Source organism: Bos mutus, chromosome 24, assembly GCF_027580195.1.
Source record: "Bos mutus isolate GX-2022 chromosome 24, NWIPB_WYAK_1.1, whole genome shotgun sequence".
Classification (NCBI taxonomy): Eukaryota; Metazoa; Chordata; class Mammalia; order Artiodactyla; family Bovidae; genus Bos; species Bos mutus.
The window spans coordinates 56,897,121-57,185,478 of record NC_091640.1 but is presented as its reverse complement, the minus strand read 5'-3'; the positions used below and the strand labels follow the sequence as shown (position 1 = coordinate 57,185,478).

General features: G+C 45.4%; 3 protein-coding genes and 1 non-coding gene across 5 annotated transcripts; all 4 read left to right on the top strand.

The window, feature by feature from the left end:
- The first annotated feature begins 97,670 nt into the window (after positions 1-97,670).
- ATP8B1 (ATPase phospholipid transporting 8B1) lies at positions 97,671-204,999 on the top strand. Its single transcript, XM_070361593.1, has 28 exons — positions 97,671-97,918; positions 153,134-153,336; positions 161,140-161,237; positions 163,230-163,343; positions 164,733-164,831; positions 164,947-165,008; positions 166,247-166,319; positions 166,434-166,504; positions 168,298-168,380; positions 168,726-168,884; positions 169,048-169,136; positions 171,491-171,681; positions 174,893-175,101; positions 176,299-176,342; positions 177,405-177,561; positions 184,348-184,536; positions 186,631-186,743; positions 188,966-189,130; positions 189,873-189,984; positions 191,142-191,217; positions 193,299-193,431; positions 193,925-194,213; positions 198,327-198,550; positions 199,717-199,800; positions 200,737-200,982; positions 201,302-201,440; positions 203,460-203,590; positions 204,744-204,999. The coding sequence occupies exons 2-28, from the start codon at positions 153,156-153,158 to the stop codon at positions 204,966-204,968; spliced, it is 3,756 nt and encodes a 1,251-aa protein (XP_070217694.1). The 5' UTR covers positions 97,671-97,918; positions 153,134-153,155; the 3' UTR covers positions 204,969-204,999.
- A 17,479-nt stretch (positions 205,000-222,478) lies between these two features.
- LOC138985477 (U6 spliceosomal RNA) lies at positions 222,479-222,583 on the top strand. Its single transcript, XR_011462544.1, has one exon. It is a non-coding gene; the product is annotated as a U6 spliceosomal RNA (small nuclear RNA).
- A 1,454-nt stretch (positions 222,584-224,037) lies between these two features.
- NARS1 (asparaginyl-tRNA synthetase 1) lies at positions 224,038-240,975 on the top strand. Of its 2 annotated transcripts, none has more exons than XM_014483241.2 (15): positions 224,038-224,269; positions 225,624-225,703; positions 227,878-227,943; positions 228,044-228,136; positions 228,219-228,308; positions 229,221-229,299; positions 230,313-230,383; positions 231,773-231,859; positions 233,350-233,571; positions 233,677-233,876; positions 234,293-234,428; positions 236,380-236,493; positions 238,542-238,673; positions 238,961-239,092; positions 239,842-240,975. In XM_014483241.2, the coding sequence occupies exons 1-15, from the start codon at positions 224,227-224,229 to the stop codon at positions 239,971-239,973; spliced, it is 1,677 nt and encodes a 558-aa protein (XP_014338727.2). In that variant the 5' UTR covers positions 224,038-224,226; the 3' UTR covers positions 239,974-240,975. The 2 variants fall into 2 exon arrangements, with proteins under 2 accessions (XP_014338727.2, XP_005910632.2); XM_005910570.3 differs by having other exon boundaries at positions 225,621-225,703.
- An 11,155-nt stretch (positions 240,976-252,130) lies between these two features.
- Positions 252,131-287,943, top strand: FECH (ferrochelatase). Its single transcript, XM_070361522.1, has 11 exons — positions 252,131-252,289; positions 258,021-258,147; positions 264,355-264,474; positions 266,095-266,243; positions 272,966-273,100; positions 275,693-275,799; positions 279,129-279,227; positions 283,172-283,279; positions 283,745-283,909; positions 285,926-285,985; positions 286,464-287,943. Exons 1-11 carry the CDS (start codon positions 252,244-252,246, stop codon positions 286,596-286,598), a joined length of 1,251 nt encoding a protein of 416 aa, XP_070217623.1. The 5' UTR covers positions 252,131-252,243; the 3' UTR covers positions 286,599-287,943.
- The last annotated feature ends 415 nt before the right edge of the window (positions 287,944-288,358 follow it).

The following is a 288,358-nucleotide window of genomic DNA, read 5'->3' as shown; positions in this document are numbered from 1 at the left end:
CTGTTTAGGGTGAAATAGCGAGGAACAGTTGCAGAAACTGCTGCAGAATTGGTCTACCAAAGTCATCCTGCCTTGGCCCCATGTGCTGGGACCGCATGGCCCCATGTACTTGGACCGCATGGCCCATGTGCTGGGGACCGCATGCCCCATGTGCCTGGACCGCATGGCCCCATGTGCTTGGACCGCATGGCCCATGTGCTGGGACCGCATGGCCCCCATGTGCTGGGGACCGCATGGCCCATGTGCTGGGACCGCATGGCCCCATGTGCTGGGGACCGCATGGCCCATGTGCTGGGGACCGCATGGCCCATGTGCTGGGGACCGCATGGCCCCATGTGCTTGGACCGCATGCCCCATGTGCTGGGGACCGCATGGCCCATGTGCTTGGACCGCATGCCCCATGTGCTGGGGACCGTGATGGCCCCATGGCCCCATGTGCTGGGGACCGCCCATGGCCCCATGTGCTGGGGGACCGCATGGCCCATGTGCCCCGCATGCCCCATGTGCTGGGGACCGCATGGCCCATGGCTAGGGACCACCCATGTGCCCCATGTGCTTGGTGCTAGGGACCGCATGCATGGCCCCATGCCCCATGTGCTGGGGACCCATGTGCTGGGGACCGATGCCCATGTGCCCCGCATGTGCTGGGGACCGCATGGCCCATGTGCTGGGGACCGCATGGCCCATGTGCTGGGGACCGCATGGCCCCATGTGCTGGGGACCGCATGGCCCATGTGCTGGGACCGCATGGCCCCATGTGCTTGGACCGCATGGCCCATGTGCTGCCCCATGTGCTGGGGACCGCATGGCCCCATGTGCTGGGGACCGCATGTGCTGTGCTTGGGACCGCATGGCCCATGTGCTTGGACCGCATGGCCCCATGTGCTGGGGACCGCATGGCCCCATGTGCTTGGACCGCATGGCCCCATGTGCTTGGACCCCATGGCCCCATGTGCTGGGGACCGCATGGCCCATGTGCTGGGGACCGCATGGCCCCATGTGCTGGGGACCGCATGCCCCATGTGCTGGGGACCGCATGGCCCCATGTGCTGGGGACCGCATGGCCCATGTGCTTGGACCGCATGGCCCATGTGCTGGGGACCGCATGGCCCCATGTGCTTGGACCGCATGGCCCCATGTGCTGGGGACCGCATGGCCCATGTGCTGGGGACCGCATGGCCCCATGTGCTGGGGACCGCATGCCCCATGTGCTGGGGACCGCATGGCCCCATGTGCTTGGACCGCATGGCCCCATGTGCTTGGACCGCATGGCCCCATGTGCTGGGGATGTGGCCCCATGTGCTGGGGACCGCATGGCCCATGTGCTGGGGACCGCATGGCCCCATGTGCTGGGGACCGCATGGCCCATGTGCTTGGACCGCATGGCCCATGTGCTGGGGACCGCATGCCCCATGTGCTTGGACCGCATGGCCCATGTGCTTGGGGATGTGCTGGGGACCGCATGGCCCCATGTGCTGGGGACCGCATGGCCCATGTGCTAGGGACCGCATGGCCCCATGTGCTTGGACTGCATGGCCCCATGTGCTGGGGACCACACGCCCCATGTGCTGGGGACCGCATGCCCCATGTGCTGGGGACCGCATGCCCCATGTGCTTGGACCGCATGGCCCCATGTGCTGGGGACCGCATGCCCCATGTGCATGGAGACCGCAAGCCCCATGTGCTTGGACCGCATGGTACTGTGCCTTGAATGCACTGCCACCCTTGACCCAGAGAGTCCAACTTGCTGCCTGGAGTGTTCCCGATTCAAAGTCTTGGGTAGAATGTCTGATCAGAAAGTTCTAGGGCACGTGCAAGGAATAACTATCATTCCTTGATATGTAAGAGTGACTCAGTCTCTTCCATGGTGGAAGCAAGACCACCAAACTCATGAGTGAGGACCCCCAAAGACAACAACATGGGTCAGTTGCTAAACTGCCAGAAGAGAATGCCAATGACGTCTACAGCGTTGCATTTATTTTGTGACTTTTCCTGAGCTTCTGCAGATGAGAACAAAACAATCTAAATCTAAATCACAGTTTCTGTCCTCTCACAATTACGACTTCCTTGCCCCTCAGCTGTTCCCTGAGAATTGCCTATACTAAATCTCCATTTGCTGCCAAGCTGTATTTCTATTGGCATAACCAAGACATTAGCTCTTAGGGTTTCATACTGTTCCAGGGTTATTTAATTGTAATAGGAAACTATTGAGAACAAAAAAGCTTTCAGGATAGGAAGTCTGAGCAGTATAGTGGAAACAGCAGGCCTGGGACAAGGACAGTCTTGAATATGAATTTCAACTCTGACCTCTGGTAAATTTCTTACATTCTGAGTCTCATCTTCTGTGTCTAACCATGAGGTTAATGTTTACCTTCCAGGGTCAGCCTGAGTACCAAAGGGGGTCATATTTGTAAAGTCCGCAGTGCTTGGGCCGGCATCTAGTAGATACTCAGTAATGGATCTGGTGCAGGAGTGACAGCAAGATACTGTGAGGTAACAGCAGCTGCGGCCAGGATGTGGTTGGTCACTGCCCGGAGCAGGCACCTGGGGAAGAGTTAGACCAGACACCCCTGACAGAGCTTGGAGGCCAAGAGAGACCTAAAGGACACCCAGCGTGAGGCTGAGTCCATGTCTGAAGATGGTTATGCTGAGTGTGAACTCTCTTGCACAGTCTGCTGTTTTAGACTCAGATCAAGCCTCTGTTCTTACGTCTTCAGCTGGTAGTAAGACCCACCCCTCTATTTTCAGGACCCTACAGTTTCCACTTCAGTTAACTTCATTAAAAAAATAAAAAATCAACACCAGATTCTGTGAAGGAAGTTAAAGAATGTGCATTTCATGATGGCTCAGAGGGCAGAGTCGACAGATTCTGTCCCAAGAAATAGAAGATTAAGAATATTAAGAACCAGGTAGCTATAAAGATGGCCTTGGGAAGAAGGACCATCTGTACTAAAGGCTTCTCAATTATTCATTCATTCATTCTAACACATACATGAGGACTACTATGTACAACCGTGCTAAGTCCCCTCAGTCTGTCTGACTTTTTTGCGACCCCACGGACTGTAGCCAGCCAGGCTCCTCTGTCCATGGGGCTTCCCAGGCAAGAATACTGGAGTGGGTTGCCATTTCCTCTTCCAGGGCCCAGGGATCAAATTTGCGTCTCTTGAGTCTCCAGCATCTGCAGGTGGGTTGTTTACCAACAGCCCCACCTGGGAAGCCCTGAAGACTACTTATAATACATGGGGCCAAAACGACTTCCCCTTTCACCTCACGTTTCTACCACATGGAAGGCAATGGGGTTCAGAAAACACCACCCCCAATATTACAAGCAGAAGGAATTTGAGGAATGACAGGTGCATTTCTGATCTTCCCTTTAAGCGGGCCATACATTTCTCTTGTGGAGGAAAGGAAGGAACAGTCTTATCTCAGAGACAAAGGGACACCAAGAAGAATCCAAACAGACCTTGCCAAATGTCCCCAGTTCACTGCACCTCCCTCCGACACTTTGTTCTGCCAAATTCCTCCACGACTGTCCCCTCTCATCAAACCCAGCATAAAACCGTCAGGTTTAACCAGTTCTTCGGGTCTTCATTTCCTTAGGAAGGCTCCCACGTCCTATAAAACTTCTGTTAAGTAAATCTATATGCTCTTCTCTCAATCTGTCTTTGACTGTTAAATTCTCAGACCCCATCTGAAAAGGTCAAGGAAAACTCCTCCTGTGCAAAGACAACCGTTGGTGTAACACCTGTGACTTTTCACTTAGACACACACCCAGACGCATATGCAGACACTCATGCATGACTGAGAGGGAGCCTCAGGCTGGGGGATGGAAGCTTTCCCCTTGTGTATCTGGGGTATTGATCTCTCCAGCTGCGGCCGAGAACTTGGCCTCAGCAGCTGAGTTTAATGGAAGACAGAAAATGCATGCGTGCCCAATGCCCGCCACCAGCATCTTGGGCCACCTCCCCAGGCGCCCTGGCCTGACGCTCACTTTCCACCCACGAGCCTCTTCGTGCTGGGGCTGCATACTGCTCTTTCCCGAATGGCCTGGGACTTCCTCTCTGGACTAGAGCCACTTCCTGCCTCCCTGGCCACATTTCCACTCTGAGACCAGGAGGCTTCCTGCGTCTTGCCAGCTTGCAGAGTCTGTCTGGCCTGTGGACCATCCTTCTGGCCTGAACCCGCCTTCCCACAGGATCGCGGCACCTGATTCCCACCAATGCCCCCCACCCCTGGCTGGGGCAGCCCCTTCCCGGGTTACTGCCCCTCCCTGGGCTCTGCCCAGGAAACCCTGGAGCTACCCCCTCCTCCTCCTCTCCAGAGTCCTGGCAGATGAAACTGGGGCAAAGGGACTAAGCGGAAGGGTTAAGAACTGCAGGAGACAAAAGGAGCCTTTGCTGTCATTTGCCACCTCCTGCGGGCTCTGGCCTCTGACACCGTCTTGTTAATGCTCACTCACTGATCCAGAGCACACGGTCTCCCCTTCCCACCATCTGCGCAGCGACTTAGCTGCCTGGCTGTGCATACCGCAGACTGTAAATAAACCAGGAGTCTCAACTTCTGAGGGAAAACCAAAGCGCAGAAATGATGGCAATTCCATTCCTAACCCATCGACATGCAGGCATTGATACGAATTGCGTTCCTGCTCCAGCTGTTTCATTGTCACAAATCATCCTGGGTGATAAAACCATCAGAATACATAACCAAACAACCCCCTTCCAGCTCCCACGCCTCCCCAGCTGCCAACACAGTCTCGTTTAAGTACAGTAGAAAATCTGGTGAAGCGACGGGGGATTGAAGGTCCCCTCCCTCCGCCAGTGATTCACTGTCTAAAATGGATATGAACTGTGATGTTCCAAAGAAAATGTCAGAAATGATAAGCTATTGTGGCTGGATGGAGCTGGGGATTATTTCAGAACAACTTGGATCCCAGGCACTCAAGTTCTCCTGCTCACTAAGATCAATGCACGTCAGCTTCTAAGTGTTGGATCTTATACAATCGTTGAGCAGATGGGCTACAGCCATGATTTCGTGCAAATGTAAATTATCTCCTAAATGAAATGTGCTTGAAAGACATACAACAGGCTCAAATTTCCAAACACAGAGGGGGAAAAAGCAGCTCACCCAAGTCCCATTATTTACTCAGCTGGTTTTCCATGAGAGTTTCTGAGCCAATGTTTTGAAGAATCTACCCCACGGTCTGAGGAACAGGGAGCGGCAGGGTGCTCGGTGTGGGATTCTTTCTCTTTCCCAGACTTCAGCAGCAAGCCCACGCCAGAGACGGAGGGACCTGGCTATTCCCTGGGCAGAGTTCAGGAAGGTTCACATTCTAATTCTTTTTTTTTTCCTTTAACATACTTTAAATTGAGGTTTAATTAATGTGCAATGAATGGGGACAGCCCTTAGATGTCCACAGGGATGAATTTTGACAATTGTCAAATACACATGGAACCAACAGCCAACACAAGATGAAGAACATACCCACCACACCAGAAAGGTTCCCTCCCTGTCCCCAGCCAGGCGACCACTGATTCGCTTTCTGTCTCTATAGAATTCGTTTTGTCTTGTCCAGAATGTCGTACAAGTAGAAGCGTGCAGTAAGAACTGTTTCATGCTTTTTAGATTCTTTCATTCAACACACTGTTTTTGAGTAATTCACTGAGGTTGTTGCATGTATTCACAGTTTTCACTTTAAAAAAAATTGCTGAGTTGTGTTCCATTAGAAGAATATATTATCAATTTATTATCATATATATTATCATTTACCCAGTTATCTCTCCGTGGACATTTGGATTGTTTCCAACTGTTGGCTCTAATTCAATGGAGAAAGGAAAATCTTTTTAACATTATCACTGGAACAACTGAATTCATGGGTAGGAAAAAAACTCAGTCATTCCAAATACGAAAACTAATTCATAATGGATCACAGACCATAACACCCACAGACGCAAAGCTGCTAGAATAAAGCATAATAACTTCATGACCTTGGGATGGGCAAAGAGGTCCTTAGCATATAAAAGGCACTAATCATTAAGACATAAGTTGGATGTCATCAAAATTTTTAATTACATTTAATTAAAATACACAAAAGGAATAGACAAATCACAGATGGTCTAAATATAACACATGTATCTGATAAAGGACTTATAACCAAACTATATAAAGAATGCTTACAAATCAACAGTGAAAAGACAACCCAATTAAAAACGGCAAAAGACTTCGATACTTCACAAGAGATGTGCAAAAGACAAACCAATTCACCAGAAAAGCGCTTAACACCTTGTCAACCAATTTTTAAAATTCTATGTGAAATTCTTCTGGTAGGCCCCCATTCCCCCTTTAACGCTGGAAAACTGGATATAAAATGCTAAATGGAAATGAATCTTGCCTTCAAAGATTTAGTCTCTTAACCCTCCCAGACTCTCTGCTTAGTAATTACAAAGCACTTTTTAGAATTGCTGAGGTGAACAGGCCTGCAGCTGCCAGAGGCCTCTTTGTGTGGTTTGCTGTTGCAAAAGGAAAACATTCAGAGAGCTGGCAGCCTTGGGCCACACAGGGGAAAGGAAGTGGGTGGCTTGTGGGCTTTGGGAAGAGCAGGTGGGAGGGGCGGGAGGAGAGGTGTACAGGGGCTTCCGCAGCAAAGGGCTGGGAGGTGGGGTGGGGTGGGCTCTGTTCAAGTTCAATGTCAAGTTCCGGATTGGTGTCACTTTTGAAAGTAGAATAAGATAAAAATCTCCAAAAGGCTAAGTCATCGCCAAGCATTTAAAAGTGAATCCCCTATAGGCTCCAGGTTTCTTCCATGTGACTGGCCTTGGGCCAGTCATCCTAAAGAAGAACAGCGTTTATAATTCATCCAGTGCAACTTCTTCTTGCGCACCTACCACGTTTCAGCGTCTAAAAGAAGCACGGTAAATGTATAGCTGCACAGCACATGTCATCAGGAAGCACAACAGACTCTCAACAGGTGGTTTTTTCATCTCGTTAGTCAACTCTGCACGCGAGGTAGCCGAGGAAAGTGAACGTGACGGAAGTGCCCCTAGCGCGGGGCATTCAAAGCACTGGAACCCGAGGCTTGTTAGCTTGTTACCGAGGTGTCTGTGTCACTCTCTGAGTCTGGGAAACTGCAAGGCAAAAGGCCAAGCATTTTATTTGGATCTTGACTAGAATCCAATTGAGATTAGATGTCAGGTGAAAACAGTCTGCTTTCTAAACACATTTTAAGGACTGTGGCAAAGTGGAGGGAAAAGGTACTAAGTGTGCTAAGAGGGAGGGAAGCTCTTGAGAACGGCGTTGACTCGAGGGTGTGGGACTTAACAGGGGCACAGTGACATCAAATCACGCATGGTTCACATGTGAGGGCTCCCACATAAATTCAGCAGACAACTGATTCTCATCTATTTCAAAAAGCAAGTGAATAAAATATAGCAGTATATTTTCTGTAACTCAAAAGAACCCAAATATCATTCCAATATATAAAGTGAAAGTGAAGTCACTCAGTTGTGTCCAACTTTGCGACCCCATGGACTGTAGCCTACCAGGCTCCTCCGTCCGTGGGATTCTCCAGGCAAGAATACTGGAGCGTGTTGCCATTTCCTTCTCCAGGGGATCTTCCCAACCCAGGGATCGAACCCGGGTCTCCCGAATTGCAGGCACACGCTTTACCATCTGAGCCACTATAACCAGCATGAAATTTACTACTGAGGCATTTTATGTCCTTTTTTTTCTTTTAATACTGGTCTTTTGCAATCAGATGTGTATTTTACACATAGGGCACTTCTCCATTTGGACTGCACCTCAAGTGCCCAAGAGCCACACACAGATCATGGCTGCTGCCGTCCTGGACAGAATGGATGTTGGGTCTCACTGCTCAAGCTTGGTCTGGCGCTGCTTTTGCACACGCACATTTTCTTCTCAAGAATGCAGCTCCTTAGGGACTAGCCTAGTGGTCCAGTGGAGAAGACTCCACACTCTCAATGCAGGGGGTCCAGGTTCCACCTGGACTGGGGGAACTAGATCCCCCAGGCTGCAACCAAGAGTCTTCATGCTGCAACTTAAGATCACCCACGCGGCCACTAAGACCTGGCACAGTCAAATTAATAAATAGGTACTTTTTCAGGAAAGACTGCAGTTCCTTAAAGGCAGATGCTTAACCTTGTAACTTCCACAGTGCCCTGCCTAAAAGGGCTGTTTATCAAATACTGGTGAGCTAAACTTAATTGAATAAAAACATTGATGAATCAACTGTCTAATTTAGCCTCCTGAATTTTTATTCAAAATGTTACTATTCTTCAAATTGTCATTTTGTGACTTAAAAATGTATGTTGCTCTCTGCTTAATTATCTTGGGTACATACCGATCTGTTTTCCTGCAGTGTATTTATCTGCTTTCTTTCCAGGCATCTTCTGTCTTTCCTGTAAATCAGGAATGAGGATGCGGTTCTACTCCACCTCCCTGTTCCTCCACATTCTGCCTCCCAGGAATGATCCCAGAGTGGGAGGGGACAGTGGGACACAACCAAAGACAGATGCGACTTGCGTTTCCCACACCTGTTGGGTAGAACCCCTGAAGTGCTTGTTAGAGACACAGATTATCAGTAAAGGAAAAAAAAAAAAACCACCGCCACCAACACAAAACCTTAATAATATTTATCATTTTACTTGGAAAAATTTCAGAGGTGAAATAACACATACCGTTTACAAAATATCTTTGAGCTTGACTTATTTTTGATCCTTAACACAACCCTAAGAAATCCAGAGGGTAAATGTTAGGTATGCCTCTTGACATGTAAAGAAACCTGACTGGCTGGCTTGGGTGGATTGCCTCAAGTCACACAGCTAGTAAGTGGTGGATATATTTTTGGACACAGGCATTCTGATTCCAAATGTCTTTCGAAAGTTTAAGCCCAACAGTGTTATGTCTTAGCATGTGTGCTAAGTCAATTCAGTTGTGTCTGACTCTGTTCGACCCTATGGACTACAGCCTGGCAGTCTCCTCTGTCCGTAGGATTCTCCAGGCAAGGATACTGGAGTGGACTGCCATGCCCTCCTTCAGGGGATCTTTCTGACCCAAGGATCAAACCCACATCTCTTATGTCTTCTGCATTGGCAGGCGGGTTCTTTACCACTAGCGCCACCTGGGAAACCCAATTAGACGTCATTTCCACCAAATAAATGTGCCCTCCAGAGAGTTCTCTGAGCATCCCAATGCTACTTCCTACTTGCCCGGGAACAGGTCCCCCCAACTTCTGCCTTGCCTGCCTTGGGATGTGACTCCACCCTGTGCTTCTAACCACCGTGGAGAGCTCGCTGCTCCCTCAGGCGCCTCTGCCCTCTGCTGGTGGTCGTGACTCATAGCACCTCTCTGGCCACCTTTGGGGCATTTTTCCAACGTGGAATCTGCCCTCCCTATTTTACCCAAAGCATCGCAGGGACCAAATGGCCACTCTCAACCAAACTCTACCAAAGTGCTGCTCATGGGACAGAAGGAAAAGATTAAACAAAGAACATCCGAGAACTTCAAAAGTATACGTGGTTATGTCCTGAGCTTCCAGCCTGGGCCCATCCTCAGTTTTAAACACATTTGGTAGGTTCTCAACCTATGGCACCCCACTCCAGTACCCTTGCCTGGAAAATCCCATGGATGGAGGAGCCCGGTGGGCTGCCGTCTATGGGGTCACACAGAGTCAGACACGACTGAAGTGACTTAGCAGCAGCAGCAACCTACCTCCAAATGTACATGTCGGCTCCCAGACTGCTATATATGGAGGCCTAGAAAAAAATGACATGCAAGTGCAGAGAAAAAAGGGGCTTCCCGCTCCCTTTGTCTTGGACTTCACCTTTCAGGTTCTCATTTCCTGACCCAATGTGGACTAATGGAATTGATGATGGGAATGACTACTCATCTCAGAAATTCCTCCTCCTCTGAGGTGTGGAGAAAAGGGAGCCCTCGTTCACTGTTGGTGGGAATGTAAATTGGTGCAGCCACTATGGAGAACCGTACGGACAGAGCTACCGTATGATCCAGCTGGAGAAGGAAATGGCAACCCTCTCCAGTATTCTTGCCTGGAAAATTCCATGGACAGAGGAGCCTGGTGGGCTACGGCCCATGGGGCACAAAGGGTCAGTCACGACTGAGCACATCAGCATCAGCACACGACCTGGCAACCCCACTCCTGAACACATATCCAGAAAAGTCATGGTTCAAAAGGACACTGCAGCCAGGACCGTCTATAACAGCCAAGACATGGAGGCGACCTCTCAGTCCATCAACGGATGGACAAAGATGTGACACATAGATACAGGGGAATGCTACTCAGCCATTGAAAAAAAATGAAACAATGCCATTTACGGCAACACGGATGGACCTAGAGATGATCATACCAAGTAAGTCAGACAAAGACTAATACCTCACGACACTGCTTTATGTGGGGATCTTGAAAAATGGCAGAAATGAACTTACAAACAGAGTCGCAGAATTACGGCTACCAAAGGGTGGAGGTGGAGGGGAGGGTAAGTTGGGAGCTTGGGACTGACATACACACACTGCTGAATTTAAAATAGACAACCAAAGAGACCTACTGTATCGCACAGGGAACCCTGCTCAGGACCTGTAATAACCTAAATGGGAAAAGAGTTTGAAAAAGAATAGATACATGTATGCGTATAACTGAGTCACTTTAACGTACACCGGACCCTGACACGACTTTGCTAATAAACTATACTCCAATATAAAAGTAAAATTTAAAAAGAGTAAGGACCTTCTCCTTCACAAGAATGTGCACGGCCTTGGGCAGGACAAATACTACCCTGGAAAGTGGAAACCCAACATCCCTTCATTCTGGGGTCACATCACATCATCTAGTCACTCTGTCATGTCTGACTCTGCGACCCCACGGACTGTAGCCCACCAGGCTCCCCTGCCCATGGGATTCTCCAGGCAAGAAAGCTGGAGTGGGCTGCCAGTTCCATTCTGGGGTGTCCAGATTCAAATGAGTCTATTCCCCCCACCCGCTTTCTGCAGGGTCAACCTTAAGTCTTCGAAGCCCTCCTATTGCCACAGACACTCAGACCTAGATCTCCTCCTTTTCCAGAATATACACAACTCTCAAGAACAGGCAATATCTTACAGACACAGAGCTATCTAACTCCCTGCTGAGAAAAAGGAAATCTCCCCTAAGCAAATAACAAATCTCTGCTTAAAAAAGACACTTGGTTTGTAAAATCAAGAAAAAGCTGACCTTTCTCAGTCTGAGAAATCTGTATCTGGACCACTAATCCAAGTCCAGATTTTCTCCCCAAAGAAGTCTCTGCACTATTAGCCTGAACTTTGGTTTACCCGAAACAAAGGGGCTTTCTCTGACCAAGGGACAGCCTGCCCCACTGAGACACTTAATATCCACCTCTTAGGAAGCAGCACCTCCTTCTAGCTTTAAAGTGATGCTTTTCCCAGCTACTAAACTCATTAAGATTTTCAAAACCAGATCACGCTTCTACTCAGGGGATGACACAAGCCCAGCACTTTGCCTTGTATCCCTCTGGCCCCTGAAACTGTGTAGACAGAACAGAACTTCACCTTTGCGGAATGACTCAGCCAGCATTGTGAACATCAATTACTGCGCTGTTCTAATACCACAATGACTTCAGGGAAACTCCGCTGGGTGGGTCAGTTTGCCCCAGTATTATAAGGCCCCAGACAGCTCTCCTTGGAGTTCTGTCTCCTGCTTTTGCTGTCTCCTGTACTTTGCTTTCAAGCTGTCATATTTCTTATTCTTGCTGCTGTCGCTGAATCTGTTTCCGAGGCATGATCTTCCTTTCTCAGCCTCATTGTGCACTGACAATCCTGACATCTGAGCTCAGTGGGAACTGTTTCTAAATTAAGAGTGTTTATCTTCTAAGTGAGGATCTCAGGTCCTTCCATCTAAAAGCATGTTTAGCTCCTTAATGTGTTTCTTCTTTTTTTCATTTCAGTTCTGTTGCTGATACTTATTCATCCACCTATTCATTCAATACATATTTATGAAGTGGTTATGGAGAGGGCAGTGGCAATCCAGTCCAGTACTCTTGCCTGGAAAATCCCATGGACGGAGGAGCCTGGTAGGCTGCAGTCCCTGGGGTCGCGAAGAGTCAGACACGACTGAGCAACTTCACTTTCACTTCACTTCACTATGTGCTCAGCATTGGTTCAATGGCACTCAAGCTTGGCCACTGATGCAGTGGTATTTAACCTTGGCGGCACATTGGATTCATTGGAGAGATTGAAAACTCTCACAGCTGGGCTTCCATCTCCAGAAGATTCTGATGTGCTGATCGTGGGGTTGCCTTGGACACTAGAACTTTGAGAAACTTCCCAGGTGACTGCAATATTCAGACTGACATAAGAGCCCCAAAGACAACTCTGAAAACCAAGTGACCTCTCCAGAGGTCTGATGTGCCAAGCCCTGGGCAAAACCATCACCTTCCTCTCCTCCAGCACCTGACAGCCATTTCCACCTCCAGGAGGGGTTTTCAAAGCTTTACTTTAACCTATGTTTTTGGCTACTTGGAATATTGGAGCCTTTAAGTATACTCTTTGGATATCTCTCTTTTGCATAATGTATCGAATATATGTTTAGAAAGATTAAACCCTTGGACCCGAGTCTGTTGTTATTGCAGAAAAAAAAAATTTCAGTGGTCACAGACTTGCAATCAGATCTTGATATCGAAGAAATCTGAGCCTCTTCCTGGAACAGAATTTCATCTTGAGCTATGGAGGACACGGCCTGTTCCAAACACTGCTTCTAGACTTGAAACTCGAGGTTCCTCTTCAGCTTGGGGATCTGATCTAGAAGCCCAAAGACTTGTAGTTCTAGTGTTTACTATTCCTTGCTGCGTGGCCGTGGGTAAGTCAGTTAACCACGCTGAGCTCATTTTAAGTTTTCAGAAATATGTGTCATAAACTTAATTTTATACTCAAAGGGATTTGTGCTCATTAGCTGAGGATTGTTAGTGCATGTTTTTATAGCATTATCACAGGTAGAATGCTTATTGTAAACTGGTGTCGGACCTTTGCTTCTCTTTTGCACAAGTTGAACTCTAGTTTAAAACCAGATACACAGATTGACAAAACTTATTCTGAGTCTCTTAGAAGAAATGAACAGTATAATATTTAATATTGGTATAGAATTTCTTTTGTATTAAATATTTTGGCTTAGGACTGGGAAAGTGTGAGAAGGCACAATGTTTTAGGGGAGCAAGTCCAGCCTTCTGAACGGGAGGTAAAGATTTTCGGGAGCTGTGAGGGTCTAGACAGTCCTCTTTCTCTACCTGCTACACACAGGAGAAGAATCCCCGGCAGTGGGCGTGGTATTTCCCAAAGTTAAATGGCCGCAACAGAGTTTGTAATGCAACTCAGGTTGGTGATGCTGCCGCCTATTAGAAAACGCGTGGTCCCAAAGTTCTATCTGTAGGAAAGACATAGCTCTTACAGGCCTGGGGAGGGCAAGGGGCAGAGGTTAACCCTTGTGGTGCCAGAGGAGCTGTTCATTTCCGTGTACCCAGGGCTGACAAAGGAAAATCAGGAAGAGAAAAGTGAACTGCCACTTTGAGGCAGGACTCCTTCTGAACTCTCAGCCTCAAGGCAACCCTCTCTCCCTCCACACAGCGTCTATGCCTCCCGGACACCTGGGTGGGGCCCGAAGATTCCCAGGCACAAGTGGGGGACGGGGCAATGGGAGAGGGGGATGGCCTGGGAGAGGGCCCCTAAGAAGAAGAGCGTCTAAGTGACCCACGCAGCGTGAGGAGGGGGAGATGGAAGTGGTGGGACCAAAGACACGTACCTGGGAGGAGACACTGGCAGCTACACGTGTGCCTTGCTCTGAGCTCCCTGCACGGGCATCTTCTGATACCCCGCGCCCTCATACTGGCCCCCTCCCTCCTACCCCCCCAGCCAGCGACCGCACCGGCTGGGAGCGCCTGGCCATTCAGTGCCTGGCATGGGGCTCCCTGCATGCCTGGCTGCACCCCCTCGGCCCAGGAGCCCTCCCTTCCCTCTCTCCTCTCACACAGGTCAGACCAGATCCTCACCTACTCCTGGGTCCTTCCCTCTTGCTCTTTCATAGATGTGTCACCAGTAAATCTCTTGCCTGGTTCATTTCATTCTGGGGTCTGCTTCTCAAAGGACCCAGACTGACACAGCGCCTCTGGGAGGTCAATGTCAAGGCAGTGTCAGCAGCAGCTGTCCCCATGCCTGTCCCTCCCTTCTGCCCGTTTACAGTCGCCACGCTCCTATTCTGTGAAATAAAGTGACACCTCACCTGCATCCAGCATCTTACTGGGATCATGGCCCCAGAGGGTGTTAAAAATGTCCCAGATGCCAAGACAAAAGGATCATTTGAAATATCAGCATTTGGTTCATTTAATCAAGACACTCTTGTGGGGGGTGGGGAGAAAAGGGTCTCTGGTGGGTCTGATATTTAACAGATTAACAGGAAAAAAGCATAAGAAATTTAATATATGCTTTATATGAGATGGGAACCTTCCTAAGGGAAAGAGGGCCCAAAGAAATGGTTAAACCTGAGTGTCTTTATGGTAGATTTGATGAAGAGCGGACAGTTGTGGAAGGACAGGCTGGGATGGAGAATGAGATAAGGGGCAGAAACTGTAGGAAACTTAGCAAGACCTGTCAGACTCTTCTCAGCAACCCTCTGTCTTAAAGAGAAAGATGCTTCTTCAGGCATAATAACCAAGGTGCCTCACACAGAGGGCCTTAAGACCTACTTCAGAGGAGACGAGGAAAATCAGAGTACTGTCTGCACCTGTTCTTCCTCAAATTCCTTCTGTTTAAAATATTCAATATGCCAAGGTGTCATATTTTGGGGTGGTGCATCCTGAAACCCATCGCTGCAAACCAGTTCATCCTTTCTGTTTGTTTTTTGCCACATGGTGCAGCTTGAGGGATCTTAGTTCTCTGACCAGGGAGCAAACCCTTGCCCCCTTGCAGTGGAAACGCAGAGACCTAATCACTGGACCACCAGAGAAGTCCCTGGTCCATTCTCAAATACATTTCTGTTAAGGCTCAAACCACGGCATTAGAAATGGAGTGTTTTCGCTCCGGTCATCATGTTCTTGTTTCACATCTATGAAGATGGGGACAGCAGAAGTGTTGACAATTTCCATTTAAGTATTTCAGAGGGTGGTCATGTGAATGCCCCTCCCAGACCTCCGAGGACGGGGAGCTCATCTGACTGAGGCCTCACTTACTGCTCTCAAGTCCATCGCCATGCTCCCACCGCTGTGCTCAGCCAACCACCGACGTGGCCAGGGTACCACATCAGTCCTGAGTTTCAGGGCTCCCCTGGTGGCCAGTGCTGGCCCCAGAAGCCTCCGATGGCCTTGCTCTGATGGCCTACGAGGACTACTTGCATGGTCCTTCCTCAGTACCCCCGGGAGCCTTGGACACTTTCACCCTCCCCGTCCATGCGGTCTCAGACTCGCGTTGCAGCCCAAGAAGTCTCTCTGCAACTCTGCCAGCCTCTATTTTCTCCCATCCTTGTTTCCTCTAATAAAGTCTTAGCGTTTTAAGCCCATCTTGACATCTGTTTCTTAGAGAACCCAGACAGGCACAGCTCACTTCTTCCACCATGACTCATCCCTAACTTGACGGTCAAAGGCTCTCCTCCTGGATGGAGCCCTGTGATGACCTTGTTCACCCTCTGAGCCTTGTTCCCTCAGGCTCCACATTCATGACAGGCTCTGTGCCTTAGGTCTGCATCCCTCCTACACTGAAGAGTTAGAAATACCATGGACGGCACATGTTAACAGGGTGATCTGAATTAAAAAATAAAGTTGGCCTTTTTCTAACATAAAGTAAGTCTAATTTGGCTGGCAGACTTGATGCTGAGCACATTTAGATTCCACGGTAGACATTTTCTGTATACTGAATGAGCTAAATTCACAGCTCCAAAATCTTGAAGAAAACTCTGCGTGTTTAAGCGTGCAGTTTAAAAATTCCATATTTTTAATCACATTGATAAGCAAGAATCGAGATTAATGATATTTCAGTTTTCCAAACCCTTCCTGAGTATATCAGGAATGAAAATAAGCTTCCAAAATAAGAGTAACTGGTAGCAGCATTATTTAAAATAACCAGCATACAAAAGCCTCCTAAGCTCCATCAACAGATGAATGGATAAAGATGTGTATATACACAGTGGAACATTGCTCAGCCACAAGAAAAAGTACGAAATCTTTGACTTCATGATTATGTGAGTCAAATCATCATGCTTTATGTTTTATACAGTGCTATAAGTCAATTGTATCTCAAATGAATAAAAAGCAAACTAAACCAAGTCATAGTAACTGGTATAATTGAGAGTCACTGGGTAAGTGACTTTTGGTGCACTTTTTGGTGCACTTCCTAGAGAGTATGAAAAATGAGCAACTCTAATATTGGATAACAAACCCTCCTGCATGTCAAATAGTTTCCAATTCTTTGTCTTGAGCAAAACTGAAGGAGTTCTTAATTGAGCAGTCCTCTGATAGGTGAAAAATATGATTTTTGGCACATGCCTTAGACGGAGCTCAAAGAACTGAGTGCTGCTCTAAGAGAATTCCTCTGTTTCTACCTACTTTCAATGTAAGCCAAGGTTTGCCAGCACTTGAATCTATGAAAACAAAGAATGAGAATACAATTGTTGCCAAACACGTCTCATGCATCCCCAAATATGTGAGTTCATTGGAAAAAACACAAAAGCACACACCTTCATCTACCTCACTGATATATTCATTTCAAATGCAATTTTACTTTGCCTTTTCATTCCATCTCCGTTTTCCATCTTCATATTGCCTTCTCCTTGGTGGGCGTGTCAAATCTCCCCTCTCTCCCTCCTTAAGGATAAAAGTGATTGCCTTTAGGGCACAAATAATGCAGGATAATATCCCTATCTCAAGATCCTTAGTATAATCACAGCTGCAAAGACGCTTTTTCCAAACTATGTGATACTGACAGGTTTCTAGGGTTAGGACCCGACATCTTCCAGAACCATTATTTGGCTAAACCTGATGAGGTGATGGTAGCCTGGTTGTAACAAGCAGCTCCTCAGTAACTGGGATGTATCCACCATGTGGGCGCTGGTCATGACATCATTTAGTGTTCCTTCCCAGTTGTGCAGGGTTACTTCCAGCTGCCAACAGCCCTCACTGCCCAGCAAACTCCAGGTGTCTGCCTGAGATAGAAATCTGGAGGAAAACACTTCAGAGCCTTGTTATGGGTGGGCGTGTGGATGGAAATAGGTCAGTGGGCTCCAGAACCTCGTTTGGGAGGGAATGGTATGAGTCCACAGAGGGAGAAAGGGAAGCCCACTCATCAAATACTGCTCTAAGCCAGGAATGTCACTTTACAATGGCCAGGGATTCCTGGACGCCTAGGTGGCCTCAGGGAGCTTCTGGCTGGAGGAAGGACAATTTTCTAGGCCAGTTGAGGTGGTCAGTCTGTAACCCTGTCTCCTAAACACACCCCCTGAATGGAGGTGAGAAAAGAGAGGAGAAGGGAACCCACAAGCAGAAGAGCATGAGAGTTCACGCCCTGCCTTGGATGCTGTTGCAGAAGAAAGCTGGACACTGAGGAGACAGGAGGCGAAGTCTCAGTGGAGACCCTCCATCTCTGTGGCGCTTCCAGTGGACAAATGAACTGGAGGTGCCACTATCCGATGTCTTCCAGGACAGCCACACAAATGGGCTGCTATTTTTGGAAACTCATCTGTGAGGACCCAGCATGAGGCAAGTCCCCATTAAACATTTGTTGATGCCGTGGTGCTTCCATTCTGGAAAGAAGGGCCTTAGCCATGCAAAGCACTTTTTTTTTTCACTTTGGGTAGATGATGAATCCTTTTTATTCTGTCCTGACATTTACCACGCTAAGAGCTCTGGGATTCTAATTCAGGCAGCCTCGCATTGTGTTTGGATCAGCACAGAACTCTTCTTTTGAGCCAACACAGATGGTGGATAAAGGGTTTTCTTGGGGGTTTAAAAACATCATCTCTATCCATTTGTGGTGTTTAGTCCATTCTGAGTCGATGGGTTCAAATAAGTGACTCAACTTTCCTCCTTTACTAATCTTTTTAGTTATTTATCTTCTCAATGCTTCTATTTTGCTTTCCTAAATTATCAGCTCTTTCACACACACACACACACACACACACACACACACACACAGCATGTGGTGTCCCTCGTAACTTGATCCCAGCTGCAATGTGACTAGTAGGCAATTACAGTTTCCTCTTGAGAATCAAGCGAATATTAAATATTAAGAGTCCTCTGATTAGGTTTGAGTGTTTGGGTAATGATCTTTTTTGTTGGCCAAGCCATAGGGCATGTGGGATTCTAGTCCCCCTTCCCCCACCAGGGACCATATCCACGCCCCCTGAAATGGAAGCACAGTCTTAACCACTGGACCACCAGGGAATTCCCTGGTAATGGTTTTAATCACTTTGAGGCTGAAAAGACAGCAACCTACTACAATCCTTCCAGAACAGAACCAACCCTGGGGCTCCTGACTATCCCAGGAGGCAAGGAGTCGAATTCCAGGTCTGGCTCTGTTGTTAATTTGCTACCTGGCTCCTCTGCCCTTGGGAGTTCTCTGCCTGGAGCTTTGTGCCCTGCCTTCTACCTGACTCTTCACCACAGAGTCTGAGATTCCTGCCTCCAAGCCATCCTTCAGGGCTGTCTTTCCTGCCCCAGAGTCTAGTGTAGATTCCTCTGCTATGTTCCCCACCCCCCCTACCCCCCCGCAACCCCGGCCCTGCAGACCCTAGGCACCCAGCACCCATTCACTTATCCATTCATTTGAATACCACGTCCCATTCAACTATGCCAGATGTTGGGCTCAAAGCATGACAAGGAGAAAGTGGCCCCTATGGAGTGAGGGGCCCTGGAGAAGGAAATGGCAACCCACTCCAGTATCCTTGCCTGGAGAATCCCACGGACAGAGGAGCCTGGCTGCTATAGTCCATGGGGTCCCAAAGAGTCAGATGCAACTTAGCCACTAAACAACAACATATAATTAAGATTAGGTTTTCATCATTTGGGAAATGATGTTTTAACAATCGATTATCCACCGTCCAAAAAAAAAAAAAAACATACCTAGACCTTACAAAGAAATATGAGACAATTGTACTTAGAAGCTCTAATTATGAAATAAACGGCAACCCACGCCAGTATTCTTGCCTGGAGAACCCCATGGACAGAGGAGCCTGGCAGGCTACAGTCCATGGGGTCGCAAGGGTCGGACACGACTTAGCAACTAAACCACCACCACCACGGAGTGCAGGGCACTGAAATGGGCGTCAGACACACAACTCTGCCCTTAATGGAGCCCAACCCTGGCAGGAGCACCAAAGGCAAAGAGCAGGGTACGTGGAAAAAATTCACCTAGGACGTAGAGGCGCAGCCCTCAGACCCCGGGTCCACCAGACGCGGGGGCAGCCCGTGGCCCTTCCCCCAGGGGCCTGCCCCACCCACGGCTGTCGCTCTGACCCTCCACAAAACGCGAAGCACAAGGCCTACTGAGCATCAGCACCTAATGCAACTCTGCTCCCAGCCCTGAGCATCGCCAATCTAAGGTGCTGTGCAGCCTGCAGTGGGCACAGGCTGCCCACTGTATTAAGATCGGGGGCTTCTAGGCGCTTTGATTACTTGACGGGGATCAACAGAAGGCACAATGACATTCATCACTGAGGAGGCAGTGGTGGGGAATCCAGGAATCCACCACGAAGCAGGAAGCCGCAGGAAGCACGGACCAGGTCTGTGTGCGGACGTCAACTCTGGCGGGTCACTGGTTTCTCTTTGAATGAACGCTAGACAGACGGCGGCCAGTGGCGGTGGCCGTGCCATGCCACGCGGTCCACAGATGATGGAACTCCAGTGGAAGGGGACAAACACCCGACGGAGCTGGGCTAGAGTCTCGGTCTTGCAGCCGCAGCTGATGTGGCCAGAAGCGCGCCCATCCCACAGCAGAGTGCTGGGAAGGTTCCGGAAGGTTCCTCTCCAACGTGGAGCCAGGGGGAGGGGCCAACAGTCAGGTGCCCGGAAGGGAGCTCCTCCGGAGGCAGGAGCGGAAAGGAGGAGAAAAGGGAGGCTGTGAAGAACAAGAAGCGCGGGAAAGAGAGAAAGGATGGGAGTCGGCGAGGTGGGAACAGAAGGAGAGAGGCAGGGAGAGAGACAGAGAGGCCATCCGGGGACCCGGAAACACAGAAGCCAGGTAGTTTGGCCACGGTCAGGCACAGCGTGACAGAGACAAGTCTGGCTCCAGAGCCTACCGTCTAAGCCCCCAGCCCACCATACTGCCGCTGAACGTGGTGCCAACCACCTCGGTGCAGGTCCTTTACAGTCAGGGAGGAGGACGATCCTGGGTGCCCTGTTATGACTCCATTCCGCCACCAATTTTCTCACCGGCAACTACTGAGAAACATTCGTTTCTCCATCAAAGCTTTAAGTCATTTGACCTCCACCGGCCTAGCATAGATGAAAAGTGCAATTGCACACGCTGCACTAAAATCATGTAAACCAGGGGTCAACACACCGTGACTCGTGGGCTGAAGCCCGCCTGCTGCCCGATTTTGTAACTAAAGTTTGATTGTGAGCACAGCACTGCTACTGCACTTGTGTCATCAGTGTGTCTGTGTCTGCTTTTGCACTCCAGTGCTGAGTTGGGCAGTAGAAGCCACATGGCCCCCAAAGCCTCAAATGTTTACTGTCTGGCCCTTTATACAAAGAGTTAGATGATGCTCTATCTAGATGAAATACATTGTATTCATATTATCTTTATAGACTGTCATCAAAATGAGAACATATAATTTCTCATAAAACTCAGGGGATGTGGACATCAGCTAGAGAAATAGTTTAGAACTTAGTTAAGGGAGATGCAGGCTCTTGAGTATTTTAGGGACATTGAAAGGAGAGTAAAGCAAAGCATTCTTTCTTTCTTTCTTTCTTTTGTGAGGAATTCGTAAACTGAATGTGTTCATTACTCACTCTGAGGGTCCTCAGTTCAGTCAGTTCAGTTGCTCAGTCGTGTCCGACTCTTTGCGACCCCATGGACCACACACAGCATGCCAGGCTTCACTGTCCATCATTAACTCCCGGAGCTTATGCAAACTCATGTCCATGGAGTTGGTGATGCCATCCAGCCATCTTATCCTCTGTCGTCCCCTTCTCCTCCCACCTTCAGTCTTTCCCAGCATCAGGGTCTCTTCAAATGAGTCAGTTCTTCAAATCAGGTGGCCAAAGTATTGGAGTTTCAGCTTCAGAATCAGTCCTTCCAATGAACACCCAGGACTGATTTCCTTTAGGATGCACTGGTTTGATCTCCTTGCTGTCCAAGGGACTCTCAAGAGTCTTCTCCAACACCACAGTTCAAAAGCATCAATTCTTCGGTGCTCAGCTTTCTTTACAGTGCAGCTCTCACATCCATACATGACCACAGGAAAAACCATAGCTTTGACTAGCCAGACCTTTGTTGGCAAAGTAGCGTCCCTGCTTTTGAATATGCTATCTAGGTTGGTCATAACTTTTCTTCCAAGGAGCAAGTGTGTTTTAATTTCATAGCAGCAGTCACCATCTGTAGTGATTTTGGAACCCAAAATACTGAGTGTCCTCAGTAGGACCCTTACGGGAGGCACACTTCTGCATTTGGGCTAGAACCTGTAATGCCACGTCGCCAGCACACCCAGGACTGTACTTCTCAACTCCCTTTGTTGGTTGCATGAGGCCATGTGACTCTTCCAGTCAAGGAGTCCTGAGCAGAAGTGATGTGTGCCTTTTTGAGCAGGTACATTTAATGATTAGTGCCAGACCCTCCTGAACTCTTTCTTTCCAACCCAGCAGTTGGTGACATTCAAGATGGTGGCTGCCCTATGAGCCAGGGTTCCTAAGTGACCATCCTTAGCACAGCCTTCTTACCCCTGGGTGCTTAGCGTAGGTAGGCTATGAACCTTTGGGTGAGATTGCTAGGGCTGACATAACAAAGCAGCAGGTTGGCTGGCGTCAAGCACAGGTGCTTGCTCACGGTGCTGCAGCTTAGAAGCACCAGCACACAGCGCCGGCGCGGTGGCTCCTTCTGAGGCCGTGAGGGAGGAAGCTGTCCCGAATCTCCCGCCTTGGCTTCTAGATGATCATCTTCCCTTTTTACCTGCGTATCCTCTTCTCTCTGTGTGTTTGTGTGTCCAAATGTTCTCTTATAAAAAGCCCCATCCTACTGGATTAGAACCCATTCGAATGACCTTAATTTAATTACCTCTTGAAGACCCTCTCTCTGAACATGGTCGCATTCTGAGAGATTGAGACCTGGGACTTCAACATATAAATTTCGGTGGGGGAGGGGAGGGACACAACCCATTACAACCTTTATTGTTTTACGCTACTGAGATTTGGAGGTTGTCAGCCACCTCAGCACAACCCAGACTATCCTGACTAACAAAGGAACAATCACCCAGAGACTCAGAATGACAGCTTCTTTGAGTTGTCTGTGCGTATTTACGGCCCTGGCTTCCCTGGTGGCTCAGTGGTAAAGAATGCGCCTGCCCATGCAGGAGATTCCTGCCAATGCAGGAGACTCGGGTTCGATCCCTGGGTTGGGAAGATCCCCTGGAGAAGTCTTCCTGCCTGGGAAATCCCATGCACAGGGGAGCCTAATGAGCTACAGTCCATGGGGTGGCAAAGAGTTACACATGACTGAATGACCAACAACAATTTATGGCCCTATTAAAAATGGGCCTCTACTTGGGGGAGTTTACTTTTTAAAAAACTCACAGGTGCCACAGGCATGAACATAACCTTCAGCAGTAACTGAGCTGCAACTTTCTTTTTTTTCCCGTTTCAGGAATGGAAGAGAACTCTCTGGCAGACAGGGAAGTCCCTGCCCCAGGATGACTCCCAGTCACATGCAGATGCCCGCAGCGCGGCCTCCTTCCCGCCTGCCAGGAGCTGATGACCCCGCCAGTCACCCAGGCAGCATTCTCTCCCCTCAGGCCAGACCTGTCAGCAACTCCTCAGAGCCTGTCAGGCCTCCGTGGTGGTTCTGAACTCAGGATGCCGCTTGCTCACCGAGATGTTATCATCTGACTTCTGACAGAGTAATTCCTTAATCACCTGTTTGAGTTTTTCCAATTAACATTAAGCCTCACGTGCTACTTCCTCGTGGTTTTGAGGTGTTGAGAGCTTAGACGTGGTTCACTCCTTCTCCGGGAAGTGAGGTGGTCCTCCAGACTCTGAGAGGGACTCCTCAGGGAAGGAAAATACCCTCTGTGTTCCTTACCTGTAGCTGCTGTAGCAGTTATCACAAGCTTGGTGACTGGAAGCAAAGCAGACAGAAACGTGCTCTCTCACGGTTCTGGAGGCCGGAAGTCCGAGCTCAGGGTGTCCTCTGAAAGTTCCAGAGGAGCGTCCTTCCTGGCCTCTTCCAGCTGCTGGTGGCCCTGATGTTGCTCGGCTGTGTCACTCCAACCTTTGCTCTGTCTTCACATGACCTCCTCCTCCCATGTCTCAAATCTCTCTCTGCTCGTCTCCTGTAAGGATGCGTGTCATTGGATTTAGGGCCCACCTGGATAATCCGGGAGGAGCTCCTCTCAGGACCCTTGGCCTATTTACATCTGCAAAGAACTTTTTTCCCGAATAAGGTCGCAGCTACAACTTGATCAGGACACGACAATGTCCTTTGCAAGGGGCGCCGTTTAACCCACTGTACTCTGTGTGAGATTTGTGGAAACGTCTTTCCAGGACAAATGTGGGATGTGAACGAAGTCTGTGGTCTGCCTAGCTGTCCCTTTCTTGACTGGTTTGTCTCCTCTTAGCCCCCTGCTTCTGCCTTTTCTGCACAGCCTCGGATACTCCTGTTCACTGGGTTTTAAGGGATTCATATGTGGTTCCTCCACAGATATTTGCAGTTTAAACTTATATAATAGGGTAATGCTAATGCCGGTGGGGAAATGTTCTTTAAAATTTTGGATGTTGAAGAGAAATATATTTCTGGAATAGAAGAGGAAAGTTAGTGGCAAAGTTCCTTCGAGTGAGCGAACACTCTGTGTACCAGGGTCTATCAGATTCTGTCACTATGTTAACTTCTGGGATAGACTCAGAAAGAACACTGGTTAAAAATGTGTCTAGGACTTCCCCTTTCAATGCAGGGGACATGGATTCAGTCGTTGGTCAGGGAAAATCCCACATGCTACACGCATCCAGCTTGAGGCTGGAAAGCTCTGTGTGTGTGTAGCAGATGTGACAGACAGCTCAACCTCAACAGGCTAAATTGCTGAAATCTGGAAAATTAAACCTAACAAGGCTAATACGATATTATTGGTAATATTTAGTAACAATATTAATTAACAATATTGTCTTCTACTAATATTACTAAAAAATGGAATCATTTATTTAGTGCTGACAGCTGGCTAGGCACTATGCTAGTTTCTTAAAAATTTCCCCCTTTGACCTTCAAAATCAGTAATTCGTGTTCAGGACAAGGAAAACTTGCTTAAAAGTGGTTCCTTTGAAAAAAATTTAAAGGTGTCAGTTGGCCACAGGCTTAGTCACTGAGTAGCATCCTCAGCATGTGTGGGTGCAAAAGAGGGGCGCAAATTTAAGCCATTTTCATGACCCTGTGGTGCCCAAATTGAGGGTGATAAACAGAACATAGCAAGAGGACCCTTCTTGCGCCTCATTTTTGGTCTTTTTAAAAATATATACTTGATTTACGATGTTGTGTTAGTTTCAGGGGTACGGCATAGTGATTCAGTTAGATCCATTTTTTTCCAGATTATATCCCATTACAGGCTGTTATAAGACACCGAGTATACTGCCTTGTGCTATGTAGTAATCCTTGTGGCCTGTCTATCTTAGGTATACTAGTTCGTATCTGTTAATCCCATCCTCCCCGTTTACCCCTCCTCCTTGCCTTTTGGTAACCATCAGTTTGCTTTCTGTATCTGTTTTGTATATACACTTATTTGTAGTATTGTTCAGATTCCACAGATAAGTGATATCAAGATATTTGTCTTTGTGTGACTTTCAGTTCAGTCGCTCAGTTGTGTCCGACTCTTTGCGACCCCATGAACCGCAGCACGCCAGGCCTCCCTGTCCATCACCAACTCCTGGAGTTCACCCAGACTCACGTCCATCAAGTCAGTGATGCCACCCAGCCATCTCATCCTCTGTCATCCCCTTCTCCTCCTGCCCACAATCCCTCCCAGCATCAGAGTCTTTTCCAATGAGTCAACTCTTCGCATGAGGTGGCCAAAGTACTGGAGTTTCAGCTTTAGCATCAGTCCTTCCAAAGAAATCCCAGGGCTGATCTCCTTCAGAATGGACTGGTTTGGATCTCCTTGCAATCCAAGGGACTCTCAAGAGTCTTCTCCAACACCACAGTTCAAAAGCATCAATTCTTCAGCGCTCAGCCTTCTTCACAGTCCAACTCTCACATCCATACGTGACCACAGGAAAAACCATAGCCTTGACTAGATGGACCTGTGTTGGCAAAGTAATGTCTCCACTTTTGAATATGCTATCTAGGTTGGTCATAACTTTCCTTCCAAGGAGTAAGCGTCTTTTAATTTCATGGCTGCAGTCAACATCTGCAGTGATTTTGGAGCCCAGAAAAAGAAAGTCTGACACTGTTTCCACTGTTTCCCCATCTATTTCCCATGAAGTGATGGGACCAGATGACATGATCTTCGTTTTCTGAATGTTGAGCTTTAAGCCAACATTTTCACTCTCCTCTTTCACTTTCATCAAGAGGCTTTTTAGTTCCTCTTCTATGAAGACCTACAAGACCTTTTAGAACTAACACCCAAAAAAGATGTCCTTTTCATTATAAGGGGCTGGAATGCAAAAGTAGGAAGTCAAGAAACACCTGGGGTAACAGACAAATTTGGCCTTGGAATACGGAATGAAGCAGGGCAAAGACTGATAGAGTTTTGCCAAGAAAATGCACTGGTCATAACAAACACCCTCTTCCAACAACACAAGAGAAGACTCTATACATGGACATCACCAGATGGTCAACACCGAAATCAGATTGATTATATGCTTTACAGCCAAGATGGAGAAGCACTATAGAGTCAACAAAAACAAGACCAGGAGCTGACTGTGGCTCAGACCATGAACTCCTTATTGCCAAATTCAGACTGAAATTGAAGAAAGTAGGGAAAACCACTAGACCATTCAAGTATGACCTAAATCAAATCCCTTATGATTATACAGTGGAAGTGAGAAATAGATTTAAGGGCCTACATCTGATAGATAGAGTGCCTGATGAACTATGGAATGAGGTTTGTGACATTGTACAGGAGACAGGGATCAAGACCATTCCCATAGAAAAGAAATGCAAAAAAGCAAAATGGCTGTCTGGGGAGGCCTTACAAATAGCTGTGAAAAGAAGAGAAGCAAAAAGCAAAGGAGAAAAGGAAAGATATAAGCATCTGAATGCAGAGTTCCAAAGAATAGCAAGAAGAGATAAGAAAGCCTTCTTTCAGCCATCAATGCAAAGAAATAGAGGAAAACAACAGAATGGGGAAGACTAGGGATCTCTTCAAGAAAATCAGAGATACCAAAGGAACATTTCATGCAAAGATGAGCTCGATAAAGGTCAGAAATGGTATGGACCTAGCAGAAGCAGAAGATATTAATAAGAGATGGCAAGAATACACAGAAGAACTGTACAAAAAAGATCTTCACGACCCAGATCATCACAATGGTGTGATCACTGACCTAGAGCCAGACATCCTGGAATGTGAAGTCAAGTGAGCCTTAGAAAGCATCACTATGAACAAAGCTAGTGGAGGTGATGGAATTCCAGTTGAGCTATTCCAAATCCTGAAAGATGATGCTGTGAAAGTGCTGCACTCAATATGCCAGCAAATTTGGAAAACTCAGCAGTGGCCACAGGACTGGAAAAGGTCAGTTTTCATTCCAATCCCAAAGAAAGGCAATGCCAAAGAATGCTCAAACTACCGCACAATTGCACTCATCTCACACGCTAGTAAAGTAATGCTCAAAATTCTCCAAGCCAGGCTTCAGCAATATGTGAACCGTGAACTTCCTGATGTTCAAGCTGGTTTTAGAAAAGGCAGAGGAACCAGAGATCAAATTGCCAACATCCGCTGGATCATCAAAAAAGCAAGAGAGTTCCAGAAAAGCATCTATTTCTGCTTTATTGACTATGCCAAAGCCTTTGACTGTGTGGATCACAATAAACTGTGGAAAAATCTTCAAGAGATGGGAATACCAGACCACCTGACCTGCCTCTTGAGAAACCTGTATGCAGGTCAGGAAGCAACAGTTAGAACTGGACACGGAACAACAGACTGGTTCCAAATAGGAAAAGGAGTACGTCAAGGCTGTATATTGTCACCCTGCTTATTTAACTTCTATGCAGAGTACATCATGAGAAACGCTGGACTGGAAGAAGCACAAGCTGGAATCAAGATCACTGGGAGAAATATCAATAATTAGATATGCAGATGACACCACCCTTATTGCAGAAAGTGAAGAGGAACTAAAAAGCCTCTTGATGAAGGTGAAAGTGGAGAGTGAAAAAGTTGGCTTAAAGCTCAACATTCAGAAAACGAAGATCATGGCATCTGGTCCCGTCACTTCATGGGAAATAGATGGGGAAACAGTGGAAACAGTGTCAGACTGTTTTTTTGGGCTCCAAAATCACTGTGGATGGTGACTGTAGCCATGAAATTAAAAGACGCTTACTCCTTGGAAGGAAAGTTATGACCAACCTAGATAGCATACTCAAAAGCAGAGACATTACTTTGCCAACACAGGTCCATCTAGTCAAGGCTATGGTTTTTCCTGTGGTCATGTATGGATGTGAGAGTTGGACTGTGAAGAAGGCTGAGCAAAGGAAAATTGATGCTTTTGAACTGTGGTGTTGGAGAAGATTCTTGAGAGTCCCTTGGATTGCAAGGAGATCCAAACCAGTCCATTCTGAAGGAGATCAGCCCTGGGATTTCTTTGGAAGGACTGATGCTAAAGCTGAAACTCCAGTACTTTGGCCACCTCATGCGAAGAGTTGACTCATTGGAAAAGACTCTGATGCTGGGAGGGATTGTGGGCAGGAGGAGAAGGGGACGACAGAGGATGAGATGGCTGGATGGCATCACTGACTCGATGGACGTGAGTCTGGGTGAACTCCGGGAGTTGGTGATGGACAGGGAGGCCTGGTGTGCTGCGATTCATGGGGTTGCAAAGAGTCGGACATGACTAAGCGACTGAACTGAACTGAACTGAATCAGAATATCTCCATGGAATCCCAGCTGGCTTCCTTTTCCTTGGACAAAGCTTGAAAGCTCTGGGAGAAAAGCTTGAATCTCCCACTTTAGCTTTCTCTCCCTCCATATACTACAGGCCTGGAGTAGCCACCTCTGAGCTCCAGGTCTTGACCCTGACTTTCTCCAGGGTCCTTCCACCCCAAAGACCTCCTCCCACTGTTGGGGGCCAGAGTGAGGTACTCCGCCCATGGCAAAGGTCATGAGGAAGGAGGCTCGACATACGCAAAGGCGGGATCGAGCCTCAGGAGTCCCCCTGGAAATCCTCGAGCGTCTACCCCCATAACCAGAGCCTGCCTACTTTACTACTTTGTGCTCTTACCTACACCTCTGACTTTACGGGGGGCTGTCCCCCACCACCTCTTTCGGAGAAGGAGTTAACCTAGAGCTCCAGTCAATAAAAACTCTTGGGTGTGACAAGAGTGTTTTAACCTACAAACTCCTCTGAAGGTTCTCTAGCCTGCCTGACAGGCTCGTCCGGCCACATGTGATTGCTCACAGCCTCCCAACCGTGAGAGGCACGAGATGCTTTAAACCTTCTAAAAACAGGTTCCTTAGAAAAGTTAGAAAACTGTTAGAATAAGTATAATGGGCTGATTAGAAATCGTATTGGTGAAGGGTTTTTCATTTGTTGAGCCAATGTTTGTTGCTAAGTCTCCACATCCCCTGCCCTTACACATGTTAATGAGTATATAGAAGAAATAAGTATTAACCTTTGATATTAATCACGTTAGACCTTAGGCTAAGTAAATTCTTTCCTTAACTAAAACCCACTACACCCTCACCCTGTAGGAATGTAACTTTATTTGGGTGGCGTCTGTTTTGAGAATAATCAGCCCTGGAGAAATAAGTGTCCTGATTGACTGACCGCTGTCACAAGGAGAGGGTCGTAAATTGTCAGCAGGCCCCCCTGGCCAGAAGATGATGTAACACCCCTAAGACCTCTGTATACATTTGTATGAAGCACCTGACTTTGATAAAAGTCAGGACTGCTGACCCCAAGGTGACTTTTGCATAACATCTCAGTGTATAAAAGTAGACCATGGAAAATAAAGAATTGGGATCAGTTTCTCAAAATACTGGTCTCCCCATGTCGCTCTCTCTGTCACTCTGGCTGAGTCTCCATCTGGGCCTCCCCACCATGCTTACTAATTATGCCTGGGCTTCTAAGATCCGACCGGGAGGCCTCAGTGTCTCCTCTCCTTCGGGAGAACAGAAGGACGCCTGCAGCCTACGTAAGTGGTGCAAACTTCTTGTCTTGAAGTTTTATTGGTCCCCAGGCTACTCAGCCTCTTTTCTCCACTGAATTTTCCTACTGAGCTATCCTTATTCTATTACTCTTTATATCTTTAATTAATATCTAATTGAAGCTATTGTATCCTGATCCTCGCCTATGCCGTCTCTCCTTCGAATACACTGGATCAGCCAGGGCTGGTCCCCGGCATCCCACCAAGAATGGCCCAGCTGCCCCAGGTTACAAATAACCCTATGACTCCTACTCCAGGAGCCCACTGCAGCTCTTCTTCCTTGAGTCTCTCTGCATTGCAGGTCTCTCCAGGATGAAGACCAATGTGGGAAGGAGACATGAATCCTGATGGTAAGCCTTGAAAGAGAGGCAAACAGAATGGGGTGGGAGCTGACCACCACGTCAGGTGGGAGCTGCTGGAGAAAATGGAGATTATTCAACTTAGAGAAGACTTTGGGGTCCCAAGAGCTGAACCTAAATAACAATCATTCTAATTGCCATCTCTTGGATAAATACTTGGGTCCAGGCTCTGTCTTCCATATTTTATGGACATCATGCTTATTTCCTTTACCTTTCACATGAACCTTCTGAAAATTCAAGGCCCCTCTTTTAAAGATAAATAAGTCAAGACAATGAGAGCTTAATCAACTGATCTGAGATCCAACAGCTAAGTTAATGTCAAAGCCAGCATTCTTCCCCGGAAAGGTCTAATTCCACTCCATCACCATCAAGAGGGAGAGAGCAAAGACGTGTATTATGTTTCAGCAGAAGATGAATGCAGAAACAATGGACCAGCATTCTGGGAAGCAGATTGTTGGCTTTGCTCAGGGGAGAATTCTGTAGCAGTTAAAGCTGCCTGGTAACCAGTGGGCGGCCTGTGGCTCCCTGAGGCCCCTGTCACAGAGCGTCCAAGCAGAAGTCGGCAACCATCTGCTGCGGATATATTAAGGAATTCCTCCCTGGCATGAAGGTTGGGCCAGGAAAACTTGATGAGAGGCTGTGTGTGCTTTGTTCAATGAAACACTAACTGATTCAAGGCAATTCTATAAAAACCTGGCATTCTCTGATTTCTAGAGCCCGATAAATTCCTTTGCAACATACAACCCATAACAGTCAATGTCTCCTGAATCTTACCATTCAAACCAGAGAAAAGCAGTGTTTGACCATGGTCACTTCCTGGCTGCTTCTCTCTCCTGTAGGATTAACTCTACATTTGCTATATTTTCTTTTCTTTCATGCACCAGGGAACACTCGTGTACTTACACGCTCATTAGAGCGTTCCTGAGACATGAATAAGGCCTGAATGCGCCATTCCTCTTGAATGAGTCCATGTGTACCAAGCATCAATTCATACACTTGATTCTACAATGAGGTTTTGGTTTCTCGGGCTGTGCGTTCTGAGCATCTGGTCTAAGAACTTCCTGGCATCCTCTGCTTCTTTCCGATTCCCCATTTTCCATGGTGTTGAATGTCTTCATTCTGAAGGCCAAAGAATGCCGACACAGGAAAGGGCTCTGCATCAGTGTACTTAAATCTACTTCAGTAGATAAACTCATTTCATCTTTGCAACAGCCCCATCGTGGGTACTGTTCTAATTATTCCCATTTTAAAGATGAGGAAACAGATGCATAAGAACCTTAAGTAATTTGCAAGGATTCAAATCCAGGTTGTTGTTGTTTAGTTGCTAAGTGGTGTCCAAATCCTTACGACCCCAAGGACTATAGCCCACCAGGCATCTCTGTCCATGGGATTTCCCAGGCAAGAATACTGGAGTGGGTCGCCATTTCCTTCCCCGGGGGATCTTCTTAACCCAGGGGATCTTCTTGATCAAAGCTGTGTCTCCTGTATTGGCAGGCAGATTCTTTACCACCTAGCCATCTGGGAAGTCCAGATCCAGGTAACTGGTTCTCTTATTCCCATTCTGAATCCACTCTTTCCTGCCTTGAGCTGTGGGTTTGCTGATGATGGAGGGTTCCTGGGTGAGTTACCCACTTCCCTGGGCTGTGGCTTCCTCATCTGTGAAGACCTGCCTAGGTTCTCAGCCACCTCCAGCTCTGAGGTTCCAGGAAGCAGCAAGTTCCAGGCTATGACTCCGTGTCTTCACAAGGCTCTGCAGTATACCTGAGAGCCAGCCAAGGAGCCTCCAGTCAACCTAATAGGAAGGGCTCCCTAGTCTGTTTTTGGTGCTCTCCAGGCATGAAGCTGATCTCATTTGACTCAGAAATCCACTCCAAGGTACGGCTCCCTTTTCCTGTGTCAACTTCAATTCATTTCCTGCTTGTACTTCCATGTGGAGCTGGAGAACCCGGGCTCAACAAGGTGGATTAAAACACCTCTGGCTGCCGTGTGCTTCGTCGCTCAGTTGTGTCTGACTCTTCGGAACCGCATGGACTGTAGCCCACCAGGCTCCTCTGTCCATGGGGATTCTCCAGGCAAGAATACTGGAGTGGGTTTCCATGCCCTTCTCCAAAAGATCTTCCCAACCTAGGGATCGAACCCAGGTCTCCCGCATTGCAGGCAAATTCTTTATCATCTGAGCCACCAGGGAAGTCCATGAATACTGGAGTAGGTAGTCTATCCCTTCTTGACGTGATCTTCCCGACACAGGAATTGAACTGGGGTCTCCTGAATCGCAGGCAGATTCTTTACCAGCTGAGTTACCAGGGAATTAAAACACCTTTGACATCCTGAGCTATTTATGAGCACTTCCTAACCTCCTTTTGACAAAGTACATATGAAATTTTATATTTTAGATTCATTTCTGCCTTTGCCCAATGCATATTTCTTGACAGCCTCTCATGTGCCAGGTACTGGGATAAATTCTGTGTTTATATATTTACATTTTGCTGCAATCCAATTTGAGCAGCTGTATAAGGGTTTGCTAGTTGCAATAACCAAAAAAGAAGAAAAGAAAAAAATCTCCACATTTTAATGGCTTAACAGATAAAAGTTTATTTCTCATTCAGGTAACTGTAAAACTGGTTCTGCCCCAGGTTCTTTCCCTCTTGTGACTCCACCCTCCCCTGGGACATGGGAATCATTTACACTCAGCTGCCTGATGGGAAGTGAGCCAGAGCAGAGAAGCTGCACCTTTTCCATAATCACCTTTTCCCAGAGGTACCCATCCCCTCCACTCATGTTGGTGATGATCTGGGGTCTGGGGTGAGTGGATGGAGGTGGGGTGCTGAGGAATGTCACCCCAGCTTGGCAGCCTCTTCTCAGAGGGCAGCTTCCCTCTTGGGTGGTGGCTAGCATGGCTGGTTTGTGGCCCGTGTACCAGAAGGTGCCCATCAGGGACTGCTGGACCCTCCTGTGGAGTTTCCCCAGGCAGGTGTGCCCTACTTCATTGATGCTGACATTGCTCAGCAGATCTTTGGCAACCCTTCTTTGGAAATTTTAAAGCAATTGGGGAACAAAAGATCTTTCTTGACAAACCCCGCAAAGGTGGAAATACGCATTCTTTGTGCACTGATTTAATTCTTGCAAATTAAGTGTGAGTCATTCAGAGCTGAGTCTGGAGTATCAAGCAGAGACTCAGTCATGCAGTTTTGAATCAAAGTCAAAATTATCAATAAAGTGAAGAGACTGATTCACTTGTGTGCCCTCTGAATCAGCTCTGAAAGTGGTTCTGTGAAAGGTGCTGAGCTCCCAGTGTTTCGAGTCAGGGAAGGACCGTTTGATGAGGGCAGAGGGAGGGAGAAAGCTGTTTTTCTTGGTGTCAGAGCATCCAAATATAAACATATAAGCAGGACACACCCCGGAACCTCCATGGGCCTCAGTTTCCTTTTCTGTAAATTGAGGAGGGAGGGGGTAGATTACATCACTGCCTGCCTTCCTGGAAGCTCTGACATTTGCGATGCTAAGGACAGTTTCAAATACCATCTCCCGCCTGCACAGGTCGGTGCTGAGCATTTATTTTCAATATGGCCTCATAATAGCTAAACTCAGCCTTGTATTCCTGGCTATTTACACACTGGATGTTCCAGTTGAGAAGCTCATGTTGGAAGATCATCCATCAGGGTGCTTGTGGGTCATATGCAACACTGGCCCAGCCTTGGAGCCTCCACTTCTTCAAATATAAACTGGACAAGTACTATTTCCTCCCTTTGGGCATAGTATAATAAGGGAAGGCAGTGTCTTAGCCCAATGAGTGGAACCAGAAAGCACCAATAGATCCTCAGTGTGGGGGCTGGGTTCTTTGGACCCTTGCCATCACGCAACTTCCTCCAGATCTCCCCTGTAACATCCCTGCTAGTGGTCTGTGGATGGGACCCCATGGCATGTCCCTTGGAAGAGGACTCTCTGCTTCACTCTTTGGATAGAGCTGTTTTTAAGACATATTTTATAAACGACGATGAAACCATGAAAGTGAAAGTGCTAGTCGCTCAGGCCTGTCCGACTCTTTGCAACTCCATGGACTGTAGCCACCAGGCTCCTCTGTCCATAGAATTATACAGTCAAGAACACTGGAGTGGGCTCCATCTCCTTCTCCAGGAGATCTTCCTGACCCAGGAATCGAACCCAGGTCTCCCACATTGCAGGCAAATTCTTTACTGTCTGAGCCACCAGGGAAGCCCTTATCATAAAAGAGGATAATAATAGCTAATACCTGCTGTTCCCTGTTTCAAGCACCTCTTCTTGGGACCCACCATAAATAGAAGGCTCTTCCAAGAGACGGTCTTACACCCTGATCTCCAGGTACAGACACCACAGTGTTTATCCAAAGTCTTCACATTTTTGCTTTCTCAATTATTTCTCTTAATAAAAATAAGTTATTGTTCTTCCACAATTCTGACTCCTCTGTGAACAGTAACCAGCTTGTCTTTACTTCCCTTAAACTGGACACATGGCGTGAAGTCATAGGTGTCATTGGGCCAGAAAGTGAAACTCGCTCAGTTGTGTCCAACTCTTTGGGGCCCCATGGACTAATTCTCCAGACCAGAACTGGAGTGGGTAGCCTTTCTCTTCTCCAGGGGATCTTCCCAACCAAGGGATCGAACCCAGGTCTCCCACATTGCAGGCAGATTCTTTACCAGCGGAGCCACAAGGGAAGCCCAAGAATACTGGAGTGGGTAGCCTATCCCTTCTCCAGGGGACCTTCCCAACCCAGGAATCGAACCGGGGTCCCCTGGATTGCAGGTGGATTCTTTACCAGCTGATCTATCAGGGAAGCCTCACTGGGCCTGAACCCAACAGAGTAGCAACAGCTCAGGGTCTCACGTTGGGCGGTACATTGGGATCGCTTGAGACTTTAAACATCCTGATGCTCAGGCTGCATCCCAGACCATTTTCACTGACTTTCTCGAGAATCTGACACCAGTGTTTTTATATCTTCCAGGCGGTTCCGGTGTGCTGCCAAGACTGCTAGGTGCCTGCTCCCTGTTAACATGGTCTGACGGTACAATCAGCATTTGCCGCTTCATTCATCATCATGTCATATTTAGAAAGACCACTACTTTTTTTTTTTTTAACTAAGCTGTGGATCTCCAGTTCTTTATGGTGTACTTGATTTTCTGCACATCTAAATCACGGATAAAACTGTGAACAAAATTAGTCTAAATCGGAGCCTGTCAAGACCACAGTGAGAGACCACTTCACACCCATTAGGATGGCTCTCATCAAAAAACAGAAAGCAAGTGTTGGCAAGGATGTGGAGGAAACCGGTGTCCTTATGCACTGTTGGGGGAAGTGTAAAATGATGCACCTTCTGCAGAGAACACTATGGTCCTCAAAAATTTAAACACAGAATTACTATATGATCCAGCAACTTCATTCCTCAAAGAAATTTAAAGCAAGCACTCAAACAGGCATTTGTACACCTGTGTTCACAGAAGCATTATTCACAATTGCTGTATGGGAACAACCCGTGTCCATCAGTGGGTGAATGGCCGAGCAAAACGCTGTACATGCATGTAGTGGAATTATTATTCACCTTAAAAAGGAATGGAATTCTGACAAGGATAAGTCTTGAGGACGTTACGCTAAGTGACATAAGCCAGACATAAGAGTGGAAATGATTCCACTTCTACGGGGAAACTAGAGTAGGCAAATTCAAACAGACATTAGAGGTTACCAAAGCCTAAGGGGAAAGGGAGAATGCAGACATGGAATTTCAATTTGGGAAAATGCAGAAGTTCTAGAGGTGGATGGTGGGGACAGTTGCACAGCAACAGAAACGTGCTTACAGCTCCGTAAGTGCCGGTAGGAATCCGCCTGCCAAAGAGATGTGAGATGAGGGTTCAGTCCCCGCGTGGGGAAGATCTGCTGGAGGAGGAAATGGCAACGCACGCCAATACTGGCTGAAAACTCCTGTGGACAGAGGAGGGTCCTGGGGGTCAACAGTCCATGGGGTCACAAAGAGTTGGACAAGGCTGAGCATCTGAGCACACACATTAAAAATGGTTAAAATGGAGGAAGTCTCTGGGTGCCTAGTGGTTAGAATTCTCGGCTTTTATTGCCTCGGCCCACGTTCAGTCCCTGGTTGGGGAACTGAGATCCTGTAAGCTGGGCGGTGTGGCCAAAAAAGAAGGTTAAATTGGCAAATTTTATGTTGTTTGTCGTTTGCTGCAATTAACAAAACAACAACAAAACGGCCTGAAGGCTGCCTCTAAAGACCTCCCTCCTGTTATCAAAGCCTGAGCCCGTACACTTGGAATGTAACCGTTGTAGCACAGACTGAGTGATAGATAACTGTGAATAAAAATAAATAAATGAACCTGATGTCAATTTCCCATCTACATCATTTTCTTCTCATCGTAAAAATGTCAGCGTGTTCACTAACCTATGTCTATTAATTTACCAGCTTAGTCACTTGTCAAGGACAGGAAGTGAGGTTGGCTTTTCATTCTGAAAAAGAACAGTTGGTGGAGGACTTCAACATCAGGACCTGCTCAGACCTGAGACGCTCTCTCTGGGGTCCGTGACTGCCTCCCAACGGGAACAGACACCAGGAGCCGTCTGCTAGGCCCCTCCCGACAAGTATACAAACGGGAGGAGGTACTCCTTCTCCGTGTTTTTGCTGATCTCTTGTATATAACTCAACGTATGCAGTTGTGATCCACACAGTCAAAGGCTTTGGCATAGTTAATAAAGCAGAGGAAAACCTCTATTTCTGCTTTATTGACTGTGCCAAAGCCTTTGACTGTATGGATCACAATAAACTGTGGAAAATTCTTCAAGAGATGGGAATACCAGACCACCTGACCTGCCTCTTGAGAAACCTGTATGCAGGTCAGGAAGCAACAGTTAGAACTGGACATGGAACAACAGACTGGTTCCAAATAAGAAAAGGACTACATCAAGGCTATATATTGTCGCCCTGCGTATTTAACTTATATGGAGAGTACATTATGAGAAACGCTGAGCTGGAAGAAGCACAAGCTGGAATCCAGTTTGCCAGGAGAAATATCAATGACCTCAGATATGCAGATGACACCACCCTTATGGCAGAAAGTGAAGAGGAACTGAAAAGCTTCTTGATGAAAGTGAAAGTGGAGAGTGAAAAAGTTGGCTTAAAGCTCAACATTCAGAAAACGAAGATCATGTCATCTGGTCCCATTGCTTCATGGGAAATAGATGGGGAAACAGTGGAAACAGTGTCAGACTTTATTTTGGGGGGCTCCAAAATCACTGCAGATGGTGATTGCAGCCATGAAATTAAAAGACACTTACTCCTTAGAAGGAAAGTTATGACCAACCTAGATAGCATATTCAAAAGCAGAGCCATTACTTTGCCAACAAAGGTCCATCTAGTCAAGGCTATGGTTTTTCCAGTGGTCATGTATGGATGTGAGAGTTAGACTGTGAAGAAAGCTGAGCAAAGGAGAATTGATGCTTTTGAACTGTGGTTGGTGTTGGAGAAGACTCTTGAGAGTCCCTTGGACTGCAAGGAGATTCAACCAATCCATTCTAAAGATCAACCCTGGGTGTTCATTGGAAGGACTGATGCTGACGCTGAAACTCCAGTACTTTGGCCACCTCATGCGAAGAGTTGACTCATTGGAAAAGACTCTGATGCTGGGAGGGATTGGGGGCAGGAGGAGAAGGGGACGACAGAGGATGAGATGGCTGGATGGCATCACCGACTCGATGGACGTGAGTCTGAGTGAACTCCAGGAGTTGGTGATGGACAGGGAGGCCTGGCGTGGTGCGATTCATGGGGTCGCAAAGAGTCGGACATGACTGAGCGACTGAACTGAACTGAACTGAACTGAACTGATGCACAGTTGAGCCGCTGCTGCCAACAGCGGATTCCATGAAGTGCAGAGAACCGCAGCGTCCCTGTGGTGTGTTGCGCCCTCTGGTGTTTACTGGCAAGAACAGACCAGAAAAACAGGCATTGCAGACTTTCCTCCTGTATTCGAACTTTTTTGCCACACAATTAGGCTTGTCCTGCGATTTCCAACAGCTGTCTGTTGTACCTATAACGTTCTGATGAAAACTTTCACGTATTATTATGAAAACACCTAAGACTATTTAAGTGTCCACAAAGAAAGAAAGGAAAGAAAAACTATGATGCTTTTTAAATTTTTCATTCTCAATTTCCCAGGGCAGTGTTCCAGAGGTAAAAGTCCTCTTATGACATAGGATTTTTAAGGAGCAAAATTAATTCCTATTTATTGCATAAACCATCCCCCTTTCATTATTTTCCCGCAAAGTTCCAGCATATCTCTGTACGACCACAAAGCTAAAGCGACTTTTCTTTTAAACTAAAGCTGGAGAACTATCAATACTACAATGAATCTCCTTTAAGGGCAGAGTTTTCACATCCTTAGCTTCTAAGGTCTTGTTTGAATAGTTTTCTCTCAAAAAGAAGTGGCTTACTGTTAATATTTCTAAGGTCATGAACTTCTGCGAAATAATGAAAGCTGTGGACCCAAACCCTTTCTATGCTCCTCAAATGCATAATAACACACACACACACACATAACACAAATGCACACACAACTCCAGGAGATTCAGTCTCTCTGAAATCCAGTTCTGGGTTAAGAATCCAAAGGGGGAAAGAGAGGGTGGGACTAATTGAGAGAGTAGCATTGAAACATATACATTACCACACGTGAAATAGATAGCCAGTGGGAATTTGCTATGATGCAGGGATCCCAAAGCTGGTGCTCTGTGACAACCTAGAGGGGTGGGGAGGGGAAGGGAGGCTCAAGAGGGAGGAGACATAGGTGTGCCTACAGCTGATTCATGTTGATGTATGGCAGAAACCATCACAATATTGTAAAGCAATTATCCTTCAATTAAAAATAAATAAATTTTTTAAAAATCCAAAGGGGATGATGGCCTTTCAGCGTGGAGGTTGAAGCCTGCTTAGAGTGGAGCTCTGTCCTTTCCTTCGGTGTGTGGCCAAAGTGGGTCCAGCTGTAAGAGCACATGCAGGACAGAGAAGCTCCCCGATTTCAGGGTGGCTCACGCGGTTGTCTCGTGACCCCACGACCACCTAGTGGGATGCGCAGGGGCAGTGCACGTGGCACCCACGAGGGAGCTATCAGAGAAACGCAGACGGAAAGCAGGGGCTGTCATTGCCAATACCACCTAGTTAGGAAACACTTGCTTCTCTTCCCCAGTTCCGTGAAGCCACAGGAACGGGAATTGCCTTATGATGCCCTGGGGAGTGACATCCGAGGAGGCTGTGCTCATTCAAAGGAGTAACTGAGATATCCCTAGCCAGGTGTTTGTGGGGACGCCCAAGAGACTAACAACTGAACACCAAGCCTGGCACTAAACTAATGTGTTTTTCTTGACAGCACTGTTTCTTGCAGGGTCTGAGTTCCCCCGCCAGGGATTGAACTCGTGCCCTCTGCAATGGAAGTGCCGAGTCCTAATCAGTGGACTCCCAGGGAATTTCCTAATGGGCCTGTCTTCAGCAGGTGGGATATCCGCCTCCCCAAAGTGTCACCATCTTCCTTACCCCCTGTGAATGCCCAAATAACATCCAGGGCTGCTGGGCAGTCCCTATTATAGCCCTTCCTGTGCCATCCTGCAATCAGAGGTTATTTTTCTCTTTTATTGGTTCTCCTGCAGGGCAGGGACCATGTTATTTATTTCTCAGGCTCCACACATAGCACAGTGCCTGACCCATAATCTCAGTTTCACACTCTACTCAAGAACAGTCACCTTCTGTGTTAGTCTAGGTCCTCTGAGAAGCAGCTGCCAAGATGGAATTACCCGCGCAAGGATTTTAACAGGGGCAGTGCCATGGTGAGAAACGATAAGGAGAGAGTTGGGTGATGCTGAATGCAGGAGGATGGGCGAGAAGGCTGGGGAGACGCTTGGATTGTCCTGCCGTCTAAGGAAGATTCATCAAAATCATGAGCTAAAGTCATGATCAGCAGCTAAAGTCAGCCACGTCAAGAACGTGTGCCCCTGAGCCTGCAGGCCTTACTACCTTTGCCACCCCCGCCTGCTGGCTGGAAGCAGCCCGTGGTCAGCGTGATCTTGGTGTAAACAGAGCGCCCTTGGTCACTTACACTTCTGCAGCTGGAGGTCTGGGAGTCCATTCCCGTGGCCGTCACCGCCGGCTCACTCTAATTCTGCAGCCTCGCTGAGCTCCTGGTCCACTAGCCCCACTTTCCACCAACCATCATTCCTTTGAATCTTCATTTCCCTTCCCTGTTTAGGCTGCAGGGCCCATCCCTGGAACCGTTCCCTGGTAAGCACCCTTAGCTCTGCCGACTGCCTCTCACTGAGATGCTCACCTGGCCTGTTACCCACACTCTCCTTCCTAACAGAATCCTCATGTCATCCGTGCTGTTGGCCACGCTCTCCTAAGCCAGGGGTTCTCAAACTTTACTGTGAGTCATTATCAACCTGAAGGGCTTCTAAAGCTTGCTGGACCCCATACCCAGAATTTCCGATTTAATAGGTCTCCCCAGAGATCCAGGAATTTACCTTTTAGACAAATGATCGGGAGATGCTAATGCTGCTGGTCCCCAAATCCCACCTCGAGAACCACTGTTCTAAATCCATCCTAGTGACCCCATGGTCCTCCTTAAGGAGGCCTGACTGAAGCCAGCAAGCCCGTGGCATTCCCAACGGTCATTGCTCGCGTCTGGAGGAAAAGCCCTGTGTTCCCTGGGTAAAGAAGGTTTTCTTGGGGCTTCCCTAGTGGCTCAGTGGTAAAGAAATCTGCCTGCCAATGCAGGAGATGCGGGTTCGATCCCTGGTCCAGGGAGATCCCACAATGAAGGAGCAACTCAGCCCATGTGCCGCAACTATTGAGACTGTGCTCTACAGCCTGTGCGCCGCAACAAGAGAAGCCACTGCAACGAGAAGCCTGCTCACTGCAACTCCGGAGTAGCCCCCGCTCGCCACAGCTAGAGCAAAGCCCCCGCAGCAACGAAGATCCAGCATGGCCAAAAATAAACAAATAAGCTTTTCTTTCTCCCCTGCTCTACGTGAATGAGGAAGCAAGCAGGCCTAATTGCCACCCTTGGATGTGTCACGAGCAAGACATAACTATAAGAAGCCCATCTGTGGGCAACAAAGTAGATTAGAAACCTGAAGGAAAAAAAGAACCTGTGTCCTTGATGAAATCCGTGTGCCATGGAATCAACCAACCTTGGAGCCTGACCCACCTCTGAACTCTGCTTTAAGTTAAATAATTCATTTTCTTATTGTGTAAGCTAGTTCCAGAGAGGGTTTCTGTTACTTGCAATCAAAAGGCACCTTAGCTGAGGCACCTAGGAAAAACCAAACCCTGGTCTGCTGCTACCGCTCCCCGACTGCGCCTACACCGAAACAGCCGAATGCTTCTTTATTTAACTGCACAAACCCAGCTGACTCAGTTTACATCAAAATCATGACCACCTTTAGGATCTCACCCGGCACCGAGGAATGCCTGTCGGGCCTCCTCCAATTCCCTTTGCTATCCCCTTCCTTGCTGTCTGCGGAGGTGGCGGTTTGTTGCTCATTCCCCAGAGGCTAAAACTCAACGCTCCGTCAGCTAGAAGAGTCCAGGCGGGCAAGTGGAGGTTTGTGTCTGTGACAATGGTGGTCAGACCCCAGCGAGGGCGCGCCCCTCTGGTCTCCCGCCCGGCCCCCAGTGGTCCTGTGAGCACCCCGTGGGAGCCCCAGGAGAGGAATGGGAGTGAGGGCCGGTCTTCCTTGTGTCTGGGTTTCCTCTGGCCGCTGTACTGTCCTGCCTGCCGAGACTCAGCCTCTAGCCAGCGGTTACAATTTTAGCTGATTTTTTTTCTTTTTTTGAGCTGATTTCTTCTTACCTGCTTATGTGCTGGCTGGTGTCTCCTCCTCCTGTGCTGGGCCACAGGTATAGCAGTCCACGTATCCCACTCCTGGTGGGTCCTGTCCCTCCTTGGAGTTCCAACAGCTTAGCTGCCTCGCAGCATCTACTGTGTGAAATGCCCAGGGAAAGGTGTGACGCTGTATTGTACCCAGTTTTCCCGTATTTTAAAAGTGAAAGTCGCTAAGTCACGTCCAACTCTGCGACCCCATGGACTGTAGCCTGTCAGGCTCCTCTGTCCATGGGATTCTCCAGGCAAGAATACTGGAGTGGGAAGCCATTCCCTTCTCCAGGGGATCTTTGCAACCCAGGAATTGAACCCAGGTCTCCTGCATTGCAGGCAGATTCTTTACTGTCTGAGCCACCAGGGAAGCCCTCCCTCATTTTAGGGTAGGAGCAAATTCTTTCCAGCTTTCAGTAGAAGAATCATCACAGAGGTATTCTGAAATTCAAATGAAGAAATATAAGTGCAGTCATTGGAAAGATTCTATAGTCTTCATAGAAACGAAAGTGATTCCATTTACATGAAGGCAGCAGGTAAGATCTGTAGGAACACATTATGATTTGTTGGGGCTTTATTTATTTATTTATTTTTGCCATTCTGCAAGGCTTGCAGGATTCTAGTTCCCCGACTAGGGATTGAACCCAGGCCCCAGTAGTAAAAGCATCCTAACCACTGGGCCACCAGAGAATTCCCTAGAATGCACCATGATTTGCAATAGCAATCAGACAAACAAAAACAGAAACAATCAAAATTTCTGTTGACAGCAGAGTAGATATTAATAAATAGTGATACAGGCATGGAATGGAATAAACACCTCACTGCATGAAACCACGCTAACGAATCTGAAAACGATGTCAAGCTAAAGAAGCCAGGCACGAAAGAGCACATACTGTATGCTTCCACTTACGGAAAGTTTGAAAACATGCAGAAAACTAAATCTATTTTAGGGGGTAGCATATAAAGTCAAGCTATAAGAAAAGCTAGAGAATGATTAGCACAAAATCCAGAATAGTGGTTACTATTTTTTAAAGTAATAACTTGATAAAAAGCCAGTGACATTTAGGATTTCTATTTCCCTGGGACAGCTGTCCTCATTATAGCACTTCGGGGAAGATCAGGTGTAATAACCGATGATGCGTTGGTCTCATTAGACATTAATTTTCTAGCCCCAGGGGTGGAGCTTGGATCAGATGCTTTCTTCCATGGATACGAAGGCTTCACTCAGGGACACTGACTCACAAACTATGTGGGCTTCATCGCCACCTCTTGTCATCCTGGGACCCCAGGGCTCTCTGGTAAAGCAGGGTGTGAAGGAGTCAAGTTCTCACAAGTCTAGCAGGGTTTGCTACATACTCGCTGCAGAAAAGAATGAGTGCGATCTAATGTAACAGCCTGCACATGTGCTCAGTCCCATCCAACCCTTTGCAACCCCATGGACTGTAGCCCATCAGGCTCCTGTGTCCATGGAATTTCCCAGGCAAAAACACTGGAGTGGGTGGCCGTTTCCTTCTCCAGGGGATCTTTCCATCCTAGGGATCAAACCCACGTCTCTTGCATCTCCTGCATTGGCAAATGTATTCTTTAGTGCCTCCTGGAAAGTTCAATACAACAGCCTGCTGCTGCTGCTAAGTCACTTCAGTCGTGTCTGACTCTGTGCAACCCCATAGATGGCAGCCCACCAGGCTCCGCCGTCCCTGGGATTCTCCAGGCAAGAACACTGGAGAGGGTTGCCATTTCCTTCTCCAATGCATGAAAGTGAAAAGTGAAAGTGAAGTCGCTCAGTCATGTCTGACTTCTAGTGACCCCATGGACTGCAGCCTACAGGCTCATCTCTCCATGGGATTTTCCAGGCAAGAGTATTGGAGTGGATTGCTATTGCCTTCTCCAATACAACAGCCTAGGTATCTTCAAAGAAAATTGGATTCCAGCTTGTCTCACTGGAAGAAGACTAACCGTTTGGTCAGGAGGTCTCAGTAGATGGGAGAGCAGTAGACAGTCCAGTAACCCAATGAAGGAAGTTACATTTCAAAGCACACACACACATATATAGGCTGCATCATGCCGCTTGCAGGATCTCAGTTCCCCAACCAGGGATTGAGTGCGGACCTTTGGCAGTGAAAGCTCATAGTCCTAACTACTGGACACCAGAGAATTCCCTGCAGCAAGCATTTTGGCGTGGTCGAATCCCCCATCCCTTGAAGAGGCACCAGGGACCTCTGATCCAGACAGATGGAAAGTGCTTTGAGAAACATTTAACAGAGCACTGACCAGCATTTACCTAGGACTTACGAAATGCCAGCCCCCGTTCTGGGCCCATTATAAATATTAGCCCACTTAATCCTCATAATAACCCTAAGAGGCAGGTAATATTATTATCCCCGGTTTATGGCAGAGACAGTAAGTGTGGGCTGGAACGTGGGCCGCGCCACCTGGCCCCGGAGCCCAGGCTCTCAACCTCTACCCTGGGCTGCCTCTGTGTCAACAGCAGCTTTCACCTGTGCCTAATCCATGGCGCCAGAGTGCTAAAGTCACCTGTTTGAATAGGCAGAGGGAGGGGTCTTGCCCAGCTTCCTCTGCCAGGGTGTAGATGTGAGCTCGTTTTCATAGAATTTGCCTACTGGCCTGGAGCCAGTCGCTGGATTTGCATAGCCCAGAGTCCAGCCCTGCAGAATACCACCCAAGCCTGTCCTTGGTCCAGACTCTCAACGGCCCTGGGCCCCAAATCACAAGAATGTACAATAGACAGGGTAAAAATGGGCACTGAAATGAGAAATTGCATGAGTGATCTAGTGAGGGTAGAAGACCAGAATCAACAGGAAAGCACCTTGATCGTCTGCAGACAACTCCTTCCTGGTCTCCACCTGTGACATAAGAAGCTGGATCAGGAGTTCCCAGACATCCTCTAAATCCCCTGGAAAGCTATGGAAAAAATAGAGGCTTCTCCTCTTGACCCCCAAGTTCTGACTCAACATAGAAAACTAGGCACCATTGTGTACCAGCTCATTCATCCATGAGTCAAGACGATCGAGTTTTTAGCATATACAAGGCTAAGAGGCTTCCCTAGTGGCTCAGTGGTAGAGAATCCTCCTGTTGCCCAGGAGATACAGGTTTGATCCCTGGGTTGGGAAGATCCCCTGGAGGAGGGCATGGTAACCCACTCCAGTATTCTTGCCTGGAGAATCCCATGAACAGAGGAGCCTGGCGGGCTACAGTCCATGGGGCTGCAAAGAGTCAGACATGACTGAAGTGACTGAGCACGCACAGAGGCTAGTAAGGGAGAGTTCTGATTTACTGTGAGTTTGCATTAATTACAGAATTAAAAAGAATTCCTAGCAAAATGTCAGCAACTCTGATGTATTTAGAAGTTGATAATCCCCCCTCTTTCATAAAAATAATTTTAGATTTTGAATGGGAAGGAGAGAGCACTTTTTTAGGCTTTAGAATCAGAGCTCACATGTCACACTCTATATCAGGCCTGTGTAGTTTGTGCACCATTTTAAAGCTCTTTATTGGATTTGTTACAGTGCTTCTTTGCTTCTTCTGTTGTTTATGTTCTGATCTGGGGGCCATGAGGCGTGTGAAATGCCTCAGCTCCCCAACCAGGGATCGAACCCTCACCCTCTACCTTGGAAAGCAAAGTCGTAACCACTGGACTGCCAGCAGAGTCCCAGGCACCGTATGGTCTTATTGAACAGCCGTCTGTGTTGTGTTCCATCATCTCCATTTTACAAGTGAAAAGTGGGATTACGGAAAAATGAGTATTTTTGCCACAAAACTCATAAAGGTCTGTCAGACGCTGAATAAATACATTCCATAAACGTTTGCCATGCATTCCCATAGATTCCTTCATGTCTATTCACAGGCCCATTCCATATATCCATTCACTCATTCAACAAGTATTTCCTGAGCCATTTGCTCTCCTTAATGCCGAGAACACAAAAACGTACCAATTCCTGCTTGATTACAAGTCCATTTCAAAACACCTGAAGAGAACAGAAAAGATCTAAACCCTTTCTAAATGAACCAGTATAAATCCTTGGCTCTCAAACACAAAAGTCTTAATTCTGTGTTTTAAGAGCATCTGCATTCATCCTACAGTCAATACAAAATTGGCAGTTTTTTAAGAGTATTAACAGGAATGTTAATATCAGAAGAAATCCTGGAAAAGGAACCCCAGTAAAAGCAAAATTCAAGTCCAAAAAACATGAGAGAAAATTATAAAAGACATTCATGTCTCAGAAAACTATTTTTCTCAAACCACACTGTCGATAGTGGGCTCCAGTCATAGTTAATGAGCACCAGAGATGCACACAGCTCCTCCTCTGCCCTCAAACACGGCACATCTGGGAAAGGACTCCTGGCTCAGTGTGGGCCATTTTAACCATCACTTTAACTTGTTTAAACAGTTATCATTAAGACCACTTTCAGAACAAGTTGAGTAATTTAGTTTTACCCTCACTTTTTAACATTTTATTTATTTACTTTTGGCTGAGCTGGGTCTTTGTTGCTGCACACAGGCTCTCTCTAACTATGGGGAGTGGGGTCTCCTCTCTAGGTGCGGAGTACAGACTCTAGGCTTCAGTAGTTAACAGCTCTCGGGCTCAGCAGTTGTGGCTCGTGGGCCTTAGGGTACAAGAGTTTTGTTTTTGATAGCAGCATGATACTACCAGACACCATCATTAAAAGCTAAAGTGAAAAACTGACCCATGCAGTTAGGCTCTAGAAGTTTTCTTAGAGAGCCTTTGGGCCAAATGTCCTCTTACATGCTTGAGGAGGCTGATGATCAGAGCTTGCTCGCTCCTCACCTGGGGCTCCTTCTCTTAGGTCTTTGAAGCTCCTTGAGAGAACAGCCCTACTCTGACGTCCTTAACTGGAGACTGAAACCAGGGAAAGGGAGATGGGGCTTGGATAGTGAGTGCTGAGCAGTCTGGGGCCATACATGGTGAGGCACTTAGCGATGGTGGGCGTCTCGTAGACAGGGGTGGGGGTGGGGGAAAGAAGCCACCAGCACACACACATAAATAGGCACTCAAACGTGCTCACTGCTGCAAGATCCCAGTTTATTTAGTCAAGAGAATAAGGGTTTAGGAGAGGTGAGATGTTTACACAATGACAGACTCTACAACAGAGGCAGCATATAATTTTCCTGAGTTCCTTCAGGGCATGCAGCATTTCTCATGCTGTTTACTCTTTGCTGTCGTGCCTGACTCTTTGTGACCCCATGGACGCCAGCACACCAGGCTTCCCTGTCTTTCACTATCTCCTGGAGTTTGCCCAAGCTCATGTCCATTGAGTCGGTGATGCCATCCAACCATCTCATCCTCTGTCGTCCCCTTCTCTGCCTGACTTCAATCTTTCCCAGCATCAGGGTCTTTTCCAATGAGTCAGCTCTTCTTGGATGAGAGCAAAAGTCATGAACTTTATTCTCTAACACCGTCACCTATATCTGATAGACCCTCATGTCATGGAATGACAGTTGGGAGCAAGCAATGTTAGAATCGTGGTTGGAAAGGCATATAGCTCCATGGTTTGCAAGAGTTACATGCAGGATCTATGTAGTCAGAGTCCAGATCTGAACTTTTTACAATTTGTCTTTCCTTATTTTGGCCTTACTGTGTGGCATGTAGCATCTTAGTCCTGAACCAGGGATCAAACCCTTGCCTCCTGCATTTGAAGGCTGGAGTCTTAACCACTGGGCCATCAGGGGAGTCCCCTAGAGTCTAAATTTTAAAAGCCCTTTAGATGGTTCTGGTGGACAAGTTGGTTTGGGAAACACTGCTGTGGATCAACTTCTACCTAGGGTCAGAGTCATTTCTCATGCAATCAGGAGCAGTCAAAGAAGGCTTAAGTATTTCCAATGATGGGGAGCTTGAGAGCATCTGAAAATGATCCTCCATTGAAAAAAATATTTCTCTTTCATTCTGGTTTAGCCTTTGCCAATGATTGTTTGGAATCCTACACCTTTTCAAATAAGTCACTAATAGTCCTCTGATAAATACTGAAATTTAGTCCTTCTACTCCTTCAACTGAATAGTTAGGCCAAATGCCTTAGAAACGTCTGTACACATTGACACAATAATTCCACTTGTGGGGTCCTGTCCTAAGGAAATAACCTGAAATATTTTAGACACAGCCCAGAGGCTTATCACTCCCGGTTGGCCTTGTACATAAAGCATCTGTATTCCTTTCTATAGCATAGTGATAGGAATAGCAATGGCTACAGTTTCCTTTTCCTGATTAAGGAGCCTCATGATGACAATCAAGCCTCTACTGGCTCATCAGCATTTTTCTCAGAATTGTTTCCTATGTGTCAGCTCTACTGGGCATCTTAAAGGAAGTAGAATATAACTACTGAAAAAAATATTATGCAATTTTTTTGAAAGTCAGATACTGGTTAAAACGTTGAGGGAACTCTATCCTCTTACCCTCCTATACACATTCATTCACTCAACTAATATTCATGAAAACCTCCTATGGTGCAGAATTTGTGTTAGAAATGGGAATCTGATGAACAGACAAGGCGTCTGCCCTTTTTGATTCTTAGACTATGTGGAAGAGGTAGACCATCGCCTGAACGTGACAAGTTCTATGACAAAGCAGAGACTGGAAGTGGGCATAGGTTTGGGGGCAGTGGGAGAGGAGAGAGTATAAATTATTTCCAAATACAGTCCCATTGAGGGTTAGAGAGTCAACATATGAATTTGACGGGTGGGGGACACAATTCAATCCATAACAGAAGGGAAAACTGAAGTCCTGATGGGGAGAAAATTAAACTCAAAACAAGTATGTGGAAGGGGACTGAGTGCAGAAATAATGTTCCAGGCAGAGGGAACAGTAAGTGCAATGTCTCCCAAGCAAATGACACGCCTGTGAAGCGAAGATCAGGACAAAGCCAAGGTGAGAGGAACGGGAAGAAGGGGCAGGTGGTGAGTTGGTCAGTACACAGCTCGAGTTTGGCAAGGGCCAGAACTTGCAGAGACTTAGAGACCATGATAGAGCATTCTAGGCTTTATTTTATATGTGATAAAAAATGAATCAGAAGGGTTTTTTTTTTTTCCCCACAGGAAATCAACATGACCCAAATTACAATTCCAGATCACCATGGCTGTTGTCAGAAAAATAAAATATTGAGGGAAATATAAGCAGGGAGATAAATAAGGAGGCTCTTGCAGAAGCTGAGGAGAATCATCATGACTGTCAACTTCAAGAAGAAGGCAGTGATCAACTGGTAGAAACACTCCCAATTTGTTATTCAGGTGGGATAAGCATTGCCTCATGGATCTGACGAGAGGAATTGGAGGGAGTACTGGGATCAAATAGCAGGTTGGCGTGAATGCAGGGGAGCATGGACATAGGGAGTCAAGCCAGAAACCATGACAAGTCTTTGGAGAGATTTTGAATGTAAAGGAGAACAGAAAAGTGAAACATAACTGGGGTAGAATGTAGGTGAAAGGGAAATGTTTAAAGACAGGATCCAAAGAATCCAGTAACAGGGAGGGCTCTGGGGGAAAAAAGAGGAAAATTGCAGAGAAAGCCTGGGTCAAGAATATCCCCTGGAGGAAGAAATAGCAACTCATTCCAGTGTTCTTGCCTGGAGAATCCCGCCTGACAGAAGAGCCTGGAGGGTTACAGTCCATGGGCTCACACAGAGTCAGACCCGACTGAGTGCCTGAGCACCCACACACACCTAGGTCTCAGCTCCTTTGTCCAGAGAGGATCTAATAGTTGTTTCTAGCCCAATAATGTTCCCATGATACTTTGATTTCCCCTTTCCAGTTATTCCCTTTTTAAGAATTCCTTTTGATAGAGGGTTTAATCAATTCATGTCATTAAATTGGTTTTGGCTAACATCATGAGTCAGAAGTACCCATAAGACCCAAGTGCAAAAAGGGTGATTTTTAATGTATCTTCCCTGGAAGATCAGTGGATTTTGTTAAATTTACCCAAGATTTTTGGTTGTGGTTGGTGTATCTGATTCTGCTCTCAAAATACCATTTAAGCAACAAGCAATCAGAAAGCTCCTTCCCAGGCTAATGCAGAGACAGCTAGACAATTTTCTGATCCTATTTTCACAGCTCCCATCTTGCCTCTGATCCAAGGATTTAATTTTCCCAGCTTCCAGCCAGCTCTTTGTGAAAGCCATTATGTTTTGTCACCTTCCCTGGTCTCTCAGTAGGAAAATCCCCACTTGTCCAATATGCTGGCCATTAGCAATTTGAAATTTTACCTCTGAGAGTGCTGCTTATGGAGAAAGGAGCAATTTGCAGTCCATTTATTGTGTCCTTTGTTGTTTTTAAAATTTTAGGTCATTTGCTTTGATCCTTATTGCCGAAAGCGAATTGACCATTAGCAGGAGAATATGAGCTGCTAAGTGGAATCTATTGTAGATGAATCTAAAAGACCATTAGCTTTTCATTGAGGGGAACAATTAGTGTTTACTGCTTATTGTATAGTGCAATCACATGCATTTTCCCCCTAGAGGTTGTAAACCTTTAAAAGCACGGAGAATAGGTTTTTAAAGCCACTTGAAAATGTACAGGCAAGATGGAGATAGAGTTAGCGAGCAGGAGGAAGAGTCGATAGCCGGGGCTTTATTTTACTCGTGATCAGGCTGATTTACCTCCCTTCTAACTCAGTATATTATCCCCCTTCCCCTTGAGCTTCTGAGTTAATCATAAATAATGTGCATCAATTCATTTCACCCTAAATGCAAACATCAGTCCTGGAACAAATATTTAAATAGTACCAATCAGAGCCTTTTATGTTCTTTTATCAACCCCCAGTGTAAACAGCAGCTTCTGAAAAGGCTTTCTTTTTGATGAATGCTATTCTGAAATCTGGCTTACAGGCTACAGGGTTTGAACTTACACTTTGGCTTCACCAGGGAGGAGAATGAGGCAAAGTGATACAGCTGGGACCTGCTGTAGGACCCGGGCACTAAGGAGTAAAACCCAGGTTTGGGATGGACTTGTACACGCGGTTGTAATTCAAATGGATGACCACCAAGGTCCTCCTGTAGAGCACAGGGAACTCTGCTCAATGTCATGTGGCAGCCTGGATGGGAGGGGAGTTTGGGGGAGAATGGATACATGTGTATGTGTGGCTGAGTCCCTTTGCTGTCCACCTAAAAGTATCATAACATTGTTAATTGGCTATACTCCAATACAAAAAAAAAAAACAAACCTGCGTCTCTCAGCTGCCAGCCTGGGGCTCTCCCATCCCTCCTTTCCACAGGCACTCATTTGTTTCAGGAGTGGGGAGGCCTCTTCTGGCTTGATGCTCTTGCGGGGGAAGGAGTCTTCTCTCATTGCCAGAACGAGGGAGAGAGGAGTCTGTCTGTCCCTGGCTCAGGAGGGAGGCACAAAGTCTTGCTTCTCAGGACTGGGGCAGAGTGGGAGCCTCTTTCACTTACATGCATGAGGGAGGAGGAGGGAGAATCCCTTCTTAGACCAGAGTGGGATGGGGGCGATCACTCTCTACTAGAGCCTGAACATCTGCCCTGTCCCTCCCCATCCCTGCAGCACATCCACCAGCCTAGTCCCGACCACCACCCCTTCTCACTGGCTTGGGCAACAGTCTTTCAACTGGACTCAGCCCCTCTACTCCTCCAATCCAGCACCCATGCAGCCCAAGTGGACTTTCTGAAATGGAGATCTGACCACCCCGTGCAGGGGATCTGCCGTTTGGCAGGATAAAACCAACACCATGATATGACCTACCAGGTGCTTGGTAATCTGGGTCCTACTGCTTCTTCAGCCCCATCTCTCCACATCCAAAGAGTCTTCAGAACAAACAAACAAAAGAGCCTTCCAAAAAGGGAACCCACCTACACTGTTGCTGGGAATGTAAATCGGTGCAGCCACTATGGAGAGCAGTCTGAGTTTCCTTAAAAAACTAAAAATAGAGTTACCATGTGATCCAGCAAGGGTTTCCCAGGTGGCCCTAGGGTGAAGAACCCGGCTGCCAATGCCGGAGACATAAGAGACATGGTTCAATCCCCGGGTTGTGAAGAATTCCTAAAGGGGGGAATCCAGTATCCTTGCCTGGAGAACTCCATGGACAGAGGAGCCTGTGGGCTACAGTCCACGGGTCATGAAGAACTGGACACGACTGAGCGCTCACACGTGCTTGTGTAATTGAATCACTTTGTTGTATACCAGATGCGAGTACAACACTGTAAATCAACTATACTTACATTAAAACAAAAAAATAAAAGAGAGAGCCCTCCTGCAGACTCTGTCCCTCAGCCCTGGGCCTCTGCTGTGCTGTTGACTGGAGTCTCTCCCTCTCCCACCCACTCCTGGTGTAATTATTCATTAATGTTTGCCTCCTCTAATACATCGCAAGTCCTACGGGGACAGAGTTATGCCTTTGTTGGTGGTTGTTGTGTTCTGGTGCATGCTGAGTCGTGTCCGATACTTTGAGACTCCATAGACTGTAGTCCACCAGGCTCCTCTGTCCTTGGGATTTCTCAGGCAAGAATACTGCAATGGCTTGCCATTTCCTTTCTCCAGGGGATCTTCCCAACCCAGGGAGCAAACCTGCGTCTCCTGCGTACCCTGCCTTGCAGGCGGGTTCTGTACCACTGAGCCACGGAGAAAGTCCCAGTGTCTATCCAGCTATTGCTTTCTTTCTCTGTTTGCCTGAATTCTTGCCTTTCCTGGTTTGTGAATCTTTCTCTTTCTCCGGTTTGTGGATCTTCTCCATCAATCAACCAGTCTCTCTCTCTCTTTCGCTCATATTTTTCTCTGCTTCTTTTTGTAAAGTTAACATTCAAGCTGGATGACTTCGGGTAAATTATTCAACTTCTCTGTGTTTCCCTTACATAACTATAAATTGGAGATACTAATAATATTTCACAGGGTTTAGTGTTAAAATCAAAGAAAACCATACGTATAAAAAATGGAATGGTTCTTACCACGTATGAACTTATGCTGCCACTGCTGCTGTTGAGATATAAACCTCCAGCCAGGCCTGCCCCAACCCGGGTCTGCAGCCCTCCCAGAGAAGCAATCAGCAGAGTTAGCGAACACCTCTGCGCGATTCCAAACTCTCCAGAGACCTGGTGCGGGTCAGAGGTTTAATCTGGTGGGGGCCCGAGGCGTAGAGATAAAGTACAGGACTGTATTACCTGCTATAGGCTGGATTGTGTCTCCACCCAAATTCTCACGTAGAAGCCCTAACCCCCAGATTCGACTGCATTTGGAGGTGGGGCCTTTGAGGTAATCAAGGTTAAATGAGGTCCCGGGACATTCGGGGTGAAGTTGGACTCCAACAGAATTGCTGCTCTTATAGAAACAGGTGGGCGTCGGGGGCGGACAGGCCGGGTGAGGATGCCCAAAGTGGGTACTGCCTGCAAGCCTGAAAGCTAGAGGCCTCGGGGGAGACAAACCTGTGGACGCCTTCCTGTCAGACGTGTAGCCTTCAGAACGGTGAGAGAGAAATCTCTGTTGTTTAAGCCCTCTAGTAGGTGGTATCTTGTATGGTGTGTGTGTGCTAGTCACTCAGTCGCATCTAACTCTCTGCGACCCCATGGACCATACAGTCCCTGGAATTATTCAGGCCAGAATACTGGAGTGGGTAGCCTTTCCCTTCTCCAGGGGCTCTTCCCGACCCAGGGATCGAACCCCAGTCTCCCGGTCTCCCACACTGCAGGCGGATTCTTTACAGTCTGAGCCACCAGGGAAGCCCATCTAGTATAGTAACTCTAGCAAAGTAACTCATTACTCAGAGACAGTTGATAGCCTTTGTTTTTGCTTTGAGAGAGTGAATCTTATGACTTAGGCAGAAAAAGAAGCACTTTTTCTTTTAAATTTAGTGCCTGGAACAGGGTAAGTGAGCTCTAAGTGGTCATAATTGTTTATTTCTTTTTTTTTTAAATGTGGACCATTCTTAAAGTCTTTATTGAATTTGTTACAAGATTGCCTCTGTTGTTTATGCTCTGGTTTTTTGGTTGGTGAGATCTTGGTTCAGAAGTAAAGAATCCACCTGCCAATGCGGGAGATGCAGGTTTAATCCTTGGGTCAGGAAGATCCCCTGGAGGAGGGCATGGCAACCCACTCCAGTATTCTTGTCTGGAGAATCCCATGGACAGAGGAGCCTGGCGGGCTGCAGTCCATGGGGTTGCAGAGAGTCTGAGCTGACTGAACAACTGAGCACAGGCATGTGTGAGATCTTAGGGCCACGGCCAGGGGTTGACCCCACACCCTTGGTGCTGAAGTCGACCCCCAGGCCGCCTGGGAGGGCTCACAGCTGTTTCTCATCTGTCAGCACTGTCGCTGCTGTTTCTGTTGCTGGTGGTCATGTTTCTGAAACACTCATTGATGAGAAGAGGAACCCAGACCACATTACAGCCCCCCAGAAGGTACAGAGACTGCCCCCCTCCCACAAGGGGCAAAAATAACTTTCGTGTTTTTTATATACAAGATTTTTTTAGGCACGGTTGAGAAACAACATTATTAGTTTCACGTGTAAAACCATGATTTGACATTTGTTATTTTGTGAAATGACGACCACAATGCACTGCAGCGCTCAGGTCGCTTCAGTGTCTGACTTCGTGACCCCATGGACTGTAGCCTGCCAGGCTCCTCTGTCCATGGGATTTCCCAGGCAAGAATATGGAGTGGGTTGCCGTGCCCTCTTCCAGGGGATCTTCCTGACCCAGGGATCAAACCCACGTCTCCTGCGTCTCCTACATTGCAGGGGGATTCTTTGCTGCTGAGCCACTGAGGCTCAGACGAAAATACGTCTTAGTGCCACTCGTCACACAGAGCTAGAATTGTTTTCCTGGGATGAGGATTTTCAGAATCTACTCTCAAATTGCAGCACGGTGTTAGTAACTGTGGTCACCAGGCTGTCCATTATACTCATGACATTAGTATCTGAAAGTTTCTGCCTTTCGACCTGCACAGGTCTTGCCTGTTTCCCCGGCTCCCTGTCTCTGGCACCCACCAATCTGTTCTCTGCTTCTGTGAGCTTTGTTGTTGTTGTTGTCGTCATTTTCCTAAAGATTTCGCACGTAAGTGAGCCCATACGGCGTTTCTCTTTTCTCTGTCGTATTTCGCTTGGCATAATGCCCTTGAGGTCCATCCATGTCGCTTCAAATGGGCACTAGTTTGTTCTTTTTCACGGCTGAAAAGTGTCCATTGTAGATATGTTCACATTTTCTTTATCTAGTCATCTGTTGGTGGACACTTAGGTAGCTTCCTTATCTTGACTATTGTAAGTAATGCTGCAATAATATGAAGGCGCCTGTATCTTCTCATATTAATGTTTTCGCTTTCTTTGGGAAAATACCCAGATGTGGAATTTCCAGATCATATGGTAGTTTAATCGTTAGTATCACATCTTATGTGAAAAAATTGTCTTATCACAACAGAATTGAAATTCATTCCCTGCCTTGTAAATATGTTCCTGTTATAAAAGGTTAACTTCAGCCTTGTAAAATTCTGACTTAGTGAACTTTCCTCTTTAATGTTTATGAATTTCCTAAGTTTCTACAACAATGCATTTCATCGTCTTTTTACCATTAGAAAAAGAGTATACCAAAAGTATTTTTTTAAAGCAAAAAGACTGCAATTTTCTTTCATGTGATTTTTGAAAAATCAGAGTTGAAAAAATTCCATTTGGCATTGAGAAGAGTTCATATGATGCTGCTTCTCTTGAACAAAGCCGCAAACTTCATTTTCAGTGTATTGTTTACCTTTGGACAGAAGATTGCCAAAGAACAGTGGGGAGGGCAGATGTACTTTACATGCAGTTAGCCTCATAAAAGCCAACTTATTCTTTGCCATCTGTTACCGACAACACCTGCTTGATGGGTGTAACAAAAGAAGTAGTCAGGGGCAGAGAACTACAGTTACACAGTTGAAAGTCAAAGTTGCTTCTTGGAGCTCATCAGATAGCAGTGGATTTTTTTCTTCTCAATAATAAATACACACGGTTCATGAATTTGAAATACTTTACAGCAAAAACTTTTTCAGAAAAAAAATTTAAAAATAAAATTAAAGCCATTTGAGAAAAGAAACCAACTTTTGTGGACTCCAGTTTTCATCTCCAAGCCCTTGCAGGTCACTGATTTGTTTGATCAGTTTCAAGTGTATTCTCACAGAATTTCTTCAGGCAAATATAAGTGCATATGACCTCATGCATATTTTAAGCTGTGGATCCCCTAAAGAACATGATATCTAGTGGGAATGATTTCTTTCAGAGTTTTTTTCCCTTTTGGGAATAAGGAAAAAAACCCATTGTGGTTAATGTTTATATGGCTCTACTGTTCTAACAATAGAAGAGATTGCCCAGCCTAGTAAAGAGAGCTGGGCTAGGCATCAGGAAATGTGCCATCAGTTTAAACTATAACTCTGACTGCAGTTCTCTCCTTCAGCTGAGAAGGAGACTGTGAATCTGCATGCAGGGAAAATGGAAACATGGATAACGTGGATGTATCATTGCCTTGAAATGTACAAGCTCCTGGGCAAAAAGAAGGTATTAATGATTGCCTTCATAAGGACCATAACATCTTCTAACTTTCCTTTGATGGATGAAGAGCCTTACATTGTACCTCAAAACTATAAACTAGATTTGCAAAGCAGAATACTACTAGCAAGACACTGCTATCAAATATAATCTTTTTTTTTTTTTTTAAGTATTTTTGGCTGTGCTGGGTCTTTACTGCTATGAGGGCTTTTCTCTAGTTGTGGTGAGTAGGGGCTACTCCTCCATGGCATGTAGGATCCCCCTGAATCAAGGATCAAACCTGTGTCTCCTGCATTGGCAGAAGGATTCTTTGCCACTGAGCCACCAGGGAAGCCTCAGATATAATCTTGACAATGAATTCATCAACCCAAACTTCTTTATTATTTGCAAATATCACTACCACTCAGTTCAGTTCAGTCACTCAGTCATGTCCGACTCTTTGCAACACCTGGACTGCAGCACGCCAGGCTTCCCTGTCTATCACCAACTCCCTGAGCTTACTCAAACTCATGTCCATCGAGTTGGTGATGCCATCCAACCATCTCATCCTCTGTCATCCCCTTCTCCTCCCACCTTCAATCTTGCCCACCATCAAGGTCTTTTCAAATGAGTCAGTTCTTTGCATCAGGTGGCCAAACTATTGGAGCTACAGCATCAGTCCTTCCAACGAACATTCAGGACTGATTTCCTTTAGGATAGAAAGGCTAATCACTATCATTAGCCAAAGTGTATTGAACTTCAGTGCTTTCTACCACACACAGCTGGACATCTTACTGGGAGACCTCTCTGGACATATAGAATGTCTGAAAAGGCAGCCAGTAGCCAGCCATAGAAGAGCTCTGTGGGCAATTGCTAAGGAAGTGATGAAGATGTCTTCTTTCTTTCAGTACAGCTAAGGAGTAAGTCAAGGGTGTATATTGTCACCCTGCTTATTTAACTTCTATGCAGAGTACATCATGAGAAACTCTGGGCTGGAAGAAGCACAAGCTGGAATCAAGATTGCTGGGAGAAATATCAATAACCTCAGATATGCAGATGACACCACCCTTATGGCAGAAAGTGAAGAGGAACTAAAGAGCCTCCTGATGAGAGTGAAAGTGGAGAGTGAAAAAGTTGGCTTAAAGCTCAACATTCAGAAAATGAAGATTATGGCATCTGGTCCCATTACTTCATGGGAAATAGATGGGGAGACAGTGGAAACAGTGGCTGACTTTATTTTTGGGGGCTCCAAAATCACTGCAGATGGTGACTGCAGCCATGAAATTAAAAGACGCTTTCTCCTTGGAAGGAAAGTTATGAACAACCTAGATAGCATATTCAAAAGGAGAGACATTACTTTGCCAACAAAGATCCGTCTAGTCAAGGCTAGCTATGGTTTTTCAAGTAGTCATGTATGGATGTGAAAGTTGGACTGTGAAGAAGGCTGAGCAAAGGAAAATTGATGCTTTTGAACTGTGGTGTTGGAGAAGACTCTTGAGAGTCCCTTGGACTGCAAGGAGATCCAACCAGTCCATTCTAAAGGAGATCAGTCCTGGGTGTTCTTTGGAAGGAATGATGCTAAAGCTGAAACTCCAGTACTTTGGCCACCTCATGCAAAGAGTTGACTCATTGGAAAAGACTCTGATTCTGGGAGGGATTGGGGGCAGGAGGAGAAGGGGAAACAGAGGATGAGATGGCTGGATGGCATCACTGACTCGATGGACGTGAGTCTGAGTGAACTCTGGGAGTTGGTGATGGACAGGGAGGCCTGGCGTGGTGCGATTCATGGGGTCGCAAAGAGTTGGACACGACTGAGGGACTGAACTGAACTGAAGGACGCTAGTTTAACTGAGCAGGATTTCACAGTATGGTTCTACATAAATCAGTATTCTATAGGCTGCATTTTAAAAACCCTGTCTGGTATCTTTAGTCAGTCTAATCTATGGAAAGCATTTGCCTCGTTTGTTTTATCTATATTTTACATAACATATATGCTACATGTTATACATATTTTTCTGAACATTTAAAACAAAGCTGTAGACATCACAGCCTTTAATCCTGAAAGATTAAATGTGTTTACTTCCTAAGAATGTACATTATCATAGTACAGTTACCAAAATCAGAATTTTAACATTGGCACAATGCAGTTGTCGTTTGCGAATCTCATCCTAATCGCACCAATCGTATTGGAAATGTGCTCAACAGCAGTTTTAGTTTTTTCTTTAGCGTGGAGTCCAGTGCAGGGTCATTAAATGCATTTGGTTTCCTTCAGAATGCAATAGTTCCTCTGCTTTTGTCTCTCCCAGGATTGGCATCTTTGAAGAACACAGTCGTTTTGTATGAAAAGGGCAGGATGAATGAGAAGGATGAAATCACTGGTAGCGAGGGGGTGGAGGAAGAGAAAGAAAGGCAAACAGTGGCAAAGGCGCTGAAGAAAAGCCTTTGAATGAGATTGATTTGCAAATGAGCATGTGATAATATGCATATCTAAATAATTGTTTACATCAAAATAGTAGTCCTGGAAGGTCTGCATTCATGATGCATGTGCTCAAAATCTGAATGTATTGAACTCTTACTGAAGGATGTGTGCTGGGCCCTTTACACATGCAAAATAGAAGTCAGTTAAAATGCCTTGCACTTTGAGATGCAAATAATATTCGCTGGAACTCTATAACACTCGCTGCAGGGAAGGGGTGGCGCAGTTTCCCCAACCACCTCTAGCTACACCTCGGCCGCAGGGCTCAATTTCTTCCGGTGATCACCCCACCGTGACTCCCTTGGTGAGAAGATACCTTAACACTGCAGGGAGTTCCCTGGTGGCCTCGAGGTTAGGATTCTCTGCCCTCACCTCCAGGCTTCCCTGGTGGCTCGAAGTAAAGATTCCTCCTGTCAATGCAGGAGATGCCAGTTCATTCCCTGGTTGGGAAAATCCCCTGGAGGAGAAAATGGCAAACCACTCTCTAGATTTTCTTGCTTGGGAAATCCCTTGGACAGAGGAGCTTGGCAGGCTGCAGTCGGAGACGACGCATGCTCTCACCCTCTAGGGCCCAGGTTTGATCTCTGGTTGGGGAGCTGGAATTCTGCAAGCCATGCAGTGCGGTCCAGAAGAGTACCACTCCAGTAACTGGGGGTTGGAACACGTTCTGTCGACAATGGACTGGGTTTTGTTTCCCTCTATTCCATATTAACTGCAATGAACATCCCTTTGGATAAACTGTAAAATATATCATGTGCACGCGTGCTAAGTTGCTTCAGTCCTGTCTGACTCTTTGCGACCTTATGAACTGTAGCCCACCAGACTCCTCTGTCCATGGGATTCTCCAGGCAAGAATCCTGGAGTAGGTCACTATGCCCTCCTCCAGGGGATCTTCCTGACCCAGGGATGAAATCTGTGTCTCTTGCATGTCCTGTATTGTCCAGCCGTTTTTATCACTACCCCCACCTGGGAAGCATAATTGCCCGGAAGTGAAATCCCTCATGAAAAGCAGTGAGCCATTTTCAAAGCTTTGGACATAGATACTGCCAAACTGATTTCCAAAATATTGTAGCAAAACACACCCCAGCAAGCAGAGATTTCCTTTTCCTCAGCATCAGTACTGATACCAGAGATAAATTTTTCTAACCTGGTAAGTGAAAAAATAACATCTTGATGTTTTACTTTGTGCTGAATTGCTTTTGATGAAAGATAAATATGGATGGATAGGTAGGTAGATAACTAAATTTTAAACTAAAAAGATGAACAATCTCCACAATTGAGATCGATTAAAAAAAGAATATGCCACAGAGTCAAAATATAAATAAAAATAAAGCCCCAAAGGAGAGTTTCAACAGTGCTGTGAGCAGTAACAGAATTACTGGAATGCTCTTCAAGAATGATTTAAGATAAACAGCTTTTCATGTCTACATCTTAAGGAAAAATAGAAAACATGTGTTTTCTCTGGATTAGTGTCAGTTGTAAATAACACACGCAATACAGCTGGCACCTAACAGGAGATCAGCATGGGATTATGTACTTTTAAAAAGTTACATTATTTTAAAGACACACCTCAAGGGTATCTGATGTATTAGCAAACATGGAGAGTACAATAAAGGTTGAATTCAGGAAGCGAGAGTCTTGAAACATACTCATAATCCTCTGACTCCCACAAGGCTGAGCAAGCTTACTCCTCCTGTGTGGAATCACAGAATCTATTTATGCTGCGACAAGATTTCCCATGAGATGTTTACCAAAGTAGCCACAGTGTTCAACCCAGCTGATCCAGTTGACTGCACACATATCACATCTAGATCCACCTAGGAAAAATCTGGAAAATCATACAACAGTCCACAAGGATCATACCAACTGTCTGAGGCTACATTTGGCAGAACAGATCACGGGGAAAGATAAGGCAGGACGGATTTACAAGGAGACGCACTTAGCGAAAATGCTTCCCAGGTGGCTCAGAGACACAGAACCTATCTGCCAGTGCAGGAGACGGGGGTTCAACCCCTGGATTGGGAAGACCCCCCTGGAGAAGGAAATGGCAATCCACTCCAGTATTCTTGCCTGGAGAATCCCTTGGACAGAGGAGCCTGGTGGACTGCAGTCCATGAGGCCCGCAAAAGAATCGGACACCACTTAGTGACTAAATAACAACAACAATACTTACTGAAGCAAATTAGTACGTATGTAAAATGTTAGTTCTATAAATGTGTCTCAGTTCAGTTCAGTTCAGTTCAGTCGCTCAGTCGTGTCCGACTCTTTGCGACCCCATGAATTGCAGCACGCCAGGCCTCCCTGTCCATCACCAGCTCCCAGAGTTCACCCAGACTCATGTCCATCGAGTCAGTGATGCCATCCAGCCATCTCATCCTCTGTCGTCCCCTTCTCCTCCTGCCCACAATCCCTCCCAGCATCAGCATCAGAGTCTTTTCCAATGAGTCAATTCTTCGCATGAGGTGGCCGAAGTACTGGAGTTTCAGCTTTAGCATCATTCCTTCCAAAGAAATCCCAGGGCTGATCTCCTTCAGAATGGACTGGTGGATCTCCTTGCAGTCCAAGGGACTCTCAAGAGTCTTCTCCAACACCACAGTTCAAAAGCATCAATTCTCCTTTGCTCAGCCTTCTTCACAGTCCAACTCTCACATCCATACATGACCACAGGAAAAACCATAGCCTTGACTAGACGAACCTTTGTTGGCAAAGTAATGTCTCTGCTTTTCAATATGCTATCTAGGTTGGTCATAACTTTCCTTCCAAGGAGTAAGCGTCTTTTAATTTCATGGCTGCAGTCACCATCTGCAGTGATTTTGGAGCCCAGAAAAAGGAAGTCTCACACTGTTTCCACTGTTTCCCCATCTATTTCCCATGAAATGATGAGAGCAGATGCCATGATCTTCGTTTTCTGAATGTTGAGCTTTAAGCCAACTTTTTCACTCTCCTCTTTCACTTTCACCAAGAGGCTTTTGAGTTCCTCTTCACTTTCTGCCATAAGGGTGGTGTCATCTGCATATCTGAGGTGATTGATATTTCTCCCAGCAATCTTGATTCCAGCTTGTGTTTCTTCCAGTCCAGCGTTTCTCATGATGTACTCTGCATAGAAGTTAAATAAGCAGGGTGACAATATACAGCCTTGACGAACTCCTTTTCCTATTTGGAACCAGTCTGTTGTTCCATGTCCAGTTCTAACTGTTGCTTTCTGACCTGCATACAAATTTCTCAAGAGGCAGATCAGGTGGTCTGGTATTCCCATCTCTTGAAGAATTTTCCACAGTTTATTGTGATCCACACAGTCAAAGGCTTTGGCATAGTCAATAAAGCAGAAATAGATGCTTTTCTGGAACTCTCTTGCTTTTTTGATGATCCAGCGGATGTTGGCAATTTGATCTCTGGTTCCTCTGCCTTTTCTACAACCAGCTTGAACATCAGGAAGTTCACGGTTCACATTGCTGAAGCCTGGCTTGGAGAATTTTGAGCATTACTTTACTAGTGTGTGAGATGAGTGCAATTGTGCGGTAGTTTGAGCATTCTTTGGCATTGCCTTTCTTTGGGATTGGAATGAAAACTGACCTTTTCCTGAGGCGATTTTAAATTTAAGAAATTGTTTTACACCCAACTGCAGTTTTGACTTTTCATTTTGAAATAATGATAGGATCACAAGAAGTTGCAGGAGGAAAAAAAAATATGCAGGGAAAGTCAGCTGTACCCGGTGCCCAGCCTTCTCTGTGGTAAAATCTATGGTACAGCATCAGGTCTTCCCCGATGGTCCAGTGGTTCAGACTTTGAGCTTCCACTGTGGGTGACGTGGATTTGATCCTGGTGGGGAAACTAAGATTCCCCATGGCTCACAGAGCAGCTTAGCAAAAAAAAAAAAAAAAAGAAGAAGAAGAAGAAGGAATGTTGTAGGATAGTATCAAAGCCAGGAAACTGATGCTGAGAGGATCCAAGAAGCTTATTCAGATTTCACTAATTTTACGAGCACTCATGTGTCTGGGTTAGTGGTATAGAACCCGCCTGCCAATGCAGGAGATGTAAGAGATGCGGGTTCGATCCCTGGGTCAGGAAGATCCCCGGAGAAGAAGATGGCAACCTACTCCAGTATTCTTGCCTGGAGAATCCCTATGGACAGAGGAGCCTGGCGGGCTACAGTCCATGGGGTCGCACATAGTGGGGCACGACTGAAGCGACTGAGCACGCACACACGTGTATGTTGTGTATGTGTGTGTGTGTGGGAGGCATCCGATGCAGTTTTATCACGTGTGCCATCACATAACCAGCAGCATAATTAAGATACTGAGCTGTTCCATCACCCCAGGCGACCTTGTGTGGCCTTTTCCTATCTCCCCAACTCCCACCCTCGGCCCTGGCAATCACTAGTCAGTTTTCCCTATCTGTAAGTTTGTTATTTCAGGAATGTTACATAACTGAAATCGTACAATATGGAACCTTTGTGATTGGCTTCTTTCTGCTTGAGGTCCATCCAGGTTGCGGTGAGTCAGGATTTCATTCCCTGTTATTGCTGGAGAGTGTTCCATGACACGGATGTACTACAGGTTGTTTAACCAGTCATCTATTGAACATCGGAGTTTTTTCCAGTTTGAGGTTATTGTCAATAAAGCTGCTGTGAACATTTGCGTACAGGTTTTGCATGAACGTAAGGTTTTGTTTCTCGGAGTAAATGCCAAAGAGTGCAGTTGCTGAATCATATGGTAAATGCTTGTTTCATTTTTTAAGAAACTGAAAAACTGTTTTCTAGACAGGCTGCAGCATTTTATATTCCCACTAGCAATGTACGAGAGGCCCAGTGATTCCATATCCTTGCCAGCATTTTGTGTTATCACAAATGTTTTACTCATTCTGATAGGTGTGTTCGGGTATCTCGTGATGGCTTTCATTTGCATTTCCATCATGGCTAAAGATGCTGAACATTTCTTTGCGTGCTTTGTCATTTGTATATGCTTTGCAATGAAATGTCTGTTAATCTTTCTTTTTCTAAATTGAAGTATAGTTGATTTACAGTATCAGTTTCAGGTAGGCAACAGTGATTCAGTATTTTTATAGCGTGTACTCCCTTTAAAATTGTTATAAAATATTGGCGATATCCCCTGCTCTGTACACTATATCCTTTTACCTTATTTTATGCAGAGTAGTTTATACCTCTCTGTCTCTCTTTTTTAACCTGCAGACTAGCCAGTTGCTTGGTTTGATTTTATATATACTTACATATTTGACCATGTGGCGTGCAGAAGTCTTAGTTTCTAAGAGGGAACTAAGATGCCCTTCTGTGGGAGCAGGGACTGCCGGGGGAATCCGGAGGGAGCCTCCTGATCGCCTGTACCGGCTTTGCCCCTCTTCTCTTCCCTCCGCCCACCAGATTGTTCTTTATATCTATGAGTCTCTTTCTGTTCTGTTTGTTTATTGACTCTGTTTTTTAGTTCCGCTTGTATCATAACTTACAGAATTTATCTTTCTCTGTCTGACATTTCTCCAAGCATAATATCCTGAAGGTCCATTGATGTTGTTACCAATGGCAAAATTTCATTCTTTTCATGGCTAAGTAATATTCCACTGGCTATATGTGCCACATCTTCCTTATCTATTTATTTGCTGATGGACACCTATGTTGAATACATATAGTGGCTATTATTAGTAATGGATAAAAAACAACAACGAGGCTGCTGTGAGCATTGCGGGGCGTGCATCTTTTTGAACTAGTGTTTTTGTTGTCTTTGGCCGCACGCCCGAGAGTGGGACTGCTGGATCCTGTGGCCGTTCTAGTTTTAGTTTTTTGTGGAATCTCCATTTCGTATTCCATAGTGGCTGCACCAACTTACATTCCTGCCAACAGAGTGCTAGGGTCCCCTTTTTCCAACATCCTCTCCGACATTCGTTATTTCTAGACTTTTCAGTGACAGCTGTTCTGACAGGTGTGAGGTGATGTCTCATTGTGGTTTTCGTTTGCGTTTCTCTGATTAGCAACATTGACCGTCTTTGCGTGTGCGCTTAGCCATCTGCACACCTTCTTTAGAAAAATGTCGAATTCAGGTCTCCTGCCCATTTTTTTTAGTCAAGTTGTTTGCCTTTATTAAAACCGAGTTGTATACGCTGCTTGTATATCAACGCTTTATCAGTCGTATAATTTGCAAGTATTTTCTCCCATTCAATAGGCTTCCTTTTTGTTTTGTCAAAGATGATCCTGAGCTTATTTCATGCAAAATGGAATTTTTGTGGCATCTCAGTGACTATTGGTGGCTTCCTAGATCATAGTGTTTGACCAGGATTCAGAGGTTAGCTCTGGGCTCAGAACAGAGTGCCATTTGCCCACGCTCAGAAGGGGGACTGGCAACATTAGACAAGCAACCGCCTGTCCCTCAGCTGGGGTGATCCTCTCATTACACCAACGAGGAACCAGGGGCCCCTGGAGTGCGACAGAGTGAGCGGCTGGGCAGTGCACACTGTTGGCTTGCAGGATCTCAGTTCCCCAACCAGGGACTGAACCCAGGCCTCAGGCAGTAAAAGTGCCAAGTCCTAAGCACCGGACTGCCAGGGAATTGGCTGAATTTTTTAAATGATCGTCAACATGAAACATTTTATGCCTTCACTATTTTCATGATTAAGTTCACTGAAGTAAAAGAAATGGAGTAATACACTGTCAGTCGCCCCGAGAAGTGTCCCAGCCTTTGAACTTGTGTTTTTTTTTCTCAGGGAGACCTTTTTTCCCTAGATTTGGGCCAGGCCTCCAATACTGTGGTTCCCTCTTCTTCCTTGTGGGTTCAGGGAGGAGAGAAAGGCTTATCTGCTTCCTTTCCTACCCCACACCCACAAAGATGCTCCTTGTTCTTTTATCTAAGTCCACAAGTCAACCTTTTTCTTTATCACTTACCCTGGTAGAAGAAGCTGCCCACACCACTCACCCTGGGCCAAACAGGGACAGAGCCTCCACCCCAATCATACGTAGTCAAAGGTCCCTGAAGAAACCTGAAGCAACTTCTAAAGTAGTGCAATTGTGTTTAAAATGCCCAAGGAGCATGCACTCTTTAAATAGTGCATAGAGTCATATATAACTTTTTTTTTAATTTCTTCATTTGTTTGGTAACTTTTGGTTTTTCATCTGCTGGGTTTCTCTAAAGAACACAACACTGTTTAGGCACAGGCCACTTTCGTGGTTATCTTGGTGTCTACATTACTCTCCATGTTTTCAAGTGCTTATAACTTCAATCATTCCACCGTGGCTCAGGAACCCCTGAAACACTGGATCAGGGCGATACACTGGAATTATGCAAGGGCAGCAGAAAGAACTGATCTTGCCAACAGCTGAGCCAAGTAAAGAATATGAGTCGAGGGTAGGTGACAGGAAGATTATTATTTTTGACTGAGATGTTGTCAAGAACGAAAATGAGGATGTCAGACTCCAGGGAATGGATGGTCCTCTCTGGTTTACACACACACACACACACACACACAGAGCTGGGCTCAGTGACACCATATAACAGTAATAGACTTGAGCACAGACACAGTTGCACTGGGCTGCCATGGCTGGTGGGCCTCCCCAGGAACAACAGTCAACCTCCACCCACCTGAGTGTGGGGAGGGGCTTGTGTCCACCTGTGGTCAACCTAGGTGTTGACGGACAAAATGAGGTTCAGGTGTGATTCCTAAAAATTCCATTTGCAAACTTCTTGAGGGTGAAGGGTTGAACTAAGTGGAATTATGGAAGCAATTGTCTGCATTTAATCGTCTTCAGTAATCGTCTCCTGTGGTCATGCATCAGTTCATTCATCTATTCAGCAGGTGTATCCCATGCACGTCTTTGTACCATTGCTGTTGTGAGCACTGGCTTTATAAGGATGAATGGGACAAACTGGGCCCCAGGCCACCAACAGCTTACAGTCTGGAGAGTGGCTGACCGATAGAAATGCCATGAAATCCACATGCAAGGCAAATACGTAATTGTGAATGTTCTAGTAAGTACAGTTTTAAAAAGTGAAAAGAAAAAGGAAAAATTGATAATAATATTTTATTGAGATTAATAAGGAGATATTTTCTTTTCCTTCTCTTACACTATGTCTTAGGCATCTTACACTATGTCTTAGGCATCTTACACTATGTCTTAGGTATCTTACACTATGTCTTAGGCATCTTTCTTACACTATGTCTTAGGCATCTTTCTTACACTATGTCTTAGGTATCTTTCTTACACTATGTCTTAGGCATCTTACACTATGTCTTAGGCATCTTACACTATGTCTTAGGCATCTTACACTATGTCTTAGGCATCTTTCTTACACTACGTCTTAGGTATCTTTCTTACACTATGTCTTAGGTATCTTACACTATGTCTTCGGCATCTTTCTTACACTATGTCTTAGGCATCTTACACTATGTCTTAGGCATCTTTCTTACACTATGTCTTAGGTATCTTTCTTACACTATGTCTTAGGCATCTTACACTATGTCTTCGGTATCTTTCTTACACTATCTTTCTTACACTATGTCTTAGGCATCTTACACTATGTCTTAGGCATCTTTCTTACACTATGTCTTAGGTATCTTTCTTACACTATGTCTTAGGCATCTTACACTATGTCTTCGGCATCTCTCTTACACTATGTCTTCGGCATCTTTCTTACACTATGTCTTAGGCATCTTACACTATGTCTTCGGCATCTCTCTTACACTATGTCTTCGGTATCTTTCTTACACTATGTCTTAGGCATCTTACACTATGTCTTAGGCATCTTACACTATGTCTTAGGCATCTCTCTTACACTACGTCTTAGGTATCTTTCTTACACTATGTCTTAGGCATCTTACACTATGTCTTAGGCATCTCTCTTACACTATGTCTTCGGTATCTTTCTTACACTATGTCTTAGGCATCTTACACTATGTCTTCGGCATCTCTCTTACACTATGTCTTCGGCATCTTTCTTACACTATGTCTTCGGCATCTTTCTTACACTATGTCTTAGGCATCTCTCTTACACTACGTCTTCGGTGTCTGTGGCACATATTCCAGCTGTGGCGTGACTCAGTTTGGACCTGGCAGGTTTCTAGTTTTCAGTAGCTACGCACAGCTCGTGGCTACTATCTGAGATAGTGCGGCTCCAGGAAACACAGTTCTAGGTGCCACACTTTACACAGTGTTCAGAGACTCATTTATTTTTTAAAAGATGTTTTATATACATATCTGCAGGAGAATGGATAAACAAATTGTAGTATATATGTCATATATATTACATATGTTTAGTTGCTAAGTCATGTCCAACTCTTGGTGACCCCATGGACTATATCCTGTCAAGCTTCTCTGTTCATGGGATTTTCCAGGCAAGAATACTGGAGTGGGTTGCCTTTTCCTTCTCAAGGCAGTGAAAATGAATGAAACAGAGCTACACCTATCAAGCCAATGGATGACTCAATGTTGAACAGGAAGTTGCAGTAGAATGCAGGGATGATGCTGTGAAAGTGCTGCACTCAACATGCCAGCAAATCTGGAAAACTCAGCAGTGGCCACAGGACGGAAAAGGGCAGCTTTCATTCCAATCCCAAAGAAAGGCAATGCCAAAGAATGCTCAAACTACCGCACAATTGCACTCATCTCACACACTAGTAAAGTAATGCTCAAAATTCTCCAAGCCAGGCTTCAGCAATATGTGAACCGTGAACGTCCTGATATTCAAGCTGGTTTTAGAAAAGGCAGAGGAACCAGAGATCAAATTGCCAACATCCTCTGGATCATCAAAAAAGCAAGAGAGTTCCAGAAAAGCATCTATTTCTGCTTTATTGACTATGCCAAAGCCTTTGACTGTGTGGATCACAATAAACTGTGGAAAAATCTTCAAGAGATGGGAATACCAGACCACCTGATCTGCCTCTTGAGAAATTTGTATGCAGGTCAGAAAGCAACAGTTAGAACTGGACATGGAACAACAGACTGGTTCCAAATAGGAAAAGGAGTACGTCAAGGCTGTATATTGTCACCCTGCTTATTTAACTTGTATGCAGAGTACATCATGAGAAACGCTGGACTAGAAGAAACACAAGCTGGAATCAAGATTGCCGGGAGAAATATCAATAACCTCAGATATGCAGATGACACCACCCTTATGGCAGAAAGTGAAGAGGAACTAAAGAGCCTCTTGATGAAAATGAAAGTGGAGAGTGAAAAAGTTGGCTTAAAGCTCAACATTCAGAAAACAAAGATCATGGCATCAGGTCCCATCACTTCATGGGAAATAGATGGGGAAACAGTGGAAACAGTGTCAGACTTTCTTTTTCTGGGCTTCAAAATCACTGCAGATGGTGACTGCAGCCATGAAATTAAAAGACGCTTACTCCTTGGAAGGAAAGTTATGACCAACCTAGATAGCATATTCAAAAGCAGAGACATTACTTTGGCAACAAGTTTCGTCTAGTCAAGGCTATGGTTTTTCCTATGGTCATGTATGGATGTGAGAGTTTGACTGTGAAGAAGGCTGAGCAAAGGAGAATTGATGCTTTTGAACTGTGGTGTTGGAGAAGACTCTTGAGAGTCCCTTGGACTGCAAGGAGATCCAACCAGTCCATTCTGAAGGAGATCAGCCCTGGGATTTCTTTGGAAGGAATGATGCTAAAGCTGAAACTCCAGTACTTTGGCCACCTCATGCGAAGAGTTGACTCATTGGAAAAGACTCTGATGCTGGGAGGGATTGGGTGCAGGAGGAGAAGGGGATGACAGAGGATGAGATGGCTGGATGGCATCACTGACTCGATGGACGTGAGTCTCAGTGGACTCCAGGAGTTGGTGATGGACAGGGAGGCCTGGTGTGCTGCGATTCATGGGGTCGCAAAGAGTCGGACACGACTGAGCGACTGATCTGATCTGATCTGATCTGATTACTCTATTTATAAAATGATTCAAATGTACAATATTAAGTAACATACTGTTTAGAAGTATATGTATATGTATTAAAATATAAAGAAATGCCTGGGAATGGTTAGTTCCAAATTAAGGATAAGCCAAATTCAAAAAGAAAGAAAGGAATACATAGAAGGCTCCTATAGTGGTTCAGTCACTCAGTCGAGTCCAGCTCTTTGTGACCCCATGGACTGCAGCATGCCAGGCCTCCCTGTCCATCACCAACTCCCAGAGTTTATTCAAACTCATATGCATTGAGTTGGTGATGCTATCCAACCATCTCATCCTCTGTCATCCCCTTCTCCTCCTGCCCTCAATCTTTCCCAGTTCAGGGTCTTTTCCAATGAGTCAGCTCTTTGCATCAGGTGGTCAAAGTATTGGAGTTTCAGCTTCAGCATCAGTCCTTCCAATAAACATTCAGGACTGATCTCCTTTAGGATGGACTGGTTGGATCTCCTTGCAGTCCAAGGGACTCTCAAAAGTCTTCTCCAACTCCACAGTTCAAAAGCATCAGTTCTCCTGAGCTCAGCTTTCTTTATAGTCCAACTCTCACATCCATACATGACCACTGGAAAAATCATAGCCCTGACTAGATGGACCTTTGTTAGTAACGTTTTATTCCTTCCACTGGGTAGTGAGTGCAAGGATATTTGTTATGCCTCTCATCCTTTGCAATTGTCTTAACTATTTCATAGCTAAAATGTCCAAGGAATTAAAAACGACAACACCATGGGAATTCCTTAGCGGTCCAGCGGTTAAGACTTTGCCTGCCAACACAGGGAGTGTGGGTTCGATCCCCAGTTGGAGAGCTAAGATCCCACATGCCTTGCAGCCAAAAAACCAAAACATAAAGCAGGAGCAATATTGTAACACATTTAATAAAGACTATAAATACGGTCCACATCAAAAAAACTTAAAAAAAAAAAAAAAAGCCAGACTTGAGCCTGCAGCTCTTTCTACCTATCAGCTAAGAAAGGAATGACACTTTCAAGAATCCTTCACTTAAGAGAGCTGGAGTAGACAGTGTTGGAAATGGATAGCTGGCATTTTCTCCAACCCTGGCCACAGGCAGCAAAGAGAGGGAGGCTAGATGGTGCTCTGAGATACAAGACAGGTCATCAAACCACCTTGTGAAGAGCCAGGTCTGATTACTCAGCGTCCGTTGTTCCCTTTCCTGCCACATGGAACATAAACTCCAACCTGATGAGGTCTTGGGCATGACACTGACCTTCAACTTAGCCCTGATGTGAACACTGAGGGATCCCTTATGGAAAAGTCTACTGTAACCACAAGGCTTACCTGCTTTGGAACATGGTCAAATGTCACAGACTTAGACCATTCATTCTGAGATGAGAACTCAGTACCTGTGGCCATCAGCTGTGAAACATACTGGCCGAGTGTATCCTCAGATAGAGACAGATAGGATTGCCATGGTCCACCCTGATGGTTGAGGTCACTGACATGAGCTGGGTATCTGTATGTGGATCTGCATTTTATTCTATCAGTTCACGTGAGAGGAAATGAGGGCAAAAGCATTTGTCACTTAAGAAATGTTTTTATTTCTTTGGATGAATTACAGTTATTTATTTCATTTTTCCAAAACATTTGAGATTACTTTCCAGCTGAACTATGAAGTGAGTAAAGTCTGATTTTTGTTTCTTCATTCATGGTTCCCTCCCCTTGCCTTATTACCTTCTTTTGATGGTGAAATCAGTTAGGATACCAGGCCATCTGCCATAAAAGAGAGGATCCAAAATAATACTGCCCTGGGTAAGACACTCGTAGGTAAGAGGTTTATTTCTCTGACACAGAAAAGTCTAAGCTAGTAGGGCCTCAAATGCTTACCTAGTTACTTTGCAGTCTTCAACATGTGTTTTTTTGGTATTTGCTACACCCCCTGGACTGAACCCACACACCCTGCACGGAAGGGAGAGTCTTAATCACTGGACCACCAGGGAAATCCCCAACTTGCAGTTTTTTTAATCTCATGATCCAACCTAGCTGCTGCTGGTCCTGCTAACTCGCCCAGTCAAAAGCATGACTTGAAAATTACACACATCACTTCTGCTCAAGCCCCATTGGCCAGAATTTAGTCCTATGCACACACTAAGAGGCAAAGGGTAAGGGGACGGTTAGTTTAAAGCACAGGACAGTCATTTGGGTTCAAAATGAAGACCCAAGTGATTTAGAAAAGGTTACATTTGTTCACTATGTGGTAAGTTGGTGATTAATTTGAGACTGTGCTCTGGAGGAGAGCTGGAAGACCTGAGTGCACTAAGAAGGTGCTGACAGATTCAGTGATGACAGGAAGCGATCCTCTGGCTGGGAAGGAGAAGCCATAAGTAAAGGAGAGAAACTGGGGAGCTTACGAAAAGGGGGCTTGTGGCATTCCCTTTCTCCTTTCAACTCAGACCTTCCTGACCACTGGTAAGACTACCATGTGCAGGGGGATCCTGGGAGTCCCTGTGAAATTTACATCAGGAGTGAATTAATTATGTTGTTTAGTCAAAATGTGATACTCCTCAGTTCAAATTGTACACTCTAAGCAAGTCAAAAGTTCTTACCTTGGCCACAAAGCCCATTGTTCATCTGGCCCCCACCTGGATCCTCCATCTCCCATCACCTCATCCCGTCTTTACTGTGGCTCTCTTGGCTGTTTCCTCAGGACATAGAGCATGTTTCTGCCTCAGGGACTTTGCACTTCCTGTTCTTCAGTCTAGATGGCTCTTCCCCCAATTATGTACTAGGCTGGCTCTCCCTGACTCCTTTCAAGTCTCTGCTCAAATGTCACCTCTTTCAAAAGGCAATCTCTGACCACTCTCTTTAAAATGATGCTGCTCAAAGTGGGGCAACACTCTGGAACTGGTTTTTTTTTGCTTTGTTTTGTTTTTACTGGTTTGTTATGAGTTAAGCACAGAAGTTTTGGGGGTCTTCCTCCAGAATGTTGACACTCTTACAACATCCAAGACTATGATCAGAGGATTTGTCTCACTATTCAGGGTTTAGAGGAGGAGTTCAGGTGTGGCTGAATTCACGTGCTGAGTCACTTATGGTTGTACCAAATGCTAGTACAACTTCATGATATCATGTGATACTTAAAGGTTAGCTTGTCAAGTGTAGGACTTCCCTGGTGGCTCAGATGGTAAAGAATACACCTGCAATGAAGGAGACCTGGGTTCGATCTCTGGGTCGGGAAGATCCCCTGGAGGAGGGAATGGCAACCCACTGCAGTATTCTTGCCTGGAGAATCCCACGGATGGAGGAGCCTGGTGGGCTACAGTCCATGGGGTCACACAGAGTCAGACACCGCTGGGTGACTAACACGTTCATTTTCACTGTCAACTGTAACTCAAAATACTAAAAAAAATTGTAGAAAATGTAAGCATGCACTTATCTTTTATATTACATAATCACTTTAAATTCTTAGTCAAGCCTCTTTTAGAGTTTAATATTTTTGGTTATACTAGGGAAGAAAGCTTTGTATTAATTTTCTCATGCTTGGACATTCTCACTCTCTAAAAATAATCTCAGTGATTTGTTACTAAATGACAAATTAAAAGGAACCTTGACAGGATATTCTGTAAATAGTTCTCTTCTAACTGGAAGTGTGATTAATTCTTGTTCTAAATAGGTGAAAAATCAAGTTTGGTATATTTTTACATTTTTATTAATAGCATTCTAACAATTATTAAAACATCTTGATGCACTACATTCTATTTTTTTTAGTTAATTATTTTATAATTGACCTTGGCATGTGACATGTGGGATTCCACTTCACCAGGGACTGACCCCAAGCCCCCTAATGTGAGCATGGAGTCTTCACCACTGATCACCAGGGAAGTTTTGACGTACTACAGAAAGAAAGTTTTCATAAGATAAAGGCAAATCTGGTAAAGACCATTTTGAGTTAGATTTGCAAAACTTGCATCGTTTCCTGCCTTGGAAACATGCTACGTATCAACATCAACATGTGATAGAGGCATTTGGAAGAAACTCTCATTGTTGGGGGTCTCTGGTACCCGAAACTCAGTCATTTCCAATTGCTTCAACTCCAGGTCAGAAGTGAGGGGACATTTTGTTGATGTGTGCTGATGGTTGTATGGGGAATGATAATGTAGAGACTGGCTAGTAATCATAGTAACACTGTAGTAGAGAGAATCATGGTCTCCCAAAGATGTCCCCGTTTCCTAACCCTAGAACCTGTGAAGCGGACTTTGCAAATACGATGAAGTCATGGATATTGGTGTGGGCGTTACTCCAGCCTATTTCCATATTGGTAGATCCCAACCTTGGCTGCAAGATAGAATTACCTGGTGAGTGGTTGCGACTCCTGACGCATGGCCACACCCAACAATTAAATCAGTATTTTTAAAACTCGTCAGGTGATTCCAATGTGTAGTCAAGCTTGCATGACACTGGTCTGGAGCACGGCTTCTCAAACATTAACTTTCACACCATCACCTGGGGGTCTTATTAGATGCAAATTCCAATTCAGTAGGTCTGTGGCAAGCCTGAGATTCTCTGATTCTAACAAGCTCCCCGGTAAAGCTGATGCTGCTGGCCCAGGGACCACACTTTGAGTAGCAAGGTTCAAGATAATAAGTGGCACCTACATAAAGGTGCAACTCAGTTCAGTTCAGTCACTCAGTCGTGTCCGACTCTTCGCGACCCCATGAATCGCAGCATGCCAGGCCTCTCTGTCCATCTAGTGAACAATTATAAGGAAAACTGGTAAGACTTTAGAGAAAGCTCTTCAGACACATTGTTATTACATTGTGATAAAATATATAGAAATTAAAATGTATCATTTTAACCATATTTAATGTTCAGTGCAGGGCTTTCCTGGTGGCTGAATGGTAAAGAATCCACCTATCAATGCAGGAGATGTGGGTTCAATCCCTGGGTTGGGAAGATCCCCTGGAGAAGGAAATGGCAAGCCACTCCAGTATTCTTGGCTGGGAAATTCCAAAGACAGAGCAACCTGGTGGGCTTCAGTCCCCAGGTTTGCAAAAGAGTCGATACAACTGAGCAACCAAGAAGCAAAACACTGAGTGCCATCAAGCACATTGGTTTTGCAACTATCACGACCATCCATCTTCATGTCGTTTCATCTTCCCGAGCTGAAACTCTGTACCCATTAAACACTAGTTTTTCATTCCTTCCCTCCCCTCAGCCCCTGGCAACCACCATGATGCTTTCTGTCTCTGTGGATTTGACTCTGGGAATCTCTGTAAGTTGAATCTTTTGATATTTGTCTCCTTGCCACTGATTTATCTTACTTGATACATTGTCCTCAAGGCTAATCCATGTTGTGGAATGTGTCAGAATTTTGGTCCTGAAATTCCATTGTCTGTATCAATTTCAGTTCAGTCACTCAGTCGTATCCGACTCTTTGCAACCCCATGTACCGCAGCTCGCCAGGCCTCCCTGCCCATCACCAATTCCCGGAGTTTACTCAAACTCATGTCCATTGAATCGGTGATGCCATCCAAGCGTCTCATCCTCTGTCGTCCCCTTCTCCTCCTGCCTTCAATCTTTCCCAGCATCAGGGTCTTTTCTAAGGAGTCAGTTCGCATCAGGTGGCCGAAGTATTGGAGTTTCAGCTTCAGCAGACATCATTTTTTTTTAGTAAATCTATTTCTGTAGGAATGAATGGGATTACCGGTTCTGACTACAGAAGAGCACACCCAGAGTGCTTCAGTAAAAAGGAATCCATTAGGTCGGGCAAAGGTCATCGTCCAATATGGGCTTCCCTTTGAATATGAAAACCACCCATGGTCGGGGACCCTGGCTGACCATTCTTTTCCCAGTTAATATTAATCGGGAGATTCCTAGTTTGAAAAGGAATTATTAATGACCTAGCTATGGTAGCGGGCATGCACGGCAGCTCAGTGGTAAAGAATCTGCCTACCAATGCAGTTCAATCCCTAATCCAGGAAGATGCCCTGGAGAAGGAAATGGCAAACCATTCCAGTATTCCTGCTTGGGAAATCCCAAGGATGGAGGAGGCTGGTGGGCTACAGTCCATGGGATCTCAAAGAGTCGGACACGACTTAGTGACTAAACTAAAAGAAGAAGCATGGCAGAAAGAAGGCAACCATCCACCCACGATGACGAGACTTCCGTTCAGGAGCGGCTTCTGGACCAGATCCAGAAGGCTGATGTCACCCCCGAGCATCAGCTCCCAGGCTCTGGGGCTGTCTCAAAGTGACAGAGGCGCTTTAGGGGGAACGCCCAGTGACAACTGCACAGAAGCAGCTGACCTCTAGGGCCCTGGTAACCATTTTTTCCTGGTAGAAGTACTGCCTTTCTAAAAAAGGATTTAAAAAAAAAGAAAAACCCAAAGGAAATGAACAGTGACTACTTTGCTGGACTGAAATGGAAAGGTTGACACCCAAGAAGAAAACAATGTAAAAGATATTCCAAAGGAAACACTCTGTCTCCGTTTAGAAATGTGAAGATTTTACTTCGAGAAAACCAATAAGAACCAAACTGACCAAGTGGGGAGGTTCTTTTCATGAGTCTCAAATACCAGGAAGCTCTGCTTGAAGGCCTGTTCCTCACATAAATCTGACTGTGATCTCTGTTATCCTTGTTTTATGCCTTCCTTGGAGCATAAACTTTTGACCTGTTGCTCATTTCTCTGTTTAATTCTCATTTGTGAACAAGGGCTTCTCCAATGACTGGAGTGGAAGGAATTTGTGGTTTTGATTCCAGAAACAGCCTGGTATTAGTGGAAAGATCTTAGTGGCCTTAGAATTCAAGAATCCTCCCCTACCACTTACCAGCTTTGGGCAAGTTATTTATTTATACTGTCTCAGCTTCACTGATCTCGTTGGTAAAATGAAGCTATGGCTACCTGCCACATCAGATTATTATGAGGATTACATGAGATAGTGTTTGTAAAAGTGTCTGATTATAGGAGGTACTCTGAATATCGGTCCCCACATCCTCTCTGTATTTGTAGTCCAGCCACAGTTAAATAGGAGGATCTAGGACTTCCCTCGTGGTCCAGTGATTAAGAATCCACCTGCCAATGCAGGGGACACGGGTTCGATCCCTGGTCCAGGAAGATCCCACATGCCGCACGGCAGCTAAGCTCCTGGATCACACTCCTGAGCTTGCGTGCCTAGAGCCTGTGCTCCACAATAAGAGCAGTCACCACAGTGAGAATCCCACACACCCCAACCAGGGAGTAGTCACTGCTCTCCGCAGCTAGAGAAAGCCCATGTAGCAGCAAAGAGCCAGTGCAGCAGTATTAAATAAGCAATAAATTAAAAAAAAAAAAAATAGGATCCAGTGGTGGCAAAACTAGATAACCACCTTCCCTTAAAGAGCTTACCGTCTAGAGGGGCGGCAGATCTTAATCAAACAGTCACGAATGTCCAGTTGATTCTGGGTCAAGCTCTGTAACAAGGAAAGGTACAGAATGCTATGAGGGTCATGAGAGGTGTGGACGGGACTCTCAGGAAGGACTTCTCTTGGAAGGGACGACTGGCCTGGGATCTGAAGAATAAACCGACGTTGGCCAGAGGAAGAGATGGAACAGTGTTCCAGGCAGAGGCTTCCAGATGGGGAGAAGGGTGGACCACAGCGAGTGAGAGGACTTGAGAGAACCCTAGAAGAGCCAGAAGCCAGGGACACCCTGGGACCGGCGTGGGGGAGGCGCCGCACCAGGGGGAGGGCTGTGGGCCACACCCAGGGGTTTGTCTTTATTCTGAGGCCAAAGGAAGTCATGAGTGTGGGCAGGTCACTGCTGAAGGCTGCCGTTTCATTTTTATAAAGCTCCCTCCCTGGTCCAGGAGACAGATGATGGTAGACTGGGATGGTGGTGATGGGGACGGCAACATGGAGATGAAATGGAAAGTTGGGGGTAGGCGGATGTAAAACCCTAGGCATAACATTTTCTACGTGTTTATAGAACAAATCAATGAGTCAGTGGCCTTTTTAATGTACAGGACTGATGGCTAGCCCAGATGACCATCTGAAACACACGCAAAGTGATATGTGTGTATAACTTGGCGGTGAAAAAGAACAGAGCTCACGTTCTAACACAGATGTACCTTGAAAACATTATGCCCAGTCACAAAGACCGCATAGTGTATGATCCCACTTACATGAAATGCTAAGAATAGGCAGAAGTCAGAGAGACAAAGTAAATTGGTGACTGCAGGGGCTGAAGGAAACGGGAAAATTAGGGGGTGACAGCTAAAAGGTGTGGGGCTTACTGATTTTTAATATTTATTTGTCTATCTGGCTGTGTCAGGTCTTAGCTTCGGCAGGCACATGGGATCTTCAGCTGCAGCGTCTGGACTGCTGGTTTCGGCATGTGGGATCTAGTTTCCCCACCAGAGACTGACTGGGAGCCCCTGCATTGGGGCAGCTTCCCTGGTGGCTCAGCTGGTAAAGAATCCGCCTGCAATGCGGGAGACCTGGATTCGATCTCTCAGTTGGGAAGATCCCCTGGAGAAGGGAACAGCTACCCACTCCAGTGTTCTGGCCTGGAGAATTCCATGGACAGTGTAGTCTGTGGGGTCGCAAAGAGTCGGACAGGACTGAGCGACTTTCACTCACTTGACCTGCATGAGGAGCACAGAGTCTTAGCCACTGGACTGCCAGGGAAGCCCCAGGTGATGAAAATGCTCCAGAACCGAATGTGGAGATGATTGAACAGTTCCATGAATGTGCTAAAAATCATTAAGCTGCACACTGTTTTACTGTTTATTTATGTGGCTGGGTTGGGTCTTAGCTGGGGCATGTGGGATCTCTGTTTTTTGTTTTTTTTTTTTAAATCTGCGGCGCTCGCGCGGGGAGGAGCGGCGCAAAGCGGGCGGCGGCCGCGTCCCCGCCCCGCGCGCCAGCCGAGCGCTGCCCGCAGCCCCCTGCGCCCGCGCCGGCCCCCGGGATCTCTGTTGAGGCACACAGACTCTCTAGCTGTGTCTCGAGGGCTCAGTAGTGGGGGCACACGGGCTTAGATGCTCCATGCCATGTGGGGGCCTCAGTTCCCTGACCAGGGCTGGAACCCATTGTTCCCGCATTGCAAGGTGGATTCTTAACCACTGGAGCACCAGGGGAGTCCCAAGTTGTACACTTCAAATGAGTGAATTATATAAAATTATATTTAATGATTTTTAAATTATATCTCAACAAATCTGTTTGAAAAACATATATACATGTGTATTTTAAACTTTTATTTATTTATGTATTTTGGCTGTGCTGGGTCTTTGCTGCTGCCCCAGTTTTTCTCTATTGCAGCAAGTGGGGGCTACTCTCTAGCTGTCATGTGGTGGGTCTCTCACTGCCGTGGCTCCTCTTGTTGCAAAGCATGGACTCCAGGGCGCTCAGGCTTCAACAGATGCAGCGTGAGGGCTCAGGAGTTGTGGTTCCCGGGCTCCAGAGCACAGGCCCAGTAGTTGCAGGATTAGTTGCTCTGCAGCACGTGGGATCTTCCCGGATCAGGGATCAAACCCACGTCTCCTTCATTGGCAGGTGGATTCTTTACCAGTGAGCCGCCAGGGGAAGCCCCAAACATACTTATATTTATGTTTATATATTTTGTATTTACGGCTTTCCAGGTGGCACAGTGGTAAAGAACTTGCTTGCAACGCAGGAGACCCAGGCTCGATCCCTGGGTTGGGAAGATCCTCTGGAGAAGGAAATGGCAACTCACTCCAGGATGCTGGCTTGAAAAATCCCATGGACAGAGGAAACTGGCGGGCTACAGTCCCTGGGGTCACAAACAGTCAGACATGACTGAGCGCACGTGCGAAGCACACTCACACACACATTTTTATATTTACAGGGGTGAGAAGTGCACGGTTGTAAGCACTGCACCCACGGCCAGAAGAATCCCATGGGCATGACCTCCCAGGTGTCCACACTGGCATTTTTGGATCCTTGGCCCCACTCTTGACCCTGGCTTCTGACTCCTTTCAGAACAAAGGAGATAGTACTGTCTGCAGACTTCAAGGGGAGGAAGAGAGAGGGCGTTTGTTTTTTAGCTACGTCATCACTATATATTTCACTCTGTGGATCTGGAGTGACGAACCATCACATGACATCAGCTGCCACTGAAGAGTCAGTGACTCAGGGAGGACAGAAACTCCTATTCATCCTCCAGGTCTCTATTTAGATGTCCCCTCCTCTAAGAAGCCTTCTGTGGTTTCTCAATGTGAGTCAGGGACCCCTCCTGCCTTCCTACCTGCCTTTTTTTCTTACAGGCACTAACACTCCTGGGCCAGGGTTGCTTGTTTCCTTACCTAAGTTCCCACTTCGTCCCATCCTTCAGGGCAAGCGTGGGGGCTGGGTCACTAGCTGTACTCCCCAGTTCTGCAGGCTTCTGCATACGATGAGTCTCTACTGCGTGAAGGAAACAAACACAGCCCTGGATCTGTTCACAAGGGAGACAAAATCCCTCCTTTCCAAAAACGGCTCATGAAATCTTAGATAATAAAAGATTTTGCCGCTGCTGTGGCCAAAACAGAGATTGGTCTCAGGGAGGTGCTGGGGAGCCAAACCCTTCACAGAGCGGAGAGAACAGGAATCAGCACGTGCAGATGACATCACGCTTCCCCAAAGCAACAATCGCTTTTGAATTGCTCATGCTTTGGGAATTCCCTTCCCAAACAACTCCAGGTGGTAACAGCCGTGACACTTGACCTATCTCCCTCTCTCTCCCTGTGGGGGAGAAGCAGTAACCCACCAATGCTGATACCAAGCTGGTTCCCATTTTTTTTTTTTTTTCCTTTCTTTTTCTATCCTATACCTCCGGATTTCTGGGACTTTGGGTTTAAATGAATGTCTCCTTGTGTGTGTGTGTGTGTGTGTGTGTGTGTGCTCATTGGCTCAGTTGTGTCTGACTCTTGACAATCCCATGGACTGTAGCCCGCCAGGCTCCTCTGTCTATGAAATTTTCCTGGCAAGAATACCAGAGTGGGTTGCCATTTCCTTCTCCAGGGGAGCTTCCTGACCCAGGGATTGAACACACATCACCTGCGTTGCAGTCGAATTCTTTACCGATGAGCCACCAGGGAAGCTGTCTTCTTGAGTGGGTCCCCATAAAACCTTACGTAGGAAAATGAACACATACGAACCTATTTTCGTTTTTTTAAAGCTGCAAGAGTTCCAGGCTCCCACCATCTGCAACACAGTGTCATTTGACATTATTTTTGTTTTGTTTTTTCCCTGCTTACAAGAACACATTTTATTTTAACTGAAGCATAACTGATGTCATCATTTGGCATTATTAATAGCTAAAAACATATTTGCAAGTAATTGAAGCACCTTTTACTCACCACCTCTTTAAAAGGGCAAAGTGACTACACTGGGGCCTTTGAAACGGTTGTCTGGTTGTCTGTCTGGCTTGGCTCTGTTATACCCTCCCCTGGGGCTACTCTATTCCTCTGTGGACAGTTGGGGGGGTGTTGTTTGAGTGTTTTAAGGTGGCTTCTGTTTCTCCAAGGCTGCATTCTATTTTTGCTTGCTGACTCCTTTCTTAAAAAGGTGAAAATCTTCGTTGTACCGTTTAGTCTCCCTTTCCAGGGTGAGGACGGAATTGTACCTGAAGTGTCCACCATCCTAGTGTTTAACCCTAACAACTGTTAGTGTGAATGGCTTTCCAAGTGAGATAAAGCTCCTCTCGTGCCCAGGTTGACAAGCCCTTCAGTCCAGGCTGGTCTCTCGCTTCTGGAACAAAGGGCAGTGGCACCAGGTGACATGAGGGCCTCTGAGGAATGCTTGTTCCTGGAAGTTCTCCTAGGCTTGACTGTAGCTGCTCCCTAAAACTCCCCCGCTGAAGGGTTATTCCATTGAGACAAAACACTGACTTCTATTTAGAATGAAGGTACCATTGAAAGGGCTACCATATGGGACTACAACGGTCATTTCTCTCTCCCCGATGACATCTAAGGGGAGAGGCTGCAGTGAATCGTGGGGCAGAGACCTATCTCGTCACTGTCACTGAGGTCCTTTCTAAAGCCGGCGGGTCTCAGAACAGGGCCTGAGGTTTCCCAGCACCTTGCGGAGAAAGAACAAGCCTGGGAGTGGAGTTGCTGGGAGGGAGTTTAAGAAGTAGCCCCCGTGAATTTTGGATCAAAGATTTTGAGGGTTTTTTTTTTAAGTTGCTTTTGCTGTTTTGTTGTTGTTGCTGTTTGCTTTTTTTTGGCTACAGTGTGTGACCTGTAGGATCTTAGTTCCCTGACCAGGGTTTGAACCTACGCCCCCAGCAGTGGAGACATGCAGTCTTAACCACTGGACCGCCAGGGAAGTCCCAAGATTCTGAGTTTTGAAAGGGACCTCAGGGATCATCTTGTCACACATACCCAGTTGACAGATGAGGAAACCGTTGAGGCAGTCTGAGCGCGGGTTGGAAGAGAATTTCCAGACACAGTTCAGAAGGGAGTAAGTTTATTAAGAGCAAAGAGCAGAGATAATGTGGGCCCTGCAAGCGCAGCAGGCTGGCCTCCTTACAGACCAGGGCGAGCTGATGCTTTTTGTGGGTTAGCAGCCAATTTGGGGGAAAAGGAAATGGCAACCCATTCCAGGATTCTTGCCTGGAGAATTCCGTGGACAGAAGAGCCTGGTGGGCTGCCGTCTATGGGGTCGCACAGAGCCGGACACGAGTGAAGCGACTTAGCAGCAGCAGCAGCCGCCAATTTTTATAGCCTCAAGACAAAATTCCTTGTGGAAGGCTGGCATTACGTGATTGGTTAGGGCACTATAGGGTGACTACTGGGGTGGGCATTTTTGCCTAATTTGGGTCAGGAAGCCTGCTGATGATGATCAGAGGGGCTTTTGGCAATGGTTACCAAAGGGCTCTGGAGGCCTGGCGTGCTGCAATTCATGGGGTCACAAAGAGTCGGACATGACAGAGCGACTGAACTGAACTGAACAAAGGGGCTCAGTCAACTTTGGAGGTGACCTTGGTTCTGGGCTCCGCTTCTGTGGCCTCGGTGCACGGCCTCACACCTGAAGCCTTGGGGGCAGGACTCGACAGAAACCAAGTCCAAAAGAGGGCCCATGACCTGATGGAGGCTCACACAAGGCTAGGAGCAGGCACAGGCCTCCTCAGCCCCTTGTCTTCTGATTCCTAGTCTGAGGATGGTTCCACCTTACATGCTGTTCACCTTGTTCCACAGCAGATTAGGATTTGCTGGAGAAGGACTGAAGGGAAGAGGGGAAGGGGTGAGGCTCTGAGTAAAACCAGGTTTTATGGAGCCTGAAGTTTATACAACTGGTGGAGGGGAAAGCTCCTTAAAGAAAAAAAATTAAAAATACAGAATCAGGCAGAAGGCCTTGGAAGGACCCTGAAGTTTCACTACCATTAGCTTCTTGGTAAACCTGCCACTGGGGGTCCCACCATGGATTCAAACAGGTCAGTTCCTCCCACTTCTGTTTTACACGACACTCCTGCTTTAAGGTGTGACCGTTAATGGCAACAACAAAAAACACCTGTGTAAAAAAGTTTGTCAATCACTGTGCTGTCACTCAGCGTTGCTCAGGACAGCCACGGTAGCAGGAACAGTCACCCGCCAGCATTTCATTGTCAACATTTTTGAGGAATTAAATTGAGTGAGTCGTGGGCATATGTTTGTATTGGACATACGTGCTGGGACTCAGGGAAGCACAGCGACCTTTGACTCACAAGATGGAATTTGAGTAACTCTTGATCAGGGGCCCCATAATCAGAGGTCTTGCTTGTTTAGATTTTAAAACTTGTGGATTTAAAAATTACTTTCAAATGAAGTGTCCCTTCAAAAACCACTTTTTTTTTTAATGTATTTATTTGGCTGTGTTGGGTCATCTTCATCGTGCTGCGTGAGATCTTTTGTTAAGGCACACAGACTCTCTAGTTGTGGCACACGGGCCCCAGAGTACACAGGTAGTTGTGGCACTCAGGCTGAGCTGCTCAGCAGCATGCGGGATCTTGGTTCCCTGACCAGGGACCGAACCCACGTCCCCTGCATTGCAAGACAGGTTCCTAACCACTGGACCAGCAGGGACGTCCCATGGTGGGTGTTTCAAATACTGGCGTTTATTTCTACTAGTGGGTGAGTGAAGGCGTGTCAGCTCGAATTCTCGGTGCATTCTCTGACAAGGTGAGGAACATCTTGGGACTGTCCTCATCCTAATGAAAAAGAGGGAGATTAGAGCAACGAGCTTTATGCACCTTCACATCCTTGGTAATCTAGAGGAAAGAGCTGTCCCAAGAACAGTGTGGAGCTTCTGGCTTCGTTCCATCCCTAGTCTACGGACTGCTCTTGGATTCTAAAAGTGCTGTAAGATATCAGGGTCCACCCTGGACCTAACTGAGAGGTTACTGGAACCTGCTGAGAGGGCGACAAGAAAAAGGCGGAAAAGGCATTGCCTCTGTGATGAGGTTTCTCCCCTCTCTCCCGCAGATCCAGGGACAGGTCTTCTTTGCTTGGAAGCTCCCGGGGCCTGCAGACAGCAGTGGCTGATGGAAGATGCTGGGTGTCAGTGAAAGTGAAAGAGAAGTGAAGGTGTTCGTCGCTCAGTCATGTCCGACTCTGCAACCCCATGGACTGTAGCCCCCCAGGCGCCTCTGTCCATGGGATTCTCCAGGGAAGAATACGGCAGTGGGTTGCCATTCCCTTCTCCAGGGGATCTTCCCAACCCAGGGATCAAACCCAGGTCTCCTGCAATGCAGGCAGATTCCTTACTGTCTGAGCCACCAGGGAAGCCTTTATAGGGGCAGGAGCCACAGGAAGAGGGACTTGTATCCAGGGCACAACCAGCTGTGTCAGTGCGTTCTTACAAGCTGATCTCCAGGGACTGCATAACTCATTTGAGGAATTTATGGAACTCTGTACTGGCAGGTGAGGGTCAGCCCTGGAAACATAGGAGAGGGGATTTTTCTGTCATCTCAGATTCAAATTCTACAGTTCTGGTCAAATTTTGTTCCAAAGGGAAATAGGTAACATAGGAAAACAAACAAACAAACACATGAAACCCAGAAACAGAAAAGAAAGGGACAAAACTCCCAAAACACACTCTCCACCAGCATTTGTCTTATTCTAATCGCACTTCTTGGGTGGCTCAGGTGTAAAGAATCTGCCTGCAGTGCAGGAGATGCAGGTTCCATCCCTGGCTCAGGAAGATCCCCTGGAGGAAGAAATGGCAACCCACTCGAGAATTCTTGCCTGGAAAATCCCATGGACAGAGGAGCCTGGCTGACTATAATCCATGAAGTTGTAAAAGAGTCAGACATGACTTAGTGACTGAAAAACAAGACAAATCCACTTGCCGGGGTGCAATAAAGCCAATCTACTGACACCCAATTACGGTGAAGGCAAGTGCAGCATTCACCGCAGGGCTCCAAGCAAGGAGTCCAGGGCAGCTGGTCCTGAAAACACCTCAACTCCATGCTGGATTTCAGGAAAGCATTTTTAAAGACCCGGCGAAAAGGGTTGCAGCGTGTGTGACCAGCTCATGCACAATTCTCTGATTGGCTGATGGTGGGGTAACAGGGTGGAGTCACAGGGTTTAACATTATCAGTCCTTAGGCTTCGGTAGGCCTGGGGGCCACCAGTTCATGGTCATTAAGTAGTTTACAGCCTTCCATCTGGTGGAGGTTTTAGCCTGTATATAACATCTCAGGAAATGTACATCCAATAGTGTTATCTAGATACTTCAGGCAATGGCACCCCACTCCAGTACTCTTGCCTGGAAAATCCCATGGACAGAGGAGCCTGGTGGGCTACAGTCCACGGGGTCGCTAGGAGTCGGACACGACTGAGCGACTTCACTTTCACTTTTCATTTTCATGCATTGGAGAAGGAAATGGCAACCCACTCCAGTGTTCTTGCCTGGAGAATCCCAGGGACAGAGAAGCCTGGTAGGCTGCCGTCTATGGGGTCGCACAGAGTCGGACACGACTGAAGCAATTTAGCAGCAGCAGCAGCAGATACTTCAGGGAGACGCTAAAACAGAGAGTGTGGGGGAGGACTCTGTCCTGGCAAGGACTCATAGGGTCCTACTTGCTTACAGGACGAACGGGAGGTACCATGGAACAAACACATGTTGAACGTACAGCAAAGACGCCCTGCCAACCCCCTGTACAGTAGGAAAAAGATGCGTTCTGTATTACTCCCAATATGTTTCAGTGTTTTGTATACCCACCTTTTAAAAAGAAGAGGGGAAGGGTGGATTAACTAACTTTATTGTGGTAAACATTTCACAATATATATGTGCATCAAATCATAAAATTGTACACCCAAAGCTTACACCACATTATGTGTGTAATGAGCTTATTTTCTGTTTTTGTCTCCACATATAAGAGAAATCATGTGGGGAATTCCCTGGTGTTCCAGTGGCTGGCACTGAGCCCATTCACTGCTGAAGCCTGGATCTGATCCCTGGTCAGAGGACTAAGACTATGCAAGCTGTGTGGCATGGCCAAAAAAAAAAGAGAGAGAGCAATTTTGTATTTGTCTTTTTCTGTCTAGCTTATTTCACATAGCACAATGGTCCATCCATGCAGTCTTGCAAAGAGCAAGATTTCATTTTTTATGGTTGAAATAAACATTCCTATGTATATTAGTATATACCTCAGAATTTCTTTATCCGCTCATCCATCAATGGGCACAGACTGTTTCCACATCTCAGCTATTGTAAATAATGCTGCAGTGAACGCGGAGGTGCACATAGCTTTTCAAATTCGTGTTTCTGCTTTCTTTGGACAAATACTCGGAAGCTGGATCATAGGGTAGTTCTGCTTTCATTTTTGAGGAACCTCCATAGTGTTTTCCACAGTGGCTGCACCAATATACGTTCCCACCAAAAATGCGCAAGTTTCCCAGTTCTCCGCATTCTACCCAGGATTTGTTATTTCTTGTCTTTTTGATCACAGTCATTCTGACGGATGTGAAGTGATATCTCATTGTGGTTTTGACTGGAATTTTCCTGCTGATGAATAATATTGAACATCTTTTTCTATACCTGTTGACCACCTGTGTGTCTTCTTTAGAAAAATGTCTATTCAGATCTTCTGCCAATTAAAAAAAATCAGATAGTTTTGCTACTGAATTGTGTAAGTTCTTTATGTATTTTGGATTTAGTCCCTTATCAGATATATGACTTGCAATTATCTTCTCCTATCCAGGAGGTTAGATTTTCATTTTGTTGACGTTCTCCTTTGCTGTGAAGATTCTTTTTAGTTTGACGTTGTCCCACCTTATTTTTGCTTTTGTTTCTTTTGTTTTTGTTGTCAGATTAAAAAAGTCATCACCAAGGCCTGTGTTAAGCAGTTTACGGCCTATGTTTTTGTCTAGAAGTTTCATGGTTTCAGGTCTTACATTCGAGCCTTTAATCCATTTTGAGTTAATTTTTGTGTATGGTGTAAGACAGTGTTCCAGTTTCATTCTCCTGCATGTGGCTGTCCAATTTTTCCAGTACCATTTACAGAAGAGACTGTCCTTTCTCTCATTGAATACTCTTGGCTCCTTTGTGGTAAGTTAATTGGCCAAATATGCGTGGGTTTATTTCTGGGCTCTCTATTCTGTTTTGTTGGTCTATGTGTCTGTTTTTATGCCAATATTACATTGTTTTAATACTCTAGCTTTGGTAATACAGTTTGAAACCAAGGAGCGCACATAGATGTGATTTACAGGGACACACTCTTTTTTACTTTGCCTTTTCATGTGACTGCACCTTGGAGATGTTCCTAACAGCCCAACAAGATCTCCTTGATTATTATACATTGTATGGATGTAACCTCTGTTAATGGACACTGAGGTCACCTCCTGTCTTTTGCAGTGAAAATCCTGCTGCAGTGAATATCTATGCACATTTACTTTTGTGTAAATGCTCAAATACAACTCTAAGATAAATTCCTAGACATGAGTTCTTATGGTACAAGGTATGTTTAAAATATTGATATGTGTTTCTGAAGTCCCTTCCAAAGAAGTTGTATAATCTGCACCCCACGAACTGTGTATGAAAGCCCATTTCCTTATAAAACTGCCAATGCAGTGCAATACCAGACTATTTTTTTTTTATCTTTGCCAGTGTGATAAGTGAAAAATTTTTTCTCACTATTTGAGGTGTTTTTTTTGCATTTAATCTGCTTTTTTTTTTTAATTTGGAGGAATAATAATCACTCATGTTGGCTGCCAAAAAGGCAGTACTCATACAAAGCATAGGCTGCTCTGACTTAATGGAAAACTTGAATACCATTCTTCTTACTGTTCCAATAACAGCATCAAAGACTTACTCATAACTCCTCTTGTACAGGAGGCACACTGTTTCTAGAATGAAGTAAAGGACAAATCACAACCCACTGAATAATAGGAGCCAGAGAAAAATAAGATGTTTAGAAGTCCTTAAAATAGTTGGTGGGTTGTGACTGATCAGATACTTCTGGAAGTTGATCTGATAAAGGCATAAATATTCAGTGATAGCAAATGCTTAGATGAGAAGCTGCAGAAGAAAATACTATACAACTATTTGAGAATAGAACTCTGCAGACCATTCATTGGAATAGACACTTGGGATACCGTGGAATATTCTGGATCAAGAGATACCAAAAGAATAAGATCAGTATGGGGGTCTTGAAGGGCTCACAGTGCAGCAGGGGATGAGGAAGATGACCAAATAAAATATAACGGGAAGAGGTTTCTCTAGACTTTAGGTGCAAAGTGCTTTGGATACTACTCTCTCGGGGAGACTAGGGCACGGCTTTCCCAGAAGAAGTTGCTTTGGAATTGGAGACCCAGCAGATGAGGGCATTTCAAGCAAGGGAACATGTGCTATTCAGAATTCAGTGAATCAGAAGCAGCGTGGAACGGGTGGCGCTTAGGTCTCCGAGGATGGGGCACGAAGGTGAAAAGGGAGCTGTGTTTTCACGTCACAGTGGTCAATGATGAAAAGAGAGCATCAGGCAATACGTTCAAACGTCTGCTGCTGCTAAGTCGCTTCAGTCATGTCCGACTCTGTGCAACCCCATAGACCGCAGCCCACTAGGCCCTACCGTCCCTGGGATTCTCCAGGCAAGAACACTGGAGTGGGTTGCCATTTCCTCCTCCAATGCATGAAAGTGAAAAGTGAAAGTGAAGTTGCTCAGTCATCTCTGACTCTAGCGACCCCATTGACTGCAGCCTATCAGGCTCCTCCATCCATGGGATTTTCCAGGCAAAAGTAAAACTTCTTACAATTACATAAAAACATGGCTATGTATACTAACAATGACGCTAAGGTACTTTCAAAAATTATCAATTAAATGTCTACATTAACTATATTAAGTTTAATTAGTGTTCTACCATTTATATATCATATTAAATATTGATATATCATATAATTACTATATTTCCACAGAGATAATAGGTTAGTGGTGAGCCTGGATCAGAACCCAGGTCTGCTGACTTCATAGCCCAAGCTTTTCTAACCATTATAAAGGAGTAAATCTGCATCTGGGTTTATAGACCAGTCCCTTGAGAATGTATTAAATATGGACTGCTGTTTGGGTACATTGACCAAATCAAGTTTCTGGTCCCACAACACTCAGGACCTGATACTGAGCTGAGGAAACTATTCAAAGGTCCTTGACCCAATGAGGTCTTAGCAGGGCTGCTGGCTGGCCACTGATCTCTACTCCTTTTTTACTTTTTTTTCTTTAAGGTAAAAAGTCATTTATTTTATTACTTAATTGACACATAGTTGATTTACAAGAATGCTCAAACTACTGCACAGTTGCACTCATCTCACATGCTAGTAAAGTCATGCTCAAAATTCTCCAAGCCAGGCTTCAGCAATATGTGAACCGTGAACTTCCTGATGTTCAAGCTGGTTTTAGAAAAGGCAGAGGAACCAGAGATCAAATTGCCAACATCCTCTGGATCATAGAAAATGCAAGAGAGTTCCAGAAAAACATCTATTTCTGCTTTATTGACTATGCCAAAGCCTTTGACTGTGTGGATCACAATAAACTGTGGAAAATTCTTCAAGAGATGGGAATACCAGACCACCTGATCTGCCTCTTGAGAAATCTGTATGCAGGTCAGGAAGCAACAGTTAGAACTGGACATGGAACAACAGACTGGTTCCAAATAGGAAAAGGAGTACGTCAAGGCTGTATATTGTCACCCTGCTTATTTAACTTGTATGCAGAGTACATCATGAGAAACACTGGACTGGAAGAAACACAAGCTGAAATCAAGATTGCCGGGAGAAATATCAATGACCTCAGATATGCAGATGACACCACCCTTATGGCAGAAAGTGAAGAGGAACTCAAAAGCCTCTTGATGAAGGTGAAACTGTAGAGTGAAAAAGTTGGCTTAAAGCTCAACATTCAGAAAATGAAGATCATGGCATCCGGTCCCATCACTTCATGGCAAATAGATGGGGAAACAGTGTGAGACTTCCTTTTTCTGGGCTCCAAAATCACTGCAGATGGTGACTGCAGCCATGAAATTAAAAGACGCTTACTCCTTGGAAGGAAAGTTATGACCAACCTAGATAGCATATTCAAAAGCAGAGACATTACTTTGCCAACAAAGGTCAGTCTAGTCAAGGCTATGGTTTTTCCAGTGGTCATGTATGGATGTGAGAGTTGGACTGTGAAGAAGGCTGAGCGCCAAAGAATTGATGCTTTTGAACTGTGGTGTTGGAGAAGACTCTTGAGAGTCCCTTGGACTGCAGGGAGATCCAACCAGTCCATTGTGAAGGAGATCAGCCCTGGGATTTCTTTGGAAGGAATGATGCTAAAGCTGAAACTGCAGTACTTTGGCCATCTCATGCGAAGAGTTGACTCCTTGGAAAAGACTCTGATGCTGGGAGGGATTGTGGGCAGGAGGAGAAGGGGACGACAGAGGATGAGATGGCTGGATGGCATCACTGACTCGATGGATGTGAGTCTGAGTGAACTCCGGGAGTTGGTGATGGACAGGGAGGCCTGGCGTGCTGTGATTCATGGGGTCGCAAAGAGTCAGACATGACTGAGCGACTGATCTGATCTGATCTGATCTGATTAGTTTCAGGTGTGCAGCATGGTGATTCAGTATTTTTGCAGATTAAATTCCATTATAAGCTATTATAAAATAATGGGTACAATGCCTTGTGCTATACAGTAAGTCCTTATTGCTTATCTATTTTACATATAGTATTTTTTAATCTGTTAATACTGTACCCTTAATTTGTCCCTAACATCCCTATTTCTGAATTTTAACTTCAACATTTACGACCTGATAACATCACAAAATAATCTGTCAGAGGGAACAGTTAACATATTTCCATTTTTTCCTGGAGGCTCAGTGGAAAGAATCTGCCTGCCAGTGCAGGAGATGCAGGCTCCATCCCTGGGTTGGGAAGACCCCTGGAAGAAGGCAACCCACTCCATTATTCTTGCTGGGAAAAATCTCATAGACAGAGGAGCCTGGCGGGCTACGGTCCCTGTGGTTACAAAGAGTCTGATACTAAACAACAGCAATAAGAGAGTACTAAAATCTCTTCCTTGAAGAAAGCATGTAGCCTAGTCCCATACGTTTACAAACTCATAAATATGAGGAAAAAAAGACCAGTGAGTTTTTATAGTAGACCCAGGAATAACACCTGCCCTACAATCTCTTGCATGTTAAGCACTATTCAGAGAAGGCAATGGCATCCCACTCCAGTACTCTTGCCTGGAAAATCACATGGACAGAGGAGCCTGGTAGGCTACAGTCCACTACAGTCCATGGGGTCGCTAGGAGTCAGACACGACAGAGTGACTTCACTTTCACTTTTCACTTTCATGCTTTGGAGAAGGAAATGGCAACCCACTCCAATGTTCTTGCCTGGAGAATCCCAGGGACAGTAGGGCCTGATGGGCTGCCGTCTATGGGGTTGCACAGAGTCGGACGTGGCTGAAGCGACTTAGCAGCAGCAGCAGCAGCAGTAACAAATTAACTGAGATACATTGTTAACTGAGGCTTAACATTGCTTTTGCAAACCCAATAAAAAATGTTGGTCAGAAAAAAAAATAAGTCACTTAGTAGTAAAAGAGGCGGAAAGCATACAAGTCCCAAGGAATCTGGAAAATTAGTTGTGCAGGAACAGCAGAATGTATCATCTGTAGCTGTTGTTTAAAACAGACTATTTGAAGCTTCTAATTTCACTTATTGCAAAGACAGGCTCCCCATAAAAGGTACCTTCTTTTCATGTTTAAAATTCTGGAGCCAGTCTAGACTGAGTGTGAAGAATTCTCCTTCCAAGGAATTCATCTTAACTGCCAAGCACGGGTTACAATAACACCTGGTGTGGCATGTAATGCCACCTTTCCATTGGCATTAAATGCTTTAGCTTAAATGACCACAGAGCTTAGCAAAGAACTGAATACAGGCAGTATCACCTCTCTTTAAGCATATCTTTTATCCTTTAGCTCTTATAGGAAAAAATTCTAGGAAATGAACTTTTAGTAAAATTGGGTATGTTCTTTTGGCAACCTCCCCAGCCTTCCTACCTACATTGTGGAAATGCACAGGAATATTGCCAAGAAAAGGAAAAAAGAAAGGGAGTGAAAGAAACAAGAGGGAATTGTGAGCTACAAAAGATGAAAAGTGTTGTCATCCTCTTTTAGAAATGATTGTTTAATAATTTCCCCCAGCAGTTCACAGGTAAAGGTATTGGTTACTGATTGGGAGCTGCGTCCTATTCAGTCCCATCTTGGGATGCCGAGCAAGTGTGGGCTGAAGCCAGTGGCCCCCATCCTGGACAAAGAAGCCATCACTCAAAGGACTCACGGAAGGCACATTTCAACATCAACCTCTGCTGCATTCATGAGACACTTTTGATCATTGCCCTGACAAGGCACCCTGAAATTTGGCACAGTTCTTTCAGAGAGGTCAAGGGAAGGAGCTTACAGGTGAATGACCGCCTTTATCAGGAACATCAACAGACACACGCTGAGTCTCATTCCTTGCAACCAGGAAGATGCAGAAGACTTACATGGGGGAAATGCAATAGGACAAGGTTTGACCACGTCCCTTCTGGTGGATTCCAGGTGAGATGAGAGTTTTCTAAGAATTTCTCTCAATTGGGATGAAACTCCTTTACCTCCCGGCAAGCCAAATGTAGGTTTTCATGAAGTCTACCCCGACCACATTATTTAAAATTGCATCTCATTCTCCTACCTCTAATTCTTAAGCCTGTTCTTTTTTCCCCTAGGTGATGCTCTTTTTTTTTTTTTTAATTGAAGTACAGTTGATTTACGGTACTATATTAGTTTCAGGTGTACAACATAGGGATTCAAAATTTTTATAGATTAAACTTCACTTAAGTTATTACAAAATGTTTGACTACATCCCTTGTGCTGTGCAATATATCCTTGTAGTTTATTTTATTTTATATGGATTAGTTTGTACCTCTTAATCACCTTCTCTTAGCTTGCCCTTCCCTCTTCCTTCGCCACTAGTCTGTTTTTTATATCTGTGAATCTGTTTCTGTTTTGTTGTATTCATGCCTTTGTTTGTTTGTTGTTTTTGATTCTACACGTAAGTGATAATGTACGGTATTTGTCTTTGTCTGACATTTCATTTTAGCATAAGACCCTCTGGGTCTATCCATGTTGTTGCAAATAGTAGGATTTCATGCTTTCTCAATTGCTGAGTTGTAGTCCATTGTGTGTGTGTGTGTGTGTGTGTGTGTGTATACACATACCGCTTTTCCTTTATCTAGTAATCTGTTGATGGACACTTAGGGTGCTTCCATGTCTTGGCTATTATAAATTATGCTGCTTTGAACATTGGGGTGCATGTATTTTTTTTAAATTAGTGTTGTTTTTCAGGTAAATACCCAGGACTATAATTGCTGGATCATATGGTGACTCAGATGATAAGGACTCTACCTGCAAGGCAGGAGACCCGGGTTCAATCCCTGGTTTGGGAAAATCCCCTGGAGAAGGGAATGGCAACCCACTCCAGTATTCTTGCCTGGAGAATTCCATGGACAGAGGAGCCTGGAAGACTACAGTCCATGGGGTCGTAAAGAGTCGGACATGACTGAGCAGCACTAACATGGTAATTCTATTTTTAGTTTTTTTTTTTCAGGAATCTCCATACTGTTTTCCATAGGAGCTGTACCAATTTATATTTGCACCGATATATACAGGGGCTCCCTTTTCTTCACATCCTTGCCAACATTTCTTACGTGTGGTCTTTTGTTGATAGCCATTCCGACAGTGTGAGGTGACACTTCACTGTGGTTTTAACTTGCATCTCCCTGATGACTAGTGATGTTGACGATCTTTTCATGTGCCTGTTGGCCATCTTATGTCTTCTTTGGAAAAATGTCTCTTCAGGTATTCGTCCATTTTTAATCAGGTTGTTTGTTTTATTGATATTGAGTTATATGAGCTCTTTATATATTAACCCCTTTTGGTCACATCATATGCAAACATTTTCTCCCATTCAGTACACTATCTTCATCTTGTCAATGGCTTCCTTTGCTGTGCAAAAGCTTTTACATTTAATTAGGTTCCATTTCTTTATTTTTGCTTTTGTTTCCTGCCTTAGACCAAATAATATATTGCCACAATTTATGTCAAAGAGTGTTCTGTTAATGTTTTTCCCAAGGAGTTTTAAGTGTCTGATTTTGGTCTTTTTTATTATTTAATTTTTTAGTATACAAATCTTAAGTACACAGTTCAATAAACTTCTCTCTCGCTATATATATATATATATGTATACACATACATACACACACACACACACCATTAATAGAATAACTACCACCTGATCAAGATATAGAACTTGCACAGCACCCTAGAAGGCGTCCTCAGTGGCCCACCCCCCAGCCACTCCTGCTCTATTTTTTCAAAGCATTTGTCACCCTTTATGGTACAATTTGCCTGATTGGTTCATTGATGTACCCAAGCCACTAGAACTGCCTAGCACATAGTAGGCAGTCAGTAAACATTTGTTAAGTGAATAAATCTTTGAAACAACACCCATCATGTTGCATTGTCCACACTTTCCCATCCCCACCTCCTACCCCCTCCCTGGGGCCTGTAAGAGAAGCAACCTAGCTTGAAATCTTCAGGGTCTACTTGTCGTTTAGACGCTGTTGTGCTCAACTCTTTTTTCGACCCCATGGACCCCTCAGGGAACTGGGCAGAGATACTGTGAGGACACTTGCCGTCCACAGGTCACCTGCCGTGTGTGTGCATGCGTGTTCAGTTGTATCCGACTCTTTGTGACCCAAGGGAGTGAAGCCCACCAGGCTCCTCTGTCCATGGGATTCTCCAGGCGAGAATACTGGTGTGGGTTGCTATTTCCTTCTCCAGGGGATCTTCCTGACCCAGGGATCAAACTTGCATCATCTGCACTGCGGGTGGATTCTTTACTGCTGAGCCACCTGGGAAGCCCCGACACAGGGAAGTTAAATGCAGCTGTGGGAATGGTGCTTATCAGATCTGGGCACGGGACTGGAGCGATGTGTCTTAGTATAGTTTATCTCTTATGCACTGTTTTCCTGGACAGATTGAGCTCCTGCTGGGATGTCTGCCAGGAGGAAGGGATCCAATCATCTCTTGATTCCTAGGTTTACTGGCGTTTGCCTTTCTCAGCAGCCTCTCTCTCCTCCAACTCTCTGGTTCTTACTAATACCGTCATCCGGTCTGGAGAACTTGGCTCATCTTCTGTGCTGCAGGTTCTGGCCCCTCTGCACCCTGGCCATTTCTCCTCCCTCCTGTCCCGGGAGGCTCCTCCTCCTTTTCACCCCCACTGGCGGCTCCTTCAGGCCCGCTTTATGATACGAGGTACCAAGTCGCACCCTAATCCTCAGTCTTATTTTTCCAAACTATCCCCGTTGCTTCCCATAAAACACACCCTGATCGTGTCACTGCTGTGGCCATAAACTTTCAATCACTTGCAGGTGCTGCCAAAAGCAAGCCCCCAACTCAGCCCCTAAGTTGTGTCCAACTCTTTGCGACCCCACGAACTAGGCTTCCCTGTCCTTCACCATCTCCCGGAGTTTGCTCAAACTCATGTCCATTGAGTCGATGAGGCCAGCCAACCATCTCATTCTCTGCCGTCCCCTTCTCCTCCCACCTTCAATCTTTCCCAGCATCAGGGTCTTTTTCAATGAGTCAGCTCTTCACATCAGGTGGCCAAAGTATTGGAGCTTCAGCTTCAGCATCAGTCCTTCCAATCAATATTCGGGGTTGATTTCCTTTAGGACTGACTGGTTTGATCTCCTTGCTGTTTCCAAGGAACTCTCAAGAGTCTTTTCCAGCACCATAGTTCAAAGGCATCAATTCTTCGGTGCTCAGCCTTTTTTTTACTGTTCAACTCTCACATCTGTACATGACTACTGGAAAAACCATAGCTTTGACTATATGGACATTTGTCAGCAAAGTGATGTTTCTGCTTTTTAATATGCTGTCTAGGATTGTCATAGCTTCTCTTCCAAGGAGCAGGTGTCTTTTAATTTCATGGCTGCAGTCACCATCCGCAGTGATTTTGGAGCCCAAGAAAATACAGTTTGTTACTGTTTCCATTGTTTCCCCATCTAATTGCCATGAAGTGATGGGACCAGATGCCATGATCTTAGTTTTTTGAATGTTGAGTTTTAAGCCAGGTTTTTTTTTTTTCCATTGTCCTCTTTTACCTTCATCAAGAAGCTCTTTAGTTCCTCTTTGCTTTCTGCCATTAGAGTGGTATTATCTGCATAACTGAGGTTATTGATATTTTTCCTGGCAATCTTGATTCCAGCTTGTGATTCATCCAGCGCAATATTTCGTATGATGTACCCAGTTCTTTAGCCTGCGTTCAATCTTGGCCTGCTTCCAGGCTCCAGCCCCCTGCCTAGTGCTGTTTTACCCCCGCACTGCCAGTCTGGTCTACCCCATTGTCACTAAACAGTCACTGTGTTTTCTGGCTTCTGGACCTTTGCTCTATTGTTGGAGTCAGAAAATCAGCACTGAAATTCTAGGGATGAGAAAACTGTGAGCAGGAAAGATTAGATGACTGACCAGCACCACTGAGTCAAAGATCAAATGTAGTTAATGAAAAAGAAACTAAAGGCAGTCTAGTGTTTAACAAGATCAGTAGAGTCTTTCATCTGCTGAAGATCAAGTTGGTGGCCCACTTTTGGAACACCCTTCCCACGCAGCCCTGATTCCTGAATGTGTGGATCTTTGAGTCCCCACTCAAGCCTGCCACTTCAATGACATCTTCCTTAAGCTCCCAGTTGGGAGTCTGAACTCTGCCTCTCTGATCTGCAGATAACTAGTTACTGGTGTCTGAGTCCTATCTCCTCTACTATACTTTCAGCAGACTCTTTGATTCAGCTTTGGATTTCCTCCTTGCTTATCCCAGAGACTTGCCATAGCAGGTGAGCAGTAACATCCTGCGGAACCGAGTTTCTGATGTAAGGGAGGGGTGATTCAAGCGCCCAGACACCAGCCAGCAATCATGCACGAGAGTCCAAAAGTTCCAGTTGACACCAAACCATTTGCACGCTGCACTCCGGCTCGTTTTGACTCCAAACCAGTCAAGTCTTTTGGCGCCGTCTCTTCCCCCACCCTCCGCGCGGCGAGCCGAGACGCGCATTCGGTCACCGGTCCTGGAACGTGACTTCGCATCGAGAGAGTACAGCTCTCCTTACCGAGGGAGCTCAGGTCCGGGTCGAGCTGCGGCCTCGCCAGGTTTCCAGGCTGGCGCGGTCACCGACCCCAGGCGGCGGCCGGGCTAGTCGAGGGCAGCGGGAAAGTGACGCGGGGCGGACGGGGCGGGGTGGCAAGCGCGTCCCCAGGGAGGCGGGGGCGTCCGGGGAGGCGAGAGCGGCCCCGACGAGGCGGGGGACGCGCTCGGACCGCGGCCAGGGTGCCCACCTGCCGCCGGAGCGCGCAGGGCGGGGGACTGAACCCGGGCCGCGTCGGCCGGTCTCGGGGCTCGGCGTCCGGCTCCTCTCCGCCCCAGGGAGGGACCGAGGGAGGGCCGACGGCCGGGCCCGCCCCCGAACCAGCTGAGGCTGCTAAAAGGAGACCAGAGGCACCACCCCGGAGCGGAGAAACCAGTTTGGCCGGTCCAGCCGAGCGGAGGGAAAAGGGCGGCCGCAGAGGAAGGGGGCGCGGACGCGGGGCGGGGGAAGGCGGGGAGCCATTGGAGAGCTGCGAGAGCCAGAGGAGCCGCCGCCAACTGGACACGCTTCCCGGGGCCCCGGCCAGCCCCGTGCGCCATGAAGCGCTAGCGCGGCGGCCAGCGCTGGGGCCGGCGGGCGGCGGCGGGCAGGTGCGCACCGAGCGCGCGGGGAGGCGCACACCCGGCGGATGCCCCAGCCGGGGCCCAGCGAGCGCCAGGTGAGGAGGGGCGCGGCGGCCGGACCCTCGATGTGCCCCACAGGTCCCCTGCCGTCCCGCGGGGCGACGAGTCCCGGGGAACCGGGAGGCAGGGGCAGCAGCTGTCTGCGCCCGCGGGCTCCGGAGCCCACACGGGTGGGATCTGGGTGGAGGTGCCGGGAGCCTTCGCGGCCTCGGGGATGGGAAGACACAGCTGGCGGGATAGGCTGCACCGCGGGGGCGGCCCTGGGCTCTTCACCGGGTGCGCCAGGCGTTCGGGTTCTGCGCTCGTTTGCTGCGCTCAGGTCCCGGCTTAAGCGCCGAAGATCCAACCTGGCTGGGCTTGTGGCTCCTTGAGGGGCGCCGCTGGCTTCCCCTCGGGTAGCCCCCGTTGACAGGGTTCTGCTGGGGGCCCCGTTGGGAGCCGATGCCCACGCATCCGGCAAAGACCTCCAGGGCTGAACATACCGGCCGCGCCTTCGAGGAAGGATGGGGAGTGAGCTCGCCGCCACCGCGCCTACTGCGGGACCGGCGCCCTCCAGACGGCTTCCGAGAGCCTTAATGCTGTTTGGGAAGTGATGGGGAGGAGGGATCCTGTTTTCTGCCGGGGACTGTAGGGGCTTATCCACCAGCTCCCATGGCACCTCCAACAGCCCAGCTCCTTCCCTCTCCAGCTTGGTGCCCGGCGCTGTCACCTCGCTGTCTGACTGCGGAGTGCCACTTGCGGGGAAGGGCTGTTGCAGAGAAGGGCGAGAGTTTTACCCGCCCCTCTTGCCCACCCCTCCCCACGTTGGGGAAGAGTTGTCATTGTCCCCTCAGCTTCTCCGAGGGAGTGTGCGCGCCTGGGCCCCGCCGGAGTGGGGTGAGGAGGCTTGGGACGCTGATCGGTGACAGCTGTGGGGGAGCACGAGGTGCCCGGGGGATGCCGAACGCAGGAGGCGGGTTGACAGGTTCGGAGAAGGGGAACCTGAGCTCCATTTCCGCTGAGCGAGCCCGGCTCAACCCCACCCGGCTCCCTCGGCCCGCCGCTCTCCAAGTCCTTCTTGGGTAGCTCCGGACGCCGCCAGTTTCCCCTCCCGGAAACTGCCCGCCCTGTGGGCCTAATAAAAGATTTCCCCCGTCTTCCTGGTCGCAGTGCCTGCAACTCTCTTGCTTCCATTCCTCGAGAATGAAATGAGACAACGCAGGCGACGCACTGAAAGACCACCCGGCGCGCCGCAGGTTAGAGGAGGGTTAACCGCGTTTAGAAACGAGCTTAAAAGGGTGTGTGATCGAGTCTCCAGTGATGGTAAACACGAGGCAGATAAAGAGAGAAAACAGCGCAAAGTAGGAAGGAGAAGTTCTAATTTTCATGTCTGTGGAGTACTTTTATGTTAGACCTTAAAATACCGTTCATTAATTCCGGGCCTATTGTTGAAGGCTTTATTAAAACCTGTTATAAATGCATGTACTGTGCAAAAGTTGATGAATGGTTATTAGCTGATGCTTATTACTTCTGGGGGAGACGTCTGCCTGCCTGCAATTACTCCTCTAAATCCTCTTGATAATATTCATTAGTTAGTGGAGGCTTCCTTGTTCTAATTTTAGGAAAGAAATCTTAACCTTTGTTCACTTGCCATTTTCTAGTGATCACTTGGATAATTTTTAGGGATTCTTTGGTCTGTTATAGGGCGCCAAACAAGACTCAGACAGCTTAGTACTAGTGAACAGGAACACCATGTGTGAAAGCAGCCTTGGCCACTTTCGAGTTTTCCTTCTGTTTTTTGTTTTTTTTTAAGGAAAATGCATATCAGTGTGCACTTACTGTGGTTCAGTGGTGAAGAATCCCCCTACAATGAGGGAGATTTGATTCCTGGTGGGTGGGAAGATCCCCTGGAAAGGGAAATGGCAACCCATTCCAGTATTCTTGCCTGGGAAATCCCACGGATAGAGGAGCGTGATGGGCTGCAGTCCATGGGGTCACAAGAGAGTCAGACAGGACATGAGCCACTAAACAATAATGCTCTTGTTAGTGATAGTCGTTAGGGATAGAGCTCGGAGGGGTCTTTTTATTTTTGTAATAATTGAGGCTTTAAGACAGTTTGGTAAAAAGTTGCAGGTGTAAGTAGTCTGCAGGCATAACGCAAGTTCAGGACTGGTTGTTTTTGCCGGTGTCTCTCCAGTCTTGGCACTAACAGCTCCGGCCACATCCAGCTGTGAAATGTTTCTTCCCATCCCTGGCTTCTCCCTCATTGCCTCCTTCCTTTTCTCCCTTCTTACCTCCCTCCTCTTCCCCTTTTTCCTGGAGCAAGGAGTTGTGGAAAACATATGGATTTAGATTCCCACAGATTTCAATTCTTTTACTTTAAATTGTATTTAATCTTTACAGTTTATTCTTATCTTTATTTTTGAAATTGTGTCACTTTAGATGAATTCCTGAATTTTCTGAAAAAAATGTTTTTCAACCTCCCTGGGTTGCGGAAGATTAAATAAGAAAACAAGTAAACCTTGCTTATACATAGTAGGTGTTTGTTCTTTTCTTAGTTTTCTTTATTAAATGGATTTTTAAAAAAAATAGTATGATGCCCAGGTATTTAGTGTGTTTTTTGTATTTTATTGCCTTACTGAAGCTTGAATCCAGTGTTGGTGTTCAGTAGACTCATGGACTCCAGGTGATTCTTACAGCTCACCTGAGATTGTAATCTCCTAGTTACCTTTGCTCTTTAGTTTCAATCATTGTGTTAAAAAAAAAAAAAAAAAAAAGCCTGTTCGCTTATGAATGCAGAGGAACTTGCTTTTTAGATACCAGAACAAGTGTTATGGGGTCTGTTCATGTTTTGTGTCTCTAAAGAGGTGCCTTTAAAGTTTCTCAGGCAGTTAATTTTAGAGTTTACTTCTAGACCTCCCTCTAGGTTAGTCTCCTGGAAAGTTTTTTTGTGTGTGTATAGGTGGTATCTTTAGGTGTCTTGTGAGTTTTCAGGCCTGTTTGTTGGCATTGTTCAATTAGATTAATTGTATTCATGCCTGTAGGTGTTGTTTTGTTACCTACTAAGATAAGTAAAAATTAATTTGCTACCAGAGGAGTTTTAAGCCCCTGGTGGCTCAGCAGTAAAGAATCTACCTGCCAAGGTTCGATCCCTGGGTCAGGAAAATCCCCTGGAGAAGATTTCCCACTCCAGCCTGGCGTGCTGCAGCCCATGGGGTCGCAAAGACTCGAACACAGCTGAGCGACTGAACATCAGTTCTTGCCCGGGAAATCCTGTGGACAGAGGAGCCTGGCAGGCTACAGTCCACGGGGTCACAAAAGAGTCGGACACCACTTAGTGACTGAACAGCAACAGTGAAAATTAATTTGCTACCAGAAGAGTTTTTATAACATGAAAAGAAGATAGGTCCTCCCAAATCCCCATTCTTGTGCCCAGCTAAAAATCATATCCAGTATGAGACCTTCAGAGGTCCCATATTGCTGAAGAGCTGGCATTATGGAAGAAGAGTCTAGAAAGCACACACACACACACACATAATTAATAGTATATATATATATAAAACAGTCTTGTATCTCATCTTTATTAGAAAACGAAGGATTTTTTTTTCTCATCTGATCGTTAAGGAACACGTTAATACTTTTCCTAATTGTTAAAAATTTGTTTAGTCGTATCTGACTCTTTTGCAACCCCATGGATAATTGCACTTTAAATTGTCACCAAAACCACGCACAGTGGGAACTATGTTAGATGGTCCCGTGGACATTGAGCCCAGAGGCAGCAGTTAGGGGCTGGTGCGCGTGTGCTGGGGTGCTGTGGTCTGGCTTGGGGTCCTGGCCTCACGGCTCCCGAGTTGTATAACCCACAGCCAGTTGTTACCTTGATTGCTCTAGCTTCAGTGTGCTCATCTGTAAGATGGAAGCGGATAGTACTACCTCAGGGTGTCACGTGATGAGTGCCAACTGAGGGGATTTAAAGGGCTTAGCACAGACCTCAGTCAAGCGTAGTCAGTGTTACTACCGTTGTGCTGTTGATGGCTGCCTAGTCACTCAGTCATGTCCGACTCTTTGCGACCCCACGGCCTGTAGCCCCACCAGGCTCCTCTATCCATGGGATTCTCCAGCCAAGAATACTGGAGTGGGTTGCCATGCCCTCTTCCAGGGATATTCCCAACTCAGGGACCAACCCCAGGTCTCCCGCATTGCAGGTGAATTCTTTACTGTCTGAGCCACCAGGGAAGCCTGGTGTGCTGTTGATACCAGTCAGATCAGTAAATACTCATGGCTCAGGCCACCTTTGCCTTTCTCCTAGACAGATCAGGAAATGGGCATCACTCCATATGTTAGTATTCACTAGGCAAACATAGGTGTGTATTTGCACCAGGCAGTGGCAAGAAAAAGTCCTCTAGAGCCGGGGTGCGGTTCTGAACTTCTAGACCCAGGGCTTGGGTTCCAGAGTCCAGGTGTCTAAGGACCAGGGGGCACGGTGACCTAGGGGTCTGCGTTCCCAGTCACAGCCTCGAGGGATGGCCGCCCCCACCTGGGTGCGCCCTCCTCCTGCAGAGTTGAGGGGCGGCCCTTGGGACACAGCTCCTCTCCTTCGCCCCCACTTCCTGACTGCTTTCATCTCCCTCACCTCTGTACTCTTATTCTTTATTTAAATTTTTTGGTCACACCCCATGACATGTGAGACTTTAGTTTCCTATCTGGGGATCGAACCTGCACCCCCTGCATTGGAAGGTCAAGTCCTAAGTGCTGAATTATGGAGAAAGCCCTGTATTCTTGCTTAAACAAAAAACGAAAACTCTTCTCTGTTCCAAACTTGGGTTCTTTTTAAAGGATCAGTGCTTTCTGTTGGTTTCTGAGTTGTGGCCCCTGGTGAGCATCACTAATGACAGAGACCACTGGTACAATCCCATTTACCTATCTATCCACCACCTACCCGTCCATCCCATCCATTCATTTAAAAAATGGCTTGAGCATACTCTCCCAGCACTGGACTGGCGATGTGGAAGCCTGCGAAGTTCCTGGAGGGCCTGACTTCTGTTTTTGTCTTTTCCTCTTTGGTAAGGCAATGGCAACCCACTCCAGTACTCTTGCCTGGAAAACCCCATGGATGGAGGAGCCTGGTAGGCTGCAGTCCATGGGGTCGCTAAGAGTCAGACACGACTGAGCGACTTCACTTTCACTTTCATGCATTGGAGAAAGAAAAGGCAACCCACTCCAGTGTTCTTGCTTGGAGAATCCCAGGGACAGCGGAGCCTGGTGGGCTGCCGTCTCTAGGGTCGCACAGAGTCGGACACAACTGAAGTGACTTAACAGCAGCAGCAGCAGCAGTAAGACAGTAGAGTGGATGTTTTCTCTCTTCCTGCTCTGGACTTTGCCCCTCTGTACATGGGGAGGTGGTTGCCTTAGACCATGGAGAGTGGCCTGGGCCTCTCCCAGCTCTGAAGCTCTGTGTTCATTATCAGTCTTCAAGTCTTATACTTTATAAGGGAGAGCTGGGCCTGGAGGCTCTGGCGGATCAGCAGTAGGAAGCTGGCTGTCAGTCTGGGGAGAGGACTCCTGGGTTTGGAGGCCCCGGGTGTCAGAGGTCACCCTTGCTCCAGGGCCACCTTCCCTAGTGTGACTGAGAAGCCTGGTGCTTCTCATCGAGTATGTGTAGCCTGACCTTTGGCTAGCAGCTATGGCCCTTATTTACAGGACTGTCATTTATGGCTTTGTCTCTCTGCTGAGTAGCTTTTGTTCACCAGAGTTGAAGTTTGTTTGATTTAGAGCAAGGAAGCATTGGAAACCAGTTTTCTAACCTTTACTCAGATGGGGCCCAGTTGGAATATCCTCATCGGAACGACTCGGGCGCTGAGCATGATTGGCTCACAGCCCCTGACCGCCCATTCCTGCCGTTTGGGGAGGCTCCTGTGGTGGGTGCGTTACTTATTTTATGGTGTGATATGAAACTGTCAGTCGCTCAGTTGTGTCCAACTCTTTGTGACCCCATGGACTGTAGCCCACCAGGCTCCTCTGTCCGTGGAATTCTCCAGGCCAGTATACTGGAGTGGGTTGCCATGCCCTCCCCCAGGGGATCTTCCTGACCCAGGGATCGAACCCTGGTCTCCTGCATTGCAGGCAGACTCTTTACCATCTGAGCCACCAGGGAAGCCCATGGTGTGCTGTGATTCATGTACAAACCTTTACCCTATCTTCTTGTGACGCAGTGAACTACTGAGACCACTCTCTGAGATTGGTATATGATCTGTGGATCCAGAAGAAACATTTAATATTCTCTCTAAGGAAACAGATAACCGTTGAACGTGGGTGGTTGAAACACACACTCATGTGGGGGGGTGGGTCGGGGTGTGTGTATTTCACCCTGGAACAGATCAGCCCAGCCACCATGGTGGAAATCATACGTGTGGGCCCCTAAGCCAGGCACTAGCAGATGCTCTATAAGCCTTCAGAACTCTTGATAAAACAGTGAAATTAAGTGTGTGTGGGGTCATCAGCTGCTGAGACGGTGAGAATGAAGTGAAAATCTACCCTCTGTTTTTGGTACCAGAACAACACTGGGAGGAGAGGAGGTTCCTCATGATGTCATCCTAGAGCAGTAGTTCATTTCATGGGAGTTTTGTTTCAATCACTGTAAAATATTTATAAAATTTGTCATTTCAGCCATTTTAAAGTGTGAATTCAGTGGCATTAAGCATATTCACAATATCTTGTGGCTCTCACCACTGTCCATATCCAGAAGTTTTCTACCATCCCATTTGGAAACTCTGTACCTATTAAACAGTCACTCCCTGTTTCGCCCTCACTGTATCCCCTAATAACCTCTGGCCTGCGTGGTCTCCATGAAGTTGGCTGTTCTAAGGTCCCTCAGCTACATCACACAGCACGAGTCCTTTTATGACGCTGATTCCACTCAGCACAATGTCCTAAAGGTTCGTCCACGTTGCAGCATGAGTCAGAATTGCCTTTCGCTTCCTTTTCAAGGCTGAATGATATTCCCCGGTGTGTGTATACCACATTTGGTTTATCCAGTTGTCTGATGAAGGGCCTTTGGCTGTTGTGAACATGGGCATGTGAACATCTGTTTCTTCCTGGGAGCTGCTGCGATGTGATTCAGTTTTGTGAGATTTGTCATTCATAGAACATAGAACCTGGCTAAGATGACCAGGGACATGGAGAATTTAGAATCACATTTTCCTCCAAAGCATCTTGGAGATGAGGATGTGGGACACTGCGCGGAGGCTGGTGGCATGGAAGACACGTGGCAGCAGCCACGTTTCTCCTTTGCACCTGAGGCTGCTCTCACACGGCTGGCACACCTCCTCTCCTCCCAGTGTTCTTCTGGTACCAAAAACAGGTCATTCATCACCCGCTGACCTGCGGTGTGGGTGACACCGTGCTCTATACCAGGGTGGGCTTAAAAGCTCAGAAGGCCTGGCTCCACCATCTGAAGATTTCTGCAGGCCACAGCTGCCCTCCAGGGAGGCTATTTCCTAGTAGAGGTGAAAATCCGTAACTTTCCTCCAGAATTGACTTGAATTAAAGAAAAAAAAAAATTTTTTTTTTTTTTGGTGGATAGAGGGAGCGTGAGAATGAGAGAAAAACTTATATGTAATGTTTGAAAATGGGATACTTAAAAATCAGATTGTTTTTTACCTTAGGGTAGAACCCATGGTTTTCAAAATAGGTTTCAAGGCAAGAGATCAGTCACAGGGTGGCAGAATTGTCAGATGTTGCGTCTGTGTACTAATGTGCTTATTCATGGAGCAGGATCAAAACCAGAACCCTTTTGATCATGATTAGATATCTATTAGGCTAAAAACATCTTAATTGGAACAATAGACTCTTACGTGACCTTTTGCTCATAGGGTGTCTTGAAAATTAGCCTAGATAAGGATTTGCATATTTTAAAAGCAAGACTTTTTTTTTTTTTTTTAAGTAAAACATACACACATTTCCCACTGACTCCAATGTCACTATCCCTGGATATCATTCCATCTTCCTATCCTGTGCCAGTCCCAACCACAGAAAGGATATTAATCTGTCGGAGCTTTGCTACTTTATCTAGTTCAACTCGGTTGAGATTTAGAATATTTTTTTAAAATCAGTCTTAGCCTTCCCCTCTTGCATAGAGAAATATGGTGAAAATTCTCAAAGGTCACATAAGTAGCATCCAGTGTGACCTGGATCCTTGAGATCATTCAGAGCAACACTTGAAAAAAAAAAAGCTGAAGAAAGTTTGCTCAGGCCCTGTGCTCTTAGTCACTACTGGTCTCATTTCTTGAGTTCTAGCAGGTGGCTCAGTGGTAAAGAACCCGCCTGCCAATGCAGGAGACAAGGGTTTGGATCCCTGGGTTGGAAAGATCCCTTGGGAAAGGAAATGACAACCCACTCCAGTATTCTTGCCTGAGAAATCCCATGGACAGAGGAGCCTGGCGGGCTACAGTCCATGGGCTTGCCAGAGGCAGACATGACTGAGCAAGCTTCTTGAATGGCTTCTCTTAGGGAATTTCCTGTCTCCTCAGTCATTCTGCAGCATGGACACTCCTCCTTAGCCTTACAAAGTCTAAGACGGCTGGCCAACAGCTACTTACAAATCACATTCTTCGTGCCAGGCACTCAGCGTCGGTCAATTAATCAAGGAGGTGAAGAGCCTGCCCTTAAGGAGCTCACATTCTATCGAGATGAGGACAGTGGATAATAAAGATAGTGAATAGGTAAATTACAGGCTTCCCTGGTGGCTCAGATGGTAAAGAATCTGCCTGCAATGCAGGAGACCTGGGTTCCATCCCTGGGTTGGGAAGATCCCCTGGAGGAGGAAATGGCAACCCATTCCAATATTCTTGCCTGAAGAATCCCATGGACAGAAGAGCCTGGCGGGCTATAGTCCAAGGGGTTGCAAAGAGTCGGACACTACTGAGCGACTAAGCACAGCGCACAGGTAAATTACATGGTGTGTGTGAAGATCAGTGCTACAGGGGAGGAAAAAGAGGAAGCTGAGAAGGGAAAAAGAATCTGGGCGGGGGGTAGGGGGGAAGGCAAGGGAGCAGGATGCAGTTGGACAGTGGACAGGGTGGCATCTGGGTGAAGACTCAGCAGGGAGAGAGTGAATTAGGAAGATCTTGGCAGAGCAGGGGTGGGGAGAGTGTCCCGGGCACAGATGACTTGGTGCTTGGCTGGTGTGGTGAAGGCAAACAGGTCATTGGCTGTTCCTCAAACCTGGAGTGCGGAGGGGCAGGGCCGGGAAGACAGAGCAAGGGGGTATGGCGCCCCTGGTGCAGGGCTTCCTATGAGTGTGAGGACTTTGGCTCTGACTTTGTGCAAGCTGGATGAGGGTGTCAGTGGAGGACGTTGCCCCCTGAGGGTCGTGATCTAGCCTCTGACTTCTGTTTTAGTCCCTCCGGTTGCTGTGTGGAGACCATGCCAGGGGAAGGGTCTTAGACTGGGAGGGTAGTTAGAAAGCGGAACCAGGTGAACTATATTGGAGTCTGGGACCAAGGTGAGACGTCTGAGAGAAAGAAGGCTGTGGATATTTTTTCAAGGTAGAGCCAACAGGATTTCCAGATGGACTGAACTTGGGATGTAAGAGAAAGAGGAGCCAAAGATAACTTTCTTGGCAGACTCTGGGTTGCAGATGGAAATCTGAATTTTCAAAATGCGGTAAATTCAACGGGCTGTGTTCAGCTCACTCATAATAGGTTATAAAAAGGCTCTTCAGAAGACACATTTGTGTAAGATTTTCATTCACAGAACTTCAGCAGAGAACTTTATCGTCAGAGCATGCCTTTCTTTGCTGGGGAGAGGGGAGGTGCTGGAAAAGATGATTTCCATGAAGCAGAGGCTTTTGCTTGTACTGGAAGGAAAGTGACCGTGTTAGGTGCTCAGTTATGTCTGACTCTGTGACCCTGTGGACTGTAGCCCACCAGGCTCCTCTGTCCACGGGATTTTCCAGGCAAGAATACTGGAGTGGGTTGCCATGCCCTCCTCCAGGGGATCTTCCTGATCCAGGGATTGAGCAGAGTTTTTACCCCTAGCTCCACCTGGGAAGGAAGATGGTCTGTATTCCATGGGGGACGTAGGGTATGGAGACCTCTCCTGCAAGAGGGAACAGGTGAAATTGCTGGTAAGGCCCTGATCCCTGCTCCCACCGCTCCCAACCTTACCACAAATTGTCTAGTGGGGAAGCTTCTTCTCGCCCACAAACACAGGCTGGCCACCCCTATCTCCACACACGTGGGTTATCTTTTTTCAAACAGTTTTATTGAGATATAATTCCTGCACTGTACAATCCACCCTTTCACAGTGTACAGTTCTATGGTTTTAGTCTATTTACAGAGTTGCACCACCATCACTACGGTCTTTTTTTTTAATATCTGAATACTTTTTTGGCCCCACTGGTCTTAGGTGTGGCATTCAGGATCTTTGATCTTCATCGCAGCTTGCAGACTCTTCGTTGTGGTGTTGGGCTCTAGTTCCTTGACCAGGGATCAAACCTGGGCCCCCTGCGTTGGGAGCACAGAATGTTAGCCACTAGACCACCAGGGAAGTCCCATCGCAGTCTATTCTGGAAGCTTTTTATAACCTCAAAAAAGGAGTCTGGTCCCCTTTAGCTGTCACTCATAGTCCTGCTCCCGTTAGCTCCTGGCAACCTCTGCTTTCTGAACCTGTGTATTTGCCAATCTGGACCTTTTCTCTAAATGGAAGCACACAACATATGTTCTTTTGTGAGCTGCCTTATTTCACTTAGCATGATGTTTCTGTGGTGTTTTGTTTAGCGTAATCATCCACATTGTAGCATTTAGCCGTGTTTAAATCCTTAATTGCTGAGTACACAAGTTACTTTTGCATGTGACGCATTCTTGAAAGGGTCACAGGGAATGGAAATGTGTGTTAGTCACAAATAGATCGATTAACATTGTTCAAAAAGGAATTGTTTGTGCCCAGAGAGCTAAATATTTCTCTGTGAAGGTGTATGTGTGTGTATGTGTGTGTGTGTGCATTAATTTGTTCTTTCATAGCTAACTACAAAGTACATGGAATTTGTGGCTGACTCTACAAACTGGTGGCTTTTGAGCGGCCTTATCATTTTTCTTTCATTTTAAAAAGTCAACATTTACTTATTAAACGCTGACTACATTCCAGACCACATGGCAGGTGCTGGTGGCTGATGCCTGGGTGAACAAAACAGGGACCTTCCCCTGCGGTGCTCACAGGGTTGCTGGAGGAGGGTTGGTAGGAGTCAGTATTGAACCAAAGAGATATGAGATGCACTGATATTAGGGTCTGTGATAAGCACTTACAGGAAAATAAGACATGACTAAGAATAATGAGGGCTGACTTTAAGATGGCCCTGGAGGAACCCAAATGGTCATGGAAGGATGGATGGATAAATACACAGTGATCATCCATATGATGGAATACTGTTCAGTCTTGAAACAGGAGGAAATTCTGACACACGCCACAACATGAATGAACCTTGAAGAATTATGCTGAATGAAATAAGTCAGACACAAAAGGAGAACTACTGTATGATTCCACTTCTGTGAGGTACACAGAATAGTCAAATCCATAGAGGCAGAAAGGAGAACAGGGGTTACCAGAGGTGGAGGGAGGGGGCATGGGAATTACTGTTTAAGAGGACAGAGTTTCGGTTGGGGAGGATGAGAAAGTTCCCAAGGTGGGTGGCGGTGATGGTTGTACAGTGGGCATGTACTGCACATCACTGAAGCATGCTCTTGGAAATGGCTAAAATGGTCAATTTTAGGTTGTATATATTTTATCACAACAAACGATTTAGCCCAGGAAGATGTCTTGAAGGAGATTATTCTTGAGACCTGAACGATGAGAAGGCATCAGGTAAGGCTTTTCCTGGTCCAGCTCAGGGCAAGAGCATGTGCGAAGACCCTATGGGGAGAGCTTCCTGCTGTGTCCTGGGACCTGTGAGAAGGCCAGGATAGCTGGGGCTGGGATGGCTGGGACCGAGAAGCGTGGGGTGAGGTGGGCACGGACCAAGCTGGTTGGAAGACATCGATGTATTTGTAAGCTGTGCAGTGACATGATTTGATTTTGAGTTTCAGTTGAAAACTCAGACTATGATGTGGAGAATGGGCGGGGTAGGGAGCCAAGAGCAGAAGCAAGGAGACCAGTGAGGAGGCTGCTGCCAGGGTCTGAGAGAGAGAGATGAGAGGTGGGGCTTGGGCCAGGATGACGGTGGAGATGTGGAGCAGGGGGCGGAAGCTGCGGTTTGGTTGTGGAGTCTCCACCTGGGCGATGGATCAGATTCCAGGATCTCGTGAATGGGAGGGAGCAGTTGATTCTCAGGTTTCTGACATAAGGGATGGGAGGCGAGGATGTCAGAGACAGAGGAGCAGGACGGAAGATTACGAATTTAGCGTTGGTTGTGTTCACTTCCACCCAGGAGTGGCCAGAGGTCAAGCTCTGATAAATTCAGGAATTTTGCCTGGAGATATGCAACCATGGGAACCGGTTGCGTGGAGATTGGTTTAAAGAATTCCATAGGGACATTGGAAACCTTACGAAACTGAGCACTTCCATGATGGTTCAGTGGTAAAGAATCCACCTGCAGTGCAGGAGACATAGGAGATGTGGGTTTGATTCCTGGGCTGGGATGTTGATTCCTGGAAGATCCCCTGGAGGAGGAAATGGCAACCCACTCCAATATTCTTGCCTGGAAAAATCCCACGGACAGGGGAGCCTGGTGGGCTGCAGCCCCAAGGGTTGCAAAGAGTCAGACATGGCCGAGCACAAGCATGGATGGGCAGGGGTGCTGGAAACCTTAGGAAACCAATGCTTTCCAACCTTAGGGCCATCCTTTTAATTTTTATTGTTTTTTTGTGGAATAGTACATTCAACTATTTTTTTAAGCAATAAAGCATTTAAATTTGAGCAAAGAAAGCACTTGTGGAAGTGCTCTAGTGTTGCCTTATGGACGAGAATGACAGAGGAACTCTGGTACAGTGTTATCTAGTTGGCAGGACCACCATACACAGGTCAAATGTTTGTATTAGACATGGGAAAGGGGCAGCTGGTATATTTATTGGGAACTCACTAAAGTTTCGGAGAAGGCAATGGCACCCCACTCCATTACTCTTGCCTGGAAAATCCCATGGATGGAGGAGCCTGGTAGGCTGCAGTCCACTGGGTCTCGAAGAGTCAGACACAACTGAGTGACTTCACTTTCACTTTTCACTTTCCTGCATTGGAGAAGGAAATGGCAACCTGCTCCAGTGTTCTTGCCTGGAGAATCCCAGGGATGGGGGAGCCTGGTAGCTGCCGTCTATGGGGTCACACAGAGTCGGACACGACTGAAGTGACTTAGCAGCAGTAGCAGCACTAAAGTTTGGGAATTTCTCATGGACAGTGCGGTATTTTTTTTTTTTTAATTATAGAAATTTATTGCAGTTTAGTTGATGTACAATATTGTGTTAATTTCAACAGTAGGGTATTTAAATTGGCTTATGTGGCCTTGTCTAAAAACCAAATTGTGATTTTAAATATGCGTATGAGGTGTGTGGGGCTTCCCTGGTAGCTTAGCTGGTAAAGAATCCACCTGCAGGAGACCCCGGTTCGATTCCTGGGTCAGGAAGATCCCCTGGAGAAGGGATAGGCTACCCACTCCACTATTCTTGGGCTTCCCTGGTGGCTCAGACAGTAAAGAATCAGCTTGTAGTGCAGAGACCTGGGTTCAATCCCCGGGTTGGGAAGAACCCCTGCAGGAGGGAACAGCAACCCACTCCAGTATTCTTGCCTAGAGAATCCCCATGGACAGAGGAGCCTGGTGGGCTACAGTCCATGGGATCACAAAAAGTTGGACACAGCTGAGGGACTAAGCACAGCCCAGCACACAGGGTGTATGACAAAGTGGTGTTGCCTGTGTTGACAGAGTTCTATGCTTGCACAAGTAGCATTTACCCACTCGGTCCTGTGCTGTCTCTACTTGTTGTTCAGTTGCTAAGTCGTGTCCTACTCTTGTGACCCCATGGACTGTAGCCCACCAGGCTCCTCTGTCCATGGGATTTCCCAGTGCAAGAATACTTAAGTGGGTTGCCATTTCCTTCTCCAGGGGAGGTTCCCAACCCAGGATCAAACCTGCATCTCCTGCGTTGGCAGACAGATTTTCTACCACTGAGCCACCTGGGAAGCCCTGACTGTATTTACTGGCCTCTTTTTTTCCAAGTGAAGGAACTGTAGGTGGCTTGAAGTCTCAGAACGAGTAATTGACAAAAGCAGAAATTGAGCTGATTGAGGATTTCAAGACACCCAAGGTGAGGGTTCCCTTCAGGACCTTGCAGTTAATGGTTGGAAAAGCAGTACAAACAATTTTGAAATACAGAAGCAAATAAAAACACACAAGGCACACAATTAACTTTGAATCTTAACTAGACAACAAATACACTTTTAACATAAGTATGTCCTTCCCATGCAATATTTGAGACATACTGAGACTAAAAGATGATTTATCTAAAATTCAAATTTGACTGTGCATCCTGTGTGTTTTATTTGGCAACACTACTCAGAATAAAAATTTAGGAACACAAAGATGTTTGGAATTTAAAGACTATGTATATATTCAAGCTCCCTTTGACAACTCCTGGATCTTCTGTGCATTTTAAAAAAATCTGGAGTTGGGCATGAGAAGAGAATTGATTTTTTTCCCCTTAGTCTCTTGAAATGTCTGTGTTGTGTTATTCCTGAATTTTAGTGAATATTCCTTATTTGTGATTAGCAGCAGCCTGGTATTGGGGACAAGCTCTGAGTTCAGGAACTGGCAGATCTGACTGAGTCCCTGACCAGTTAGTTCTTTGACCTTGTCTGGAAATAACAGTGTTTTGCAGTTTTAGATCACTTCATAGTTTTAAAACCTTCTCAGTTGGGAGTTACTAGGACAGGTATTGCTTCCATAGCACAGAAGAGAAACTCAAGGGAAAGTAAGGTTTGGGTGGCTGGCCAAAACTGGGCTAAGACACTCTTTTCAACTTTTGGTTCAGTGATCAGCCCATTGTTTTGTTAAGATCCCATTTCTTTGTGATTCAAATCATGGCTCTGATGTTTTATGGGCTTCCCAGTGGCACTAGTGGTGAAGAAACCCCTGCCAATGCAGGAGACTTAAGAGATGTGGGTTCAATTCCTGGGTTGGCAAGATCCCCTGGAGGAGGGCATGGCAACCCACGCCATTATTCTTGCCTTCAGAATCCCAAGGACAGAGGAGTCTGACAGGCTGTGGTCCATAGAGTCACAAAGAGTCGGACAAGGATATCATCTTGATGTGATTCCATGACTCTGCATGATCTCATCTGTCATAAGATTCCAGTTTTGAAAATTTACTTGGTGGAAACAATGTCAAGCATGGTAGGTTAAGAACACGATGAAACATATGCTTCATTGGCAGCCATGGAATTTGGCAGCCAGATTTCCAGGAATTATGATATTGTGGGTAGTACTGGGGAAGAATTAGGGTCCAATATTCTGAAAGGGCAAGCTCAGTTTCTTCCAGGATGAAGCATTGTCTTAATAACGATACTCATTCAGATATTTGAAATCCTGGTCCTTAAAGTGTAGCAGTCCCAGTGGATACCGCTAATACCGAGATCTGGATGGATCATACTCTATTTTGAAGGGAGTTTGCCCTTTGTTTGTCTTGGAATTTTCTGTGTGCAGTCTGTGCTAACCACAGTTCCTTCTACATGGAAGGAGCTCAACAAATGTGTGGTGACTGGATGAAGAGAACACCCTATCCTTGATGACCAGCTTGGATGGTCATTAATTTCATTTTCCATACTGACTTTAGGGAGCCATGACTGTGTTAGCAATAGTCCTTGCCCTTCAGATATTTAATATTTAATAGGGGAATCAGACAAAACCACATCTAACTAAAGTATAAGACAGTATGGTCTTCACACAAAGAAAAGAAATATGCTTTTCATCTCTTTTTAAGAAACATGTTTTTCTGGTGGCAGAGATGCCTGGTGGGTTCTGTTTTGTTCATTACATATTTGCTTTTATCAGCTTTTTTTTTTTTTTTTTTGTCTACATAGTGAATACTACATGTTCCTTCAGAAAGTTTATAAAATTCCAGATAAGGTCTTTTTATCTTAAATGCTTTTTCCTTCTATTTTGAGACATTTTAAATCTTCAGAAAAATTAAATAATACCAACATTTGTATACTTCACCACTGAGGCTAGACCATTTTTAAATGAAGAGACGCCTTTTTAAAAGTTGAAAATCAGTAAAGTTGTGAAATCAACAAGTCACTAAAAACCAGTTTGGGAGAAGAAGCTCAGGGCAAAGACTGAGCTGGAATAAGAAGATGACATGCCGCCCAGTCTCAATTCTAGCTGGGACTTCATGCCCACTTCTCATCAGATGAAGTTACATCTTCTTATATATGGGCTCCTTAGCGTGTGTCATAAGGAAATAAGTAAGCATAATGTGTCTTTTATTGCACTTGGCACAGAACTCAGGGAATGTAAAGGCTGGCGACCACTGCAAGAACTACAGTACATTTTATTTGCTAGTAAAATTTAGTTTGCCATGTTGTCGTAGGTGTTGTGCAAGGATTTCCAGTCCAGAGCACTCCTAGAATTTAATGTTAATGTCTTAATTTATTGTCTTCAAACTTGTATCCTTGAATACTTCAGATCTTTTAAATATTCTAACATCCTGTTGGGCAGTCCTTGTATACTTTAGAATTTGTCTGACAAGCTCTGAGTTGTTGGAAAACATTTTTCTGCCTGAGCATTTTCAAAGTCAATGTTCCCTATCTGGCTTTATTTTAACCCCACTTGATAGTATCTTTCCTTTGCATTCAAGCAAATCTTGATTTTTAAAAAAGTTTAACATTTTTTGGGAGTTCCTAGTTTTATTGAACTTTAGACACATTTCTGAAATGAGGATCTTAGATTAGAAGATATCCGGGGCTTCACTGGGGGTCCAGTGGTTAAGAATCTGCCTGCCAACGCAGGGGTCATGGGTTCGATCCCTGCTCCCAGACGATCCCACATGCCTCCGGGCAGCTAAGCACATGCGTCACAGCTGTTGAAGCCCGTGTGCCCTAGAGCCCTGCTCTGCCCCGTGAGGAGCCCCTCCCATGACCAGCCCACACACCGCAGCTAGAGAGTAACCCTTGCTCACCGCAACTAGAGAGAGCCCGTGTGCAGCAACAGAGACCCAGCACAGCCAAAAGTAAATAGATAAATAAATAATATGAGTAAAAGTATCCCACAGAATTCCCAGCTCTAACATTCCTATATTAAATTTACTAGATCCTTCCCTCTGCCTCTGCCCAACCGCTGCTTAAAAGGTGTTCCTGAGATGTTTCTGTCTTTGTTTCAGGTCCGTTGCAGGCGCCATCTTTACACTAACTCGGGGCATGCTGTATTTGCCCATGTCCTTAGTGATGTTAAAATGGCAGGGTTATTCGTATTTAATAATCCTGGTGTTGTGATCCACTTTTTAAAAGCATGGCCTGTTATTTAAGGAGGAAAGCATTCGTTGCAAAAGGAAAAAGGATGATAGTGAAATATTTGATCATTAAAACACTTCGCATAGAAAGGGAACGTTTTCATTCCTGATGTTAATTGTGTAGTTGCTTCTCCTAACCGCCTGATAACAAACGGCACTCCCCTTTTACCTACAATTCTGTAGGGACGGAGCGCCCTCCCTGTGTCTCGGGGTCTTTGCCATACCGTGTCCTTCACCTGTGACATTTTTTCCCACCCTGCCTCCCCCTGCTGACCAGGTGTCCCCTCCTCCTGGATGACTTCCTGCTTCTTCACGCTCCCCGGTCAAAGTGAGCGGCCTCTCCTTTGCTCCGGTCCCTCTCTGTATATTCCGGTCGGAGCTTGGATCACGCCATCTCAGAGAGAGGCCAGCTATTTATTTCACACACCAACGCGGCTTGATGTCTGGATACTGGTTTTCAGAGTATGGTCCCGGAGGCAGCAGCATCAGCACAAGTGAGGGCCCCCTCCAGATTTACTGAGTCAGAAACTCAGGAACTGGGACCCAGCGTTCTGTGGCTGAACAAAACTTCCAGATGGTTCTGATGCCTTCCACAGTTACTTCTTCAGTGTATTAAGTTGGTTGTTTTTGCAGTGATCCAGGAGGTAGTGGAGGACAGGGAAGCCTGGCGCGCTGCAGTCTGTGGGGTCACAAAGAGTCTGACATGACTTAGGGACTGAACCTCGACAACAGCTGGGGTGGAAAGAACCCCCTGTGGACTGAGAGAACCAACTGCACGGCTTTCCTTCTTTTAGAAAGATGCCAGATGAGACGAGCCAAGTTCTTAGGCCTTATTACTTAGCACAACAGTCACAAACAAAAATAGATATTTTAAGATTTTGGTACCAGCTTTTGTTTCTCATTGCCATCCTTTGCAAATGCCACATAATACTAGGGGTTAATTTTAGTTAACTCCTGTTTGGGAAAAATGGACTCTTGTGACATCTTGGTTTGGGTTAGAGATCTTTTTACTAATGGTACTTGGGAACGCCTAGATCTTTCTGCAGCTCTGAGCTAGAAGATGTTTGCATCCAAGGGAAGACAACTAATGCCTACATTCACTCACTATTCTGGTTTGGGTTTATGTTATTGTCAAAAGATGATAATGAGTTTCCAGGATCTTGAAAGTATCTTTACTTAGTATAGTGTAACTACATTTGTTTCCTAGTAGGTGGAGCAAAGTGAAGTTTAATACTTGGCCCAGTTGTATTCAATTTTATGTGCTTGTCCACAAAGTCAGAACGTGAGAAAGTTGATGTCGTTTGTAGAGCCCTTATCGTGAGTTGGCTGTGAACTTGTTGAAACAGAAATGAGCACCAGGTTTCTTAAAACATTTTGCAGAAATTTCCCCAACCTAATCAACCACAGGTGATTTGGGTCACAGGGGGACATTTTTGGTTGTCACAACTTAGGGGTTGCCACTGACGTTTAGTAATTGAGGCTGGGAGTGTTGCTAAACCTCTGACAGCCCCCACCACGAAGGTCTCTCCCACCCAAAACATCAGTAATACTAAGGCTGAGAAATCCTGCTCTGAACGATGGACAGGAATGGCATAAAACCCTGGGGTTCCTCTGGACTCAGTCCCAGCCTTGTTTTCCTCTCCGTGGGGTAATCGCCTCTGTTTCTGTGGCTTTGTTAGTTAGTGTTAGTCACTCAGTCGTGTCTGAATCTTGGTGACCCCATGTAGCCCACCAGGCTCCTCTGTCCATGGAATTCACCAGGCAAAAATCCTGGAATGGGTTGCCGTTCCCTTCTCCAATAACTAACTACATACTATTAGTTCAATGTGCCGATTTCGGCTGACCTTCCATTACAGCCACCTTTTCTCTCTGCCAGCCTGTTCTCTCCACTTGAGCATCTTCAGAGCGCCCCCTCCCCGGCCCCCAACCCCAGCACATCCAGCCCTGAACCCCAATCAGTTTAGACGACGCTTCTCTACCTGTGGACTCGACCTGTGACGCTTTCTCTCCCACACTCCACCATCTTGACCCCCACTTCCAGTCCATCTCCAGATCTGCTGCTTCTACTCCCAGAAGGTCTTGAATCTGCCTGCTTCTCTCCACTGCCGTCCCCTTAGTTCCAGCCCCCACCCTCCTTTTCCTGGACCGCCTCAGGGGTCTCCTGACTGGTGTCTCGTCTCCACTCTGCCCCTTCCGACCCAGAGCAGCCATTCATCCTGAAGCATGTCCACACCCAGCTGCAAAACCTGTCTGCAGCTCAGCATTGCAGTTTCAAGAACATTTCCCTTCTTAAAGGGCTCACCAGGCCCGGCCCCCCACCAGGTCCGTTCTTGTCCTCTTTCAGTTCCTGGAGCACGACGAAGCCCTTCCTGTCTCCACACCTGCGCATTTGTTGCTTTCTCACCGGGAAGCTCTCCCTGCGAATGACTCCTCCTTATGTTACTGAAAGCGAGGTCTGGCTGCCTGCCACTCAGAGCCATTAACGAGGCCAGGTTGGTGGAAAGGAAAGTTTGCTTTATTTTGAATGCTGGCAACTAGGGTGGTGGGGGATCTTCCCTGGTGGCTCAGAGGGTAAAGAATCTGCCTGCTGTACAAGAGACCCATATTCGATCCTTGGATCAGGAAGATCCCTTGGAGAGGGAAATGGCAACCCACTCTAGTATTCTTGCCTGGAGAATTCCATGGACAGAGGAGCCTGGTGGGCTACAGTCCATGGGGTCGCAAAGAATTGGACATGACTGAGCAACTAACACACACACAGCCAGCAAGGGAGGGTGGTTGTCCATCCAAAGGCCTACTCTACCCCATCTCCCCTCCGCCTGAAAATCAGTGGGCAAGAGCTTTTATAGACAGAGAGAGAGTCTACATGCAGAAACAGCACAGTCAGTTCTGACCGTCGTCTTGAGATTGGTCATCGATGGTCTGACCAGCATCATCTTGATTGCTCTAGGTACAGTTAACCTGAAGTTCCAGCATCGGTTTGTTTCCATTTTTTGGAGGCCAATTCTCGGAATGATGGCAGTTTATGTACGGCTACAGTCTAGTCATCATAGTTAACTTCTCCACTTGGCATTTCAGTTATCTACAAGACAGCTCACAGGATATGGCTCGGAATATTATCTGTAACCCTTGAGGAGGAACTAAAGGTCCCTGACTGTGTTTAATGGGTACATTATCATTATTTGGCCTGCTTTGACCGTTTTCCTTTGTTTATGCATTTTTTCACGTCTCTGATGAAGCTTGTTCTTGGGCTAGCATTTTTCCACAGACAGAAGGCGAGCTGAAAACGTGGGGCTGGGCAACGGCCGTGGCGTCCTGCTCCGTTTCACTTATCTCTTGCTTTTTGGCTGAGTGTCGTTTCTTCAGAGTGTCCTCTGACCACCCGAAGGAAATAGGCTCTCCTGAGGGATGCCCTCTGCTCTTTCTCTTGAGAGGGAGACCCCTTGTTTGCGTGTGCAGTGATTGGTGTGCTGCCCTGTGAGCCTGGAATCTTCTGTCCCGCTCGCTACAGCTCAGTGGCGGGCAGAATGGCCGAAGCTTGTGGTTTGATGACTCTCGGTGGAAAGTTAGTGGGAGCAGGTGTTGCCTGAGTGGGGAATGAATGGAGACCAGTCTGCAGGGGTGAGGGGAGGGGGCCTGAAACTCAAGGCTGTGGGGGCACAGAGAAGGGAGTTATCAAACAGTAACTCAGTTTAGAAGGGTTCAGGAAGGTTCCCAAGAAGAGGTTACTTTGGAGGGCCTCTTGAAGAATGATTGGTGTTCCTCAGAAGAATGACTTGGGAAATATTAATAGTGAAATTCTGATTGGGGTGGGGGTGATGCTGGGAATTAAATGGATTTTAAAGACAATCTGCTGCCTGATTGCGCCCACCCATGGCTGAGAAGGACCTTCCAGAAAGTGACTGCTTCTACAATGTATACCAATGGCTTCTCAAACATAGATGTGCATGTGAATCTCCAGGGGGTTCCTGTTCATAAGTGGCTTCTGGGTTTGATTGGTGGCAAAGTTCCATAATTCTCATGAGCCCTTGATCAGACATATTGATGAGAGAACAACAGCTCTGGCATCAGAGCCCTTTGATAAACAGTAGAAAAGATGACTTTTGTATTTTCTCCAATACTTAATTTTCTTTTAGCCTTTCCTGTGAATTGTGTCAAGAAGTATTTTAAGATTCATTTTCAGCAGCATCTACCAGGTGTATCTGATATTTTTAAAGTTCTTATTTTACATGGGCCTGCCTATACAATAAAAGAAATGGAAACATAAAATTGTTTTGAGACAGATGCCTCCGTCCTGTTTTATGACTGTCATCCTTTTCAAAGGACCCCAATAAATACAGTAGTAATTCTGTTAGATAGGAATTCACTTTGATATTGTTTTCTCCATGATTGCATTCCTCCAGGAGCATTTTTTCCCCACTCCCCACTCTAATCTGACCATTATCTATTTTATGACTGCTCTGTAGGGCATTTTTAGCCCAGACAGTCTGTTCTCTGCCACTTGTCATGCTTCTGGGCAATTCCCCCCTCCTCCCTATCAACCCATGTATCTTCAGAAAAGACAGACTAGTATTAATCTAAGCCAGTTATCCTTCAGGGGGTAAACTGCTTTCCTTACCACGTTGTAGTCCAGACTGAAATGGATTTCATGTTCTCTATAACCTTCGTTAAGACGCATAAACCAGAGGTGACTGTGGACTGTCTGTGGGAGGGAGGGTACAGTCCATTCTTGGTTTTGCAATGCATGAGACCGTCAAACTTGGCTACAAACTAGAATCACTTGAGGAGCATCGAATATATTGATGCTGGAGATTCTGATCACCCAACGTAGGTTCCCCTGGGGTCATTCTAATGCGAAGTCAAGGCAAAGAACTGTTCAGAAGGTAGATGCTGTAAGAGTCTGCTGTTTACAGGATGTCTTTTTAGCTTATCAAAATTTACTCAGGCTTACAGAAATGTCTAGATATAAAGACAGAGGGAAGTGATTGAAATAAATGAGGGGCGTAACTCAAGGACGTCAGACTGGATTCTGTAAAGCATCAGCTATGAATGGCCTTGATTAAATCCCTTAACCTCAGAGCTAACATCTGTGTAGTGATTTGCTGATTACCAAGCCCCTTCACGTGCTGGACACTAGATTCCCAATAATTCTAAAGGGAGGGCAGAGCCCCTTTGCCTTCTTCACCCTTTCTTTGAGGGAGCACAATGCTTTATTGTTTTCAGGTTCAGGTTCAGTGTTCTGGTCTGGAGCCCCTCCCAGGTACGTACTGGGCTGGGTCAGGTACCAGGCTGCGTCAGGTACCAGGCTGCGTCAGGTATGACTTCTTCCAAGACTGCAGTCCACCCTCTGGGGCATGCCACCTTCTCCTGCACTTTGCATATTGAACTATGATAATCTCTGTGATGGTTTCTCTCCTCTTGGGGAGATGGTCATCATATCTTATTCATCCCATGTTGTCCATAGCCTAGTAGACATACAGTAACTATTGGAAATTTAGTTCATCCATTAATCACCACTTTACTGATGGAGACACTGGAGTTGAGGGAGACTCAATATGGGTCCGGCACTGTCCCTTCCCCTAACCTTTCTGAGCTCCAGATTCTTCTTGTAAAATGAAGAGTTTGGACATTTTCTATAACAATCCTTGTGACTCTAAAACAGGTGTTTCTATTTTAAGATCTTAACTGCTTGATAGTGGTGTAAAAACTCAACAAAGCTCTCCAGATGCGTATGAAAGTCTGAAGGATGAAGAGTAAAGAATATGATCAAGGTACCTCATCTATTGGCAAGAACGGAAATTCTTTTAACATTTCAGTCTAGGCCAGGAACGCAGTCCTAATTCTTGTTCGTCAACACAATCCACTTTCTCTGGAGGCTGAGAAAGTTGACTGTCCTGGGTCCTTGTCCATTTCTTTTTCTGAAGTTCCCCACGTGATTTCAAAATCGATTGAAATCAAGGCCTGCCTCTTGCTGTTTGGGAGATTGCTCACATCTGCCAGCAGTGGTTATGTGACTAGTCTGTAAGTCTGTCTTCTGAATTTTAGCCACCTGGTTGGCCCCAGAGCAGCCTGTTTGCACAGCCAGCGTTGGCCAGGCCACATAAATCGTGCTCGTAATCCTGAGACAAGGAAGTTGTTTGTCCGAATCATGATGTAATCAGGAACGCGCCTGCAGAAACTGGAGTCTTGGCCACTGAGAGATCATCATCTCCTAATTGGTTAGGGCGAAGGAGGAGGGGCGGGTGTGCTGGAAAAGGAAACGTGAAACCACGTCTTTCTCTTAGGATAAAAGTGTTCACCGGAAAAATAAGTTGTTCACATTTTGTGTGCAATATCACTTCTGTCAAGCAACCCCTTTGGCTAAAACCAGTGAACAGATGTGGAGGGTTACAAAATGTGAAGCCTGGGCAAGCATTTCTGAAAGCTTAAATGAAATAATTTCTCACACCAATGTAGAGGTAAATGGCCAATATAACGGTGACGCCTGCTCCCACCCATACACAGCTTCTGAGAAGTTTTCTTGCTTCACCCAGCGCTGCCCTGAATTGGAAGCCAGCCTACCGTATTTCTGCAGGATGATAAGATCTGACTCTCCTAATTGTTATATTCCCGAAGCTGTTAATATATGTCAACATACAACAGGATGTTCGTGGCAGCTGCGCATGATGACCTGGGAGCTGGGCCAGAGGGAGCCATTTCCAGAGTGAATCTTGTAAAACCCTCAGCTTTGTTTCGAGTTAAGGCAAATTTAGACATTTTCATTTTAAAAGGACTTTTGAAAGAAACTGACAAGTTGAATATTTAGTAACCCTTTCAAGGATTTACTCAAGTGAGTAAAAGAAAAAAATCTTGTTTGCTTTCTGTTTTAACCTGTTTTACATAGACTGATAAACTTGTGATTTTGAGATTCATTGTAATCAAACATGGCGATCAGAAATGTGGATTTCAGGATCACTTGATTTTTTTCAGCATTTGAACTCTAGCCTTTAAATTCCACAGTGATTTACAATGGGCTTCCCAGAAAGATAATGTTTGGCATTATTTCTAAGAATTTTCTTTCTCTTTCATTGCACAAGGTAAGTTAAGAATTGGTAGTTAATCATCCCCAAAAGAGTAAGATATAAACATCATGTCTGGTGCTGTGAACATAAATTGAACACTGGACCATAGTTGATATCAACTTTGATGTGAAAAATTAATTGTAAGTTTTATTTTTGCCTCTTCTGGGATAACCCCCAGCTCCATCCTCTAGTGCGTCTGTGTCTCTCATCTCCCAAAGCTGGTCTGAGTGAAGTTGTGTCTCCCTGGTCTGGTCTCATTTCAGTTCGAGACCTCACACTTATTCCATGAGAGCTGTCTTGACCAAGTTTTGACTAAATTTGGGACCTGGCTAACACATCTCAGGATTCTCATTAAGTGTAATTTGTGGCTTACATTTCTGGGCATCCTCTCTCCTCGTGTGTGGGCTGGACCTGGTGATGTGCTTCTAATGCATAGAATGTGGTAAAAGGGGTGGGATGTCATGTCCAAGGTCAGGGTGCAAAAAGACCCCCTTGGATTTGCCCTGAGCAAAGCCAGCTGCCGGGTTGTGAGCGGCCCTCGGAAGAGATACAGAGAACTTCGGGTAGCCTCCGTTCAGTAGCCGTGAGGAACCAAATCCTACCAACAGCCATTTGAGTGAGCTCAGAGCCCTCCCGGGTGGGCCCAGAGGACCGCATCCTGGCTGACACCTGGACAGTAGCCTGTGAGAGGCCGTGAGCCGTTACGGAGTTGCTGGGCTACAGACACTGAGCTAACACTTGTGCTTTTCACCGCTTCATTTAGGGGACTGTTGTGGCAACCGAACTGAATGTAGCAATTGATAATTAGTACAAGGACAAAGATTTCAGGTGCAATTTAAGCGTCCCCTGCCTGCAGGGAGTTAGTTCACCATTTATCTAGTAAGCTCTTCAGTTGCCAAACTGCAGGTAAACCAAGATGCCAAGTCGTCATCTTTGTCGTTTTTCTGATGAAGGGCTCCAATGAGAATGGTTTCCAGCCTTCAGTTTTTGTCCCACGAATTTGTTTGCTTTCCAATTTAATTAACCTTCAAAAGGTATGAGAGAATGTGAAGTGTAAAAATAATTATCCTGCTCCCTTCCACCCCAGTCCCCTGTTCCCCGCCTCCAAGGTGACAGGTGTTATGAGTTGATTGGCATACCTTCTGGAGCCGGTCTTGGTCTTTGCATTTACAGATGTGAACACCCATATTTCTTTTTTCCCCCAACACAAATGGCAGTGAGATTTGACTTTCAACTTCTTGAGATGGGAGTACGGTTGATACACAGCAGATTGAAAACTTACATAATTTCTGCCAATGGTTTCTGCTTTTAATAGATAAGAAGTTAACTTGAGGAAATAGTTGAGGACCTTTGAGAGAAAGGAAGATAACGTATTGCATAATGATGGGAGAGAGTGATAGGGGGACCTAGAGAGAAGCCCTCTGGTTTGTCTTCTTGCCTGTGGGTAGCATGTGTGCTTAGGTGCTGGGTCATACCTGACTCTTTGTGACCCCCAGACGGTAGCTTGCCAGGCTCCTCTGTCCAAGGGATTTTCCAGGCAAGAATACTGGAGTGGGTTACCATTTCCTCCTCCAGGGCATGTTCCCGACCCAGGGATCGAACCCACACCTCTTGTGTCTCCTGCATTGCAGGTGGATTCTTTCTTTTGCTGCTGAGCTACTGGGGAAGCCCTGTGGTTAGCATAGTAAATATTTAACACAGCCAGGTAAGCTGCTTTTGAGAGACTTCCACAGGGAGGCATCTTGTTGATCTGTGGGAAGAGGAGCAGTGAAAATAACTCTCCATATCAGAAAATAAAAAAATACAAACAAAAACAGAAAATATGTATCAGAAAAAAATCAGTTGTTCCAGCCTTTTCTCCCCTTATCTTCCAGTCATTTTCTTCCCAAGAGCCCTTTATGTTATGAAAAGTTAGATTGTGTATATGTGTGTGTGATTTGCTTCTGGTCACCTTTAGGCAACTAAGATGACCCTGGGTTAGATGTGTAGTGAGTCTTTTTTTTTTTTTTAATTGGAGGCTAATTACTTTACAATACTGTGGTGGTTTTTGCCATACATTGACATGAATCAGCCACAGGTGTACATGTGTTCCCCATCCTGAATCCCCCTCCCACCTCCCTTCCCATCCCATCCCTCAGGGTCATCCCAGTGCACCAGCCCTGAGCACCCTGTCTCATGCATCAAACCTGGACTGGCGATCTGTTTCACATATGATAATATACATGTAATGAGTCTTGAGAACAGTTAATGAAGAAGAAAGTGGTGGGGTTGCTCCTGCTGTGTTATGCCTCCTTCTTGCTGTCAGCCCCGTGGTGGTTGTCATGGTCCTGATGGTCGTGGTGGCTGGTGGAGGAAGAGGAGCCTTGGTAACTGTGTTGGTGGTGCTCCAGGCTGCCAGGACAGGAGATAGCGCCTTCCTGGCTGGCCCTGAGCCATTGACCACACACCTTAACCCGATCACATCTCCATTTCTGTTCTGCAAGGGGAAGGTGATTACACCGTAACTTTCAAGAATGGCAGAAATCTAATTAACTTGGTATTGGAAGACTAACCGATGCCTTAGAAGAATTATGAATTGGAGGTAGCAGCATCATCCCAGTCTTTCCCTTTAAAATTCTAGACAGCCTGTCAAGTTGCAATGGAGGCAAAAGAACAGTTGAGCAGGAGTTCAGTTGAACACAGATGTGTTCCCCTAATGTGTAGCATTGACTTTAAATGGAATTGAATCATCAGATATGCTCACCTGGTATGTTATGCTGACTCATAAGATTGGCCAATTTTTTGCATTAATTGTTCAGAGCACCATAGAAGAATGTGGCCTATTTGGTGATGCATGATTCCTTTGACTGGGATCCAATGTGTTGTCTATTTTTGTCTTGACATTGTTACTAGATACTCATTTTCAATGAATGCTTAATTATCTCACTGCTCCCTGACAGAAGCTGTTTTTCTAGGTAGAAGGACCAGTTAAGGTTTGTTCTAGGCCTCTCACCTGGACCCTGATGATAGATATGGAGTGAGAATCCCTCCTTCTCTCCATCCACCTCCACCTCTTTTTTCTCCCTTTCTTCCTTCTCTTTTCTTTTTCCCTCTCTTTATTTCTTTTTCCCTTCCCTTCTTTCATTCCGTCTCACCAAATGCTATGTAGGAGCCACTAGCTAGAAGTTCTGGATGCCACGGGGAGAACAGGAGATACAGTCCCTGGCCACACGGAGCTTCCTTTCTCGTGTAGAGAGACAAAGTGGAATGTCAGCTGTCAGTGATAAATGCAAAGAAAACAATAAATTGGCATGAGGGCAATAAAGACTTAGGATGGGAGAGGCAAGGGCTGCCTGTTTCATACAGGTGACTGGGTGCCTCATTCCCCAGGTGACCTTGCATCCACTCAGCAAATATCCAAACCGCTCTGATCAGCAAGGCCTTCACAGCCTTACCTGGGTCGCCCTCTCCAGCCCCTTCCAACTGTCTTCTTCGTACACCTGCCCTCACTTCTGTAACTAAACTAATCCTGAGTCCTCTGGGCTGCAGAACCTTCTTGCCTGCGGTTTCCTCTCCTGAAACGTCTGGCTTCTCCTAGCCCAATCACAGACCAACTTGACCTTCAAGGCCCAACTCAGTCCTCTTCTCTCCTCTCTGTCCTCCCCAGAAGCCCCTGCTCTCCAGGTGGAACTGTAATTGACCGCTCTCTCCCATGGATTCCCCTCCTCGCATCTGTCACAGTGGATTACCTTCTGGTAAAGTGTGTTTTTGCCCCTCTTACTGCATGGGCTGTAAGCTTGTGAGGGCAAGGCCTGTATTTTATATCTCTGTATACTCTTCGTACTTAGATATGCTTTACACGCTATATGTACTTCACGTCATAATATAGCTCTATCTTTATATACTTTATATATAACTAATAACTTGTTTATTGCATTAATTTGGGGGCTAATAGAGGAAACGATCATCCCATGGACACAGGAACTCGGCAGGCTAAAGTCCATGGGGTTGCAAAGAGCACCACTGAGCACACACTCACACACACACACACAGAGGAAATGGTGCAATTTTGTATTTCAGGAGGCATGTTGCTTATGATTAATCTTTATGGTTTTCGTAAAGCACTGACATAAAGAACAAAATTTTAAGTGTGATATCAGAGAGCCCAGGAAGGTTCTTTCTGATCTTGGGGCTCTAGGATCTGGCTTATTTATCTCAAAGCCAGAGGTCTCCCCTCCCAGCTATTTATCATGAATTTCTGGGCCTCAGGCTGTGTTCCCTTTCGAATGTGGTTTTTCTGGTTGTTCCAAGCGAAATACTCAGTGTGCCTCTTAACATTACCAGAAAACTAATTTATCTTATTTGATGACACTCAGATCTTCAGAAACTGGGTATGTTCTGATCAGCTCATTGGTTTCCATCATCGAAGATTGCAGTAAGATTTAGTCTTGAGGCCAGTACTCCAGGGCACACAGCTCTGCGTGTGGCCCGAGTGACTCATGAGGCCCTGACAGCTCACCACTTATTAAAAAGGAAACTGTACAATGGACTTTTAAATTGCGCATGCCTAAAAAGGACTCCTCAGCTTGATTCTTGGAAGTTTAAGTAATGGAAAACTGGTTATCTCAGATCTCTTGGGAACTGTAAAGAGGCAAATTGGAGAGTCAGAATATGCCACAGAAGGAATGATCTCACAATATGAGATGATCAAAGTCCACTGCCGAGGGTGAACTGTGTCATGCTCGGCGAAACCACCTTCTGAGTGTGTGAAGGATGACTGACTTATCCTTTAAAGGAGGGAATTGACTCCAGTAGAAATAGTTCTATTTTGATTCCATGAGGTAGTTGTGAAAAAAGATTTACCATCTTAATACTCCCATCAGTTGTATCAGCACTGAATCCACATTTCCTGCTGATAAAAATGAAAATTCATATTCTTAGTGGAGGGGAGACACTGAATAACCCACATCTGCCTGTCCCTTTTCTCTAACATGTCCAGATGTTGTCACCTGTAGGTATGTTGCAGGGAGGGGAACCCCTTCCAGGGCCTGAGAGTGGGCTCTTGCTGAACTCAGAAATGAATTGTCCGAGGAGACACACACGCTGACAAAGCAAGAGGCTGTATTGGGAAGGGGTGCGCGGGCGGAGAGCAGCAGTACAGGGGAACCTAGGCAAGCTCTCTGCCACGCTGCTCACTGGCCTGGGTTTTGTGGTGATGGGGTTAGTTTCCGGGTTGCCTCTGGCCAATCACTGTGACTCAGGGGCCGTCCTGATGGTGTGTGCATCACTCAGCCAAGATGGATTCCGGCGAGGATTCTGGGAGGTTGGCAGGACATGTGGACTGAAGTCTCCTTACCGGGACCTCCTGTTTTAAGATAACTCGTGCAGTGGTTACTATGCTGCCTGGCCAGGGCGGGTGGTTTCAGTCAGTGGTTCCCCCAGTAGGTATATTGCCATGCACTTGAAGTGTGCTACGGGAGGCAGACTGCCCCTCACACCTGGCTTCCCCTGCTGGTGGTGGTTTAGTTGCTGAGTCATGTCCAACTCTTGTGACGATAGAGGAGCCCAGCAGGCTCCTCTGTCCATGGGATTCTCCAGGCAAGGATACTGGAGTGGGTTGACATTTCCTTCTCCAGGGGATCTTTCTGTCCTTAGGGATTGAACCTGCATCTCTGGTGTCTCCTGCATTGCAGGCATCGTCTTTACCACTGAGTCATTGCGGAATGCCATCCTGTCTTATTTCCAGACGACAATCTTAGAATGTAATTCCCGTAGGCAGTATGGGTGGGTAGTGTACTGGGGAGGATCACTGGGCTAAGGTGCTTCTGCCTGAGAACAAAGACAGCAATGCTGATTTCCAGCATTCTGGAACCAGACTGACTCCATGCGCATCTAGGTTCTACCACATAAGGGCTGTGAGATCCTGGCTGAGTTCTTGACCTCAGTGTCTCCATCTGTAAAATGGGAATGATAGGACCAACCTCACTGGGCCTTTGTGAGCTCTGTATGCATTTATACATGTGACTGTTTGGACCAGTACCTGGCCCCAAGAGTTAGTTCAATAAAAAGCGACTTAGCAGCAGCAGCAGTGTTATCATTAATACATTACTAAATCAGAATTACAAATAATCTATTCTGGGAGAGAACTTGCCACTTGCTGCGCATCTGGAACGCTGTAGGCATCAGGCTGTGAGTCAGTTTCCTTCTTTGACTCCCATCTTCACTGTCTCTTCCAAGATCCTGTCTGCCTTTTCCCACTTGAGACAGTCCATGTAATGACTGCCTCTTGCTTTACCCCGCACCTCCAAGGAGCCTTACGCCATTTCTTGCTGGTTGTTTCTGGTTTTAACTCAGCCAGGAATTGGTAAATAAGTGGCCTTCCACTCATGGTGGCTTGTTGTAGGAAGTCTCCTGGGCAGCTCTGGAAAGGCTTTAGAGCTGGGGTCCCCAGCCTCCTGGATCTCACGACTGATGGTCTGCGGTGGAGCTGATGCAATAACAAGACGGGTAGAGTGCACAGTGAATGTGACGTGCTCGAATTATCCCGAAACCATCCCCCTCTGCTCGTCCAGTCCATGGAAAGACCATCTTCCATGAAACTGGACCCCGGTGCCCACAAGGTTGGGGACCTCTGCCCTAGATAACTGGTCTTAACGTGAGGGAGGATTCTAGTCACAGAGTGTGAAGGAGGAAACTGATTAGATCTCAGTCTCCGTATCCCCGCAGGACAGATCCTGACAGAGACGGAGCGCTGAGGAGGACGGAGTTGGATGTTGTTGAGTTGCTCAGTCATGTCCGACTCTTTTGCAACCCTATGGACTGTAGCCCGCCAGGCTCCTCTGTCCATGGGATTTCCCAGATAAGAATACTGGAGTGGGTTGCCATTTCCTTCTCCAGGGGATCTTTCGAAGCCACGTCTGCTACACTGGCAGGCAGATTCTTTACTGCTCAGCCACCAGGGAAGCCTGGAATTGCACATAGGCTGGAGAAAGCAGGGCTGGGGATGTGGGTTTGGCTGCCGTCTCCTGGGCTGGTTGGTGCTTTTGAGCAATGAATTAATTGATACCAGCTCCTGTTTGTTTGTGACATGCCTGGGTCTAGAGAATGGGGAGCAAAGAGGCCACATATGGGCTGCCTGGTATGCTTTCCAAAGCCCCCCTCCCTTGGCATCAGGACCAGAACGCTCGGTGACCTGGGAGGACCCAGTTCTTCACTGAGAATTCACCCACCAGATTCTCCAGCAGGTTTGCAGGGTGGGCTCCTGGTCATTGCCTCTCTACTCAGGCTGGTCAGTTACATCCTGGTCAGTTTCCCAGCGGAGAAAATAACAACATCTTTGCATTTTTGTTTGCAGAAATTATCACCGACTTCTGGCTTCTTGGGCTTTTTAAGTGGCAAACAATGATGGCTGTTATGATTAATGCAAGGGTTAAAACTTTCTGCTGGGCGTGTGTTTCATTTTACAACCTAACTCATTCTCTCCATGCATCAATTTCCAATTCTGTCCTTGGCTTGGGATTTTTTACCAACTTGGCAGGCAATGCCTCTTGCCTTTTATTTTTAGAACTTAGAGTAAGGATTAGCAATGTAATATTAAGAATCGGGTGAATTGAATTAGGTAAAATACACAATAGAGAAAAAGCTGTAAAAGCTTGACTTTTTTGACACATAAGCAGTAAAAACAGCCTTTTAGAATTTTAATCTAGGGCATGTTATCAGCCCTTCAATTCCCTTGGCCAATGACTCTGAGGATTTCAAAACGGATTTGGGGAATACGTGTGATTCTAGGATTCTTCTTAGTGACTCAGGAAAAAAGTTTCCTTGTCTCTTCTTATGGAAGTGATATGGGTATTTATAGCTTGAATATATATTACTAAGAACTGCCGATTGTCTAAGTTTTTACTCTGTGATTTAAAAAAAAAATCAATTTAGAGCTGTATGTGTGTGTGTTTTCATGAATGAAGGCTCAAACCAGTTGTGTACTGGTTTCCTACAATAAATCCAAGTTTCTGGCAAGCTCTGGATCCCGTCCTGCCTAATCTCCCAGACTAGTGTGTCTCATCGAGCTTCCTGTGGTGATGAAAATGTCCTTTATCTAGTCACTAGACACACATAGCTACTGGGCATTGAAATGTGGCTCGTGCAACTGACTGAGGAACTGGCTTTTAATTCGGTTTGAGTTAATAGCGTGGAAATACCCTCACATGTCCATGTGGGATCTTGCCCTGGGCTTGGACAGTTCCTATCAGAAACGGCCTGTAACTCAGGCAGCAGCCGGCTTTCTGAGGAACTCGAGTTCCCTTAGGGGTGGGATGAACCAAAAATCAGAGGCAACCCCTCAGGCAGTGTCTCTGCTGGAAGTAAGCCTCCTTGGGAAGTGCTTTTCTACCCTTAGTCCTCTGAGCTTTAATACTGAAAGCCCTCCTAAGGCTGCGCACTGCTCTGAGGATAAGCTCTAGGCTCCTAATGACTTTTATTATCTGCTCACCTCTCACTTTCTTGCCCATCACTTTCCCCGTCATCTGGTGATTTCTCATCACATGGATAGACTTCCGTTCCACCATCGGGCTGTGTGCATCCTTACCGCTAGAGCTTTGCAGACACTGTGCCCTCTGCCTGGAATGCGCTTTCCCTCCCCTTCACCTGATTCACTCCCCCCTGTCCTGTGGGTTTCAGATTGGATGTCAGTTCCCATAGCATCTCCTCTGGGAAAAGCTTTCTGGAGCCCTCCTCGGACAGGTAGGTGTCCCTCCTGGTATGCATGCTAAGTGGATCCCCGTCATACCACCTAGCACCCTTGATTGAAGTCACTGATTTTCCTGTATGTCTCTCCCTTTATACTGTGTGTGCGTGCTAAGTCCCTTCAGTCGTGTCCGATGCTTTGCGACCCCATGGACTGTAGCCCACCAGACTCCTCTGTCCATGGGGATTCTCCAGGCAACAATACTGGAGTGGGTTGCCATGCCTTCCTCCAGCGAATCCTCCTGACCCAGGGATTGAACACAAGTCTCTTACGTTTCCTGCATTGGTATGTGGGTTCTTTACCACTACCACCTCCTGGGAAGCCCCCACTTACACTAAAGCTTTGCAAAGTGAGGTCCCTGGACCAACCATATGAGCATCACCCAGGCATTGGCTAGAAGTGCATGTTCTCAGCTCCCAGCCTAGATCTCCTAAATCAAAAACTCCAAACACTGGGCCTAGTAAGCCCTCCAGGGGAGCCCGATGCCACTTCAAGTTACCGAACCACTGAGCTAAACCATACACTTCATGAAGGTTCATGACTTCCTATTCCATACTGTGTCCCTTAGCACGCTACATGGCTTGGAGGAGTAGATGTTCAAGAAACACCTCCAAACACGGTACTTTGGTTATGCTTTGGGCTGCTTATCCTGTAAGGAGATTTTTACCTGAAACCAATTTAAATTTCTTCTCCTTTTGCCAGAGGAGATGAAGAACTGAGTACTTTTTATAAAAAAAAGTACATCCTATATATGCATTCTAATATATTCAATGTATATTGAATATACGTTCTAATATATTCAATGTATATTGAATATACGTTCTAATATATTCAATGTATATTGAATATACGTTCTAATATATTCAATATATATGTATATTATTTTTCATATTCTTTTCCATTATGACTTCTCACAGGATATTGAATATAGTTCCCTGTGCTATATGGTGGGATCTTGTTTATCCATTCTATATATAATAGTTTGCATCCGCTAATCCCAAACTTTCAATCCATCTCTCCCTCATACCAACACTTGTTATTTTTTGTGTTTGATACTTGAGTACTTGAAAGAGAAAGTTAACTAGGATAGCGTCAGAGAAAAAGCCTTTAAATTCTTTAAATGTATTTCTTAGATCAATTAAAAGTTATACATTGAGTACCTATTATATAATAAATTGCTAAATTGAAAGAAATAAAATCAATAGTTTATTCCAGTTGCTCCTTGAAAATGTTTGTTTAAATTTGATTAAAAAAGAAAAAAAAACCAGGCATGTGTGTTTGTGCTCAGTCACTCAGTAGAGTCTGAGTCTTTGCAGCCCTATGGACTATAGCCCACCAGGTTCCTCTCTCCATGGGATTTTTCAGGCAAGAATACTGGAGTGGGTTGCCATTTTCCTTCTCCAGGGACTCTTCCTGACCCAGGGATTGAGCCTGCATCTCCTGCGTCTCCTGCATTGGCAGGCGGGTTCTTTACCATTGTGCCACCTGGAAAGCGCCCATACCACACTTGATCTTAGCCAAAAGGTCAAGAAATGGAAAAAGTATATGAAAATGTAAATGCTGACATGTTACTACTAGTTCCTGATACAAGCGGTGGCAACAGAACTCCATCTTTAGAGATTTTCTGGACAACTATTCCAGTCTTAGAATTTATCCTAAGGAAATAACTGGATAAGTGTGCTGTGACTCTGTAGAGGATGTAAGAGAATATAGAAAAATTCTCTGCTTTTAAGGCCTGAAAATGATTAGGGTATTTATGATGTTGACCACTTCTGCCCACTCTTCAAACAGTTAAAAGTTAGACAGTCCCTCTGGGAACTTGCCTGTGTAAACAGGGGAGTCCATGCGGCTGACCAGGGAGGGAGCCCAGCCTGGGATCCATAGATAGTGAAGAAATCAATCATTAAACATGCAAATAATCAAGGATTAACTTGATGAAGCGGTTGACGTGAAATTGCCAAAACCGTAGGAAATTTTGCCAAGGATTTTTATCTTGGTAGGAAAAATAAAAATGAGAGGAGTCAGCCTGTGTTCTAATCTTTCCCTTTAAAGAAGGTATGATTATATAATGCGTGAGTTTTACTACTGAAGTAGGGTGCTATCATGGGAGCAGTCTAATCAAGCAGTTCCGGCAGCGAGTGTAATAAGTGAATATAAGAATACACTCAGCTTGGGGAATCTCCAATGTACGCTTACACATTGTTGATAAACAACCCGAGACTATTTTGGGCTGATGGGTATAGCCTGTCTCTGGCTGGCAAGATACACACCGTATATGGTGGCAGAGGTGTCAGATGTCAAGACAGCTTCTCTTTCTGAAAATAACACTTTCTCATTCTGAGAAATCCCACTTTTATCCATTATGCAGAGATCCAGGCCGGAGGAAGTATTGCCGAGATTATTTTGAGTTCCAGAGTCTGGTTTCTGTGACATCTTTTTCCTTTCCTTGGGAGAGTTGAAAAAGCAGGTAATGGATATGCCCTAGGCTGCTTTGTTGTGAGCGGCTGGGAGAGTGAAATATTTAATGTCTCCCTCACTACTAGGGTGACATTTTCCTGCGGCCCGAGCACGGCAGGTTACGAGCTAGGCATTCCCCTCCCCATTAATGATTCAACAAATGAAGGTGAATTTGAGCCTCAGCCTGGGCTGTAGTAACTGCTCAGCTGTTCCTGAACTGTTGCTTTCATCGCACGTTTCTTCTAGTGTTTACTCCTCTTGCATAAAAATTAGGACAGCTAATGTTTATTGCTCCCTCCCTGTGGGTCTGTTCCTGGAATTCCTATTCCAGGAATTTCTAAATATTCGCTCATTTCAGCCTCATGGCAACCCCCAGAGGCAGACACTATTATCTAGCCCATTTGACAGATGAGAAAACAGAGAAACAGCAGTACTACTTGATGAACTCTTCTGAGGTCTGGCGGCTGCAGGAGGTGTGTCTCCAGAGCCCACGCCCTTTGCCATGCATGTGGTGGGGACGCTGGGTCATGGCACCGGGACATGACCTTGGCAACTAAAGAAATGGGACTTGGTTCCAGTGTCAGCCCTGCGGCAACCAACTGTGGACCTTCAGTGCCGCCTGTCACCTTTCTCAGCCTCTTTGTGCATCCTGGAAGTGGGGGGTGGTACTGATATTCTACTCAGTTATGGGGGAGAAAAAAAACTAACAAAGGGGGGGACAGTGGTCAAGAGTCTGCCTGCCAGTGCAGGAGACCCAAGAGATGTGGGTTCCATCCTTGGGTGGGGAAGATCCCCTGGAGAAGGAAACAGCAACCCGCTCCAGTACTCTTGCCTGGAAAATTCCATGGACAGAGGAGCCTGGTGGGCTACAGTCCACAGGGTCTCAGGGAGTCGGACATGACTGAGCAACTGAGCACACAGTATTTGAGCTAAAAGTAATTCTTAAAAAAAAGTTGTTGGGGAGGGAGGAGGGAGGAGGGTTCAGGATGGGGAACACATGTATACCTGTGGCAGATTCATTTCGATATTTGGCAAAACCAATACAATATTGTAAAGTTTAAAAATAAAATTAAAAAAAAAAGTTGTGCAGGAGGGAAGGGGTAAATTGGGAGACTGTGATCGATAAATACACACTACTAAATATAAAATAGATAACTAATAAGGATCTATTGTATTGCACAGAGAGCTCTCTTCATTACTCTGTAATGACCTATGTGGAAAAAAAAATCCAAAAAAGAGTGGATATATGTACATGTATAACTGACACACTTTGCTATAGAGCAGAAACTAACACAACATTGTAAATCAACCATTCTCTAATAAAAAATTTTTTTAAGTTATAATGCACTAAAGCAAAGTAAATGCTAAATGTTCTTAGTGATCCAAAGAGCACACGTGCCTCTGCAGGTCCCATACAAATAGGGCAGCCCCAACCTAGAAAGAGTTCTCCGTGACATTTCACTTTATGCAATATTCAGTGAAATTCACTTTTCACTTTAGGAAATGTGAAATATTCATCTTGGCTTAAAAATACTCTCCTTTTGACCATAAAAAGGTTTCTTTCATGAGTTATTTAATATCTATCTGAGTTCTCATGACTGCACTAAGCATGTGGTCCCTTCAGAGCCTATGTTATGAATTAGGACACAGTGCACTGCGTATGATGGTGACTTAATGGTAATACATTAATTTTAAGGCTTTTTGTTTTGTTTTGTTTCTTTACTTTTAATTGAGGAAGATTGTAAACATGTAGAAAAATAGAGTCGTATAATCAACCCTCTTTCTTCATGGCCATGGTCGGTGGTCTTTCATCTATTCCTCTGTTTCCTCCCTTCCCGATGTTATTTCAGAATAAACTTAGTCAATGTATCTTTCCATCAAACCTGTTTTGAAATTTGTTTGTTTCACTTTTTCCTATCATGGTTGTTTGCCACTCAGACTTTGAGAAAAGCAAACATCTGCATTAAAGGTAAGTAGTTAGATTACTAGCTGTAACTCTTCCCTAGATGGTGCCAGAGTGATAGTTTTGTTTGTTTCAATGCGGTCCACTTTTAGGGGGTCTTGGAGTTATTACCCTCTAGAAAGTACTTAGTGCCTTAAAGGATCATAGTTTTCTGAAGCCTTACCCCAGTGCCCAGACGAGGTGATGAGGGAAAGGATACAGGATTTGGATTCAGATAAGATCTGGTTCTGGTCCCCTGCTTGCTACAAGCTCTGAGAGCATGGATGTAACTGTGAACTCTTAGCTTGATTCTTTATGTGTAAAGTTCATTCATTTGGTAGTTCTTCTATTCAAAGGTCCACTGTATGTCAGACCCTGTTCTGGATCATGGCAAGTATCACAGAGAATAAAACAAAAATAATTTACTTTTCAGTGACGTTGTATAGCTCAAGGGCATTAGTGGTACGTGAAAACTTGCTGCACACTCTCAAGTAAAATATGGTTATTATTATCTTTATTTTCTTGGATTGCTTTTCACTTGAAAACTTCAGTTCACAAGTATTCTAGGCTTATAGTAGTTTTTAATAAACAAGTTTTATTGAGGAGAAAAATATTACTCATTCTGTCATAGCTGGAATGTCTTGCTTAGTTTGTTACAAATGGTTACTTGAGTCTGAGCTACTGTGTACTCCGCTAAGGGTTTTACATGAGATCAAGATTGAGCTTCACAGGGACCTGTAAGGTAGGCCTTGCCTTTACTGTACAAATGAGGAGACTTAGGCCATTTTCCCCAAGGTCTCAGGAGCATAAGAGGTGGAGCCGGGATGTTAGCCGTGTCTGTCTCTTGGTCTTAAGACAGAAGCCCTCAACCATCCCTTGATCCTGCCTCACTTGGGAAATAAGAGAAAGAGGGCTTGGTCCTGAGCCTTTGGAATTTGCTTCTCCATGTGAGACAAAAGCAACCACAGTACAGGGTGGAATACAAGGGAAGGGTTGGGCAGACAGCAAGTTCTTCCTAAATGAAAAAGCCCCTGCCTCGGGATTTGAGGATCTGCAAAAGGGATGGAAGGGCTCTGTTGCCTTTGTGGATGCTGGGAGGAGGAGGCCGCCGTGGCGTTGAGGGTGGGTGGGCCCGATGGGTGAGGCCAGAGCAGACAGCCACACAGCCTTTCTCATTTCTGGTCTGATATGAAACTGATCATTTCCGGAACGAAGCGCGACAGAAACCATCGGTCCACAGCTTTTGAAGACAACCTGAACGGTGGCCCAGATTCCCCCACTGGACCTAGGACAGCTGTTTCTTGAGAGTCACTGATGCAGATTTCAGAATGTATTTTTGTATTTGGTCTCAATACCAAAATTTTAATCTCTAGAAATGATTCCTCTTACTGATAGCCTAAGTGTTTAAACTGTGGCAAGCATTCATAAAGGTAGATCCTCATTGGTATGTGCAGACATACGCAGAATTAGCCGCATCAGGGCCGGGCAACATTGTTTTCTATGTGTGGTGTGTAGACTTTGGAAATCTAACACACAAAGTCACCATCGCCAGATATCTGAGGTTGGAAAAAGCAGAGGAGGAGAGGGCGTGGCCTCTGAGTCTGACTGTAGCCAGCCCGGAGCCCATGGGCTGACCTGCTAGGCAGGTCCAGCTGAGGATTGTTTGGGGGTGGCCTGTTTTGTGGCCAACAACCAACTTTGGGTCTTGAGCGTAGCTTGGCTTTTTGTTGACTGTAGGATGACAGAGCATGCGTGTCACAACTCAAATATTAAGGACTGGCTGATTGTAAATCCAGAGCACAGGCTTTTAGAGTGCTTTAAAACATGCTTTGAAGAGATCTTAAATTGTTCCAGATACCTAAAGTTCAAATCCATGTAGTATTGAAAGGCTTTTGTGTAGGTTTTTCTTGGAGTGTGTGCCACATGCACATATTCATTCCTGACTTGGCTATGGAGGGTGATGGATTATTTAAGCCTCTCATTTACGGATTGATTGGTGCTCTTCTCTTCATTCTTACACTGTTTTTAACTTTTCTTTTAAAGAGCTCTGGGCAGTCAGGAGGATTATTGGGTTGAAATGTTGAGTTCAGGACAGTGAGGTTTGCCACTTGTTGGGTGTTTGTCCCCGGCATTGGTTGATGATGGACAGTTGAGGATCTACTCTGGAGAGTGGAGGTGGGGGTGGGAGGTGATGGGGACATCCCTGGACATCTCAGTCAGAGCCTGCTTGCTCCCTAGACCCAGAGGCGACACTGACCATGAGCCTTGTTTCCTAAATAGAGGAATGATCCTCCGGCCTCAACTCAGGATTCCAGAGCAGGCCTGCACCTAAAGCAGGGGAAGTCACACATTAACTATTACAAAACTTTATAGCATTTGTAGCCGTTATGATAAAAGTTGTGAATAGTATGTCGATAACAATAGGGCTGAGGAAGTCAATTTTCTGTTCGTTAGGGCAAGTCCTTGCAGGAGGTGGGGGTTGAACTCTGGGCCCTCAGAGCAGGGGGCATGGGAAAGAGCAAAAACTACTCAAATGTATTTACTTTTTATTTCACTTCAGCGTTTTAAAAAGGAAATGTTATCTCTCTATTACAATGCCTTTCTGTTGGGGGTGAGGCTGGAGTGGGGTCAGTCAGTTCAGTCTCTCAGTAGTGCCGACTCTTTATGACCCGTTGAACCGCAGCACACCAGGCCTCCCTGTCCATCACCAACTCCCGGAGTTTACTCAGACTCACGTCCATTGAGTCGGTGATGCCAACCATCTCGTCCTCTGTCGTTGCCCCTTCTCCTCCCGCCTTCAATCTTTCCCAGCATCAGGGTCTTTTCCAGTAAGTCGGTTCTCCGCGTCAGGTGGCCAGAGCGTGAAAAGGCAGAAAGGGAGGGGCAGGTATTGCTCAATCCAGCACCAGCCTGGCCACTGAGTGCTCACGCTCCCGGAAGGCACACAGGAACTTTAAAGAGAAGCAAGTATTGATCGAGAGGGGAAAGAAAGCTCCAGAATGAATTGGCATTTTTCCTGGGGCCATGTTTTTTAGGAGATGGAGTGGAGACCTTATTTAATTGGTACTTTTTAAAACCTTGGAGCATTTTGAGGCTGTTTTAAGAAATGTTGGACGTCTCTATGGGTTGGTGTTTTCTCTTATAATGCAAATCAGAATAGCTGTTTGTGCAAGGCCTGCGTTAGTCATTTCTGTTTGCGCAGGCTGCCCTTATTTACATTAAATACCAGTTGTGGCACGTGGACATAGGTGCTCTGCAGCATGAAGAGTCTTCCCAGATCAGGGATGGAACCCATGTCCCCTGCACTGGCATGCAGATTCTTTACCACGGAGCCATGAGGGAAGCCCCCAGAATCCCACATTTACTGAAGAAAAACTATTTTTTTTAAGTTTACTTCTATATTATTAGGGGCTTCCCTGGTAGCTCAGCTGGCAAAGAATCCTCCTGCAATTCAGGAGACCCAGGTTCAATTCCTGGGTCAGGAAGATCCGCTGGAGAAGGGAACGGCTTCTTTACCACCAAACCACCAGGGAAGCCCCCAGAATCCCACATTTATTGTAGAAAAAGTATTTTTTAAAAGTTTACTTCTATATTATTAAAATTGAGCAGGAACTACAATAGAAAGATCTTTGAGGAGTATTTTATCACTGACATCCATTCATGGCAATAATAAAGTAATAAAAATTATGACTTTTTAGTTGGCTTTGCTACTGTTTTCGAATCTTCTGCAGGGAATACACTCCTTATTACCTGAAAGCTGGGCCAACCAACCCATCCCCTTTGTAGGTCTCTGCGGTTGCAGCCTGCCCCTGACTAGCTGTGGGAACTTGGATGAGTCATATTAAATGATTCTACACCCAATTCTAGTGTGCGTGTGCTTTCTCACACCACCAAGCAATTTTCTGACCCCAGGTGGCTGTCCTAAGTTTGGCATAATTCTGACACTATCTGCCTGGAGAGAGCCTCAGATCCCGTGGGTTACGAGCTCAGCCCTACAAGGTGGCTCTCTCTCCAGTTCAGACGCCAGAGGCAAGTGCAGGTTGCCACCTGTGCTTCTGACCTTCCAGCTGTAGATGGGGGGTTCCAACGACCTCCTTGTGGGCTTCAATTACCTTGCTAACACAGCTCACAGGACTGGAATGATTTACTTATTCTAGATTACTGGTTTATAACAAAAGGCTGTAGCTCAGGAATAGCCAGATGGAAGAGACGCACAGGGCAAGCCATCCTCCCCATGTGTCCACCTGTTCCCCAACCCAGAAGCTCTCCAGACCATCTCCTTTAGGACTTTACAGGACTGCATCTTACGGCGTGATTGGTTAAATCGCTGCTGGACAGGGAGGCCTGGCGTGCTGTGATTCATGGGGTTGCGAAGAGTTGAACACGACTGAGTGACTGAACTGAACTGATTGGCAGTTGATTCGATCAATAGCCCCTTCCTAATCCGTGGATGCTTTCTGAAAGTCACCCCATTAAATAGCAAAAGGTACTTTTATAACTCTCACCACTTAGGAAATTCCAAGTTTTTAGGAGATCTATGGAAAATCCCATGGACAGAGGAGCCTGGTGGGCTGCAGTCCATGGGGTCGCTACGAGTCAGACACGACTGAGCCACTTCACTTTCACTTTTCACTTTCATGCATTGGAGAAGGAAATGGCAACCCACTCCAGTGTTCTTTCGTGGAGAATCCCAGGGATGGCAGAGCCTGGTGGGCTGCCGTCTATGGGGTCACACAGAGTCGGACATGACTGAAGCAACTTAGCAGCAGCATACCAGGAATAGGACAAGGACCAAAGAGCTACTTCTTATTATTTAAGTCACGATATCACACACATCTCTCATTCTTAGTTTCTGGGAGAATGGGTCAGGGCAGTGGTCATTATATCTTTTTTTTTTGAAAGCCACAGTTCTTCAAATAAAAATTCTATTGTGCACCATAGATTTAAAAGAGAAGGCAGCCGAACTGCTGGCTCCTGCTGCCCCAAGGGCTCTGCTAAGGACGCTGCCAGTGGGCACCCTGGAGAAACCAGTGTGAGAGGCTGGGCAGGAGAGAGGGCGGGAACCAGGCAGCTCCAAGACCAGCTTCCCTCCAGGTGAACGGGGGGCAAAAGGCAGTTCATGTAAAGGCAGAGACCTGGGTTCTAGGTGACACTGAGGAATTCCCTGGCAAGGGAGGACCCTGCTTGCTCATAATGACCTCTGTTTTATGTTCCTCCCGTTGCTCAGTGTCCACAGAAGTCGAACCCTGAGTGGAGATATTGGAGGATGTCAAGGGCATCCAGACTGGACATGCTCCCATCCTAGCTCCAGCACAAAGTTAACTGTGTGTCTCTTAGTTATGTGTCTCCTCAGCTATAAATTGGATTAATTATCTCTTCTCCAGCTTAACCCCATGGTAATGTTATTAGGTACAATTAAGGCATTGAGTGTTGTGACTAAGAGCATAGGCTTTCAACAAGGATTCTGATCCCACGTACTGCCTGTATGCCCTTGGGCAGGGAACTTAACATCTCTGTCAGTTTTCTCATCTGTAAAATGGGGCTAACAATTGGACCCTGAGCAAGTGAAATAAAATAGTACTTGCCAGGCATTCAGCTCATTGCCTGATACATAGGATATGTTTGTTTTGTTTTTGGTCACTCAGTCGTGTCTGACTCTTTTGTGACCCCGTGGACTGAAGCCCACCAGGCTTCTCTGTCCGTGGGATTTTCCAGGCAAGATTACTGGAGTGGGTTGCCATTTCCTCCTCCAAGGGATCTTCCTAACTCAGGCATCAGACCCGCATTTCCTGCATTGCAGGTGGATTTTTTTTTTTTTTTTTTTTACCCACTGAGCCACTGGGGAAGCCCTTATAGAATGTGTCGTGAGCTCTTTTTAAACACTCACCACCCTCATCTCAGAAAAACAGAAGCTCTATATTATAAGACCCTGATGCTGGGAAAGACTGAGGGCAGGAGGAGAAGGGGGCAACAGAGGATGAGATGATTGGATGGCATCACTGACTCAGTGGACACGAGTTTGAGGAAATTTTGGGAGACGGTAAAAGACAGGGAAGCCTGTCCATGCTGCAGTTAATGGGGTCATAAAGAGTCGGACATGACTTAGTGACTGAACAACAATATTATAAATATTCTCATAAATCCTTAAACCTATTGAATATGTAGAAACTTAGATACTTCTGTTAGTTGACCTGTCCAAAAATCTGAAAGCCAGAACAGATAGTATAGCTGGCTGCCTGTAGGAAACTCTGGAGATTGTTCAGACCAAATGAGTGTCCAGGGGACATATGAAATATTAACCACATATTTGCAGGACAATCCTGGTCCCAAGCTTTGGGTGTGAATTCAGCTGTCTGGGTAGAGTTTGTAATCTAAGCTGAGTCTTCTAAGCTGACTTTAAATATAGTAGAGGAGACATTGATTAAATATCAGGTGTGGCCTTCATCCCTTAAACCTCTGGGACCCAGAATTTGTGAAGATGTTAACATTCAAATGGACCAAGAAGTAAGACTCTGTGACAGAGTGTAGACATTCATAAAACCTTGACAGTGTCTAGAAAAGATACCAAATATGTGCACTGATCATCCTTGATGTGTCAGTCATACATACTGTCTACTTAAACCTTGAAACATCTTTACATATGAATATTTGGAAAATTTATGACATCTTTATATTAGAAAAAAGTACCAGGAGGGGGTTTGTATTTTCAGTTGAAGCTCCTTGGAAGAAAAGCTATGACAAACCTAAACCGTGTATTAAAAAGCAGAGACAAAAAAATAAATAAAAAGCAGAGACATCACTTTGCCAGCAAAAGTCTGTATAATCAAAGCTATGGTTCCAGTAGTCATGTATGGATGTGAGAGTTGGAACATAAAGAAGGCTGAGGACTGAAGAATTGATGCTTTTGAACTGTGGTGTTGGAGAAGGCTCTTGAGAGTCCCTTGGACTGCAAGGAGATCCAACCAGTCCATCCTAAAGGAGATCAGTCCTGAGTGTTCATTGGAAGGACTGATGCTGAAGCTCCACTACTTTGGCCACCTAATGGGAAGAGCCGACTCATTGGAAAAGACCCTGATACTGGGAAAGATTGAAGGCAGGAGGAGAAGGGGACCACAGAGGATGAGATGGTTAGATGGCATCACTGACTCAATGGACATGAGTTTGGGCAAACTGTGGGAGACAGTGAAGGCCAGGGAAGCCTAGTGTGCTGCAATCCATGGGGTCTCAAAAAGTCGGACACGACTGAACAACAACAGACTTTTCAGATACAGATTATAGTGGGATGAGGAACAACTAACATTTTAAATCATCTTGTCACTGGACCTCTGCCCAGGGCTCTTGAGGTCTATTGTGTTTATTGCAGGCAGCCTGGAAGTTTAGTGAAGGCTGGTGGTTTGGGGTCTCCAGCCACACAGAGTACAGGTCAGCCAGGGCTCTAAGGAAAAGAAGGATCTAGACTAGATGTCATGGCATCCCATAATCCTTCAGTCCATGGGGTCGCAAAGAGTCAGACAGGACTGAGTGACTAGCACATGCAGCCACACGATCCTTAGGAGGGAATTGGGATTTTACGTTGACTAATGCACTGGGAAGGTGATGACGATTATGATATGAAAGATAAAAAGGTAGGTCTCATCTCTCCTGCCCTGACACGCCAAGCATCCCTTTTTTGGTCTCAGACCGCCTCTGGATGAAAGCTGGCACTTTTGGCTTTGCAATCATTTGCAAAGAAGCAGGATTGATAGTAAGGAAAAAGGTACGGCTGGGCGCTCTGACACGTCTTTTCTCTGCCTTTGACCAGCTCTGAGACAGATCGTAAGAGATTTGAGGGCAAAAACATCTGATTGAAATCTCATTTATGACCCTGGAGCAGTTACCTAACCTCTAGAAAGCCTGCAAAATGAGGATAACACCTGCTTTTTAGTTACATCGTGAGGCTTTCAGGAATTGAGCCCAGCACCTAAGTGACTGCTGAATGGTCTTCAGTTGTAAGCAGGGGCGGGGTGAGGGGTGGAGGGACCATCAGTTGTTGAGTCATCACTTACTTGGCTGTGCTGGGTCTTCACCACTGCTTGGGTTTTTCTCTAGCTGCGGCAAGCGGGGGCCACTCTGTCCGTGGGTGCGTGGGCTTCTCACTGCGGCGGCCTCTCTCGTTGTGGAGCGGGGGCTCCAGGGCGCGTGGGCTTCAGTAGGCGCGGCTCCTGGGCTCTAGACGTAGGCTCAGTAGTTGTGGCACAAACTTAGTTGTCCCGGGCATGTGGGATCTTCCCGGAACAGGGATGGAACCTGTGTATCCTGCACTGGCAGGCAGATTCTTAACCACTGAGCCACCAGGGAAGTCCTTGATTGTTGATTATTCCAGAAAAATAAACACACACATTGGGTTTCTTTCTCCAGCAAAAATTCTTTTCCAAAATATACATGTATGTATTATTTATAGAGATACTGTAATAGGACACAATTCTGATTTCAGTCTTTCCTCCAATTTAATATCGTATTTAAGGCATTTCCTGTGTTTCTAGGGCTGTCATTTTTTTGCTACTCTAAAATCATAACTTATAAAACTATTATACTGGTGGACATTCAGGTGGTTTCCATTCCAGCTTTATATAGCTGACAACAACAATCTAAAATTTTTCTGTGAATACTTATTTTACTTGTTGAATTGTTTTTGTTGGAAATTTCTATGAATGAGCTTACTGGGTCACATATTACAAGTATCTTTAGTGTATTGGTACAGGAAAGTAAAAGTGTTAGTTGCTCAGTCGTGTCCAACTCTTTGCGACCCCATGGACTGCAGCATGCCAGGCCTCCCTGTCTATTGCCGACTCCCGGAGTTCACTCAAACTTATGTCCATTGAGTCGGTGATGCCATCCAGCCATCTCATCCTCTGTCATCCCCTTTTCCTCCTGTTTTCCATTGGCATGTATCGATTTCATTGCGAGCAGCAGTGGTTGTGCGTGTGTGTGTGTGTGTGTGTGTATGTAGGTGTGTGAGAGAGAGAGCTTTACAACTGCCCAGCATTAGATATAGTCATTGAATATCGTTAACTTAATAGGCATAAAATGGTGTCTTACTGTTTCATCAGTATGCCCTGTAATTACTTGCAAGAGTAATCTTTTCCTGTGTGCTTATTCCCATTTACTTATCATATCTGCCCTTTTCCTACCCTTTTATTCAAACAAGCAGTTCCTCTTGAATCTGAATGGGGAATACAAATCTCTTTCCAAATTTTTTAAGATTTATGTTCAGTTTTGCAAAATGATGTGGATTCTTATATCCTTTTGTAGTGTAATCTTTTTGTGAATTGCATCCATCCATCAATAGGCTAGTGATTCTTCAAATATTAAAATGAATTCAACTCAACAGATTAACTTTTTGTTTTACCTTGGAGGTTTGGCTTCCAGGCAACTGTCAGTTGTAAAGCCCCAATGATTTTATATCATTCAAACACGAACATAATTGAAAAACCTAATCATAGAAGCAACAGTAATGAAGTAAAATGGGACCATTGTCTCTAATAAGCAAGGATGAAGCTTGAATGTAAAAATAACCATGCTTTTCTCCTGGTAACTTTCAGTATGTGTTATAAAAACACGTTGTGGATTGAAGCTGAATCTCCAAAGTAAACATACGGGGAATTCTGGCATTGTTTTCCTATGAGAATATTAGTCTTTATTTTACTTTTTTCTTAGTTTGCCAGACAAAAGAATGGCAGCCCCACCCGATCTTAATTTGAAACACATTTTTCTAGTTGCCACCACCCTAAGTTAGGCCTGTGTTCCTTCTTGCTGCAGCTACATCCGCTCACCGAGTGTTACTGCTAAACGTGTCTGCAGAGGTCATCGGACCGCACTGCTTGGGTTTGCAGGTGACAGAACTGTGCCTGGGAGATGCTCAGTGTCCGGTGTGACCTCGGGATGGTCTCCCTGCCCGGCTGTCACCTTTCTGGCCACCCACACCCCTCTGCTATCAGATTCATCTTCTTGAGGCGCTGGGCAGATCGGCTGTCTCTCCTTGTAGATACGCTCAGTGCTCCCTTCCAGTCGCTGGAATGAAGTCCATGTCAGGCCCTCTTAGGCTGGGGGAGTGGACTCCAGCCAGCCGCTCACGAGCCCGGTGCCCTAAATCTTTCAGCCGGGTGGGTATCTTATACTTCCCTGTGACTGGGTCTTCTCTCCAGCTGTTCCTCATTTCTGAAAATCTCTCTTCCACCCTGAGTACCTGATCCGCTCTGTGACTCCCACGCACCCTGCCCAGCTCAAGACAGCTTGGAAATGATTACTGATTTCAGTATACTTGAGCATGATATAAAGGGAGAAGCTTTTAAATTTTTGCAACTCTTTGGTGTAGGAGAAACCTGTCTGTAGGCATCAAAGTTGGCTTTGTTTGGTCAAGTTCTCCGTATCCTTTGCTTACGTGTTTCCTGTGACTTAGGAGGCGCTCAGATGGTTTGTAGACAAGGAGAGCAGTTACCACCTGCAGTTGGGAAGTGGGCTCTGATGCTTCCTGCTGTGCACGCGTGCTCAGTCATGTCTGATTCTTTGTGACCCCACGGACTATAGGCTGCCAGGCTCCTCGGTCCATGGGATTCTCCAGGCAAGAATACTGCAGTGGGTTGCCATGCCCTCCGGGGAAGCTCGATGCTTCCTGGATGGATCTTCAATTCCAGCCTGAAGCCTCGATGCGTGTTCTGCATCACACCTAGCACAGAGCTGGGGATGTGCTGAGGGGGTGAATCCAGTCGGAGCTAAATAACCTCGGGAAGATTCCTTAAGCACCTTAGTTTTCTCTTTGGTAAAAGGACAATGGTAGCGCCCGACCACCCGTCTCAGAATAATTCCACGTTGACTGTGTGCAACGATGTGCATGCAGATACTTGGGAGTGAAGGCAAGGGGCAGCCTCATAGTAACAGGAAGTGGCCGCCGTTACTAGGCTATGTTAGGGAGCCCGCGACAGAGCTGGGGTGGCAGTGTCACCAAGAAATCCTTTTAAGTTTTATCAGGAAACTGACAAAACTGCCCCCTCTGAGAGGCAAAATTTCCAGATTCCTCTGCGCCTTTTTTAACGTAGTCATCCCGGTTGTGTGATATGAAGTGGGAGTCAGTCTTCTCTTGTGACAAAGGGCCCTGGGGTGGTCTTTCTGAGGAACAGAGGACGAAGCTGTGGACCCAGAGAAGCCTTTTGTATCATGAGTAAAGGCCTAACTGAGCTGTCCCCACAACGGTGGTATTAATGGGCCCTTAGTTTGATGCTGGCGCTTTTCAGGTGGTGCTAGTGGTAAAGACCCCGCCTGCCAGTGCAGGAGACACAACAGACGCGGTTCAGTCCCTGAGTTGGGAAGATGCCCTGGAGTAGGAAATGGCAACCCTCTCCAGTATTCTTGCCTGGAAAATTCCATAGGCAGAGGAGCCTGGCGGGCTATGGCATGGTCCACAGAGTCGGATGCGACTGAGCACAATTTCATGTTAGTTGTCCCAGACGTCTAGGTTTTCTAGGCTTCATTTTAGAAGAAAATAAAAAAATATAACCTTGTTCATCCTAGGAACGATAATTGTGTGGTTTCTAGAACAGTGTAAAGTTTGAATTTAATCTAGATCTTAGATAGGTTTTTATTACTCTTGGTTCTTGAGATTATTCTTGTCTACTTACAACGGTCATCAAGCTTGTCAGATTTTGCTCTCAAGAGAATTGAGTAGATTCCAGATAGGGTATGTGGCCTGTGTCTGGACTGACTCGGGTGATAAAGATTGCTGCTGCCTCTTTAATGGGGCTCCTCTTGGAATAAATGGAAACAATAGCAGCCATATTAGGTATCTTACCATAGAGTTCTCGTTATTTGTGATTAATGGTGTGTGTATTAGTTTTCTATTACTACATAACAAATGACTCCAAAACAGCAGCTGAAACTCATCTCACGATTTTTGTGGATCAGGAATATGAGCACTGCTTAACTGTGTCCTCTGCTTTAGGGTCTCTCTGTTGTTTACTCACTAAGTCGTGTCTGATCTTTGCATCCTCATGGACTGTGGCCTGACGGGCTCCTCTGTTCGTGAGATTTTCCAAGAATACTGGAGTAGGTCCCCTTCTTCAGGGGATCTTCCTGACCCAAGGATCGAACCCTCAGCTCCTACATTGTAGGTGGATTCTTTACTGCTGAACCACCGGGGAATCTGCATATCATGATAATATCTCATGTTAAATATTTTGTAATATTTTTCTGTAATAAAAAATATCTGTATCTAATAATAATCTGCTTTATCTGTAAGAATAATAATAATGAATAGGCAAATGAAATAAGAAATCCATGTCAGAAATACCCTTTCTTGCTGAGGACTTTACGGAAGCCATAAAAAGATGAAGAAGAACAAACATGACTGCCGTGAGTCTCCCTTCCTGGTTTAGGCTGGGCCACTGCGGACACAAATCCGTTTGTACCACAAAGACATATTGATCAGGGACTCTTGGCCTCCCCAGCCTCTGAGTGTGTCTGTGTACAGGTCAGACCCTGGCCGTGTCAGGACGCTCCTTGTTCCTCCTTTCCCTTCATTTGAATCTAGGAACCTTATGATCACAGCGAAAGTTTGTACTTTCGTTACTTCTGACCTCAGAGTTCTATTGCAAGGGCAGAAAGGTATTTCTTTGCGCCTGAGTCTCCTTTTTCTCTCTCCTTTAGCACCCTGTCCACTACAAAAGGAACAGAGAATTTCAGGCATTCAGTCACTTGACAAGTATTTCATAGCCAAGTATTCAAAGATGACAGATGATAGATGTTAGGGGTTCGAGTTTGGAAATCCTGCCATTTACTCCTCCTATCTTCTGGGGTTTATGACCAAGAGGATTGAATACTGCAGAAGGCAGGACGGAGAATGAAGCATCTTCTCCTCTTCCCTTCCAAAATGTTAAACAACCCATCCAAGTGGTAAACTGGTGAATGGCAGAGCCAGGATTTGAATCCAGACCTGTGTTCTTTTCAATGAAATTATGCTGCTTCTCAGCCTGAGCAGGAACTAAAGATTCTGTTTTCCTAAGATCATGTGACCAGAAAAATCCTTGAATGCTGTATTACGTTGACAAGTTTTCAAAAGTCCTGATAAAATTTTTGCTGCCTTGCTCCAACATTTACTCGCCTTTCCATCTGCTGCCATGATTGTAAGCACATGGATTAATGATGAAATGCCGAATTGGACTGGGTATGAGAAGACGCGTAACCACAGCTTCCTCACATGAAGCCAGAGATGACGGTGCGTTGTTCCCTCAGTATCTGGAATTGTGCGTCCTCTCCAGTCACACAACTGTGCTGCAGCTGAAAGAGTACCGTTAACAATCAGTAGGGCGAATGTATGGTTTAGGGATGTTTGCCCACCACTGGCCCCGGTGGTTTGTTTCACACCTTCAGAAAGCACCCATGATGTGTCCAGGTCGGTTATAATTGTGTCTGGCTGTGGGTGTTAGTTGTTGACCGCTTGTTTTGTTGTTCTCTTATTATCTTTTGTTTTAGTTTGGGGGTCAGCAGACTTTTTGTGTGTAAAGGGCCAGATAGTGAATATTTTTACCATTCATTGTCCATCACAACTATTCAACTCTGTTATTGTGTAAAATTGGCCATAAGCAGTACATGAAGGAATGAGCAAGGATGTGTTCTAATAAAACTTTATTTACAAAAACAGACGATTGGCCAAATCTGGCCCTCAGGCTGTCACATGCTGACTCTTGTCTAGACTGTAAGCTCTCAACGGCAGAGACAGAAGGGCCTCCTGTGTGGTTTTTGGAGAGGATGCTCTCCTTGACTGCCATTTTGCAGTGTCCCCACGGGGCCTTTCTTCTGTGCATACACAGAAAGACAGAGCTCTTAGGTGGTTTTTCCTCTTCTTATATGGACAGGAGAACTGTCTGATTGGGGCCCCACACATATAATGTTGTTTAACCTCTGTCACTTCTTTAAAGGGCTTCCCAGGTAGCTCAGTGGGTTAAGAATCCACCTGCAATGCAAAAGTTAAAGAAGACATGGGTTTGATCCCTGGGCAGGAAGATCCCCTGGAGGAGGGCATGGCAACCCACTCCAGTATTCTTGTCTGGAGAATCCCATGGACAGAGGAGCCTGGCGGGCTGCAGTCCATGGGGTCGCAAAGAGTGGGACACGACTGAAGCGCCTAAGCAGCAGCACCTCTAAAGGCCCTGTCTTCAAGTGCAGTTACACTAAGAGTTAGGGCTAATCTTTCAGTTTGGCGGAGGCAGTTCAGTCCATAATCCACAAGAAGGGTCTAAGCAGGAGAAAGGCATGACTCTGAGGGACATGCTAGCTGATGGTGGGAAGTCCTGTTAGACTGCACCTGCGGCATTTAAGGAGCAAGATTGTGGTGTCCTGCATTATGGTGGTGGCTGCGGGGATGAAGAGGAGGGAGTGGGTTGGACGTGTGTGTTTGGGGAGAAATGTCTCAGGACCCACACATAATTTACATATCTGTATCCCTCGGTAGGAGACATAAGAGACGCGGGTTTTCGAACCCTGGGTCGGGAAGATCCCCTGGAGGAGGGCATGGCAACCCACTCCAGTGTTCTTGCCTGGAGAATCCTGTGGACAAGAGCCTGGTGGGCTACAGTCCATAGGGTCGCAAAGGTTGGACATGACTGAGTGCCTGACACTTTCACTTTCATCCCTCAGTAACCTGGGTGGCAGTTCAGTTCCTAGTGCCTAAGGTCGCAGCGTGTGCCTAGTAGATGCTCAGTGAAGGTTGAATAAATTCACAGGTGTCTGTGACGGGCTGGAGTGGTAGGGAGAGACATGAAGTTTCCAAATCTGTATTTTATGTAGTGCCTGCCTGACAGGATTATGACTAGACCTGGAAAGCTGCTCCATGTCCCCAAGAGCTTCAAGGGAATGATTTCTAACAAATTTTTCTTTGGTAGTCTAAGACGACAGAGTGTCTGCATATCACACACACTGACACACACACGTCTGCATATCACACACACTCACACACACGCACAGCAGACAGCTTCCTGCTCAGCTCAGAACTCCCCGCCCAGCCTTCCAAGGCAGCCACACAGATCTGGCCTGGAGTGGGTGTTTGGGTGGTGAGTGGGCGGGTTGTGCAGTGGCTATTTTCTTTGGGTCACGTGGCTTGTGGTTATGAAGTCTATTCCTTTTACGGGTGTTTCTATAGAAGGCATTTATGCCACTAACCTGGATACTTACACATGCTTAGAATGGCAAATGCATGTTGTGTGTGTTTACTATTAATAACATGGGCTTCCCTGGCAGCTCAGATGGTAAAGAATCCGCCTGCAATGCAGGAGACCTGGGTTCGATCCCCAGGTCAGGAAGATCCTCTGGAGAAGGGAATAGCTACCCACTCCAGTATTCTTGCCTGGAGAATTCCATGGACAGAGGAGCCTGGTGGGCTACAGTCTGTGAGTCACAAAGAGTCTGACATGACTGAATGACTCACACACTTTCACACGCTTTCTATTAATACAATAAGGAAACTTTCTCCGTGGCGCTTTCAGGCCTTTGCACGCCGTGTGTGCCCTTGCGATGGAGAGATGAGATCCTGATTCTGTCACTTACCAGCTGAGCCCCAGCCTCCTTATCCGAAAGATGGGTAGATAATATCTACCTCACGGGTTGTCCTGCTTGATATAAAATAGGTGTCCAGTACATGGTCACCACTTTTATTATTTTTGTTCTGAAAGATTTCTGATGAAAGTCTGCCCTTAAGAGTTTGAGAATTTTTAAAAGTGTGTGTGTGTGTTAGGTGTTCAGTTGGACACAACTCTTTGTGACCCCATGGCCTGTAGCCCACTAGGCTCCTCTGTCCATGGAATTCTCCAGGCAAGAATACTATTCCCTTCTCAAGAGAGATTCCCGACCCAGGGATTGAACCCAGGTCTCCTGCATTGTAGGCGGATTCTTTACCGTCTCAGCCACTAGGGAAGCCCTAAGGAGTGTATTAAATTTAAATACTAGCTAAACCATAAAACTGCAAGTAAGGCCAATTAAGCAAGTGTAAAATCCCAAGAAACTGCCATTTACTAACCCATAGAAAATTAGGAAAGAGGGAAAATGTTTTACTTGGCAGTTAAAGGTTTTAACCCTGAGTCTGCCTGCCCTTAAGTCTACTTGTGTTTTGCAGTAGTCCAGTATTTTACTTGGCTTCCCTGGTGACTCAGTGGTAAAGAACCTGCCTGCAAATGAAGGAGTTGTGGGTTCAGCCCCCTGTGTCAGGAAGATCCCCTGGAGAAGGGAGTGGTAACCCACTCCAGTATTCTTGCCTGGAGGAGCCAGATGGGCTATAGTCCGTGGGATCGCAAAAGAGTCAGACACAACTTAGCAGCTAAACAATAGCAATACTCATTGGATATCCATGTTGCTTCTGGGTTTTATTTTAAATAATGTTGGACAAAATCCTCACTTAAATATTCGAACATTTCTTAGATGTACACTCATTATAAAAATTTAGATGTTTAAGATGCTAGATTTGGTAAAGTGTGCAGCCAGCTAAATAGTTCCACTCAAGGCAACTAACCCTGATTAAAATATCTAAAAACTAAAACATGAAAGTGGAATATAAAAGATGAATCCTTGGAGAGCAATTGTTCTTACCTCCAGATTTCAGTAAATATTTTACAAGTTGTCCAGTGTTGTAAAGGTTTGGTTTCCCCCTCTGTAGACTACAAATAGCAATAATACCTTCACTATGCTGATGTGGAAAGTTTCAAGGAGCCAGTGTTGATAAAGCATTTCATTCAGAGTCCCTCATGCAGTTAACACTAAATAAATGTGAGCTGCCACTATTAATGATACCGAGTACATGGAGGTATGATGCTGATGTATCAGTAAATAATGCCAGGAAGTATTAGTGTAAATATATTCCTAATGTAAATAGAACTGAGGTTGCACTTAGCACTTGTGTGGTGTCACTTTATGCAGTGGTGTATACACAAACACAAATTCTAAATATAAGGAGTGGGTGGTCACAGGAAAATAGGCTAGAATGTGTTTTCAAGAAGCCATTAGGAAAATTTGAGGACTAAGCTGGTATTTAAAATACATCACACAGTAAAAGCTCAGAATATTAATGTTAATTGCAACCAGATATTGTAGGACAGTGGTTTTCAAACTTTGAAAGCAGGGCACACTTCCCAAGAGAAATTCAATTCCATTAAGACCCACAATGCAAATAAACATATGTATGTGTCAGCTTTGTAAAAGTGTTTAACCAAACAGTACTCTTTCTATGCCTGCTGTACTCTGATATTTTTAAATCTGGTTCATTTTATTTTAATGTTGGTTGTGAACCGATTAATTTTGCTGGGTAGAGACACACAATTTGAAATAAAACCTTAAAGCTTGTATACCCTTAAAAAAAGTTGGCAGCTACATTATTGTTGTAAATTCTCACCCAAGCATTTAATCAATAATGAATGGTTTTGTTCTTATTTGCATGATAAGTTGAACTTTGGGGGTCCTTCATCAGTCATATGTCCACGTGGGTAAATAACGTTCTGTCAAAAGCGTCATAAGCGAATGCAGGAAGAATTCAACCAAAAACTAGGCACGGGTCCTATCTCACTCTGGTTTCCCTTTCTTTTAAACCAGGTAGTTCCAGTTTGCCAGCAGAATGAGTACAGAAAGAGACTCAGAAACGACGTTTGACGAGGATTCTCAGCCTAATGATGAAGTGGTCCCCTACAGTGATGATGAAACAGAAGATGAGCTTGACTACCACGAACCTGCGGTGGAACCACAGCAGAATCGGGTTAACAAAGAAGCGGAGGAAACCCGGGAGCCGTTCAAAAAAGGTAACGTGCTGGAGTCAGGAGACCAGGCACCTGTCTGTCCTCACGTGGGCAGTAGCAACAGGTGCAAAGGACGGGTGCTCCGGGAGGCGTCTTCTTTCTCTTGGCTTCGGATGAAACTTGATGGGCTGGGAAGGTACACAGTGTCCTCAGAGTGGTGGGGCTGGTGGACCATAGCTGTCAAGTTCTGCAGAGAAAACAGAAGGTTCTTGCTGCCTGTCTCTATTTTTAGAAAGGAGCTGAGTGGGGAAGAATTTGCTTGTCACCACACCCAGGAACCTTGGAGTCACCGTAACGTTTGTTCAGTCCTTTGTGAATATAAAATGGTTTTGACTTTTTAGTAACGGGGGGAGAATGTGTAGGTCTCTGTCACGAGGGGCTGTGATGCAGCAAAGAGTGCTCCCTGCCCCGAATCAGGGCTGCTTCAAGGCCGGCTCTGGACCACGGACTGGCAGACATTTTCCGCCAAGGGACAGGTAGTAGCTATTTCAGGCTTTGTGACTCATACGGTCTCTGTCCCACTTACTCAGCACCACTGATGTTTCTTGAAAATGGCCATAGACAACCTGTCATTTGGGGTTATAGAACGTAGTTGATTTTTATGGTTGTGCTTTTTTTCTCCCATGACTTTTCTATTTCATTTCCTACAAACACATGCGGTCTTTTCTTCTAGCTGCTTCCACTCCAGGAGGAAGCCGATCCTTTGGTCTTTTCAGCCCAGATTTGCTCCATAGTTCAAGCTGAAAATGTTTTTCCTCCCCAGTCCCTTCAATTCCAGCGACATAACTGGTTTCCCACTCCCAGAAATCACCAGGAAGTTGTTCTCTTTCTGCCTCTCCCGCTGCACCTCGTTCCAGCCTCAGTTAGAATAACCTCTGGTTTTGTCTGGTTTCCCCGTCATTGCCGACCCGCCTTCCAGGCCTACCAGAAGCCAGCTTCCCTTGTGTTTCCCTGCCCCCAGGCTCTCCCTCCAGGATTCTGCGGCCTGTTAAGCTGATTTGTTTGTTTGTTTTCCAAAGAGATTTCACCTGTAGAAAAACAGATAAAGCACGAAATCCCCCTGATGTAATGATTCCTCCTGCTCTGCTCAGATGGTGCCTGTCTTCTGCTCTTCTGTGTGGGGAGGTCCTGATGGGGAGGTGATGTGTGCGTGTGCCCACGAGGGCCGCCTCCCATCACAGGCTCCGAGACCTAGGGAGGGCGTCTGCTCAACGACATCGTTTTCCCCTCCTCAGCTTTCTGTATCAAACCCTGAGCAGGATCAGGTCTTCCTGTGGATGTCTGGCTGTAATTTTAAGCTATTGAGTATCAGCGCCTCCTGAAAAGGCATTGAAATCACTATAATTGGGCTTCGTTGAAATGGAATCACTGTCAGTCTGATGAGGAATGTGGCCTCTGTCATAACAGGTCCGGACTGGATAGTGTTTGAATGGGGATAAGGCTGGAGTCCCCGGACGAGTTAGCAAGGGGAGTTCTAGTTGGTTGCCCAAATAGTAAATAACGTATTTCTTCCTCGTTCCTTCTTCCGCTGTACTTTTCAAGTTTTATGTAGCCATCATGGATTCGACCCTATGTAGGTATCTGATGAGCTGGCTGAGAATGGGCTTGGTGCGTGTACGGGTGAACTTTGCTTTGGGCTTGCTGCCGTGTTATCAGATGTGTGGTCCAGGACAAGGAAACGGACAGGGTTGGGTGCCTGTGGAATTGTCAGAGGGGCACGTAGTGGGTGGAAACGCTCACCTCTGTTTTTTTCCAGCTCTGCCTTCACATTCTACTGCCCAGGGTTCTTTGCTGATCATGCGGCTCCCAGGTCATATTTCTCGTAGATTGCTACCCTCAGAACACAGGCATTGCAGGGAGCTCAGACTTGATCTTGGCTCTTCAGAGTCTTTTCCAAGGATAGGGGAATTTGGTGATTCTCAAAACCGCTTTCAAATGACTTTAAAAATATCATTATTATTATTATGTGACCGAGAGACCACTAGTTCTCCACCAGGGATGGGACCCAGGCCCCAGTGATGCCAAGTCCCAACCACTGGCTGGCCAGTGGAATCCCCCCAAGTATTATTATTCTGACCCCTCTGTGTGCCCTTCCCAGACACAGAGGACACTCAGCGTGCGCTTGACCCCTTTCCTTTCATTCCTGCTTCTACCCTGCACCCCAGAAACCAGTCTTCATCCTCTCCTGCACCCCCACTTCTCTCCCTTCTTCCTCTGCATCCTTCTTTCCCCCTCTTAATTTCCCCCCCCCATATCCCTACGTGGGCATTTTCCCAGTCATTCTGACTTCCTTTTTAACTGTCATCTGTCTATCTTGACATTTTACATGAAGGACAGTTTTCTCCAACGAACTCACTTCTTTAGAACTCAGAGCGTGAGTCACTCTGTGAAGTACCCTCCAGCTGAGTGATACCAGGGACCCGGGCCTCTTCCAGCAGAGCAGTGTCTAAGAGTGCCAGAACCACATTCATTTTTCTTAACCATAGTTTAGTGCAGAAAGTTGGTTCTCTTTTTTAAAAAGATGCTTAGCCCCACTTTAGTAAGCAAGGGTTTTGAGAGACCCATTGCAAGTACTTTTCAGCGGAAGGACATTTTTTGTGTGCTGCTAGAATCAAGAACAGATGTAAGCCTGTTGTCAGAATGTGCCTTGAGGGAAGAAAAACCCGCAGATTTTCCTACCTTGGTTTCCTCTGTGCGGCTGTTGACAAAACTAAGGGGCATGTTTCCATGCGATGGGATGGACATTCTCTTGTGAGCACACAAGAATGGTATGTCCCAAGTATGTCCAGATATTTCTGGACACAGAGATTCTTTGGTCCCTGAGACTGGAAACGCAGAATTCTTTGTCCTCTTGAAGTTTAAGGTTATCCATTAGCATATAAGAATCCCGGAAAGCTTTGACTCTAAAGAAACCAGTTTAATTTTATTCAGTCACAGGTTCCTGAAATTCCTTGACTCCAGGTGGTTTGTGGGTTGGTTTGTGAATGTAGCTTACCCCTCCACCCTCCTGGTAGCTCCAGGTCAACTCCTTGGGTAGTTCTGTGCCAGTCAGGAACCAGCGTAAAGATGGAAGTCCTTGGGAATGAACACGTGCCCTGCCTTAGCACACTGGCTTACTTTTCTGAGCCTGGGGATGGGACGAGAAAGCCATCTCCTGCCTCCTCAGCCACGTTGCTTGGTGAGTTAACCCTCCCCGCTTCTCGCACTGGCTGGCTTACAAACGCACATAACCGCGTTCCTTTCCTGCAGCAAACTCTCACCTGGATCCTGCTTTCTGCCTCGGGCAGCTATCCTGTCTCCTGTTCTCCTGACTGAACTTCTGGAAACCCATTTCTCTACCATCACAGCCTTCTGTTCCCCCGGTCCTTCCCCTCTGGGGCCCGCCCCAGCTCCCCAAGGATGACGCTTTTGGCAAGAACACCAGGAACCCCAGTGCCCAGTCCAGTGGGCTTTTTTCACCCACCCTCTTCCCACGTCAGAGCAAACATCCTGCCTTGGACGGGAGTCAGGGAGCGCTTCCTAGTGGAAAGGCATGCCCGAGCTGCCAAGAGAAAGATGAGGAGGAGTTAACTAGGGGCGGGGAGAGGAAGGAGGCTGCCCAGTGGGGGGCCACGTCCAGATGCCCGCCGTGGAAGGAGGTAGGGTGGCACACCTGTGGCACGTGGAGGAGCTGGAATTCAGCCTGGGGGAGCGAGGACCTTATGGGGAGAGGACCGTTGTAACCTCACGCCCCTCCTTTTCAGCATGCATCACAGTGTGACTTGGAAACCACTGGTTTTTATTTTACACTGCTTGTACAGTGCCCTTCTTCCAGCTAATCTGCAAGTGCTCCAAGGACCCAAGGTCCAAGCTGTCTTGTTTGTTCTGAGCTGGTGTCGGGGCAGCAGGCTTGGGGGGCATGTGTGACTGACAGCAGGAGCAGCTTCAGCAGAGGTATGAGGGAACCAGGCAAGGCCTCCCCTGGTCAAGGAAGGCTTCCTGGAGGTGAGGACACCTGTGCTGAGTCCTGAGTAAAGGCGAGCAGCAAGTTGACCCCCGAGGTCTCAGGGGCAGGGTGTGCCAGGGTGAGGCAGCGGGAAGCAGGGCTCCCAGGGGCTGAGAGTCCAGGAAGCCTCGAGCCCTTTTGGAGCTTGATGATGGGTGGGGCGGTGCCCGTGCTGAAGAGTTTGGACACTTTGCTGAGGGCCAGCAATTTAGGCTGAAAACAGCCGGCTCCTCCCGCGGCTGCTGCTCTGCTGCTGTTTCCTCCTCTCAGTCCCAGCTCCATCCCTGCAGAAGACTGCCCTGCCCTGGGATCTGATTCCACCTGCTTCCCCTGGCAGCTCAGGCCCGTGTAACGGGGCCCTATCTTCCTCTCCGACCGAGACGGCTGTGTGCAGCTTGCAGCCTTGTCACGTGTTTGATTTGGAATGGAATGCAACATGTATTTGTGGGTGTATGTGGACTTATTCAAAGATACTTTTAAGATTTACTCATTGTTGAATGTAGGTGTGTTTCTTCCCCATGACTACACAGGTTTCCATCTTTTCCTGTCTTCTCCTCTCTCGATTTATTCCCATTCACCATCCCATTGCCTTTCGGGATAATATTTTTTTTATTGACTTTTTTTTTTTTTTGGCAGCACCACATGGCTTACGGGATCTAATTTTCCCAACCAGGGATTGAACCTGGGCCCTTGACAGCAAAAACTTGGAGCCCTAACCACTGAACTGCCAGGGAATTCCCTTGAGTAATATTTTCAAAAAATTAAACATAATGGCATCCTGACCATAAGAAAATCAAGCAACTTACGTATATTGATTTAAATCTATTTATTATTTAATTAACCTATTATAAACATATTTATTGTCATCCAGTAAAGGGAATTACAAATGATTTTCCCCCCAAAGATAATAGTATTGATAAAGGGCTGCACTATTGCACATAGTATTGATAAAAGGGTGCAGAGTGAAGATGAACTCCCACCTGCCTCTTCTGTCTCTGCTCTTGCCCATTTCTCCTGTGTCCTTCTGGAGATACACAGACACCACTTTTTGCAAAGAATACTTACAAACAGGAGACCTTACATACCCATAGATACATATACACGTAGTCACACGTGTGCAAGTGTGTGTGCACGCCTGGATCCCTACTGTGCTCTCATTCTGTGCACTCATGCCTGCACGGTCAGGGTAATTTGACGATCTCCCCTGTCATGATGTACATGTAAAGCTGCCTCATTCTTGTTTGTGGACCACACGGACTTTCATTGTGTGGATATTTAACCAGCTGCTCATAGTGGTATTTAGGCTGTTTCTAATCTCCCTGATTAACAGGGCTGCATTGAATAGCCCTGAGATATGTTATTTCTTTATCCAAGAGTGTACACACTCTCAGTGAGCATGTCTGTGTTGAAGTTTGATAGATGTAGCCAACTTGTTCTCTGCAGAGACCACCTAAGAGGGCCTGTTTATTTTGCCTTTGTGGGATAAAAATGGGTACCTCACTGAAGAATTGTCCTTGTTTTTTGATGAACTTGGGTATCTTCATATTTTTAAGAGCCATTCAATTTCTCTTTGTATGCATGATCTATTTGTCCTTTACCCATTTCCCTCTTGGGTTGCTTTTTGTTTGTTTTCTGATGCTAAACTTTTGATCATTTAACTCTGCTGGTTTGCTGTAGTCTGCACCAACCAAAACAGCTTTTTGGTTGCAGAGTTGTCCATAATCAAGAGTTCAGAATGAGGGGTCGGGTAAAACTGACTTTCTCTGCCAGATGGTGATGATCAAAGGACTTGGTGACCATGAGAACACCCAACATCATGTAGCCATACTTACATGTATTAAATACATGTTTTCCAGATGATTTTGAGCTGGTGGCTGATGGTAATTGCATTGATGGTTTTATTAGGTACAACCCTTGTGAATTAATTTCCTTCTTGCTTTTAACCAAAGGGTCATCAGGTGAAGGTGAAATTTTTTTGTTGGTTAGTATATTACTTCTCTTTTCTTGGTCAATATTTCCATTCTAGAAAATGGTACAAGATTTCTACTTTTTCTATAAATTAGCCTTGGGGTCCAAGTGTCCAGTAAGGTTCTCTGTTTTAACTGAGTACTTAGTAAATGTTTGATCCAAAATGTAAATATTTCCAAGTGCTATTTTGCCTCCTTTCTTAAAGGCATGTGCTTAACACAACACTTCTCAAACGATATTAATAGGTGTTCTGTGATATTTTTAAAAAATGTGCCCTGGTCACATTAATTTTGAAAAGATTGGATTAAATAAAATTAAATAAGTTCTTTACTATAGGACTTCCCAGAGACTTTAATACACCAGTGGGTCCATTGAATGTCCAAGAGGAGGCTGTTGGATACTGTGTTTCACAAATGCGTTTGACCACAGAAACCGTTTTCACTTTCTTTGTGGTCTCTCATTGAACTACTCCTCAAGCAATTAGCATGAAACTCAGGAAAGTATCAGGAAAAGGAATCGGTTACTTTGCCAACTGAAATTAGGCCAAATTTGTCTGAATTGGGCCAAATGAGGAACCCTGTTAGAAATAGTTATTTTGATTACTTGACTGCAATCCGATTTCTGAAATTAACTATAGATGCTGCTGTAGTTAAGCTCAGGGTGCAGCAGACAAAGACACCAGTTACTTTCTCCAAGCTTTCCAAGGTATTATTCACAGTGTGAAATGAAGAGACCAAGGGCATTTCTGATGGACCTCCACTGCTCTACTTGAGGTCAGATACCGCCTTCAATCTGAAGCATCCCAATCAAACCGGGCTGGAGGTGAGGGGCCTGTGTGGAGACAGGAACCGTTGGCTGGAGGACTTAATTATGAAGCAAATTTAAGAAGCCACAAGCGGGGTGAAGAATCCAGCGCGTGAACAGGGTGGCTTATTCTTTCCTCTTGCGCATTTCTGGCTTTGGTTTTTATCCCTTGTCATTGGTGATTTCTCCGTTTTTAAGGAATCTTCAGTATTTTTCTTTTCAACCTTCCTGAATTTTCAAACAGCAGTTCTCAGAGGTGTTCTAGAACACTGGTGACCAGGGATATGTCACGAGTCATCTGAGAGCCAAATGAAACTGTTAACAATTTGCAGATTACCATAAAATAGAATGAGGAGGGCATGGCAACCTACTCCCGTCTTTTTGCCTGGAGAATCCCATGGACAGAGGAGCTTGGTGGGCTACAGTCCATGGGGTCACAAAGCATCGGACACAACTGAAGCGACAGCACACACACACAATTTATAAACCAAGTAAATGAGTTTGAAGAAATAATTTAACTTAATTTAGCTGTGACCTTGTGGGGCTCTGGGGTTGTTGTTCAGGCCATGTTTAAATGAGGATTTTTCTTTTAGAATCAAATGTTCTATGAACAGTGGTCAGTTTATAACATGGTCATTGGTTTGCTGAGGCTGCCCTAACAAATTACCACGAACTGGGTGACTTGAATGCAGAAGTGTGTTATGTCACAGTCCTGGAGGCTAGAAGTCTGAGATCGGTGTGTTGTGGTGTGTTGATTCCTTCTGAGGGCTGTGAGGTAAGGGTCTGTTCCAGGCCTCTCTCCTTGGCTTGATTGTCTTCCCTCCATGGGCATCTCTGAGTCCTGGTTTCCTTCTATTCTAAGGATGACAGTCATATTGGATTAGGGTCCTCTCTAATGACCCCACTTTAACTTGCATCTGAGTGAATCTTGTTCCCAAATAAGGTCATACTCTGAGGTACGGGATGGGGTCAGAGCTTTAATGTGTGAATCTAGGAAAGACATAATTTAACCCATAGCAACAGGCTAATTTTCTCTTTCTTTTTTAAAGACTGTACATGGCAAGTCAAAGCCAATGATCGACGCTTCCACGAACAACCTCAGTTTATGAACACAGTATTCTTTTGCATTAAGGAGAGCAAATATGCGGTAAGTTGATTTTAATTAGTTAGCTTTATTAAAAGCCAGTTTTTTTCCCCCAATAGCCATGATGCTTACTCGCTTTGTGTGACACCTGCCTTCCAGGTAACCCCTGGCCTGGGGCCATTGACAGTCATTGTTAGTTCTCTAGAATGTCATTTTTTAAATTGAAGTATAGTTGATTTACAATGTTGTATCAATGTCTGCTGTACAGCAAAGTGATTCAGTTTATACATATATATATATATTTCTTTAAAAAATTCTTTTCCATTCTGGTTTATCCCAGGACATTGAATAAGACTTTGTTGTTTATCCATCCTGTATGTAACAGTTTCCATCTGCTAGCTGCACACTCCCAGTCCGTTCTCCCTGGTGGTCCCAAGTCTGCTCTCTATGTCTGTGAGTCTGCTTCCGGGTCACACATAGGCCCATTGGTGTCTTATTTTAGATTTCCTAGAATGTCCTTTTTTCTCATTGCGTTAAGATGACCTCCCTAAGGGTGTATGGGACAGTGTGAAACAAAACAAAGTTGATTGAAATTTTCCCTCTGAATATACAGAGCTCTTTTAAAAAAATTTTATAAAAGAGCATACAGTAATATCACAGATGCCTCGCTTTTTGACAGCAATAAGAATTCGAAAGGAATCTTGGTAATTTATCTCTCCATCCTTGGCCTGTGATGGATTCAGAGACTTTGAAGATATTTTCGCCCCCAAAATGCTTATTATCATTGAAATATAAAGAACATGAGCTAAGTCTGGGCTGAAATGTTGTCTGTTAGATTCCTGGGACTACTCCACAGAATACCACCCACTGGGTGGTGTAAGACAACAGAAATTTATTCTCTTACAATTTGAAAAGGCCCAAAGTCTAAAATCAAGGTGTCAGTGGGCTGATTCCTTCTGGGGGATCCGCGGGAGAGACTGCTGCAGATTTCTCCTTGGTTTCTGGCTAACAGACCTTGGTGATCCTTAGCCACACACCACTCCAGTCTCTGTCTCCCTGTATGTTTCTCTGTGCCCAATTTTCCTCTACAAAGGCCAGCAGGCCTAATCACTGGATTAGGCCTTAATCCACCTTAATCCAGCATGACCTCACTGTAACTTGATCACCTTGGCAAAGACCATATTTCTAATATTTGGTTGGCCAAGAAGTTTGTTCAGATTTTTCTGTCCCATCTGATGGGGAAACCCAAACGAACTTATTGGCCAAGCCAGTAAGCTGACCATCGCAGGTCACAGGGTCAGAATTTGACTGTACCTTTGGGGGGCACACAATTCAACCAACACCTGTGTCTTTTACTCTTACACACCCTCCATTGCTCTTACAAGAATGTTCCTTTCCCACCCATGTTGACACGTCTCATTTTCTCCTCATCTTTGCCCTGTTTTCTAAGAGGCTCTAAGGATCAAGGAACCCAACAGCAGGATCTGTTTGGTCACAGTGAGAGTTGCCACAGAGACCTTTGAGGTGAAATCTCTGTGTCTTGTGACTCTGACATAAGCCTCCAAGGCGTCATTTTGAGGCCCAGTTAGAAGTAAAAACTTAAAGAAAATCTCAGTATCTTTCAAACAAATTATAGCCTTGTGTGCCTGTAGGCCACAGGGCTGATTTTTGTCTGGGCTTCGGTGGTAGCTCAGCTGGTAAAGAATCCGCCTGCAGTGCAGGAGACCCCGGTTAGATTCCTGGGTCGGAAAGATCCCCTGGAGAAGGGATAAGCTACCCACTCCAGTATTCTTGGACTTCCCTGGTGGCTCAACTGGTAAAGAATCCGCCTGCAATGCGGGAGACCTGGGTTCGATCCCTGGGTTGCTAAGATCCCCTGGGGGAGAGTGTGGCAACCCACTCCAGTATTCTGGCCTGGAGAATTCCATGGACTGTATAGTCCATGGGGTCACAAAGAGTCAGACACGACTGGGCGCCTTTCACTTTCACTTCATACATCGTGTATTGTGGTAAATGTGGGACCGTTTAGAATGATTTTCTCATTTTTTCCAACAGAATAACGCAATTAAAACATACAAGTACAATGCGTTGACCTTTCTACCAATGAATTTGTTTGAGCAGTTTAAGAGAGCGGCCAATTTCTATTTCCTGGTCCTTCTCATCTTACAGGTAATAATACCCTTTGATATCTTAAATCTGTTTTGAGTTACAATGACTCAGTAACATTCAGATTGTTAGTGTTTGAATTGTACATAAAATACAAATAATCTTGAAAGTTTTCTATACGGTCATCTGGGTTCTGGATGTAAGACAGTGTGACTAATACCCAGAATCAGTTCATGAACAGTGTTATGAACCTGAGCAAATGCGGATGTTATTTTAATTCTGTATTTTAAAAAGTTCAGTTTCATACTGATGTCAGTTAAAACATATTGATGTCATTGTTAAAACTGGTTTTCCTAAAGTGAGTCAGGTTCAAATGTTCACTTTGTGAAACAGTTGTACCTTAAAATTAAATCTATTTTTTATGCTTGGCTTTTATTTTTTATTTAGTTGCCAAAAGGTTATTGATTTTTATTAGGATTTTGCTCACAATTCTCATAATTATTTTTCTGATCTGGTTTTACACTGGAAAGGTCTTTTTTTCCTCCTACTTGGGGCAAGAAGTCCACTTAATCTAGAGAGCATTACTTTTATCTGTCTAGGAACTGTTTTACGATCAAAGAAACTATATACCCTCTAGTTGCCACTCAGAGTTTCCACCTTTAGCACTTGAAGTGCTGGTTACAAAGGATGGCATCTCCACTTGGTTTCATCAGATTCTTTATGTCAAGCGTTTGATTTGGAGAATAGTCTCACCTGCTGGGATTCGCCCAGTATAGTTTTGGGAAACTGTAACCTGTGTGTCTGAGTGGAGATGGCAGGCGCATGGGTGGAGGGAAGACTCAGAAGGGAGAGCTAGACCCTCAACAGGTTTAGAGGAATCTGAGACCTGCTGACTTGATCATAAGGCGTGGTCTTATCGAGCGGGGCCTTAGAGACAGGCTCGTGTAGAGAGAAACACTGCCAAGTTTACAGTGCTGCTGCATGACGAGTGGGCCACTTTCCCTTCCTTCCTTCCAGAAGGAAAAGGGGCGTTCTGCCTTATAGTCACAGTAACGTGGGACATGAACTTCCTTCCCCCATCTCCCCACACCTTGATTATCTTTCCTGAAGGCACAGCGATCCAGGTGCGGGTACTGGTAACAGCCTTAGCCCTTTCCTTGCACTGTTCCTTCATGTAATTCTTGTAGTCTGCGAGATTAGTATTGGGTTGGCCGAAAAGTTCGTGTGGGTTTTTCTGTAACGTGTCTCTGTCTCTAGGCTCTGTTCCAGGAAGCCAGAAGCTAGAGAGAGAGGCAGGAGAAGGGTTAGCTGGGTGCTTTGGCACTTTTCCATGCCTGCTATACAGGATGCCAGCTGGATGATGGTGGCGATTAGACTTAACATTAGCAGTTGCCTGTAGCTCTGCCATGTCTTCCTGGGCACACATGTCTGCCATTTTTCAATCTCTTTCAGGCAATCCCTCAAATCTCGACCCTGGCATGGTACACCACGCTGGTGCCCTTGCTTGTGGTGCTGGGCGTCACGGCCATCAAAGACCTTGTGGATGATGTGGTAAGGATTGCTCATGCAACCGCCTCCTCACCGCTGCAAGCGTTATTTTCTAGTGGCATTTATACTGGCCGTTTTGAGATGATTAAAATAACCTTTCCCCATCCCTCCTCTCAAGGCGCGCCATAAAATGGACAAGGAAGTCAACAATAGGACGTGTGAAGTCATTAAGGATGGCAGGTACCGTGCCTTTCTGAACGTGTGACTTTTCATCCAAGGATGTAATATACAAATACATCTAGAAGCAACCTTAGAGATAACTAGTTGAACTTGGAAGTCTAACAGCGCGTGAACCTCTTCCTTATAAAGGCCTTCTCCACTTACCGAGACGAGGCTGTCCCCAGGTTGGAGTCCAGGCAGTTGCCTGCTGGAGGTCTGAGTCCTCAATCCTCCTGGGTTTCCTTCAGCCTGGAGTGTGCGACCCCATCTCCGCTCTCCCCCAGCGATTTGCCCAAATGTCCTGAAACCCTTCAGGAATCCCCAGCTACAGTAGTCTCTCCCTTTGCTGGGCTTTCAGAGCATTTTGTTTTCATCTTTCTTGTTATGAGCTGAGTTTTATTAGAATTAGTTATGTTGAAATCTCATCATCTGCAGTATCTCTGAGGTCTGCCATACTATATTTTAAATTTTTTAAAATGTTCGTATGTTAGACAGTCAAATGGGTGTTTCCAGGAGAATTTAATACCAAAGGAAGCAATCTTTTTATTTTATCAATATTCTTATGAGGTTTGTTAGAAAAGTGATACACTCATTAAAAAGATAAGTTTAAACACTAGAGAGGAGACAAGTTAAGAACTAGAGCTGGGGGCTTCCCTGGTGGTCCCATGGCTGAGACTCTGGGCTCCTAATGCAGGGGACCCAGGTTTGATCCCTGGTTGGGGAAACAGATCCCAGATGCTACAACTGAGAGTCTGCATGCCACAGCTAAATATCCCGCATGCTGCAACGAAGATCAAAGATCCCGAGTGCTGCAACTAAGACCCAATGCAGCCAAATGTGTATAAAAACCAAAGTATCATGAGCATTCCAGATGGCCATGTGGGGTCCATAATGCTTCCCTCTCCTGGGATCAGCAGGCGATGGATAACTGAGTGGAAGGAAGCCGAGGGGCTGGGAACACAGGACATGAGCAAAAACAGAGGGGTGGCACGTGTCTCCTTCCTGCACATTTAAGGTGCCCCCACTGACCCCCGATCATACAACGCAGGATGGAAAGGAACGCATCAAAGTTAGCACCGCCTTTGTTTCTTCCTCCAGAGGAGAAGATGATTCTCATGACCCCTTAATCATCAGCTGGCTGACCTTCCCCTGGGATGTACATGTTTTCCCGGAATTTTTGGCTCCCAGGCAGCATAATCCAAATCCCCTGCCAGTAACTTGAAGAGTGCCACTGAACTATCATTCTTTTCTACATTCAGGTTCAAAGTTGCCAAGTGGAAAGACATTCAAGTCGGAGATGTCATTCGCCTGAAAAAAAATGACTTCATCCCAGTAAGTGGGCTCAAGCACTGCTGTCCCATTCCTTATCCTTCCATCTGACCTGGCATTCTATTCAGCCTCGGGCGTGGGGGTCTCTGTGTTACTGGTGTGTTTTGTTTCAAACAGGCTGACATCCTGCTGCTGTCGAGCTCCGAACCTAACAGCCTCTGCTACGTGGAAACGGCCGAACTGGATGGGTGAGTGGGTCTTAGGCGGGCAGGTTGGGAAGCTCACCTTTGGAAGGCTGACCGTTGTTACATGAAACTTGTGCACTTGGACAGGAAGCCCTGAGGTCTGACCTTACCTCTACCCGCTGGATGCCCAGCAACCTCTCCTTATAGGAGACCAGCCTCTCATTGTCTTTGCTTTTTTCCCTAGTCAGAACTGGTAGGACGAGCAAGAAGACGGCAGTGGTCCGACTCCCTAGTAGACCAGCTTCTCTTTACCTTATTCTGTATTTGCGCGCCTATCTTTCAGGGAAAGTAAAGCTCTGATTACAGAATGTGTGCCTGAGCCCTTTACCAGCTGCTGAGCAGTGTCAGACTGACAAACGGCTGCTAGTAACTATTTCGGGGGGGAAAAAAATAGATTTTTAAAGTCTGCCAGTAGACAGTTTTCTCCCTTTGCTGGTTTTTGTTACTATGCTACCACTTGAAAGGATTTTTTGGACCATTTTGACCAGTTTTCAGTACATTTATGGAATACCGGCTGGGTTGCATTAATTTTACATGGTAGGTCATTTAATCTTTTTTTTTTTTTTTAATTAAAAAAATCAGTATTCTTTCTTATTATTGGGCTGCACTGGGTCCTAGCTGCAGCATGTAAGATCCAGTTCCCCAACCAGGGACCAAACCCAGGCCCCCTGCATGTAAGACGTGGAGTCCCAGCCACAGGACCATCAGGGAAGTTGCTCATTTAATCTTTGCAGCAACCCTATGAGATGTGTGTTATCGCCTTGACGTAACCCGTGAGGAAACTGAGGCCCTGGAGGAGAGGTAGCCCGCCCAAGATCACACACCGGGTGGCAGAGTTGGGGCGCTGCTCCCCTCTGCTCACCCCCCAGGGCTGCTGCCTGTGTTCCTCTCTTGGCATCAACCCCTTTCTCACACCCACAATGAGCATAAGCTTCTATGGAGACTGAGATCATCCAAGTAAAAACAAGGTCTATAAGTCAGTCGGTTGATCGTTCAACCTAAACTGTAAAACAGCTCTTATTCCCACAAGTGAGAGATCCTGAAGTTTTGCAAAGATAGAAACTCCTAGCGTGCCCTGTCGGAGCACACAGAGTGGAGAGTTGAGAACTACTGGTCCACTTCTTAGTAGATGGGAATCCCCAGTCGGTCTTCGTGGGGCTTGAAATAAGTGACTCGCTGCAGGAGGCTTGGCTTGCTCCCCAGAGTGCACGCGCCCAGCCTGGCCCTGGGGGTCCTCTTGCCTGTCTTTTGCCTTCCACTGTGTGTGTGGTGGGGGGCGGGGAATGTGCTCAGTACTGGGGGTAAGGTGACCACCTCCTTCCTTAGATAGAATTCATCTTTCAAAGGATCCGGTTATTCACTCTGGGCAATATTAAGTTGATAGAGTCTTGACCCTTTCTGTAACAAATACGTATCCTAGAATTATCTTAGTGTGATTAAATGTTAGAAAGAAAGTTTTAAGTAGCAGTTTGGTAGTCTTGGCGGGTGGTAAGGCTTAAGTTAGTAAGGGGAGAGACAGGAAGCTTCTGGGTGCCTCGGGCCTACCCAGGTTGCCTCATGGTAACTGACAGTAAAAGGGGGCCAATGTTTCCTGGGTCAGGAGTTTTTTTCTAGTTCAGAGGATAACTTCATCCAAAGCTGAAGTTCCAAGGAGAACAGAGAGTTTGAAAACAGAGAAGGCTGATTATGTAGCTTTCACTTCCTGGTATACCTAATGTTACTTCGTACAGTGTTCTTTATATTCCTTTTCCAACTCTGAAATTTGTTCATGCAATTCTTTTTTGCTTTCCCTTTAGAGAAACCAACTTAAAGTTCAAAATGGCACTTGAAATCACACACCAATATCTCCAAGAAGAAAATTCATTGGCAACATTTGATGGTTTGTGCAAATATGTCTTTTTGTTGTTGTTTAGTCACTAAGCTGTGTCCGACCCTTTGCAACTCTGTGGACTGTAGCCTACCAGGCTCCCCTGTCCATGCGATTCTCCAGGCAACAATACGGGCGTGGGTTGCCATTTCCTTCTCCAGGGGATTTTCCCGACCCAGGGTCAAGCCTGCGTCTCCTTCATTGGCGGGGGGGTTCTTTACCACTAAGCCCCTAGGAAAGCCCTAACATGTCTTACTTTGTATTAAATTTTCATTGCTTGATTCAGTCTGCATTTTAATTAAAACCAGAAAATCTTTCATAAGTGAGTACTTATGTGAATCATATCTCTTTTAAAAGGTTTTATTGAATGTGAGGAACCGAATAACCGACTAGATAAGTTTACAGGAACACTATTTTGGAAAAACACAAGTTTTCCTTTGGATGCTGATAAAATTTTATTACGTGGTTGCGTCATCAGGAACACCGATTTCTGCCATGGACTGGTCATTTTTGCAGGTACTTTTGAAGTCTCTTGGGAAATTGATCTGTAGGCTCATTAAAGATGTAAATGAGGAAATTGATTGTCCTTTCTCTGTTGAAACCCAAGAGAGTTATTTTATTGACAGGCTAGTGAACTGATTTTCCCAATTGTTGATCAGATTGAATTTTTTCTTTCTAGGTGCTGACTCTAAAATAATGAAGAACAGTGGGAAAACCAGATTTAAAAGAACTAAAATCGATTACCTGATGAACTACATGGTTTATACGGTATTTATTTGCTGTTTTGGTAGAGTGCTATCTTTTGCTCTAGTTTCTTGTACGTTTTTCTAATGCAAAGAAATTTTACCTCTGGGGGCCAAGTAGAAAAATTCACAAGGTGGGGGAGGAGAGTCCCGCACCTCTTCTCAGAAATGCCGCATTTCTAATAGGAGACTCTCTGGGAATGTGAACCCCAGTGGTAGGGTGCCCTGAGTTGATACCTGAGTTGATCACCCTATAGAGTCATCAGCTGGGAAACTAGGGAGTCTTAGATAAGCCCTTGAAGTCAATGTAGGATTGATTTTACTGCTGTTAATTTCCCACAGGGATAGTTCTCTTAAAAGCAAACCTTTATCCCCCAAAATATACTGTGTAAGTCCAAATATAAGGCAAGTTTAGGTGTAAGATGAGTCAAAGATCTATCTCCAAGACCACTCCCAGTATTGATGATTCATGAGGAAGACTTGAATTCAGTCTATAATTGTTCTCATAGTTAGGACTTATTATGATAAGTATCGCTTATTACAAAGCAAGATAGCAAAGGAAGGAGGTTCATGGGGCAAAGGGCAGAGAAAACCAGGGATGAGCTTCCAAGAGTCCTCTCCCAGTGGGGTCACTCACAACAGACCCACTGAATCCTCCCAGTGACAATCTGTGTCAGCCCATGTGAAATGTTGGCTCTCTAGGAAAGTTCATTAGAGACTCATTACCTGGGTTTTATTGGGGTCTGGCCATGTAGGCACTGTCTGCCTGGCGTGTACCAAAATCCCAGACTCCTTAAAGGAATCTGGGTAGTCAGTATAAACCATATTGTTTTATACAAACAGCTGGGCACAATGAGTCATTCTTATCAGAGAATAAGAAATAAGGAACCAGGAAGCCCTTCCAAAATCTGTTTCCTGTTGCCAGCCAACAGCCCGCTGTGTAAACAGGCTTCCAAGGCTGGAAGTCTTAAACCTGCTGTGTCCACTCTTCTGCACATAGAGGGGCCCTAAACATTAGACAGTCCTCCAACTTGCCAGTAAGGGTTTTTTTTTTCAAGTATTTAGTTTTGATGTGTTCACGAGAAAGGTAACGTCCCTGTCCCTCTACTCCAGCATCTTACCTGATCCAGTTTAATTTGAACACAAAACATTTTAGGGACTCATAATACTTCCAATACTTTATATGGTCAAAAGCATATAATAGTAATGTGTTAATTTAAGAAAAAATTCTTTTTTCCCTGCTCTCACATTTCATGAAATCTTCATTTGAACTTTTCTGGTGCATCCTCCATGTCACTGTCTTGCTTGTGGCTGGAGCCCTCACAAGGAGTTTGTCATCTCTCCTCTGTGCCCAGTTCTTTTGAAATACAGCACTTTTAGAATCTGTGTCCAGAGATTTAAATTTGCCTTGGAAATTTTCTTCCTCCTCACAGATACCCAGTGTTCGCAGTTACCTTAAATACCCCAATAGCCCTAGGGCTGTTGACTTTTTAATTCATTCTTTAGGTATACACTCAGTTTTCACAATAGAATACTTACTGTATTGCTTCTTAAAGGATCTTAAATGTTAAGTAATCATTAAACCTTCAGGAATAATTACCCAAATTTGCATAAAATTTCCTTGCCTTCTTCTTTTTTTTTTTAATCATTTCCATCGAACATTTTCTATAAGAATCCCAATTTTGCCTTCTTTGAAATTGTTCATGCTAAAGTAAGGTTATCTTCCCCAAACATTATGTTATTGCTCAAAGGAAAAGTTGTTGAGATAATGTCCCATATTATGAGAATGTTTAAGGATTTGAATATAAAACACCACCTTCTCTTCTGAAAGATAATTTTAGGAATAAAACCTTACCCTGCACATGGTAGGTAGGATAAATTAATCAACCACAGAAATAAATAGGCTTTGAAAGCATTCTTTCTGTTTGTTTATTTACCTTTTGGCCTTGCCACATGGGGCATATGGGAGCTTAGTTCCCTGAGCAGGGGTCGAACCTGCGCCCCCTGCAGTGGAAGCAGAGTCTTCCTCAAGGAGCTGTTATGGCAGTGTCTCTATTTTAAGTGTGTTTGTTGTTGCTGTTCCGTTGCTAAGTTGTGTCCAACTCTTTGCAACCCCATGGACTCTGTCCTCCCCTGTCTCCCAGAGTTTGCTCATATTTGTATCCATTGAGTCAGTGATACTATCTAACCATTTCATCCTCTGCCGTCCCCTTCTCCTCTTGCTTTCAATCTTGCCAGCATCAGCATCTTTTGTGTTGCTTTTACAGCATACTAAATTATCATACACATGTAAAGTATTAAGGTAAATTAGAATCTATACAATGCATGGGATCGGGAATGTGTCCTTAGAGTTAAACCTAACCATTGTGTGTCTTTCAGATCTTTGTTGTTCTCATCTTGCTTTCTGCGGGTCTTGCCATCGGCCATGCTTACTGGGAAGCTCAAGTTGGCAATTTTTCCTGGTACCTCTATGATGGAGAAGACTCTACGCCCTCCTACCGTGGATTCCTGAATTTCTGGGGCTACATCATTGTTCTCAACACCCTGGTGCCCATCTCTCTCTATGTCAGGTAAGGCTGTCTTCTCTTTGGCCTTCTGCTTTAAGGAAGAATTTGGTACACCTTGCCAATTCAGCACCTTCAATTTTAGCGATACTTGTTTTAAAGGTCATAAGGAACAAATAAGAAAAGAGCTTTCACTTCAGAATTGAGGGTGATCTGGGCAAAGGAAATTAACACTGCATGTCTGCCCTGTGCTAGGCACAGCATCTTGTATCTTGACCTCTTGACAGATAAAGCTACTGGAGTTCAGAGGTCAAACTCCACTTCTGCAGTCACTTTCTTGGCAGGATTCTTCTGACTGGGTTCCAAAGCTCAAGCTCAAGCATCAGAAAGAGCTGGATGAAGATTTAGAATGTCATGGAATAACTTAGTTGTTCTCCATTTCCGGAGGCATCCTAACCTCTTTTCTGTATCTTCTATATTACTACCTGGTATATCTCCAGCTTGTAAAACTCCCTGGGCTTCCTGAATGCTGCCTCCCACATTTCGCCTCTCAAAATGTTTTCTTTCTCATCTCAACCCCAACTGTGATAAAAGAGTAATAGAAGAGGGTCATATGTCTGATAGATGGTCATCACCTTGTTTTCTGCTACTTTTTCCTTTTTTCCTTTTTTAATATCAAGTTTCACTGTCTCTGGTCAGTTGAACTTTAAACGACTGGGAGACAAATTGTGCCTTGAAATATACCCAGCAGCCAGAGTCTGCTCTTGGTTCCAATAAGTAATAGCCCAGAGGCACATAAGACTACATGCACACCTGTAATTAGAAGCGTTTGCTTTATTTTAATTTTATTACACGTGCATTTGTTTTAGTTTTAATTTTATTAGCTGTAGTTACTGTCACTCTTTTCATGTGAAGTAAAGCCCTGGGGACCTGTGTGTTTGCAGTTACTTTAAAAAAAAACTATGATGACTTTTACCTTTGTTAGGGGAACTATTATACAGACTATTTTCTCTGTATTTGTACATATGTATTAGGGCTTCTGTGGTGGCTCAGATGGTGAAGAATCTGCCTGCAGTGCAGGAGACCTGATTTCGATCCCTGGGTCGAGAAGATCCCCTGGAGAAGGGAAAGGCAACCTACTCCAGTGTTCTTAAATGTAAAAGTGTTAGTTGCTCAGTCCTGTCTGACTCTGTGACCCCATGGACTGTATCCCACCAGCTACTCTGTCCATGGAATTCTCTAGACAAGAATACTGGAGTGAGTTGCCATTCCTTTCTCCAGGGGATCTTCCCAACCCAGGGATCGAACCTGGGTCTCCCGCATTGCAGGCATATTCTTTACCATCTGAGCCACATGGGAAGCCCCCAGTATTGTTGCCTGGAGAATTCCATGATCAGAGGAGCCTGGCAGGCTACAGTCCATGGGGCCACAAAAAGCTGGACATGACTGAGTGACTGACACTTTCACACATGTATATTATACATAAACTGTATATGGAGTTTTAGGTTTTAAAAAGTCATGTCATGTGATTAATATGATTTTTTTGTTGGTTTGTTTCTCTTGGAAGCGAAGGTCCTTTTGAAGCATCCGTCAGTCTGGTCATTTCAGATAGTATCTCTGTTCTGCTTTTAGCCCCAGAGTAGCTTTCTGTCTCATTCAGAATAGACCCACTGTAGTCACACTGCGCCCACAGGCCCATGGGACCTACTGCACTGCCCTGCATACCCATTCGTGACCTCCTGCACCTCCACCACTCCCCAGGATCCCTCACCTTGAGCCTCTTTGAATGTCTCAGCAGTATCAGCACCTGCCCCGGGGCCTTTGCACTTGCTCTGACCTCTCCTGGAATATCCTTTCCCCTCCATATCTACATGGTTGCTCTTTGATTTCCTTGAGATCTCTGCTCAAAGTTCACCTTATACCCCTGGCTATTCCTGACCCTCTCTGTCTTAAACATCACTTCTTCTGCCTGTCAGTCTCTGTCTGTCTTTATGGTGCTTTGATTTTCTACAGACGATTCTCACCATCTAATATAGTATATGTTTACTTAAGGGCAGGGATTTTTGTCTCTTTTGTTTATTGACGTATCCCCTGTACCTAGGATGATGTCTGGTAATTCTAGGCACTCACGAAGCATATAAGGGAGCAGAGAAGAAGGGAGTTATTTTTCCATCTGTTTAGTTCCATTCTTTACAGACATCCTTTGCCCACTGAACAGTGGCTAGATGTGTAAGCACCTTCCTTAAAACTGAGATAAATTTAGTCAGTTATAGTTTTCAAGTAGGAATGATCCTTTTAGAGTATTGCATTTTGGACATTCTATAATCTTATAAGAATTTAGGACTATATACAAAATAAGCTTCTCTGGTGGCTCAAATGGTAAAGAATCTGCCTGTAATTCAGGAGACCGAGGTTTGATCCCTGGGTTGGGAATATCCCCTGGAGACAGACATGGCAACCCACTCCAGTATTCTTGCCTAGAGAATTAAATGAGCCTGGTGGGCTTCAGTCCACGGGGTCCCAAAGAGTCGGACACAACTGAGTGACTAACACTTTCACTCACAAAATGGGTAAATGACAAGGACCTACTGTTTAGCACAGGAAACTATATTCCATATCTTGTAATAACCTCTAATGGAAAAGAATCTGAAAAAGAATATATATATGTACATGTTCCTCAAAAAATGTATATTGCTGAATCACTTTGCTATATACCAGAAACTAACACAGCACTGTAAATTAACTGTACTTCAATTAAAAAATGTTTAAAAAAAGAATTTACTTTTTAACAGTGTGCAGTTACAACTTGTGGGTTATCTGCCAAAAGTCCTGTGTGCTACTTGAGAGCACACGGGGTGTATAACCTAATGAACTCTCGCTCCTTTTGCCTCCGATTGAGGGCAGAGTTGAACACACCTTTCCATCGTCCCTGGGTGTGATGGGACTGAGAGAAGAGAGTAAAAATTGTCCCATGGGGGGTACCCCCTGCAGTGTTAGCTACCATGTCACCTGCATGGACTGTGTGTTCTGAACAGAGGCTTCCATGGCTGGATGTGCTCAGGAGTTTGTAGGAAATCATCTCGAGAGGACACTTTGACCTTGAAGCTGGAGAAAGATGTGTTTGGTCAGGAGAACCCAGAGGCTGGGCACAGGGGTCACTGCAGGGCTGGTCTCCCTGTAGATAAGTAGCTTGCTCCTATCGCAAAGCGAGGACAAAATCCACTGCCTGCCACTCGTATCTGAGGGCTCGATCGAAAGTAATCTTTTATCTTGCTAGTGTGGAGGTGATTCGTCTTGGCCAAAGTTACTTCATCAACTGGGATCTGCAGATGTACTATCCTGAGAAGGACACGCCTGCAAAGGCGAGAACCACCACGCTGAATGAGCAGCTCGGGCAGATCCATTACATCTTCTCCGACAAGACGGGGACCCTCACGCAGAACGTCATGACCTTTAAGAAGTGCTGCATCAATGGGCAAATTTACGGTGAGCAGAAGCTGTTACTCCATCTCTGGATGTGTGCGACCAGCGGCTGCCTCCCTGGAGTGGTCCCCCCCAGTGCAAAGCTCTGGTGGTTATTCTGGTGAAGTTTCTCAAGCAGCATCACTGGTGCGTTGAGACCACACATGTGGGAAGGTGAGGAGTCAGAATTAGGTATACATTCCTCAAAAAGTTAGCTTGCCACATGATCCAGCAAGTTTGCTCCTGGTTACACACCCAGAAGAACCAAAAGCAGGGACTCGAACAGGTGTTTGTACATCCGTGTCCGTAGTAGCATTATTCGTAATAGGGAAGGTGCAGTAGTAAGTTAAAGTGTCCATCAGTGGACGAATGGGTAAGGAAAATGTGATGTGTACACACAGCGGAATATTATACAGTCTTGAAAAGGAAGGAGACTGTGACACGTTACGACATGGATGAACTTCGAGGATATTATGCTACGTGAGATAAGCCAGACACAAAAGGAAACATACTGCATGATTCCATTTCTTTGAGGTACTTGGAGAAGTCAAATTCAGAGAGCTAGAGAGTAGAATGGTGATTGCCAGGGTTTAGGGGAAGAAGGGAATGAGGAATTAGTGTTTAATGAAAACGGCATTTCCGCTTTCACGGATGAAGGAGCCATCGAGATGGATGGTGGTGAAGGCTGCACAGCAGAGTGATTGTACTTAGTGCCACTGAACTGTCCATTTAAAAATAGTTGAGATGAAATTCCCTGGTGGTCCAGTGATTAGGACTCCTTACTTCCACTGCTGGGGGCCTGGATTTGATCCCTTATCAGGGAACTAAGATCCCACAAGCCTCGAGCCACGGCCAGAAAACAAACAACGAAGTAGTTGAGATGGTAAGCTTTGTTTTTCATCACAATTATATTTTAAAAATTGATTTCCATTCTAATATTCTGAAATGTGCTATATACTTATAAAAATAACAAGGCTAGTGCTGCATTCAAGGTGGATGCCCCTAACATTTAAATATTTAAAAACATATAATTATTTTAAAAGCTATGAAAACATCATAAATTTCCTCTTGGAGGAAACGTTTTGCTGTGAGCTGCAGATTCACAGAATGTCAGTGAGGAAGGTGAGATGCTGAGGGCTTGAGGAAGGGGCTCTGCTGACGGGCTCCCAGACGGGCTATGAGACCCATTGATTCAATTTGTTTTGTCCTGTTTATTCCCAGGAGACCATCGAGATGCTTCTCAGAATAATCATAGCAAAATAGAGGTGAGTCCTTTCACAGACGAAGCCGTTGGGGTGTGTATGACTTTCCTGGGCTGTAACAAGCTCCCATAGAATAGGTGTCTTACAGCAATAGGAACGTATTCCCGCACAGCTCTGGAGGCCAGAAGTTTGAATGGAGGAGTCAGCAGGCGCACGCTCCCTCTGGAATCTCTGGGGCAGAATCCGTCGTTGCCTCTTCCTGGGCTCTGGTGGTTGGTTGCCTGCAGTCCTGGGCGCTTGGCTGGCAGACACATTACTCAGATCTGCCTCTGTCATCACATGGCCTCCTTCTCCCTGTGTGTCTGTGTCCAGATCTCCTTCCTTTTATAAAGATACCAGTCACTGGATTGTGTGCATGTGTGCTGTGTGTGTGCTCAGTCGCTCAGTCATGTCTGACTCTTTGCAACCCTATGGACTGTAGCTCACCAGTCTCCTCTATCCATTGGATTCTCCAAACAAGAAGACTGTAGTGGGTTGCCATGCCCTCCTCCAGGAGATCTTCCTGACCCAGAGGTCAAACCCACATTTCCTGCATTTCCTGCATTGCAGGTGGACTCATTACCACTGAACCACCATACTCATTAGGGTCTCTCTAATCCGTTTAACCTCATCTTTGTTTTTTTGTTTTTTATATTAGGGCATAGTTGATTAATAATGTGTTAGTTTCAGGTGTACAGCAAAGTCATTCAGTTATTTAATATATACCTGTATCTATTCTTTTTCAAAATCTTTTCCCATTTAGGTTATTACAGAGTATTGAGTATAGTTCCTTGTGCTCAGTATAAACTTCCTCTTGATTACATCTACCAAGACCTTATTTCCAAAGAAGGTCCTATTACCAGATACTAGGGGTTAGGACTGCAACCCATCTTTTTTGGTGGGGACACAATTCGACTCACACCAGGCTATGTTAAAACAGATATGAGCCTCTTGACACTTCAGAACATATTAAAATCCTAAGGTGATGTTTGGATGAAGACACAGCTTCCGAGAAAAGTTCGTATCATCTGTGAAGCCCGAGTCGTCTGTTTTAAACGACCATTTTTCCTTCTCCGTTTCTTTCAGCCAGTGGATTTTAGCTGGAATGCGTTTGCCGATGGGAAGCTTGAATTTTACGACCATTACCTCATTGAGCAGATCCAGTCGGGGAAGCAGCCGGAGGTGCAGCAGTTCTTCTTCCTGCTGGCCATGTGCCACACGGTCATGGCGGACAGGCTCAACGGTGAGTGTGGCTGTCGCATCTCGGACACCGGAGACCAGTTTTTGTTTTGTTTGTTTTTAGTTGACCGTGAACTCGTGCTTGGGACCTGAATGCATATGAAGAGTTGCATGAACTAGAGGCGTTTCAGTTAGGTTTCACATCTTCATCTTATACCCCAGAGAAGTACACGGCTTACTTGGCATCCTCCAGGGAGACTTGCCTTCTAGATCCTGGGTTCTATTTCCCATAGGTAGGTCTTTGCCATAGATATCCTGCAGAAGGCTTTTCGGATGTAAGGCTTCTTCTTCCTAGCAAATGTCATTGGTCTGTTTACCCAGAAGGCCAGCAGACAAAACAACTAGACCCGATCCCCACCTCCTTCCTCCCTGCACCTGGAGAAAAGGACAGAATGGATAGCAGTCCAACCGTCGTCAAGTCCTCCACAGAACCCAGATACCTCCAAATTAAGTGACTTATGAAAATTAAGTGAATTCTGAAAAGCAGAATTCTTTTTTTTGTTGTTGTTAATTTTTAAAGAAAATTATAGTTGGTTTATACTGTTGTGTTAATTTCTGCTGTATAGCAAAGTGATTCAGTTACACAGGTATATACATTTTTATGTTTCATAGTGTTTTCCATTATGGTTTATCATAGCATATTGAATATAGTTCCCGGTGCTATGCAATCAGACCTTGTTGTATATCCATCCTATAGAATAGTTTGTACCTGCTGACCCCAAACTCCAAATCCATCCTCCGCCACACTCCCTCTCCCTCGGCACCCGCAAGTCCGTTCTCTCTCTGAGTCTGCCCCTGCTTCCTGGATAAGTCCGTGTTGTACTTTAGATCCCGCACGTGAGTGACACCACAGGGTATTTGTCTTTCTCTTTCCGACTTACGTCACTTGGTATGATAACCTCCGGGTTCACCCGTGCTGCTGCAAATGGCATTGTTTCGTTCTTTTTTGTGGCCGAGCAGTATTCCAGTGCGTGTGCACACACACACCACATCTTCTTTATCCATTCATCTGTCGGCGGACATTTATGTTGATGCCATGTCTGCAAAACTCTTAAGTGCAGCTTGTGCCAGCGCTGTCACAGCAAGATGGTCCGGCTTCAGTGCCAGCTAGGCATCTTATCGCCTAGTCACACGGTGATGCCTCACATAAATACATACGTGCATTCTGGAAAGAGCCAAAAGTGCCCCTTTGTCATGTGCATTCTCCACTTTGAGCTGCCCTGGTGGCTCAGGTGGTGAAAAGGCTGCCTGCAAGGCAGGAGATCAGGATTCGACCCTTGAGTCAGGAAAATCTCCTGGTGAGAGAATAGCAACCCACTCTAGGATTCTTCCCTGGAGAATTCCACAGACAGAGGAGCCTGTAGGCTACAGTCTGTGGGGTCACAAAGAGTCAAATCCAACTGAGTGACTATCACTTACTTATTCCCCACTTCAATCAACCCAGCATAGGAACGGATGTCCCTTCTTGTTTTCTGATTCTGAGGTTTCATATGTAGAGGATGAACTCTTCAGAGGAGACATAAAAAACTAAATCTATAGATGCTATGTGTATCTTGCAGCAAGTTTCAAAGACACTCATTCTCCAAGGATGAATCTAATTGTGCAATAAAGCTGAGATAACAGCAGAATTCAGGTTGGGTAGATACATGGAAGGGGCTATTAACAGGCCAAAGCAGGGAGATAGAAAAGGGTAAGATCAGGTCACAAATAACTGAAGCAGAGGTCAAAATCTGTTTGACTAGCTAAGCACATTTTACTCATATGATAAAAATCAAGTATGATATTTTTAAGCAACTGGGTTCTCTTAGTTTTTGGCTCATTGGTAAGTTTATTCTACTTTTTTTTTTTTTTTTTGGCATGTATGATGGTATTATTTTGAAAGTTAACCTGCCAACTTAAGCAAGTGTGTATACATCTGCGGTCTCCATTTCCTTCTTTCTCCGCTGGGATTTCATGGGAAGAGTCCTGGGCTCTGTGCTGGAGGTGGGCCGTCCCTGTCTGGGTTCTTGCCATAACACACAATGCAGACCAGCGTTTTCTGCTGGGCAGTGGTTTCCTCATGTCACGGGAGGAGGGCTGGAGTTCAAAGGCCTTTCCAGCCTGAGAGTGTGCAGCTCTTTGTCCCACTGTCCACCGAGGCAGAATTGTACCCCTGAGGCATCTTGCCCCATGCAGCACATCACAGGCAAATTGCTCTGGACGCTGAAAGTGGAGGGCAGTTGGATTTCTAAGCACAGGAAGTAAAGGAGAGACTGATTTTTGTCTTTGACCAATAAAAGCACCTTGAAAGGGTCTGTGGGAAGGGACCTTGGGGATAACAACTCCCAATGTTACAGCTGAGAAATTCAGCCCCAGAAAGCACCTGATACCTCCTTGAGCTTGGACGACAGGTTAAAACTCATTTTAGCCGAGTCCTCTCGCTCTGCCGTGCTGGTGCGCCTTTGCTCTTTCCCTCTCATTTTCCCGCTTTTACAGGAGTGGAGATTGGCTCTTCGGTCATTATGCATAATGTGAGCAACAAAGGGACTGAATTCTTTCAGGCACGCTCAGCAGACAGTGGATGTGGCCCACGTGTTGAGTATGTGTAGGAGGGCAAGTAGTGGCTGAATGTGGAGCAGCTGTGTTGGTTTTCTATGGCTCTACACTAGATGCCCACAACGCAGTGGCTTGGATCATCCATTCCTTCACCCACAGCTCTTTAGATGAGATGTCTGCGCAGGGCATGATGGGGTTCTCTGCCAAGGACCTCCCTAAAATCCAGGTCCGGCCACTCTGTTGTCCGGAGATCAGCATCCTCTTCCAAGCTGAGAGCAGAATCCATTGCTCTGGGGTCGCAGGACTGAGGTCTCCATTTCCTCGTTGGCTGTCAGCTGGGGCTCCTCTCTGCTCCCACAGGCCTCTCTCTCTTTCCTTGCATCATGGTTCCCCTTGTCTTCAAAACTAGCAACCGCGAATCTCCCTCCCATCCACCCCTTTCATGCTTCAATCTCTCTCCCTGGGAAGAAGCCAGTCCCTTTGGAGAACTAGGGCTTCCGTGGTGGCTCAGCTGCTAAAGAATCCACTTGCAATGTGGGAGACCTAGGTTCGATCCCTGGGTTGGGAAGATGCCCTGGAGAAGGGAAAGGCTACCCATTCTAGTATTCTGGCCTGGAGAATGGGGTCTCTGTGGACTATAGTCCATGGGGTCTCAAAGAGTCAGACATGACTGAGCAACTTTCACTTCACTTTGAAATTAAAAGACACTTGCTCCTTGGAAGAAAACCTATGACCAACCTAGACAGCATATTAAAAACCAGAGCCATTACTTTGCCAACAAAGGTCCCTCTAGTCAAAGCTACGATTTTTCCATTAATCATGTATGGATGTGAGAGTTGGACTATAAAGAAAGCTGAGCACAGAAGAATTGATGTTTTTGAACTGTGGTGTTGGAGAAGACTCTTGAGTCCCTTGGACTGCAAGGAGATGTAACCAGTCCATCCTAAAGGAGATCAGTCCTGGGTGTTCATTGGAAGGATTGATGCTGAAGCTGGAACTCCAATACTTTGGCCACCTGATGCGAAGAGCTGACTCACTGGAAAAGACCCTGATGCTGGGAAAGATTGAAGGGGGGAGGAGAAGGGGACGACAGAGGATGAGATGGCTGGATGGCATCACTGACTCGATGGACATGAGTTTGAGCAAGCTCCAGGAGTTGGTGATGGACAGGGAAGCCTAGTGTGCTGCAGGAGTTGGTGATGGACAGGGAAGCCTAGTGTGCTACAGTCCATGGGGTCACAAAGAGTCAGACACGACTGAGCACTGAAAGGAACTGAACTGACTGAACTTGAGACTAACCCAATTAGTTAAGGAGCACTCAGATAATCTCCTTATCTTACAGTCAACAGATTTGGACCTTAATTATATCTGTAAAATCCCTTCCCAGCAGTACTGTGATTAGAGTTTGCTTGAATAACTGGGAGAAAGTGTGTGTACACATCATCGACTCCTGCCCTTGCAGAGGCTGAGAACAGAGTTTGAAAAGAAAGAAGAAAGAAAGTGAAGTCGCTCAGTCGTGTCTGACTCTTTGCAACCCCATCGACTGTAGCCTGCCAGGCTCCTCCATCCATGGGATTTTCCAGGCAAGAGTACTAGAGTGGGGTGCCCTCTCCAGAGTTTGAAAGGCTTGGAGATATTGTCTCCACCTGAAGGCCTGAAGTGCAGATGCACCGTGAGATTGTGATCAGAGAGATAAGTTTTAGAAGTTTGGAGCTAGGACACATCAAATCAGTAAGGAAACTTAGGACCTGGATTAGTGGGAGTCTTTAGGAAGGACGAGCAAGTTACAAACAAGGAGGATATTCAGTCTGAGGGGTAACTTGTTTTAAGACTGGTGACTAGAATTATCAGCCAGAGAAAGCTATGGAATCAGGATAATAAGAGGTGAGATTTGTTGTTTGAGCATCTTTTTTATTTGAATCAGTTCTGTGATCCACAAATTAGCTTGTACAAGAAAAAAGAAAGTCTCTTTGGTTGTGCCTTGGTGTGGGGTAAATACAGAATTTTCTTACAGGAAAGGTTTCTGGGGTTAATTTTTAGTCTGGCTTTCCTCCTGCAAACATCAAGTTGGAGTTTGGACCGGATCTCTGAAGTTCCTCCCATCTCTGTTAGTTGGCGATCCTGTGATTCCATGACTAGAAGAAAATGGAAGGGTTTTCTTTTAATGATAAAAACTTCAGTGTTTGCTCCAGATAGGGTTGTCTTTACTCATGGGAACTTTACCACCTTTTATCATTCTGTTCCTTTTTTTTTTGGAGTAAGTTTGCCTTCAGTATGATGTAATATATCCCCGCCAGAGAAACCTGCCGATGGGAGGGGACTGATCTCACTGCTGCTTGTTTAGCTCTGGTTAAATATTTTACCGTCTGGCATGTGTGTGTGTTTGTAGAATGACTGGATTTAGCAAGTGCATTTGTAACTTCTGGTGTGTGTCTTTCTGGGTGAACAAACAGATACCAGCCTCATCTTTAATTAGTATTTGGGAGTGATGAATATTGGCTTAGAGTGAACCATCTGAGTATGTCTGTCAAGGGAGGAGAATGTGAGGATGGGGCATTTAGCTCTACTGATAGCCTGCTTCCCCGATGGCTCAGACGGTAAAGAATCCGCCTGCAATGAAGGAGACCTGGGTTCGATCCCTGGGTTGGGAAGATCCTCTGGAGAAGGAAATGGCAGCCCACTCCAGTGGAGAATGCCTGGAGGATCCCCATGGACAGAGGAGCCTGTTGGGCTACAGTGCAGGGGGTCGCCAAGAGTCAGACACGACTGAGCGATTAAGCACACAGCCCTTCACCCTGGAGCATCTGCCCTCCCCTGTGGACAGACGGTGTAAAGAGATGCCCGTCTGCGGGCTGCAGCCTGGTCAAACCGTGGTGGGAAATGAAATGCCTTTTCCTGTGAAAATTCATCTGACCATAGACATACTTTTCATTCTACTTGGAGGTGGAAGAATGAAGAGTTGAAAAACACAAACTCTTGGATAGGGAGAGCTTTTTTAAAATAAATTTTTTTTTTTTTTTTACTGACGTACAAAGATAAGCATATAGCTCGGTGAATTTTCACCAGCCCAATACTCCCATGTCATGAACACCCAGATTTTTACAAACACAACATCATACCTCCCTTAGACGCCCTTCCCTGTTCCCTCTCTGTCATTGCCCCTCCAGAGGTGACTACTGTCCTGACTTTGAATAGTTCGGGTTAGCTTTATCTGCGGCGGGTTCATGTAGATGGAGTTAGGTGGTTATGTACTTGTGCTGTCTGGCTTCTTCACGCAGCACTGAGAGGTTCGCTTCTGTTGTGAAGCAGGTTTGCAAGTTGTGAAATAAATGTGGTTTCCCATTATTTAACTTTCAAAATCAAGATATTGAACAGATTGATACATTTTGAGATTTTTTTAAATTAGGAGACTATAGCTAAGGTAAAGAAGGTTCTAGAGAGAAGATAACCTGGTACAATCCTTTTAGAGAACAAGTGAGTAATGCGTGTGACAGCAGGCTTAAAAATTCTCAGTGTTGTTTACCTCAGTGTTTTCATTACTAGGAAGCTCTCCTTGGAAAACACGAAAACCCTTATACACGTATAGAATCCTTATTACAGTGTTATTTTGGGGAGTAAAAATATTATAGAAAGGTGGTCACACATTACATTCACAGGTTACATTTCTTTAAAATAATGCATAGAAAGAATTTTTAAAGCTGTGATAACATGCTCAAAATACAGTGTTAAAATCACCAGGATGTAAATGTATATTTAGCATGCCAGAAACTATTAGAGAAACAGGCATTTCCAGAAGGACAGAAAGAAATTGTAAAAAGCTATCAACAGTGCCATTCTTCCTCTGGATGGTGGGGTTATGAGATTTTCTTTTTTCCCCTATTCTTGGCCAGATTTTTTTTTTTCACTTCTAGTTTATATTACTGTTTATAATCAGAAATAAAAGCTTAAAAACTGTGAACGTTGGCACACTCCTTAAGAATCAGCGATGTGTTTTCTTGGGGATGTTTTGGGCTTTGCAACAGAGTTGGCCCTCTGTGTCCATGATGCAGGGTGCCAACTGTATCTACTGTAGTCTGCCGCTTTCTAGAAGGGACCAGAGCATCCATGGCGTTTGTTATCTGCGGACACTCCTGGAACCAATCCCCCATTGGTCTCAAGGGATCACTGGACATCCTCACCCCCACATGAACCGCACTGGTGAACACTCGCTGGCCAACTCAGCTTTTCTGGTTTTCTCTCTTGCCTCTTCTGTTAGGTCAACTCAACTACCAGGCAGCCTCTCCTGACGAGGGCGCTCTCGTAAGCGCCGCCAGGAACTTCGGCTTTGTCTTCCTCGGCAGGACCCAGAACACGATCACCATCAGTGAGCTGGGCACAGAGAGGACCTACCATGTTCTTGCCCTTTTAGACTTCAACAGTGACCGGAAGCGGATGTCTATAATTGGTAGGTCTCCCTCAGAGTATGTCTGTCAGTCATTCACTGAGATGCTGCCTCTTGCACATTTTACTTAGCAACACCAGGATAAAACAGGCAATGAACGAGCCCCTTGGTTCCTGGAGGACTTCCGCAGACTTGTTGAAACTAGTGTTTCCTCACTTCATTCTACACGATGTCCATCACTCAAAGGGACAAACGCAGTAGATCTGAACCTTGCATCACGTCTTCAACGATGTGGGCTGTCAGCTGTGAAATCTGGGTAGCAGCTCCATGGCTGGTAGACCCACAGCACGAGCTTTTCTATCGTGAGTTGCCCCATGCATTTCTGCTGGGGCCTTGCGGGATGTCAGGTTCAGGAGAACAGCGAGGCTGTGCTTATGAATGAAGATTCTCCCTCCAGCTCAGGCGCAACGTAACAGGAACCCAGGAAGAAGCAATGATCACTTCCTGATAGTGCAATGTTTTCAGTTCATAGTGTGAAATCATTACAAACTCACAGAAAACTTGCAAGAACGCTTTAAAGAATCCTGTAGCTTCTTCCATGTCCAGTTGTCAGCATGGGTCAAAAGTTCTTTGTCATTGTTATTTATAGGTTCTTGTTTTCTGAACCATTTGAGAGTCGATTAAGGGCATTGAGGTCTAATGTCCCTTTCCCCCAAATACTTAAGTAGGTTTTTCTTAAGATCAAGAAACTTCACTTACTGTTATGTCCAGTATGGTGATCAGAATCAGAAAACTCAACAGTGCAGTGTTATTATCTAATCTACAGAGTGCTTTCAAGTTTCACCAGGGATTTTCTTTCTGATTCAGGACTCTACCCAAGATGCCACACTGCATTCAGTGATCATTACACTGGTCTCCTTTATTCTGTGAGAGTTCCACAACCTGATTTTGATCTTCTGCACACTGACATTTTTGAAAAGCACAGGGCTGTCACCTTGCGGAGAGTCCCTCAGTTTGGGTCTGTCTGATGTTCCCTCATGACTAGATGTAGATGGTGCCCTGTTGGCAGGAAGGGTACCTAGATCGGTGCCGGGTCCTTCCCAGCACAGCATATCAGAAGGTACATGATTGCAGGTCACATCAGCTTGGATCACTTGGTTAAGTGACGTCTGTAAGATTTTCCACCATGAGACTGACTTTTTAATTTTTATTTTTTAATTGGAGTATAAGCGGTTTACAATGTTGTGCTAGTTTCTGCTGTACAACAGTGTGACTCAGCCGTAAGTGTATGTATATCCCTCCTCTGGGCCTGCCTCCCATCCTGCCCTCCCGCCCAATGAAGGCTGCGCACAGCTGAGCTTCCTGTGCTGTGCAGCAGGTTCCCCCAAACTGCTCGTTGCACACCTGCTGCCCCCGCTTCCTCCCACCCTCCCCGCCCCGCCCCGCCCCTCCCCTCCCCTCCCCTCCTCTCCTCTCCTCCACCACGCCCACAAGCCTGTTCTGTTTGCAGGGCAGGAATAGAGATTCACTTTTTAACCAATATAAAAGTTTAGCTGCTTCCTGATTTAGTCTCATCTTACTGATACTATTACTGAATTAAATGATTAGTCTCATTTTTACTGAGTGCTTCCTGTGGGCCTAACACTGATCTGGGCTGATGATCATGCCTGGCGAATACCTTAAAAGAACTTAAAATCTAGTTAGTGGTGAGACACGTAATGCAATTAAAGTACTTCAGAGATCAAAAAAGCCGAGAAAATGGTCATGAGGAGTCATGTTAATGGTCTGAGAATTAAAGGCAGTGAGTGTTGTGGATTTATAGATAAGAAGGGTTTCTACTGGCTGGCATGGACCAAGATGTCTACATGGAAAAACCCAACACACAGTAGGGAGCCAATAAGTATTTGCTCAAAGAATAAGCAAGCGTATGAAAACTGAGCTGGCTAAAGGAATCTTTTCATATTTATTTCACTATTACATTCTATGTAGGCTTACCAATTGTTGAGAGCAACATTTTTCTAGGTCCATTGCTTATTTTAAACTAATTAGGAATGATTAGCACTGTAACCGTTCAGAAGATTAACTGTATAGTTTTCTTAAGAAATCAAACATTAACTTGGTTATTGGCTTTTCCTTCTCTCTCTTACTTTTTACTAGTAAGAACCCCAGAAGGCAATATCAGGCTTTACTGTAAGGGGGCCGACACTGTGATTTACGAACGGTTACATCAAACGAGCCCTATGAAACAAGAAACGCAGGACGCCCTGGATGTAAGTCTCACTTCACTCTTTATGCCGCGGATTGCAAACTTCCTTTCTGGTACTATCTCTGAAGCTGGAGTGAAAGCTTTGTGCTACCTGTTGACCCTTCTGCTGTCTTGGCGTAGTTGAGTGGAAAGAGCACCCAAGTAGGAATATGGCAGGCTGGTTCTGATTCTGCCACAGAGGCTGACTTCCTAGGAAATGAGCTCAGTGCATCTAGGTTGGCAGGACCTGCAGGACTGACCCAGGAGAAAGGCTGGTCTTTCTTCCGGGGACCTTAAGCAAGTTACATAACCATCCTGTGCTCTCGTCTCAGTATCTGTGTGGCCTCCAAGAATTCCAGTGTCCTGTGTACAGTGAAGTCGAGAGAACATTCCTATAGGATGGGACATGAGAAAGCAGTCCACTGGATAATCAATGTCTTTGTTAGAGAATCAGTTTGGTCTTTGTTACTTCAAACTCGCTATTTTAGGGGATGGTGTGGGCGCAAGAGAGTCGGACACGGGTGAGGAACTAAGCACGCACACGTGCTTGGTTCAGGGATACTGCCGTTTTTCAGAATGCTTCTGGAAATCTGAGAATTGTATGCCCACCCTCATATTGTTTTGTTTTTATATAATGATGGCAATGAAGCCTGGAGGGTGAATCATTAATTGCCAGTATGAACTATCCCCGGTCCCATCACTTCATGGCAAATAGATGGGGAAACAGTGGAAACAGTGGCTGACTTTATTTTTCTGGGCTCCAAAATCACTGCAGATGGTGATTGCAGCCATGAAATTAAAAGACACTTACTCCTTGGAAGGAAAGTTATGACCAACCTATACAGCATATTAAAAAGCAGAGACATTACTTTGTCAACAAAGGTCTGTGTAGTCAAGGCTATGGTTTTTCCAGTGGTCATGTATGGATGTGAGAGTTGGACTATAAAGAAAGCTGAGCGCCAAAGAATTGATGCTTTTGAACTGTGGTGTTGGAGAAGACTCTTGAGAGTCCCTCGGACTGCAAGGAGATCCAACCAGTCCATCCTAAAGGAGATCAGTCCTGGGTGTTCATTGGAAGGACTGATGTTGAAGCTGAAACTCCAATACTTTGGCCACCTCATGCAGAGAGCTGAGTCATTTGAAAAGACCCTGATGCTGAGAAAGATTGAGGTCAGGAAGAGAAGGGGACGACAGAGGATGAGATGGCTGGATGGTATCACCGACTCAATGGACATGGGTTTGGGTGGACTCCAGGAGTTGGTGATGGACAGGGAGGCCTGGATTGCTGCGGTTTGTGGGGTTGCAAAGAGTCGGACACGACTGAGTGACTGAACTGAACTGAACTATCCCCGCATGGGGATAGTTCACACATGGAGCAACTTGCACAGTCCCCAGCACTTAGTCAGTGCTCAATAAAGGGGTCTTTTCCCCCTCCACTTGAAGGGTCTGAGTTTGGGGGCCAAAGATCCTTCAGAAAAAGTCTGCTGAATATGTTGTTTCCTAGATGGGGTTACATTTTAAGGTTATATGTGTGTTGCTGAAGCAGTTACAGTGGGTAGTTCCTCATGAGAATTTGCATGAGGGTGGTCTAATCAAATACATGCAGAACTTGCCAGTCTTTGAAAGCAAACCCTTACTTGGGCGAACCTGTTCTGCTATTTTGACCGACAAGATGTGACTGTGAAATAATGAAACATTTTTACTGGTTCACATTTTAGCTATTTTAAAATGGCTTAAATCTGTTCGCCATGATTAAACTTTACATACTCTTTTTCATGAAAATGTTTTATCTCAGCTTTAACCATGGCACGTGTCTTTGAGAATTGGTTTGAGGGACTAAGGCTTGGGTGAGAGTTCGTAGTCTTTGAACCTGTAACTGTTTGTGGGAACAAATTGTAAAGTTGTCAGGTCTGGTTCACAAAACCTTTTACCACAAGGCAGCATCCTTGATCTCTTATTTTCTTAGTTGTCAAGGGGTTTTTGTTCATTCTCATGACTTGATTTACCAGAGAGTTATACTATTCCCTTTAATTAGAGAACTATAAATAAACAGTCCTAAGATTTTGAGAATTCTTAGGAAAACAAAGTATTAATATTTGTTTACTCTCCTCTATGGAATGTATGTGTACAGAATCATTTCACAGTCTCTTTTTAAATGATCTTATTATATTACTGCAAAATGAGATTTCAAACTTACATAAAAATAACTGTTCTTTGGGTGGTTGGATTGTCTTTTAAATTAAACAGATCTTTGCCAATGAGACTCTTAGAACACTGTGCCTTTGCTATAAGGAAATTGAAGAAAAAGAGTTTGAAGAATGGAATAAAAAGTTTATGGCTGCCAGTATAGCCTCAACCAACCGGGATGAAGCTCTGGATAAAGTATATGAGGAGATTGAAAAAGATTTAATTGTGAGTTTTAACCTTTGTAACTTTCCCCTTGATATTCTGAACAGAATTGGAGATCTTATTAAGTTTTATTCATTTTTAATCTCACTCTTGAAATATAATTCAAACTGCAGTATTTGAAACCGGTACAGTGGAACTCAGTCATTTGAATTTTTTTCAGCAAGCAAAATAGCAGTTGCCATTATGAGAAAACAAAAGACAAAACACTATGAGATTCGGATTCTATTATTTTTATATCACTTATTAAAATTCATTTTATACAATAATAAGCCAGCATATACTTATTACACTATGAGAATTACTGAGATGATTTATGTTGTGCAAAATCTTGAAATAAGAAAAATAAGCCATTTGTAGAGACTTTCCAAAGTTTACTACTTATTGCTTGTAGAGTTTTGATGAAAAGGAAATGTTCAACAGATAGTAAGCACTGACCTTTAGCAAAAGAAATTGGTTTGTATCCATGTAAAGTAGTATACACACAACAATATTATATATTTTTAATGTCCTTGATTGGTACTTACATTTTTGTCTTGGTGAATTACTGTAAGAAAAAAGACTTTGGCTGCTTGGTTTTTGGTGAATGTGGAACACGGCAGCCTTCCCAGTTAATGCCAGCCACTGGCCCCTGTAGCACAGCAGCTGGGGTGTATTTAGCCCATCTGCTTTTTACAGGTTGGCCGACTGCAAATACAGAACATTTTTGGCTTATGTGCTAATTCCTTTCTGTGAATGTACATTCCAGCTATTAGGAGCAACAGCTATTGAAGACAAGCTGCAAGATGGAGTCCCAGAAACCATTTCAAAACTTTCAAAAGCTGACATTAAGATCTGGGTGCTCACTGGAGACAAAAAGGGTGAGTCAGTTTGCAGGGAAGCCTATCTGTTAATTCACAAATATCCATAGCTCCTGTCTCCCCTGCTCAAGGGGACCTTCTCAGACTTCGCATCCTGCACAAGCACCATCTGTTTCCCTTGGGCAGAGACGCTTTCCGTAAGAAATCCTTCTGTGTTGCTCCAGCCCGCCCCGGCCGCCTCCTTCCTGAAACTCCCTCGTTGGCAGAGTCTCCTCCTCGTAACTGAGCTCCTGCTCGTGTCCTGCTGGCTGTCTTCGGTCTTCTATCTCTGCCCGACACGGGCTCCCGTCCTCCAAGGGCCAGCTCTCCGGGCCCTTCTGTCCTCCCAGCCCTGTACCGTCTGTTGGGCAGAGAGCAGAAGAGCGTAACATGCTCAACAGAGCTTTGGTTTTCTTCCCTCTTTTATTGCTTGAAAATTGTAATGTTATCCCCACGGGAAGATTCTAATTTTTAAATTCAGAGCTCAACAAGGAGTTGATTGTTGTGTTATCGTTTCTGTCGATTTTTTCACTCCAGAAGCCTTCCATGGGAAACTAGATCATTTGTCTTATCCTGACATTGTTGGTGGATTACACATTCTGATAAGCTAAGGAATTAAGTCCCGACCTCAAACAAGTGGGGGTGGGGGTGGAAAAGGGGGGAAAATGTCCAGTAGGAGCCACATGTGAGGGTTGTGGAAATGGCTACCCTTCCCACCTTGTGTGTGTGTGTGAGTCACTCAGTCCTGTCCGACTCTGCGACCCCCTGGACTGTAGCCCACCAGACTCCTCTCCATGGAATTCTCCAGGCGAGAATACTGGAGCGGGTTGCCATTCCTTTCTCCAGGGATCTTTCCGACCCAGATTAAACCACATGAACTAGATGTGTTCAGTATTTCAATGAACATTGATTTTATTAAATAACCAGCTTACACATTTGATATTACATTTCATTATTAAAAACATCTTGACCAGACGTTGGCTTATTAGACTTATTACAGAGAAAAGGATTTGTTTCCTTTAGTGATGTCTAGACATTGCTATAAAAAAAAAAAAAATCAAAAAGTGTATTTGATTGAATCTGGTTGTTTTATTAATTGAAAAAGTTGGTACTAGATGAAGCCCATTATTAAATTCATCAGTAGGAGTGACATTTGGCTTCATTTTTTTCTATTGTAGAAACTGCTGAAAATATAGGATTTGCCTGTGAACTTCTTACTGAAGATACCACTATCTGCTATGGGGAAGATATCAGGTGAGTAAGGGCCTGCAGTGAGAATATGTAACGTCTCATTTTTATAAAAACAAGACTGGACAGTAGACACAGATTCAGAGAGATGGAGCTAGAACGTGTCCCTTGCGACAGTTTCCTCAAGTTTAAGTGAAACAGGAGACAATAGGCAGCTCCAAGACACCACACTTCAACCTTCTGTTGTAGCGAAACTTGAGGCCTTCTTTGCCTTTTCAGGGGCTGTTTTTCTGTATTTCTTGCAAGCCCTCAGCGCTTGCCTGCTGAAAAAGGAAGTGGGCTTGAGATATCACTAATTATGAATTAGATTTCATATTTTTTCTCTTCCAGCCTTTAGTGATTTGTCTTGATCACTCCTTATTTTCAACTTGAAAATGAGAAGTTAATGTGGAAAAAGAACAATAGCTACCAGATCTCCTAGTGCAGTGGTTCTCAAGTTGGGTGGGGGAGGTAGGGACTCTGCCCTTGGGAACATCTGGTGATGTCTGAAGACATCTTTGGTTGTCGCAGGGGGAAGGAGGGGTGCTCCTGGCTTCTAGTGGGGTAGTGGCCAGGGGTGCTGCGAAGCATCCTACAGTATCTGTAACAGCCACATATAACAAAGAATCAGGAGTGCCAAGGCTGAGAAACCCGTTCTTGAAGGTGAAGACTAAAGGCTCTATGCATGTAAGACGGAAAATCCTGGCTGAGAGTTAGGAGACCTGAGTCCTCGTTGCATTCTTCCCATCAACTTGTTGCAGGCAAATCACAATATCTCTCAGACTTAATTTCCCTGTTTGTTAACATGAAGAGATTGGGTACTTACAGTCCCTTTTACTCCAGGATTCCATGCCTCACTTTCATATGAGCTGTATGTGGTCTTCTCAATAACTTGTTGATAGAAAGCACGAGAATAACTCAAAGGCAGACGTAACTTTATGTGGAAATAAGGTATTTTTCCTGCCCAACAGTGATCACTGTTGATAGCACACTAGGGTTCACCCCATATTATAATTCTGATCAGGGTTGCCTTCCTTCTGTTGCTTGTGAACACATTTTCAACTGTATCTTCTTTTAGCCACCTTTGGCAAATTAATAAAGTACCCAGAACATGGTGCCTCTGTGGTAGAGGAATCAAGACTTAGTAACATTATATGTCACTTGATTTAAAAAAATGGGCAAAAGGCTTGAATAGCTATTTCTCCAAAGAGACATATAAATGGCCGATAAGCATATGAAATAATGCTCAACATCACTAATCACTAAAGAAATGCAAATTAAAACCACAGTTTCACTTAACATTGATTTAGGATGACTACTATTTTAAAAACACAGAAAAAAGTGTTTGTACAAGTATATGGGAAATTGGAAACTTTGTGCACTGCTGGTGAATATAAAATGGTGCAGTCACTGTGGAAAACAGTATGATGATTCCTCAAAGCATTTTAAAATAGAATTATCATGATCCAGCAGTCCCACTTCTATATACATATCCCAGCGAATGAAGAGCAGGGACATGAAGAGAGATCTGCAAACCCACGTTCACAGTGGCATTGATCACAATAGCCAAGAGGTGGGAGCACCTAAGGGCTCACTGACGGATGAATGGACAAACGAAACGTGGTATATCCACACGGTGGAATGGTGGGCTTTCCTAGTGGCTCCGACGGAAAGGGTGTTATTCAGCTTTAAAAAGGAAGACCGTTTTGACAAGTGCTACAACATGAATGAACCTTGAGAACAGTGAAATGAGCCACTAATTAACTGAAATAAACCAATTACAAAAAGGCATGTACTGTATGATTCCATTATGTGAGTTACCTGGGGTGGTCATATTCATAGAAATGGAAAGTCAAGTGGTGGTTACCAGGGGCTGGGGGAAGGGGAAACAGGGAGTTGTTATTTAATGAGTATTGAAAGATGAAAAAGTTCTGGAGATTAGCAATGTGAATATACATACTACTACTGAACTGTATACTCGTATAGTTAAAGATGATAACTTTTATGCTAATGTGTTTTTATTGTTATTTTTAAAAGATTATATGTCAAAATTATCTCCCAATCAAGGGTGTGTTCATGGTCTTATACACACTTAAATTTTTCCCCAGTGCTCTTCTTCATACAAGGATGGAAAACCAGAGGAACAGAGGGGGAGTCTATGCAAAATTCGTACCCCAAGTGTATGAACCTTTTTTCCCATCTGGTGGAAACCGTGCCTTAATAATCACTGGTTCTTGGTTGGTATGTATCATTAGCATCTCTCCCTTTGGCTCAAACTAAAGCAGGTCATCCTGAACAAATTTTAGACGGTTTCATATTAATTACCAATGTTAAAATCTGTTAGCCTGTAAATGAAAGGGCAATTTCCTAAGCCTGAGAGTTAATATTATATAATACATAAAATAAGTGATACATACAATAATATATGATATATATAATATTATGATATGTATATGCTACATATGATCATATATTATATGTAATATTATTATTATATGATATAAACTGGTAGCAGTGGTTACTACTAGTTTGTCAACTAACAGAAAATTTTAATTTTCTCCACTGTACATTTTAAAATTTTCTGTAATTTTATAGTAAATATTTTATAATCAGAACAGTATCATCAGTAACGTAGGCCCAGAAATATCCCTCAGATGATTAAAATCTTGGGAATGGCACTCTTGATATAAAATCCCAAACAGACTGTGATCTTTTCCCCTCCTTAATTTCACAGAATGAAATCCTTCTTGAGAAAAAGTCCAAGAGAAGTAAGATTCCGAAGCTGAAGTTCCCCAGGACAGAAGAAGAGCAGCGACTGCGGACGCAGAGCATGAGGAAGCTGGAGGTGAGGAAGGAGCAGCAGCAGCAGAACTTTGTGGACCTGGCCTGCGAGTGCAGCGCGGTCATCTGCTGCCGCGTCACCCCCAAGCAGAAGGCCATGGTGGTGGACCTGGTGAAGCGCTACAAGAAGGCCATCACGCTGGCCATCGGGGACGGCGCCAACGACGTCAACATGATCAAAAGTGAGTCTCGCCCACGGGCCAGCTTGGCCAAACGGGCCGAAAAGCTTGATCAGATTTTCCCACAGCGTCTAATGGAAAAACCCACACAAACTTTTTAGCTAGCCCAGTAGTAGATGAGTTTCATGTGGGCGACCTTATCCTTGTTTCCTTCTATTGCATATGTTTGGATTTGGTTTTTCATTTTCTCTTGCTGCTTCCCCTCCTGTATTTCTTTAGGGTTTATTGAAAACCCTACTATAGAATAAGTTTTGCAAAAATCTCTGCTGAGGTTGGCATAAATTGTTGAATTCTGTTATTTGTTTGGGGAATATTACTCTCCCACACCTAAGCATTGTTTTCTGGGGCTTTCTTCTTGCTCTTGGTAAATTGTTGAACTTCACCATTGGGTGACCTCGTGTGAGCTCAGAGTAACACACCTGGCATTGAAGCAAAGTTCCAATGTGGCCACAGCATTCTCCTGACCTCCCAAGGTCTTTTTACCTTTTGGAGGACCCTCGGTTCAGTTCAGTCGCTCAGTCGTGTCCGACTCTTTGCGACCCCATGAATTGTAGCACGCCAGGCCTCCCTGTCCATCACCGACTCCCGGAGTTCACTCAAATGAAAGGATTGACTCCTATCTTGTGGAAACAGTTTTGCTGGTATTAAAGCATTCAGAACCAAATCCACAGCAATATGTCTGAATCCTGGTCCTTTTGTTTCCCTATAGAACTTGTAAGGGGTATCTTATAGTGAAAATGCCTGAATGAGATCTGAATACTTGCCTTCATCCTAATACCAACACGCTGTGTCACCCTGGGTTCATGCTCAGGCATCAGCTTTCTCATTTGAGAATAAGAAAATTGTCTCTGATGTCACCTCTAGGTTTGTGATATTATTTAGATGAATAATCCATGGCATGTATGCACATGTCCTGCAGTGCTGGGTAGCTTAAACGCATTATGTATATAACTGGACTTTGAATTCAGCCTATTTTGTAACTCATGCGTCTCTTTCTTTCCTTAGAGTCTCTTCCTCCTCCTCCTTGATACATACTAAGAATATTCCAACTTTACCTTCCTCAACAGAAGTCGGCTCTACGATGTACGTCTTCTTGCTTCTTTACCACGTGTATGTCTGTGGTCTCTACCAGTTTAATTTCTCTGCACTGTTTTGCTCATGCTCATCCTGCTGTGCGAATGGCATTCCTTGCTCTGAATCAGATGTTTCTTTCCTCTGCAGCTAGTTCTAGTTTGTTTTCCATTATGTACCTTAACATAAATGCCTCTGCCAAAAAAGTAAGTAACTCAAACAGTTACTTACTTCAGTTCTTCAGTTATAACGAAGACTTATAGATACTGGGGAAAGGGGATCCCCTTACAGACCTACCATCTGATTATGTGAGAGACTTGAAAACTCTTTTGTCCCTCTGGGTTCACTAGTTGATAGCAAAAGGGATCACAGAAATTGGCATAGATGAATCTCCTAGAGACTGTTTTTTCTTAAGTGGTTTTAAGCATTTTATTAATCTGTGTTATATAGTAGATGCTTTTGTATATAGTGTAGGAGGCATCCTTTGGGGATGAGTCAGAAAATCTCAGGTCTCCTTGGAAGTCCATAGCTTAATCCAAGTATTGTTAAGTACCTCTTTGAACTTTGTGAAGACTCTTATCTGTTTTACCTACATCAGGAACAAGGTACAGAAAGAAATCATTGTTTATAAAGAAGTACAGTGGAATTTAAGTATCTAAAAAAATCTGACCATTTCCTAATGTTTCAGGGTTAGTGGTGTAGTCCCGTAGAAGTGGAGGGAATTGCACTCTACCAGTGTGCCCCTAGCAAGGGCCCAGGGACCCTCAGGGGCTGCCCTCTCCCCTCTTTGTGCCTGAAGACGGCTGGTAGGTGGTGTTTTACTTGGCTGAAACCCTGAGAATGAACAAGAGGCATTAAAGAGGCAGGAAGAAACTATCAGTTTGTTAGGGAATTATGAAGCAATTTACTTGGAAGGCATTTAAAACCACATCTGAAACTTTAGGAAAATCTAGATGTCTATATTTAGTTTTCAGGAAAACACAAGCAGTGTGGCCTTATAAAGTCCATCTGCCTAGTTGCCTTGAGCCACCCTGTGAACTGTGGCAATGTTCACTTCACACACTGTCCTTGGTCTGCACCACAGAGGCTGGCCAGGATGTCACAGCCTAGCACAGGGGCGCCTCGTCCTTGGCTCTGAAAGAATCACAACATTTCCCTGTTACTTGTTCAGGAAAGAAGGCCATGGTTTGGTAGGAAAGAGCAGTCTGGCAACCATGACTGGTCATTAAGAACTATTTATGTGTTTAGAAAGAGGTCATAAATATTGATTGAGATGCAGTTTATTCTATTTTTTTTTTTTTTAGAATTGCAGAGTGTTATTAAAAAATGGAGGTTTTGGACAAGTCACTGTGTTGTCTCGAACTTGTCAGACCTTGTATTCTGCAACTGGGGCAGGGGTTTTGGAGCTTCTTTTAGCTGGAAACGCTGCTGAACTGGCAGACACTTCTCAGGGTCTTAGCAACAGTAGACTGTGTTCTCCAACACATGTTCTCAAAATGATCTCACTATTTGTCTTCCATGACTTTTAAGACCTAGATCAAACTCATAATTCTCTAAGTGGAACATATAATTTAATGACTATTGGAAAGATGGATAAAACTGGGACTATTATTTTTATCCATTCTGGAAACCTTCCTCCCCTTAAAACGACTGTCCGTCCTAAGGTCTCAGTGGGCCATGAATAAGCTTTTGCAAGTTTAATAGTATCTAAGTTAAAACACTTTTGATTGCAAGTCTTGGAGAACAATTAGTTAGCATATGAGAAAAACAAACCTAATTTGAAAGCTACAAATATGTGCTGCTCAAGGACCCAGGCCTCTGGATAATACTAGAACCAAGAAGCAGTACCAAGAACCCAGGTCTGTCTCTCTCATCCTTTCTCTCAGTTCAGTTCAGTTGCTCAGTCGTGTCCAACTCTTTGCGACCCCACAAACCGCAGCACACCAGGCCTCCCTGTCCATCCCCAACTCCTGGAGTCCATCCAAACCCATGTCCATCAAGTTGATGATGCCATCCAACCATCTCATCCTCTGTCATCCCCTTCTCCTCCTGCCCTCAATCTTTTCCATCAGCAGCATCCTTTTTCTAGATTACTTTCTCAGTGCCTCAGAAAGAAGTATATCCATCCCACAACTCAAGAATTTACATGCTAGCATTCCAGACAAACACACCCAAATCCTAATTCCAAAACACCAAGAGAGACTGAGGGAAACAAATCCCTATAGGTACTCAAAGTAGGAAGTGATTAATACAGGGGACTAGGTGCTCAAAGAAATTCTGGATGGACTGAGGAAGGTTGGTTCCAGGTGGTGTCTCCAAGTCTGAGTCACTTGCCAGAGGAGTTTTGAGGAGTTGAGGCTCCTCTGAAGAGCTATCCAGTTGAGAAGCCCTTGCAGTTGTTTATCAGCATCCAGGAAGCTGGAGAATGGATATATGGAGTCTGTTGCAGGAATTGCAAACAGGGACGGGATGCTGGGCTCCCATCTACTTCTGCTTCTAGGTCACAAGTCGGGCCAAACAAGTGGAACCTAATTCACAGAGGACCTAGCTGCAAGGGAGTCTGAGCAATGTAGGGGTTTTATTTGCTTTCCCACCCCTCTAATTAAAGTAAAATTTTAGAATGAAGAATGAGAGCCAATTCATAGTAACTACTACAGATTACATATCTGCCCAAGGCTGACGCAGCTGTGGCCAAGGAGGCAGGGAGACATGGTGTGTACATGGGTGCCTGGGGCTTGCCCTGTGGTTGGGAAGGATGGCTTATGAGCTGGGCAGATAATCCAAATGGAATTCCTCACCCATTGAGATCCTTACACAAATATTTATGGAGGCCCAACCATGTGCTCTGTGTAGCAACCTGTACCTGTGACTTTGAGTTCAGAAGTTGGGTGTAGAGGATTGTGAGCAATAGCTTTCACATTTATTGTTTCATAAATGTCAGATTGTTTTTTTTTTTTTTTATTGCCATAGAAACAGTTTTATCATCTCAATGTTTTGTTTTAAAATAAGCTTATGACTCACAGTATCTGCTTCCTCACCCCATAGCTGCCCACATCGGTGTTGGAATAAGTGGACAAGAAGGCATGCAAGCGGTCATGTCCAGTGACTATTCCTTTGCACAGTTCAGATACCTGCAGAGACTGCTGTTGGTGCATGGCCGGTGGTCTTACATAAGGATGTGCAAGTTCCTGCGATACTTCTTCTATAAAAACTTTGCATTTACTTTGGTTCATTTCTGGTACTCCTTCTTCAATGGGTACTCTGCACAGGTAATATACCACCATCATCATTAAATGAGTAACACTCTTCTCTTACATGGATAAAACTACTTTTGAAAAAAAATTTATATTTTTTCCTCCCATGTTCACAGTTTTGATGCTGTGTCTCTTAACAATTGAGACATAGATCAATTAAGTTTATGAATTTTCTAAAATGTGTCTGGTGCTTTGAACTTACTTTGCCTTTAAAAAAGGCAGGATTTGTTCCTGGCCTGTTGACTTTTGTGTGTCTTTGCGTTCACCTTAGTTTTTTTTTTTTTTTTTCCAAGTCATCTTACCTTTAAGAATAGTGATAACAAATTGTTCAGCTTTGAACAAACTCTTCAGATTCAAGTATAAAATTATATTGTGACTAAAGGGATTATATAAATTTCAGGTGATCATAGACCCATTATGTCTCCATTGCTGCTAGTTTTTAAATTTTTACCTTTTGCTGAAATAGGAGTGGGAACATATCTAACATGTTAAATTGGTGATATGGCAGAAAAATACCATCAGTAAAATATGAGCCTAAGCCAGTGCCTGTGGTTGTCCAAACCTCTTTGATGCTATGCCACAGACAACTGGCATAAGAGGAGGGCCGATGTAGAAACTGGGCCAGGAGGTCTTGAGCAAGACTGGAACCTTCTTCCTGCTTCTGTGCAGGACTATGCATCAATGCTGGTGCTGAGTCAGCCTGTTTCCTCTACCCATCCTGATCCTCCCCCAGCCCCCCGAGGGCTGGTGTGTACACAGTCTTGCTTATCCCTTTCAGAAGCCTCTTTCTTATATTCAAAATGTTTTAGATAATGTTTAACTGGAAATGCTGAACCAGCAAGATAAAAGCAAATTTGAATGGTACATATGTACTTTTGAACCAGTTGGATGTAACCTAATTCATTAGTAAAAGAGGATGAACATGGATTTGTTTTCCAGCATTTTTCAAATAGACCAGATTCTTTTCCCCACTTATTTGAGGAGGGAGATGACTATGAGAAGCCCTTTGATTCTGCCCACTCCATCCAAACAATCTCATGCCTACTGTGGGTGTAGCTGGTGGAGGGGGGCGGGGCTCTCCCTGGGGATGTCCCTGCTTTGAGACGGCAGGTGCATGTGCACGGACTAGCCTGGCAATGTTTCTTGGTCAGTGACACACAGACCCTGTCATCCCCTCACAGACCGCGTACGAAGACTGGTTCATCACCCTCTACAACGTGCTCTACTCCAGCCTGCCCGTGCTCCTCATGGGGCTGCTCAACCAGGTAGGATCCCGGTGCAGACGGGGATGCTCTGCACAGACTGAGCACCTGTATCAAAGCACACATCTCAATGTCTTCTCTTGGTTTTCACTTCTTTCTGAGTGAGCCCTATTATATTTCTGCTGTCAGGTGCTTCTAGTTTTATAGTAAGAAAAGATTTCTGTGCCTGGGTTGAATCCATTAACAAATTTGTTATCCTCATTTTGGATGCTGAGGTTTTCTTGTTAGATACCTAACAATATAGAATGTCTCTATGATAATGACTTATATATTTTTAAAGTAAATTATTTTAATACCTCCCCAAACTTCTTGGTTCAATTAAATCTACATTCTATCGTTACAATTTTTATAGAAGCTGCTTTAAAGAATAAAAAGAATAATCTGGAATTAGCTCATCATGAATGTGAAAATGCTTTCTCAAAGAATGAGAAACAATAATCTCTCAGGAGGTAAAAATAGGCTTCCTATGCTTTTTTTTTTTAACATTACTAATTTGCTTTCTGTAAGTAGAAACCAGTAGTTTACCTAGTCTCTCAAAATTAAATATCAAATAGCGGTGGGCTACTTCCCTGGTGGCTCAGACAGTAAAGAATCTGCCTGCAATGTGGGAGACCTGGATTCAATCCCTGGGTCAGGCAGATGCCCTGGAGAAGGGAATGGCTACCCACCCCAGTATTCTTGCCTGGAGAACGCCACAGACAGAGGAGCCTGGCAGCCTACAGTCCATGGCGTTGCAAAGAGTGGGACACAACTGAAGCGACCTAACACAGCAATGAAGCTGATGTCTGCACAATGAAATTATTCAGGATTTATCTTTAGTTTCTGCCTTCCTAAAACTTAACAAGTCGCAATTCTTTGTGAGATAGAAGTTGTAACGAATGTATCTGAGTTCTTCGATCCTGACAGGCAGTACACTCAACTCCGTGTTTTCCCCTTAAGGATGTGAGCGACAAACTGAGCCTCCGCTTCCCCAGCTTATACATAGTGGGACAGAGAGACTTGCTATTCAACTACAGGAAATTCTTCGTCAGCTTGCTGCATGGGGCTTTAACCTCGCTGGTCCTCTTCTTCATACCTTATGGAGCCTATATGCAGACCATGGGGCAGGATGGAGAGGCGCCCTCGGACTACCAGTCTTTCGCCGTCACGATTGCCTCTGCTCTCGTAATAACAGTCAACTTCCAGGTATGTGGCTTTAGCTGACCGTGTCCAGGACCTACTGGTACTGCATCCACCTCTGTGTGTAGACCAGCAGACACATCTGCCTGGCTCCCACTCTCCCTCCAACCGAGCCTCTGCCGCTCTGCAAGTATGAATGAATGCTATTTTCATCCCTTATAACAAACGTATTTCCTATTTCTTGCCTGAACCAAGAGCAGCTTCTGATTGTTCAGAAGCCAAATCACGCCTAAATTGCTGAATTCTATTTTCAGAATCCTTAGATCCTTTATTTCTTGCTAACTCCCCAAAATGAATGCTCTGTTTTTCTCTGGTTTCCCAACAGATTGGCTTGGATACTTCTTATTGGACTTTTGTGAATGCTTTTTCAATTTTTGGAAGCATTGCACTTTATTTTGGCATCATGTTTGACTTTCATAGTGCTGGGATACATGTTCTCTTTCCATCTGCATTTCAATTCACAGGTTGGTATTTTCTAAATTCCAAAAATAAATAAATAGAAAAATGTCATTAATTTAGATTCTGACATAATTTCAGGTTAAGTAAAAACATGAAGTGTGAATTACTGCGAATAAAAATTAATGTCCTGAGTAGAGACTGAACGGTGGTTAGTGGGTTGGAAGCAGGGTAACATGATGGGAGGAAAGCAAATTAAAATAACTTTAAGCTATAACTGTGCTTTTTATTTCTTCCATAAAATCTAATATTGGAAGGTTACTGTGAAACTAGGGATACATGTTTCCCAATATAGTACATGCTGATAGTATGATGGTTTAATTTTTCTAAACACTACCTAGAAATACATAATAAATTTGGGGGTACATTTTGATTTAGTATTTCCACATGAGGAATATACCCTAAGATGAAACACACCAAATTTTGGAAAGGTAATCTGTACAAAGATTGTATCACTGCAACACTATTTTTAAAAATTGGAAATAACCCAAAGACCTAAGAATATTAAATTAGCAAAAGAAATTCTGATGGAATTCTAGAACTTAAAAGTGGATTGTATCATCAGAAATATGTGCACAGAGCACTAAGTAAACTTATGAAAAACAATAGTTTACAGCTGTATAAAGTATGACAAATGTTAGAATGAACTAATATCATAAAATTTATAAATAGCATAAATTAGAATTTATGAACTTACTATGGATAGTGTAGCTTGGATTCAAAATGGAAAAAAAAAATGCCCATAAACTTGTTTGCCTGTAAAAGAATTTTTTTAAAATGACCAGTTGTTTGGTTATAAAACGCAGTAGCTGTGGTAAGAATCCACCTGCAATGCAGGAGATGCAGGAAATGTGGGTTCGATCCTTGGGTCCGCAAGTTCCCCTGGAGGAGGGCATGGCAATTCACTCTAGTATTTTTGCCTGGAATATTCCAGGGACAGAGCAGCCTGGCAGGCTACAGTACATGAGGTCACAAAGAGTTGGACACAACTGAGCACGTACGTGGTAATAACCCTTTTCTTATTGGAACTGAGCTCATTTTTGGGTCTGTGTTCTTCCTTACTGTGACTGTGTTCTAAACTTTTAGTACCTAGTTACTTAGGCTATTCCCATAGGGAGTGTTTCTTAAACCCATACACATTTATCAGTGTTAAAACCACATTTAAAAAATAAACACTATTATTTTTATAAACTCACAGTATTAAGTACAGAAAATATTGTGACAAATTTGGCTCAGTTGTAAAATTAAGTAGTATATATGATTACCTGGTTGTATTAACAGAATTGAATTGTTACTTCCTCTGACATAAAAAACTAGAAGCCGAATTCAGTAGAAAAAGCCAAGCTCTAGCTGGATGGATATGGATTTTAATTCAGGAGTTGCATAGCTAGTTCTGTTACCTTGGACCAATTTTTTATTAATACTTCTCCACTGCTTGGTTTCTTCATGTAGTAAAGACAGCAATACTCACCTCTCAGAAATGAGTAAATGGCATGATCTGTATAAAACACCTGCATAAGGCTTACCCACAAACAGTAGTGCCCGCTGTTAACATGTGGTTTCAAACCAAAGGTATAAATTGGAAAGTGCTTTTAAAATAAATTTGTTTTTAATCGAAGGATAATTGCTTTACAATATTGTGTTGGTTTCTGCCATACATCAACATGAATCAGCCATAGGTATATATAGGAAAGTGCTTTTTTAGGTTCCTGAAAAAAAAAAAATCCAAAGGTATAAATTGCCTACTTTTGCATTTCTAATTAATTCAGTGCCAACAAATGTACCTTTCCCCTTATTTAGTCACTTATATAGATTTGCCTTGTTCCAAAGAGTTTATGTTCCTAATTCTGCTTTGCTTAGTCTGGTTAAAATGCTCATTCCTTGAGTGCTGACGGGATGTCCTGGGGAGGGCGACCTGGTTGTAAAGTTTACCGGAGAGAACCCATTTGTGGACTGTGGAATATTAGCCATGGCCTCCCCGCCCTGGGATGAAAGGACCATTGTGAGTCATCCTCTGCTTTTTCCAGGCACAGCTTCAAATGCTCTGAGGCAGCCGTACATTTGGTTGACCATCATCCTGACTGTTGCTGTGTGCCTGCTGCCCGTTGTTGCCATTCGCTTCTTGTCAATGACCATCTGGCCATCGGAAAGCGATAAGGTATAGAAAAAAACAGACTTTCCCTAACTCGGAGTGCCTCCCCCAGAAATCAGAGCGTTTCTCCAAAGCAGCTTTCCTGAAAAGTCTCAGCTCTTAGGAAGCTTGGTCTGTTTTTAGGACTACTTCTCTTTAACTCCACCTTGCAAATAAGTCCTTTGGGGTTGGTATTTTTGTTTGCTTGTAGGAAGGACAGTATGTACATCTACCCTCTCGATTTAGCAATTATACTATTAGTATTTTGCCCTGCATACAGGTTGGGATTTTTTTCCCATTTAAAGACAAATGTCACCTCTTATAGCAGGATCCTTTGAGCTGCAAGTATCAGGAAGATAGGGCTCAAAAGGACTCAGTGATAACGTACCACCTCCACTCACAGAACAGGCTTCAGGCTCAGGCGATGAGCAGCCGGCTGGGTTTCTTTCTCTCTCCCCCCTCTGCTGTCTCCACTGTTTGCTTCATCTTTCTGAAAGATGGCTACAGCAGTTCCTGGCACGGCATCCTTGTCAGTACCCAGGGGAAGATCAGAGACTGATTCTCCTGGAGCTTTCCTTAGGAGCCTGGTGACTTTGGGGAGGGCTCAGCACACTCCCTTCATGTCTCCTGAGCCAGAATTAGGGCACATGCCCATTCCTGGACTAGTCGAGAACAAAGGGAAATCAATCGGTCCCACCCTGCGGGTGGAGTCCACATCCTAGGAGGAGCTTAGCTGTGAGGAAGAGGAGGGCACCTGGATAAGCTCCATCTCCATCAGAAAGGAGGGGAGAGAAGCTGCCAGGCAGGCAAGGAACCTTCATGTCCTCTGCATCTCCCTCCCCCACTGACCAGAGTGTGCATTAAACACCCAGAGACACTAAAGGTCTTTTCAAAAACTGTGCCAGTCCGCTCTATGAACTGGAAAGAGCACCAGCTGAGTGGGAGTCCTGGCTGCCCTGTTTCTAGCTCTGACAGATTGCAAGCCTCATGGAACCTCTGCCTCCGCTTCCTCCTCTCTAAAGCCAAGCTGGAGATGCCCACCCCTCAGGGAGGCGGGTGTGGGGAAGCCTGGTCCAGGGTCCCGGTCAGTCCGAGGGGCTCCCCCTGCGGGAACAGACCCGTGTTTCCATTCGGCCTCCCGGCTCTCCCTCATCTGGTCCCGCCTCTCCCGCTTCTGCAGATTCAGAAGCACCGGAAGCAGCTAAAAGCCGAGGAGCAGTGGCAGCGGCGCCAGCACGTGTTCCGCCGGGACGTGTCCACGCGGCGCTCGGCCTACGCCTTCTCGCACCAGCGCGGCTACGCCGACCTCATCTCCTCCGGCCGCAGCATCCGCAAGAAGCGCTCGCCCCTGGACGGGGTCATCGCCGACGCGTCGGCGGCGTACAGGCGCACCGCGGAGAGCTGAGGCGCCGGCTCCCGGGTGACCTGTAGAACAACAGTCACACGGAGGAAACGCCTATGTCTTTTTTTAATGAGAGACTGGGAACTTTTTGTAAAAAACTGAACTTGCCACGGGGATGCTGAAGACAAGAACCTTTTCAGCAAACGACTTGGTTTTGCTGTGGCAATCGTTCAACCTAAGGAGACCTTTCGAAAAGTCAGATTATTCAGATGCTGATATTTCATTATGATTCAAAGTGAACATTTTAAACTCCGTCTCAATCTAGGACAAGAGAATTTGAAAACGTCTTCAATTTCAGTTCAAATGGTATCGTTTTATAAAATTAGTAAGCTCTTCCTGTCTGGGAGCTTTGTCAGGAATTTCCCAGAGGCTCCTTTTTCTTCCTGGAGTCTACCTTACATAACAAAGACCTTATAATAGCAGTGACAGAAGACTCCTGAATGTTCGTCTCCTAAAAGCTAAGTGGTCTTTTTCAGAGTTGATAACGGGACTGCATGATTTCATGTTCTCATGTGGATCTAATTCAGCTCAATCAACAAAAATGATTCACATTTCATAAACACAAGGTCTGAGTCTGTTTCGGTTTACTACCAGGTTAAAAAAGGACATTACCTTCGTTTACTCTTACTATTGTATATTGTTTCAGCCACTTCCTGTAGAACAAGTGAGTTTATTGTCTATTATCGATTTAAAAAAACATGCATTTATTTATGTTTTTTTTTTTAAAGCGCTTTTAAAAACTGAGGGTATCAGTGATAAATGGCAGAATATTCTGCAAAGCTTTCTTTTGAAAAGCAAACTTTTGTGCCTGCCTATGTGTAAAGTGTTTTATAAGGGACATAAAACAGAGACCTCATTCTTTTCTACTTAAGAGAAATGGCTTTTGGTAGCCATATTCCTAATAGTGTATCCTTCTAAAATTGAAGATGACTTTGGCAATTATGGAAACTGGCCTCCAAGAGGTAAGAGTGATTTATCCAAGGGCTTTTCTCATCCTCTGTGTTTCACACTTTCATTTTCGCATTCCAGTGAAGATACACAAGTGTCTTCAATAATTCTGTTCCTTACCATTAGGTTGTGAATGTTCACAATATTCATTCGAGTTCTTTGTGAGGAAATCACAGTGTGTAAATAGTTCATTGTCCAGGTATAAGCAAAGAATGTTTAGCTCTTTATGGAAGTAAATTTCTGGAAGTTTACAACTTTTATCTTGTAAATAAACAAAAAATTGTAAGGTTATTTTTTTTTTTGTAAAGAAAAGTTAGCTTGTGTAATTCTGTCAGTTTCCAATTTCTCTCCTGTTTTGCAAATTGTGGGAAAGGTCGACAATGCAAATGTGTCAAAGACTTCCATGGTTGGGTGCAATATTAATTTTAAAATGCAAATTGTTTTGGATAAATTATTTCTATATTCTGTAAATCTGAGATTAATGTATATTTTTGTTTAAAAAATAAACTCTTTGGTAAAATTTTGGGAAGTACAATCTGTTAAAGTATTGTTTAAGTTCTTTATTTTAGAGTGGGGCAGATGATAGAGAATCTAGGCCTACCTGGTTTCCAAAGGAACACAGGGGTCCTTTGTGGTGAGAAGTAAGCTGCAGACGGGATACTAAGTGTAGGGGCGAAGTGGCTGAGACAAGAGGCTCCGACTACAGAGTCAGAGTATGGATTAACCGTTGGTAAGAACAACTGTATCCAGGGAGAGTGCATCTTAGGATATGAGAAGGGGGACAATTCATCCAAGTGACCTCAGCTCTCTGGAGGTAGAATAAAAGCAACAGTAACCCCTGACCAAAAGCAGGGGCTGGGAAGTGGGGAGACAGTTCAGAAATACAGGGTGAAGGACTGGCAGAAAAATAAGCAAAGGGATACTGTCAGGATGTTGAAGGGCAGGAGAGCAGGTAGGGACCGGGAGGGCCAAGTCTGACACACGGCTGCGGAACAGGTGGTCAGCTCCTGGGCAGGAAGGCAGGCTGGGGCCCCATTAGGGCAACGGCCCATGCCCCTTGCAGAGCGGGAGGCTCTCTGAAGGACAGCAGTGGAAGACTTTGGCGGGGGGTCAGTAGTAGTAGCAGGTGATGAGCGAGTTCTAGTTTTGGGGCTGTTTTGTAAGGTAGGAAATCAGGACCCCGCTCTCTGCTCTTCTACACCAGGTAGCCTGCTTCTGGAGCAGAATTTCATGTCCGCATCAGGGCAACCCACTGAAGTGGGGCGGGGGGAGGAGACAAGACAAATTATTAGCCTCTGTAATAGGAATGGTATGAGAAAACCTCAGCAGACCTGGGGGATGGCCCCTTTAAAAAAAAAAGGCCACTTTTCCTTAGGATATGCTACTGTATTTAAACTGGTGAGGAACAAGTGTTTCTAACAAGAGAGCACCATCTAAAGGTTCCTGCTGACGCTCAGGACCAGAAACTGTTGAGTAAAGACAACTGGTGGAGAGAAAATGGTTCTTAAGAGACTCTGACGTGATAGCAAAATGTACCCTGATGGCATCTAAATGTTTTAACAGTTGCTGCCTCATATGATGTGAACAAAGCTTAGGAAAATTTTAAGACAGCTTCTAAAAGTCTTGTCAGAATCTGCTAGTAAGTTAGAGCTGCAATAAAACTTGTGGTGCCTTTATAAATACAAAAAGGCCTGACAAGACACTGAGAGGAAAACCAAAAACCAAAACTTCCAGGAAGAAGTAGAGATTGGGCTGGGCCCTTAAAAATAAACACTGTAAAAATAATTTTCTTGACCTGAATAGTCATTTTTCCAAAGATTATAAATGTCTTATAAGCATATGAAAACATCCTCAAATATCATTAGTCAATAGAGAAGAACAAATCGAAACCATAATGAGATTCCACTTCACATCCACTAGAATGACTATTAAAACAAAATAACATGTGTTGACAAAAATATGGAGAAATTGTAACCCCCCCCCATTTTTTGCAGATGGAAATGTAAGACACTGAACCCACTCTGGAACAGTTTGGCAGTTCCTCACAGGTTAAACAGAATTACCATATGACCCAGCAGTTCTCCTAGCTGTGTGCAGTGTGTATACACATATATCCGCAAACACTGAAAGCAGGTACTCAAATACTTACACCTGAATGTCTGCAGAAGCGCTATTTACAATAGCCAAAAAGGTAGAAACAGGGACTTCTCTGGTGGTTCAGTGGTTAAGAATCTGCCTGCTAATGCAGAGGACACAGGTTCAAACCCTAGTCCGGGATGATTCCACATGCCATGGGGCAGCAAAGCCCGTGTGTCACGGCTGAGCCCACACGCCCTAGAGTCCCTGCTCTGCAACAAGACGAGCCACCGCAATGAGAAGCTCGATCACCCCGACTGGAGAAAGCCAGCACACGGCAGCGAAGACCCAGCGCAACCAAAAGTGAGTAATATCTTTATCTTTTTTTAAAGGTAGAAACAATCTGGGGCTCCCCTGATGGCTCAGTGGTAAAGAATCCGCCTGCCAACGCAGGAGGCACTGGTTCCATCCTTGGGTTGGAAAGATCCCCTGGAGGAGGAAATGGCAACCCACTCCCGGATTCTTGTCTGGGAAATCCCACGGACAGGGGAACCTGGTGGGCTAGTCTGTGGGGTTGCAAAAGCGTTGGACACGACTTAGTGACTAAACAACAGCAAGAACAACCTAAATATCCACCAACAGGTAAACAAATGGGGTATATCCATATAATGGAATACTACTTTGCCATAAAACGAGGCCAGTTTAAGATAGTGACATAGGAAGACCCTGAATTCACTTCCGTCTGCAAACACACCAAATCTGTAGTTACGTACGGAACAACTTCCTCTGAAAACAAACCGAAAACAACAACGTGCTAAGGGACTCAAGGAAAAACACAAGAGGTGGGAAAAGCTGAGACATAATTTTACTGAAGAAGCCCGCCCCTGGTACCCTAAACTCAGAGCTGCTCCACGAGGAACACAGGGTGTAACTCACATCGGGCATCCCAACATTTAAGACCTGCGCCTGAGACAAGGCCCGGACACATCCAGCTTTGAGAGCCAACGGGACTCACATCTAAGACCCACAGGTCACAGCAAAGAGAAATCGCTATTAAAGAGCTCATACCTTCAGACTCACCTGCACCAGGGCCGAGCAGAGAAGGAGCTGACCGAGATGCACCCGGACTTTATGTAAGAGGCTTACCGCTTACGTTCAAGCGTCGGCGCGAGGGGCAGGCGTCTGGTTTAGCGCCCGTGTGGGGCCTGCTGGGCACCCTCCCACGCAGAGGCTGGCGGACACCATCTTTGTTGGCTCCCTTTGCCTCACTCCTGCTGGCAGGACACCATCCTTTTTATTTTTTTTAATCTAGGTCTCCTTTTCTCCCTGCAGTTGGCACCATCTTTATGCCCTCCCTATGCTGCAGTCTAGAGCACCAGTGTGTCCCAGCAGGGAGCTTTCACATGTATCTGGTATCGTGCTTTCCATCAGGTACCCTGGTTTTTGTGACTACAGCTTAGGGGACATAAGGGACACCCTTGATTAATCATCTGGCTATGGTGCCAAGTGGGGCTTATGCTCAGTAGGTCCCACAGGACTGTAACCAACAGAGAAAGCTTTTCACCGGCTCGAACCTCCAGGGCACAGCAAGAGGCAACAGTCCGTGAAGTCGTACTATGAGAGTCCCGCTACCCTATCTCACTGTCTCTTAGTAGGTGACTTCAATACCGCAGTTTCATGGATAGATCACCCAGACAGGACACCAATAAGGAGACATTTGTTTTAAACAATACGTTAAAGGAAAGGGATCTAACAGATACACACCATTTCATCCAAAAGTAACAGATGTTTTTCTTAAGTGCACACGAAACTTTCTAAAGGGTAGATCATTTGTTCAGCCACAAAACAAGTCTTCTTAATTTAAGATGACAAATCATACCAAGCATCTTTCTGTCCATGGTGGTATGCAACTAGAAATCAATCACAAGAAGAAAACTGGGAAAAAATCACAAATATGTGAACTTCAAATAAACTACTACGGAACAACCAATGAGTCGATGCCAATGATGTGATATACATACAGAAAACTTCAAAGGCTCCACCCAAAAAACTGTAAAAACTAATAAACAAAAAATAGTAAAGCTGCAGGATACAGTATCAATACAGTTGACTCTTGAACAGCAAAGGTTTGCACTGAATGAATCACTTATATGTGACTTTTTTTCCAATAAATACACTATAGTACGATACAGAGAAGGCAATGGCACCCCACTCCAGTACTCTTGCCTGGCAAATCCTATGGACAGAAGAGCTTGGAAGGCTGCAGTCCATGGGGTCGCTGAGGGTTGGACACGACTGAGCGACTTCATTTTCACTTTTCACTTTCATGCATTGGAGAAGGAAATGGCAATCCACTCCAGTGTTCTTGGCTGGAGAATCCCAGGGACGGGGGAGCCTGGTGGGCTGCTGTCTATGGGGCTGCACAGAGTTGGACACGACTGAAGCGACTTAGCAGCAGCAGCAGCAGCAGCAGTACCATACGGTCTTGACAGCTGAATCTGTAGATGCAGAGGGCCAGCTGTAAAGTTATACAGATTTTTGACGGTGTGGGTGTGTGTGTCGGGGCCGGGGCGGTACTGGGGGTGTCGGTGCCCAACCCCCGTGGTATTCAAGAGTGTGCTGCTGCTGCTCGGCCACGCCTGGCTCTTTATGACGCCACGCACTGCAGCCTGCCAGCGTTCACCTTCTCCACATCCTTGCCAACATCTGTTATTTGTTGTCTTTTTGACAATGGCCATTCCAACAAGTGTGAGGTGGTATCTCATTATGGCTGTGATTTACATTTTCCTGATAATGAGTGATGTGGAGAGTATCTTTTCATGTACCTGTTGGCTATGTGTGTCTCTTTTGGGAAAATGTCTATTTTTTAATTGTTTTTGGGTTTTTTTTCCTGTTGAATTGTTTATACATTTTGTATATGAACGCCATATAGAAAATGACTGGCAAGTATTTCCTCCCATTCAGTGATGTCTTCTGCTGTTCAGGAGCTTTTTAATTTGACGCAGTCCCACTTGTTTGCTTTTGCTTTTATTGCCTTTGTTTTTGGTGTCAAATCCAAAAAAAAAAAAAATTATCACCAAGACTGACATCAAAGAACTTAGCACTTACGTGTTCTTCTAGGAGTTTTATGGTTTCAGGTCTTATATGCAAATAATTTGGTCCACTTTGAGTTAATTTCTTGGTATGATGTTAGACAGTGGCCACAGCAGCCTACCCTAACCAACATAAAATTAACCAGCACACTGGGAATGAGCAGTGAGCTAGCCCATCGGCAGCGTCCATCAGAGGCATCATTACTTCTTCATATTTATATGCAGAGAAGACATTTAAGCTGATCCCCAAATGAGCACGTATAACCCTGAAATCTACGGTAGTTTTACCATTGTTTTTGTTTTGTATAAAAAGAAAATCCATTTTTCTAGTATTTTTTCAGTTGATGTGAAATCCATGTAACTTAAAAGTAAGCATTTTAAAGTGTGCAGCTCAGGCATTTAGTACAGGAGTTCACAGTGCTGTGTAACCACCACACAGATCAAGTTCCAAAACATTTTCATTACAACAGAAGAAAACCCCACACCCACTGTGATGGTTAACGTTATGCGTCAACTTGGGTTGACAGATGGCAGAAGGAAGATTAGATTACTGACAAGGCTGAACTGCTGACTGACTGCTAACCGACCTCCAGACTACTTCCGTATGAGAACAACACATCCTTCCTTGTTTAAGCTGTGTTAGGGTTTCTGCTACTTGTGGCTGAAAGCAATTCTAAATAACACAATGCAAAAAATCACAGCAAATACACAAAAAGGAAGAAGTTTAAAGGAGGGAAAATGGTCTCAATACAATTAGATTTAAAAAATTAATTAGATGCATAATAACTGTGGGAAAGGAAATAAATCTACGATTGTTGAAGGTGATAATGGTTTTATTTTTGGAAAACACAGGAAGGTCAACTAAAGAAACTATGACAGTAAGAATTCAACACGATAGTGGGAACAAAACAAACGTAAGTATAACTTTCATTTATCAGCAACAACAAACAGAAGATATAATGGGGAAAAGATAGTACTGCTGACCTTTGAACAAGGCAGGGGTTAGAGAGGCTGGCCCCTGCACAGCTGAAAATCCGAATAAAACTTGACAGTTGGGTCTCCATATGTGTAGTTCCATATCCATGGATTTAACCAACCATGGACCATGCAGTACTGACTGCAATATTAACGGAAAAAAAACCCTTATCTAAAAAGTGGGCCCATGCAGTTCAAATCTATGTTGTTCAAGGTCGAATGTTTGCTGTTACTGTTGTTTAGTCAGTCATGTCCAACTCTTTGCAACCCCATGACTATAGCCTACCAAGCTTCTCCGTCCATGGGATTTCCGAGGCAATACTAGGGTGGGTCCCCATTTCCTCCTCCACAACTATGTTTACAACTTCAAAAAAAAAAAAAAGGATAAAATACTGAGGAATAAAGTTGACAATTAAGACCTATATGAACAAAGCTTTAGAACAGTAGTGAATTCACAAGAATAGTTAAGCAACTGAAAGCCATGCTGTGTTCTTAGATCAGTTATAACACCATAAAGAGTAGTTTTCCTAGTATATAAAAGGCATATGATCTCTATAAAAATGCCAGTTATTTTCTTTAATAGACAGACTCAAGTTCACATGAAAATTATTACAATAAAAGCCAGGAAACTAAAAGAGAAAGCAATGTGGAGAGACTACCCCTACCATATATTAAATCATATAATTTTAAAAGTAATTTAAACAATGTGATTCTGCTGCATGATTATACATTCTATGGAACAGTTTAGAAGGTCCAGAAATAGCTTCAAACATACGTGGAAATTTACTACACGTAAAGGTGAGCTCAAAGGTCAACGGGAGACAGACAGGCCTGGAAAATCCCCTGGACGGAGGAGCCTGTGAGGCTGCAGTCCATGGGGTCGCGAAGAATCGGACTCAACTGAGCGACTTCACCTTCACTTCACTGGCACAACAGGAAAACAAATTGAATGCCTTACACTACAGTAGAATAAATTTCAAGTAAATAAAAGATTTAAATGTAAAAATACTCATAAAACCACTAGAAGAAAAACATGAGAAAATTCAAATACAGACTGAGTAGAGAAAGGCTTTCTAATTAAGACTAGGGAATTCCCTGGTGGCCCAGTGGGTAGGACTCTGCACATTCACTGAGAACCCAGTTTCAATCCCAGGTCGGGGAACTAAGATCCCACAAGCCCCGCGCACATCCAAAAAAAACTAAAAGTCCAAAGCCTCCAAAGAAGACTCAGACTAGTAAGTTCAAATGTAAAAATGTAAAAGCCTTCCTTATTTTAAAAAAGTACAAGAAGAGGATAAATGGTAAAGTAGATAAAAATATATTTGCAACTCACGTCAAAAAGCTAATTATCCTAATAAACAAAGACTTCCTTGGATCTGAAAGACTCCAACAATCCAACAGGAAAAAAAGAAAATACGGGCAAAGCACACAAATAAATCACAGCAAAAGAAATACAAATGGCTCTTACACACACACACAAAAGATGTTTAATCTTATCTGTAATAAGAGAAATCCAGATCAAAATGATTTTAGTAGACCACGTTCACCTATCAACTTGGCAAAAAAGAAAAAGGTCGGCAATGCAATACTGATACTATGGCAAACAAACCCCCTATTTTATTATTGGTAGGAATATAAATTGATAAAACTCTTAGCAACTTATCTATTAAAATTTCAAATGTATATACATTGTGACCTAGCAATCACATTTCTCAAATTTATCCTGCAGCTAAATGTTTCCCACAGGGGAAATGACATGTACAATGATTGTACTGCAGCACTGTTTGTAGAAAACACTGGCAGTGAACTAGGAATCCATCACAGGAGACTGGTTAAACGAAGCAAAGTACGTGCTGACGGCAGAACGCCATGAAACCACAGCAGAGACTACCAGGGAAAAAGATCTGCATGATTCACTGTTTTGTGAGAAGCGCGGGTACAGAACTGTGTGTGGCGGCTACCTTTCATATACAAAACAACAGAGGAGGAGGCAATGAAACTGATCTACAGATTCACACACTCCCAATCAAAATTGCATAGGTTTTTTTACGGTAAGAACTGATAAACTGATTCTAAAATTCAAGTGGAAATGCCAAGGACCTATGATAGCCAGAACGAGAAAGAAAAATAAAGTCAGAGAAGCTAGTACCACTTGATTTCAAGAATTATTATAAAGCTATATTCATGCAAAGGTGGGCACGGTAAAGGACATAAATGGCAAGGACCTAATAGAAGCAGGAGACTAAGTGGCGGGAAGAATACACAGAAGAGGTACACTAAACAAGTCTCAGTGACGCAGCTCAGTGTGCTCACCCACCTAGGGCCAGACATCCCGCAGTGTGAGGTGGGCCTCAGGCAGCATCACAACGAACAAAGCCAGTGTGTGTGGGGCTGTGGAGGTAGGTGGGGTGGGGGGGGGGTGGCATTCCACCTGAGCTATTTAAAACCCTAAAAGATGATGCTGTTAAAGTGTGCACTCACAGTCAAAGTCTTAGTTCTTAGTTGTGTCTGACTCCTTGTGATCCCCATGGACCGTAGCCCACCAGGCTTCTCTGACCACGGGGTTCTCCAGGCCAGAATACTGGAGTGGGCTGCATTTCCTTCTACAGGGATCTTCCCAACAGAGGGATCAAAACCAGGTTTCCTGCACTGCAGGTGGATTCTTTACCATCTGAGCCACCTGGGAAGCCCCAGCAAATTTGTAAACCTCAGCAGTGACCACAGGACTTTGCCGACAAAGGTCTATCTAGTCAGAGCTATGGCTTTTCCAGTAGTCGTGTATGGATGTGAGAGTTGGACTATAAAGAAGGCTCAGCACCAAAGAATTAATGCTTTCAAATTGTGAAGCTGAAGAAGACTCTTGAGAGTCTCTTGAACAGCAAAGAGATCAAGCCAGTCCATCCTAAAGGAAATCAACCCTGAATATTCATTGGAAGGACTGATGCTAAAGTTCCAATACTTTGGTCACCTGACTTGAAGAGGCGACTCATTGGAAAAGACCCTGATGCTGGGAAAGACTGAGGGCAGGAGGAGATGGGGGTGACAGAGAAAGAGATGGTTGGGTGGCATCATCAACTCTATGAACAGAGTTTGAGCAAGCTCCAGGAGATGGTGAAGGGCAGGGAAGCCTAGTGTGCTGCAGTCCGTGGGGTGGCAAAGAATCAGACATGACTGAGTGAGTGAACGACAACTCCAAAAGTTAAATAACAACCACAACAGAAGAAATTATATTTAAACCAAAAAAGGATAGTTTGAGTTGGTATTTCTTCCTACTTAAGTCACAAATCCTCTCAGAAGATTTCCCTAGCCCACATATTCCTCCCTAGACCAGCAGCCCTCCGAGGTTTACTGTGCCCCCTTGGGTGCCTGGGAATCCCAAGCCACGGTGGTTTCCCGTTCATGGTTACTGACTGAGAGCCATGTTCTATCAGGCCATTTACACACACGTTGTTCTTTGACCTCTGAAGAGTCTAACATCTTAAGAAAAAGGAAAGTGAAAGTAAAATCGCTCAGTTGTGTCCGACTCTCTGCGACCCCATGGACTGTAGCCCACCAGGCTCCTCCATCCATAGAATTTTCCAGGCAAGAGTACTGGAGTGGGTTGCCCTTTCCTTCTCTAGGGGATCTTCCCAACCCAGGGATGGAACCCAGGTCTCCTGCATTGCAGGCAGACGCTTTACCATCTGAGCCACCAAGGAAGCCCCCAAGGTCATGTTAAATAAATGGTAGCATCAATAAAAGTTGAGAGGATGTTCCGTATTCAAAGACCAGTACAGATTTACCATCCAGTCAATTATCAGCTAAGATAAGCTCATTTGTAGGATGCATAGGAAGAAATAACTCTCAAAGTTCTTAAATTATCAGAAATTTGGCTTTGGGAATTCCCTGGCAGTCCAGTGGTTAGGACTCTTTGCTCTCCCTGCTGAAGGGCCTGGGTTCAATCCCTGGTTGGGGAACTAACTTTCTACAAGCTGAATAGTGGGGCATAAAAAAGAGAAAGAAGAGAAAGAAAACAAATGGTCTCAAAACTTTTTTGGGAGCCATATGGCTTGCAGGATCTTAACTCTCCAACCAGAGATTAAACTTACGTCCCTTGAAATGGAAGCAAGGAGTTCTAATCACTGGACTGCCAGGGAATTCCCCAGCCTCAAAAATTGAATCAAATTATAATGAAAGTGTTTACAATAAATATAAGAGGAAGGGGACTGCAGCCATGAAATTAAAAGATGCTTACTCCTTGGAAGGAAAGTTATGACCAACCTAGATAGCATATTCAAAAGCAGAGACGTTATTTGCCAAAAAAAAGTCTGTCTAGTCAAGGCTATGGTTTTTCCTGTGGTCATGTATGGATGTGAGAGTTGGACTGTGAAGAAGGCTGAGAATTGATGCTTTTGAACTGTGGTGTTGGAGGAGACTCTTGAGAGTCCCTTGGACTGCAAGGAGATCAACCAGTCCATTCTGAAGGAGATCAGCCCTGGGATTTCTTTGGAAGGAATGATGCTAAAGCTGAAACTCCAGTACTTTGGCCACCTCATGGAAGAGCTGACTCAGTGGAAAAGACCCTGATGCTGGGAGGGATCCGGGGCAGGAGGAGAAGGGGACGACAGAGGATGAGATGGCTGGATGACATCACTGACTCGATGGACATGAGTCTGAGTGAACTCTGGGAGTTGGTGATGGACAGGGAGGCCTGGCGTGCTGCGATTCATTGGGTCGCAAAGAGGTGGACACGACTGAGAGACTGAACTGAACTGAAGAGGAAGGGAAATTCTAACAGAGAAGAGAAATCTACACTTCCCAACCAAGTATGCTGGTGAAAAGGCCAGGGTGCTCTTGCCAAATTCAGGATCTATGTCACTCACTCCAGAATAACCTATGATCTCCACTTGGAGCAATGATCAATGTTCTTCATTCTCAAGGTGCTGTCACATGCCCTGGAATGCTTCTGTTTCTTCCCACCAGGGATTAAAGATACTAGATCTGGACTGTGAAGCCAAGGAGGGAGGGCTCCACTAGCTTTTGGCATCAGGAATCAATTCTTCCAAGTGATAAGAATCAACCTTTAGGCTAGAAGGTCAATTTGCCAAATAGGACTCATCTTGCAGGTTCATTACAAAACGAGTGTGGAGCCACGCTGCTTAATGAGTAAGCTAGTCTATGGAAATCCTATAGGAGGCTTCTAGTCTATGGAAATCCTACAGGAGGCTTGTAGTCTATGGAAATCCTACAGGAGGCTTCTAAGTCTATGGAAATCCTACAGGAGGCTTCTAGTCTATGGAAATCCTATAGGAGGCTTCTTGAAGAGTTTAATAGAGGTAACACTAAGGACTATTTCTAAAAATAGAGCTATGGTTCAAGTTTTTTGAATACTTGCATCAGGATTTCATCATTGTAAACATCTTGAGTAAATATTGGGGGCTTCCTCCAAGGTTCAGCAGGTCAAGAATCAGCCTGCAACACAGGAGACTGGGGTTCAATCCCTGGATCGGGAAGATCCCCTGGAGGAGGGCATGGCAACTCCCTCCAGCATTCCGGACAGGAAAATCCCATGGACAGAGGAGCCTGACGGGCTACAGTCCGTGGGGGCGCAAAGAGTTGGACGCGACTGAAGCGGCTGAGGTAAACACGGACCTGGAAGAGCTCTTTTCCATTCACTGGGTTTGTCCGAGACTGGGATATTTCTTAAGATTTTCTGACTTGGGGTGAAAATACCTTCACTTGGATCTGCTGCAACAGCAACAACAATCCTCATCAACCAAGAAATTACCAGCTGGGCCTCTGGGACTCCCAGAGACCCCCAGGAGCCTCAGCTCCTGCTAAACTGGTACCATGACTGCTTTTCCAAATTACCTGGAGGAGGTCCACCTCACTGCTTTCAGAGACACAATTCACTGCCTTGAAAGCTTCTCTGGCTCTTCTTCCATCTGATTCTGTCTTCACCTTTCTTCAAGGCTACCCCAAATCCCATGTTATACCCAGGACAACTCAAAGAAACAGGGGTTGAGGGGTCACGGCACTAATCCCCACTTGGCAGAAAATCCAAATATAGCTTTATAATCAACCATCTGCAAATTCAACCACCCCCAGAGTGTAGTACTGTAGTATGCTATTGCTATTATTGGTTAGTCCACAAGTCATGTCTGACTCTTTTGCAATCCCATGAACTGCAGCCCATCAGGCTCCCCTGTCCATGGGATTTCCCAGGCAAGAATACTTGAGCGGGTTGCCATTTCCTTCTCCAGGGGATCTTCCCGACACAGGGATGGAACCCGCGTCTCCTGCATTGGTAGGCGGGTTCTTTGCCACTGAGCCACCAGGGAAGCCAGCATTTTTAAGGGAGGACGACTCATACTGGTTCAAACTCATGTAGTTCAAGAGTCAACTGTTGTACTTCTTACATTGAACTATAAGGTAAGGAAAGGTGTTGAAGCTGAAAAGTTGTGGAGTTTTGAGACTCAGAAAGCTCCTATTTAATGGCCTGAAGCTGCAAAGAGGGCATTTCCTGCGAGTTGGGCATTGGAAAGGATCAGCAAAGTCTGAGATACTTGGAACACTGGCCAGAATTCACTGGGGGTGAAGGAGGGTGGGACGGGATGGGGAGGGCCCACCAGCAGCCCTCAGCAGTTTGAAGGCTTGAAGGTTTGATTTTGCAGGATCGTGAAACAAAAGAACAATGACTATCAATACCACTTACGTTCTAATTCAGAAGGCTCTCTAGATGCCGAGCACACACTTTCTGTGTAACCTGACCTCATATTAACCTCACAAAGGGAACCTTTCCAGGGGGTTATTAGCATTTTACAGACGAAAACCCTGAGGCTCGGGGAAGTTAAGGAATGCAACCAGGGTCACCGAGGCACAAAGTAGGGAGCCCCGCTTCCTGGGGTATCGGTTTTAGAGCCCCGTTATCCACCCTCCTTAAAGGACAGCAGGATTTCCAAATAATGTCATTCACTTTTAGGGAGACATGATAAGATAAAGGTAGCAGCTGACAACCATGAAGGCGTTCTGGGAATCACAGAAATAACGAAGTGAAGTGCTTAAATTTAACTTTACAAGGAAGAGGAAAGTTATGTTTTCAGGTCCTTAAATCAATAGCTTCACCGTAATCATAACCCTACTTTTATGTCTGCAATTTCAAACCAGTTTTAAATATTAAGCTTTTTTTTTTTTTTGACTGCTTGACCGATTTGTTAATTAGCAAACAATTAACCTCCCCTCCCCGTCCCACCCCTCCACCCCGTTCCCGGCCTAGGGACGGGGAAACGTGCCCGAGAGACGCTCACAGGGATTTTCGCCTCTTCTCTCTCCAAAACTGTTTCGAGGAGCAAATAACCGAGCGCATGAGGCAGCTCTGTTGAGCCCTGTGATTCGGTTAGGAGACTGCGCGCTGAGAGCGTCGCCCCGAGGACAATGTGACGCCCCGCCTTCCCGCCGCACTTGGGAGGTGCGCGCGCACACCGGGAAAGCGCGCCCAGGGGTGGGACCGCGGATGTGCCCGGAGACAGCATGGCGGCTCCGGCGTCAGGAACCTGGAGCGCAAGCCGGAGGCCCGCTACGGTGGCCCGCGGGGGCCCTTATAGTGTTAGAACGCTGACTCCCCTTCGGCTCCTGGTGGAGCAAAGGGAATTTCCACCCAGGGATCAGAAGAACCCTGAGCGGTCGCGGGGCCAGAACAGCCAGGACCACCAGAAGAGGACACCCCCAGCTGGCCAGAGTCGGAGGAAGAGAGAAGAGCAAGGCCATTCATTGAATTCCTTCATTCCCTCGTGAGCACCGACAAACTTCGGTTTGTTCTTGATAGTGACTCTTTTCCGCGATCTGTAAAGGGAAGTTCTGTTTCCGGAGAGATAGGCTGGACTAAATCAGTCCGTCCAACAGCTAGTTATCAAGCGCTTACGGAGTGTAAGGCCCTGTGCTAAGTGCCCCCAGAACGTATGAGCCCCTTGTCACTCGTCATGGAGTGTTCTCCCTGGTTAGAGAAGATGCTATGTACTGTGGAGATGGACAGGGCATATCCTAAGTCCACAGATGCTGGCCCTGTAGGCAGGGAGGGTACATCCTGTCTGAACGGTGACTCACTCTATAGTTGACGGGCATGTTGCTGCCTCCTTCGGGGGTGAAAGGGCTTCCCTGGTGGCTCAGATGGTAAAGTGTCTGCCTGCAACGCGGGAGACCTGGGTTTGATCCCTGGGTGCGGAAGATCCTCTGGAGATGGAAATGGCAACCCACTCCAGTTTTCTTGCCTAGAAAATCCATGGACGGCGGTCACAAAGAGTCGGACATGATTGAGCGACTTCACTCACCCCGGGGGTTAAATGCAATTCACCAGCCACCAGTGGGACGCAGGGTCGCCTCAAAGATTAGTGTCCCATCAAGTCCTCAAATGATGCTTTTGAACTGTGGTGTTGGAGAAGACTCTTGAGAGTCCCTTGGACCGCAAGATCAAACAAGTCAATCCCAAAGAAAACCAGTCCTGAATATTCATTGGAAGGACTGATGCTAAAGCTGAAGCTCCAATACTTTGGCCACCTGATGTGAAGAAGTGACTCATTTGAAAAGACCCTGATGCTGGGAAAGATTGAAGATGGGAGGAGAAGGGGCCAACAGAGGATGAGATGGTTGGATGGCATCACTGACTTGATGGACATGAATTTGAGTAAGCTCCAGGAGTTGGTGATGGACAGGGAAGCCTGGCATGCTGCAGTCCATGGGGTCGCAGAGTCATACACAACCGAGTGACTGAACTGAAGTCTTCAAAGTTAGTTTCCATCGTTGTCAGCTGCGTCCTCTGTAGTGGTAATCAGCCAGCCAGTTCAGCCTTGATGAAAGCCCATGTAGTTGAACTCATTCATAGCCTCCAGCCTGTTACTGTAGCCACAGTGTATGGTTTCTTTGAACAAGCACTGGGGGACTTGGAGGGTGGGGGAGGGAAAGCCAACATCCACAGTTTACAAAGACCTCCACTCCACCGAATGCCTTCTAAGGGGTGTTTACATGGGGCAAGATATCTTCACATTATGTGCCCATTCAGAAAAATTCATCCACATAACTCCCCACCAGACCACCATACCTAACCTCTAATCTTGTTCCTTCTAAGCCCCTGATTAACTGGTCAGCCCTTTAGCCAGTGTCCATCAGTCCCTCGTGCTACCTCTATGCACCTACGTGGTAAGCCAGTCATCCACTGAGAGTTCTAGCATCTGAGACGATTCCCCTTTGAAACTGTCTTTTTTAAAACTATATCTTTTTTATTTTTAGTTTATCTATTTATTGGCTGCACTGCACAGCATGTGGCATGTCCCTGACCAGGGATCAAATTTGTGCCCCATGCGTTGGAAGCACAGAGTCTTAACCATTGGACGGCCAGGGACATCCCACCACTGTCTTTTGAAAGCCGCACCCGAGCAAGGCTGTAATACTGGCTTGTGCCAGCCGATTATGCAGGTGTCAGAGACTGGGTGTGGGGCAATGCCCTGAGTGTGTGGGTGTGGCCTGGGAAGAGGCAACAGTGTCATCAAAGCAGGTGCTCTGGGGACCTCCAGGCCCAGCCCTGTAGACGCGCTTTCTTTCCTCTTTCCAGTGGGGTACCTCTGTGTGCATCCAATTTTATGGATCAGATGATACTCAATGCATGAAAGACAACTCAGATGACAGTCTGTGGCCTTCAGGGGAAGGTGCAGCCAGCCTGCCATGAGGGAGCTGGAGCAGGAAGAACCCAAGCTCACCCCATCCCTGCCAGTGCTCCCTACTGGCTACATCCGCCCAAAAGACAGAGAGCCCATTGACGTGTCTACATGAGCCAGCCTCTGGGGTCTCCGTGCAGGATGAAGAGGAGAAATTCACTGGTTGGGCTGTGATGGCAGCCTCTAAGATGGCCCCCACTTACCTCCACCCCCTGGAATTCACCCCCTGTGTAGTCTTCTCCCATATTGTAGTAGGGCTGGTCTGTGTGACCAGTTAAAATACAGCAGAAATGATAAATGTCATTCGTTGGTTGGGTTATGAAAAGGCACTACAGTCTGGGTTTTAGTTGGTGTGGCATGTAGCTTCCTGAGATGGCCCTGGGATCCCTGCCACCTCCTGCGATTCATGCCCTGGTGTACAACTCCTTTCCTGGAGTGTAGGCTGGACCAAGTGACTCGAATCTAAGGAACAGGATACGGCAAAAGGGATGGGAAACCAAGGACCATGGCTTCCGTCTTGCCTGCACACTCTCTTGCCTTCTTGTTCACTTGCTCTGGTGAAGGACACTGCCCACCGGAAAAGCCCTCGTGGCAAGGAGCTGAGGGAGACCTCGGGCCAAGAGCCAGCGAAGAACTGAGGCCTTGAGTCCAACAGCCTGAGGAAGTGAGTCCTCCTGACACCCACAGGAGCCTTTGGGAAGAGCATCACCCAGGTGAGACTTAAGAATCTCAGACTCTGCTCACTTCAGCAGCACATCTCCTAAAACTGGAATGGTAACAGAGATTAGCATGGCCCCCATACGAAGACGGCACACAAATCTGTGAAGTGTTCTGTGTTTTTGTGTTATCTCACAACTTTCATCACAAACTGCTAAAAAACAATCTTAAATGAGCTCCAGATGACACCTCGATGGCAGCCTTTTTAGAGACCTGGTCCACAGGCAGTGTGAGAAAACAACTGCCGTTTGCAGTTTGGGGGTAATTTATTCTACAATATAGAATATAGGTACCCAATACAGTCTTGCTGCCTCTCTCCCTCCCTCCTCTTACTTCTGGGGAAAGTCAGCTGTCCTGTCATTGAGGAGCCCACCTGAGATGAAACCACAGCCTCTTGCCAAGAGCCAGATCCTCACCTACTCAAGCCACCAGGTGACTGCAGCCCCTGCCCCACAGCTTGATTCAGAAGAGACCCTGGGTCTGAAAACCACCCCCCCCCCCCCCCGCCCCAATCCACTCCCCAGTGCTTCAGCCTCAGAAGCTACCTGAGATAATACCTTTGCCTTTCAGCTGTAAGTAACTAAGGCATGGGCAAAGCAAGCATTCAACAAAGAGGGAAAGGGGAAAGTTCATGAAACTGGGTGAAATATGCTTAAATGAAAGTATCTGGTTTATATTTTTGATAGACTCTGAGCTTACCTATGGATTTATTTCCATAACCAAAGTATGTTTCCCTTTGCCTCAGAGACAAACTCTGGTATACCAGTAAGTTGAGAATGATGACCCTAGCCACCCTTTATTTACTACCTGTGACTGCTGGGCCCTGAACTTATTCATCCTTCACAAACAGGGAGATTGAAGTTTAGGTTAGCGCATTCAGCTCTAGTCACACAGCGACAGGCAGAACCAGAATTCCAGATCTGAAGCCCCAGTTCTTCACACGGTATTGTTACGACCTTCCTAATACTGAAGTTTGTAAGTTAAAATAAAAATACACCCTGTGGAGGGAAGGGATATGTATACTCACGGCTGATTCAGACTGATGTAGGGCAGAAACCAACACAACGTTGTAAAGCAATTATCCTCCAATTTAAGATAATTTAAAAAAATACACACTATAATCCAAGTGACACAGAATTACATTCCTAAACTCAATGAAGCTAGAAAGTTAAAGCGTCTTCATGTTCAAGGTAGGCAATGAATGGGAGACAGGACTACCCCTAGCTCTGCCCCTCACCCCTACCTCCGCCCCAGCTCGCGGCTGATGACGACGTGGATCGTCATTAATTTGATGACGACATAAATTCCACTCCAGGATCTGAGGATCTGGGATGAACCCCTGGGTCTGGTTTCCAGGAGGGCCTGACCGCGCCCACAACAGGGGTAGGGGTGGGGCGGAACTAGGAGACTCAGCAGGGAAGTTGGGGAGATGGAGGCCGGAGGTACTGGGACTACAGCGCTGCCCGGGGTGTCTCGGGCCAAGGAGACCCCTGGCGGGACTTCTGCGCCTCGAGTCTCCAGCGCAGCCGGAAGGGAGGGGGTAGCCCGGAGGCGGCGCCGGAACCGGAAGTTGCCTCTGCCTGAACCGAAGATGGCGGCTGCGGCGCCGCGCGCCCTAGCTCCGTAACCACCCGTAACCAATGGAGCCGCGACGCTGGGGTGACTTACGGCGACGGCTTCTGCGCGACGTTCGATGATGCAATCTTCGTGTTGAGGAGGCTGCCGGCGCGCTCCGCGGGGAGGCTAGGTGGCTGCGTGTTGGCGGCGATGTCCTTGGAGGTGGTCAGGGCGGCCGCAGGGATGGTGCTCGGTGAGTGAGGCCGGCGTCGGGGGTGCGGTGTGAGTGGCGCCCCTGCCGCGGGCCGCCCCCGCGTTCCTGCCGAGTACAGCTCTCAGCGCTGGGCGCGGGTGGAGGCGGGCGGGCCGGGCCGGGCTTCTCCCGGGCGCCGCAGGCTCCCCGCGCGGCCCCGCTGAAGGAAAGCCCGTGATTCCGCTGAGAGGCCCGGCCAGACCTCAGGGCCGCCCCCCGAGGGTGTGCGTCTTCCGAGTGACCCTCAGGAGACGACTCGAGAATGCCTGTCTCGCTCACCCTCGTTTATGTGGGGAGGGCCTGGGGAGGCCATCTGGTGCAGTAGGCAAAGGAGAAGCGTGTAGGAGATCCGAAGTGATGTCTCTGCCCGCTCACAGTTGTGAGGCCCTTGTGCAATTCGTTTACCTTCGGAACTTTTGGTTTTCTTTAAAGGCCAGAGGAAACTGATGTTTATTTTGATTTTCTGTGCTCTGGCACCAGGATATCCGATTTATATATTTCATCCTCAGTACTTTAAGATATGGGTATCGTTTCCCTCATTTTACAGGCTCAGAAACAAGCCCAGAAAGGTTAAGTGAACTCTCCAGGGTCCCTGGCTGTTAAAGTGCAACGTCCCAGTCGGACAGTCTGGCCAACTACAAAGCCCTTGCTCTGTTGTTGGGATTCAAGTAGAAGCAGTATCACAAAGGAAAACGATCAGAGTTCATTTTGAAAAGCTAAATTTGATCAGTCTCTTCTTACCGAATGGATGTCCTTGGAGAGGGGAGTGGGGAAATAAACTGATAAAATTTCTTTTGGACTTTGATACATTTTTTTAATTAAAGAAAATCTAAGTATCTTTTGGCTGCGAGCATGGCTGTGGGATCTCAGGGATCCCGGGACGGAACCCGCACCTCGCGCATTGGCAGCGTACAGTCGTTACCACTGGACCGGCAGGGAAGTCCCTGCTGCTGCTAAGTGCGGCAGTCGCGTCCGACTCTGTGCGACCCCATAGATGGCAGCCCAACAGGCTCCCCGGTCCCTGGGATTCTCCAGGCAAGAACACTGGAGTGGGTTGCCATTTCCTTCTCCAGTGCACGAAAGTGAAAGTGAAGTCGCTCAGTCGTGTCCGACTCTTCGCGACCCCATGGACTGCAGCCTACCAGGCTCCTCGGTCCATGGGATTTTCCAGGCAAGAGTACTGGACTGGGGTGCCATTGCCTTCTCCAGGGAAGTCCCTGCAGTTTGATAATTTTCACTGATCAGATACGTGTTCTGTTTACAAAGATAAAGAATGGATAAAGTAGCTGCAGTATGAGGTGACTGGTAATTATTGACCAAATGAGTAACTTATTCTTTTTTTGTAAAACAGCAGAACTGTATGTCTCCGACCGAGAGGGAAATGATGTTACTGGTGATGGAACCAAGGAGAAACCTTTTAAAACAGGCCTTAAGGTAGTGCCTCTTCCTCATTAGGAAAACGACTTTGTATTTACTAATGACTCCTGCCAGTTGTTATATGACTTGTCAGGAGTCTTATCTCAAGCACTAGATTTGAAGAGAACTTGCCGAAAAGGGCAAGTAAGGGGTGTATACAGGTATGTAGCTTTAAGGGTATTAGATGCTGTATGCCTAAAGTTATTTGAACTTCCTTTTTCAGAGGGGTGGGGGGGCATACGCCTTGAGGCTTGTGGGATTTTTAGTTCTCCGGCCAGGGATTGAAGCCAGGCCTTTGGCAGTGAAAACACCAAGTCCCTAACCTCTGGATTATCAGGGAATTCCCCTTGAATATTTTTAATAGGTGTCTTCTTTTCTTCATTACCATCAGCATTGCATCTTGGAATTTTTCTCTCCAATGAGTCAAATGATCAGTCTTTTAATTCTTGTAGAAATAAAAGTTATCTTCCCATAGTCATACTGAGTTTATTCCAAACATTTCTTCCAGACGGACTCCTCAGAGTTCTCTTGGTGAATTTACCACTTGAATCCAGGTGTGACCTTGAACCTTGAGGTTCAGGAACCTGATTTATATCAGTACTAGGAAGGGGACCCATTCCTCAGAACAGGCTCTCAGGATTGCATGAGTCTGGAGCCTAAAGCTGGGATGCTAATTTAACAGTAAATTATTGTTTCTCAGGATAGTAGAATCCATCAGTAAGTTTAGCATGTTCTCTAAGCCAACTTACATGAAAGGCCAAATACAGTGCAGATGAGTTCTTCAGAAGCTTGGACTTAGGACGTAGGTATCTGATTGTATTAGGTTACCATGTAGGGCCAGGAAGCCATCCCTCTGGAGGTATCTGTGGCCTTGTCTGTTGACTGGAATGGCCACAGCTGCTACAGAAGGAAGCTGGATAGTGCCCGGCACCAGGGCGAGCACTGCCCTGACTTTCCTGTGTATCCGTGGCTGGCCAGTCCCCCTTGTGAGCTGTGTTACAGCATTTGTTTAGGTCATTATCAAGTGTTCCTGTCCTAGGACCATCGGCTCCTCTTTTAGCTCATACTCTGATTATGTTTTGGTGTGTCAAACACGAATCTTACTGGTTTTAAACCTTAGCAGAAAGACTCTCATTTCAGATTGTTGGGGTGATTCCCCAGAACTGACAGTAGTGTTTAGATGAATGCATGCTGTTAGCAAAAAGTGTGCCGGTCTGATTTGGAGAATTACTCTTGGGTCCTTTCAATGTGTGATAGCAAAGAAAGAATCAGTACAGATTATCAGGTAGTAAATCAACTCTTAGTGATTTACAAACATCTTTACAAAGTCTGATTGTTAAAAGAAGAAGCTGAACTCTGTTGGATGTTTCCAAAAGATCCAGGTTCCCTCCTCCTCTTTAGCAGTAATTGAGTTGAGACTGCTGTTCAATCAAGAAGAAAAGTATTTTTCAGGTTTGGAAGCTACATCTTTAGAAAAGGTCAGATTTCATAAGCTTCAGATGTTATACTAGAGACAACAACTCATTACGTTTCTTGATTGATGATAATTTAGGAGCAGATTTGAAGGAATACTTGAAGCAATTAATAAAATACTTATTTTTTACATGCTTCCAACCATCAAATTTTTTAGAAAAGAATATAAACTATAAGATATTAAATGATACAGTGATATCAGATATGTTCCAGTATATCTGGAAAGGTTGAAAAGGGGTACATATTCTACACATAGGAATTTTTCCAGTTAAATGAAACTTAGCCTTCTGCGTCCCTGACCATTATGTTGTTGAGAGTTTCTGAAATGACTTGCCTGGATCCTTCGTGAGGATTAACCATCTGGAGCTGCTCTGCAGTTGGCCTCTGCTGTCGGCTGTCCCTTCAGTTGTCAGCATACTTCCTGCTGGTCCCTGTGGCCTCTTCAGATCTGTTGCTTCTTGTTCACGAGTGTGGGGAACTACATTACTGTGTAACATGACATCGCTAGGATTGCTCAGGAGAGGATGGTCTACTACAGTCTTAGTATGTTCAGCCGTGCCTTCTATCAGCATTGACTTTTGGCTGGTGGGGTCTTCGTGTTTTCTTCTGGGCTCTTGGTGATGTTCTAGGTGATGGAAGTTACCTCGTGAGTCAGGTGTTACCTTAATTTTAAACATTGCATGATGTTAAAGGAATGTCCTTTTTCTCCCTTCCCCAAGGCTTTGATGACAGTTGGAAAAGAACCCTTTCCTACCATTTACGTAGATTCACAAAAAGAAAATGAGGTAAGGTAAACCCAGAACTTTATAGGATTTGATTTTGTGAAGAAATTTTCATTAGAATACAGAGGTCTGGAAAACACTAAATGTCTATTTATCTCTCCAGAGGTGGGATGTTATTTCTAAGTCCCAGATGAAGAACATTAGGAAGCTGTGGCACAGGGAGCAGATGAAGAGTGAGTCCCGGGAGAAGAAAGAGGTGAGCAGTGGTGCTCTGTGACCGTTTTTCAGTTTGGGACACCAGATGCCATGTTAACAGATTGCCCACTTACTAAAACTAGGCAGAAGACAATTTGCGAAGAGAGAAGAACCTGGAAGAAGCAAAGAAGATTACCATTAAAAATGACCCAAGTCTTCCAGAGCCGAAATGTGTAAGTGTGATGCGTGTTGTTCACATATGGTGGGCCCCCGGGTCACACTGTTCCTTTCTGTGTCTGAGGAGCGTGCTGCCTGCTCTGGTCTTTGCACTCTTTGTCTTTTCTTTCAGAAGGAAGAGAGAGCAGTAGTGCTGGAGAGTTGTGAGTCTGGTCCTTGTGGGGCTCACTTTTTAATAAAATTGAGTGATCTCTGTGTTGAACACATTCTGTCCCCACTGAAAGCTGGCAGCCCTGGCATCTGGGCCTGGTGGGCTGTGGGTCTCAGTCAAGTGATTTTACCCTTCCTGGGGGCAGTTTCCTCACCATAAAAGGAAGAGGTTGAAATCCATGATTCTCATGACCTCTTAAGAGAAAAAGTTTTTCGTGATTTTTTTTTAATTGGATTATATTTTTGTTCTTTCTAGAAGAGAACAGTTGTTATTGCTGCTGAATTGTTGTGTTTTTCCTGCTTCCTTAGTGAGGGAGCTGTGTGCTTGGCCACACCCGCCAGACCCTTCCTCCCCTCGCCGTTCCCCTCCATCCCCCGGATGAAAAGCCAGCCTTGGAAGCATCCACCTCCCAGGGTGGCAGGAGGGTCCGGGAGGTCAGGGAAGGGGCTCTGCATGGACTAGGGTTGTTGCTGCCATGAATTTTATTGACTCATTGACTTTATGTAGCAATATCTGAAGTTCTGGGTGTTTCGCACAGCCAGTTCTGCACTAAGAGGAAGAAGACTTGGATTTTTGTTTTTAACCCCTCTGGTGTGGTGAGATTTTCTGGCTCTGACCTGCGGTGGAGTGGCTATCTGCAGTTTTACGTCACGTGTGGCTTTTTAACACTTTGCTGCCACCCATCCGATATTCGTGACAAAGTTGGTATGTGATGAATGACATGCTGGGTCAAACGTTATTTACTTTAACTTGACAGGTGAAGATTCGGGAACTAAAAGGATATAGAGGCCAAAGGATAAAGGTGTTTGGCTGGGTCCACAGGCTGCGTAGGCAAGGTAACTGGCAGAGTTGTACTTTTCTCTCTCTCTTTAATTTTCAATATTCCTAGTACAATATTGTCAAGTAATTAGCTTCCAATTAAATAAATTTATATTTTTAAAAAAGGCACATAAACTAGTTTAAGAAAAGATTCATTCTTTTCAATATAAATATTTAGACAAATCAAGAAATAAAATGGCATGTAGTATAAAATTTTTTTTCCATATCCCTAGTCTTAAATGAAGAACATAAGAAAAAGCATTTACTTAAGGGTATTTTTGTTTGGGAATGCTAGCTCTTTAAAGGAAACAGTGATTTATATCCTAAGGTCATTCTTTTAGTACAACTATTGAAAGTTTAAAAATTTAAATGTTGCTTAACTGTACTGGATACAATCAGTTGTATCCACTGATCCTGGATCAGTGATCAGGAGGTATCCAGGAAGTGTTTGCTGAGCTGCACTGCATTATGTAATGGAAAGCAGGGGTTGCCTACAGAAAGTGCAGAGCCAGATCCGAAGCTTCACTGGGGTTCGTGCTGGTTTATGATTAGCATATTTATACTTGGTCCTGATGTTTTGCTTTCTCTTTTCATTATTATTATGCTTTTGCATGTCTTTTATTTTAAGTGGTTATCAAATCCTTCATAAAAAAAGAAACGGGGCATAAAAAGCCACGAGTGATTCCGTGTGGCCGTGTGTGCCCCCTCCAGGGGACACGCTGTGCTGGCTGTTGCAGGGGACTCGGGGGTGAAGGAGACTCAGCCCCTCGACTGCCATGTCTTCGGCCTTGCTTTCCCCTGATGCTGTGGGTCAGGAGGCTCACATAGGGTTTGAAAATACAGTGAAGAAGGTGAAATACTTTTCCAGATACTGAGTAGTGACACTACTTCAAAGGAACGAGGCCCCGTAGGAGGTTTGAATTTTCCGCATTTAAACTTGGCAGTTCCTTCATAAACGATTAAATTATGAGAAAGTGCTTTCAGGTGCCTCAAGAACATTCCGGCTAAATGTCCTCTTTGTCGTTTTTAGGAAAGAATTTAATGTTTCTGGTGTTGCGGGACGGTACGGGTTTTCTCCAGTGTGTCCTGTCAGATGATCTGGTAAACATTTTTTCATATTTACGATGGCTGAATGTTTGATTTTTTTCAATAGGTTCCTTTATTGTTAGTTTAGGGAATTTGGGCATCTGGAACTGTTGTTGTGGGAAATTTCAAACATCTCAAAAATGGAACAGCAGGAGGAAACCTCCCAGGCTTCTCTCTCAGCCTCAGTAATGTCTTAGTTAAGCTGCTGTGACTGAGTGCCATAAACTGGGGCGTGGTAACAACAGAAGTTTATTTCTCACGGTTCTAGTGGTTGGAAGTCCAGATCAGGATGCTGGCGTGGTCAGGTTCTGGTGAGGGCCCTCTTCCCGGTTGCAGACTGCCCACTTCCTGTTGTATCCACATCCTCAGCTTGCAGAGAAGGGAAAGCATTCATCCCATTCATGAAGGTTCCACCCTCATGCCCTGATGTAATCCTAACTACCTCTCAAAGGCCCCACCTCCTAACAGCATCATGTGGCAGGAAAGGGTTTCAACATAGGGATTTGGGAGGGATACACATTAAATCTTTGATAATTAACATATTGCCAATTCTGGTTTATTCTCCACCCCCTTTTATTTCCCATACATCATATTTCATGTAAACATACTTGCATATGCTTCCCCAGGAAGAAATATTTTTAATATAACCAGACTACCATTATCACACCCTCCAAAAAAAAAAATATCCAGTCACATTCTCCCAATTGATACATAATGTCTTTTTACAGTTGGTTAGTTTGAATGAGGATTGGAACAAGAGCTACATGTTGCCTTTAGTTGATAATGTCTCTGAAATCTCTCTCAATCTATAGCAGTTCTCCCCTTTCATTTTCTTTTCTCCACTGCATTCCCCCATGCAATTATTGGAAAGAACTGGGTCATTTGTCCTGTAGGACTTGTCACATTCTGGATTGGTCGATTGCATCCTAAGGTGTAAATGTTCCTCTATCCTTTTTGTTTCTTACAAGCTGGAGGTTAGGTCTGATCATATTCAAGTCTTCTTGATAGAACTACTTCATGGACATAGCTGTCTTCTTTCAATCACATCACACCATGAATCACATCATTCCAGTCGTCCTTATGATTAGTGGATTCAGGTGTTGATGGCCTATCCCTCCCTTATAAAGTTCTTCACTTTTTAAGAGAGATGTGGACTAATGTGTGCACACATATGTATGCACGTACACATAGGATGTGTGCACATACGTGTATGCACGTGCACGTGGGGTGCGTGCACGTGTGTGTGTATCTACGTACAGATGAATGTTTGGTTGAATGGCCGTCTTTTATTTTACTAGTTTTGGACTAGATATCTTGTTTATAAATAACCCCCTTTGCTTTCTGTGTGGTAGAATATTTTACTATAAATGTGAGCAGCTAAATTTGAACTTGATCTTTTCGTAGTGTCAGTGTTACAATGGCGTTGTCTTGTCCACTGAGAGCAGTGTCGCAGTGTATGGAATGCTGAATCTTACCCCAAAGGGCAAGCAGGTGAGTGTGTGGAGTTTCTGAGAGAAGAGTGGTATGCTTGTTGCTTTCCAGTGTCTGGGTTTTTTTTTGGAATTTAGCATTATAGATATAAAGATGTGATGCCCTTGCTAACTTTAGAGTGCCTTCTTCTTTTCCAGTGAAATATGTGTGCTGTACAGCTTGTATGATGTAACAATCTCAGTGATTTTCAGCCTAAAGAATTACTGAATAATCTTCAAGGGCGAGAATAACTTGCTGTTTATATGTGAATAATTTCTCAGCTAGGTGAAAATAAAAATTTCATCTACTGGAAGTGTTTCAGGAAAGAACAGTAATCTAAATTTGAAACTCTTAAAATAGAATTTGAAAGGCTCTTAAAAAAAAAAACTTAAATATAACTCGGACAGTCAGAATTGTTTGTTCCCCAGCCAACACACACGTCACCTAGTACCAGTTAAGAGCTGCTGCTACTGCTAAGTCGCTTCAGTCGTGTCCGACTCTGTGTGACCCCATAGACGGCAGCCTACCAGGCTCCCCCGTCCCTGGGATTCTCCAGGCAAGAACACTGGAGTGGGTTGCCATTGCCTTCTCCAATGCATGAAAGTGAAAAGTGAAAGTGAAGTCGCTCAGTCGTATCTGACTCTTAGCGACCCCATGGACTGCAGCCCACCAGGCTCCTCGGTCCATGGGATTTTCCAGGCAAGGGTATTGGAGTGGGGTGCCATCGCCTTCTCCGAGTTAAGAGCTACTTGTTGGTAATTATTGTTCAAGTAACAATTGTGGTGGGATTGGTTCCTGGGATAGAAAACAAAGATGACATATTAAGCAGCAGAGGGAGCCCATGGGGTCCTACCAAGAGACTAGAAACACTGGTAAAAAAGACTCCCAGAGTCCCTGTAAGGAACCTGTACTAGTGAATATCTGGTTCGGGGTGACTGGACTTGCCTGGTAAGTAATGCGATTGCACAGTGGAGCGGCTGTCTTGGTGTTTCTTGCTGCCAGTGTTGGGCACCGAGATGGCTATATATTCCACATTGTGTGGCTTCTACATACAAGGCTTTTGATGGGGGTATTAGGGAGGGTTGGAATTTCTACTATCTATACGTTCCAGAGAGAAACGTCTTTTAGTAAAACCTTGGTGTTTAAGGAAGTTTTCGATGTGGGTGTTACGTTACTTTTGAATTATTGGGCAGAGGTTGGAAAGATCTAAAATGTTGACAGTAGTTAGTGGTTACTCCAGGTCATGGGATTATAGTTTATTTTCTAGCTTGTGCTTTTCTGTTTTTTAAACAGTGTGTGTGTGTGAGTGCATTACTCTGAAAGAAATATTAAATCTGTCAATATGAAATTCAATTACTGGGTCTTTGTGTTTAGAAGGGTAGGCTGGTAAAGATAGCTTCTTAGAAATATAAGCTTACTGAAAATGTTGCCACGAGTGAGGCCCCCTCGTCCTGTACACTTTCTGTCTCCTTCTCCCTCCCTCTCTTCCTCCCCGCCCTGTTTAAAACTAGGCTCCGGGGGGCCACGAGCTGAGCTGCGACTTCTGGGAGCTGATCGGGTTGGCCCCCGCCGGAGGTGCTGACAACTTGATCAATGAGGAGTCCGACGTGGACGTCCAGCTCAACAACAGACACATGATGATCCGCGGGGAGAACATGTCCAAAATCCTGAAGGCGCGCTCCGTGATCACCAGGTGCTTCAGAGACCACTTCTTCGACAGGGGGTACCACGAAGTAAGTGCGCGCGGTCGTCCCTGCAGACGACGCCCTTCGCGTGTGTGCCCTTGAGCCTGGTGCTCACAGGAGGCCTGTCTACCCCTTTCCTGCTTGTTGGCGCAGATCACTCCTCCAACGTTGGTGCAAACACAGGTGGAAGGCGGCGCCACGCTCTTCAAGCTCGACTATTTTGGGGAAGAGGCGTATCTGACGCAGTCCTCTCAGCTCTACCTGGAGACCTGCATTCCAGCTCTGGGGGACGTCTTTTGCATCGCACAGTCATACAGGGCAGAACAGTCCAGAACACGAAGGCACCTGGCTGAGTATGCGGTTGTCTTTTTGCTTTCGTTTTAAATTTTGTTTTCTGAGAAAACACGTTCAGAGAAGCAATCTTCATGGAGGTAAATGACAGTCTGTGTAAAAACCTCTGAAGTATTAAGAGGTTTTATAAAGGGTACTTGAATGAATTAATGGAAACTGTCCAAGAAGTTCTACCTCGTAGCTCACGAAGGTCTGTTAATTTGCTCTCTCTTGATCCTTTATGTGTTGGGGAATAAACAAGAAATCACTAAGAAGGGGGAAAGGAAGTCGGGTGAGCTAAAACTGATTTGCAGAATTGGGAGTTGACTAGCACGGTGGGAGTTTTACTTTTCTGGACAGTTTCCCAGCGTTAAGATCCTTGCTCTAGAGAAACTTAGTGGAAAGAAGGGTGGCTCTGAGCTAGTGTCGTGTTCCTCAGATACACTCACGTGGAAGCCGAGTGTCCTTTCCTGACCTTCGAGGAGCTCCTGAACCGCCTGGAGGACTTGGTGTGTGACGTGGTCGATAGAGTCCTGAAATCACCCGCAGGAAACATAGTGCGCGACCTCAACCCGGTAGGCCTGCTGTTGTTTGGAGACATGAAATGAGGGTTCTGTTTTAGAAGGCAGCAAGGTCCATGTTCTCGATTTTTACAGATTTAATAGCTTGGGGTCCACATTCTCCATTTTTACAGATTTAATAGCTCGGTAAGCTTTGAAATAAATGACTGGTTTTTTGAATTATAATTGATATGTAACATATTACTTTCAGGTGTACACCCTAATGCCTTGGTATATATATACGTATATATTAGAAAACGGGGCTTCCCTGGTGGTCCAGTGGTTGAGGGCCCATCTGCCAGCGCAGGGAACGCGGATTCGATCCCCAGCCTGGGAGGGTTGCATGTGCCTCAGGGCCACTGGGCCTGCACACCACAACTACTGGAGGCCACGTGCGCTGGGCCTGTGCCCCCAAGCGAAGCCCCACAGTGAGAAGCTGCACACCACAACGCAGACCCAGCGCTAGGCCTGTGCCCCCCAGAGAAGCCCCACAGTGAGAAGCTGCACACCGCAACGCAGACCCAGCGCTAGGCCTGTGCCCCCCAGAGAAGCCCCACAGTGAGAAGCTGCACACCGCAACGCAGACCCAGCGCTAGGCCTGTGCCCCCCAGAGAAGCCCCACAGTGAGAAGCTGCACACCACAACGCAGACCCAGCGCTAGGCCTGTGCCCCCCAGAGAAGCCCCACAGTGAGAAGCCTGCACACCGCAACGCAGACCCAGCGCAGCCAAAAATAAATAAGATTTTAAAAAATAGAAGATGACCCCACGCCACACCTAGTTACAGCTTTTTTCTTGTGATGCAACCTTTCAAGATCCTTTCCTATCAACTTTGGGATTTATAATATAGTATTACTGATTATAGTCACCATGTCATCCATCACATCCTGTTGGGACTTAACCTCTTTTGTTACCTGGAAGTTTGTATTTTTTGATCCCCTTCACCCATTTCCAGACTGATATTTTAAAGACTAAAATTGGATACTGGTCATTGCCAATAATTTCGTAGTATTTTAACTTACATAGAAAGTTGGTATGTGTTTTCCATTTTTAGGGATGTCCAGTTTTGGGGAGGGGATGTTTGACCGCACTGCATGGCTTGTGGGATCTTAGTTCCAGCTGGATGCTTGGCAGTGGAAATGCAGAGTCCTAACCACTGGACTGCCAGAGAATTCCCCAAGTTGCTTTTAAGTCTGAAAGAATTTTTTTTAAGGTTTAAAAATAGCTTTTATTTCTTAAAAGTTAACATGGCATAACAGGAAACCAAAAACACTCCAGATGCAGAAAACAAAGTCATTCGTAATCACAAGCAGTTTACTGTTTGATAAGCCCTTCTAGTTCTTAGGTGTGTGTGTTCACAACTAAGCATCTATTTTTATATAATTAAGATCATAACAGTTATGTATCATACTGTTTCACACATCATGAATATTTATCTTTTCAAAGTCCCAAAGCTATGAGTATTTTGATAAATAAGAATGCACTGCACCAGCTCAATCTGGAAGGAAAAAGAATGTAATTCAGCCTTTCTTGGCGACAAAAATTTCAGAGAAGACAAAAAGGGCAACAAGCCTCTAGATAAAGATATTGGCAGAGTTAGGATTAAAATTCCCTTAATGTTCAATTAAAAATGAGACCTAAATCAACAGTACACAAAGTGTAACGCTTCTAAGAGGACTTATTATCTGATCCAAACTATTAAAAGTATTAGCAAGGAGGTATGTTTCCCTTGAATTAATTACTAAATAGTGCGTTCCTGTAGTACCAAGAAATGTACACACATTATCCTCAAAATATAAACATGAACACATCCACCCCTCCCTTTATGCTTCTGCTCCTCTGCTGCCAGCATCAATGAACAAGTCCTGGCGTTCATGAAGTAATATCTGATGATAACGGTAAATATCTCTTGAAATGTTCGTGTGAATGGTTTCTTTATATACACCATGTTTTTCCTTTCTACTGTAGAATTTTAAGCCCCCTAAACGGCCTTTCAAACGGATGAACTATTCAGATGCGATTGTGTGGCTGAAAGAACACAACATAAAGAAAGAAGACGGAACTTTCTATGAATTTGGAGAGGTACAAATTCCTCTGTAGTCACTGTGTCAAAGGGAGCCTCATGCTTCAGTGGATTGCTGCTTCCGGTCACCAGCAATGTAGGAGGCGTCTGCTTGTTAAATAAATGATAACCACAGACCCTCCTTCCTGGGCTTATTTGAGCATCCATGGCTCAGTAGGTATCGCGTGGTCCTTGGGGCAGTGCCTTTTCTGGGGTCATCAGTACATATTACCCAGTTTGTAGCCTTCGCACCCATCCTTTGTCTCATTCCTCTCCCGTAAGCCCTTGTTCTGACTAGCTCTGGTTGTAATTCTCTAGACTGGCAGGACCCTTCAGAACGTTGTGAACTTTGAAGTCACGTGCAAAGTGTTGGCATGTGTGTATGCTTGTCTTGGTTTTCTGGAGAAAGTAACTGACTCTTTCAAAAAGGATAAAAAGTGAAAGTGTTAGTCACTCAGTCATGTCTGACTCTCTGCTTCCCCATGGACTCTTCCTGCCAGGCTCCTCTGTCCATGGGATTGCCCAGGCAAGAATACTTCCTTCCTCCATAACAGTGAGTTAAAACTCCTTCGTATGAAGGAGGTTCAAAGAAGAAAATAGACACTGGTTAAAGTGTAAAACCAGGAGAGAAGGCTTTGATGGTGAAGGTGGCCCAGCGCCCCAGATACAGGGAGCATGTCTGTCTTGCCCGGGAGCACCCTCCCAGCACTGTGTGTGCGAACAGGTTATCAACACAATTCCAAACCCGCCTCCTTGTGCATTTAACCGCTCCTTACGTAGTATTTGCAAATCTGTTTTACAAAGGAAATGTGTGATTTTTGTTTCATTTTTAGAAAGGAATTAGGACAGTGTACTAAGCTTATATAAATTACTTTGTTTCATGAGTTCGGTTGACGTTGTGTAAAACCAGATTCTGTGCTGAAAACCTGAGCGCTGTCACCACCTAGTACAGCAAGCTGGTGGGATTGAGTGGAAAGAACGCGAGCCCCCCAGGTGGGCTTCAGTCCCACCTCTGTCCTCGCTGCTGAGTAACAGAGGCCAGCGACCCCGCTGTCTGATTCCCTGTCTCTGCCTTGGAGGTAACGTCCGCTTGTAAAGTCAGAGGACTTATTGAGCTCAGGGCCCAGCAGGCAGTCCTCCGAGCCTGTCAGCATTTCCTCTCCGCGTCAGCGGCATCCCACGCACAGGAGGGGGCTAGGATAGAGCAGAGGTCTCCAGCCCCTGGGACAAGCAGTGAGACCCTTTTCCTGCAGTTCGCATGTGAAGAGCTCTCCCGCTCACCGCTCATTTCCTCTCTGGACTGTAGAGGGCGCAGGGCTCCAGGGCCAGAGCTTGCAAACCACTGTGCCCGCCGACGGGGGAGCGCCCTCAGTGCTTAGCCTTAAATCAGTCAGTCTTGCCCCATTCTTTCCAATCAGTTTTTACCAGGATGAGTTTTTTCAGTTTGCACTTGAATTTATGTGTGGTTTACTGAAGGATGCGTGAGCAGAAAACAGATTAACTTGATTCATCATCATCTAACCTCTCTTGGCTAACTACTGCAGGTGTGGTTACACTTATAAATTCGACACTGATTATTTGTCTTACAGCTGTGTCTTAGGACTGTTGAAGGCATGCAGATTTATTGTAACAGGAAAGGAGCGGAGATAACAGGGGAGTTTAAAGATTGGTGTTATTAATAACATAGTGTGTGTGTATAGATCAATGACATTGTGAAGCATTTGCTGATTATCTTACACCTTATGGGACTGGGTGGACTGCGTTTGCTTCAGACCCAGATAAAACTGGCCATTGGAAAGGGATAATGGAGCAGTATATCATCCCTGTGTGTGTGTGTGTGTGTGTGTGTGTATTCCTCGTGCGACGTGGCACAGATGTAATACAGGAAGAGGCAGATCTGCTTACAGAGATGGTCCCTTACACCCGCGTGGTCATGGGTTATGGGTGGACGTGTGTTCTGGGCTCTGTTGGGTGAGTAAGATGACGGACTGCCGCTGGATCAGAGAGCTGCTTCTGCCAGGGCGCCTTTCGAGGTCTAGATGTTCATGAAGCCCCTGTCTAACCTCAGGACATCCCGGAAGCTCCAGAGAGACTGATGACGGACACCATCAATGAGCCCATCTTGCTGTGTCGCTTTCCCGTGGAGATCAAGTCCTTCTACATGCAGCGCTGTCCCGAGGACCCCCGGCTCACCGAATCTGTCAGTCTAGGATTCACATAGTGATTTTGCTTCTGAATGTTGGGGGGCGGGGGCGTTGGAATAAGACACAGCTCATAGCAGATATTTTATTATAAATCTCCAGCATTTCAGGAAGTGTTTTCTGCGCTCTGATGGTGTTTAACCTGCCTTGTTGGATTACGGCATTTGAGTCATATTTGCGTTTGGCACGATCATCAGACGCTTTTAGTGATTTCCATTCAAACTCTAGAGCAGTGCCATGACTGAGAGCCTGGTCGTAACTGTGTTTTATTTACTCATTCTGAAAGGTCGACGTGTTAATGCCCAATGTTGGTGAGATCGTGGGTGGCTCCATGCGTATCTGGGATAATGAAGAGATCCTGGCAGGTTACAAAAGAGAAGGGATTGATCCCACTCCCTATTACTGGTACACGGATCAGGTAAAAACTTTTATTAAATAAACCCTTTAACGTTTTTTCAACATAATAGTTCTGTTTAAATTGAAATCGTCAAAAGAGAAGAATTCAGGGTGGTACCTTAGCATGTGAAGGAGCTGTATTCAGTCTCGTGGTTTTAATAATGTGGCATGTGAGCATTGCGGGTTTTGTTTTTGGCCACTAATATGTTAACTTAATTTGAAAACCTGTTAACTGCTGGCCTTGCTCGTTGCTACTGAGTTTTTAAAAATGTGTCATCAGATCCTACTAATATCTAGTTGTTCCTTTTCTTCTGATAAACAGACATTAGCTTAATTTGAAGTGTGAAATCTTTTCTTTCTAGGGTGTTAAATCCCTGGTTTATTTTTCATATCCAAGTATTTTTTCCCATGTGGTCCATGAAGGAGTGTAGCTTAAGGGTCGAATCCCTTGTTTGTTTTTGGCTGCGCTGGTCATGGTTGCGGGGCACAGGCTTCTCACTGTGGTGGAACGCGGGCTCTAGGGTGTGCGGGCCGCAGTAGTTGCGGTGCCCGGGCTTAGCTGCTCCTGAGCACGTGGGATCTTCCCGGACCAGGGATCGAACCTGTGTCCCCAGCATTGGCAGGCAGATTCTTAACCACTGGATCCCCGGGGAAGTCCAAGGGTTGATCCCTTTACCACAATAAGCTGACTCATTTTACAGCAGAAAATTTTCACTATTTTAGACAAAATTGTAAACTAAGCCTTTACTCCTCTGTCTCTTTCTCTAACAGAGAAAATATGGCACGTGTCCACATGGCGGCTATGGCCTGGGCTTGGAACGATTCTTAACCTGGATTCTGGACAGATACCACATCCGAGATGTGTGTTTGTACCCTCGGTTTGTCCAGCGCTGCAAGCCATGATCGGTCCCCCCAACCCCCAGAGCTTTAAGGAGAGAACACGGTTCATGGAAGGAACAGACTGCCTCTTAAAAAAAAAAAAGAAGCCAAAATCTTCCCCCCGCTTTTTTTTTTTTTAATTCCACTGGGGTATATCCGTTTCTGTTTTCTCTTTTTTATTCCTGCTACCACAGAAAGCAGTTCAAAACATTTTGAATATCAAGTAACATTGATGTTATCATTTTAAGGAAAAAATACCCATTACAAAGTTTGGGAGAAACTGTGGCATGTAGCTTTGCAGTTAGGAGTATGTCTCAGCGCTTTATCCACCTTTAGGTTACAATCTTTATGTTGTATATACCACATATATCATTAAATAATTTTAAATTATGATCTGAGACATTCCAGTAATTTAATCTCTCTGTCCTTTTAAGTATAAATGGAATTCTTTTAATTTCTACCACTTTATCGTATCAATGAGTTCAACACCTTGGGGAAAAATTGACAATATGCTGTAAAAATCTGCTAGTATTAGAACAGAGCCTAAATCAGTAGATACAGGAATGATATGACTACAATCTTTTGCATCCGTTGTGAATCTTTCCTAAATCTCATAGCTGCTTATGCTAAAGCATACAAATTGGTGTGGAGGAATTTGTAAAAATGGAATTACCTTAAACAGTTGAAAGTGACAGCAAGTTTTTTGGCACATCAGTGAACAGCTTTCTTTCTCGGATTAGTTTAAAGAGGCAGGGTGATCTCTCTCTCCTGGTAGTTCCACAGTAATTCAGAACAGAGAAGTTCCCAAAGCATTTGCAGCTGGCATCTTAAGGACAGCCCTCCGTGGTGGTTGGTGTCACCCCACATACTGTGTCTTTAGATCTAATTTCTCCTACCTTATTAACTCTCAGGCTTACTGAATGGCTTCCTTTCGGGTTTGGTTAATTTCTCCCCTCAAATGCATGTCAGTGTATTCTCAGTAAACTCTGTTCCTAGCAATCAATAAATGGACACATGTAAAAACTCTTTGCTGACTTAATTTTTTAAAGCTGAATGTCTCTTTCACATTAATTCGTGCCTTTTGTATTTTTAAAATACTTTTCATGATTTGTATGTGTGAAATTAGATACTACTGAATTTAGTAGGTGTTACTAAATACATGGTAAGGAAAAGGAAGGTGTTTTTAAAATTAGATGTGGGTGCTAGTTTCATTGCTTTTATAATCCTTTTTGTGTTTCTGGACACATTAGAGTGTATCTTATTTTGCAGTTAAGTGAAATGACAGATGTAAATGGGTGCGTTTGTAGTATATTTGGCCTCTATCTTTAAATAAGAAATACTGGTTAGAATGTGAATGAGCTTTAATTGGATTCAACTAGGCAATTCACTTGATCAGAATTTAGGTGAGGAGATTAGACTCATACATTTTAATTGTATACATTGGTCAAGCATCTTAAATACTGACAGAAAGCAGTGGGACTAGGTGGGGATAGGGGGTCAAGGTGACATCAAACCAGGAGTCCAAGCAGCAAACCTTAGGCACGTGGGCTCACGTTCCCTTCGCTCTGGTTGTCACTGTGACCCAAGCGCCACACCCCAGCACGTCCCCGCCAAGCGTCCACCTCACAGACACCCGGGTTCTGAGTCCCTGCTCTGGTAGGACTTGTCTCATGGCCCATAACCTCTCCCTGTCGTGTGATTCTCACACCAGCAACCCCCTGCACCATGGGTACTTGTGTAGCTGACCTGTTGCAAGTTTTGGAGACGGGTGGGAGGTTAGTCTTCACAGCAATTCAAATGACTTCAGTATTGGGTTGGCCAAAAAGCTTGTTCAGGTTTTTCCATGAGATGGTGCAGAAAAACCTGAACAAGCTTTTTGGCCAACCCCATACTAAGCTCTCCGTTTTGGTCAATGTCCTGCAGCCGTTCCTGGCCACCCGACTGCTCCCATCCGGCGGCCTCTAGCATTTTCTAAAAGTCTGCTGTTCGTTGACGTGGCTGTGGCAGGTGTTAGTGGCACGCGAACTCTCAGCTGTGGCACGTGGGATCTAGTTCCTAGCCGGGGGCGAGCCTGGGCCCCCTGCATTGGGAGTGGGGAGTCTTAGCCACTGGACCACCGGGGAAGTCCCCAGAATTTCTCGTTTAGTGTTGAGTAATATGACTATCAGAAGCAACCGTCATACATACGGAGGTCACTTGGGACCGTGACCATACTGGTGCTCCGGCCTCATCCCAGACCAGTAGAATCTGAATTTCAGGATGGACCCAGGACTTTTTTTTTTTAATGTTTATTTTTATTTATGTATTTGGCTGTGCTGAGTCTTAGCTCTGGCATATAGGATGTAGTTCCCCAACCGGGAATTGAACCCGGGCCCCCTGCCTTAGGAGCATGGAGTCTTAGCCACTGGACTACCAAGAAAGTCCCAGCATATTTTTTAAAAGCCTGCGCAGGTGAGGCTGTGGCAGAGTTAGGTTGACTGTCACCAAGTAGCTACCTCCCACTTCTGAAGCCAACTTTAAGCCTCTCATCACTGTAGGTCCTCATTATTTCACATTCATCTCTTTTGAGAGTGTTCCCAGCCTCAGGGTTGAAATGGGAACACGGGTAAAGCTGAGACTGTTCGATATTGACCAGTAGCCACAAAAAACACTATACCTGTGTACTCGTTAGCTTTCAAGTCATACTGGGAAAGTCGCAAAATAATGGAGTACTGCTTCGTGTCAGCCATGTACTGTCACGTGCCTTAACCCCCACAATAGCCTGTGATGATTTATATAAATTTATAGCCCTCTAATAATAGCACTTATTATTCCTGAGATAATGGCTGAGAAAGGTTAAAAATCATTCCTGAAGATGCATGGTTAAAAGTGACAGAATGAAGTTTAAACTCCAAAGCTTGAATGATTTTAAACTTAGCGTCATATTATTTCATTCAGTCCTCCTAAGGGAAAAAGATGTTACCAGGTACAAGTGCTGTGATTCATAGTATTTGGTATGCTCTGCTCCGAGTGCTCCATCTTGTGCAATTCTTTGCGACCCCGTGGACTGTAGCCCGCCAGGCTCTCCTGTCCTGGGCTTCTCCAGGCCAGAATGCTGAGTGGGTTACCATTTCATTCTCCAGTAGTAGTTGGTAATTGCCGGTCAATTAAATGATTCAGTTTCTTATGCTGAAAAGTTTCCTTCCACCTCCTGGATTGTTACTAATGATTAGGTGAAGAGTATTAGCTCTGAAAAAACATTGGTATACTCTGCAGCTCAGAGATTCTGGTTTCTGGCATCAAAATTGAGTTTGTATTTAATCCATTCTAGTACTCTGGCTCACAGAAATGGAGATGTTCAAAAGTTTTAGCTTCTTCAGGCATTTACCTCCATGTTACTAAAAAAACAGGTCTACATTTTTTGGTTTTAGACATTGTCTCTTGCTCCTCCATGAAGATTTTGCTTCTTCCTTTCCCTGCCCCACGTTCATGTGCCCCCTTCTCATCTCTCCGTCCTTCCAGCTTAGCGAAATCACTACTTTGGTTGACCATGTTGTATATTACTAATGCTTTCCTGGCCAACTTTTCCCCTCGTAATGAACAGTCAGGCTTTCCTGGTGGCTCAGATGGTAAGAGTCTGCCTGCAATGTGCGAGACCCGGATTCGATCCCTGGGTTGGGAAGGTCCCCCGGAGAAAGAAATGGCAACCCACTCCAGCATTCTTGCCTGAAAAATCCCATGGATGGAGGAGGCTGGCAGGCTATACAGTCCATGGGGTCATAGTCGGACACGACTGAGCGACTAACATGTAACGAACGGTCATCTTATTTTTCGTCATGAATTCAGTCCCCAGAGGTACTCAAGGCACATCAGGTGCCCATCAGAAGCTTCCCTTAGAGCTTGTCTGCTGTAGTCCGAACCAGCCGCACTGGAATCTTGAAACATATTTGTCATCCCGGGGTCTTCTTTGACTGCCACCCAGAGAACCCTGTCATCTTTCTTCTCTATTGGACATCCTGTTTCCCACGTTTCCCTGTTTCTTGGTTTACTTCCTCATTTTGATGGAGCACATCCTCCAGTAATTTCCTGAGAAAGGGTGCATGAAAGGTCAGTTCACTGAGAACTTGTCTATCTAAAAAGTGTTTTTAGCTTATCTTCACACTGAAACCATGCATGCATGCTACAGGCTTCCCAGGTGGTGCTAGTAGTGAAGAATCCACCTGCCAGTGCAGGAGCCAGAGACTCCATGAGTCTGGAATAGTCTCCGTATAAAATCGTGGATTAGAAAGCATTTTTCCCTCAGGATTTTGCAGCCCTGGCTTTCAGTGTTACCATTCTAGTTCCCAGTGTTGCTGTGTAGAATTCCCATTCTCATCCTTGGTCTTCTACATAAGACCTGTCTGTTCTAGAAGTTTGTCCCCATGTTCTGAAATATGATGATATTTCTTGGGACTGTTCTCCCATTCTGTTGGGAAGTTGATAGGCTTTTTAAATTCAGAAAGTCATGGCTTTCCTTTGTGAAAAAGTTTCCATTGTTTTTTAGAAAGTGTTCCCTCTTGTTTTTTTCCATAACTGCTATTATTCACGTAGCAGACCTCCTTTTAAATCCTTTTACCTTGTATGTTTTTTTCTTTTTGCTTGCTATTTTCTGAACGTTTTCTTCAACTTTTCCTCAAACCATCTATTGAGTTTTTTGTCTCCGTTAGCATAGTAAAATATTAAAAAAAAAAAAAAATTTTTTTTTACCCTGGTCTCAGCAAGTTCATCTTTATGGTCTTTTATCCAAGTTTTCTTCTTCCTGTATCATGCCCGTTTCCTCCAGGTTTTCTTCTGTGTGTTTGGATCTCTGTCTCTCCTCTTAAAGCAGGGGTCCCCAACCCCTGGGCCGCGGACTTGTACCGGTCCGTGGCCTGATAGGAGCCGGGCTACACAGCAGAGGTGAGTGGCAGGGGAGTGAGTGACGCTTCATCTGGATTTACAGCTGCCACCCATCGCTGCTCTTGAATCATCCCCAAACCACCCCCCAACCCCCACCCCAGGTCCATGGAAAAATTGTTTTCCTCAAAACCAGTCCCTGCTGCCAAACATGTTGTTGTCCTGGAGACTTTTCTCAGATGTCAAATGATACTTGTTTTTCTACTGAGAATTCCAAATAGGAGGTAAAATGCTTTTAAAGTGTGTTGGGAAAGATGTGAGCCCTCCTGTAGGGTGAGCTGCCTAAGCTGCTGGGTGTGAGTCCTTGATGTCAACATCCTTGGAAACCTCCTCTTGCGCTGGTTGGACCGCAGACTCTTCCCATCTCCTGTGGAGGGAAAGGGGTGGAGGGTGAAGCGTCTAGTTCCCTGAATCTGTCTCAGTCTAGCATCTCTCTCTTTCATCCCCATGTCCAGGGGTACCTGCTGCTGCCAACCTGGAACCTCCTAGGGAGGAGGGAAACCAGGGAAACCCTCATTATTTACTTTAATCAGGGAAACTTCTACTCGCTTCTTCCTCCCCCACTATAAACAGGTAACTTTACTGGATAAAGATATTAATTCCACACACATTCTCCTCTTAGCTGAGTGAAAGGAATACCTCTAGGCATCAGAACTGGGGAAGAAGGAATAGAGAGGGTCTCCAAGCCAGAGCTGTTGGGTTAGGTACGAGAGTTAGAGGGAGAATTGAACCCAGATAAAGGCACTTGGGGTCTTTTTTAAAGTTGTACTAAAATATACCAAAAAAGGGCTTCCCTGGTAGCTCAGCAGGTAAAGAATCTGCCTACAATGCAGGAGACCTGGTTCGACTCCTGGGTTAGGAAGATCCGCTGGAGAAGGGATAGACTACCCACTCCAGTATTCTTGGGCTTCCCTTGTGGCTCAGCTGGTAAAGAATCCATCTGCAATGCGGGAGACCTGGGTTCAATCCCTGGGTTGGAAAGATCTCCTGGAGAAGGGAAAGGCTACCCCCTCCAGTATTCTGGCCTGGAGAATTCCTTGGACTGTATAGTCCATGAGGTCGCAAAAGAGTCGGACATGACTGAGCGACTTTCACTTCACTAAAATATACAAAAAAAGAGCACACATATAAGTGTGCAACACTATGAATTTTCACAAAGTGAACACATCATATACGCGTCTTCTGGAATGCCCAGGCCACACCTAGACAGGACGATGGAGGAAGGGCTAGACCCATCCCTGCGTGAAGGGGGCCCTTGGAAGGCTGGCTTTTCTGTGAAATCTAGAAAACTGGCCCCAAAGAGCACCGAAAGACTAGGAAAACTGCCTTCTGCACAGGGCTCTGACAGGGAATGAGAGCTTGCTGGGAAAAGTCAGCTGCCTTGGTTTGAATGTATCTGCAAGGAGCAGGACTGCCAAGCCGAGAAATAAACGCAAACCGCATCTAAGACTGGTGGGACCCTGGGATCCTGGCAGAGGCAGGCCAGAAGGGGTGGAGGGACCCTCCCAGCGCCCCGGGGGCAGTGATCTCAGAGAAAAACACTCTTGCCCAATATGATCTCAAATAAATAAATAAACAAAAACTAGAACCCCACGGAGGAAATGAACTTAGTCATCCGATACATGCCTTACAACTGGCATAAGAGCCCTACGTTTCTCTCTACACTGCAGGCAAAGTGAATGTTTTGAACTCAAAGCATGGATTACTCTGTTAGAGGGAGATCTGTTCAAAAGATGAAGTCTTTCATCTCCTCAGTTCAGTTCAGTCACTCAGTCTTGTCCGACTCTTTGTGACCCCATGAACCACAGCATGCCAGGCCTCCCTGTCCGTCACCAACTCCTGTAGCCCACCCACCCATGTCCACTGAGTCGGTGATGCCATCCAGCCATCTCATCCTGTGTTGTCCCTTTCTCCTCCCACCTTCTTCTATCTTTCCCAGCATCAGGGTCTTTTCAAATGAGTCAGCTCTTCGCATCAGGTGGCCAAAGTATTAGAGTTTCAGTTTCAACATCAGTCTAATCAGCCAAAATTCCTTGCCCTCCACCCCACAAACTCTGCTCAAGACATGCAGTTTCCTTTACTGTCCCTCAAGTCCTTCTTATGGGGTGAACTGTGTCCCCTGCCTCCCAAAAATTACCCCCTTCCCCTGTATATTAAAATCCTCCTGTCTGGTACTTGGAAATGTGACCTTACTTAACAAGAGGTTCTTTGCAAGTGTAGCCAAATTCAGATGAGGTCAGTCGGGTGGGCTCTTTATCCAATATGGTGGTGGTGGTGGTTTAGTCGCTCAGTCCTGACTTTTTGCAACCCTGTGGACTGTAGCCCACCAGGTTCCTCTGTGCATGGGTTTTGCAACCCTGTGGACTGTAGCCCACCAGGTTCCTCTGTGCATGGGATTTTCCAACAAGAATACTGGACTGGGTTGTACGAGCGGTGTCCTTCTAGAGGGAAGATGGTTATGGGAAAGAGATGCACTGAGAAAAGACCTTGTGAAGACAGAGGCAGAGATCAGAGCGAGGCAGCTGCAAGGCCAGGAGCGTCAAGGGCTGCCAGAAGCTAGGAAGAGACAGGAAAGGGTTCAGGAGAACAGACTGCAGAGGAAGCATGGCCCTGTTGACCTGGACTTGAACTTCTAGCCCCAGACTAGAATGCAGTACATTTCTGTGGTCTTGAGCCCCCTACTCTGTGGTATTCTGTTCCAGCAGCCCCATGGAATGAACAAAAGCCTCAATGTATCCCAGCACTTTCTGACTCTCTGCTCACAAAGCCCTTCCACAGACAGCGTCCCTCACTCCTCACCGGCCCCCCGCTCAACCACCACCTTTAGAGAAGCCATGTCCCACAGCAGCCCCCTCCCTCCATTCCTTCGCCCCCTTTATTTTTCCTCACGGTTCCTAGTCATAGCTGACATCGTGGCACGTATCTTTTGTTTATTGTCTGCCTTGCCTTCTAGAATGTAAGTTGCGTGTAAGTAGAGACAGCCCAGTTCATTGCTATGCCCACCGTGTGCCTGACATAGGTAGTGGGCCCTCTATACATATTTCTTTCATAAATGAATGAGCTACTTGGGAGTACAGTTTACTTTTTTAATTTATGTTTTAAATTGGAGTATAACGGCTTTACAATGGTGTGTTACCATCAGCTATATGTAATATACATATCTGGGTTTCCCAGGTGGCGCTAGTGATAAAGCACCCATCTGCCAGCGCAGGAGACATAAAAGACCTGGGCTCGATCCCTGGGTCGGGAAGATCCCCTGGAGGAGGCCATGGCAAGCCACTCCAGTCTTCTTGCCTGGAGACTCCCATGAACAGAGGAGCCTGGTGGCTATAGTCCATGGGGTCGCAGAGAGTCGGACACGACTGAAGCGACTTAGCGCTCACACACACGTGTATATGCATCCTCTCGCTTGAGCCTCCCTCCCACCCTGGCCCCAGTTACAGCCCTCCAGGTCATCACAGAGCCCTGAGCTGAGCGCACTGACCACACAGCAGCCCCCACCGGCTGTCCACCCCACCCATGGCGGTGTACATGTCAACGCTGAGGGTGCAGTTTACTTTCTATCCTTCACAGTGTCTGATACAATGCTTGGCTCATCGTAGACGCTCCATCAAAATGTGCAGATGAGCTAAGAAACCCATCATCACGAGTGGGCTTGATTCTGAGGCTCTGTGTGGTTAAGGGGGCAGTCAATGCATATTCCATTGGCCTAGACTTTGGCGGCCTCTTTGCTGGAAAACAGTCGTGGGGACCATTGATCAGCTTTCCCTGAGTAATTATTAGAGCTCACCATTTGTCTGCCTCACGAAGCCACTCTTTCTCCCTACATTTAAGACCATCCCTCCCTCGCCCTGTTGTTTTTCTGATTAAGGAGACAGAATTGAGTAGTCTAAATTTAGTCTGTGCAGCCTGGAGGTGCCAGTCATGGCAAATAATGAATTAGGGGATCTCCTCCCGCCCCCTTCTGCGTTGAAGCATTGAGCTGAAACCAACAAATTCATTTTATTTAGGACCACAGGCTGAACTCTTGAGTGTTGGCTGTGACAAGAGAATACTTTCTTCACTAATTAAGTCACCTGAGCTCAGACAAGCCCTCTCTCCATGTGATGGGGGTGCTGCTTATCTGAGTTGCCCAGAGACTGTGCCTTCTGTTTGTTAAGGAAAGTGGTTATTATTTTGCTACAGATATTTAAACCAGAAAAATGCATTTATATATACATACATACATGTATATATACATAGAAATATATACATAATATATAAAAATCTCATATAGTTTTTTAAGTTCATTTAGCCTTTTAAAGATTTTCTGGATTTCTTAGTAAACCCATATTTAGAATTCACAGTTTCTGATGTAAGGGTTGTATTTTCCAATCAGTTTTGAAAAGGACACATACAAAGCATATTTTATCTGCTTTCATTTCAAAAGAACATAAAAATTTGCTCACTGAAAAGCTGTTATATTTGATGTTTATAAGAAATAAGCTATAGATTAGAAATAACAAATGTCATGAAGTTGTCTTTGGGGAAAAATAATAAAGTTCTGTTTCCATTTGTAACCTATGAGTCTTAATATGTATATCGGGGGGGTTTATACATGAACATAATTTTGAATGAGTTTTTTTAAAAGTCAGTAAAAATAAAAATATAAGATGTGAGGAAAATGTATGAAATGGTGCATTCATTTTTTAAAAAATGTTATTATGTTGATACACTTAATAAAGCATGTTTTGCTAGCTCCTTTCTTATTTCTGGCAAGATACAAATTGAACTCGCCCCAGTGTTGATTATGTGAGATTTGGCACCTTTATGCCTTGTCACTAATCATTGGCATTTCCCTGGGAGGGGCCAGAAGACCCTCCTTATCTTCACTGAGCAGGTGGGGCCCAGTACCAGGGATGGAGAAGTGACTTATCCAGAGCCTCCCAGAAGTAGCTGAACTGTTAAAAACCCTTGAACTTTTCTAGCTCTCTGGCCTTGTTCACACTTTCTCTGGCACAGCATTTCAAAATGTAGAGACTTTTTGTGTAGTTGATTTAAAAGCAATAGGTTTAGACTTTAGGTAGAAGTCTTTAGGTTGACTTCTCTGGTGGCTTAGACGGTAAAGCATCTGTCTACAATGTGGGAGACCTGGGTTTGAGCCCTGGGTTGGGAAGATCCCCTGGAGAAGCAAATGGCAATCCACTCCAGTACTATTGCCTGGAAAATCCCATGGACAGAGGAGCCTGGTAGGCTACAGTCTATGGGGTCGCAAAGAGTCAGACACGACTGAGCGAATTCACTTCACTTCACTTTAGGTAGAAGAGTATATTATCTACAAAAACCACCTTAATAAAATTTAAAAAAAAAGAATAAATTTAAGAAAAAAAATTCTTTAAAAATATTTACTTATTTATTAATACTTGGCTGTGCTGGGTCTTAGTTGTGGAATGCAATCAGTCTTCATTGGAGCATGCGGGATCTTTAGTTGAAGCATGTGGGATCTAAGTCCTTGACCAGGGATCGAACCCAGGCTCTCTGTATTGGGAAAGTGGAGTCTCAGCCACTGGCCCACCAAGGAAGTCCAAGATCACCTCTTTAAAGGGCAAACTAAAGCGTGTTAGTCATTCAGTCATGTCCGACTCTTTGCTATCCCATGGACTGTAGCCCTCCAGACTCCTCTGTCCATGGAATTCTCCAGGCAAGAATACTGCAGTGAGTTATCATTTCCTTCTCCAAAAGGCCAAACTAAACTCATGTAATTTTTGTCCTAAGAATGGAAAGTTAGCCAAGCATATAGGAAAGCAGTGTCCACTTCTCAGTGAACATCTCCTTCTTGATTCAAAGATTATATACATAGTATGAAAGGCAATCCACTTAATTTGACATTTTACACTGAGCTTGAAACCATAAAAAGGACTATCTTTAAGAATAAACTAATTCAATCAAAAGCATACATTTTAGCTACAGAAAACTGGTTTTCCACTCGATCTAGACTCCATCTTCCTGCAATGTTCCACATGGCTTGCCCCCTTACTTCTTCAGGTCTCTGCCTAAGTGTCAGTGAGGACTTCTCTGACCCATCTGTTTCAATCGCACTAGGCTCCCCTCCCCCATCTCCCTTCATTCTTTCTAACCCTCATCATTACCCCAAATACTGCATATTGTGATTGTTTTCTGTCTCTCCCCTATATCCCCATGTAAGACCCTTGTCTGTTCTCTTCACTGCTGTTTCCCCATTGCACACAGTAGGTGCTCAATACTTGTTCAGTGAATGAAAGAATAGTATGTGACACCTTTCTGTTCCAAAGGTTGATCTTGTACTTGGAGATGTACTGAAGGTAAGAACTGGAAGGGTGGGCAGAGGTGTGGCAATGTAGGAAGGGCTAGAAATGAGGGGGGCACCTGTTTCGTGGGCAGGTTTGGGGCCTGGCAGTCACCTTGCAAAGGTCAGCAGACATGATACCGACGAACCTCACCGTCCCAGCCCTCCAAAAAAATGCGTTTGCCAGACTGGCCTTCACTTTTCCTAATGCTCCTATGTTAGCAGCATAAGGTTTGCTTTCTGGTTCCCAGCTGTCAAACTCTGCTGCAAAGAGATACTCAGAGGAACTTAATAATTCTGTCATGAGTGTCTGACATAAAATAATTTCTTCTCTCAAAGCAAAATAAAACAGGGTCTGCCTAGTTGTGCTGCAACTAGGCAACAAAACTGGAGCACTGAGGCACTGTCCTATGTAACCAATAGTAATGGAAATGTCAAGAAAGTTCTTTCCTGCAGCTCCTGCCTTGGTTAGATGGGTGCTTGCAACCAGGCCGATTCTTTCAGGGCGACCGGAACAGCATTTTGGTGGTTGGGGTGGAAGATGCCAATAGCACAGTCCTGGGCCCTTTCTTGGGGCTTTCCAGGTGGCACCAGTGGGTTTAAAAAAAAAAAAAAAAAACTACCAAAAAACCCGCCTGCAATGCAGGGGAGGTAAGAGAAATGGGTTCGATCCCTGGGTCAGGAAGAGCCCCTGGAGGAGGACATAGCAACCCACTCCAGTATTCTTGCTTGGAGAATCCCATGGACAGAGGAGCCTGGTAGGCTACGGTCCATGGGGTCAGAAAAGGTCGAACACCACTAAAGCTCAGAACGCATCACTTGGAATTCAGCAGGCAGTGGCCTTTGCTTTGGGAACCGCCGGACAGAGGGGCGTGTCTCCGCCTGACCCCGCCCCCCTCCCCACCCGACAGCCAATGAGAGGGCGTCCAGCCGGTAGCCGGGCGTTGCCGCACCGGTGGGGCTGCGTGGCTGGTTGGTGCTGGGCTCCGCGGCTAGGCGGTTGGCGGGGCGGGTTCTTGGTTGTGCTGCCGCCGGAGGAACCCCGGTCCCGGGCCGGGCTTTCAGTCGGCGCAAACATGGCTGCGGCCTTGCGATCTGCGGGCGTCCTGCTCCGCGATCGGCGTAAGTGGGGCGTGGCGGCCGCCGCCGAGGCGGGGACAGCGGGCAGCGGACACCGGAGCCCCGGAGCCTGGGGAACGTCCCGGACCGGCGGCGGGGGGCGCAGAGGGGCGGAGAAGGGATCCGGAAAGGGGGCCTCCCCTGGGAGGAGCGAGAGGAGGGCTACGTGGGTCACCCAGGGACCCTGAGCGGCCGCGGGGAGGGGTTCCGGAGCCCCGTGGGTCAGGTGGGTGGCCGTGAGCAGGGGCTGAAATTTCTGTCTTGGATCTCATCTGTAAAATACGACTAATGAGAGCCGCAGGATGGTTGTGATCACGGGAGGCAGAGCGCGTTAAGGGCCCGCCGCGGAGACAGTAACGTTGGCATCGTTGTCAGGAGCATCAGCAGAGGTCTCCTCCCTGGGCTTCCCTCCCTGGTGGCGGAGATCACACTTTGCCCATTGCTGCCCTGCCCTGGCCGCTGGCAGCACCTCCGGTGCTCACTCGTCCTTGGCAGCAGGACCCACTCCAGGGCTAGAAAATACTAGCCCAGGATTAGATATTTGGGGAATAGTTTTCTAGCCCAAACTAGATATTTGGATAATAAACAATCCAGGGCAGCCTGGGCTAGTATTTCCTAGAGATATTTGGAGAATAAATAAGACCCACTGAGAACGCCACGGGTTTCTGATACACAGGTGAACATAGGATGCGTCCAAAACATGGGCCGATTGGACCCTGGTTCAGACACACCTGGCTGGGACACTAGCTAGCTCTGCAGCATTCCTGCGATTTCTACCCGCCCCCCACCCCGCCCAACCTCCCGCCTCCCCCCTTCCCCCATCCCGGAGCGAGGCATTCACCCCAGCGTGAAATTTGCCAGACCCAGAGAAGGTAATACCTCATAGGCTTGCCATGAAGATTAGCTGGTTACAGGTAAAGGCTGCAGCCAAGGGCCTGGCCCACAGTAGATACATAGATACCCTCAAAATGTTACTGTTGCATAAAAAAGGCTGCCTCTTGCTAAGATGCTTGATTAGTGCATTTGAATGTTGATTAGACCCAGACCTGATTTATTAAATTTTTTAAAAAGAAGTTCCCTAACTTGTCCACCTGGCACCTACTGAGAAGGAGTGGAGAGGGTCCATTCTGAGCTCCATATGTTAGTACAGGTGCCTTTGTTAGGACGCAGTGTCCAATGACAGTCAGGTCAGCAAGGGCAGTGGGAGATGAAAGACATTACCTTTTAAGAAAAGGGAGCCCAGTGCCAGTAACAGGGCTGAAAGAAGTGTCAAATTAGTCTTTTCTTTCACTGACCTTTTCCAGTGGCAAAGAAAGTCTGACAAGGCTCTAGAGTTGAGGTCATAGAACAATTTGAGTATCTTTAAATGCTTTGTTGTCCAGGTTATAAGTAACTAACTGGAAGGATTCAGAAGCCACAGCAGAAATAGATTTGAAGTTCAATTGAATTACAGACTGATTTCCCCTGGTGGCTCAGATGGTAAAGAATCTGCTGCAATACAGGATACCTGGGTTCAATCCCTAGGTCCGGAAGATGCCCTGGAGAAGGGAATGCCAAGCCACTCCAGTATTCTTGCCTGGAGAGTCCCATGGACAGAGGAGGCTGGTGGGCTATATAGTCCATGGGGTCTCAAAAGAGTCTGAGACTACTGAGTAACATTTTCACTTTCACTTTCATACTACTTTATCTTGTTTTATATGAAAGGATTAACATCTGGGATAGGAAAAATTGAATAGTATTTCTCAAAATGAATTCTCAAAGTAGAAAAGCAAAATGTTATATTCTGTGTTTTTAGCATATTACAGAATTAATTAGAAGCTCCCTGGTATATGTGTATATAGTATACGTATATTTTAGAAAGTTGATAGAATAACTATTGTTTCTCTGTGCCTTTTCCTTTCCAATTTTCTATGTTAGGCATATATATCTTTTGTAATTAGAAAAAAAGCAAATCTAGAATAATAAAAATGTATATACATATCAATGTTTAATACATTAGAACATTGTGGCTCCATATCAGATAGATAACAATTCTTAAAGCCTCCTCTCCCCAAGTGCTTATTAATAGTTTTAACATAGAACCTTATTTCTGTTGATTTTTAAAATGATACACGTATTTCTAAGGACCTTTTAAAATAATCCTCATCTCCTATGTGGTAGGAAAGAGCAGAATTAGGTCCTTGTGCACCTTGCTTCTACTCTCCCGTATACCAGCCCCAGGCAGCCAAAATATTAAATAATTTGGTTTCGGGGGACCAATTAATACTCCTGAACGTCTTAAGTCATGTATTTGGTGTGTCCAGGAATTGATGACATTTTGTTTTCTTACACCATCTTCTTTTCTGTGTGTTCCTTGGTTTTATAGCTTTTATTGTCTGTAAGCCTTCCAAAGGTAGACCAGTTGTCCACGCCAAGAGTAGGGTTAGAATTACCTGGTCTTAGTTTATGGGTAGGCCAGTCCTTACTATTGAGTGTTCTTACTTCTTGATTAATTACCAGCATTGTGCCAGGCACTGTTCTTGGGGCTGGATATAGATTTCTAAAAGTTTTCCTAATCGTTGCAAGAGTGCTGAAAGTTTGGCCTCATCACTGTTTTACAGGTGAGGAAAAGTGAGGCTTGGAGTAGCTCAGTGAGTTGCCCAAGTACTGGCACATAACTTCGTTTGGTTCTGTCTGGAATTTCTACTTGGATCTCTCTAGCTCGGAACGCACTGTCTACTCCAGATGATGCCACCTGTGCCTTTGAGTTTCTCTCAAGCAGTTAGCTGAGTATTTTCAGAAGTCTCATTTTGTTCTTTGAATAATTAAACTCCTTTAGATAGATTAATACTAATCATTAAGTAGGAGACACACTGCTTTTCTAAAGTCTTCAGATCATTGGGGAGAGGAGTGTTTTATTCATTTGTTCTTAAATTATTGATGGTTGGTATTTGGCTATGCTGCGTGTTCACTGTGTAGGCTTTCTCTAGTTGTGGTGAGTGGGGCTACTCTCGAGCTGCGGTGCACAGGCTAGTTGCCCCGAGGCGTGTGGGATCTTCCCGAACCAGGATGGACCTGTGTCCCCTGGGTTGCCAGGGGAATTCTTTACCACTGGACCACCAGGGAAGTCCTTGAAGTGGGTGTGTTAACCCTATATCCTGAGCGGAAAGGATCCATTCTTTTTAGCAGCATCACCCTTCTTTGAGAATGTGTTTCACCTCAGAGAAGAGAATTTTGTAAGTTAAGGGCATGACCATAGTGTAGCAGCTCAAAAAGCTCCCAGCTCCCAAATTGTTCTAAGAAATACTAATATACTGGTTGGAGACTCTCACCCCTTTTTGCCCCCACCCCCACCCCATCCCCTTTTAAAGTTTGCAGGAGGAAAGCTTATTATAGTACCAAAAGTCAAATTGTGTAATGCCAAATTTCCATTCTGATACCCCATAGAATCTGATATAACCTCATTCGTATAAGGAACTGGGGACATGGTGGCTTGATTGAGAGCCTGCTTAGGTCTCATCATGCAGTTCAGAATTGGGCTTGTCTAAAACAAGGAGATGGGAGTTGGTTCGAGACTTCATTTAAGTGGGCTTGCACTTCTGCATTTCAGTCTTTGCACTTCTGCTTTGAGTTAAGGATTGTTTGGCTCAAGCTCATGTTATTAGCTCTGCTGAGCATGTGCACAATCTGGATAGCTGGAAATCTAACTGGCCGGGAAATACCGTTCTCCTATGTTTTATAGACATGCCAGGTGATTAAAATTAAAAAAAAAATTGAAGCAGGTGTAGCCCGGATGCTCTAGACACAGAAGAAAATGATACGGGCGCTAATTATATGTATGTATGCGTGCTCAGTCGTGTCTGACTTTTTGTGACCCCCTGGACTGTAGCCCACCAGGCTCCTCTGCCCGTGGGGTTTTTCAGGCAAGAATCCTGGAGTGGGGTGACATTCCCTTCTCCTGGGGAACTAACTTCCCGACCCAGGGATCGAACCCAGGTGTCTTTAAGGCGCCTGCATTGGATTCTTTACTGCTAGCGCCACCTTCAGGCGTTGTGCAAATTACTCCACTGGTCTTACCTGCTGTAATGTTTACCAGGAGGCTGTTAATAGCAGGGTGTCATCATTTTTTGGTGGGAAAGTAAGGGTCAGAAAGATTACAAGCCAGTCCCAGTTCTGTTACTAGTCAGTGGCAGAACTGTCCAGAGACCCAGCTGCTGGTCCACAGCCCGAGTCCCTCACCAGAACGCCTTTGACTCGTAAGTGGGAGGAGGGTAGAAGGAGATTGCTTTCACGTTGGTGTGAGACCTGCTGGTTTGAGAACGGGGTGGGGAAGTCGTGTGTATGCCGTGGGGCACGGTAGTAACCACTGTCCCGCATTGCCAGCTTCAGTACCTACTGCGTGGCTTCCGTTTCACTTCACTCCGTGTTGTTTAACGATGAATGCTCTCTAGGCTGTAACGGGGTATGGCCCGTGCCCTCCTCCACTCTACAGGCCCACAACTAAGTCTTAAGGTGCCTGGGACAAGACCCGTAGATAGCCAGCTAGCAGACTGTTTTATGTTCTGTTCTGCTATGCTGACAAATAGACCTTGATAATGGCTGGAAGGGTGAACTCTTGAACCCTTCACAGTTGCTGTGTAAATGCCAGAGCCTTGAGCAAGTTGCCTCTGGTGGGCAGACCTCCCTGCTTCTCTCTCCATGCCTGGCCTGCTGGCATGATGAAGAGTCTTGTGCCTACTCCAGTGTTCATGTTCAAGTTCCACTCTTGACCGCATGAGCAGCCACCCACTGGCTACCCTTCAGGTCAAGAATGACTAATACTGATGGTACAGTCCACCCTCAGGAGGATGGACACCGTAGAGGCCTGCAGACCCTGAAAATGAGGCTTTGGACTCAGGGAATATGGGGTCCTGGGCACTGGCGAGCCTGGTCAGAAATTGTGCGGGGCAGGGGGTGGCTCTGGAAGTTCACGAATCCTTGGCAGTACAGATGGCATACCCCATGGAGTGGAGTGGAGAAGGAGGAGGGCCAGCATCGGCCCTTGAAAACAAGGATTCTCCCAGCTTGTCAGAGTCCAGGCTCGATCCTGGGGTTCTCAGTCCCAGTGCCATACTGGAGAAGGCTCATAGGTAGATATGAGATTTATGCCAGTGTGGAAAACTGGCCCAGCTTCCCAGGTGGCACCAGTGGCAAAGAACCCGCCTGCTAGTGCAGGAGACATAAGAGACGTGAGTTCAACCCCTGGGTCGGGAATATCCCCCAGAGGAGGGCACAACAACCCACTCAGGTATTCTTGCCTGGAGATTCCCATGGACAGAGGAGCCTGGCGGGCTACAGTCCACGGGGTCGCAAAGAACTGGACACGACTGAAGCAACTTAGCACACATGCGTGCCACTCTAATCAGTGGTCTGAACCTTTTCTACCGGCTCCTTACCTTCATGAGTAGCATGTTGCCATCATAACATGCAGTGATTCTCTTGAGGGATCATATGAAAACCGGCAGCCAAAGCAGGGAGAGGAGGCTTCCAAGAAGGTTGCGTGCAGGCAGCTGTGATACGCCATCCCAGGGGACACAACCCCATCCCCTCAGACGGGGCTTAAGAGCCTGCACCCACCTGCAGAGAAATGCTGGGGAAATCGCCTCTGCTGTAGCATCCCTTTAAATGTTAAATCCAGGAATTATGCTCTGAGGGTCTCTTCAAAAGAAATTACTTTCCAGCTAGATTTCATGCTGCCACTTTAATTTTGTCACAGTGCTGTACGGCGGCTCAAGGGCCTGTCAGCCACGGAGGTGCCAGTCGGGTGCGGCCACAGCGGCGGCCGCCACGGAAACCGCCCAGCGTGCCAGAAGCCCCAAGCCTCAGGCTCAGCCGGGGAACAGGTATGAGTCTGACTTTACATACTAATCAGGATTTCCTTTTTTCTGACGTAAACACCAGTGGATACCAGCTACCTAGGAGGAGAGGTGTTGGGAAAACCCAGTATGTAAGAAGTGGTATGTTATTTTCTTGGCTTCCTTTCAAAAGCTGTTAAACTATAGATTTCACCTCCAATTTAGGCTTTACAAGTTGTTTTGAATTTTGATAGATTTTTTCCATTTTTTAAAAATTTAACTTTTTTGCCCAGCTTCATTGAGATCTGCTTGACAAATAAAAATCCCACAGGGCTTTTGTTAAAGGACACAGAGTTGTGTGCAGTCTGCAAATCAGGCGGGAACTTAGTTCTGGAACACGTCATGTAACAGAGATTATGTGTATGCTGGAAATGTGTTTATGAACCTAACATAATTATACTTATGAAATACATGTCCTGTGCAGGGAAAAGAATAACTAATCTCCCACAAATTTCTGTAGTAAACTGTCAAACCCATTGAACATAATTATAAACAACATGATAGGATTTACAGTTTATCAAAGAACAAAGCACGTCCCCTCCCTCGCCTCTGCTGTTTGCAGCTTGGACGTCAGCAGGCCTGGCGTTGCTGCCGAGTATCCTTTTCAATATCAGAAGCCACAGCTGTTTTCAAGTCTCCCTCTGGTACAGAGGCATTAGAAGACTATAACGGGCACTTTTTAGACAAGCACACAGATGGAAGTAGTGCACTTGAACACTGGGCAAGAGAGAAAGAAAGTAGCTGTGAGCCATTAACTCCCTGACCTTTCTGGTAGACCAGTTGTTCTGCCGGAGTTCCACAGCTTTGAAAATAAAACAGTTTTATTTTGTGTTTGTTACTTTTTGTCGCGTGTGACCCTGGGCATGATGATTGAGCATCTGCAGGGAACTGAGATTTGTTGGGGATCGGGCACCAGGGTGGGGCCCAAGTCACCTCCCTTTGACTCTTGGGCGTCCTAAAAGAGCACCCATGGGGAGGAAGACCGGAAGCACAGATGCTGTCTGTGTCCTGGGGCAGGCCCAGCAGGAAGCCATTCCTCCCCCGCCCTGCCCCTCTTTTCTCATCCCAGCCATAGTACAGAGTGCTTTAAATATTTAGGGTTTGGTGTAACCTGAAGAACTGATTGGATGTGGAACCCTGGGAGAAAAATTATTTTTTTACTACGTTATCCTAGTGGCCAAAGTCAACAACATAAATAGCCTTAAGGTTAAATGATTAAAATTGAATTAAAAAAAATAAAAAAACTCCCAAATTCTAGTAAGTAACTTTATGTCATATTTATAGAAAAGAAATCAGTTCATTTTAGAAAGTACAGACAGGAGAAAAAAATCTGATAATCTCACCACCCAGTATCTTGTCTCTATACTTGTATCTATTAATATTTACTTGTATACCTATTAATATTTACTCAGTATATATTTATCAAAATGTGATAATGTTGCATAAATTATTTTTATAACTTCCTGTTTTTGTTTAATAATATGACTGTCACGTAACTATAAAAAGTTTACATTATTTTAATAGCCTAAGAGTATTTCCTGGTAGCTCAGCTGGTAAAGAAACTGCCTGCAATGCAGGACACCCTGGTTTGATTCCTGGGTTGGGACAATCTGCTGGAGAAGGGATAGGCTACCCACTCCAGTATTCTTGGGCTTCTCTGGTGGCTCAGCTGGTAAAGAATCTGCCTTCAACGTGGGAGACCTGGATTTGATCCCCGGGTGGGGAAGATCCCCTGGAAAAGGGAATGGCTAACCACTCCAGTATTGTGGCCTGGAGAATTCCGTGGACAGTGGAGCCTGGCAGGCTACAATCCATGGGGTTGCAAAGAGTCAGACAGGACTGAGCGACTTTCACTCACTGAAGAGTATTTATTAAATCATGATGTATTCATCCATGTTATAGAGCACATTGGTTATCTCTGGTATTTGAATACAAGAGATGATAGAACCCCCCTGGTGCTCCAGTAGTTAGGAATCCACCTGACAGTGCAGGGGACATGGGTTCAGTCCCTGGTCTGGGAAGATCTCACACGCTGAGGAGCAGCCAAGCCCACGTGCCGCAGCCGCTGAGCCCATGCACTGCAGCTAATGAAACCCGAGTGCCTAGAGCCTGCGCTCTGCAACAAGAGAAGTCACCACGGTGAGAAGCCTGTGCGCCCCAACTGAAGAGTAGCCCCCACTCTGAGCAACTAGAGAAAGACTGCTCAGCAACGAAGACCTAGTACAGCCAAAAATAAATACATTTTTTTAAGTCACCATTTAAAAAAAAGAGAAATAATGAAGTGAGTGCTGCCATGACATTAAGAGACACTTGCTCCTTAGAAGGAAAGCTGTGAGCAACCTAGACCTAATATTAAGAAGCAGAGACATCACTTTGCCGACAGAGGTCCATATAGTCAAAGCTATGGTCTTTCAAGCAGTCCTGTATGGATGTGAGAGTTGGACCATAAAGAAGGCTGAGTGCCAAAGAATTGATGCTTTCTAATTGTGTTGGAGAAGACTCTTGAGAGTCCCTTGGACTGCAAGGAGATCAAACCAGTTGATCCTAAAGGAAATCAACCCTGAATATTCATTGGAAGGATTGATGCTGGAGCTGAAGCTACAATACTTTGGCCACTTGATGTGAAGAGATGACTCACTGGAAAAGACCCTGATGCTGGGAAAGATTGAAGGCAGGAGGAAGGGGTGACAAAGGATGAGATGGTTGGATGGCATCACTGACTCAATGAACATGAATTTGAGCAAACTCCAAGAGCTAGTGAAGGACAGGGAAGCCTGGAGTGCTGTAGTCCATGGTGTCCCAAAGAGTCAGACATCACTTAGCAACTGAACAATGACAATGAATTGGTGTCTTTCTGAGTCATTCTGATGCCAGATATGATGAAGGCCTTGTGTTGCTTAGTGCTCAGACTGCACTAGACGATACTACAGTACAAATTTGTCTGCAAAGCCCTGAGTGATTTTTTAGGCTTTCTGGGCCATTTGGTCTTGTTTACTGCTATTCACCTTTCCCATTGCAATGTGAGAGCAGCCACTGCTGATATGTAAACAAATGAATGGAACTCTATTCCAATAAAACTTTATTTACAAAAGCAGTCAGGGAGCATGGGGTCAAATTTGGCCGATGGACTGGAGTTTGCCAACCCCTGTTCTAGAGGCGGCAGAGATCCTCTGGCCAATTACATCTAGGGGATTTAATGAAGAGCTGGGATTTGTATTTTTTTTTTTTAATCTTGATGCTGATTATATACAGCAAAGTAGAATTATTTTGTTCCTTTATTAATTGATGAGCTTCAATTTTGGTTTTGTCCAATTAACAGTTCAAAGGAAAAAACCTTCTATTTTGAGAAGTCAAGAATATAAATGGCAGAATGTGGCAAACTTTTCAAATGAGAAACTTTGAATATGTTTGCCGTGAACACTTTTACCATTCAAACAAAGGGAACTTGGCCAATCAGACCTTGGTCTCAGATGTGCTGTGTCTGGAGGGGAGAGGAGATGTTGACCCTTGACTAAAGCTTTGCTCTTCACGTCTGGGAATAAAGGGCGTCAGACTAGGGCTTCCTAATGCTCCATTCATCATGCACAGCACAGTTCTGAATTAAGTGCACGTGTATTTAGGTATTTTCACATCGTGTGTCTCTTTCATGTATAAGATCAACATGGTTTGCAAAAACATGGGTTTGCAGGACAGAGTAACATCCCATTTAAAACCACTCTTGTTCTGAGCTCAGGTGTTATAGATGAAAAACAGTTCTAAATCCCGTTTGCACATTGATACCCTCTGTGGCTTAGGTAAGTCTCTTAACCAGTAATCTGTTAACTGGCAGCAATCCACGGAAAAATGCACTTAATTTATTGTGAGTCACAGCTTTTTGAGGGTGAAAGACAGAATCCCAGGAGAACACCAGTGGCCTAAGTAGAAAGATTAAGGGAATATTGCAGTTTCACAATATAATGAATCTGGAATTTTCAAGTATCAAGAAAAGAAAACCAAACGCAGGTTAGTTAATTCATTGATACGACTTCTGGTCAGAGGGTGTGGAAAAGTTATGGAACAGTAACTTCAAAGTCGTTGTTTGGTTTGGTAAAAGGAGACTAAACCCCTTTCTCTAACATACTGGTTCTGAACAGAGGGTGGGGAGTGGATATTTTTGTCCCCTGGGACATATTTGGCAATAACTGGAGACGTTTTTGGTTGTCACAGCTGGGGTGCGGCGTGTGCTATTACCGTCTAGTAACTGGAGGCCAATGTAGCTACTAACCTCCTACAATACACAAGTCAGCCCCATAACAAAGGATTACCCAGCTACCAGCATTAGCAGGGCTGAGGTCAAGAAACCCCGGCCTAAGACAACGGTGGGAAAAGTGACCTTGGTTAATCTATACAGTGGGGTCTAAATGAGAAAATCCTTGACTTTGTTGTAATGCAGCTCTTCCCTTTCCCCAGGGATTGGTTCTTATTTTGAAAATTTAGGCCGAGAATTCAGATATCTACTTCATCCATCTAAAGTGTGTTCGATCAAGAAAACAGTTTCCACTTGTATAAATTTGACCCACTCTATTGCCTAAGATGATTGCCAAACATGACTGACACTTTTTAAAAAATTGCAATTAAACTGTCATCATATCATTAGCTTTAGAACCCTATACGAGCAATCTTCCAAAAGAGAGCCATCCCAGCAGGATTGCTCCAGTCACTGCTTTAACTGGAGGTGGTTTTGGCGTAGGAGACTGAGAAAATAGACCCCTCAGCATTTGTAATAATGGCGTTTTAAATAAATGTGAGGCTGCTTATTTCTCATTTTATCAAGAGTGAGTGGAGAGGATATCCAAATGATGGAATATTATTTGGCAACAAAAAGGAAAGAAGTACTGATTCGTGCTACAACATGAATGAACCTTGCAAATTTTATGCTAAGTGAAAAACCAGACACAGAAAACCACATATAATATTATTTAGGGCAATAGGCCAGAAATGATTCTGTTTCAATGAATAGGCAAATCATAAGCAGATTAGAGGTTGCCAGGGGTGAGGGCCAGGGGGGATGGGGAATAGTTGTCACGGGTATGAGAGTTTTTTGAGGGTGACGAAAATGTTTAGGAATTAGAAAGCTGTAATGGTCGCCTAACCTTGTGCACATATTGGATTTTTGCACAGTCGTTTTTTTAAAAAAGGTCCCAGAAGCTGCTTGACTTTCTTTTTTGTTTCTCTTTGCTCATTCAGTAATGGTTGATTCTTTAGCTTGGAACCAACTTGAGTAATTTAGACCGGTGTTTCATAGGAGTTGCTCAAGTAGTTGGGTTTTAGGCGAAGGGTGGAGAGGTGCGGGGAAAGTGAGAAATGTAGTTCATCACAGCAGGAGACCCTGAAAAGGAGTCCAGGCAGGCTCTGGAGAAGGAAGCAGAGTAGCAGGGAATAACTTAGGTCAGTAATAATATAATAATTAACCAAAGAGAAGGGAATAAATAAGGATGTATTTATTTAGAGAGAGAACTGGGCTAGTAGTTCACTGTGGAGGTTTAAAATTATAGGGATGCCCACGGCTCTGCCGGAGAAGGCAATGACACCCCACCCCAGTACTTTTGCCTAGAAAATCCCATGGACGGGAAGCCTGGTGGGCTGCAGTCCATGGGGTCACTAGAGTCAGACACGACTGAAGGACTTAGCAGCAGCAGCAGCAGCACGGCTCTGCTGTGTAGGATGGAACCTACCGTACGTGCTGGCTCATGCTAAATGACCGAGCATGTTATCCGCTTAATCCTCCAAGTAACCTGTCTTACAGACGAGGAGACTTAAGCCTGGAGAGATCAGGTAACCTGTGTAGTCATGAGGCAGTCTTGTGAACAGGAGTTTCCTCCTCAGGACAATTTTAGGTTTATACTTTGACCCTCAGTCCCCAAAGAATGGGGTCTTTGTTCAGAGCTGGCAATTTAATAGAGAAACATTGGGCGCCCAGGGACGTCTAGGGGCCGGGTTGGAGCTAGGAGGTGAGGGTCAGCGTCTGAGCTGGGCCTGGGACTGAGCTGACCTGGCCCCTTGCATTCACTGCGACGGCTGTGACGAGACCTGCCATCCACCGTTTTGGTCTTTGCATTGACAGCCGAGGTGAGAGTCTGCTGGCTGAACCAAGAGTCTACCTCAGAGGAAAATGAGAAGTACTTCAAACCCACTCTTACCTTTTGTTTTATGCAGGAAGCCGAGGACTGGAATATTGATGCTGAACATGGGGGGCCCAGAAACCGTCGAAGAAGTCCAGGACTTCCTTCAGAGGCTCTTCCTGGACCAAGACCTCATGACGCTCCCCGTCCAAGAGTAAGATCCGTGCGGACGCCTGTCCTTTATCCATTACCTGTGTGGTACATTTTGCCCTCCCTGGGTCTCATTTCTGTAGTTTCCAGAAGAAAAAAAAAATGGTTTTAGTGCATATTGGTTAGGGCTGGAGCAGCAGCAGCATTTTTCTGTTGGCTATGAGAAAGCTATGATACCAGAAGAATTGCAGGGGAGAGAGAAAGCCAGTCAGTAAGGATTCCCCCTGAGCCCTTTCCTCCCCAGAGCTCTGGAAATCGCGGTGGTCTGGACACACTGCAGAAGGACCTTTAAAGATCTTTGGAGATACATTTGTGCCTGGTGCTTGACGACTGGCTGACACTCAGGGAAGCAATGAGTATGATTCGTTTGCGATGTAAAGGTGGAGTCTTGCTGTCCTTCTTCCCTTCTTTCTTTCTTCCCTTCTTCCTTCTCTCCTTTATCTTTGAAAAATCATTTTATTTATTTTTGGCTGTGCTGGGTCTCTGTTGCTGCACAGGCTTTTCTGCAGTTGCAGCGAGTGTTTCCAGTTGCAGCGTGCAGGCTTCTCACTGCACTGGCTTCTCTGGTTGTAGAGCATGGGCTCCAGGGTCCCTGGGCTTCAGGAGTTGCAGCTCCCGGGCTCTAGGGCACAGGCTCAGAAGTTGTGGTGCACGGGCTTAGTTGCTCTGTGGCATGTGGGATCTTCCTGGCCTGGGGATTAAACCCGTGTCTCCTGCATTGGCAATGGAATTTACCACTAAACCACCAGGGCAGCCCTTTTCTTTTTCTTTAAAATAGAGTTTTTAAATAAAAACAATTATGCATGCATATGATAAAAATGCCAACAATTAAAAAGTATTTACAGTAAAAAGTGGGTGTCTCTTTCCCCTTGGACTCTAGCCTTCCACTAACCCACCCCAGAGGTAAGTGCTCTTAGGTCCAGAAGTAGTCCATGGACATCCAAGTATACACACACACACAATCCCCCCTTTTACACAAATGTGAATGGGTTCATGTATGTTATTTATTTGTCACTTTGCTACTTTTTTTTTGAAACTTAATAATGTTTCTTGGAGATTATTCCGTAACAGATGGTATAGATCTGGCTCATTCTGTTTCCATGGCTGTGTAGAACTGCACGGTGTGGGCATACCTTCATTTATTTAACCAGTGCCTCACTGGTGGACACTTGGACTGTGTTCAGTGTTCAGTGAACATGCTTGCCCATACGTCTTTGCTCACGTGAGCAAGTGCATTTTGGGATTAATGTGCGTTTTCTTGGATTAAGAGGGCTGTGCACTGCCAGATGTCTGGTTTGTCCCAGCTCTTGTAGGTGCAGGATCAAGAGTGGTTAAGTTAGGGGCTGGCACACAGCCGCAGGCTCTGCACGGGTGGTGGGCTCCTGCCACCAGAGCCGCTTGTGGGGCAGAGGAGGCTGCTCCTCGGGGACCAGCGGGTTCTCTATCTAGTCTGGGTCAAAAGAGCTGGCTGGTGTCCGTGACCTTGAGCTTCTGTTTCTAAAGGCTTGATTTATTAGGCTCTTCTTAAATTTTGCCTTTTTTTTGTTTTGTTTTAAATCGAGTAGAAAATGTTTCTGAGGTTGCTTAAGCTGGAATAAAATGATTTTGATGTTCAATGATTTAGTAAGCTGGGACCATTCATCGCCAAACGCCGAACCCCCAAAATTCAGGAGCAGTACCGTAGGATCGGAGGCGGATCGCCCATCAAGATGTGGACCTCCAAGCAGGGGGAAGGCATGGTGAAGCTGCTGGATGAGCTGTCCCCCCACACAGGTAGGGCATTTCTCAACTCATGTCCCACTAGCCTTGTTCTTTCAAGGGGTAGTTATGAAATTCACAACGTTATTGGATGCCAAATGCTGTTCTGGGTACCAGCAGCTCTCGATTTGCGGGGGTTCCTACATGATGGCCCGGCCACTGACCTCAGTTCTCTGGTGTTATAATTATCCTCTGTCCTCAGCTGTATATCCTTTTCTACTACTTCCTTATGTTACAAATGGAAAACTAAGGTTTTGGAACATTAGCCTCAAAAGGAAGTTGGAGGTGTGTGCTGAACTGGATTATAAGGAAGAGGCTACCAACCATGAAAAAAAAAGAGGCACAGATCATCGTCCTGAGAAGAAAGAAATCTTTGGGAAATCAGTTGAGGCTGCTGCTTCCCAGATGGTGCTAGTGGTAAAGAACCTGCCTGCCAATGCAGGAGATGTAAGAGATGTGGGTTCGATCCCTGGGTTGGGAAGATTCCCTGGAGGAGGGCATGGCAACCCACTCCAAAATTCTTGCCTGGAGAATCCCATGGACAGAGGAGCCTGGTGGGCTACAGTCCCATAGGGTCACAAAGAGTCATACACAACTGAGTGACTTAGTGACTTAGTTCTGTGTGGATGGCTAATTAGATCAGCCTTTAGAGCAGAGTCAGCAGCTGTCACTGCAGCCGTGGTCTCTACGCAACTTTCAGCAACCGCTTCCAGCTCTTGGCAGCACCCTTGTGAGTCATTTAAGCGCCTCGTCGGGCATGGCACTAAAGAGGGTTGTGTCCATCTGGTGGCTGTTCTCTGAGAACCTCTAACACAAATTATAATGTACACAATGAAACATTAACTGCTCGAAGGAACTCGAGGTGCTGTATTTAATTGATCGCAGGACGCACCATTGTTTTTGCATAATGTGCATGTGTACTAAGTCGCTTCAGTCGTGTCTAACTCTTTTTGACCCTATGGACTGTAGCCTGCCAGGCTCCTCTGTCCATGGGATTCACGAAGACATAAGACCTCTGCCAGTTAATTTTAAGACAGCATCTGCTGTAGACCAATGCAAGGTGTTAAAAAATGTGCATCTTAGGACACATGAAATGAGTTCATTGCTGGCAGTTTAGGGTTCAGGATGAGGACAGGAGTGAGACATTGTGGGGACCGTCGAGGAGAGAGGCCCGCTAGGCAGAACCGAAAGCATCTCATCGAGTATTGACTCGAGTTGCTCTTGGAACCCATGGGTTTGGATCACACGTGGGACAATGGGCTCTGGCCCTTGGCAGGGCTTCTCACTTGGAAAATTGTTCAGTTGTGCCTCTGACTATCCGCTTCGCTCGCTCCCTTCGCTTGTGGCTGCAGGGCGCTGCTGACACAGTTCAGCCACATGTGACACAGTGTGTCTTTTAAATTGTCCGGTGAGGGAAACGTGACTGACCTCGCCTCACACCTGATAGAGAACACTCTCTCTAGTCATTAACAGTTTATCACAATAAAAGGTTCAGCGTGAACCAGATCTGCAGCTGCCGTGCTGCCCTCAGTGGACAAAGGTGCTGAGAAGACACCATTTTCCTGTTGACATCTTGGCCCAGCGCCCGTCACCATAAAGGCCCTAGTGGAGTTGTCAGCCTTGGAAAAGGAATACCCATGCATCCTTCCTTGTCCCCTCTCTGTGGTGAGGCTGCTGGCTTGTCCAGGCCAGGCAGGCCAGCCGTGGCCTCCACCTCCCAGGGCGGCCTGGAAAAAGCCCCATAGAATGACCTGAATTTACCCCAGCGTCCCATTCCCTGATCATCAGTGTCCCAGACCCTGATGCGGGGAAAGATTGAAGGCAAACAGAGAAGGCGGCAGAGGATGAGATGGTTAGATAGCATCACCGACGCAATGGACATGAATTTGAGCAAACTCTGGGAGACGGTAGAGGACAGAGGAGCCTGGCGTGCTGCCGTCCATGGGTTCACAAGGAGTCAGACACGACGTAGCGACTGAACAGCAATAGTCTGCTCCCTGTCAGACACCTGGTGTTGACCCTAGGGCATGTCACCAGTCTCTGCGGCCTATACATGGGACTCTCTGATGTAGACGAGTTCAATTCTGCCTTTTTTCTGCGTGGTAGATGACCATCTCGTCCGCCAAGCAGGCCTGCTCTGGCGGCAGTGGGGGTGTTTAAGGAGGCCCATGACCACCCACACAGGCATTCATCAGTGGCCCAGCCAGTGCCCTTCCCTGGTTCATGCTGCTACTCAAAGTCGAAACACATGGCTTCTACTCACCAGAAGCTTCTAGTCTCGTGAGGCCTTGCTGCTACAGGCCAGTCTGCTTCAGGGGCCCAGAGGAAAATCTGTTGAAGGCTTACTGGAGCGATTCTCTACAAAACCAGTACGGCGGCTGACGAGGATGTTGCAAACAGCCTCAAGGATTGGCAGCTTCTTTGGGGGAACTTTGCATGAAAGACTAATAAGGTGATTACCAGGCGTGGGTCCGTGGCTCCCTCAGGGGCTCCCCCAGGTTACCTGGAAGTTTTTCATCCTGCTGGTCACACTTCGCTGGGTAGACCTGAAGCCTGCAGTGGGCCCCCAGCCGCCTCGGGACTAGCACAGGTTCCCTCCTGGCTGCTTTTCCTTCCTGCTTCCTGTCTCGGCATCTCTTTCTCATTCCTCCTCCCGTCTTATAGTTTTTATCCTGTAAAATTATAAAGTTTATTTCAGAACTGTGTCTATTTGTTTATGTATATTTGGAAAAGTTCTCTTTAGGCAAATAAGCAAACAAAAAATGTGATGATTACAACCAGATAAGAATGTTTCATATTCCCATTTGGGGGGCAAACAGTTGTTACTTGGTAGCCAGGATAGACAGTTTGAGACTTGCACAGGCTCTGCACAAAATTGAGTATTGACTAAATACAGTGCACTCCATGAGGTAATATAACTTGGAATCAGTTTCACAGAGTTAGACTGCACTGCGCTCATTTAAGGAAGACAGAAGGAACACAGATGAGAGATGTAGTCATTACAGTTCATGACAAGTCTAAATCTAAGATACATTTTTAGGGCTTCCCTGGTGGTCTAATGGTTAGAGATCCGCCTGCCAGTGCAGGGGACACGGGTTCTATTCCTGGTCCAGGAAGGTTCCACCTGCCTCGGAGCAGCCTAAGCCCAGGGCCCACAGCTTCTGAAGCCTGTGCACCTAGAGCCTGTGCTCCGCATCAAGAGAAGCCGCCGCAATGAGAAGCTTGCTCAGGGCAGCTGGAGAGCAGCCTCTGCTCACCGCAGGCAGAGAAAGCCCGTGTGCCGCAGCAAAGACCCAGCACAGCCAAAAATGATTGATCATACATGATCCTTTTTTAAAAAAAGGAATATAGCGAAACATATTTTACAAACGATATCTAGTTACATGCACTGTGCCTGCTGTCAGTGAAGCTCTTGAGTAAGTCTACTCAGTGGAAGACTTTTATTCTTTATTGGATGCGAAATGGGGTCATTTCAGGTGCAGCTGGCTTCCCCATTCCTGGTTGTGTGAGATCAGGCAGATGACTCCACTCGCTGAGCCCCATCTGGAAAATGGGGATGACAACACACTCCCACTCCTAGGATCACTGTGAACATTAAAATCAGATAATCCTGGAGGCATTAGCATGGTTACACAATAGAAATTCAGAAGATTTGATCTTTTCTTATTCACCATGATCGGCTACAAGTTGAAAAGCATCATAATAACTTCACACCCTTCTCTCAAAGAGTCACGTACGAATCAGACCATGATCAGCTACAAGTTGAAAAGCATCATAATAGCTTCACGCCCTTCTCTCAGAGTCACGTACGAATCAGACGTTTGAACTGTTGCCCATGATAGTTGAATTATCGCCCATTGCTAAATGAATGGAGAGGAGGTTAACGAAGTTTTACCATTTAAAAAAATGGTTTTTCTGTTTGTTCCTTTTTTTTTTTTTACTTCTCTGTAGTTCTCACCAAACAGTGTTCACTGGGCATCTGCTCTGAGGCTGGACGAGGCAGGGTCAGCAAGTCGCGTGTTGCGGGCTCGCTCTGGCTGGATGTGGTGCCCACCAGACGGGGCTCTGCTGGTTGACACCCTGGAGCCGCCTTCATCTCCCCGCGGTAGCTGGGAGCCCTGTGAAGGCTTGCTGGCTCCTCAGGAGAGGCCCAGTGCCTTGTCGCTTTTTCTGAAACATGTTTTTGCGGGCTGTCTTGAACTGGACCGTTTGGAAAGCATTATCTGTTCTTTCCAGAGTATTTTTCTCTGTCTCACCTCCAGATATGGTCGCCGCCCTGCCTTTATCTGTGAGGGAGGCCTCCACCTCTCTGAGTCTGTAACATCTGAGAAACTCCCAGGCCCCGGGCCTTTAGGCTGCGGCTTTCAACTCCCGGCAGCGGAAAGAAAAACGCCAGAAGCTGGTTGACCCACAGCGTTTGGGGGATCTTGCTCTGTCAGTCTGATCGTTGTATTGTCTCAAAATAGATCAGAAAGCAAATTCCACTTCAGCCCCAGCTCAGAGCACCAAGAGCTCCTGAAAAACGGGCCTGATGATACCGTGATCGTGGACGCGAACCATGTAATCTTTGAACAATCCGTCCAGCAGTTTGCTTACCGGGTTTTGTCCTCTGGAGGGTTTTAATGGCAGGCCACCATGCTTTATGCAAGAGACCAGAAAATCGGAGGCCTCGAAGGGACAGGCAGCTGAGAAAGGTTTCATCTGTGCCCCCTCCTTCCTCTTTTTGTAGTCGCCACTGTAGATCACTGAATCAGACCATCCTTCCCACGCACAGACGGGCTCTCCCCTCTGTCGACACTCTGCCTCTGTTCTTGACAGCACAGTCCACTGATTCAGTCCCCTGGTCAATTTACTAAGGGATGCTTTATATATCTATATCCACCACACACATATAATATATAATACACATATGCACATACATAATACACATTTATACATATACGTAGGTTCCTGGTGGCTCAGAGGTTAAAGCGTCTGCCTGCAATGCGGGAGACCCAGGTTCAATCCCTGAATCGGGAAGATCCCCTGGAGAAGGAAATGGCAACCCACTCCAGTATTCTTCCCTGGAGAATCCCATGGACGGAGGAGTCTGGTAGGCTACAGTCCATGGGGTCGCAAAGAGTCAGACATGACTGAGCAACTTCACTTTCACTTTCATACATATACGTAATACGCGCATATACGTATATAACACACATATAATACACATATATGCATATATAATATATACACACACATATAATACACACATATACATATATATAAAATACACATTATATATTGAGACACACACACAATTAATGTATTATCTTTTTCTTCTCTTTAACTTAAATGTTTCTTGCAGCAATTTAGCATCATATTCTTAGCTGCAGCCCTGGCTGAGGCCTGGACAGTAAGATGACCTTGGTTTTACTAGACTTAATGTTTATGTCGTGTATTTTCAATTTCATCCCTGAGCATAAACTGGGTATAACCCTGTGAGAAGACAACTAAACACGATGCGTGGGTGCTCAGTCGTGTCTGACTCTTATGTCTGGCCCATGGACTGCAGCCCACCAGGCTCCTCTGTCCATGAGATTTCCCAGGCAAGAATACTGGAGGGAGTTGTGGTTTCCTTCTTCAGGGGATCTTCCCGATTCAGGAATAGAACTGGAGCCTTCCGGTTGGTGGGTGGATTCTTTACCACTGAGCCACCTGGGAAGCCCTGGATAACTTTAGAAAGCTTCCAGTTTTATGATTTTATAAAAGCCTAAAAAAATTGCTTGAGGAGCTTTTAAAATAATAAAGGAGGCAGAATTGGTGAAGTGATGGGAGCACAAAGACAGCCCCTGACTTGGGACATTTAGGAGCCAGAAGAATGATTTTATTATTAAGTTTTGTCCACTGCACTCAGCATGTGAGGTCTTAGTTCCGTGACCGGGGATTGAACCCACACTCCCTACATTGGAAGCAGAGTCTTAATCACTGGATTGCCACAGCAGTCCCAGAAGAATGATTTTAAATCCCACTTAGTGCCTCCAACTTAAGCATTGTTGTTGGGGTTGGTCTTGTTTTTCATGTAAGTGAGAAGAATCATTTCAATCATTTGTTATCAATGAACTTTTATCGAGTATCCCAGAGCTTTCATGTAGACTAGGTGGCCTGGGGTCTGAGGGAACAGGACAAGGGGACTCGGGCGATGAGAAGGCTGGGGTGAAGGGGTGGGCGTGGACGGAGCGTAGGTTCTGGGGTGAAGAGACCACAGTGAATCTCATCTAGACCATCTGCTAGGTGTGCCTTTTGGTGGCTCATTAACCTTTAAGAGTCTGTTTCCTTATCTGAAAAACGGGGTTTAGAGAAGAAGAAAGCGCAGCGTCTGCCATGGTGCATGGTCCATAGAGGAGGTTATATTTAAGAATAAATGCTAGTTCTTGACTCCTTGCTCTCGAGTCTCTCTTGTCTTGGCCGAGAGCAGAGAATAAGGCACAGAAGCTTGAGTTTTAAAAACCATGCGCTCCATGAAAGTATGTGTGTGATGGTGGGGGGTGGGGGGCGGGGGGGAGTTGATCACAGAAAAGAGTGGTGAAAAATGCACCTACCCGTGAAAGGCTGGAGAAGATCCAAGGAATATTCTAACCTTGCTCACATTATCAGCTTCAGGAAATCAGGTTAACTGTCCTTTGTTCTGGGCACTGCATTATGTTCGGAATCTATATCAAGATGAATACTTTCTCCTTCCCACACATGCTTCCTAACAGCCCCGCACAAATACTATATTGGATTCCGGTACGTCCACCCGTTAACAGAGGAAGCAATTGAAGAGATGGAGAGGGATGGCCTGGAGAGGGCGGTTGCTTTCACGCAGTACCCCCAGTACAGCTGCTCCACCACAGGTAAGCTGCCCGCTGCCGGCGGAGGGCGGCTCCGGCCCCGGTGAGAAGAACGGGAGGCCGGAGGGCAGGAGGAGAGGATGGATCTCTTTCGATTTGAATGGCAAATCCAGCCTGTCTGTGTTAAACGCCAGAGTTCAGGTCTGTCTATTTGAAATCTCATGGTTCATCTGTCCCTTGAGTTATTAGCCAGTGGACTGAGAATTACAAATGGTGGGTGAAAGGCAGCGGCTTCCACTGTCCGGTGCTTTAATGCATGTAGAATGGATCCGTAATGCACCTTAAGCCACTTTCTGTGTTTGTGTAATAAAGCTTTATTTTTATGGCTACGCCAGTATTCTTATTAATGCAGCAAAGGTGATAGATGTTTCCATTTTGCAAGCAGAGGTGTCCGTATAACATTGGAAATATGGATATGTATTTTGGTTACGGGTTGGTTCCTGGTCAAACAAAGCCCAGTTTAGGGTTTCCTTTGCCAACTTCTCTCAGTGTTCTAGATTTGGGGAAGTATTACTAGGTGGTGTTTCCTAGATATTTAATTGGAGCTGGACGATAATGTTTTGCCAATCTCTGTATCATTTAGGTATAGGTAAATCGTCTAATGTCACTCACAATTAACGTCTGTTTGCATTCTTTTTCAAGGCTCTGGGGTCAGCACGTTTTTACTTCTAAATTGCTTTTGGACATTAGTGCATATTATTTCTATAACAGGAAGGAGAAAACAAAAGGCTACTGAAAGAAATCTCGGAAGCCTGCTGTGTGCCTTAAATATTTATTCAGAGCCCCTGTGAAAGTGCCCAAGTTCTCAGACACCCTCAAGAGTTTGAATTGTGATTTCTTTTGGATATGTGTCTTATGACCTTTCTAAGCTATACTTTTTGCCTGGCTTTAAAAAATATATCTTACCATGTAAATGTCTGCTCTCAAAATTAAGCAAGAAGATGGTTATTTATGTGACAAAGGATTGACCAGCGTTGCATCTCACAGCTGGCTCTGCCTGTGTGTTTAAAACGTCAAGGTCTGTGCAGGTTTTCCCCAGGACATAAGGGAAGGCACAGCTTCACTGCAGAGATGTGAAGCCGTGTTCATTCTTGGAGGCCACTAGAGTGCCGTTTGTCTGTTGCTTTATTTAGACACATGTTGTGGCAGCGCCAGTATATTCGATGTATCAATCACTTTTTTTAATCAGGTGATTTTTTTTTTTAGTTATGCTCTCCCCTTAATTACTACTTTAGGCAGTTCATTGAATGTTTCTGAGCGATCCAGAAGACCTCCTGTGGCTTCCAGAAGTCCTTTTGTATTGGCTTGACCACAAAGTTCCTTCAGGCACGGTGTTACAGAAAAATCCAAATGAACTTTCTGGCCAACCCGACCCATCGGACAATGAACATCCCCCTGTGAAATGCGGCTCGCGACATGCAGATGGCGGTGACTGCTTCGTGATTTCTGGAGAGACGGGTTTTGAATCTGGGATGGACTCCGTTTGGATTTATCTGACTCATTGTATTCTGGTCAGAAAAACGGAACTCGATGTATTTTTTTTTTTGAAAATCGAGTCTTAGCCTGAGAGTACATGCGATGTCAGTATGGCTTTGTGCTGGCAAGCGTTTTTTATCTGGAGACTTGACTGATGAATAGTTCTAGGAGAGAAACTAGTGGTGTCAGGAAGCACGGCCGTGTTTTGGAGCATTTGCCCCACGTGAAGATTGACGAGGAGGCCCCATGTTAGGGCTGGTTTCATAGGATTAGGGGTTGGCCCCAGTGCCAAATCCTCTAGGCCAGGAAAAAAATTGCCCTGGGTTGGCACCATCTGCTTTCCTTTCTTTAGTCTTTGAATTTTCATGTTAACCATCTCTTGCTTAGAAATACGAGTTTTGATAGATTACCTACAAGGATTTGGTACCCATTTAACTTATTCTAGGGAGTGAGGATAATTTAATAAAGCAGATAAAAATAGAGAATGAGCTTAGAAGCCTTAATAAGCTGTTATTCTTGTCAATGGGCCATTAAAAAGGATGATTATAAAGCTTTTATTATAATGTGGAAAATATTCGTCTCATGATGCTAAGTAAAAATGCCCTAAGTATTCAGGATACAAAAGTGCCCGTGTACTGAAATTAATTTGTGAAACATCACAGCTATAGGGAAAAATCACTGGAAAGCACCAGTTAGAATGAAACGACGATTGTGGTAGCGTGCTGGGGTCACACCTCGTTTCTTTTTCCTTTCTTTCCCACCCTGTAAATGGGGTTGATTCCCTTCATAACGGGGGAAAAAATGTAACATGCTTTCTGTTGTAAGACTTGGTCCTTGCAAATAACGACTGCTTATATTTCATAAATCCACCACCACTGTGCTTCTCTAGAGAAGTGGCCTCACTAATCTTAGAAAGGTCGTTGAAATTGATTGCTTTTTAGTGATCTGCATTTGCAGGGTAGTTAGATCTATATGCATTTTAGAGTATTGAAATGATTGTAATTAGACTGACTCAGTGCAGAAATTACCTGCTTTGAGCTTATAATTACTGTCTTTACTAGTCTGTTTTTTTACTTTCACCATAACCCACATGCACTAAGTAGCCCCTGTGTATTTCAGGCAGCAGCTTAAATGCCATTTACAGATACTACAATGAAGTGGGCAGGAAGCCCACCATGAAGTGGAGCACGATCGACAGGTGGCCCACGCACCCCCTCCTCATCCAGGTGAGCGACCACCGCCGGCTGCTGTCGCCCCGCTTCCGCCGTGGGCCAGGCTCTCGTCCCTGCCTGGTCTGTGGGTGTCCTTCCAAGCCTACTGTTCTCGTCCTTAAATTGTGTTCTGAGGAATTAAAAAAAAAAGGTATTTGAGTCTTGATTTATTATGCCAGGAGAAAAGAAATGTAAAGGTTAAAGGTTTAACTCTTCCTTTTCTTCAGATTAATAGTATTAGTTACAAACTATAGCAGAATTATGTTTTGAATTTTGTATTTCACAGTGACCAAAAGAACGTTAAAGAATATGCAAGGGAAAAGAATTAAGCAGGGTGTTTAATCTAATCTCCATTCATAGATTGAATAACCAACTAATAGATTCTCTATTTTCTAAATCCATTAAAGTATCAAGACCTAAAGGTTTTAAAGGGACTATATCTACGTGCTCTGAGACATAGAATAAATTTAACGCTTCAGTTGAGAAAGTGTCTATATTAGAAGTTTCATATTTCTCCTATGCAGTTTATATATGTAATATTTTTAGTAACAGATGCTTGGTTTTAAGAGACTCAGTTAAAAGCACAATTGCAAAGCTCTGAAATGCTGCTGTTATACACCTTCTCACCCTTCGACTACAGGACCGCTACTGGGCACTGTCCTCCATCATACACACACTGCTTGGTTCCGCTGGTGGAAGTTTTCTACCTTTGAGTTAGTTTCGGTAGAAGAAACACTAAGTGAGGGGAGCTCGTCTAGTTTGTGTTTCACTCCTCGAACGTTCTCGGCAAAGTGCCTGCTTCAGCGCTTTTTCTGCAGCCCGGCGGCACTTACATCTGTCACCACTAGGTGGTGGTGGACCTCGAGAAACGCTGGCCGGCTCGCCCCGAGCGGTCCGCGTCTTCCTTAGGCACGTAGGTGCTGTCAAGGGTTAACGCAGAGGCCGAAATTCAGTTTTAAGCGAGAAGTGGGAAGAAGGCGCCTTCTCTCAGGGGTGGGTGTCGTTTTGGTCCAGGTGCGGTGTCCCCACCGAGTTCGCTCTTTCCAGGGAGGCGGTTCCCGTCCAGACCGCCTGCAGCCCCAACCTGGCCTGCCTGTTCCGCTCGGAGGCCCGGGGTTGGAAACGAGGGGTGTCTCAGGTCAGCACTGCCATGTGGCAGCAGAGAAGCGGGGATCTGTGCAGCATCTGCCTGCCCTGATCGAGGCAGTAATTAGATTTGCATTAAAATTCAGTCCTTTGAAAAGGGGGGAAGCAGAAAGATGGAAAGGTCTCTTAACTGAGGAAGTCTTCCTTCATAAAATGAAAGGGAATTTTAGAGGCATTTATCCACCCTCCTTGATGGTGTGATTGAAACCTCTGAGAGCCGCCTGCCGCTTTCATTCTGCAGAGGGGCTGCGCCTGGAAAATACCGCAGATGGGTTTTAGATAATTTCAGGGCACTTCTGCTTGCCCACGGCTCCTCAGTGCTGACAACGGCTTAGAGTCTGCTATAAGCCGTAACAAATTGTGTCTCTACTTGCATGCAAGATGATAAAAAGAGAAATCCTACTAAAATCTGGAGGAAACAAAAATTTAGAGTTTATTAGTATTATGTGGATTACACAAGAAGGAGATTTGATATCTAGTGGAAATGGAAAAAAAAAAAAAAACCCAAACTAAACAACAAAAGCTGGAACTAAAAATCTTGTGGTTAATCTACATTTCTACTTATGATAAGTAGTAATTACTGAAAATAGTCCTTTTGCTTCTGTTATCTAACTGCTGGAATATTTAGAGTAAATGTATGTTGCAGGCTGTCTTTAAACTTTGCTCTGGGCCTCCTTATCTGGGCTTGTACAAATATAATCTTTTCTGAGCATCCTTAGTCTACTAACACTGAAAAGACCACCAGAAAATATTGTTTATGTTGGTGTTTAATCCTATCCCATTGACTCTGTAGGTAAATTATAAATTTTGAAAAGGGAGCGAACTCTCTAGGCACCATTTTGTGCCTTTGAGCATTAATTTATCAAAACCTGAGGGTTCTGAGAAAACTAATAATATTCCAACATTTGTTATGGAGTAATTGCTCATCCTGTCGTATTAAACACTGATGTATCAAAAATGCCAACAAGTGCAAATTTACATGGTTTTGGTAAACTGTCCTTTATAATTTTTTTAATATTATGTTTAAAAACATTTTTATTTGGAAATAATTTCAAGCATACATAAAAGTTCCCAGAATAGTATATAAGGAACCCCCATCTCTTTATTTAGATTCCTGTGTTAAAATTTATCCCACTTTATCATTTGCATACCCTTTATGTGTGTGCATATGCGTGTCTATGTATACATAATTTTTTCCTGAACCTTTTGAGAATAAGATGTATATACATACACACACACAGACGTATAAAACCACTCTTTACACCTAAACAGTGTATTCTTTTCCATTGCAATGATACAGTATTCAACTTCAGCAAACTTCATATTGACACTGAAATCTGTCCAACCTGCGTTCATACTCCAGTGTTGTCAGTTCACCCGTTCATGTCCTTTGTAGCCCTTTGCTTTATAAGTTGAATGACAGCATGATTAAAGAGAGAGATGAAAGGAAGCCTCCTCAGGTCTGGTATTTCAGCACCTACTGATGTGACTCTGGACGTGCCGGCCACGGAAGGGGCTTGGCTGGTCTGGTGGACAGAGATGTGGAGGAGCGGGAGCTGCCTTCTGGCCCAGGTTCTGCAGATGGGACCCGACGGGCCCCCCAGTCAGCCACGTCTCTCCTCTGTGAATTGAACGAGAGTGGTGCAACCGTCTCGTCTGCTGTTAGGAAGGTCGTTATGAAGACTGACTCAGGGAGGCCAAGGTCGTAAAAAAGGAACCATATTTTCTTATCCCTCGGTTACTTCTGTCTAATGTATTTTAATGTGATATGCCTGAAAGCCAAACTAAGGGAGATTCAGAAGGACCCTGTAAGCGGTTTTCCTGCTAACGGAGCAAGTGAGAGGTCTTAAAACAACTCCTCCTTCCCATCTGCGTTTCCTTTCCATCTGGAAATGTGCCCTGTGCCTCCCACGGGGAAGCAGGTCCAGAGCGTTCATTTTCAGTGAGCCATTAGCAAGCTTTAGAAGTTTCCCATCAAATTCCCCAGGCCCCTGGAACCGTTATGAGCCATTCTGATGATGAACCAAAGCTAGAGACACTGTACAGTTTGCAGGGTTTTTTTCCCTTAACAGAGACAGTTGCTGTGTTTGAGGGCTTCGCTGAGATTTGTGGTGTCACTCACACAGACTATTTTCTTCTCCTTCCATGTCTTTCTTCCCGCCCCCTCCGTATCCCCCCTTTTCTTGGTGTTCCTGCAGTGCTTTGCTGACCATATTCTGAAAGAGCTGGATCACTTTCCTCCTGAGAAGAGACGCGAGGTGGTCATTCTTTTTTCTGCTCACTCACTGCCAATGTCTGTAAGTAAGAACATTTCGTTGATGACCCAGTGGTAGAGGGATCAAAAGGTTTAACGTGGGTCCAGTTTCCATTCAGCCTAAGCCCAGTGCAAGGAGGGACTCTAAAATCTCAAACTGAGCTTGGTGCTAATTTAGCTAGACTCATTTCTTGAGACCTGAAAATGAAAGTCGCTCAGTCATGTCTAACTCTTTGCAACCTCATGGGCATGTAGTCCATGGAATTCTCCAGCCCAGAAGACTGGAGTGGGTAACCTTTCCCTTCTCCAGGGGATCTTCCCAACCCAGGGGTTGAACCCAGGTCTCCCACATCGCAGGTGGATTCTTTACCAGCTGAGCCACCAGGGAAGCTCTTGAAACCTAATAACAATTAATTCAGACTATGATATTGTGAGTAGATATTATGTTCCTAAGTTCCTTTAAAATGATAAGTTGAAGATCCATTCCTATGTGAGAATTTTATTAAATGGGACAATTAAAGAAGGCTGTTTTCGCCTGCCCTGTTCAAGGAACTTGGATGGTAGGGCTTCCATATTCAGACTGAGCGCTCTCAACCCCATTCTTTTTGTCCTCAAGACTTGACAGAAGTTGTTTGAATTCCAGGAAGTGATTAGTTTTTCATTTGCCAAGGCTCAAGAGCACATTTTGGCCAGTGAATGTAAAGTGTATCCAGTTATGATCTGGTTGCTCCTTGGTTTCTCATATGACACCGGGTGTTTGTTAAAATAGCACCTCTGTGCCATCCTGGTGGGCTGCCATCTATGGGGTCGCACAGTGTCGGACACGACTGAAGCAACTTAGCAGCAGCAGCAGCAGCCATGACTATCGCATTTTTGGAGACAAGAATGATGGAGCTGGTATATGTATGATGTACAGAAATGCCTGGGGTGAGCAGCCCATTTCATCAGCTCGCAGCTAGCACTGTGTCCTGAAAACATCGCTCTCAAAGCTGGAGAGGCGGAGAATTACTGCTGTAGGCATCATTAAGGTTTTAGCTGCAGAGTTAATGAGTTAACCCAGGGTCCTCTCTGGGGCCCCCCTTCTGGCTGGCCTGTGGCGCCACCTGGCGGTCGCCAGGGGCGAGCCCTTCGCAGCCTATGTCTCCCTCTCGCCCGGGGGGCACGATCCGGCAGTAGGCAGCTCTAGAGAGAAGCAAGCTGCTCTTCGGGAAGCCTGCCTGCCCTCCTTTCTGGTACCGCGCGCAGCTTCTTCACACGTCCGTACTCCTGCTCGGCCCTCATCCTTTTTTTATACCCGCCCGTGTGTAATGAGGCAGCGGCTGAAGGGCCAGAGGGAAGCGGGAGAGAGGGAAACACGTGTTCATGTGTGAACAGTTCCAGGTGCTGTTTTCTCTCTGCTTTTCTCTCCCCTCACTTCCCTTTCTCCCCCTCAGGGACTGAACACGCGGCTTCCAGGTTTTTGTTTTGTTTTGTTTTGTTTTTCTGCCCAGGGTCTTGGGTAGAACTGAGGCACACCATGAAGTCAGGAGGGTCAGGATGGGGTCGGGAAGGCAGAGGGATTGTGGAGCTCAAGCTCTGCTGTTCGCCTGCATTTGCTCCTAATGACTTCTCCCCCTTACGTGCTAAGCGCTTCGGGTGTGTTCAACCCTGCGACCCCACGGACTGTAGCCCACCAGGCTCCTCCGTCCATGGGGTTCTCCAGGTAAGAGCACTGGAGTGGATTGCAATTTCCTTCTCCAGGGGATCTTCCCAACCCAGGGATCGAACTCCTGTCTATTATGTCTCCTGCACTGACAGGTGGGTTCTTTACCACTGGCACCACCTGGGAAGCCCCTTTCCCCCTTAATAATGTGTATATATATATATATATATATATATATATATATATATATAAATGTATGTTGAAGTCATTTTGGACTTACAGAAAAGTTACAGAATAGTACAGAGTTCCCTTAGCGTCTCCTAACGTTGACATCTCACATAACCGGAAGTCTAGCAATGGAAACTGAGAACTGAGTGGAGGTGCAGAGCTGTTACCTGAGGACTTCACTCACTTTTCACCAGCTCCTCCTCAGGGGTTGCTTTCCTCTCCCAGGATCTCCCAGGGCAGTTACTTGTCTCAGCTCCTTAGGCTCCTCCAATCTGGGACAGTTCCTCCTCCTGTCATTTGTCTTTCCTGAACTTGATATTTTTGAAGCATGATTTTGTAGCAACGCTGGTAGCCCAGATGGTGAAGCATCTGCCTGCAATGTAGGAGACCTGGGTTCAATCCCTGAGTTGGGAAGACCCCCTGGAGAAGGACATGGCAACCCACTCCGGTATTCTTGCCTGGAGAATCCCATGGGCAGAGGAGCCTGGCGGGCTACAGTCCATGGGGTCGAAAAGAGTTGGACATGAGTGAGCAACTAGTGCACACACAAACACACACAGTTATTCCGCAGCATGCTCCTCCATTTGGATGTGTTGGGTGTTTTCTCATGCGTAGACTGAGGTTGTTTATTATCAGGAAGAATAACCCCTCCTCCCCCCGCCAGTGGCCTGTGCTTCTGAGTGCATCATGCTGGGAGTACATGCTGCCAGTTAATCTCACTACTCCTGAAGTGATCCGTGGTCATCAGCCTAAGGTGGTGTCTTCTGGATTTGCCCATTATAAAGTCACTATTGTCTCTTTGTGATTAAAAATATCTTAAGTGAGCTACTTGGAGATTGTCAAAGAATAGCTCATCATTTCATCTCAACAGTGTTTATTGAACACCTACGCTATTCCAGGCATTGTTCTATCCCCTACCACAAAACAGGGGAATGAACAAAACAGAACAAAAAAATCTTCCCATTCAGGGAATGAGGGGGAGGAGACAGATAATAAGCATAACAGATAAGAAAGTAGTATGAAACAATAGAAGGTAATAAGTGTTGTGGGAAGAAATAAAGCAGGATGGGGGTTTAGAAAGTTGGTACACAACTAAATGGGCTTCCCAGGTAGCTGAATAGTAAAGAATCTACCTGCTAATGCAGGAGACGCGGGTTCGATCCCTGGGTCTGGAAGATTCCCCTGGAGGAGGAAATGGCAATCCACTCAAGTATTCTTGCCTGGAGAATCCCATGGACAGGGGAGCCTGGTGGGCTATGTTCCATGGAGTCTCAAAAGAACTGGACACGACTTAGCAACTAAAGAGAAACGATACAGCTAAATATTAAAGCAGTAAAAAGAAAATGTCTGTTGCACACTTTCAAAGGTGTTCACTTTCAAAGGTGAGGAGCGCTTGCAGACACTGACTGCGCTCAAAGCATGGCCGTGGGAGGAGTGGGGAGAAGGAACTGGAAGGAGCTCGAAGGCACAGACCGTGTTCTCAAGGAGCCTGGAATCCGAACCACGTGCTGCTTCTTTCTCTTACTCCTCTAGTGTTCACCCTTTTGTTCACCTGGTCCCCGTGAACTCAGTAGTTCTATACACTGTCCGTACAGTACTCTTTCAGTTCCATTTCTAAAATCAGGGAGTTCCCTGGGCAGTCCAGTGGTTAAGATCCCGGGTTTTCACTGCCATGGCCCAGGTTCAGTCCCTGTTCGGGGAACTGAGACCCTGCAAGCTGCAGAGCACAGTCAAAAATTAAAATAAAATCAGCCCTTCAGGTAAGTACCAAAAGTGAAGGCCCACCCTGTGCCAGCGTCTCTGTGTCATCCCTGTTCCAGCCGGGGGGCTGGAGAAACCCATCCTCCCATGGTGTGTGTTGTCAGTCTCCTCTGGGTGGCGTGGATGTAGAATCTGATGCATTCCTAGGAACCCGAGAGCTGATTTGGTACCCTGTGTGCCTTTGGCCGATGAAATCCATCCAAGTAAGTTGGGCCCTGAGCTCAGCTGGCGTGGGCATTAGTGCGGAGGACGAGGGGCAGCCTCCAGCCCAGGGCTCAGGCCGCCTCCCTGCCCAGCCCCAGGCTCTCAGAACCCTGCACGGTGTTGGCAACTGAACTCTTGTGTCTCTGCTGCAGGTGGTCAACAGAGGGGACCCCTATCCTCAAGAGGTAGGCGCCACTGTCCAGAGAGTCATGGACAAGCTGGGTTACTCCAACCCCTACCGACTGGTTTGGCAATCCAAGGTAGGTGACTTCCTCACGTTTGCAGGGGGTCAGCTCTTTGGAGGATGTCTATTTTAGGACTTGGTTATAAAAAGATCAGATTTGGCCTTTTCACGCAGACAGAATGTTCTGCAATAACCTGACTGCTCATATGAGCAGGAGGAATTCTGCAAGCAAATATGATGGAGAAGAAAACAAGTGATGAGCAGAATTCCATTGATTCCATTCAAACAAGAGATTATTTTCAGTTGAAATCACAGAAATTCTTCTTTATATTTTGCCAGCTTCTAGACTTAGCAGCAGCAGACGGATTCAAGCCTAATAAAGAAATACCAAAACCCATTAGCGAGGTGTAGAGCGTGGCCCTCACTCTTACAGGGAGGCTGTGTGTGTGCATGTGTGCATGTGTGTGCATGTGAGTGTGTCCGGGGCAGTGGGCTGTGGTGAGACACGGTCCCTGTGTGCACTCCTCCTGCTTTCTCATAGGTTGGCCCGATGCCCTGGCTGGGTCCTCAGACAGACGAGGCCATCAAAGGGCTTTGTAAGAGGGGAAGGAAGAACATCCTTTTAGTGCCAATAGCGTTTACCAGCGATCACATCGAAACGCTCTATGAGCTGGACATCGAGTACTCTCAAGTTCTAGCCAGTGAGGTAAGTGTGGTTATTTATCCCATTTTGATTTGATTTTTTTGAAATGTGATTTGTTTTAAAAGGTAACTCTCTCTGCAGTGATCTAATTGTATCATTCAGAAATATCGCTTGGTATGTGTTCGCATGTACTGTGGCCTCATCGTTCCGGATAATACTTCATCCGAGTTCTGATCTGAGCAAATCGACTTCATCTCCACGTTTGCAGGGGGAAAGCACTTTCGTGCCTTTGCAAAACGGGTGACCGGGCATCACTGCAGGCAACATCATTGTGTTTAGTTTGAGTTACTGTACCCATTGAAAGTAGTGAAAACCACATTTCCTTGAGAAAAAAAATAAGTGTGCTTCTCACCAGTTTGGAAGAAAAGAATTTTATTGTTGTCTGTATAATTCCTTTCTTCACCTAATACTGCCCTTTGCTCAGGCTGTGATGCTGCTTCTGCTGGGTTTCGAGGCCCTAGAATCCTCCTCATTTAAGAAAGACCATGGGATGAACTCTGGAGCAGTTATGTGTTGTAATTTCCCTGACCTCTTTTATGCACTCACTTAATTAGCTGTTTGCTACTATGCTGTGATCAATCTGATTATTGAAATAACAAATACCAACCATCCTGAGTGTCTTGTAATGGAAGATGGATGTGATTGTCATCCACGTGGAGGAAAACCACTGTTGACCCATCTCAGGGCTTCTGAGGGCCGGCCTGAACCTGCGCCCCCTTTGCTAGCGTTGTTTCTGCGGGAACCGTGGAACCCTGGGGACCCAAAGAGACGTCCCCGCTCATCCTGCATCCCAGCTCCCGGCGCTGGTCATCCCACATGTGCTGGGTGGTCTCCCTCTCTGGGACCAGGTGGCAGGTGCCGGGCAGGGTGGAGAGTGGGTTGGGGGGAGCTTCAGCAGCAACCCCCGCCGCCCCCGCCCCGTTTTTTGTGTGTGCCTGCTGGTCCTAAAGGTAGAGGGCGCCTAAGGCGCTTGTCAGCAGTTTTGATAAGAAATTTATGTGCAAGTTGTAACTGGCTAAAATGAGATTGTAGGGTTGTCTATGGACTTCATTTAGTGATGCTTTCCAGGGGCTTCCCTTGTGGTCCAGTGATTAAAATTGCATGCTTCCACTGCATGGGGTGAGGGTTGCATCCCTGGTCAGGGAACTAAGAACCTGCTTGCTGTGTGGTGTGGCCAAAACAAAAACAGTGTTTGAGAACAGTGACCAACAGCAGAATAACCAGCTTACCTCTATATGAAGTTTTAGAATATGTTCGATCTGTTGAGAACTGTGTGTTTGCTGAATCTCACCATTTTCCTGTTTCCAGTCTTCTAACTTAAAAGATACAGCAACCGAAAAGCCATCAGCATTTCAGAAAGGGAAAGAGAAGATCCTAGCTACCTGAGTAAATAATAGTTAGATATTTCTCAATTATTTGCAGAATAATTAGCTGGAATTAACAGGATATTTTTGAGTAAGGATGGTTGTGAAATATAATCCTTAGTTTTTTAACTTAGATTTTTCTAGGTAAGAATATATTTAAAATCCCAACTCTGTATATTAGATCCAATCTAGTTTCAATACACATTAAATTAATTTACCTCTTTTGGCACTTGGAATCAAAGCATGCATAAAAATTTAAGTCTCTAAAGCAACATTCTGCTTAGGTAGAGTCTATAAGTAGGCATTAGAAAGGTGGACTAAAAAAGAATGGTAAGCAGATTTAAATTATTTGAGTATTCTATCCTATAGAACCTCAAAAATGGTTTGGAAACAAAGCACCCATTGGAAGGTCATGGGCTGGGGGATGGAAATAGAAATTGATGAGCAATTTGATAATAGGTAAAAATCAATGTCTGTGCCTGGTATCAGGACTGTTTTTCATTTCTGGGTGGTCTGTGAATACTTGGGTACCAAGACTTTGAGTTGTGTGTGTATCTGTATATGTATTTATTTTTTTGTAGCAGTTTCTTTAAAAAAAAAAAAAAGGGAAAATAAAATGTGTATGTGTTTTCCTCCCTTTTCTCATTTGATTCAGTGTGGACTTGAAAACATCAGAAGAGCGGAGTCTCTTAATGGAAACCCACTGTTCTCGAAGGTATCTCTAATGTTACAACCATTTTAGTAGAGCATGTCGGAGAGTGGTCCTCTGAGAAACTCTTACAGAATATTGGTTTTCTCACATATTAGAACATTTTGAGTTCCAATTAATTAGAAAAATAAAATCGAATCCCTTACACTCCGGCTCTCTCCTCCTTCAGAGAGTCCCTGTTTTCTTATTTCTACCCACCCATCACGACGTCTAATTTAAAATCTGCCTTCCAGAGACAAGGTTCGGCAGGTGGGGTGTGGGGATTTCGTTTTCTAAAACCTGAATTTTCGCCTATTCTCTAAGCTGAGAATTCTTAGGAAAGGAAGACGTTATAGAATTGGGTTCGAAGGGTGCAAATAAATAATTCAGGTGAAGAGAAGCCCCACGCCCTAGTGCTCCCCTGGGCAGATGGGGGCGCGGAGGCGGCGTGGGGAGCAGCGGTGTCTGCGCTTCTGACCGTCTGTCCTTCCCGTCTGTCCTGCAGGCCCTGGCCGACCTGGTCCACTCACACCTCCAGTCCAAGGAGCGCTGCTCCACACAGCTGACTCTGAGCTGTCCGCTGTGCGTGAACCCCACCTGCAGGGAGACCAAATCCTTCTTCACCAGCCAGCAGCTGTGACCCCGGCGGCACGCCGCTGGGAGGTGCGCGTGCCGCCTCCCGACACCTCCGAGGAGGAGGAGGGCGCATCCGGCTGTTAGGGAGGAGGTTACATCCGTGCCGGCGTAGCCTCTGGCCACAAACTGTGTGCTTTCTCCAGGAAGGGGCTCTGAAGTCCTTCTTGAGGGCTTTCTATTTTTATAGACCAACACAGTAAGCATTTATGGTCCCTCCTCCCTGGGTTACTAGTTTGGAATGTCCACTAGACCATTTTTAAAAATGAGTTTTAAAAATGTATCTTCTGAAATGCATACACATTCTCAGTACCGATTTTGGTTTTCTAGCAACACCCCCACCCCCCCAAAAAACAACCGTGCAAGGGTGTGAAGAGTTTGTTTTGTGGGCTGTCAGTGTGCATGGTGGGGGTGGTGGTTTAGTCGCTTAGTCTGTCCGACTCTTTGCGACCCACGGACTGTAGCCCCCAGGCTCCTCCATCCATGGGATTCTCCAGGCAGAGATGCTGGAGTGGGCTGCCACTTCCTTCTCCAGGCAGTGTGCGTGAGGTCTGTTTAAAGTCCCGCACTTGTTTTTTGAAGTGAACATAGTTGAGTAAAGGAGATACAATTTTAGAAAAGAAAGGCGCCTGCTCTTTCCCTCAGCCCGTGGGTTACGGAATGCCGGTCTGATGGTGTAGTGCCCACAGTGACTGCTCCTGGGAGGTCACTGTTGATCGGTCCTTTCGGTCTTCGTGTGTGATCCTCACGTTCCTCACCATCAGACCTAATCAAGCCTAGGTTCCAAAAGTGCCTTGAGGTTCCCCAGGCACGCAGGGCTCGTAAACGTGTAGCAGTTGCGCATTTGTCCTCCCCACCTTGGTGGGGATCCTGGTGGCGCAGGAGAGGGGGCCCCTGATTGCTGTCTCCAGGGGCAGTGCAGCTGGAAATGAAGGGCTGCCCGCCCACAGCTCCTCCCCGACCTCTCCACCCAGCATCTTCTTCATCGTGGTTGAATGTCCCCTTTCCTGCCTTATTTGTTTGAAGATTTTTGAAAAGCCGACTATGTTTTGTAACTTCAAATTCTTTCTTAATTTACAATTTTTATTATAAAAATTATGTAACCATGCTATAGGAAATTTGGAGAAAAGGAAAAGAACCACTCTAATGTGACAATTATAATATATAATTATATTATATTTCATGTTAAGTCATTTTCAGTGATTATTTAAGATGCCATGGTACAACTTTGTTCTTCAAAAAAGCATTTATTTGATTTTTTTTTTTAAGCCAGTGAAAGTATTCATGGAGCCATAGATCTTCTATATTCAGGGTTTACTATATTAATAAATATGATATTATTAAGACTTTAACCAGTATGACTCATTGTCTCTGTTAAATCAAAAGTAAATCAGGGACTTTTGGGAGTCCAGTGACTAAGACTCTGTGCTCCCAACACAGGGGGTCGGGGTTTGATCCCCGATCAGGAACCAGACCCCACGTGCCACAACTAAAAATCCCATGTGCCACACTAAGACCCCAGCACACCAAATAAAAATATATTGTTTTAAAAGCAATCCAAATTTGTTACTAATAAAAATTATTAGGAGGAATTTAATTTGTAATGCAAGAAACATGCCATTCACTTTCATTAATAATTTTCCCCCACTGATAACAGCTCTGAAATTTGAGTAGCATCTACATTTTTTTTTCCCCAAATTGGCTTTCCTATTAGTAGATTTGTTTCCAGAAGAGGGTACATGGCATAGACAGTTGTTTAGAGCTGTC

Excerpts from the sequence above, each read along its gene's own strand:
- NARS1 (XM_005910570.3), top strand. The coding sequence starts at position 224,227 with ATGTCCTTGGAGGTGGTCAGGGCGGCCGCAGGGATGGTGCTCG. Across the intron at positions 231,860-233,349 it reads TTACCCCAAAGGGCAAGCAG|GCTCCGGGGGGCCACGAGCT; the intron begins GTGAGTGTGTGG and ends GTTTAAAACTAG. Across the intron at positions 233,877-234,292 it reads ACACGAAGGCACCTGGCTGA|ATACACTCACGTGGAAGCCG; the intron begins GTATGCGGTTGT and ends CGTGTTCCTCAG.
- FECH (XM_070361522.1), top strand. The coding sequence starts at position 252,244 with ATGGCTGCGGCCTTGCGATCTGCGGGCGTCCTGCTCCGCGATCGGC. Across the intron at positions 266,244-272,965 it reads TGAGCTGTCCCCCCACACAG|CCCCGCACAAATACTATATT; the intron begins GTAGGGCATTTC and ends GCTTCCTAACAG. Across the intron at positions 283,910-285,925 it reads CTCAAGTTCTAGCCAGTGAG|TGTGGACTTGAAAACATCAG; the intron begins GTAAGTGTGGTT and ends CATTTGATTCAG.
- ATP8B1 (XM_070361593.1), top strand. The coding sequence starts at position 153,156 with ATGAGTACAGAAAGAGACTCAGAAACGACGTTTGACGAGGATTCTCAG. Across the intron at positions 166,505-168,297 it reads GAAACGGCCGAACTGGATGG|AGAAACCAACTTAAAGTTCA; the intron begins GTGAGTGGGTCT and ends CTTTCCCTTTAG. Across the intron at positions 200,983-201,301 it reads TAATAACAGTCAACTTCCAG|ATTGGCTTGGATACTTCTTA; the intron begins GTATGTGGCTTT and ends GTTTCCCAACAG.